The 284,884-nt window shown below is 41.7% G+C and overlaps 18 protein-coding genes and 2 long non-coding RNA genes across 40 annotated transcripts in view; 15 read left to right on the top strand and 5 right to left on the bottom strand.

Moving 5' to 3' along the window:
- The window catches only part of lmtk2 (lemur tyrosine kinase 2), a 25,980-nt gene extending 1,065 nt beyond the window's left edge, over positions 1–24,915 (bottom strand). Inside the window, exons 1-15 of one of the 2 annotated variants that reach the window (XM_026997958.3) lie at positions 24,358–24,915; positions 14,701–14,831; positions 13,500–13,650; positions 12,994–13,035; positions 12,700–12,776; positions 11,807–11,925; positions 11,353–11,440; positions 7,298–7,428; positions 5,969–6,053; positions 5,572–5,693; positions 5,003–5,152; positions 1,921–4,885; positions 1,702–1,834; positions 1,268–1,507; positions 1–1,126 (exon numbers count right to left, since the gene is read on the bottom strand). The exon at positions 1–1,126 is cut by the window's left edge and continues 1,065 nt beyond it. In XM_026997958.3, the coding sequence (XP_026853759.2) occupies positions 1,098–1,126; positions 1,268–1,507; positions 1,702–1,834; positions 1,921–4,885; positions 5,003–5,152; positions 5,572–5,693; positions 5,969–6,053; positions 7,298–7,428; positions 11,353–11,440; positions 11,807–11,925; positions 12,700–12,776; positions 12,994–13,035; positions 13,500–13,650; positions 14,701–14,831; positions 24,358–24,454 (4,560 nt within the window). In that variant the 5' untranslated portion in view covers positions 24,455–24,915 and the 3' untranslated portion in view covers positions 1–1,097. The remainder of the gene's footprint in view (positions 1,127–1,267; positions 1,508–1,701; positions 1,835–1,920; positions 4,886–5,002; positions 5,153–5,571; positions 5,694–5,968; positions 6,054–7,297; positions 7,429–11,352; positions 11,441–11,806; positions 11,926–12,699; positions 12,777–12,993; positions 13,036–13,499; positions 13,651–14,700; positions 14,832–24,357) is intronic. The other variant, XM_026997959.3, reaches the window with a different exon arrangement.
- Positions 24,916–26,036: 1,121 nt separating this feature from the next.
- Positions 26,037–28,569, top strand: LOC113569881 (parvalbumin beta-like). Of its 2 annotated transcripts, none has more exons than XM_026997957.3 (5): positions 26,037–26,152; positions 26,624–26,703; positions 27,308–27,434; positions 27,692–27,801; positions 28,344–28,569. In XM_026997957.3, exons 2-5 carry the CDS (start codon positions 26,643–26,645, stop codon positions 28,364–28,366), a joined length of 321 nt encoding a protein of 106 aa, XP_026853758.1. In that variant the 5' UTR covers positions 26,037–26,152; positions 26,624–26,642; the 3' UTR covers positions 28,367–28,569. The 2 variants fall into 2 exon arrangements, with proteins under 2 accessions (XP_026853758.1, XP_026853757.1); XM_026997956.3 differs by having other exon boundaries at positions 26,046–26,152; positions 27,302–27,434.
- Positions 28,570–28,714: 145 nt separating this feature from the next.
- LOC113569874 (parvalbumin beta 2-like) lies at positions 28,715–31,666 on the top strand. Of its 3 annotated transcripts, none has more exons than XM_081711311.1 (5): positions 28,715–28,930; positions 30,384–30,464; positions 30,745–30,877; positions 30,987–31,096; positions 31,363–31,666. In XM_081711311.1, the coding sequence occupies exons 1-5, from the start codon at positions 28,924–28,926 to the stop codon at positions 31,386–31,388; spliced, it is 357 nt and encodes a 118-aa protein (XP_081567437.1). In that variant the 5' UTR covers positions 28,715–28,923; the 3' UTR covers positions 31,389–31,666. The 3 variants fall into 3 exon arrangements, with proteins under 3 accessions (XP_081567437.1, XP_081567438.1, XP_026853750.2); XM_081711312.1 differs by lacking the exon at positions 28,715–28,930 and adding an exon at positions 29,345–29,672; XM_026997949.3 differs by lacking the exon at positions 28,715–28,930 and adding an exon at positions 29,679–30,218.
- A 1,477-nt stretch (positions 31,667–33,143) lies between these two features.
- Positions 33,144–34,830, top strand: LOC113569873 (parvalbumin beta-like). Its single transcript, XM_026997948.3, has 5 exons — positions 33,144–33,296; positions 33,860–33,926; positions 34,092–34,224; positions 34,348–34,457; positions 34,547–34,830. Exons 2-5 carry the CDS (start codon positions 33,866–33,868, stop codon positions 34,570–34,572), a joined length of 330 nt encoding a protein of 109 aa, XP_026853749.1. The 5' UTR covers positions 33,144–33,296; positions 33,860–33,865; the 3' UTR covers positions 34,573–34,830.
- A 3,673-nt stretch (positions 34,831–38,503) lies between these two features.
- pvalb8 (parvalbumin 8) lies at positions 38,504–41,909 on the top strand. 4 transcript variants are annotated; one of them, XM_081708121.1, is made up of 5 exons: positions 38,504–38,678; positions 39,150–39,214; positions 40,297–40,429; positions 41,117–41,226; positions 41,563–41,909. In XM_081708121.1, the coding sequence occupies exons 2-5, from the start codon at positions 39,154–39,156 to the stop codon at positions 41,586–41,588; spliced, it is 330 nt and encodes a 109-aa protein (XP_081564247.1). In that variant the 5' UTR covers positions 38,504–38,678; positions 39,150–39,153; the 3' UTR covers positions 41,589–41,909. The 4 variants fall into 4 exon arrangements, with proteins under 4 accessions (XP_081564247.1, XP_026853800.1, XP_035384639.1 ...); XM_026997999.2 differs by having other exon boundaries at positions 38,506–38,668; XM_035528746.2 differs by lacking the exon at positions 38,504–38,678 and adding an exon at positions 38,701–38,845.
- A 12,047-nt stretch (positions 41,910–53,956) lies between these two features.
- Positions 53,957–57,303, top strand: aimp2 (aminoacyl tRNA synthetase complex interacting multifunctional protein 2). The gene is made up of 4 exons (XM_026997817.3): positions 53,957–54,228; positions 54,756–54,962; positions 55,218–55,452; positions 56,323–57,303. The coding sequence occupies exons 1-4, from the start codon at positions 54,103–54,105 to the stop codon at positions 56,709–56,711; spliced, it is 957 nt and encodes a 318-aa protein (XP_026853618.2). The 5' UTR covers positions 53,957–54,102; the 3' UTR covers positions 56,712–57,303.
- A 3,216-nt stretch (positions 57,304–60,519) lies between these two features.
- cacng4b (calcium channel, voltage-dependent, gamma subunit 4b) lies at positions 60,520–67,946 on the top strand. 2 transcript variants are annotated; one of them, XM_026997835.3, is made up of 4 exons: positions 60,528–61,063; positions 64,841–64,924; positions 65,061–65,201; positions 65,573–67,946. In XM_026997835.3, the coding sequence occupies exons 1-4, from the start codon at positions 60,841–60,843 to the stop codon at positions 66,091–66,093; spliced, it is 969 nt and encodes a 322-aa protein (XP_026853636.1). In that variant the 5' UTR covers positions 60,528–60,840; the 3' UTR covers positions 66,094–67,946. The 2 variants fall into 2 exon arrangements, with proteins under 2 accessions (XP_026853637.1, XP_026853636.1); XM_026997836.3 differs by lacking the exon at positions 65,061–65,201 and having other exon boundaries at positions 60,520–61,063.
- A 6,025-nt stretch (positions 67,947–73,971) lies between these two features.
- Positions 73,972–80,664, top strand: cacng1b (calcium channel, voltage-dependent, gamma subunit 1b). Its single transcript, XM_026997842.3, has 4 exons — positions 73,972–74,438; positions 78,193–78,267; positions 79,465–79,602; positions 79,968–80,664. Exons 1-4 carry the CDS (start codon positions 74,198–74,200, stop codon positions 80,198–80,200), a joined length of 687 nt encoding a protein of 228 aa, XP_026853643.1. The 5' UTR covers positions 73,972–74,197; the 3' UTR covers positions 80,201–80,664.
- Positions 80,665–81,539: 875 nt separating this feature from the next.
- Positions 81,540–114,044, bottom strand: helz (helicase with zinc finger). 5 transcript variants are annotated; one of them, XM_081711306.1, is made up of 31 exons: positions 113,950–114,044; positions 111,396–111,602; positions 110,917–110,953; positions 110,568–110,692; positions 110,309–110,365; positions 109,984–110,032; positions 109,747–109,822; positions 109,057–109,255; positions 108,600–108,707; positions 107,774–108,074; positions 106,995–107,262; positions 105,909–106,278; positions 105,011–105,141; positions 104,610–104,789; positions 104,392–104,493; positions 103,485–103,663; positions 101,268–101,386; positions 99,901–100,046; positions 98,759–98,906; positions 98,367–98,550; positions 97,222–97,450; positions 92,747–92,951; positions 88,993–89,044; positions 87,687–87,871; positions 86,719–86,929; positions 85,594–85,676; positions 84,938–85,385; positions 84,348–84,582; positions 83,577–84,057; positions 83,018–83,249; positions 81,540–82,462 (listed from the first exon to the last, which is right to left on the bottom strand). In XM_081711306.1, the coding sequence occupies exons 2-31, from the start codon at positions 111,582–111,584 to the stop codon at positions 82,104–82,106; spliced, it is 5,688 nt and encodes a 1,895-aa protein (XP_081567432.1). In that variant the 5' UTR covers positions 111,585–111,602; positions 113,950–114,044; the 3' UTR covers positions 81,540–82,103. The 5 variants fall into 5 exon arrangements, with proteins under 5 accessions (XP_081567432.1, XP_035377811.1, XP_081567433.1 ...); XM_035521918.2 differs by having other exon boundaries at positions 105,942–106,278; XM_081711307.1 differs by lacking the exon at positions 113,950–114,044 and adding an exon at positions 112,458–112,575.
- A 1,368-nt stretch (positions 114,045–115,412) lies between these two features.
- On the top strand, positions 115,413–154,016 carry pitpnc1a (phosphatidylinositol transfer protein cytoplasmic 1a). Of its 3 annotated transcripts, none has more exons than XM_035527429.2 (10): positions 115,413–115,609; positions 115,746–116,037; positions 139,423–139,571; positions 142,119–142,207; positions 143,027–143,034; positions 146,521–146,592; positions 148,970–149,062; positions 151,254–151,409; positions 151,925–151,988; positions 152,471–154,016. In XM_035527429.2, exons 2-10 carry the CDS (start codon positions 115,990–115,992, stop codon positions 152,782–152,784), a joined length of 993 nt encoding a protein of 330 aa, XP_035383322.1. In that variant the 5' UTR covers positions 115,413–115,609; positions 115,746–115,989; the 3' UTR covers positions 152,785–154,016. The 3 variants fall into 3 exon arrangements, with proteins under 3 accessions (XP_035383322.1, XP_081567431.1, XP_081567430.1); XM_081711305.1 differs by having other exon boundaries at positions 115,413–115,626; XM_081711304.1 differs by lacking the exons at positions 115,413–115,609; positions 115,746–116,037 and adding an exon at positions 116,546–116,880.
- Positions 126,974–148,502, bottom strand: LOC113568853 (uncharacterized). Of its 2 annotated transcripts, XR_014122838.1 has the most exons (4): positions 147,581–148,502; positions 144,389–144,658; positions 133,997–134,088; positions 126,974–133,514 (listed from the first exon to the last, which is right to left on the bottom strand). It is a non-coding gene; the product is annotated as an uncharacterized LOC113568853 (long non-coding RNA). The 2 variants fall into 2 exon arrangements; XR_014122837.1 differs by lacking the exon at positions 147,581–148,502 and having other exon boundaries at positions 144,389–144,693.
- A 1,778-nt stretch (positions 154,017–155,794) lies between the features above and the next one.
- dxo (decapping exoribonuclease) lies at positions 155,795–159,220 on the top strand. Its single transcript, XM_026997951.3, has 6 exons — positions 155,795–156,584; positions 156,721–156,947; positions 157,042–157,258; positions 157,568–157,703; positions 158,255–158,349; positions 158,450–159,220. Exons 1-6 carry the CDS (start codon positions 156,151–156,153, stop codon positions 158,589–158,591), a joined length of 1,251 nt encoding a protein of 416 aa, XP_026853752.2. The 5' UTR covers positions 155,795–156,150; the 3' UTR covers positions 158,592–159,220.
- On the bottom strand, positions 159,173–164,817 carry slc25a17l (solute carrier family 25 member 17-like). 2 transcript variants are annotated; one of them, XM_026997952.3, is made up of 9 exons: positions 164,575–164,817; positions 163,854–163,914; positions 163,604–163,670; positions 163,309–163,463; positions 162,878–162,994; positions 162,504–162,649; positions 162,017–162,112; positions 161,810–161,892; positions 159,173–161,692 (listed from the first exon to the last, which is right to left on the bottom strand). In XM_026997952.3, the coding sequence occupies exons 1-9, from the start codon at positions 164,647–164,649 to the stop codon at positions 161,545–161,547; spliced, it is 948 nt and encodes a 315-aa protein (XP_026853753.1). In that variant the 5' UTR covers positions 164,650–164,817; the 3' UTR covers positions 159,173–161,544. The 2 variants fall into 2 exon arrangements, with proteins under 2 accessions (XP_026853753.1, XP_026853754.1); XM_026997953.3 differs by lacking the exon at positions 164,575–164,817 and having other exon boundaries at positions 163,787–163,914.
- A 1,295-nt stretch (positions 164,818–166,112) lies between these two features.
- Positions 166,113–169,376, top strand: anks4b (ankyrin repeat and sterile alpha motif domain containing 4B). The gene is made up of 2 exons (XM_026998028.3): positions 166,113–166,356; positions 167,801–169,376. Exons 1-2 carry the CDS (start codon positions 166,196–166,198, stop codon positions 168,897–168,899), a joined length of 1,260 nt encoding a protein of 419 aa, XP_026853829.2. The 5' UTR covers positions 166,113–166,195; the 3' UTR covers positions 168,900–169,376.
- Positions 169,377–169,566: 190 nt separating this feature from the next.
- On the top strand, positions 169,567–176,815 carry si:ch211-256e16.3 (kelch-like protein 24). Of its 2 annotated transcripts, none has more exons than XM_026998015.3 (11): positions 169,567–169,834; positions 170,714–170,856; positions 170,962–171,341; positions 171,703–171,846; positions 173,291–173,477; positions 173,674–173,820; positions 174,090–174,218; positions 174,432–174,608; positions 174,801–174,947; positions 175,354–175,519; positions 175,807–176,815. In XM_026998015.3, the coding sequence occupies exons 3-11, from the start codon at positions 170,988–170,990 to the stop codon at positions 175,976–175,978; spliced, it is 1,623 nt and encodes a 540-aa protein (XP_026853816.3). In that variant the 5' UTR covers positions 169,567–169,834; positions 170,714–170,856; positions 170,962–170,987; the 3' UTR covers positions 175,979–176,815. The 2 variants fall into 2 exon arrangements, with proteins under 2 accessions (XP_026853816.3, XP_026853815.3); XM_026998014.3 differs by having other exon boundaries at positions 170,580–170,856; positions 171,015–171,341.
- Positions 176,816–177,016: 201 nt separating this feature from the next.
- Positions 177,017–178,693, bottom strand: LOC113569909 (NHP2-like protein 1). The gene is made up of 3 exons (XM_026998016.3): positions 178,495–178,693; positions 177,823–177,943; positions 177,017–177,685 (listed from the first exon to the last, which is right to left on the bottom strand). The coding sequence occupies exons 1-3, from the start codon at positions 178,495–178,497 to the stop codon at positions 177,423–177,425; spliced, it is 387 nt and encodes a 128-aa protein (XP_026853817.1). The 5' UTR covers positions 178,498–178,693; the 3' UTR covers positions 177,017–177,422.
- A 7,702-nt stretch (positions 178,694–186,395) lies between these two features.
- Positions 186,396–201,922, top strand: mosmoa (modulator of smoothened a). The gene is made up of 3 exons (XM_026997930.3): positions 186,396–187,375; positions 195,676–195,888; positions 199,587–201,922. Exons 1-3 carry the CDS (start codon positions 187,270–187,272, stop codon positions 199,769–199,771), a joined length of 504 nt encoding a protein of 167 aa, XP_026853731.1. The 5' UTR covers positions 186,396–187,269; the 3' UTR covers positions 199,772–201,922.
- A 7,566-nt stretch (positions 201,923–209,488) lies between these two features.
- nags (N-acetylglutamate synthase) lies at positions 209,489–215,300 on the top strand. Its single transcript, XM_026997822.3, has 8 exons — positions 209,489–209,941; positions 210,503–210,762; positions 211,007–211,220; positions 211,717–211,897; positions 213,076–213,115; positions 213,384–213,515; positions 214,391–214,573; positions 214,771–215,300. Exons 1-8 carry the CDS (start codon positions 209,573–209,575, stop codon positions 214,946–214,948), a joined length of 1,557 nt encoding a protein of 518 aa, XP_026853623.2. The 5' UTR covers positions 209,489–209,572; the 3' UTR covers positions 214,949–215,300.
- Positions 215,301–239,398: 24,098 nt separating this feature from the next.
- LOC113569911 (beta-1,4 N-acetylgalactosaminyltransferase 2-like) lies at positions 239,399–252,975 on the top strand. Of its 3 annotated transcripts, XM_026998018.3 has the most exons (12): positions 239,399–239,533; positions 240,737–240,847; positions 241,021–241,062; positions 241,183–241,305; positions 241,786–241,892; positions 242,066–242,103; positions 242,703–242,883; positions 244,354–244,440; positions 245,448–245,629; positions 245,784–245,927; positions 246,056–246,284; positions 249,241–252,215. In XM_026998018.3, exons 2-12 carry the CDS (start codon positions 240,750–240,752, stop codon positions 249,420–249,422), a joined length of 1,413 nt encoding a protein of 470 aa, XP_026853819.2. In that variant the 5' UTR covers positions 239,399–239,533; positions 240,737–240,749; the 3' UTR covers positions 249,423–252,215. The 3 variants fall into 3 exon arrangements, with proteins under 3 accessions (XP_026853819.2, XP_081567428.1, XP_081567427.1); XM_081711302.1 differs by lacking the exons at positions 239,399–239,533; positions 249,241–252,215 and adding an exon at positions 252,224–252,975 and having other exon boundaries at positions 240,557–240,847; XM_081711301.1 differs by lacking the exon at positions 239,399–239,533 and having other exon boundaries at positions 240,567–240,847; positions 245,448–245,584.
- A 704-nt stretch (positions 252,976–253,679) lies between these two features.
- Positions 253,680–259,512, top strand: LOC113569807 (uncharacterized). 2 transcript variants are annotated; one of them, XR_003409837.3, is made up of 5 exons: positions 253,680–253,859; positions 253,941–254,055; positions 254,986–255,059; positions 255,214–256,389; positions 257,157–259,512. It is a non-coding gene; the product is annotated as an uncharacterized LOC113569807 (long non-coding RNA). The 2 variants fall into 2 exon arrangements; XR_003409836.3 differs by having other exon boundaries at positions 254,986–256,389.
- The last annotated feature ends 25,372 nt before the right edge of the window (positions 259,513–284,884 follow it).

The following is a 284,884-nucleotide window of genomic DNA, read 5'->3' as shown; positions in this document are numbered from 1 at the left end:
CTGCTCAACGAATGTCCACCACCGTACACCATTTGGTTAATTTGCAAAATATAAAAAATAAACAAAAAGAAAATGATAAAATGGCCCAAGATACTTTGAATAACGTTGACATTTTCATTTAATATACTTCTGCAAATGTATGAATGCCAACAAATGTGTTTGCAAGTCACAAAGCTTTCATCATGTTCCACCACAGAAGCTACTATTTTTATTATGGTTCCATATCATGGTATCTGTGGTAACCATAGACCTGTGATATTCTGTTAAGCTCTGATGAAAAGACTCTGATTAAGAGCTTCACTTACCATCTGCTTTGCAGAGGAACACAGGTGGTTGAGGACCTATTTACCCCCTTTTTAACAGTTTGCAATTGTTCAAGTTCATTTTAGTTTTAGCCTCAAGCAAATATTGGCTGGACATATACTCTCCATGTCTCTATTGTCTCTGTAGGTATAAAATATATATTTGCTGACAGTCTATTAGTGTCATTACCAGTGTAATTCCAAAACACTGTGCACTGAGGCATAATACAAGTGTTCCTCCAATTTTAATGCTAGATTTTACACTCAGTAAAAAACAGTGTCTCAAAGTAAAAAAGCAAGTACCGTATGATATGAATTGCACAACTGTGTAAGAGCCTAGCGGCTGATCGGTGATCTATGAAAAGTCCTTCAAATTATTGAGATGAGTCACAGCTACATCATTCAAAGATGAATAACAGAAAGTGACTAAATCATGAACAAAGCTTGTCCTAAACAGACAAATAAGTAGCTGGACAGTTCAGAAGCACTTAAGCAGGACAGATTTCTTCAAATTGCACAAATTTCTTCAACATGAAAAACACAAATTTAGTTCATGGACACAGAGGTCTGAAGAAAATAAATGTTTTTGATCTGCTAAACAAAGTATAGGAAGGGAAGAAAAGCAGTAGACGTTGACACCAGTGGTTTACTCTGTGCAGTTTCCTTCTTAGTCATCTCCTCAAAGAAATAGCAATGCTGCCTGAGAAGCAATCATAGCCTTCAGAGTCCCAAGTTTCTCCAACACTTCCAAAACGTGTCCTTTAGCCTAAATACTTTAAGAGGCCCATTGAGTTTTTAGTCCTTTTCTCCATCTTCACTGCTTCCTACAAAAGAAATACAAAATACAAAAGAATGGATTCTGATATTTTGTATCACATACGTAAATCTAGCATGCATTTCTCAGTTTCTCACAGTGCTAATTATTTCTGTAGACCCAGCTGGGTGCTAATGTGCGAGTGCTTCACCTCCTTGTTCGATGTCGGAGTCGGTGAGGTGTGTAAGGGAAAAACTGGCGATGTTTGCTGACGAGATTGAGAATCGGGAGAACGTGGAGGGGCTGCTCCAACTCAGTTCTGACGAGTGGCTTGCAGGGGGTGGCGAGAAGAACTGGGAGGCCACTGGAGCTCTGTTAGCAGTGTCAACACCTACTTTGGAGAGGAAGGAGGGCTCTGGAGAGAAGTCATCATCCCACTCAAATGCGCCGCCTGTAGGGCAACATGATTTTTGTTTTTTAGGTTTGTTTTTTTTTTTGTTTTTTTTACTGTCAGTGATAAGGGATGCATTCTTCAAAAAGCCTAACGGAAACAGCATCATGAGGATATTTGTAAGACGCACTGTCCTTTAGCTATTGTACTTAAGGGTTGCACTATTGCACTGGAAAAACAATGTGCTGGATTACCTTCTTCATCTGTCGAGCTTTCTGAGTTGGTAAATCTGTTCAGGTAGCTGGAAGAGGCCACTGGGCTGCTAAACTCAGACACTTGGCTGTTGGAGCCTAGCAAATGATCGCCAAGTTCTTTTGTAGGGGTGTCCTGTTTAGGAAGAAGGTTTAATTAGATGAAGACATTTTAGTGAAATTCTTAGAAAAACTATGCTATGAATGCGAAGGCAGATATACCTGGTCAAAGAGGTAAACGGTGACATCATCAAAGAAGGACACTGCTCTCCTGTTATTTGCGTTAACATGCCCTCCTGCGTTGGATTTTGCAGTTTGCAGTGACTTGGCTTTCAGCAGGCTCTTGAGGTTGCAGGCATCACTGTTATCTGACACTATAACAGGCACTGGATGCACAACATCATCCTCACTTTCAGAGCCAGAGCTGTGTGGTCTGTAAATGCGCATGTCTTCATCAGAGTCATCACTGTTCTCGTCCTCCTCATCAGCCTCCATCCCATCTTCCGCCCCGCCTGCCACTGCTGCTTCATCCAATTTTCCAAGATATCTACCTTCCATATCTGGTTCCTTTTTCTTTGGGCCTTCCCCTGCATAAGTCCTGGTTAGCTTTGCATGGACCACAATATCTGCTGAAGATTGCATTGAGGTAGAGCCTGTTGCTTCTTGAATTTCTAGAATTGCACTGGAATGAGTTTGATCAATTAAAAGATCAGAGAATTTCTCTAACCTCTCTTCTTTCTTAGAGTAATCCTCAGTCACTGGCTTTTCTGTTTCACAGTCCATGTCTGAAGTGAGAACTAACTCTGGTAAACAAGTCCCTTTAATTACATTTATATCAGCAACAGCTGATTCAGCTGTAGAAACAAAGTGTTCTTGTTTGCCACTGGTTACAGACTCCGTGTCCTTCTCATGAACACCTTCTCTTGACACCAGTGGTGAAACTTCTGCTGATTTGGCTCCTTGGTTCAGGAGCTCTCCTGTTGATGATGGGATTGGGTCATCACTCCTCTTATCCAGTTCTTCATTATCAGAAAAGTAAGCAGAGTCTCTGTGGGCACCAACAACCACCTCAGCAATTTCTTGGTGGTGACTCTCGCCATAATCCTGAACATCAGGCATACTTTCTACTTCAGATACAACAATTTCTGGAGGAGCCAGTGTTGAAGGAGGCTCCTCTGTAGTGCTACTTTCTTTCCCTTGTGAAACATCATTCCCACTAGGCTGAGAATTCCACTCAGGTGACTCAAGGTTCTCGGTTTCATATCCACTGTCAGCAGTTTTGTAAGGTGCTTGGAGTTTATGAACAACAGGGGTGTCCAGCGATTCTACATGTCCGACCTCCCTATGCATGTCCAGAGAATCTAAGGAATCAGGTGTCTCGGCGGAATTCTCAATAGTTGGTAAAGCGGATGAAATGCTGTCCTCCAGAAGGCTGTCCTGACTAATCTGGTCCAAGCAAGAGTCTGAAATCAACAGTGAGGACTTATCCTGTGACACACAGTTGTCCAGCAAGGATTCTTCCTGATTCAAGGCTTCCAGCAACAAAGCATCTTCAATGTCCCTATTCTTTTCCCCATTCGTAAGCATATCACTCAAGGATTCACTATTTGTTAAGCCTTCTGTTTGGTCACCATTTACCTCTTCTGTGGATTTACTTAAAGGAGAAGAGGTCTTGATTTTCTCCTCAGAACACTCAACAATTTCTATGTACTGCCCATTGTCCTTAGAAACTCCAAGGCTTTCCTCAAGACTAGACGTATTGGCATCTGTACACAAAATATCTGTGATGGCACTTTCAACAATTAGCTGATGACTTTCAGATGGATTAACAACCTCAGGACTCTCAGAGGTAGATTCAGAAGTAGAATGAATCCAACCTTTTGAGGAAGCTAACCGAGCACTTTCCTCACTGGAAGAGCCATTTATCTCTGGCGGCTGGTTGCTACAGGTTTCTTCTGTTGAGAATGTATCTGAAGGCACCAGTGTTTTGCTTACCTTTAAAGGTGACAAGAAATCTCCTAAAATAGGATTTACCAAGTCCAAGAATTCATCCCTAAGATGTTCAGAATTTACTACAGACTTTGATGGATCATCGGAAACATTCTGTCTGCTTGAGGAATTCACATCAAAACTGATTAATGATAAATCGGTTTCCTGGATGTCTTTTGATTCTGACAAACCAAAACTATCTTTCATTAAGCTGTTTTCTTTGAGGAACAAAAAGTTATCAACCAGTTTCTCTGTGTTAAAAAGTTTCATTACATCCTTGTTATCTTCATCAACGTCTCTCAGATTAGCAGCTTCTTGTTCTATTTCTAAAAAAGTAGTGGTTAGACCTTCACTCTGCACTACACTATTGGTGTCACCATGAAAAGAGTCACTTATTTGTAAATTCATCTCAGGAAGCTCCATGAAACCACTTCGGAAAGAATGAGAGTCCTCAAATTTTGAATCATTCTCATTGAAAATGTTTGTATGGTAAGGACTCTCATGGTCACTTGAGGACCACACGTGACTGTCTTGAAGATAAGAGTCTTTTGAGTCTATGCTCTGATGAAAAAAATCTGCATCTGTACTGGACTCATCTAAACGAATATCCTGCAAGACAACATACTGCTCCTTGTTTGATGCAGTGGCTCCCTCAGAACCTTGATTGTCCAAAACTCCTATATCACTTTCATCCTGCTCCTCCAACTGAATGTAGTACTCATTCCCCGAGTTGGGCTCTCGAGCATCAAACACTGGCAAAGTCCCCGGGACCCTTTGGGATACTGCTTCACCTCCGATCTCTGGGAAGTGCGACTGAATGTCCTGCCGAGGCACGGGGAAAAACATGCTGTGGTAGTTCACCATAGTGTCCATGGAAGAGCGGTTGTGGCTGTCGTAGTGGTCATGTTTGGCTGCTTCCCATACATACTCGAAACTGAGTCCGCGGCTTGTCTCGGTCACTGTGAGCACCTCATCTGGTTCTCGCCCATCATCAAACTGCTCAAGGATGGGAAAGGAGGAGTGTCTGACGGTGGCCTGCCGGGTCATGGGATTAGGTTTCAGGGAGCTCCAGCGCTGCTCAAAGTCATCCTCAATTTCTTTCTGACCCTGCATGCGGAGATAGGTTAGCAGGCGGTGAACTTCCTCAGCTGTGGCCCTTTTGTCTGCAGGTAGCCAGCAAAACTGCAGTAACTCATACCTATACATAAAAATAAAAAGATTGGATTGAAGATTTCAAACCAACAGAAACAGTGTATAATCTCATAAATGAAGTTTTACAGGATGCATTTACAGATCATCATCATCATAAACTCACCATCTTTCTGAGTAAGGTAGATCTAGCTGTGGCTTGAGGAGTTTTATTTGTTGATCTCTGATGACATGGTGGAGAACCTCTCTGTCTGACAGGTGAGTATAGGGTTGCTTTCCTCTCTCAAACAGTTCCCACAAGGTCACACCCAAAGCCCTAAAAACACACAAATCTCTCCTTACCAAACTTTAATTGGCCACTCTCATCTGTAGTTCTAATAGTTACTGCTGGCATTACTGGAAAACAAATAGTAAAAACAGTGTAAAAAAAAAAAAAAGAAAAAAAAAAGTTGTGTTTTATATATCCAGCAATAGTTTTTGAAAAAAAAGACACACATCATGCAAGCAAATTCTCTTCGCCTTCTCAGAGGGCAGACATGCCATGTTCAGTGCATGCAGTCCTGAAATTGAATACTAGCAACCGCAAAGCAAAATCCTTTTAGTTAATTTAGCTGTCAAAGTTTGTGGCTTTGAATACAGAAGGCAAATACAGAATTCACCATGCTGAGTCATAGCTTTGCAGAAGTATATCAATCAAAATAATAACTTGTGTAATGCATATTTGGGGATACTTACCAAACATTACTGGGTTTAGTTTGTTCTGATGTTATCACACCTCCATGCAGCTCACCAACCAGCTCTGGGGCAAGCCAGCGTAAAGCTATGCATTGGTCCTCCTCTGTTGTGATGTAATCCTCCTGGGACACAAACATGCTTTTTAAGACCATTTTACACCAGACACAGTAACTTCACCTTGTGTCCCTAAACTGAGATCTCAATAATATTTTGATCTCAATATTATTATTGAATGCAAAAAAGTAAGACAATTTAAACAGCTAAATATAGCAAGCCATGGACTGTGTATTCTGAGAAGGGCAAAACTTAAAAGATGTTTACCTAAAACGAACATAATAAAGCATGAAGTTTAAAGGAGCATTTACCCAAATCTGACAAGAACAAAACAAGAACTCACTTTAAATCTTGAGGGTCCAATGCCATAGTCTCCTATTTTGACAGTCAGATCTGTTGTGAGATAGCAGTTCCTCAATGCCAAATCACTGTAAGCGGAGAGCAAAAACAACAGACATAAATTACTGAAATATGAAGGGGCACACCATGAGCAGCACTATCCGATGACTCAAGGGACTAGAGGCCAATCAAAATATTTAGTTTGTAATGAAATGACAGCATCATAATCAAAGAGTAGGTCAAATACTGTAACACTCAAATGCTTACAATGCACTCTATTAATTTGACTCAAATTCTACACAGTCTAAACAATGCAGATGTGTGGAAGATTTTGCAAAACATTAAATTATTGTTCACAGTATTAGCAGATAACATTTATAATAAAGAGCTACTCTTCTAAACTGATCCCACCAAATAGCTCCCTGTTTAAAAAAGACTTTGAGCTAGTTTTTTGAGAAGTATAAATCCAATTTTTTTTTTTTTTTTTAATGAAAACAGCACTGCAAGGGCTAACCTAACAGTACTGAACACACACACAAACACTTGCTTCACACATATCTTAAAATGTGTGTCCTGACAGTACAGACTGTACGGTCAGGCAACGGGAGAGTTTTCTTGCAGTTTCTATGAAGACTGGAGCTGCGTTACAAGCAGCGGGCCCCATAAAAGTGGTGAGACTTCTCTTGCAGTAAATCAACAGTGTAGTCTAAAAGGTGTGATACTTTCAAGATGGTCTTTATTACACGGCACAGAATCTCTGCGACTTCTTCCCCTTAAGCCCCCTTCAGGCCTGAAATATGAAATGCATCGTTTTACACTCGAAGCGCAGCATCATCATATCTGTGTGCCGAAGGACAGTTGACACCCAGCAATCTAAGGGAGCTGTGTAACTGGACTCCTCACAGTGTATTCTGAGCATGTAAAATGGTGCAGACGTAGCTGCGCGTGGAACGAAACCCTAGAAAGGCCCAGCCTCACTTCCACTGGACACACTTGTCCTGGTAAAAAAACGAAAACAAAACGGTGCCTTTTAGCAGAGACTGCCTTTTTAGGAGATCAGGGACGGAAGGATAAACAAGAGAACACTGTAAGGATTTGCTACAGAAATGGGTGTGTGTTATTATGACCAAGATGCTTCTTGGATGTTGTGTGGGTGCATGATGGTTTTGCGATGTCAGAGGAAACACAAGGCTATATATGAGAATCATAAGGGGAACCCCAGAAACAATGAGTGAATACATACCTGGGACTTCTATTTAGAACGTCTTCATTTCTAAGTTAAAGCAGAGCTGAAACAGCCTAGTGTGTATATGGGCCAGGCAGAGAAGCGAACCTGTGCAGGAAGTTGTGCTTGTGCAGGTGAGTGAGGCCTGCGGCGATCTCACAGGCCATCTTCTGCAGCTGCAGCAGCTCTCCAGTCTTGTACAGCCAGTCCTGTAGAGCGACGTAGCTCCTCAGGTCTCCCTGCACAGAACAGCACAAACCAGACATCACAAACCAGGACCAGTCTTGAAAGTGTTTGTTGTTGTTTTTTTTAAATCCACTTTTTTATGTTGAAAAACAAGCAATTGCAAAAAAAAAAAGAAAAAAAAAAAGATATGCACCAAGATAAAAAGTTTCATATTGCTTTCACTGTGAAAGCCTTAAAACTGTTTTTCATGGTGTTGGCCACTGAGGGGCAGTAATCTCTCTTTACACATCTAGTTTTACAGTCGCCCAGGGACTGGACCAAATAAGGCAACAGCCGTTTAATGGAGTGTACTACATGCTGTGTCACAGCAATTTAAAAATAAAAGAGCAGTGGTCAGACCGGCTAGGAGGCTCTGGGCTGCTCCTGTGGGTCGGGTTTCTGAGCCTGTGGGCCAAACACCAGTTTAGGAGACGAGAGCAGCCCTGGTGAGATGCCTCAAGGTGCTAGGAGGAAAAGACTCCAGGGACAAATATTCTCACTAGTCCACATCTCTCGTACTGTTAGTTGCAAGCCACTGTATACTAAAAGTATAAATTGTCTGCTTGCGAAAAATGTTTAGAAAAAGTACAAATGCAGCAAAAATAAGAACAATCAGACATTGTGCTTATCTGATATTAAATCTAAATGTAGTTTCTCTTACTAAAATGTTAATAAATAATACCATTTTGATTTTTGAATTTTAATTTGGCATAAACTCACTGCATCAAACTGATTATCTATAAACAAACACTCTTTTCACAGCTAAAAATGTACCTGAATGAATTTTGGATATGGTGTTCATATTTCAGAAGAACTGTGAGCCTAAGACACTGTACAAATTTAGCCACAGAGAGTAAAGACTAAGGAAGGTTGGCCCTAAAGGAGCTTGCACTTTACCAGTAGCTGAGGGCCCTCACGCCCTAATACCCAGGCCAAAGTGCCATCCACGGAATGCTGCGACCAAGATGCTACTCGCACGGCTACACCCATATAATGTACTAGGAGCTTTCGGTAAAAGTGTCAAGCTTGTTACTGCGAGGGTGATGGGTAGCTATGTTTATATGCTGCAGGGCTCAGCTGTCCTCTGAAGCTGACTGACAACAGACTGATTTTGCAACCCATTCTTACAAAAACATAATTTACTGATCCTTATCCTATAAAACACTGTAATACAAAGTGACATTTATATATTAATTACTTGACCAGAGACCATTTTTAAAGGTCTCTAGGTCAAAGCACTACTACAGTCCCCAATGGCAGGCTGAGGATGAGACAAGCAACAGCTTGAGTTGGTGGTCTGAGTGATCACATAATGGACGTATAAATGCTGCACTGAGTGAAATCCTGTTTTAGTGTCAACAACTCGTCACCTGACACGTGCTTGTCGACATCAGAGAGCAAACATAAACAGTGTTAGGCTGAAGTTCAAACACATTAATTATGTCAAAGGTCCACTTGCTGCCTGTGGTTGATGTCTAAAGACCGGGGTCTACAGACAGATTAATTCACATCTACTCTGTGATTAGGCATTATACACTGGGAATTCTATGTACTCCAAGCTAGCATTCAATGTGTACACCCCAAAAGGAAGGGTCACAATTCTCAGATACGAAACGCCGAAGGCACCGATTCCCACAGAATGCAAATCAAACTGATAGTTTGTAATGCTGGACAAATCTTAAAAAGGGAGAAAATGTCTTAAAATGGAATATTTTATAAGAAAATAAAGTGTGGTAAACTGAGTACATGTAAGCTTTCCACACACATCCTACTCCTTCTCCCTCATTACTACTCTCTTCTGCACTTTCCTACTCTCAGCTACCTTGGTACATACACGTGTACACAGCAGTGTCCTGAAGGCACCCTTTACAGGACTGACTGTCACTCAGTCAGGCAGCAACTGGCATTCTGTAAGCCTGCTCCGATTGCATTCTGCAGCTATATTTCTGTCCAAAATGCACTGCGTAAGGGTTACCATTGGTTACCAGTGATACACACAAAACACCCATCCATCAACTGAGCAGACACTACTATCACAGAATAATTTTGCCATAAAAATTAAAGATGTGTGTGTTTAATATTCTTTAAAATCAATACTGTTCAACCTCTACAGGTTTTAAGGCTTAAAAGACAATGGGGCTCTTTAATGACTATATATTTAAATGAGTTTAAAAATTTAAGTTTAGAGAACAAAACCACAGTTTTTAACACTAATATTCTGCATGTTTTAAGCCCCAGTGACTACTGGGGGGCAACAAGTTCATTTAACAACTTTATTTATTAACTTACTACATGCCTACTATACTAAACTAAACTACCATCGCTGAAGATGCTTTTCACTAAACACAGTCATTATCTACTAGGATACAGGAAGCAAGCAGGAAATCAACATGAACAAATACAATTTCTGATAAGACTTTTACTGTAATATGTAGCATTAATGCTTTTAAAATAAAAATATGCAAGCAAATAAATAAATAAATAAATAAATAGATAAATAAAGTGTATAACAAGCAAAAAATTCAAATACAAAGCCTCAAATTCAAATAATGAATATAACAGCAGTTTAACAGCTGCATTTTTAAAACTCCACAAAACAATATCTTTAGCTCAACATGCTAGCACCTCTAAGATGCAAAAAAGAGACGTATATGGCGAACCATTAAATTAACCGCCGCTTTCTGAAGCTTCCTTGCTGCTTGAGAGCAGAGCAGGCTGAAACTGAACCTACGACGGCAGCCCAAAGAATGGCTCCTCTGAGAGCACAGCCAACATGACGTCATCTTGGTCTGCAGTGAGCTCATGCTTGCCCCTAGGGGCTGGGGGGGTGTTGCTGGGGGTGTGGCTGGGTGCCATCCACCTGCTCCAGCCCAGGAGAACTTCACCACTGGTGCTCCCAGCATGCCCTGGCTGCTAACCTAGAGGGTTTTGCAGCATGTCAAGTGCTTGCACAGCTTTAACAATCTTTTTTTTGGCATCATTAAGCCCCAAACACAATCTAGAACCCAAGGACTACAATTCAAGAGAATACTGTGTTTTGTATGTGACTGCATTTGGTGAATGTGATAAAGAATAACATGAACTAGAGAAAAGAGCATATCTATCTGGAGTAACTATTACAGATTGCAATCATTGATCTTACAAAATAAAACATATATTGTGGCACAGGTCATCATGTTTATTTGTAAAATAACACATTTTTCCAACCCAGGATTACTAGTGCAGAAAGACTCATCAACCCCACTGCTGAGGATGCTGAGTTTATCTAACCCCCAGCACCCAGGAGCTGCCATCAATCATCCAGAAACAGTTGCAGATAAGATTTGGGATTTGTAAAACCATCAACCCTAACTGGCCCAGAATAAGCCAAAATCCATTTCAATTTGGCTGGACTAATCCCAGGAGACCATTACTTCACAAGAAAGCACTGTAATCTTGGCCCAGGTGTCACACATGTGCAAACTGCAGACAGTGTTTCACATCAACTTGCAAGCAACGCGTTAAAATGCACCAACACAGCAAGAAGGCAGAGTGACAGCGGCAGGAAACTGGGCCTGTTGCTTTATTGGGCTATGAGGGAACTGGAGAGCTCCTTGCACAGCTATGCACCTCAGAGCCCTGACGGGCACAGGCAGGACACCCAAAATAGATCAAGAAAAACAGAAAATAAATCTCTCAGAGAGATGGAGCCCGCTCCCATTAAGCATGGAGCATCCTTTCCCTCTGACTTATGTTTGTGTGGTTGAAGTTCAGAGACTGGGTGAAGTGTTCAGTAGAGTGAAAAGCACATTAATTAAACCTACCTGGCATGAATTTTAGGTTTTATACACAACCAAGAAATTACATTAAAAACATCAATTTTCTATACTGGCAGCATCTAGCAGTGTGATTATTTTGAAAGAAAAACAAAAACAAAAAACAGCACAAGTTAAACTTACCAGTTCGCAGTACTCAAAGACGAGTAAGAAAGGAATAGCCTCAACACACTGACCAAGGCACTGCAGTATGTTTGGGTGCTGAAGGACCCTACAGAGGCACACATTTGAAAACAGCACAGAAATAAAAATCACTTGCCTTCGATTCATGCTTGTAGTAGTTTGGACTGATAGAAATCATTAGCAAAGCAATGCAATGTCATTAGAAGCAGACAGATGGTGCTACTAACACAGAAGGAAAACTAATCTACAGTGACAGGAGGATCAAAGGAAACTTAAAACAAAAGCCTTCTCATCACCAGCTTTAAACCCTGGAGAGCCACTGCACAAAATATCCTTAATTATGATAAAACAAAAACTGTATAACAATGCATCCTGGACTGTGAAAACTGGCAGACTGTTCTTTTGCCAAAAGATGAAACACTGTGAAGGAAAAGCTCTTCAAAGACGGCCTTGCCTGTATGGGTCTCCCTGCTGAAGGAATTCATTCTGCTCTTTAGAGCTGGCATTGGCTTTCAGCTCTTTGACCACCACTCTGGCTACACTGGGGTCCGAGTAGCTCTCACTGAGCAAAACCTGTTCAAGACAAACAACGGCAGATTAAAAGTACGCACTTTCACTATGAGCAGTAGTTGTCTTACTGCAGAGGAAAGAAGGATAAATGATATTTCCAAAGTAGGCTGCCATAGGTCCGGCACAGAGGAAGAGCGTGCTTCCTGCAAACAAGGCCTTGCCAGTGGAACACGGGAGGGCAAGCGTGGATCAGGCTGGCAGGAAAGAACAGGAGGAAAATGCTTTGCCACTAGCTCTGACATCAGTAAACCCCACAGCCAGGCTACAGGTGGACAGTACATGCACAATGTCACATTCTCCCACATGCATTGCTGGCTGCTCCGGATGGGCTAGGGCACACTGGCAGTGGAGAGATGAGAACAGCACATCAGCACAAACTATGAAATTCTATACTGGTGGTTGCCCTCACTGGTACAGGGGCAGGCAGTGCCAGTTTAACTTTAGCTTTCAGAGGGTGAGCATTGCTTGTTTAACAATCCCCATCAACCACTGCTATAAATCTTGTGTCAAAGAATGTGGTCCCATATGTGCCTGATCCAATCAAGTTGCAACAAATCCACTAGTTATCCATAATGGGGTAAAGAAAGTCGGCTATTCTCTGCTGCACAAAGAATGAGGGTGCCAGCATTTTCTTCTTGACATTTCTTCAATAAACAGTTCTTCCATGGGAGAATGCACTGCAAAGAGGTCTGGGGAACGCTTGTGCTACATTACTGCAGAGGTAAGCACAGTTCTGTCACACACCCAGAATGTGGACTGTAAACAGGACTTTCTCACCTTGCCGAACCAGCCACTCCCAATCTCCTGTATGTAACTGAGAGTGTGGCGCGCCACTTGTGGGCCTGTCAAGACCTCTGAAATCCAAACACAAGACAAAAGACAGTGATGTCGAGTCAGCCCATGCCACACCTACCCAGCAGCAGAGGGAACACAGCAAACAGAGAGGAACTGGCAGAATTCCACATGTAACTATATATAACTATGTTCCATTTAATATATGTGTTTGCCAATACAAATCTATGACTGCTTTTACTGGCAGACATTCTTATCAGAGATGCTATGAATACTTACCAGTTATCAGGCCCATGGCCTGGATGTTGCTAGTATCTTGCTCTACCAGATAAATTTTAAAAACATTTAAAGCTTTAAAATGCATATTAAAAGCTTTAAAATTCCGATTAATTCAAAACACTTATCAGGAATTATATCACAGCAGAAGAACACACTCTCTCTGTCTCACTCTCACTCTCTAAATACATATTGTGTGTGTGAGTTTGTATGCATGCACACATGAAGTATTGATTATGTAAAACGGATCTTTTTGTAAGCTTAGACAACATATGTCAAAAATGAGCTACTTTCCTCGGCCAGCTCAGCTGCTCAATGAAATAACAGTGCAGTACGGTACTGGGCGCAATTTCTTAACTGAACAGGTGAAATACATGAAAGGTGATCACAAACTGTATGTGTCTCCACACTAAAAAAAAATCACATTTGGGGTAAATGAACCACACCACTCTCTGGTGATGTAAAAAGGCCTTTGGAGGAGGTTCAGGAGGGAAGGCCAAATGGCTGACCTGCTATCCTGGGCAGCTGGAGGTGTGGGGGTCCAGGCAGTGGTGCAGGCGGCACAGCCAGGGTGTACACTTCAGCCGGGGACTGCATGGAAGGGGTGTCTTCTGCTGGAGGGGTGAAGTCAATCTCATCCTCAAAGTTGTCTTCAAACTCCTATTCAGAAATGTTACAATGTGACTATCTTGAGGCTTGCTTTTTAAATTGTTTTTATTTTTCTTTTGGGGGGGGGGGGGGGATTTCTTGTACTGTTGTCAAAGGTTAATATGCATCACTGTGCCATGTCAGATTCAGCAAATGCTCATAGCGTCACCAAATTGTTGTAAAAGACCCACATAAAGAACTGTGTTTGTACAAGACCATGCGTTCAAGACAAGTGTCGGCATATTTGACACTCTATAAGGTTAAGTGACCTGTCCTGTTTGTCCAGAATCTTCATTCATAAATATGTTGTATAGTGGAAAAAATATTTACCATTTTCATTTACAGAGATCATTAAACGAAAACCTATCACTGTAACATCATCAGTAGTGGCTAAAGCAAAGAGCACCTAAACCCAAGGAATGTTGTCATGACCAGTTGTACTAACAGGTTCTGCAACAGAGGATGTTCCCCAGGACAGCAACCGTCAGCCTCAACTTCACAAACCATTAAATTATGTAAATAAGTTTCAATTGATAGATAACAATTTGTCAGTGTGTGTATATATATATATATATTATTATTATTATTATAATATAAAATGGTATGTTTCATTTCTATATTAAAATCTTTAAATATATTTGTGCAAATTAATTTTATACAACATAATGAAATGGATACAATCCATTATTCCTCATATTTTTTGCTTTGGGGAACAGCTTTTTACAGGTCTGCAATACTCATTTTTTTTGTGCCCATGATATTAAATTATGAGTGAATTGGAGAACACAGGTTGTTCTCTTACTGGTACAAGCAATTTACAGATCTGGTTTGTAAAGGTGGTTCTTGCATGCCCATTTATCTTTAAACATTTGAGACTTCACTGGGAAATGCACTTTGCTGGGAACAATTTCAAATGCCTTGCTCAAAAACATCTAAGATGCCACTGAACTGACCAAGAGGTAACGTTATTTACCAGCTTCTGGATTGCAACACAACTTCAGGGTCTTAAAAACTTTGGTTTGGGGGCTTGTTATGACACAGAGGACATGGAGTCCCACTCACCTTAAAGTTGATCTCTCGTTGTTTGCAGCACGTCACGCAGTTGAGCAGCAGCATAACAGTTGCAACCAGCATAGACAGAGAAACTACCAACAATAGGTTCAAAGAGAACTCCACCTCATCCGCTGATTCCCCTGCAGAAATAACACAACACAGCCTGAACAGGGTTGCACCAGTGAAAAACCAGTGTTTTATACAAATGGGCAGTAATACAGACATCAAGTGCTACTAGTCTGTGAGCAAAATATTTTCGGATTGCTGATCTCATAATGGGAAATATGAAACTTATCAAAGCTATGGAACGACGTGTGAAACAACTAGCCTACACTTCAGATAAGGAAATGAACATAAAACTGGATTAAAGAATTAGATCTGTAAAAAGAATTGCAACTCAGTATACAGGCCTTGGTTGCAAAAGTTAAGGCCCTTCCTTGAATCTTACTCAACCCTGATCTAACACACCTTGCTATATACCCAAATGCTCTTTCAAACATTAACTAACTGGATGTTAAATTCAGGATAAAAAATATTGCTCAGCAGCACAGAGAGTATGGTGTAAACATAATATCCAATTTTGTCTTTATGTGCAAAGATATATAGAAATCCTACATTCTTCACCATCATTACTGAGGTACAATCAAGAAGCTCACCTCCTCAATGATCTTCACTTACACTACTAATGACAATGCCAGACTTTTACTAGAGACACCAGTTATACCCGAAATGCATATATGCAAGGGCTGAAATACAGAAACCCAAACTGATATCTTCCGGTAATATAATCATCATCATTTGGTAATAGTAAATTAAACACAGGCAAAAAGAAAACAAAACCCCAGTTTATGTAAACCATAAGCAAAACATAAATGGAAAGCACAAACAGGTGGTTAGCCTGAAATGGCAGGCAAATGTGCCATTTTGTCTGGGAGACTTCAACTTCAGAAGTCAGCTTCCACGAAAGTTCAATAATTTACAAGATTAATTTTCCATTAACATTCTCTTTACTAAAAACAGAGGAAAACAACAGCTTTCAAGTACAACCACTTCACTAATATACACAAAATAAATTATTACAATTAGATGTTTTAAATATGTGCATGTTTAGCATTCACAAAATTATTCACAATTATCATAGTTGGTTCACAGTAATCACAACCACCAAAATCTACCAAATTAGCTAAATAAAATAGACTTTGGTCACAGAACCAGCTTATTTAATTGAAGGATGTCCCGATCCAGTTTTTTCTCCCCAATCCCGATCCGAGTACTTGGATTTTCATAGTTAGTGCACGCATTTACACACCCTATGTATGGTTACGTTTGTTGTATTGTTGCTAGTGTAGAGCAGCAGCATCACCATTAAACTAGTTTTTTCCCCCCTTGCATTAGCTAGTGATAGCACATTAACAAAATGTTTGGATGTGGATAATATTTAAAATATCCAATCCATTAGAATGTGCCTGAATCAGCTCTGATACTGATATTTCAGATCAGACTGGGAAATGCCTAATTTATTTATTAAAAACTGCTGTGGAGCTGTGGTTAAGTTGTTTGGGTGAAATTAAATTGTAGGGGAATGTGTGTGTGAGATGTATTATATATGCTATTTTTTTACAGATATAATGCATGAATATGGTAAATCGAAATAAAATGTTAAACAACAGAAAACTTTGCTTACAAGACTAAAGCATTTAATCTTTTTGCCATCCCATGGCTATAAAGCAGCTTTATTAGTGAAATGATTGCCTTGGTCAACACTTGGTTGGTTCCCAAGAAACACACACATGCATTCACTCTTTCTGCTCACTTTTGGCTGCCTCACTCACTGACTCATTTGACATGCATTTTTTTCTCATCACTGAATGCTGCTGTAATTCCACATTAACTTAAAACTGACTAGCCTATGTTCGGAGTTATCTTTAGGCAGCTTATTTTCCAGCAATTTTTTCAGGCCACTTAAAACTCAGTAGGCTAAAGGCAAACTCTGCCCATTCTTTTTTTTTGCTTTTTCATGAGGTCTGAATATACTATAAACATAGAGTAATTAAGAGTAATTAAGTTAATGAATTTAGAGAAGGAGTACGCTTCACTTGTTTGATTACTCTTTCTCCTCTCCTCTACGTTTGTGTTTTTATCTGGTTTCTGCAGCTTTCTTCCCTCAAACCTGAATGTGTTTCACTTCATGGTCAAACTGGAAACAACATTCTTTTGTTTTTTAAAAGATTGAATTAATAAATAAAGCTCTGTTGGCTGGGAAACCGTGGCAGTGAACAGTGCTAAGATGCTGTTTTGCCTCTTTGAATGCTCTCACTGGAAGGTAGCTAACCTGTTTCCCCATACTGGGTTATCAAAACTACATGATACCAATGCCAGTTATCACACACGTGCATGGATATCTACATTTGAACATAAGTTTTAATGGTTTAAAATTCCACAGCGATGTATAAACTGAGCTCAAACTGTTTGCACATGACCTGCTCAAACTAATCTGTTTGTTATCAGTGACCTGGGTGTGCTGCTGCAAAACACTGCTGTGCTGTTGTATGCCTGGATTTGTGACAGTATCAGATCGGTTTCTTTAAAAATGTTTCTCCCGATATCCATTCCAGCATTTTTTGCTGATATCAACTCAATTTTGATATGTGGTATCGGATCAGTGCCATCTCTATAAGGAACATATCTGAATCTCAGAAAACACATTTTTTATGCCTCCTGCATAATATAATAATGGGCAATGTACATATAAATAATGGAGCCATTAAATTACCAAAAACCACAAGCACTGGATAAAAGCTGGGTATTACCAGTAACTTCACAATATGATATGTATGACGATACAGGGATCACGATATTTACATTTACGGCATTTAGCTGACACTTTTATCCAAAGTGATTTACAATGTGAGATATGATACTACACAACACCTAACAGTCTGTATAACAAATGTTTCTTAAGGTAAATATTAGGCAAAATGTAATAATAACAATAAAAAGAATATTTATAGAATAAGACATTAATAAACCATAACAGAAAAGACAAAACACAATCAATGGGGAAAGTACATTTAAAATACCAATACAAAGAAAACAAAGTGTAAAAAAAAAAAAAAAAAAAAAAAAAAAGAATTCTTGAATGCAACCAATAGCTTCTAATCTCCCACTAACAAGAAAGGGTTAACGCTTCATATTACTGGAACTCACAAACGCTGATATACTTGCAATTATAACTTAAATTAAAGGAACATTTACCAGCCACATTTACCAAAATGTTAGCTTTAAATTTCTAAATCCATTTCCATATTTTTTTTAGATTAATGTGTTGAGTTTTCCTAAACCCATTCGTCTTTTCTTTCTGAGATGACCATTTGATGGACTATTTAACTGCTGCACTTAAACTTCAATGCATCAGCACTGGATTAAAAAAAATATAAATGTTCATAAATATCAACACATCTATGATTGTATCGCTTCACATATCGGTAAGAGTGTCAACATACTCTACACATCCTCACACTGGCGCTACCCCAAAATTACATCTTGTATTTACCCAGACTACCCACATTCCAGGTAAAATAAAAGCCATAGGAAAGCAGGGTCTGTTCTGAAAATTTAATGAGCAGAAATTAAAGATTCAGAAGCAGTCAGCATTGCACTAATTTCAAGACACCCATGGACATCTGACTTCCTATGTTCAAGATTTTTCAAGGAAGGCTAGAAACTGACAGCTACAGGATTGATAACAATAACTACAATTAACCACAGATTAGGCCCAAAATAATAAAATCAAAGCTGTACCTCAGTCAAACAGGATGAGATTTATCACAAATAAAGACAAGAATAACAACATGAAACCACCAAATACGTGCCACAGCCAATAATATTGTAAAATGCCAGAACTGTTTGTTGAATACTCTTCAAAAAAACAAGTATTCTTAAACCACCATCTAAGAATAAACCTGCTGTAAAACAATAAAAGCTTGTTTGCCAATCATAAAAGTTATGTCCTGGTAGCTGATTAACTACTCTGAAACAGTCACAACCACAAGATCTGAAGCATGTCAAAAAGAACCACCCTTTGAAATCTTCGTGTTAGAACTGGATTTTTTTAACATACTTTTTAGTCAATCTTGCAGACAGAATCATTTAATAGCATACCAAGAACTTCACAGCAAAAGTGAATTTGCCAGCAAAAGTGCGTGGTTGACTGGCGTAACATCAATTACTCCTTGTAGTTGCCTGTAAATCAATTTTAGCCTTGTCTAAAGTAAGACATCATAACATGTAAAGTCTGAAATGGCACAACCAAGATTGGATTCATGGTACATTTTCCATTCTTCAACAACAACAGTGTGTAAAATCTATTTAAAAAATTCCAGCATTAGCCTGCCATGCATAAGCAACAGTACAGTACTGCCTCAGTTCTCATTATAAGAATCACAAGTGTAGACTGCACCATATCGTCATGAATCGGAAAGCAAATTACTCAGATAGTTCTTGAGTCAACTGAGCAAGATGCCATGACTTTATACCTGCATTACTGGCAGCACTCACCATCAGGGGTCTAATTTATAAATCAGATCTTGAAAATGTGCAAAGGTGATGAACTAAATGGGCTCATTATCCAATCATCACTGATGGCAAGAAAATCGTACTAGTTTCTAAAAACACCTTTGCACATTATTTGGTTGTTGTGGTCTTCTAATGATGCCAAGTTACAATTTAATTCAGGAAGGATATCAACAAATTGTAAACTGCAAATAGCTATCTGAAGCGATATACATGAATACTTAGAAACAGGGTAATTTACAGGCTAATTAACTGGCCTACACAAATCAATAAACACATCAAACAAAACACTGTTAAGGCTAAAATGCTTTCATGAATAAGTAGCTAATATGCAGTCATTATGGGGCAGCATAATCTAGTATGAACTGCATGTAAATATATGCCCAGCTTCTCTCCAAGTATTTCTTTTTAAATCCCAGTTTGTGTGTGGGAAGTTCAGACCCATTTTTGTATGCACACACCCTTTATAAATGACGTCCTGGGTCTTGCTAAATCATATTTCTGCAGCTGATCTCTATAAGCAAAGTACAGATGTGACATTGCTAAATAGTCAAAGACTTAGGAAGGCTGCAGTCATTAGAGCAGACTAGAGATGAGGGCCTATACTTAATACTGAACTAAAGCTATGATTATGGAATGCACAAAACAAAATGGGCCTCCACCCTTAAACCTACCGGGATATTCTTCCGGAATGCAGCGAAGCACAATGTTTGTGCCTTGGTTGTGGAGCAATCTCTACTAGGCAGAGAGTGTTTTACAAAGCATTCTAATCTTGTACCTGACTTTCAATTATGTGACTGACATTAAGTGTTGAGCAGAACCCAGCTGAGAGATGTAGTAACAGACCTTCTCCAACAATTATAGTTTTAAAGGCTGCTGTCAGCTGTATTCTCATGTGACTAAGGGTTTTTTTTTGGTTTTTTGGTTTGTTTTTTTTTGTTGTTGTTGTTGTATAAACACAAACACAGGGGTATTATCTTAACAAAAAGTCACACATCATGTTACTGATGCCCAAGACACCCTGTGTCTGTTTCACTGATGGGAAGATATTGCAACCATCAGTAATGTCACATAAGAAAAAGAAGTCTCTGGAGCCACTTCATATTTAGGAGGCACCATATACTATAACTAAGTAATGTGTTTTATGAGGAGGGTTTTTATGAAACATAGATCAGCAATGAACCTGTAGCTAAACAACTCAAAATATCAAAATATTCTAAACTGAACCTTTAAGGACACAAAGCATTAACTGTGCATGAATTATTTTATGTAACACTACAAACTACAAACTCTAAACTGACATTACGAAGGTCTGAACATTCTTATTTAATACCTTCTTCTTGACAGTCTTGTTAATATTAAGAAAAACTGTTGGTTACAGAAGTATTCTGTGGAGCCCAAGGTTACTGTCACTGAACCATGAGTACTGTCACAGCTCAGTGAAGCTTCAGGCAAGACAAGCTAAAAAGCAAAGGGCCACCAACTGAGTCACAGCTATTAGTCAGCTGGGAATGCGTCATACCACCATAATGTGATGAGTAGTGTGGACTCTTGCCCTTAAATTACAACAATCATCTATGTCAATGTGAAGGTAATTTGTTTTCCTCAAAAAGAACTGTCTTGCTGATTCTTGCAGATAAGGGTCTCAAAATCTTAGAAGTAGTAAGTATTGCTCTCCCACCGCAACCCAACAGCCAGCAAGCACATGGTATGGACATTTGTAAAGGCATGAAGGTCTCCTATTTCTGCCTAAACTAAATTCTGCAGCTTTGACTAGACCGGACCTAGAGTCACTAAAATGACAGAACACGTGCCAAACTAGACAATAACCAGAGGCGCACACAGCTGGTTCACAGTTGCACATGTGTGGTCCAAAAAAAAAAGGATGCATAAAATGTAATACAATAAGAAGTGGTTTTGCATTGCAAGATTTTTGCCATTTCTGTGACAGTAAATAACCCACAAGGCCACCAGAAGCATGGGGGTGAGGGGTCTTTTGACCAACCACTTTTCAAAGTATTGGGGTGATGCCCCACTTCTTTTAGATTAAGCCAAAACTGGTTTTATTTGAAGAAGGAAAATATCTCCACTCTCCTTAACTGCTATTTGATGGCAGCACAAAGAAGTGAACAAAACAATGCTAACACCGTTCATAATAAGATTAGTTGAGATATGTTAATGTTTTATAGTTATAACAAACTGATGACATCTTGGAGGATATTCAGGCAGTGTAAAAGGAAGCAGGAACATCTTCAGATGCTCCTTAGATAACCAGACCAAAAATGTTATGAGCACCCCTTACAATACACACAGACCTACTGTGATTAGCTAGCATAGCACTCTATTAGGAAAATCATCAGAAAAAAAACATTGGCTAGAGGCAGACCAACTATAAATATTGTGAAGTAATATAAGCTTTAATAGTTGCTTTTTCATAAGAGAGTTTGCCACTTTATAGTAAATCATTTACCACTTGATAAGGAAGCAATGCATTATGTAATTCATTACTGTAGCTAGCATTATGTCTGACATTCTAACTTTGCACCAATGGTCCTCAGACCACAGTTCACAAGTGGCTCTTTAACTCAACATTGTGCTTCTGTGAATATTCAGAAAAGGTATATATTTATTTTTACTTTTTTATATTATATATTAAAATTTTCCTGCTGCTGTGCACAATTCCTTTAATTAACAACACAGTCAAACACACACAAAAAAACACACACACCACCAAATGACATATGACCCATCTCCATACTGAATGGTTGAAGTTTAAACAAACTTAGAATTTTACCAGCAATTTGTAAATGTAAAGTTGGTATATGACCTCATAACAAAATGGCACAAGCAAAAAGGAAATGTGGCCTGAAGAACATCAAATGTTTAAAAACAAATGGGAGAAAAATTATTTTCTTCATGCCTGTCCAAAGTGGAAGTAAATCAGTCTGTCTTCTGTGTGACAGTACAGGTCACTCAGTTCAAAAGGTTGAACTCACTGAGGCACCACACAACTCACCACATTTATTTTGCTACTTACTCTCCACTGAGTAGTCATCTTAGGACAGAAAATAATCCAAACATAAAACAGCAAAGCAAAGTTTAGCGAATTCTTTTTCATGCAAAAATGAGAGAAACCATTGCAATAGCATTGTACCAATTTACGTATGAAATACTGATGCACATGAAACCATATTCAAATGATTAGGGACTGTCAGGTTTTAGCATACACCATGACTTTCCAAATTAAAAATCTGCAGCTGTCTGACTCCACAGTGGCCAGAAGAACATCTGTTCAAAATCTTTAAAACAATATTGCAGGAGAAATAGTCATTGGCTGAATTTCAGCCTTGCTACTGATGACAGTTTGGACACCAGTGACATTTGTTAGTTATAATATATACAAGAGCTACCAACAAACATCTTAAAATCTCAGAGGAGATACATGACCTGGACCCTCTCAAAAACAGGACAACAGGTCGGTCTGGACAAAATAGCTGCCCAACAATCAACAATTTAAACAGCTGTGTGATGAGTTAGAGACTTAGATGAACTGCCTCTTCATACCAAAATTAGACTGATTTCAATAGGACACTTAAAACGTTTGTTGGCTAGGACACATGGATTGGTTTCATGTTTTTGGATGACAAAAATTGTACGCCTTGCTTTGGTATATCATTGCGTTGGTATTTCTATGTAACATTTCTCAACATTTAAATAAGCTTAAACTTAAATTGCAAGAGAACAAAAGTGACAATTTGGAGGAACCTACTGCACAACCTGAAAGCATGGATCTGCATGGATATGCAGAACTGAAAGGTTCTGATGAACTGAAACAAGAATTTGATAGTCAGAAAAGGGGTATGCATTTCTGGAAGTTCGTAGAACACCTTCCAAACCTCTCAAGGCTTGCCAGAAGGGTTATCTCAATGTTCTCCTCAACATACAGATGTGAGTCATCCCTATCTGCTCTGTCAAGTATCAAAGGCAGGAAAAGGAATCAGCTGAGTATCCAACACACCAATGGGGGTCTATAGAATGGCAGTTTCAAGCATGCAGCCTAATTTCACAACCCCTGTTTAGCAGAAAGAGCACACAGATCCAACTAAAGAGTAAGCATCATCCGTTAAGAAATAATTTGATATTAGTTTGTGCATTCTTATCAAAGAAGCCATTAATCCTCACACTATGCCACTTTTATTATTGAGTCAAAACACAAGCAAATGCTGTGGTCCTTTAAAAGTACGATTTGATGTCCAATGGCTCTTAAATTATTGAAGTCTGAGGAACACTGACTTAGTCAATCACCTTCTGAACTCTCTAAAGTCCTTAACATATAATCATGGCAAAAGGAAAGTCTTTTATCTTTTAACTTCCAGAATATTCAGCTAGGGTAATTATGCTAGGAAAATGCAGAGATAAATGTACATACTTACAAATATAAATATTGCCTAACCAACAACTTATTTGACAGCCAAATAGCAACAGAGCTAAGGAAACCCGATATACACATAACAGGGCAATCACTTTTGGCAGTATCTGACGGTGCTTATATCTGTGTTTACATTCGCCAAGAGTGTATAAGAAGCTGCTCAACTAATAGAGCCAGATTATTAAAATTATTCTTAATAATAAAGAATTTAAGTTAGGCAGCTATCAAACAAAATATAAATTCTAGAGAACACTAATAAACCCTTGCTTAAAATGGTAACCTAACCTAGCTAAGTTAGGTACAGCTCCGAGAAATTGTGACTTCACCCAAGAAAGAATTAGCGTTAGTCACCAAGCAAAACCTCTGTTAATATAAACTCTCCCGTAAACAAACGCAGGCCAGCTACTAACAAAATACTACAGATAGCTAGCCATGCATCTATCTAAGTTACAGAGCTAGACACCACACAAGGCTGCGCGTAATGGATAGCGAGCTAAACTAGGTAACCTAGGTTAGCCGAGATGGCTAGGTTAGCAAACCAGTTGCCAGGATGGTCGGCTTGACTCATCTAGGTTGGCTAGCTACCGCCACAGATTCCAAACGAGTTCAGTTGTTATGTCAATTGACTATCTGGTGACAGGTCAATCAAAAACGTAGATTCTTACCTGGTTCTTGATGGGTAAGAGGTGCACCTTCAGAAATCTTTACAAACTGCGAAGACGCCACTGCCAGTAAAAACAGAGATGCGCGACAGGTATCCATCGTTTCGACTTGACTAGCTAGGTTAGCTAGGTGGCTATCTAGCTTATCCGGCTAGTAACCGTTAAAGTGACTACAAAATACTAGTCGAAATAAATGAGAGAGTCATGTGCGGGTACAACTATTGAATGCAAGCGATACATCGACCCTGTCAACGTTCAGCTGGTGGTAACAGAGCCGCATCTATCCAGCTAAGCGTTAGCAGCGTGACCATCAACGGCGACGTAGACCAGGAGAGCCGCCTAGCTAGCTATCTACCGGTAGACAGCAGTTGTCTTATTTGCTGTCGTTTTTCATTGCCTAAAATAATGCAGTCGTTCATTACCTATCTTAAGTAATAACAACGCAACTCGGGCATTATCCAACATCTCGCAGTTTCGCTTAAACGAAAGTCAACACGGTAAGGTTACTTGACACAGTCCAGCATCGCGGCCCCTATCCAGCGCCATGTTCGCCCAGATAACGTCACGTGCAGCCGCACGTCCCAGCAAATCGTAGGACGCGCGTGGAAAAGCAGGTCTCACGCGGAACCGCGAACGTCTCCCCGAGGCTTTCCGTGAAAGTGTCGCTCACTGGCAGGGCAGGCACAGGTCTGCATGCCAGACGCAACATGCAGCTCAATGATTTAATAACGTTGCTTTTTTGCAGCAATAAACGTGTGGGTAAGCAAAAGAAAAAGCACAGTAAACTATGTATAGGTTAAGAAACGTCCTTGGTTATATTATCCTTGTGTTTGGATGGAAATTCACAATATTTTTCATATGTTGTCCCATGATCACAATTTGTGTTATAGATTTGTATGTAACTCATTATATGCCTGATCTGTTATTGACAGGAGGGGGCTCCGCAACTTCCATACATGGAGAGAAATGTTTACATCTTAATCAGATTAGATTTGTTGTTTGTCCTACTACATATTTACTCACATCTGTGAGTTCAAGGGATGGAGAGATTGTTTACAAAGAATTTGCAACGATAATAAACTGTTGTTTGTTTGTTTTTGTGAGTCCTAATGTTTATTGCAGTACAATAAATCAAGTTTCATCAAGATCCCTAACAGGGTAATCTTTGACAAATAAGAAAAAAATAATAAATGAATTCAAATGAAATAAATAACTTAATAGCAGTTAATAATTAATTAATTATTCAAATACATTAAGTACCTCTAAATACCTCAAGTACCTCTAAACATAACAGGGTATGCACAGAGTAATAAATAAGGTAGAGATATTATACTCATACTGTCTCTTAAGAGAATAAATAATTTAGAGATTATTCTGTGAAACAGTATTTGAATACGCTTGCCTTTGTTCACACTAGGAAGCCTGACTACCTGGCTACCTCATTCTATCTCTGCACTGTGCACTGGACAGTTATCGCTAAGGCCATCCAAAACAAAGAATGCTCATGCTTCAACAGTAATGATGGTATAATGCAATATTATCTTAACATTTTCTCAGTCATAACAGCAAACTTCAATCACAACAGCAACTTCAGGGGGCTAGTTATTAACCAGCAGCCATCAGAAATCATCTGCTCTGATTAGCTAATGAGAAGGGCGGTGTTTTATTTGTGGCAGGGAGTTCTCCCTGGGGTTGAGAATCCAGGCACTTTCTGACTCTTGCAATCACAGCCCTGCATTCAGGTGGACGCCACAGAAGAAGGCTGCTCTGCAGATAAAGGCTTATCACTCAGCTGAAGGTTAGTGCTCACATGTGGCCAAGCTTCACTTGTTCTATTTTCACTAAAGCTCGCAAGTTTTGTTTTGAGCTTACTGTGTTGAGTTAATTTGTCACAGTAAAACAAAGAAAAAATATACTGATGCTGAGATTTATAAAAAAAAAAAGTTAATAAACATGTTTTTACATTCACATAATCTACATCCATTTTAAAACATTTATTGTTAAGAATATATTGCATGTTCATTGCTAAATGTGTATAGAAGCGCAATAAGATTATATGTATGTATTTTTTACATTTAAAAAATTATTTTTCAATGCTTGGTTTGAGCCAGTGAGGAATACATTTACATAATTATAATAATTATACAAACCTATGACTGCTGCTAGGTAACTATTTCACTGCTTAACATATATGTGGTGACACTGATGCTGTGTAGTTAATCTTTTGCTCTTACACTTAAACCTTCCACTTAAATCTCCATGAGTTCAGCCTTCAGGTGGACCCAAGCATGGCATTTGCAGGCCTACTGAAAGAAGAGGACATCACTGCCGCTATTCAGGCTTGTCAAGGTCTTCTGAAGGACACAAACAGATGCCCACACAAACAGATACACACCCCACCCATATTCACCAGAACCCACTTATAGAAATCTTAACTACCGGAGAGTCCCGAGGGCTCATGCGTAGGGGATGGTTGGATGCAGGTAACCAGGCAGCCAGGGGGCTGGGGAGCCATCGCCACCTTGGTACCACTGTGACTGCGCTAAGCGCACAAGGACAGTCTGAACCACCATGCATGTCTATTTCAAATCCCACTTGCTCATGATTATTCATCTGACAATTCTGTCTGTTTGGAAAAAGCAAACAAAAGCACACCATATGGAGATGCAAATGTCTGTGTGTTTAGTCGTGCCTCCAGAGCATGCTATTACTGCAACTTTATTTTTAAGCATCAGTATAAAAGGATGCATAGCATCACAATGCCTATTTTAGAAATAACATCAATTTAGTTACAAGTTGTAAACCACCTTTAGACTTTATTATTGTTGTAATTTGGAAGATTATCTTATAAATGCAAACGGGGCTTAGCAAACAAAATGAACCCCTAACTGAGTTTTTTCCCTCTTCCTTGCTTTCTCTGTCTCTTACTGCTGTTGTATCACATGAGCTCCAGGCACTTTCACACACAAGACTTTCTTTGAACAAGTGGGGCTCTCTGTGAAGTCAAGTGCAGAGGGACAGACGGTGTTCACAGTCCTTGACCGAGACAAGAGTGGATTTATTGAAGAAGAAGAGCTCAAGTAAGATAAGACATGGAATGGTACTTTCCAGTGGAACTGATTTTGGTTTAGCACTTCAGTTTACAACCTAGATTAGATTTTTCATTTTCAGAGTGCAATAATGATACTTGTTTAGAATATTTGAAATCATTTTTAAAATGTAAATAATAGAACTGTGGTAAGTGTTATATAATTTTTTAAAAATCTACTTAAGATGTCAAGAATAACTAGACGCTGAATGAGCTCTTTTCACTTCTTTCACCTCTTTGTCTGTCCAGACTCTTTCTCCAGAACTTCTCTGCAGGTGCCCGAGAGCTAACAGATTCGGAGACAAAAACATTCCTGGCAGCTGCAGACCATGATGGAGATGGCAAAATTGGGATGCAAGGTAAAAACATCCTTAGAGAGTTAAGCCTCATGAAACACACTCTGCCTGCAGTCCCCTGGGAACTTGAAGCAATCCTCACAGCGCACCTTTACATTTACCCAGAAGAGTAACGCAATCAGGGGTGCTGCCAGGGGTTTGGACCCTACGAAACGATATAACATGAAAAAAAATCACCTAATGTACTAATAAATCATCTTTTAGGGCCCCTGTCAGTCACAGGGTCTTAGAAGTATCCTAATCTAATAAACTGATTTAGGTAACTTTTCTGTTTTTCTCATATTGGCAAAAACGTTCCTAAGGTGCTAGATCTCTGGGTGTAATAACTTTATGCTTTTATTCTGCGATGTTGGTGTAAAGCACAGGTTACATTTTTGTTATATTTAAATATATATCAGTGTAGTGTTACACTGATCATTTTGAAATGGTTATTATTATTAGCATATTGAAATTAATTTAACTGATTTTTAAGGTCTTGTTCTACAAGAACTGTGACACAGAAATGTATGTGTAATTAGTATTTGTATGTCTTTTCCTGTCCCCAGAGTTCTGCACACTTCTGAACTGAGATAGTGACGTATCCTCTGGACTGATGAACACCTGTGATGTTCTGCTTTCTTTTTGCACTCTTTCATCCTCAACATTGTGTCTGTAGGGAGCTAATGAGCATCCGAATATCCAGTTGCTTCAGACGAACTTTAAAACTTTGTCTCTAATCATTTCATAATTTAATGAACTAATGAAATGAAATAAAGATCAGTAGTTCACAGATTATGTCTAACATTTTATTGGTCCCTTATGTGACAGAACTGTCAGTGAATATACAGGTACAGTTAGGTAAAACATAGTTAGATGTTCTGTAGATCAAAATACCCCGTATAACTAAACTGTATAGTCAGTGGGTAACAAAGTGTACTTCAGCTCTAAAATATAAATTATAAATTATATGAATAATTTCATTCCAAATTCTAGAGTGTTAAATAAATTGACATATTACCGTTATTATTTAATGTCTACATATTACATTTTTTAGTCAACTGGTGAATCAGGCAAACTGATTGTCATTCCCTTCCTCTGGCAAGGTTCCCTCTGATCTGAGCTTTAATTTCCATCACTACAAGGAGAATGGCAGGTGTGCAAAATCTAATACAGACAATGTCAAAAGATACCACATCAGAGATATTTTAAAAATAACTTGTAGGTTTGCTATCTTACATTAATATATACTTACAGATTTACCATAACTATAGACTATAAGAAGAGCCAGAAGAAATAGAGACTATGAGCTTTCAGAGGTTTTTCTATAATTTGCTTGGACGTTTTTGGTTCATTGTATGATTGTCTTCCTGATGAAAAAGAATGTATGTAATTATTTCATTTGTGTTCATTGCATTTTAATTTTTTTACATTCTTATGTTAAATTGTGGATTTAAAGTAAATGTTATTTTATTATATATTAATTTCTGGCCTAAGAGAAACATACCTATTAATACCTCTCAAATTATAACAGTGATTTTGTGTTTCCAATTAGGCCTGTGAAATGAAACTGCTCTAAAACACAATATTAATTAAGTTTAGCTCATGTGTGAATGAATGACCGCATAACACAAGCAGGGTACAGGAGGAGGTGACTCAAGATGTCTATACGTCCCACACATGTTTCTGAGCATCGTTTGAGGGGTTAAAAATAGCCCAACTTGACTACTGGACACATATTTTCAAAACTATTCGCTAGGCCTACATGAGGTATCTATTACTGAGCTACAAACTCCTGTAAATGGTGAGGGTGGATGGTATATAAGACGGTAAGGAAGGGACTGGGACACACCTCGACTTACTCCTTTGGTTTTTCACTCGCCTTAGAGAAGAGCAAGGTGAGTGAGATGCCCGCTACCTTCCGGATGACAGCATCATAGCAATCTGTCTTCAGTTCTGCAGAGATTAGGATTTTGCCGCACAGAGAAAATTATTTATTGTGGTTCAAAGAAAGCATTGCAACGCATGGACAGTTGGCTTGGGAATATTCTAGTGATTGAGGAGGCTGTCTACATTAGCACCGGCCAATCAGAAAATTGGACTTACTGAATCTCCTTGCTGCGTTCAGCAGAGGCATTCGTGATCGGATCAACTAAGGATAAATCATGACCAAGGAAAATCATCAGGGCCCTTCAGCATGACTTTTATTTTGGTCCACATGGTCCACAGCTCAAATGTGCATCACTTGAACTGTGGACCAACTTAATCATTTACTTTGCACAGACTGTGTTGTTTGTGAAAGGTCTGACCTACACTAAATAGCAAATGCTGACCTGCTGTTTAATTTTTAAGTCATCTTGAGTAGTAATTCCATGATGCAGCTATGCTTTTGCAAAGTACCACCATTTAAATAATAGGACTTCCCGTTAAGGCATGTGCAGAAGGTCGGTCTACACAGTGAAACATGTCGGATAAGCAATATGTTATACAAGCACATTTATGCAGAACGTTATTAAAGCCATAGAATTTGATGCTTACACAGAGCAGGAGTTTCCTTTAATGGTAAACCCTTGCTTGCCCTTTTATCTTTCTGTCTGATGGTCTTGCAGCTTCATCGGACTTTGAGAAAATGGCTTTTGCTGGAGTCCTGGCTGATGCTGACGTCAGCGCAGCTCTTGCTGCCTGCGAGGGTAAGGCACTGCCTTTCTTGCTATTTGCACAAAGAACTCTGTAGAAATATGAAATTAAAGTTGTATTTTTGAAGTGCTCTGAGAAAATGATGTATTCTTATAGCAATAGAGCAAATGACAGGAAAACTGTGAGAAATAAGTGAGAAATAACTAAGAGAATAAATTTTATGAAACATGATTTGTGGCTTGACTGATGGCTGTCATCATTCCCTTAGCAATTGCTGATAAGAAATGATCAGGTATGGCATGCTAACAATCCTCCAATAATCTCGGTCTACAGCCCCTGACACATTCAACTACAAGGTTTTTTTTGCCAAGGTTGGCCTGTCCTCCAAGTCTGCTGATGAGGTCAAGAAGGCTTTCTCCATCATTGACCAGGACAACAGTGGCTTCATTGAGGAGGATGAGCTGAAGTAAGAACTCATCCGTGATACTATGGGCACAGTTCTGTCTGACCTATTGGCATGTCTCCGAGTCGACAGCAGCATGGGTGAGTGAAAGCGTGTGTGTCGCCTTTTGCAGGCTGTTCCTGCAGAACTTCAAGAGCGGTGCCAGGGCGCTGACTGACAAAGAGACCAAGACCTTCCTTGCTGCTGGTGACAGTGATGGCGATGGCAAGATCGGAGCTGAGGGTAATTTAATGCACTCGTCAGGCACGTGACATAGCAAACCTCGGTGATGCGGGGAGGACCAGAGGAACTTGGTAAATGCCTCCATGACTCAGCTTTGAGCATGGAGACACTGAGTAGCGAATGGCCAAGAGATAAGTAGAAATATCAGCATCAGTGACAGCAGCCGCATACGCTTGGAGGTGTGGAAATGTAAGTAGAATAGCTAAACAGGAAGTGGTTTTCATGTAACTCACTAATGGTAGTTTTATTTCTATTTCATCTCACAGAGTTCGCTGCTCTTGTAAAGGCTTAAATTTCCATCTGACCAAGACTCATCTCAGTTCATGGAACCAGAACCCAAGCTACTGCCCACATCTCTTTCAGCTGACCTAAGATCATATATATTTTTTATATCTTATTTATGAAATTACTTTGGACAGTTTACTTGACATTGAACACAGTGTCCTTAGATTGTGTTGTTAATGTTATTTGGATGTGTTTTATTTCAAGCCCGTTGGCTTGTGCAGATGTCTCTTATGCACTTCTGGGGAAGAGTGAAAAACAAGGAATAAATGTTGTTTTGGTGTAACACGTCTTTGAGCACAGGGTGATTTCTCGCCTGCTTTCTGCTGGTGCTCACACATTAGATGGTTATTTTCAAAAGTGCCTCCTAGTGTTCAGGGACATCATAAACTCCCAGGGTAGGGAGCTCGGAAAAGGAAGACCACAATCTTGACACTCTAGCTGCAGAGGGAAGGCCCAGAGATTTGCTGTGATGCATTGGAAGGGATTTGCAAAGGATACTTTTCACATGCCCAATTACAGTCCTTAGTGGCTCTATGGATTCTCAGAATAGCCCTAAAGCAGAAAGGCAACACTCTGGACAAGTCTTCTAAAAAACTTTTAGCTTTACACATCAGGGCATCTGTTTAATAAAACCCAACCCTAATCATTTTAAATTGCATTTGACTAATATTTGGTTAGTCAGTTAATTTTCTGATAGTATTTTAAAGCATGCAGTATCTTATGATGTATAACATTGTATAAAATAACAAAATCCCGCTTTGTTTTAAAAAAGACATTTATTGTACACTAAAGTGACGTAGTAAACCAACAGAAAAGCGAATACAGCAGCGCTATCATCCGCAATGTTCCTGTTCTAAGTGTTACTATATTCGTCTGGTGCGATAGTGCTGCCCTCTGCTGTTTGAAATAGCATGCAATAACACTCAGAAACAAATTATGTCTAATTCACATTGTAAAAAGCACACAAGAAATACATTTTGTCATTTGCCCTTTGGGACCATGAAGAGAAACTAAAAAAACTGCCACAATATAGTTAATTCATTGACTGAAAAATAATGTAACTCAAATAGGATTAATTGGTTCTAGCATCCAATCAAATTATACGTTAAAAAAAGCAAAGCACAGCAATAACATTTGACTGAATGCGAAGAACTTCAATGTATAATTTTATTATTGTAAATGTGAATATCCAGAAAGTAAACATTTACAGTCCTAAACATTCAAAATGACAGCAATGTAATTTTATATCGGTATCGATTATACAGTAACTCTATAATTAATTGCATTCAGTTTTGGGGTTTTTTTGCTGGCAAAACGTAATTTGGCCTAATAATTTCGAACGTAAAGAATGGCGTTTATTAGGTTGCAGCTCTAACAAAAAATCTTAGTCAAGCCCATACTTAAACACTTCAATGTAAATGTAAAGTTGCGTTTCATACCTTACATTCATCCAAGATAACGATTAAACACTTATATCTTGTAGTAACAAGAGACTATCGAGCTTCCTATGTACGAGGCGAGCCGTCCTCTCCTTACGCTTCCTCGGGAGTTACGCCAGCCTTCAGAACAAGTGACCACAGCAATATCCATACATGCACTTTTCCACATTACGCAGTTTTGCCAGCAGCGACAATTTCAACCGTATCAGCAGCATGTATTATTAGCATTGCGGGATATTACAGACTTTTTTCAAACTCACCTTTTAAGCTTCTTCGTTTATGTAGATAAATATAGTACGGTCTGTCTACTGGACACACTTCAAGCACCCCCCCCCCCCCCCTTCTATTGGGTGTCCGTTACATTATGCCTCATATTTCGGGTGAGTGAAGGTATATAAGGTTAAGAGCAACGGCCAAGAGTTCACTGCAGTTGCTCGAGTCTTCTGAATCTACCCTAACCACCAAAGACAAAAGAGGTGAGTTTCCATGCAGAGAGGACCCATGTCCATCGGGACGACCACAGGAGGGACATTCCGGCTTTACTGAAATTCTATAGGAACAACAACATTCTCGATGGGACCTGCAATGCATTTGCAATAGGCCTTATCAAACCATTTGCGATCATCAAAAAATCCTCATCCTCTGAATCTCCCTTGGACTTACTTTGGATGTGAGGGAGAACTTCTCCTCGTGCTTTATTTATAGAGGACATCATCATATGTGGACCTTTGGGATATAGCATCCTCATAGTGACCAGTGTGCCATGGAATAGATTGCTACACATTTCTTGGGGGTTTCTTTGCTCAACTTAATTACACGAATGAAAATAACTGAAATAGTGGTTCGAAAGTTAAATCATGACAGCGAACAAATTCGAAACCAAAACATGTAACTGAATGAGGAAAGGACTTCACCTGACGCCTAACTGCAAATGCATTGCTTAAGTGAGATTAGAAGCATTCGAGAGTCAGTTTAGAGATGGAGAAATGTATTGAAGCATCACTTATGTTATATTAATGTTACATATTTTTTAATTTAGCTAAAGATGGCATTCACCGGTGTCCTAAACGACGCTGACATCGCTGCAGCCCTGGATGCATGCAAAGGTATTTATACTTTCACTGATATATAAAATCACAGGTTACTCTAGGCAGATTTTTATGCGCCTCAACAACAACAACTACTACTACAGCATCATCATCATCAACAACAACAACAACAACAACATCATCAACAACAGCAAAAATAATTATTATTATTTTGTTTCTTAGCCGACGGCTCCTTCGACCACAAGGCCTTCTTCCAGAAGGTCGGTCTGACCAGCAAATCTGCTGATGACGTCAAGAAGGCTTTCGCAATCATCGATCAGGATAAAAGTGGCTTCATTGAGGAGGATGAGCTGAAGTAAGGACAAACTTTCTTCATGGGGGAAAAAAGAAAGAAAAACTTAAGCATTCCAAAAACACTGAGAGTCTGTCTGCTCTGTGGGCTCTACTGCATAACTTCTGATGCGCGGTTTCTCTACAGACTGTTCCTGCAGAACTTCAAGTCCGGCGCAAGGGCACTGACTGACGCCGAGACCAAGACCTTCATGAAGGCTGGAGACACCGACGGTGACGGCAAAATTGGAGCTGAAGGTAATTTCTTTGTTTCTTTCTTTGTTTTAAATCATTACACATCGCAATAAAATTCATTTTTCTTCTAATGCCTTGTCCACTGTTCACAGAGTTCGCTAGCCTGGTTAAGGCATAATTTGCTTCTGACCAACCAACACCTCTCGCTCTAAAGGAACAACTTTGGCCAAGACCTCCCCATTTTCATCTGACTATAAATAATTTTTATACATATGCTTATGAGAAGTTTCCTCCCATGCAGCACACTGTCCAAAATGATGATTGTGAATGTACCGCGGCTGTGTATCCTGTCTTAAATATGAATTTTGCTTACTGTAAAATCTAATGCACTTTTACGGGAACGGACGATAAGAAAAGAATAAATATTCTTTTGCAATTTCGACTTTCTTTCCATTCTTCTAAAAAAAAAACCGTAGGTTACACCTCACACAGTTATCATGCAGTTCTCACAAAGTCATTTACGACTGTAACCTATCTAACTGTTTAGAAGAAAAAGTGAAAAAATAAAAGGGTCTAAAACTATGACATCTTACGCCTGTCTTTGAACTGCGGTGCGCTTTGAGATGAACAATATAGCAGCCGGAACAAACCAAGCAGGCCACAATGGTCAAATAGAATCTGACCACAGAGAATTAAAAGTGTTGTCTAATTAGAGATCACGATCATCCTTATCACCAATATTATTGCCGGTGTCATTATTACTTCCGCTTAACCTTACTCTCATTTTGATTGCAATGGTTGTTAATTGTCCTACAGCTGTTTTTCGAACGCAGCCTAGCATAGGGATAACCAATTACTGCACTAACCATATTAGCCTGGACTGTTTTTTCTAGGTGTCACTTTTAGGGGACGTCAGTAAGCCGCGGTTCGTTTGTTGTACAGCCGACTGTTCTTACTTATGTTGTCCATTAGATGGCAACACTTTCTCACGAATCAGTGAATATGACCGATTCCCAAATTGGCGACTCTAAGCGGTCAGTTACTTATTAATAGGACCTCACAGGCGTGGCCAGACCTGTTCCTAGAGATCTACCACGATGTGGCTTAGATTCAGCCCTCAATTCCTCTCATCAGACTTAAGACACCAGGTAATCATCAAGTCCTACATCAGTTAAACCAGGTGTGCTATAGACAAGAAACATCTAAACCATGTCATGTAGAGTTCCTCCGGCAGCAGAGATGAGATCATTGAGCCGAAGGATGTGTGGTGTCGGCTTAAGGCATGACATTACTGCCCACGAGTAAAAAGAAACACTGATGGATCCAGTGTCCTACGGAGAGCATGCCAGCCTCTTGAGTTTCTCCCTCTGCAACATCATCAGAGGTTATCGGACTCGTGGAAAGTCAGGATAAACCTCAGGTCAAAGTGAAATTAATCAGAATATGTACTTTGCCGAGCTTTAATGTAAGTATGTAGCACTGACAGACCCTAGGGAGGGGGACACGGACTCCCTGGTGCCCACATTGCTAAAGTGCCCTATAGAGATGCAAAAACAAGAGGAAGTGACCTTTTGGCTGCCCTTCACATGGGAAAAAAATATTGAGTGCTAATGTTAATCTTAATTAAGGATAAAGACTATTTCATCATACATGATGCATCATTGCTATTTGCGTGCTGGTCAGGCCCCACATTGTGCAGTAGGTGCCCATTTTATTTATTTATATTTTGCCCTGCCCTTCAAACAGCCTGAGTCTGCCTTCTGATAGGATGGATATGAGCCACTCTGCAGCAGCTGAAGCTGAACTAAAAGTTGCCAGCACTTGATATAACCAGCAGCCTTTACATGTCCCTTTCAATGAACTGCTGAATGGTGCAGAGCAGGCACACAGACCCATTTCCAGTTCCAAATCCAATGAAAGGAATTCCACTTAAGGCTTTATTCGTTCCACACAAATATTTAAGAATGTGACTTTTAGCATTCTGAAAGGGGCATCTGCCCTGAAATGGTCATGCAGAAATAAAATCCATTAATGCTCAGTGGAAATAATCACAAAACTGTTAAGGCTACACTGATATTCAAGAACAAACATTTTCAAGCCGCTTTGACATTTCCTTTTTCTAGCGTCATAGAGCTTCACTTAAAGGGAATAAAGGAAATAAATAAAGGTTCTACTTGGTACTGATTGGTGCATCTACATCCAACATAAGAGGCCAAACAAATGAAAGTGGATTCTCATATAAAATCTTGACGACAATTTGGATAAATGCTTTATTCAACAATTTAGATAATAACAATAATAATAGGAATAATAATAATAAGCTTTATTAGAAACATTAATTCATTAGAGACATCTTGTCTGGGTATAGTGATAGACAACACAATATACAGTTTGGGTTAGATATTCTTTCACTTTGCATAAGTAGTCAGTTTCTGATCACAGTGTCCACTGCTGGTAAAAACTAAGATTGTGCGTGGCTGACCACTGTCAATCCAGCCATGACATTAAAGCCTGACTAAAGGACAGCAACCCCACTGTGCCTAATACACCTATACCAGCACAACACACAGTATTCCCTGGCACAGCATCACCATATCACTCACTGTGGTGAGAATGCTCCATCATCCGAATGCTTCCTCTCAGCACAGTTCCTGTGATGACCAGGGTGCAGGGTGGTCAACACATGGGCCACAGTTGTAACTGTACACCTGTAAACCTGAGAAGCACGTGAACCTAGGAACAAGGAATGTATTGCGGATGATAAGCAGGGATGAAACTGCTATACATATTTGCCAATAACATAGAACAAGAACATTCAACATTATAACTGAGGATTTTGTCATGGCATCACTGCAACAGTGATGCGACAGTGTCAGCAGTGCCTCCTCTGGCCATCAGACTTCTCCCCTGACTTCTGGCCTAGCTGCCATGACAACCATTATCCTACACACCTGTCACTAGTTCCAGCTCTGATCAGCTGCCTTTCGTAAACCCTTCAGATTCGCCACATTAGCATGAAGTATTGCTAGTTCCTCAGTCTGCATACCAAGCGCACCGTTTCGTCTCTCGCGCCATGCAACGTGCCTGCTTCTTGTACTGGGTTTGCTCTTTTCCGGATACCTTTGCTTGATTTCTAGGACTGATCTTGACTGTGGCCTATTTTTTGTGCTCTACTTTGGTTTTTGTACTTCCCTGTGCCTTTTCCGCATTAAACAAAACTTGCAAACGGAGCCTTCACTGCTCTCTGAGTCTCAGTCATTAGAAACAGAGGGAAAGTAAGGCGACTTTAATTCATGCAGAAGTATCGGTGAATGGACCAAAAGATGTATTGCAGATGGGTTGTGGAAAAAAATGAGTCTACATGCCCTGAGTCAGCAAGGGATTAAATGATAGCACAATAACCTTTGGACTATGTGACATGAATACACTGCTATAAGATTTTGTGATTAACATACAGGGCTGTGTGTATACTTGGCCGTGTGGAACACACACACACACACACACACACACACAGAGAGAGAGAAAGAAAGAAAGAGAGAGAGAGAGAGAGAGAGAGAGATTGACTGACTGTAATATAGAAGAATTAAAGAGAAGGATTTGTCCATGAAAAAAATAAAATAAAATTTGCTATGGAGAATTGTTGATAAAACCAACAAAAGGAATCTTTTATCCAGTTGGTATATTTTGTCATTTAAAAGACCATCAGGAGGGTATTACAATTCAAAGCCAGCTTCAATTTCACTTAACTATATAAGACTGGCTGCATTATGTAACTCTTCCTTAATTAATGTCCTGATCATTTAGTATTGTTAATTTGGTATGGTTCAATCACCCTTCCTTCAACTGTCTGACTGCATGACACGATGGCGGGGGAGGGGTGGAGTATGGAGCACACAGGTACAAAAAAGTAAAGATGAGAAATCAAATGGGGTGGGTTGCCTTTTTAATGTTCATATTATGATTGACTGGTGAGATGGGAGGAACAGTGCAAGTCGCACTTATTATTTAATCTTACATTTACAAGGTCACTGCAGTGTCAGGACTAGTCTATCTGCACTCAGCTCCTGGGTGGATATAAATAGTAAAGGTTAATTAGTTAGGCAACAAATTTGAGCCGTGTCTGGCAGTGCGAATTTGATCCACAGACAGGTAACTTAAGAATTGCCTATTGTCCCTACAGTCAGACCTATATAAATCCCCGTTTGACAGACAGCGCACACACCACATTGCACTATCTCTCTGTTGGATCACCTACCTGGCAGCAACTTCACCGGGTAAGTAAAGGTATGCGCTTGCGCGCTGGATACTTCTTAGCCTTTCGTTTTTCATCTATTTCATGGCTGCAAGGGTTATATAGACAAGCAAAGAATTTTTGAAATGTACGACCCTTTCATTTTCCATTTTTCCTTCCTTTATACCTTTGGTCCTTCGTTTTTTTCTTCAAGCTAAAGGTGAAAAAAAACATACTCAAACGAAATTGTTTTATTTTCTTGCTGCTTTGCTTACTGTCGCGTGATAAAGAAGCTCCAGCTCCAGCAGCTTCGAGCGTCTTCTAAATTCGTGTAACGCAGCGGTCATTAGTTTCAGCCCTAAAAGTTTGTCAATCTAGCACGTTCTCGTAAGTATTTGGTGCAGTAGTCAGTATTTTTTCAATACTATAAGAATAGACGGACACGTGGTTTTATGGTGATAATTCAAATGGATTTACTGGCGTTTTGGAAATGGTATTAATTATTTACAACGGTTGTTCCTCAGGACTATGTCGCTCACGTCTATCCTTTCCGCTGATGCCATCGAGAGTGCTATCAAGGACTGCCAAGGTATCGATTTTCGCCGGGCGATATTGTTTGACTAGTGCTCTTTCATCTTTCATTAGCTAGATAAGTAAATGTAATAGATTCACTGGGTGCGTGAACCTGGGCTTTTCCCGAACAAAAATAATCCAGATGAAGTAGCCTATAAAATATGTTATTATCATTACGGCTCTACTGCTTAGTTAAATAAGATCCATCACAGGATGGTCTTGTACTGCTGTGAAATAACACGCAAGGGTGTATGCTTTGGGAATTTGTGGGTCATGTGGTGTAGTCTATTGCTAACTAGTAGAGGAAAAATCCATTTCCACGTCGTTATTAAATATTTTGTTGAAAAAAAAATTCATTACAGGCTATAAAATATAACGCTATTATGAGATAGTATATGATAAAACCGAGGTGATGGATATCGTTCTTGCAGCATAGAATGTCTCAGTTATGACCTAGTAGTAGAAATTGTTGAAACAGTAGTCTACTTTATGCTTACTGTCATCTCCCAACAGTGTCAGAATAATTTAGAAGTGTTACTGCATTGTAGCTAGTATTCGCAAATTAAACTTTTCAACTCAGCATTGAACCTGACGTAAAAAAATAATTGGACCTCAGACATTGTTGAATTTCTAACTGAGGAATTTGAAAGACCGTCAAAACCTCATGGTTATAAACTACAGCATAATAAACATTCGTCATACAACCCTTAGGCTTTTTGTCAGCTAGGCCATCAAAATTCAGATACCCAAATTCAAAAAGAGAAGACTGTAATGCCATGGCCTAATACATCAGATTATGTCTTAGAAAATGACAGAGCTTTATTATATGGCAAAAAAGAGACAGAGAGAGAGAGATTTTTAAGGCATAAAAGACTAGAAATTAAACAGTTTTATCACATACTTTCTAGTGAGAAGATACACTCTTGAACAATGTTGTTTCGCATAGTAGGATGTCATCCTGTGCTAACAGCCTGTGGAAGTGGATTTTCTGCCTTCTTGCAACATACCAGTTTTTTCTCACCACTTACATGAAAATAAATTGTTAGAAAATATTTTTGTTTCATAACACAATTTCTACGTTATTTTCTTACCACACAGCACCAGAGTCTTTCAATCACAGGAAGTTCTTCCAAATCTGTGGTCTATCTAAGAAAACTCCTGAGGAAGTGAAGAATGTGTTTGAAATTATTGATGAAGATGGCAGCGGTTCCATTGATGAGGATGAGCTCAAGTATGAACTGTGTCATACAATACAGACACACAAATAACTCAAACTTGTGAACAGTTGGTTGCAGGAATTTTCTCAAAAAAATACAGGAATGTAGGCAAAGAAATGTTATATACCATACTCTGAAAAGATCGTACCTGACACAAAAGGTAAGGCAGAAGATGCCGAAACAGGTCGACATAAGCTTTTTTGCATCACTGACAACATTGAAGTTGCCATTAGGAATTCAAGTGTATCTTCTCAGTGTTTCTTGAACTGTTGACATTCTTCACGAACATCCTAGCAGGGCAATGCTCACTATAAGTTAAGATACCCCAAAACAACAACAACAATGAAAATCACTTTACACTTTACATGTAAAATCTTCAAGAAACAGTTTTGTACAAAAGGAGCATCCTTTAAACCTCAGATAAAAGCGTTTTTTCTTTTGTCAATTTGTGGCATTGCAGAGCTGGCAGAATATACATTTTAATATTATCATGGTTGTTCAAAGTCTCCAAATGTATGCTTTAGGAAACATTTCAATGTTTAAATGGTTATATACAGAGCTGTAGAGTGCCACCAGTAATCATATTTAAGAGTTTGTATGCAAGTGTAGATGTACCATTAAGAATGCAATGATAATGTGATATTGTTTGAATCTAGATTCTTCAGAATGCAACACTAATGTGAAATTGTTTGTGTCTGTAGATTCTTCTTGCAGAAGTTTTCACCTGGAGCTCGTCTGCTGTCAGAAACTGAGATCAAGTCCATACTAACAGCAGCTGATGATGATAGTGATGGACAAATTGGAGCGGATGGTGAATATGCTTACATTCCTTAGGAATATGATAGACTACAGATCTTCTGCTTTATATGTCCCAGTGCACCTAGTAAACTGTGTTAACTTAAATAGGATTCATAAACTTAATTTTAATTCATTTGTTTAAAATATAGCTTGGCGGTCAGTTCAGTATGAAAGTATAACTAAGCTTTTTAATAGAAGTTACCAGTATTGACATGAAGTTGATATGTTTTTTGAGAAGCTAAATGAAAGTTCACTGGACTGACACTAAACCTCTTATCCTTATGACGTGACTGCATTCTGAATTCGCATGACAGAAAGGTGTAACACTGCTCCTTTTCCTTCCTTCCAGAATTCCAGACCCTGGTTTTCTCTTGATTTTCTTCTGGATGATCAGACTGCTGTTGCCTCGTCTCCTCTCACGCAATTGGACTTTGATTCAACGCAACATGCACTTGTTGTGTTCTACCCAATCAAACTCCTTTGGAAACTTTGGAAACTCCTAGTCATACCCACAAAATGAGCAGTTTATATTTGACTTTTGAATAGCTATAATGGAGAGTGCAAATGCATCTCCCCAAAGGCACAACTAACTCAAAATAAATGGTTTTAAGTAAATAAATAAATGGTGAAACATTCCAAGCATTGTCTCTTGTTTTGTGTTGTGGTGAATATTAAAAACACAGGACATTGACCGTTGGGGCTGTATGTCATGTCTTATTCAAATGCTGCATTTGACGTTTTGATATTATACAGTGAAGAACATGCCAGCTGTATTTCTCTGCAATAGTGAGAAAGATATTTAACTCTCTTTAAGAAGTAAAAAACAGTGGCACCTTGACTTGACTGAACATTCGGCCAGTGATCGTGTGTAACGGTAACTGAGAGCACTCGAGGGGTGGACAGGCATGACATGCTAAGTGTAAAAGTGACATGATCATCACATGGGCTTTAAGTGTTGTGGAAACCTGAGAGACTGACACTGATGCATAAGTGTTATAGGAAGCGCAAGTGATACTTCGGCACAGGTACGCTGGAAAATGAAACCTGGATTTGACCAGCATTTGTTTACATGGTATTTACAGTAGAAGATCACAAAAAAAAAAAAGCTATGCAGTTTTCCTCATCATGCCCTGCTATTCTATATCATTTGATTCTAAATGCTTAATGTCAAAATGAACAACTTATTCAGTTCAAATAGGCAACTGGACAGCAAAAGTAGCATTCTGAAAAAAAAACAACAACCCAGTAAATATTTATTTTAGTTTTCCAATAACAAATAGGCTATGAACATAAATAGCTTTAAAACACAACTGGAACACAACACACCACGGCCAGTACCCAGCCAGCTCTCTCTTTCAACACACACCTACCATGGCACTTGTTCACTTCCCCGGGCTCAAGCACAGGTTTATCATGCTCCTCATCTGGTCCTTGTTATTTCCTCCCTATTTAGCCCCCACAGGGGGTCCGGTGCTTTTGCGTCTATGCTGCTGAAAGCCAGAAGCTAAGCGATACTCTAAAGCCGACTATGACTCCCAGGCCACTAAACGTCTTTTGAGTTGTTTATTCGTGACAATAAAGATTCACTTTCTCTTCCCTCATGCCTCACTCCTGCTTTGAAAATGCCACAGTATTATATTAAAGAACTAAATTTAGTTGTATAGTTCTTTTATAGTTTTAGAATGTATGTTTGTGTGCTTAATGTGGTTGCTATAAAAAAAAAAAAAAAGTAATTGAGTAATTTTGCAAAGCTCATCAAGATATTAACCATAAAATGGATATTCATTCTCCTTTAGATAACATATCAACTTTATGGTGCAGTTGTGGCTGGGTGGTTTAGGTGCTTGACTTGTGATTTGTAGCTTGCTGGTTTGAGCCCTGCTGCTGCTAGGTTGTCCCTGAGGAAGGCCTTTTGCCCTCAGTTGCTCCTGTCTGGGTTTGGGCTGCCTGGCAGTATCCTAGCCCAATGGCGTTGATGGTGTAGCAGTCTGCAATGGTACACTGTGCTTCTGTTCTACTGTGTGACTGACTGACTGAGCAACTTCATCCTTGAAAAGGAACATTTGGCATGTCCCACTCTGCATCCTCAGATCAATAATTGGCTAAATGTAAGGTAGCCTTCTGTTGTAACAGTTAGCTATAAAATCTTAAAGTGCCATGATGCTCCAACAATGTCTCGCTCATTTTACACCACGGAGCAATTTACCTTAATTCACTCTGCAGTAACAGTGATAATGTAGCTGCAGCTGCAGAAAGGTGCTTTTATTAGTAGTAGTTTTATGTCAGTAGGTAAGAAAATTATGCAATATGAACTATATTCTAATAAAGTCTAGAATATATAGTGCACAGCTTGTGGGTCTGGGCAGCAGAAATAGAGCAACAGAGTACTATTTCCTGATATTCCTAAATTCAAGACTCTGTCAGCAGATCTGTTGAGTACTCTTCAATACAGCATGTTAAAAAACTGAAGGCCTAAATGTTAAAAAAAAGAAAAAAAAAAAAAAGATTCTGTAGAGTTCATTCTGTAGAGTAGATGATAGTGAACAGAAGTAGTCAGTAGCCAGTGTTGGAGTCAGGGTATTTAGCATGTGAAAGCATGTAAGAGACAGATGGTTCATTCTCACAAACGCATATGGCTCTCCTTCTACCCCATTTGATATCCAAAACACACCAATAATGTATTCCATTGCACCTATTTCCAATAAACACAACTGGAAATACCTGAAAGCATTCATCAAGCATTCATCTGTCTGGATGCACACTTGTTCCCTGCAACAGGCAAATTCATGTAAGCCTAAATGTGACTCACTTAGAAAGCAGTGACATGAGCCCAGTGGTAATCAACCAGTTGTAATCAATAGCCATGTTCTGAATATGTTATTACTACACGGAATGGAACGAGTCCACTTTTAATGCTTCACTTAAAGGACAAGGCTCAAGGTAATCTTAAACTAGACAGGGAAGGAAAAGTTCACGTGGGACGATATGGACAATGATTGGCAACCTGTTGGGAAAGCTTCAGCTACTGGCTTACATCCATGCACAAATGGAAGAAAACCCTGAGCCCCAAGACCATGTAAGATGGCATAAGATATGCTAAAGTCAAGTCAAACATCACCCTCAGATCATATAAAATATGTTAAAATGTTAAAATCTCATTAATATCACACTACAAAGAATAATAATGATAAATGATAAGCATAGCTACGCAGCTACTCTTGAAGATTCACTGTAATTTGTCATTTTTGCTGCTCTGTCACTGTCTCTCTCTCTCTCTCTCAATTTTATCTTTTCTTAATCTTTATCTTATCTTAATTTTGGTGTTGAATGATATATATATATATATATATATATATATATATATATATATATATATATATATATATATATATATATATATATAAAATGATAATGATATTGATAACAAATTATATTTTCTATGACTAATAAAGGCACAAGTATGTGTTTTATAAAAATATTATACACCACTGGTGATCAGCAGCTGTCACAAATACAACCTCGCCAACCAGCATCAAGCTAACGCTACATTTGGACTGAGCGTACTGATTACTCATGGAAAATGTTTGCTGGCTTCAGACTATAACTGTAGTAAAATAATTAACAAAATTGTCAACATCACAAAACGATCATTATAACTAGAACGTATCAGAAACAAGGAAGAATATGTGGGGTGCAGCATTTTATTGCTAGTTTATGGCTATTTCCATACTCAAAGACTTTATGGAAAAAGAGATTCTTCACCCCTGAATAAACCAGAAGGTCCACCTTCACAGTTTTCATCCAACGTGCTAAAGTAGGGAAGGTAGGATAAAGACTCACTGAGCTTATCGTCTTTTACAGTCATTCGCCATTCTATGAAAAGGACTGTCTGCATGCCCTTAATAACACTTTGATTCCTATAATGTGGTTGACATGTGTCACACGAAATACATTTGCCAGTCTAGTTATGAGTGAAGTTTAAAGCATTAAAATGCAGTATCTGTGGCAAAAATAAACAAGGATGTCCTTTGGTTCTGGAATGTTAAGAACATTGTTGTAATGTGTGGTTTTGTTCCATTAACTTGATTTAATTTTGATTTTAAATTATAATACATAATAAAATATAATAAGATCACAATCAGACTACATGATAACTGCACATTTTTATATGGTGCTCTTTTTTGGTGTTATTCATGCCCTATAAGACTCTTATCATACTGGTCGACTTTATGGGAAGCAAACACTTACAGCTGTATAAGGTCTAATACTAGAACATTAGGTGTACATTTTGTAATTGCAAATGTTGCAATGGTGCACTGAATGTAGAAATATGATGGGTATCCTCCCATATGTTTAGTACAACTACATTTTTCAATACATACATGTAAAGATAGGTTTGCTATTTATCAACCTGGATGTCATTAAAATCGAGGTTTCCACTCATTGTCAATTGTACATAGTACAATCTTTCCAATAGTTTTAGTACTAAGACTTCTTTCAGCTCTTTTAGAGGACAAAAAATGGGATATTCATTTAACCTTACCAAAAAAAATCAGGAAAGTTCCAAACAGCATGTTACATCTTTTCCCTCTATCACAAAATCAAAGTCAGATAAGTAAGATCACAATGTCTTCTTGGCATATTCTCATCCTTAGGCTTCCATGCTAATTCAATTTCTCCACCCTCACTGCAAATTAAGCATCTGGGAAATTACTTCTTATCTGTGTATGAACGCAGATATACGTACAGCACTAAAGATTGAGTTGATTGAACTATTGAACTATTGATTATTCTGATATGATACTGGGTTAAAATGGCCATTGAAAAAGTAGAGATTAGATTTAATGATAAAAGTAGAGATGAGCTTTAATGATATTAACCAAAGCTCATTTCTAACATTTGATCATCTGTGTTTACTATTATGTGTTGTGGAGTGTGTTTTGGAATTTGTTAAATAGGGCCATTGTCATTTGGCATATTCAAGGTTACTGTGTGTTTGGTTAGTCTAGATTAGTATTTATTCTTATTCCTCCCCAGAAACTCTCCTCACACACCACCACTGCAAAGCATTCAAAAAACATTTCAGGTTGCATAGTGGCTTGGTAGTTAACATGTTTGCCTCTCAGCACTAGGGTCTTGGGTATCTGGGTAGAGTTCCCACATTCTCCCTGTATCTGTGGGTTTCCTCCTGGGTCTATAGTTTCCACCCATAGTCCAAAAACATGAAGGTTATGTAAAAATTGGCTACCCTAAAAATTCTCCTTGTGTGAGTGTGTGAATGACTGTTCGCCTGCATCACCAGTGAAGGTTGGTGGTCTGTCCTGGGTGTGAGCCTCTCTCCCCTTCCTGTGCATCATGCAGTCCCTCACTGTGCAGTGCTTTCCAGTTGAGAGTACACTGTGTGTAATTGGCTGGCAGTTCTCAGGACTGGATGTAAAGCATCGTGCAGTGTGTTGACTGGAAAGCGTCTGTGGCTATTGAGAAAGGTGCTATATAAGGGTAACTTCATATCATATTTTGCTTTAAACCGTACCTTAAACAGAACTGCTATTGGTGGCATTTTCTGGCAATTGTTTATATATTTTTATCAAGAATTACCATTAAGGAAATAATTCCAGGGTGATTTTCATACTGGGTATCCGTATTACGAAAACATCGACATGATCTTGAGCCAGGTGTGGTATCCTAACCTGAATGTATTTTTATTTTCTGTGTTCCTGCTCCATTTCTCATCTTGATTCTCACCAGTGTTAACTGGCTGTCAAGTACTTTAAAAATCACATGCTCAACTGCCTCCAATTATAGTAAAAGTCCAAGGCATTTTCCTTCCCCTTCATAAAAATATTTTAAAACTGCAACAAACGCTAGTAATGTGATATAACATGGCAGTGTAATTGATTAATTGCATGAATCTGCTGGAGATGTGAGACCAGTTTTATAGCTCATCAATTGACATGTGAGATCAGTTTTGAGATGTGAAATCAGTTCTGGGACGTGAGATTAGTTTTAATTCTTTCATAATAGCAAGAGGTGGTACCAGAGTAAAGGGAGTTGGTCCTAGATTAGCAGGAATGAACAACCACCACACATTCAGGCATAAGTGCAGGGTCTCCTAATAGCTACCATATTGTATGGGTTTCATCCCACATAGTACAAAACAGGGCCTGCAATTAGAGAGCAGCAGGATAGCAGACACCACACCCAGGCAACAGGAGGTAATCAGACCTATGTAGTTCTATAGGTTTATATGTACAAGCTCTTATATTCCCAAAATTAATTTTTTTCTTGTTGTAAAGTCAGTCAACTGATCTTCTGGCGGCTTTACTTTGGCTATCATTAAGTTTCTGTTTTACAGCATTTGAGAGAATTAACAAAACTAGGTGCTGGCAGCCAGCAGTGCAGTACCTGCTGAGAGGATTTTGTACTTTGTAAGATCACAGCACATAAAGACTGTTATTTATATTCAAATCCACGAAACCTCTCCTTTATGCTCCGTAGCGGCTTTCCGTCGCGTTTATCTGCTTTATGCTCTCTGCTATCTTTTACGCTCTCTTATAACTTTCCATCCTAGGAATCAGTATTGCCCTTAAATTTAGAGGGGATTTATATACAGTGAGTGAAAATGTTTCTAAAAATTTCAGCCTAATTAAACCAAAGGGTAGGAATCTTCTGTACTGAAACCAAAGGATACATTTGGCTTTAGCAGATTAATTCTACAGAGCACCTTAATGTTAATATCCAGAGCTTCTGTGAAAGTCTGGCATGGATTACAGATTAAGATATCGAGGTCGGTGCCCTCAGTGCTAGCGTCCTTCTGACTGCCAGGAGCCTTAAGGCCTGGGGTCAATCTACAGCAAATGTAAAATGTATATAGACAGTCCTTAAATACTAGGCATTTACTATAGGTACAATCAAAACAAATGAATAATTATCATCTTCTTCCATTACCACAGAATAGTATAATTTGTAACATAGCCTGTAAGTGGCTCTGCTGTAGATCCAGCGTTATAAGTCATCTATAGGTGCTTTCTGATGGGTGCTTCTCCTGTGTTCATATAACACTAGTATTTTATAGTAAACATGTGTTTATGTGAGTCCATGTTTGTCCACAGAGGGGAGGGTGATAAGAGGGGGCTCCTTAAGTACAACCCAGGAGGGCCCTACACCACTGCATTTTCCCAGTCATGCTTCACACTAAGTATTTTAATTGGGTAGGTTAAATCAGCAGAAAGGTGGGCGACCACATGGCGCTGGCCCACTTGAGGCATCGATTTGCTCTTCTGTTCTCCAAGGCCCATGATCTTCACATCGGAGAGTCACACCCCCAGCAGCTGTCGCCAGGTTAGCTGACAGCATGTCATTACAATGCACACTATCATTTGCTGCCCAGTTATTATGTGATATGTGTGTTTGGGTGTCCCAAAAATACTTGGTGACGCCTATCACATGCTCACATATGCTCTTATTCTGCAATTGCTTAATGGCTTTTATGCTTTTCAACTAAATATAGTTGTAATTGATCATGCAACCTATATTTCATTCTCCATTATTGACAGTCATTTGGCGGTATTGCTCTTTACATAGCATGTATCAGATTAGATAAAAATGATCAGCGGTATGGATCAGAAAGAAAGGAAGTAAAAATCAAAAAAACTAAACATGCAAATGTCTAGGAATCTAGAATGATTGTAAGACCTTGCATTCATACCCTTGTCTAGTGGTAACCTATGAGGTAACCTAGGGTGTTTGAGGTCAGAGAAAGCCAATAATTAATGGCAGACCCAAGAGACATCAGAGCCATGACCCCTAAGCCACGATCCGTAAACAGAAGGCAAATGAGAGATGACCGGTCCGAGCTGACTTTTTCGGACAGTAGGGTAGGATCATGTGACAGGAGCAGGACAGCCATGCCCATGGGACTGTACTGTGGAGACAGTCTGCCACATGCAGCTTAGAGATCAGCAGGATGGGTTACAGGGCCATGGAAAGGGGACACACAGGAACAGACAGTCAAAAAAAAGAGATGTCCACTTCACCGTTACCATAAGTGAAAGAATATCTATGTACCATCCACATTTCAATGCCACAGAATCACAGCGATGCATTTGTGTTACACCACACGTTTAAATTTGACAGCATCTATGAGCCCATATCAGATTGTCACAGGAGTTCAAAGGAGAGTCGACAGACTCCTGCAGAAAGAGCTTCTTTCCAGGAATTTCTTCATGACTGGAATACTTGTGGTGTGAAGTCTCATTTGATTTCGGCATATCAGATATCATCAGACCGCACAAGATAACATCAAAAAAAAATAGCAGCGGCAGAGTTCACTGCTTGTATCAGACTCCAATGTGACAGCATACATTCTACTTATCACCTTTTTTTTTTTGCGATTATTATTATTGCGATTATACTCTTTCATTTATTGCGATTATAAACCCTACTGTACTCATGCAGTATGCTGCACATTTAAAACCAACCCTGTGCCAGTGGACCAACTTCATGGCACTGTTGACTGTAAACAGTATCAGAGCGATAACATCAGCAGTCACGAGCCAAGAACTTACTCTTTAACATTCATGCAAGGTGGCAGAAGTGGCTTAAGACAAAGCATGGGAATCTTAAATGCAGTCCTAGGTTTGTAATCTCATTTCAGCCTGTAATTGACACCCAGCATTCAATTGCCTCTAGTTATAGCCACAAAAGTATGGCCCACCCCAGTGCTGTTGGCCACGTCTCCTGGCTGCTAGCGGGGTCCCGTGGTGGGGGATGTCGTTTCTGCCGCAGGTGGAAGTGATCAGTGCCGTGGCTTTTACCTGTCGGCCTCAACATCGTTCAATAATTGATGCCCTTTGCTTCATCTGCACTACAAGCTCATACCAAGTAGGGAGTGTTCGGCTCACCTTTCTTATTAAGTCAGACTAAAAGTTTAATGGGCACCCCATTCGGTGCCAATCCGTATGGACACAGGCCACTTTTCAGATTCACAGTTTGAGCACGACATTGAAGGTGCATAAGGAGCGCCGTTCCACGAAGGCCATGGCATTCTGATGCGAGCCAGTTTAGAGATACCTGATCTACTACAAGAAGACAAAAGTCATAAAAGTTTTACCTGTCTCAGGGGAACAATGGTACAGTCAGATCTGCATGGCAGGAACCTGTGAATTATACAGTGTGCAGGTAGCCAGCTGGCATTGTTCAATTTCAATGCAGTTACAGGCTGATACTCTGGCATTAGGCTACAACAAATCTCAGAGGGGCAATCCACTTAGAGGGGGGTGTTTAATGTTTAGAGAATTGCTGTCATCATGTGTTTAACATGGGGGCATCCTACTGGTATCATTTACAGTATGAATGTTTAAACAGCCAAACACATGACAATAGCCGCACTAGACTGGAGATTTAACATCAAAATGAAGCCATAAGAACTAACAAAACAGGTTTGCACTGGCAAATACTTTTATAAATAGATTTTTGGGGGTCTTTGATAATTTCTAGAAAGGCTTTTGTCTTTTTCATGGCAGACCACAATTGTCCACAAGTAACTTACCTTACTGATGTATAGGCTAAAATTATATCATTATATTATATTTTTATAGATTCAATCTTGTACATTTAACCTCTGGTTTATAGAGTCACTCCCTTTCTTCACTATGCAGAATGGTGACCTTTTTTTTGTTGTGCACTAGCTTATGAGTGTACCAGTTTATTAATAGAGCTAACTTGTATGGTTCACTAGGCCAGGCATTTTCAGCCCAGCTCTTGGGACCCACCAGACGGTTCGCATCTTGTTCCATCACAGCTCCCAACACCCCTGAACCAAACCTTTAAGACCACTGAATACTTAGTACAGGTGTAATAGGAACTTGGATAGAGCAAAAAAAAAAAGTAGATTGTCTAATGGGCCCTGAGGAGTCAGTTGAGCAACACAAGAGTGGACTACTCATCCTGTCTCACGTGAAGGACCCCAGTTGTCCATCTGTAGGAACCATGCTGCAGATATGTCCTCGGTACACTACACGTTGTCAAACCACGGGCACCGTGTGTGACCATGCAGTTATGGCAGCCCTGTCCAGTGCCATGTCTGTACATGTGACCCACTGCTCACTGGCGCGTTTCACTCCAGCTGCGGCTGCCAGACCTGTGACAAGCTTCTGCAGGCCATGGCCATCATATCTTCAGGAGAGCGCTGAGCAACGAAGACCCAGAGCACAACAAGCCGTCAGAACACAAAAACGCATTTACGCCTTTTCAGTCGAACTTCTCTTCTGCTCGGAAGAGAAAACGCAGAGGGAGGCATCCCTGCATCTCCATCCTTAACAGGCAGGTTGAAGTGGGGTTCAGTATTACTGAACATGAGCCATGCAGTGCAATCTTGTACATTTGCTTCTACTGCAGCAGGCAAGCTGTTGGCTGAGTAATGAGGATGAAATGTCTTTGCAAATTGGTTTGTCTTAATGACTTTGTCTAAAATAAGCAGCTCTGTTGTGACCTGTGTAAAATACAGTGCTTCCAAAATCTGTAAGGTGTTCTCAGTTATAATCACTCACCAACTTTAAAAGGCCATTTGGTCTATTAGCATCCCCTGCTGTTCATTTGAGCTTTGCCTCATTACATCAGAGCAGCCACAACACAGACACATAGATATACAGACACGCACACACAGGGTCAGATCTCTGGGCTCAGCTAGAAAAAAGCACACGCAAAGCTTTGGCAGAACAGATCACAAGCATGCTGACAAAACAGTCACCGTCCCTTCCAGAATGCTAATGTCATACACCTACACCCACACACACCCCAATCAGCATCTAGGTTCAAAGGTTCATTCTCTTCTTTAATGAAATTGCAAAAAATAAATAAATAAATAAAATGTTCCAATGAAAGAGTATAACTTGCACACTTTTTTTTTTGTATGCAAAAATATTGGTATGTTATGTATAATGGGCACATATGATCCAGATAAGAACAAGCTATTATTAAATTTAGACCATCTTAAATGAAAATGAGACATGTAAATCCAGATGAATAACAGACTATGCAAACAGAATAAACAGAGCTAAACATGAACATTGTATAGGCATTTATACATTTTAAATGTCACTAAAATCTTTACACTACAAAAGTTCAAAAAGTTTAATTATCGGTCAGATATACGATCACTGATAAAAACAATGTGAAGAGTATGACCTACTGATAAAAATGTCTTCGGTCTTATGAAAAAATAGGCTAAATGTGCAAACGCTATAATAAATTACTTTAACACCTTGCTCGGCAACACTGACAAAGCTCTCTATTCTCCATCCATGGCAAAAGCTTGGACTCAAATATTGTAACTTGCTGCCCTCTAGTGGATTGTGTGTTTATTGTCTAACTAGGTAAATAAAGGCCGTTCTCACCCAATTTATTATAAACGCTTACCTTGACTGACAACTTTATTAGGTACAGACTGTAACTCATTGGATGGTAGGCACAACTTGACAGCAAGCCTCTACTCTATTTATAATTTTTCAGTTTCTGAGGTCATCACACATGGCAGTGCTGCTGTTTTTTGTTTTTTTTTTACTACTGTGTCCCTGAGTTGGGAATGGTCTTCCATAAAAAGCCATCCAGTTAAAAGCCATCCTGTGATCTGAAACAGACCACTGAAGGGCTAGAGGATGGCTAACACTACCTGAGCAAAGTAACAGACTCTATAAGCTTGAGTGGATGGTGAGTGTGCATGCTATAAAATCCTAGCCTACCCGAGGTCTATCACAAACCCCTCACTGGACAGGTCTGTTGACGATGCAGTAAATACGACCTTATACTTCATACTCAAGTATCTTCTCTGCAAGGCCTCTCTTCATCAAACTTAGCTCAGCTTTGTCCTAGAAAAGCTAGTAAAGCTGGGAAAACACGGTGCCACTTGCCTTCTGAACTCGTGCAGGTCAAGGCACTGTATTCCTGTCCCTTCTCTCTAGTGTTAATACCAAGGCCTGCACCTCCAAACAGCTGCCAAGGTCCTAAAGTCTGCAGATAATACCACTGTGGTTTACATGGTTTAAATCAATCCATTTTTATTACAGCCTGTGTATATTCATAGATATTTTCAACAATTAATGATTTTTTTTTAAATTATTAGTTTAGAAATAAAATATGTGAATGAGAGGACAACTCTAAACCTAAAGGCTTATGTAGGCCAACAGTGAGCTATATAAGCCACATAATACAAAGCATTTTAGGGGCAGACAGGCTAATTGGAAAATTACGGAATTATGGTCAAATTGTTAACTAATTAATAACAAATTAAGAATAAATAATACATGAATTCCAATTATTTGTAATTATTTGTTATTTGTTATTTTATCATTTTATTATAAGAAAATGATAATAAATTAAGAATAAAATTACTGTCATGCACAAACAAGCATAACACACACACACACACACACACACACACACACACACACACACACACATACATACATACATACATACACAAAACTGTCCTTTGTGTAACATGTAGTAGGTGATTAAGCATAGTATGCAATCTAAAATGAAACATTCACGCGCAATACTTTATATAAATTAACTCAGAAACTTCTTACATCAATCTAAGTAACTGACTGACTTATGAAAAGCAGCCCACGTCCCCTAAAAAAGAACATTGAGTATCCGCAGTTTAAGTCCTAGCAGTGAAAACATTTCACGTTGAAAATTCGGAGCAGCTCATCTGTGAGGACTTTTACCCTCACAGGAAGTTGCGTAATACCCACACGGCCTCTTTCCTTTAGCGCTTATTTAGCTATCTTGCCACTAGACGGACTGACGTGAAATCGACAAAAACTCGTCATTATTATTTGTTATTCCGATTCTTTTCATTTGTTTCCTCAAGAGTGTATCAGACACCATGCCCATGTACCAGTTAAAGCCAATATGTGGGAGTGACATAAAGATTGATTTGCCAGCGTGCATGTACAAGCTACCGAATATCCACGCGCAGCAGGGAAGCGGCTGCGCCGAACATGCGTTGCAGGTAATCCCGTACACAACCGTCACTGCTCTCAGAAAGCAGCTCACCATGCTTTACGTTACGGTAGCAAGTAATCTGTCGCTTCATCTGTCCGACGAGCGCAGATCTCTAACAGGAGAGCAGTCGCAGTGCTACGTTAGGGGTGAGCGCAAAAGCCGGCTGATGCAACTAATGTTGGCTAGCGGCAATGATTCATGTGTTCGCGATGTTCATCTCTGCGCAGCTGTCTGCGCGGATATTTTTAGACAATATTGGATCGTACAGACAAGCGAGTTGTACGCGCTAGACGTGTAGTGTTGCGACACCTAATAAACGTAACGGATTGGATTGTCAGAGACACAAATTCAGTATTGGCATGGATATTTATAGTACATATAGGTGTTCCTGTTTCCTGCAGCTCACTCTTCAAACAGGTCAAACAGGTTGAGCATTGCAATAAAGAAAGAAAAAAAACGCATTGCGTGTGAAGAGTTTGTCTAGCTGCTTTGGGTGGATTTCATCCTACACTTCTGTCTCTCATCAACTCGCAGAACGGAGACGTAGATCCCGCTCTTAAAGCTCTGGAAGCTCGTCAGGATGAGATCTTGCGCAAGCTTTACGACCTGAAAGCAGCAGTGGATGGCCTGGCCAAGACAGTCACCACTCCAGATGCAGACCTGGATGCTACCACCCTGCCACAGAGCCCCACGGGCTCCCCGTTCACAGGCACGGCTGATCTGGATGCCCTGCTCGGCAAGGTGAGCCTGGGGTTAGGTCTTCTCTCCCGTCTCCTTTAATGTCTGACCTGTTACTGACCTTATGTGGAAACCACCCTGGAGAGTTTGCTGTGTGTCTCAGTGTTAAGTAGTTGGTGGGGTGCCCTTAAAGCGATCAGTCGGACATGCTGATCTTGTGGGGTGGTGCTTACGCAGGCAGGCCTTTCTGTAGTGAACGTGGCCAGACATGTCCGCTGTGGCTGACTGCCGAAGCCATGCTGCTGTCTGTGTTGGTAGGATGTGGGCGCCCTGAGGGACATCGTGGTGAACGCCAACCCAGCCAATCCGCCGTTCTCGCTGCTGGTACTGCACGGGTTGCTGTGTCGACGCTACCGCGTGCTGTCCTCCGTGTATGTGCACTCAAGCGTGACCAGTGTGCCCCCACAGTTGCTCTCGTGCCTGGGCCAGCCGCCCGCCGACAGCTACACACGGGACCGCTTCCAGCTGGGCTTCACGCTCATATGGAAAGACGGTAAGAGACTTCCATGTTGTTGAGGTCGGGATGAGACATTTGTTTTGTTTTCTCTTTACTGCAGGGGCTTTGTGATTTCACTTTAAATCTTGGCACCTGGACATCGCACTGTGGAATCGATCTGCTGTTGTCATGGTAGTGTTTGAGTAACACTGAGAAAATTACTGCGAGTGTCATTCTGATTTAAAGGCTGAGTTTGATGTTTCAGACATTTGAAGGTCTCTTCCTGCTTCCTTGAAGTCCATTTAAATAACTATACTTAGCAGAGCAGCAGCAAGATGTCGCCTCAAAAACCAAAGTCTGTTGCATAATCAGAATCAAAATCTGTGTTTCATGTGACACTATTTTTGAAAGCTTCTTTACAGAATATAAAAAGAGCGATGAGTCTGCAGGTCTGTGTTTTGCACAGATTCCTGTAATTCATGTACAGCCACAGAGTCAGCATGCATTTTCTTTTTGCTGTTGGCCTTCTCTAGTTTATCCTGCTGTATTAATCGTGTGCTTCTGACAAGACAGTCTTGATGGAGTTGAAAGTAGATTTACTGGTGAGATGTTGATGTACATTCAAACACTCTAATTATATGTTCAACTATTTTAATTATGAGGAGCTTTATTTCATTTGTTGGCAATTTGAAAATGTTTTATGCAAGATCCTTAGCATAGTAATTCATAGTAAAGTAGCATAATCTTATAACCTTGACTGTGCCTGTTAAATGTGGACATTGTCTGAATATACTGAAGGCAATTACTGAAGGGAAAGTTCATGCAGAATATGTGCTAGTGTATTGGCTACAGGGATCTTTTATGTTACAGCTATTTTTCACTAGCTGATGATATGACTTGTCTCTCTCTTTGCTCTTCCCGCAACAGTGCCAACGCTTCAGATGAAGTTCAGCACCCCGAGCATGTGTCCCATCGAGGGCGAGGCTAACGTGGCCCGCTTCCTCTTCCGCCTGCTGGGCGCCGAGCCCCGTGACCCCGTGGCAGCCACGCGGGCCGACTGCTGGGTGGACGTGGGCATCATCCAGCTGGCCGAGGGCAGCGCCAAGGAGCGGGCGGCGGCGGTGCGCGCGCTGAACGCCGCCCTCGGCTGCTCGCCCTGGCTGCTGGGCAGCGAGCTCTCGCTGGCCGACATCGTGTGCGCATGCAGCCTGCTGTGGGCCGGCCAGGCCGACGCCGCACCTGCCAACGTGAAGCGCTGGCTCCAGGCCTGCCGAAACCTGGGCCACTTCGACTGCGTCTACACGCTTCTGCAGTGAGGGGGGGCTATGAAAGGAGGGTCCAGGCTCATATAGATAAAGAGAAGCTGTACATCCATAATAGTAAGTTAAATTAACTACAGAGAAACACATTAAGTTGAAGTTATTGTATGGAGTTGCAGAGAAGCTGTTGAGGGGGTCAGTGATGGGTGAGATCCCTGCAGAGGGAAAACCTTTTTTTTTTTGGCTCAGTGCAGGTGGGACTTAAGTATACACGGTCATAGCAGACCTGAGGTCAATATGAGGCATGTATGTGCTCCGAGCAGGCTAATAGTAAAATATCACACTGCTGATTCACCCTTGAACAGGAGTGGTTTTGAAACTGACCCCAGGCCATTGTTGTATTTATAATGCACTCAGAGCAGAGAACAGGCATGTTCAGGACCTGATACTGAATGGATGCTTTAAACACAAATCTGCCCTCCACCTTGTGCCTAACATACTGTACTGTGTCTAACATGTTCAAACTGAATAATACCTGGTTTGCTAAGTGAAGTTCTAAATGGAAGCAGTGGACCTTCTGATACTGTATGTAGTGTGAAAGATGATTTTAGCGCCTTAAAGCCTATTAAAATTTTCACATTCAGTCAAATTTGGTAAGCATATGTTATTTACTTTGTCCACTGATTTTGGGAAATTGTAATAAAAGAACAGTGTTTGTGGGGATTAAATATAGAGATTGATGGAAATGACTGCTGATGAAATGTAGCAAATAGTTTTCATACTCCTCAATTTTGCACCAGTATTGAAGCAGGCCTGCAAAATATATTTTTTTACCAGTAGATGGCAGCATAGTCACTATGTATTGAGATCATATCGATCACACCAGTGACTCAGATGCTATAGTCTCCTATAATGTTCTAGTCAGTAATAATCAACAGTTTTCCTTGCTTGTGTTTTAGACCTGATTGTGAGTGATGTGTGCAGACCAGGATCAAGCATGTGATATGTGATAATTTGTTGAAAAGCACACACAAGCAGATGTGTGCTCTAAAGAGGAAGCATGTGTCTGCATCCACAGCCTTAATAGAAAAGATGAGATCTACAGTATTTAAATGAGCTCATATAAAATATGCATTGTCTAATGCTTTCATTCAGGAGGGGTGTAGGGGTTGTAGTGAGACAAATTTTTTAGGGCCAGCCATTTTAAACTACTTTCCCAAATTCCCAAAGCTCCGATGTAGTATGATTTCCTCCTGGAGCACTGATGATTTACCCTTGTGGTCTTGTCTTACTTGTAAGAAAGCAAAGATGCAATAAAACATAATAGCACATACCTCCTGCTATTAAACAAAAAAAAAAAAGAACGTGTGCAATATGCAACGTCAGTTGCCATGCGTTCTTTAGATAAGATGCCGATCAACAGTAGTATGTGAGTGCAATTCGCTAGAACAGGAGAGGTGGGTTACAGGCTTTCTTTTAGCATGTCGAGGGGGCCTGTGCTGGTACCGTTAATTCCGGACCTCCATCGGAAGGGAAGAGAAGCCTCATAAGGGGAAAGATGGATGCAAGTTGACAGCAGGGCACCGATCAGTGAATGGAAAGTTAACTATTGTACAGTACTGTCTCACAATGTTTTTTTCAGAAGACCTTTGGACTGCCATGCAGTCTGAACGATGACATGCTGAAAAGAATCTGGAGAGTATACGCCCACCCATAAGATAATGAGCAATTTGTGTGATAATATATGAGATACATGTTTTCTCCTGTTTAAAAATATATGACGTGTTTCATATAGCGTATTTGTCTTTAAAATATGACAGTATAAGGGGCATATAGGTCTGACCTTTGGGGTCTTCATCTAGCATGTCCACCAATAGCATTTTCCCTTTTCCAGCCTTATGCAATCTTGTGCAATATAACTGGTGGTAATTTGGGATGTCAAATGAAAGTGTTTTTTCACACCTTCTCCTCCTTTGCCACTGCAGCTGGAGCGTCTGCAACGTGTTATTGTGCTTCAAATTGCACACGCTATAAATTAATATATCCCAGAAGGCAGATGGGATTTTTTTTTTTAATGGTTAACTCCCTCTCGTAAAAGTATGAATGCACCTCGGATGATGCCAGCTCAGTGCTCACAGTTGCAGTGGTTATGGTATTTTAATGACTATTGAAGCTAGTCATTAAAGTACCACACAACCACCAAATACCATATTGTTACCTGTATTGTTACCTGTACTGTACAGGATTACTAGATTACTAGAACTGCACAACTATTAAAATACTAAACCATGTGCTCTAGTACTGTACAGAGCAACGGTTTTGCTATGCAAATTTAGCACGATGTCCATTAAGGAAGGGAAGACCAATCCTAACCTGAACACTTATGAGTTTGAATTTGAGTAGTTTTTGAATATATAACTACAGTAGAATTTTCATTCAAACCTACATGTAAGATCTCATCTAAAAATCCTAAGACACTCAATTTCTAAAGAAGTGTAGCATCTAATCAGACCCTGTGTAAGATTTTCATGGTCCATCTGTGCAAAAGCATCTCAGTAAAATGAGGTAGTATTTTATATTGTTAAACAGTCTCATCAACATTCATATGTTTTCTAAAATGGAGCAGAGAGCTAAATGTAAAATGCCTGCCAACCCTTTGTTCCTGTCCATCAGCCAGGGGTTGTGCTCCTCTACGCTCCCAGTGTGTGGAGGTGTTGCTGAAGCCGAGTGCTCCCTGTACTCCCAATCACACGTCCTCTATTGATCGGCCGAGCTGATAACAGTTTCCACAATGACCAGCAGGCAGAAGCTCAGTTGGGGGGGGTCAAGCCCCCTGCCTTTGGTCCACTATTGCACTATCCATCATCAATGTCGCCTGGTTAATGAATACCCTTGCTTAAATGTACCTTTAATGGTGTGCTGTGGTAAAAATGAGTCTCACTTGAGCAGTGACGTTTCAGTTGCGTGGCGCTGCTATGTTTGTGTGAAGATGGAAGCAAACAAACAAACAGGTTGGCACTGTACTGGTGCTCGAGACTGGTTAATAAACTAATCCACCTCTGAATTATGTTCTACTCCCAGGAGAGAGTGAGTGAACGGCTGCTCCGTGTGTCTGACACGACCAGATTAATCGTGTGATTCAATGGCTTGATACAGGCATGTATTCGATAAACAACTGAATTTTAATGCTTACCAATCAGAAGCTGCTTAATTGTTCTCCGGAGATCAGAGGCAGAGAATTCAAAGAAACAAATGATAACTGTAAACAGCTAATAATTTGTGTGGGTTATTTCCTAGATCAGTCCCTTAACTCATTGCTAATTTCCTGTAACTATAATGGTTTCATGGACACTTGGGAATTTAGATCTATGACTTTTTTTTGTTGGTAATAATGTCCATAATAATAATAATAATAATAATAAAATATTGAAATATATAATGAAAGATTCCATACTTGTGTCAACAAGAGAAACCCCAGTGTACATCTGTGAGCAATATAGCCCGCCTGTGTTTCATATTAAAAGTAATTAATATATGTAAGAACACTGCCATTCAACACAATTCAAAACAGATTGGCATATTCTGTATTTATACCCCAAATAGACTATCATCAAAGATTAAACTATTTCATGCTCTAAGGCTGGTAGCTTTTGCAGAATGAATTTGTGGGAGACAACCTCGATTCAGCACAGACATTAATATCCCCACTTCCCATCAATAGACCTAAAGAGCGTCTTCTTAAGATGTTTGTTTCCCATTGGTTAGTTTGACTGAAGGTGGGGTTTTAGACTGTGCCGTCAAAAAGCGATACCAATGAGCCCATCTGAGTTTGAAATCGAGAATTTGAAAGAGGAAAAATGACTATGCAATGCAAAAAAAAAAAAAAAAAAAAAAAAAAAAAAATTAAAAAATAACTCACAATGATCAAAAATCGGTTTCCGCTGAGCCAGTCGGGCAGTGACATGTGGATGCGCCGCGCGCCTCACCTCCCTCAAGTTCGCTTTCGCTCTGAATGGGAACATTAACGGTGCTCCGAGCGCGCGCTACCTGAGGCTCAACCGCGGAAACAAAGGAGCGCGAGCGGCCGCTACAACGTGACCGTACCGGCCGCGCCGTGACGCGCGTCTTCCGTGCAAAAAAAAAAAATTAAAAAAAAAAAAAACCGTTCGGATTATTATGAGGCGCGATGGCTTGGTGTGACCGTGCGGTTCAAATGCTGCTGGCCACCGTGGGGGCTTTTGTGGCGTTTAGCCTCATGACCATCGCTGTCGGAACAGACTACTGGCTATATTCCCGGGCTTACATTTGCAATGCGACCAACATCACAACAGATGAGATTCAGTCACAACCCAAGAAAACTCGAGGCGATCTTACGCACTCCGGGCTCTGGAGAATCTGCTGTATAGAAGGTACTAAGTGGTTAGGTGTTTTGTTCTTCTTCTTTTTTTAATCCTAAGTAAAACAACAAAAAGGAAACTTGTACTGAAAACAATCGTTGTCAGATTCTTGCTCATTTTGACTTTGTTGTACATTACATGATCCGTGTTAACTGTCTGCATTCGAATCTTTTGTTCCCGGTTTGCACCTCGAAGTGAATCTTTACGCAAACAAAAAGGCGTTCTCTGGTTGCCAGTTGCTAGTAAGGCAAGCATAGGCTACAAAGCAGTTAATAATTTGTTGATAATTTGGTTTCTTTTAGTAGGATATGTTAACGTATGCAAACCCTCGCAGGACGATCAAGACAAATTCATTTTAGCATTTTACAATTGCAAAAAAAAATTACTATAAAATATACTAAGGAAGTCTTATGAAACTCGTAACGACTCAAGAAGTTAGCCGGCACACAACTTCAGCCTTCACGTGAGAGCTTAATACTCTCTCTCTCTCTCTCTCTCTCTCTCTCTCTCTCTCTCTCTCTCGCGAATATGAGGCTGCTGAATGGACTCCAAATCGTATGCAATCAAGAGTCTCCTCTTAAGTATCTGCCTTCATTCATGTCTTTATTGTATTTGATGCTGTTGCTTGGCAACAACATGTCTGAAATTGCTATGGTAACATGGCCAAGGTTTAAAAATAGATGAATCTGTTGCTTCTTGCCATTGTCCACCAAAAATGAGGCACATTCTACTTTTTTCGTTGCAACATGAGGTTGCTGACCCTCGGTCAGGTGGACCAGGTTCCGACGCATTATCTCATTCAAACGTGTATACAAAAGCCCTGTTCGATCACGAAAACATGCTATAGCTCTCGAAATCGCATTCTGTCAACAAACTAACGGAAAAACAACTGCTTGTGATGGTAGCGTCCATGTCATTATTTTTCCAATGAACCTGCTCCTTCCTTAACGGGGATTATGTCTGTCCTGTGCGCAAGCGATTAATCACGTCATTGTCTTTTTCAGGCCCAAGCGCTGAGAGGTTTTTGAACACGGTTTAAGGCGCTGTCCACTCCTCATGGTGCTGAAATGTTGAGCCAAGATTTTAAACAGGCCAGGAGTGACCCTAAGAGGGCATTTTATTAAGCTGGGTAATTTTGTATTTTCTTCAAGAATTTTAGGGAGACGTTTTTGCATTCAATCCAGTTAAAACATTATTTCAAATGCATGATATTTGTTCAAAGATAGGCTACGTAATTTACTAGCCAGCCCTACGTTTCAAGAGAACCCGCAATAGCTTGGCGATGCTCCAGCATTCTGTCTAATTTGTGCGACGTCACCAGAAGTGTTTATTTAACCCTTAAAGGTCACTGATCAACCAATAAAGTCCAACCAATAAAGTTCAATAAAGACCGCTACCGCTGGACAGATCGGAGTTGCTTTAGTTAAGTATGGATCTGAATCTTGAGCGTTTAGATATGTTTTCTCCTGGGGATATCATTCCTTTCGCAGGACTGCGGAGGTTTCGAGGGGGGTGTGCTGTCACTTCGCCATCCCCAGTGTGCGCCACACATCTGTAATTAAAATGCAGCACTGAAAGGCCACGCAGTCTCTAATTGGCCACTTGGCTTGTATTTTGCGAACATTATGCACTGAGTAAAGGAGCGATAACGAACTGGGCGCACCTGCCAGTCTCAATCCCTTTAACCCCTTGACTCCCTTTGCAAGACTCTATCAAGAGGCACGTACTGGTCATTCTCACCTCATTCTGGACCTATAATCCTAAACGCAAAGAGGATTCTAGTGTTCCTTTCATGCATGGTTATATTTTTATACACTATTCATGGACTTTGTCCTTTTATTGTATTATTTCTGCATGTTTTTTATTTTATTTTGTGGCATACCCATAATATTTAAGTTGTGGTGAATGCTGTTTGCTTTTTAAATAATCAAATACATAAATGATTAAATAAAATCAATCACTTAATCATGACACAGACTATGACTATGATATGATTGAGCAGGTGTTCACAGTATCTTAGTAAAGCCATGGTATACTAAACCAAAATGTTTTCTATTTGTTTCTTATGAGATAATAAATCACAATAATTTAAAGGAAAATGTAAAAAAATAAATCAATGATCACCTGCTGCCAAACATTCCATGTAAATAAATTTTTATAATTAGAAATAAATATATATATAAACTTCAAAGTGTTACCTGTGAGCAGTATGATGCAAAATGGTGACATGTTCATTTCATTCTAAGAAGCCAACGATTGCCTGTACTGCTTTAATTCACAATAACAGAAAAGTGTTGCCTCCTGGCAAGCTGAGGCAGTGCTGTGACAGCTGTATGCTGGCCTAGGATCAGTTTTGGCACTACATGTGTCAGGGGGAGGTGGGTTCAGAAGGGGTGGGGGTGGTGGATGGAGAACAGGGTGTTTCTGCCTGCTGTATTAAACCACAATGAAGATGTCAAAGGCATCCTTGGAGATGTTATGGAAATCAGATTTTTGGAGCAGCTCTGAGGTTGCCATGGAGAAGATGTGTTCAGCAGAGAGCATTGTTACCTCCAGGCAGGCCTGAGGGACCAGGCCATCGTTTTTGTCACATACACACATGCGTGTGGCACATACACGCACACACACACACACACACACACACACACACACACACACACACACACACACACACACACACATACACCACACACTCCAGCACACAGACACTCTCTCGCTCTGATGAGTGTCTGTGTCAGTTAGGTGATGGGCTTTATATCTGCTAGATGAGCCTGGGCAGACCTCAGACACTGGGTTAATAACCACCACTCATAAATCAGCTGTCTGAACTTCTCTCAATCTGATCCCACTTCACATGCTATTCTCTCTAATACAGAAACAGAAATGAGGTAAACCATATGTCTGATGTTTCTTAGACTGCCCATGGTTGTGTGAGCAGCCCTTTTTATGACTGCTTGGAGAAATTATTCAAAACCATTTAGCTGGATTTAGCAGAATAAAGATGCAGGGTTTATATTGAGTCAGAAAGTTGATAGGAAACTTGACAATGTAAAAATTCATGAAAAGAGGGGTCTTAAAGGAGCACTCTGTTTTCTTCCTTTCTAGGCTGACATTAATTTAGTGCTTATAGCTTCAGAAATATGCTAATTAATCTAAATACTCTGGTATATTATTGGCAGGTTCATAGTCACATGGTTAATTCTGTATTGCGTCATTAAACAGGAAGAGGAAATTAAGTTCCATTTCATTAAGAATGCTACTGAAAACATTTATTTACTATCTATAGGACAGAGTCTCATTTATTTCTGCATTTTATCATTCTCTATATTTACAATCGTTCTTTAATCTTATACAAAGGTATGTCTATAAAAGCCTTTCACTTATTGTACAAGTCTTGCTATTAGAGGACAACTCTTAGAACCATCTAGAAATAGGCTTTTTTTTTTTTTTTTACAATGACTAGACGAGAAAACGTGGCCCACTTTCTGAGACCTATTTTATACTAATTAATTTGATGCCCCTTTTTAACCACCAGACCCAATTAATGGCACGCTGGGCCTCCGAAGCTGTGTCACAGGGTGCCGTCTATCTCCCAGTCCACCTCTAGCACTAGTGAGAGAGAGGAGAGGAGACAGACAAGAGAGAGGCCACCTCGTGTAGCTGATAAAGTGGATGTTTGTATTTTAACTACACAATTAACTTGAGATGGAGTCATTACACTGTGACTGATGTTTGACGACTGTCAGATCACTTCGTCATGGCTCTGATTTTGACTTGCTTAATTTCTAGGCCTCAACAAAGGGAGCTGTTACCGTATCAATCACTTTCCAGATGACAATGACTATGACACCGACAGCTCAGAGTACCTCTTACGTGAGTGACTTTCTCTCAAGAACTTTAGGTTTCAACACCGTGTCATTCCATCACGCTTTACATGCATGCTGTTCTGAGCTCTGGCATTTCAAGCTATTTGGCAGCTCCGCTGTCACCTGCTCCCGTGTGTGTTTAGGGATCGTTCGAGCCTCCAGTATGTTCCCCATCCTCAGTACAATTCTGCTTCTGCTGGGGGGGCTGTGTGTGGGCGTGGCACGCCTCTACAACAAGAGGAACACCATTCTACTCAGCGCAGGCATCATGTTCGTGGCAGCAGGTAAAAGGCTCATGCAGTGTTCAGGAATACCCTGCACAGCTAAAGCCCCGGTGCTGAATTAACACCTGCAGGCTCTATAGAAATCCGTCTGAAGACTAATGGAAACTGTGAGAGGTAAATCAACACTGGAGGTTGTAATTCAACACTCTAGTTGTTAATTCAAACCCGGGGTTTTTGCAAATCTCTGGCATTTTGGTTACAGGATATGACGTCGTACAAATAGCTTTTGTGTAATATTATTGAGTGGTGAAAGAATAAGAACTGAAATGAATATGTTCTTTCAAGCCAGTATGCCTTACTTTGGATAGGAATTTGTAAAGGTCTGCCATATTTTTTCTTATAAGTTACTATAATTCTGTTGAATACAACAGGTCTGAGCAACATCATCGGCATAATCGTCTACATCTCGAGCAATGCTGGTGACCCCAGCGACAAGCGTGACGAGGACAAGAAGAACCAGTACAACTATGGCTGGTCCTTCTACTTCGGCGCGCTCTCCTTCATCCTGGCGGAGGCTGTGGCCGTGCTGGCTGTAAACCTCTACATCGAGCGGAACAAGGAGGTACGCTTCAAGGCGCAGCGGGAATTCGTCAAGTCGGCCTCGTCCTCATCACCGTATTCGCGCATGCCCAGCTTCCGCTATCGGCGGCGTCGCTCACGCTCCAGCTCGCGCTCCACGGAGGCATCGCGCTCCGCCTCCCCGCTCGGCATGAAGGTAGGGGGCTCCGGGGCCCCGGGTGAGATCAACATGTACACGCTGACCAGGGACCCACTCAAGTCGGGGACGGACAGCTCCTACAGCCCAGAGCACGACCCTGGCTTCCTGCAGGTGCACAACTGCTTCCCCAAGGATGTGAATGACAGCATCAACAGGAGGACAACACCAGTATGAGAGAGCTCAGTGGCAGAAAGCTGGAGAAACACAGTGCCTCGGTCGTATGACATGGGAGCGCCACTGTGGCTGCAGGGCCTCACGGAGGCACTGCTTATCTGTGCTTATTATGACAGCCAAACTACCTAACAGCTCCTGACTTTGATGAAGGAACTCCAATGGTCTTGGAAGACAGTGTTTAACCCTTAAATGTCAGTGCTCAGCCAGTGTTTTGGTTCAGTGTGTATTCTTACAGTATTACTGGGAAAGGATCTGAGAGACTAGCTTGGCAGGTCTTTGTAGATCTATGTAGAACTTACGGAGATGTTCGGACAATACAACCTAGAATTATAAAATTCCTATGAACAAATCCACTTTGAAAGAACTTTTGTTGTCCTTATCATTCGTAGAAACAGTTTGGATCCCCTATCAGTACACACCATTTTAAACATGACTATCCATTTATAAAATGGTGCTAAAGGATCTAGTCTCTGAGCTCAAACCTTCCCCTATTGTGTATTTTGTACATATTTAAACCCTCTATGCCTTGAGTATGTCATATGTTTTTAGCCATTGCTGTCTTATCCTATTATGTGTGCCTGTCAGCTTATCAGTATGAACAGCTCTGGCTGACTTAAGCTGTAGGTACTGACTGCAGAGAATACTGTGCATGGTTTTTCTGCTATTGTGAAGCAAGAAATAACCTACAGATGCCTGAACCACAAAACAGTTATAGAATTAAGTGGTATTTCGGTTATGGAGAGAATCCAGCAGTTAGCACAAGCATAAAGCTTTAGTTTTGATCTTTCAGTTCCGATCATGTGTGATCAGTTGTTAATAGGACAGAAAAAATCACTATTGGTGTCTCCTATCATGAACGAATTGAAGACTGATGTTATTCCATTGCCATGGTTCTCACTTAGCACCAAGGACGTGCGCCTCTTCCTAATCAGTCAACAATCCGCCGAAATGTGGGTTACATCAAGAAGCTTTTCCCACCTCCACCCCTAAGCGAAGCTCCGCCTCCATACCCAACCACACCATGAACGTGCATGATGCCTGTGCTGCTCCCCTGTGCCGCTGGAGGGTCCGCGTGCAAACCTGGCGTCCCGCTGGGATGGCGACATCGTGCGCACCTCCAAATGAAGCGAGTGGGGTGCGGAAAAATGTCACACATCCAGAAATGAAAGAGCCCATCAGCACAGAAAAGCATTCCAAAGGTGCTGTCTGCTTGCTGATACCAATCTAGGACAAAGAAGAAGTAACGAGGACTGTCAGTCTCAAATCAGTGTGGCTGTCCATGTCTTAGTCCTCAAGCAGCACGCCAGCCAGCCACACACTGGCACTGTTTGTTTAAAGTAAAGCAGGGTCTCTGTGGTACCCCAAGGACAGACTTTTTCACTCTTGTTTACAAGTACACTGTTATCTGTATGGGAGAGAGAGTGATGTGAATTTTGGGACAAAGGCACATTGCTGAAGTCATTACTTCTTGAGCAAAGTGTCTCGCTTACGTGTATATAACTGAAATGTGTTGGGTTCCCTCAAAGCATATATAGCTGCATTCACTCAGTAAAACTGTTTTCACATGGGCTTAGAGCCATGCCTCAGTGTAGCATGGTAGGTAATCTTAGTTATCAGTTTTTTCTATGATCCATGGTGTGTGCTTTAGGTATAATTTACAGGTGTGGTGACATAACCACTAAGCCCATGCTTGTAACGCTCTACATCTCTCAAGAAAGACATTTTGCTCACCTTAGCTTCTCTTTATTTGCTGTTGTTGTTCTCAGTATTGCTCTCTCACCAACAATGTCACCATATTATTGCTCACTTGAATAAATTAAGTCAGGATGTGTACTGTCTGGCTCATGACTTTATGATGTTCTTTGGCCTCTGCACTGTTATATTCAGCAGCAACCTTCTCTTGCAAGGTACAAATGTGGTAACACAAGAGTTTGCTTTTGCAGGTAGGTAGTTAGTTAGTTAGTTAGTTAGGTAGGTAGGTAGGTAGGTAGGTTTATCGGTTTATCTGTTTATCTTTGCAATCCATTTATGAGTCAGTGGTAGCTCAGTGCTTACACACACTCAACTTGTAGTCAGACGTTTGCCAGTTCAAGCCCCACTACTGTTAAGTTGCCCCTGAGCAAGCCCTCAGTTGCTCAAGTGGTATTCAGACATAATTGTAATAAAAGTGTCAGCTAAATTCTATGAAGATAGATAAACAATTTTTATAGGCCTCACTACAGAGAGCAACTGAAATATGCTATTGCTGATATTATATAAAAGTGCATTAAAACTTGTGTTAATCAAAGACATTTAAAGTACACATGAAGAATATTATTTAAAAATTGGGGATTGAGGTATCTATTGAAGTCCAAGGTCATGGTGTTCTCCTGGAAAAGAATGGAATGCTCCCATCAGGTGAGAGGAGAAAACTTCCCTCTGTGGAGGAGTTGAAGTATCTCAGAATTTTGTTCAGGAGTGATAGAAAAAGGGAGCACAAGACAAACAGACTGGCTCAGTAGGCGCTATGCTGCAGCATCTGAACTGCTCTGTGGCGTTAAGGTTGGAGTTAGCCTGAAAGCAAAGCTCCCTGTGAACATCTCTCTTCTCACCTATGGTCATGAGATCCTCACCTATAGCCACGGGATACGGGTGGTGACCAAAAATCACAAATACAAGCAGAATGAATAAAATTCTCATCAGGGTTGCTGGACTTTCACTCCACAGAGCTCTGTAATCCAGGACGGCCTCGGAGCTGAGCCACTGCTCTTCAAGACTGCGAGGAGCTCAGCCAGGTGATAGGCTCCCACTACAGCTGGCCCAGGCATGACCCACTGCAAGGATGCCCAGAGGCCCTTTAGCCTTTTAGTGAGCAAAAATTTGTCCATAGTAATTAATACATTACAGAAGGCACTGGAATGGGGGGTGTCCAAGTCTGGACCTGGAGGGCTGGAGTCCTGCAAAGTTTAGTGATTGCTCTGCTTAGACACACCTAGTAAACCTGGCAATTAATTGATGAGGTGTGTTTAACTAATATTAGTTAATGTAGCACTGTGTCAAACCCTGTTCCAAGATTGCCAGTGACCAGTGTGGTTTGGTGATTGCATAAATAACGCACTTGATTCGACTCATCGATCAATTGCATGGTTTAGTAGGTGTGTCTGAGCAGAGCAATCACTAAACTTTGCAGGACACCAGCCCTCCAGGACAGAACTTGAACACCCCTGAGCTAGAACTTAATAATTATTCCATACTACGATCTTAAATCCTTAATCCTTTCGTTTCTGATTGAGAGGTCTGCTAGAAGGGTTGCTGCAGTTGGCCTTATTGTTTCATTTTTCAGTGCCATGTTTGTATTAATAGCCTGCAGTTTTTTTACTTTCACATTCCCACCCCATTTGATCTCAGTGGGGTTTCCCAGGTAAGCGATAAAGAAACATACAACTCATACAACTCTGTGTTTTAACAGTGGCTTCAGCGCTATTAATGTTTTCTCACTGTGTACTATCCAGGAAAAATGGGCTTTAGGCTTAACAGTTATTAATATTATTAAATGATGAAGCAAGCATACAGCATTTACAAATCTGTTAATCCATGTTAGAAACCAATAATGGCATGCTCCCTACACTCTAGACCACGTGGCATGGCTATATTTTTGTTGTAATCTGTGTGACAGCTCACCATGTGCTACCATGTGTTTGGTCTTTGTGTTGCCATGACCCCCTTGTTAGTTCATTATCTGTTACACTTGCCCTTTGTTACCTGGCCTGTTAGTGCATGTATTTAAACATTTGTGTCCACATGGTCCTTGTTGGTTGTTGTCCTGACTTTTGTTTTGAATTAAACATCTTTTTGGTTCGTCTTCTTGCGTCTGAGTCTCATCCCTTTCCCTTAGCGCTCCCTACGTCACAGAATGACAAACCCCCAAAGAGGTGCAGCGAGTCTTGTTGTCTGGACTGCCCGCGGGAGTGAAGTATCGGATGGGTCTCCCCAAGGACACTGAGCAAACATGTGAGAGGAAAAAGGCGCACTGCTCACCGGCTGGTCGATATACTAGACCAGCTGGTCGGGAGAGATATTACTGACTGGGGAGGAAGTCGAATAGCCTGCCTCTCTGAGGTTTTCCCTGCACTCCTGATGGGGTGTGAGGTGTCTGCCTTCTCCTGCTAATGTCCTTGCCTCAGGGCCCCTGACAGAGGAGCCGGATGCACCCAGCCAGAAGAAGAAAAAGCCGGAGCTTAGTCCTGCACCGGAATCCTCCTCAGCCTCCCTTCTTATGGATAGCTTCACCCTGAGCCTGGAGGAGGGAGATCACCCTGGAATTTCTTAGGCGGTCCTCAGGCTCCTGGGCTGGGCCTGCTGGGGACTGCCCAGGTCTCCTTGGACAACCACGTGGGTGGTCAGGCAGGCCCTGCAGGGAGCCTTAACATGGATCAGTCTAACCTTTTCTTGTGTTTCAGGTATGGGAGCCAATCAGGCAGCGGGCACACCTAAGGCCCCTGAGATGCCTCCTTAGTGGGCTCTTCTCTGCCATTGGGTCACTCCTTCCCAGCTCCATTGCACATGCACCCCCTGGCATGTGTATTGGAGCCAGGGACATGTTGAAGAGGCGCTCCACCAAGCATGGCCTGTGCCACAGCCTGAAGCGTTGCCCAGCATTTCAAAAGGCACACCTCTGACTCCTGCCTCGTCAGCACCTGAGAGAATGCTTTCTCCGGATCTGCCATGCACCCAGCCCACTCCACCTCCTAGCCAGCCACTGGAACCTTGCCCCTTTTCCCATCCCGGATGGGAATTTATCCTTCTGTCTCTCCTTTTGTGTCCCTTCCCGGCCCAGTCATGGTCTTTGTACTCAGCTCCCGCCTCCTGTCCGGCCTAAAGTCCACACGTCGACCTGCCCTGCTGTGGAGCACCAGGGCCATCCTGTTCCTGTCCTGCTGTACTCTCCCTTCTCTGGGAGACATGCTCCCCTACCCCCTAGACCAAGTGGTATGGCCTGCCATGTAGCTATGTTTTTGTGTGACAGCTCACCATGTGCTACTGTTTGGTCTTTGTGTTGCCACACACCTCTTGCTGGCTCATTATCTGTTAGACCTGCCCTTTGTTACCTGTCTTTTTGCTGCATGTATTTAAACACTTGTGACTGACGCTCCTTTTCATTCATTTTCACTATAAGCTGTTACTGCTGTGCCCATCACTGTGTGTGTATTAGTTTTGTTTGTCCTTTGTTTCACTTTCGTTTTTGGATTAAACGACTCTTGTTCCTCGACGTGTCTGGTTCTCATCTCTCTCCCTCGATGTTCCCTGTATCACAACTCTGTTTGAGTATAGATTTTCATTACTTATCATTGTTTTGTGGATGCATTAATATTATGGCTAATGACAACGGTTGCAACACGAGAATTTAACTATAATACAATAACAAATATGATAATAAAATGAATGACTCTCATATCCTGTGTTTTTGTTTTCATAATTGTGAAGAGATTGTTTCTTTCACAATTAACACTGTGATATTAACTTTCCAAAAAGGATATCATAATGAGTGATACTGATGGAGAGATTATTCTATAATTCAAATCTAAATCTTAGTTCTGTAATGACCTTTCTTATACCAATTTTCTTTTTCCCCCTTTAATATCCCTTAGTAAGCAATAATATGTATTGCTTAATACATTTGCACAGCCATGTTAAACATTGTTATTCTACACTTTTGCCAATCCACTACACAGCATATATTAAAGCTGATGGAGAATTGTGAAAACCAATTTGGTTTATGATGGCTTCACATTAACCTGCATGACCTTTGTGCCAATGGCCCAAGGGCCTAAGTAATCTAATTTAGCATGAATAATGCTGCCTATTAATAGGTAACAGTGTATTCCTGTCAAATACCAGCTTCTCTTCTGCATAATGGCATTCCAGTCATCCTCATTTAATAGATTTTGTATGAAAAAACAAAAGCTACCTACTATCAACTCTGTGCTCAGAAGAGACTAATGTGTTTGGGAATGTGTAGTGTGTTGTGCAAGGCACACACGTGTGGTCTGAAGCGCTTGGGAGAGTGGATCCCAAGGTGGGAACTCGCCAGTCTCCAGAAGCCGAGGGGCCGCTGCGCCGATGCTGACCGGGCGCAATGTTTCCCAGCTGTTGGTCAAGCTGTTACTGCTGAGCCGCGGAGCCCGTACTCGCTCTAGTGTCTCAGAGGGGGAACACTGGTCTTGGATCAGATTTACCGCTGTCCGTTTAGACTGTAGGCTCTACGGAATGGGAGAGAGGATTGATCGAAAAAGGAGAGCATATTGCTTGGGTCTGGTTTTACACCAGGGGCTACTCTTATTGAACTACAGAGGGAGGTCACATAAAGGTTGAACGAGGAGACAAATGTCTGAACAGAAGCCATTTGCACAAAGGTCATTTAAATAAGCACTGCTGCACTCCTGTGTTGTGTCCACAACAGGAGCTTCTCAGTTATCCCCTCTGCAGCTTTAGTGTGGCAACGTATTTGGACAATAAAGCTTTGTGAATCAGCTAAATGTTCACCATGGCCAAGAGCTCAGTCCCTGGCTGAAAAATTGTTCGAGTGTGTTTTCGACCTGAATCGCTTTATGTTCAATAGTGCAATGCACTGAACGATCCTCAGCTATGTTTCCTAAACTGTAATAGATTGCACCCCAGGGTAGAAAATCTTTTTCAGTGGAAACTGTTCCATATTTGGCACATCGAGTCTTTTGATGGGGCCTCTCTATTTTCTCTGTAGAAACTGAAGGCTCTAAAAGGCTTGTCACTAAAGAAAATGGGCCAGAGGCCTACAAACTGGGCCATGGCACTTTATAAAAAGCATCAACCAAGTTGAAGGGATTTGCATAAGGAAACATTAGTGTTGATACAAGTAAGAGAGGCAAATTATGCTATTTGTACACTACATTCCACTCTAAGTGTAATCACATAGGACAGTTAATACAGATTTATTACAGAGACAACTGATTAAGGATGCTAACTGTCTGAATCCATCTGCTTTATGTTACTGTTGCTTGTTGATTCTTAAACTCCATCAATTTCATAGACAACGTATTTACCATTGTATTTTCTTTCATTTGTCTAACTTCAGTGTGAATCGGGTACAACAGAGCATCCCTAACCATTTGAGAGAAGCCAGACCAGGACTAAGACTAGCAGTCAGAGTATGTTTGTGCATGTGAGTGAGCTCCTTCGACCCTATTGACTTTCATTTTAGATCATTATCATTGGCGTTTTTCTTGCATACATCGTTTAAGACTACAGTGCTTTTGGGTGCCTCAGCCGTGACTAATAAGTAAATACTGGACAACACAGAAGAGGGGAAAGTCACAATAGTTTCCTCCTGGTGCTGCAGTATTTGGGCAGACAGGTGAAATCGGACCCCACCCCACCCCACCTCACCCCACCCCTCCCCTCCCCTATTTGGGGAAAAGTAGATCATCTTGTACAAACGCCTACTCTACTAATAAAGTCAGATTTCCCATGAGTCCCCCAGATTAAATGAGAGCTCACTATACAGGAAGTGATTAAAGTGTAACTGCCTAAGAAAAGACACAACTGTAAATGCACAGTTGCTTCACACTTAAAACAGGTATACATGAGTATATTATTTGACACTTTAAGTAAAGAATTGCTAGTATTATGCTGTTTTGTTAACCTCTGCTATCTCCATGAGACATTAGCTACTGCCAAACAGCTACAAGTGGACCTAGCTGCCCAAGAAAAGTGTCAAACAATACCGGCATGGACCTGCTTTGCCAACACAAGCAGCAGGTCGTGCTATATTGGTTAATCAACTTGTTGAGAGCACCTCACAAAGGCAGTGCACCTCACCCCCAGCCCATCACACCGAGCGCCTTCCAGGGAGGGAGAGGGAGAGGAAACTAGGGCACTGTTATCTGGCCCCTTTTTTCCAAGCTGAAGCAGAGATCTGTGGGCAGCGAGCTGCAGTGAGGAGGCTGTGGATTGCCGCGTTGAGTTTTGCATTTTCCTCATCCTGAGGCACAGTTTGTAACTTAAAAAAAAAAACAACCACAAAAAGAGAAAAAAAACAAAACAAAACAAAAGAGTTGTTTTTCCTGCTGAGTGAACGTGTCTCGCCACCATGCTGGAGGACAAGAAAACCAAGGTGAAGATCACCTTTCTGATCATCCTGGTGGGTGTCTCGTCCATGCTGGCGGCTGTGGTGACGGACCACTGGGCGGTGCTGAGCCCCAGGGTGGAGAGGCTCAACACCACCTGCGAGGCGGCACACTTTGGGCTCTGGAGGCTCTGTAAGAAGAGCATCTTCATCATGGAGGAAGACCCTCAAGGCAAGGGCTGTGGCCCCATCAGCCTTCCTGGGGGTAAGACAGAGATGACGATCATTTGCAGAGATTTTCTCATCACTCTAGACGTGGACTCACTCCACCAGTGCTAATTTAGCTAAGGGCATATCAGTGGATCTGATAATGGCAAAACGGCCAGGAAAACAGTAAACAGCATGGACGAAGAAAGTAAGAGATATGTTTTTTTTTTCCAGCCCACGAAGTGAAACCAACTACTCCATACAGTGGCTGCTCTGCGCCTCTCTCTCATTTATCTGTGCGGGCACCATCCAGACCGCAAGTTAACTGAACTCGCATTGATTTGCTGTGCATGGCATCATTTCAGCGTATATGAAACGGCTTTGTTACACTGGCGCTTTGTTGGATGTTTGAGTGTGTGTAAATGAGAAGCAGATGTTTCTGCCTGTGGCAGTTAGATCATCTCATTATCCTTTATGGTACTCTGGGGAAGAAGCGACCTCATTGTTATGTCTCAGCTCATGAGGCTGGATAAGTAGTAGAAGAAAGAAAAAATGAATCTGGATGCAGCAGCAAGGTATGATTGGGATGTTTAAAAAAGAGTCAGTTTTGTCCTCGTTCTGTTGCATGAATTGGTGCTAAATAAACATTTGGAGAAGATCCACTGTTATCTGACACGATGTTGAAGGATCTACAGCTCACACTCTATAGCAAAGCACCTGTTGATTTCATAAAGAAGTCGCAACAGATGCATGGCTGAACGCTGAGAGTGTTACAGGTATTGGCTTTTGTGCCAAATGAACGGCAGGCCAGATGATTGGGGAGATGGATAAGGGAGAGGTGAGACAGCCAATGACTATGTCAGTCACTCAGCCCAGTGTGTAAAGCAGGGCGCTGCTGGAGCCGGAACGTACACCCTCCGTCACACCTCAGGAGGTGATAAATGGGGAGCTCACGCACTTCCTGTGAGCCCGGCTGGCTGCAGGGTGCAGCAGAGTGCCCCTGGGTGTGCTGGGAGGATCTTCCCCAGGCCAGGGCACAGAGATGAAGCTGTTTCCATGGTAGCTTTCTCCTAGTGGAGCAGTGAGGGTCATGGGTGCTGTTCGTGGTTTACATACAGAGACTCTCCAGAGATACAAAACTGAAAACTATGGTCCAGCCAAGCACATCCACCTCCTAATTTAGATCATTTGCTAATATAACAAGCTGATTAGTTCAATCAAGCAGTTGGCACAGAACCCAACTGGTAACAGTGAATGATTTGGAGTGGTCCTGTAGTCAACGGTCAATAACGATGATAGGGCCTCACAGATGCATTTGAGCACAGTAGGTTTGGGGGGGAGGGGCAGATTTGGGGGAGGAGATGGGTTTGGGGGAGGAGGGTCTCCCAGCAGGCCAGATGTGATCAATTTCACACCAGCTTAGCATCCGCATGGCCTGGTGGGGGTGGGGGGGGGCACTTGATTTTGATAGACTCTCCTGCCATAAGATTGAAGCCATGAGTAAACACGTTAGCACTTAGTCAGTCACTTACCCCCTACTTCACACTTACTCATGGAGTTTCATGGCTGCATTCCCAGAGCTAGCACCAGCAGAGGGATGTTTATGTGTGTGTGAGAGAGGGTGAGTGAGAGAGAACGAGAGCAAGCGAGGGAGATCAAAGATGCAGAGAGAGGCTCTTCTAACCCTCCAGAGAATGCCAGAAGGTAACGCTTAAAGAGGCACATGAAGAAAAACGTCCACTGGAATGATAGATTACCCAGAGCAGGAGTGGAGGTAACAGTGGTAACGCTGCTCTCTCTGGAGGCTTGGCAGCACCTCTATGAAGGCCCCCATAGAAGCTTGGCTGGTGCGACCCAGATAAGAGAGCTCTTAGCAGGTTAGCTGCTTTAAAAGTGTGCTCCGTTCACATTGACCCAGAATGTCACGGTCATTCCGTGTGTGGACAAAAGAGAACTTGAGTCACGGCTTTGTCTTCAGTAGCTCTGTCCTGATCAGGTGCCCAGGAAAACAGGAAAGGCCAATGCTCACAGCAAGCTCAGTGCCAAGTGGTATGTGTGTTTACACTAATTGTTACAGGGAGGGAGTTTTAATCAAAAGTAAAAACCTAATGTGACAGCCATTGCAACCCAGTAATTGACTTCCTCCCTGGAGTAATTGTTTCTATTAACAGACCCCCCGCCCCCCCAAGGTCAATGATCGGTCCCAAAACCAGCATTGTAGCCTGTACATTTTCGCTTCACTGATCCAGGGGAAGGTGCAGGGCCAGAACCATGCGCTCCATCTTCGGTTTCAGTCACACTGTTAAACCGATCTGGGTGCCTGTGGAGCGGGGCATGTGGTGGCAGACCCACTGCAGCAGAAAATCGTCAGCGGTGACTTTTTAATCTGAGACTGATGTGAGATCAGTGGGAGACTAGACTGACGAAGCCTGGGCAGTGGATATAGAGCTCACAGAGAGATGTCAACAACCGGGAGACTGCACCCTGTCAGCTGACCACAACATGCCCACAGCACATTTTCTGCCATAATGGTTACAACGGTTTGATGATTGCAATATAGAATTGAAAAAATGAAGAAAGAAAATTGAAACAGAGTATTGAAAGGATACATATATATAAAACTTATCATATAGTTCTAACTTTATATATATATATATAAAATCTAATTTTGACTTCAAATCAAAAAGCACATCAGCCTGAAAAATATGAGTTTCATTACACCCCTAATAATTACACAAGGAATAAGAGCCCAAGGTCTTGAAACTTTATTAATGGTATATTCATACTTTGTCTCTGGTGGCACTTCCATGTTAGACCACTCTTTGTTTTCCACTAATGGAAACCACTGTTCTGTCCCAGAGCTGCCAGGTCTACTGAGTGATGAAAATCCAGAAAATCCTCAACAATAGGAGTGGTCAAATGGTTAATAAATGATACCTAAAAGCAGTGCAGTGGCCCCCTAGCCTCACTTTCCTTATTCAGCCTTAGCTAATAACACAGCTAGGCTAGAAACAGCCTGTTGCTAGGTAACCTCCGCACTGTGTGTGGGGTTTTTCCCTTTCTCCCTGTCCTTGCCCCTGACGGAGATTCTGGGTCCTGGGTAACAAACAGCTCCTCTGTTCCCCAGTTTGATTTCCCAGCTCGCGCTCGCTCGCTTTCTCTTTCTCTGGACAGAGCAAAGCAAAAGGATGTTTTATGAGTTTAATCCAACAGCAAGGTGTCAGACTATTTATGCTCCACCATAACTGGGCTCCTCTGTTGTGCCATGGGAGTCACAAAATGGAGGCATCGTCTGTGGAGTGGCCAATGGGTCATGGAATTGTATCGCCAGTGACGTGTGGTACCAGGGCATCGCGCTTTGGCCCGTGCCCCTAAGAGGGGGTCGTGTGAGGTTTGGGCCTTGGCCTCACCTCTACATTCAGCAGCAGATGTTTGGGAGCAAGATGTTTACGAATCCACTCGCGGTGGTGTTTTTGATTTTCTTGAAAGGTGAATGGGAAAGTGCTAAACCAAGCTTCTCATTTTTCTGAGGGAAATATTTTTCTCTTCAGTCTAACACACACACGGATAAACCTTATCTTGGCGTGCTGTCAACAACATGAGAATGCCTGCAGAAAATAAATGCACTGATATGCCCTCTGCCCACTATATTCACAGGCTCAGAATGCTTTGCTTGCATCTGATCTCCCAGTGCCGGTCTCGGGAGGAAATGCCAGCCAGGCTCATTGGTAGTACAAGTGCATGGTAACAACCGGTCTCGGCAGCACCTGCAATCCCTCAGCCACAATCACTGTTTTCAACTCTCATTGCAGTCAAGAACTGCTCCTACTTCAAACACTTCACGTCAGGGGAGGAGGCCGAAGTCTTCGAAGTCAAGACTCAGAAGGGTGAGTTGCCTCACACCAAGAACCATACGGACGCTGTGCATCAGTGTAGTCAGTTTTGCCGTCTCACACTGATCTGAGGCCACTCTCACTATTTTCTCCTTCTAATATTGTTAGGATTTGGGAAGGAAAAGCTGATCTTAAAACAGCATGAAATGGAAGTGTCCACCCGGAGCTGTCAAATCAGTGGGAAAGATGGAAACATGAAGGAGGGCGGAAGCACATAACTACTAAAACTCAACAAAGGACTCCAGCACATGCTGGTTTAGTTTAAACCTAGATTCTCACACTTTCTTGCATGTGTGGGCAGAAAATACATATAACAAAGCAAATTTCAAGATCCAACAAGTAAAATCCACCATTAAAATTCTCCTTCAACTGATGAAATAAATTGCCTTAAGGTGTAAACAAAATCAGATAAAGATTTGTGAAAAACACACCCTACTTGCAACCACCCACACTTCCCCCAGTTTCTTTTCATCTTTACATACATTTTTTTTCCTAATTGGACAATATTTCCAAAAATGACCCTTGCCCTCTCAGCATAACCTTTTGACCTACGCGTCACTCGTGATGTTTTTCGGACAGGTCCGCCAGGAGGCAGGGCAATCCAGTAGCTAAACACTGTTTTCCGCATGGAGACATCGGAGCTGCTCACGCCGAGCAGCTCTAGCAATTTCACGCTTCGTGGTCCAGAGCCGTCGCAGAGCTTAGGAGTGAAAAGACTCTCCTTATCTCGGGCTGACAACGTGCCGCACGCGAGATGCGACTTATTGTCACACACGCTGCATTCTCTTATCGGTTGGAGAAATGTCAATAGCCGTTCTAATGATCAATACGTCTATAGGCTATTACTAATTAATGACACATTAAATGTAGCGTCACTCTAGAGGTCAGACTGATTAGTGCTGTAATGTGAATTAGTGTGGTAATTGAAGCCATTCCCGCATAATGAAGTTTGGTCAGTACAGCAAAATGTGTGGAAATGATTTACAGCTGGTGAGATTGTGAATGAAAGCCCTAAGGACCAGTGAAGGGGGGGGGGGGGTTTGGTGTGTTTTTTTTTTTTTTTATGAGACCCACCAGACACTGGGTGTCAGGAAAATTTGCCTTTCATGCAAAACTCCTTTTCAGACAATATAACCAAATCAGAGGGCCATTATATGCTAAGACTGACTGCAGTGAAATTTCACATTTCAGAGTACAACATCTCAGCAGCTGCCATAGCCATCTTTAGCCTGGCCTTCATGACCTTGGGGAGCCTGTGTCTCTTGGGGGCCTTTGGGAAAGGAAGAGACTACCTGCTGAGACCTGCCGGAATGTTCTTCGCCTTCGCAGGTGAGACCTGTGCTAGATTTCTTACACTTTCCTCATAAAAGTTAAAATGACTCCACAGCCAAGTTCCTCCTGAAGGCCAGAACCATTGGCATGTTGTGGCAAGTCGAAAGTTACCTACAAAGAATATACAAAAAGGTTTGAGATGGTTGGAAAGGTTTCTGCATTGTACAGGTATATAGTAAAAGACAGCACATAGGTCAGAGAGCACTTGTAGGTCAGCAGACAAAACAGGATCCGTTTATCAGTTATACAGAAGAGGACAGAGTGTTGTAATTCAATAAGTTCTGATCCATATTCTGGAATGCCGAGAAACTCTCGCAAACCACTTCTCTGCTCCTGTGACGTATGCACGCCCTTGTCTTCAGGCCTCTGCACGGTTATTTCAGTGGAGGTCATGAGGCAGTCGGTCAAGCGCATGATCGACAGCGACGAAACCATCTGGATCGAGTACTACTACTCATGGTCCTTCGCTTGCGCCTGCGCTGCCTTCATCCTTCTCTTCCTCAGTGGAATCAGCCTGCTCGTCATCTCCATGCCTCACATGCCACGGAACCCGTGGGAGACCTGCATGGATGCCGAACCCGAGCCGGCTGACTAGCAGTGCGCCTTGGCCACAGAGTCCGCGGCCTGCAGTAAAAACGCATGACACAGCCAAGCGTGGCATCCGTGGTAACACGCAAGGAGCAAGATGCATCGCCACGTCAGTAACACTTTACTTAGACATAGGGGTTTATAACGCATTGATTTTATATGCCGTTATTCTGTTCTCTAAATGCAAACGCATTTATGCTTAAAGAGGTTAAGTCTACTGTTCAACATACTTATAGACTTATAAACCTAAAAGAAACGTTCAACCTAACCCTAGAATTTCGATATACGACACCTTTTCGGTTAAGACGGTTAAAGAGAATTATTGCAGATTATTATATTGTGGATGGAATATTCTTTAGAGAAGTGAAGCATAACTGAATATAAATATGCGGTTTTTTTTCAATTCCCTCCTTCTCTCATTATTCCTTTAGATACTTTGACATTTTAGTAAAGCTTTTTAATTTAGGAAAATTAAGTTTGTTCTGTATAAACGCTTCACAATATTACATATTATTACATAACATGCGACTGTAAAGTTCAAATCTCTGTAATAAAACGCCCTGCCTCTTGACGCCAAGTGTTGAGGCGACAGGAGCTGTGTATAAGCAGGCCTTCCCTGTAAACAGAGCTGCTTTTCCAAAACATTGTTTAGCTTTACGTGGACCCACTCGCCGGAAAATTAATGTTTGGCCTCTCTCCGACGAGCCAGGGCGCACACACGTAATGGATGGAGACCCTGCGGTCCTCGCAGGTGAGAATGAAAGGGCCAACTCTTACGGCAACGGAAACAAGACCGTCCTAATTACACTCACTAGTGAGCGGCCAGGGTCGAGGTCTCCTAGAACCCAGCTAGAAACGGAGCAGAATTGTGCGTGATTTCGCGACGATCTGTTTTCTCTGTTGCAGTTATTTTTAGTGAAAATAGCACGAGTTGTTAATGCATTTTACATAAACGCCCATCCTCATTTACAATCTGTGGCATTTACTTCATATAGCGCTATTGTGGCGGAACTCTTAAGGAAAAACGACACGTACGTACTGCAGAATGCTTTTTTTTGTCATGCTTTTGAGTTTTGTCCAAAAGGAAATCTTCCGCAGGTCCAACTTTTCCAAGCTCCGCCAGGACAGGCTAAAGCTAAAGTCGACATTTTAAACACGGCAAATCAGCTTTCACCAACAGCAAACCCCAAAGGAGCACCTGTACATTCAGCAGATCATCAGACTATACGCACAGACAACATACTGATAATCTCTCCTCCGTCACATCCAATAGACATGATGGCTTTATTCTCAAACGAGAGGGTGAAGGCGAGTCGCTATTGGAAACGAAGCACAGGGCACACTCATCTCTTTAATTCCTTTATTCATATGTACAGTTTGAGAAAAAGCTTGTCTACAGCTATACAACTTTTTATATTTTTGTCGGAGTTGGTTCACCACTCAGCTGCTGGCACGAGAAAACACACCAATAATGATTAAGGAACTCATAAAAAAAGCCAGCTGGGAAAAATGTTTAAAAAAAAAAATCACTTCAACAAGTTTACTTCTGACAGTAAATGCAAAGAGAGCAGACATAATTAGAGGGAAAGAAAGACAGGCAGCTAAGTGGTCAAGCAATTCACCGTGTTTTTAAAAATCTTTTTGTGTTTTGTTTCATAAATTTTTGTGTGTTTTTCTTCAACATTTTGGTATTTCTTGATATATATATGCTGATTTTTGTTTGTAAAACCACAGATTTCAAACTGTAAAAGAACCAACTAACTAAAGTAAGTAAAAAATAATAAAACGCAAAAGTCTAACTATACGACAAAATCAAAAGACATTTTTTGTTGTTGATTTTTTTCCGATTGTTATTCTATTTTTTTAATCGTTTTCACTTAAACAGGTGTATATATTTCATATATATTTACTTATTTAAAATATGAGTAATAGCCATTGCTACCATTTGAACTCCCTATGCTAAGGTCTTGTAACAGAGAGATAGGGTCGCTGTTCTTTTTGGCCTGCTCGGGCGTGGGACGGGGCTTGGGGGGGGCTCGGAGCGCGCTGGCGTAGGACATGGTGGGAGCCTTGGAGTGGCTGGGGACCTGGGGGCCACCACCTGGGCTGGTGCTGCCCCCTCCTCCAGGGTCCGGCGGGGTCTGCTTAGTTGGCAGGAGGGGTGGGAACTGTCCGTGTTGCTGGAGAGACGTGAGGCTGGCGGGGTGGGTAGGCTGATGCACACACTCGGCCTGGCTGTGCTCCTCCACAGCGTTCATCGCCTTAGAAACTGAAAAGAGGACCAGTGCACATCCTTACAGGCAATGGTAAGCTGTTCGGTCATGGGTTCAGAGTAAAAAAATAATAATTAAATCAAATTCTGTATCAACGTCTGCTGACTTGGTAATTACATCTGGTTTGAGTCCAAGTAAAAGCAATTTCCATGTACATCTAGTGAGATAGAAATAAAATTGAGTTCCCAAGTCATTTTATTTCTACTGAGCACTTGAAAAAACATGCAATTTCTTTAAAACATCTGCATGACCTTCATAGCTAGCACTGCAGTCTACTGCCACATACTGCACAAAGGTGAACATTTGATAAACACACCTGAAAAGGCTGCAATATCTAACCTACACTGTCTTGACTGTGAATGCCTCTGTACATACACAAATATGGGAGAAAATCCACGACCCTTTCAGTATGCTCCCAGCCTCTCTCTCCGCACGCTCATTTCCGAGGCGCCAGGTGTCCGCCTCAAAGCAACACGCTATATTGCACTCCTGCAAATGATGATTAAAAAAGAATAACCTAGCAAAAGGACAGGAGCTTGTGTGAAACTCACCTAAAATGTCCCTGTGAGGGACGAGGTGGCTCGCTCCATTGCATGGAATGTTGTGGAGAGGAGCGTGGTCTGGGTTGGGTCCAGGCCACAGGTCTGCTGGGGGGTATCTGTAGGAGGCCGAGGGCTGGTCCTGAGGGTCCTTACACTGGACCACGCTCTCCACGTACGGCTGGGGAGAGCTGGAAGAGATGCGTCTCTGGTACAGGGGCCGACCGGGCCCTCGCGGTTCATACTGAAAGAGAGGAAGAGGAGGGAGAGGAGGGGAGGGGGAGGAGCAAGATCGACTTTCACAAACTTCACTGGCAGAGTGGGTTTTTTTTTTTTTTTGCTGCATGTTTTACTTGTCTTATTGTTGTCTATGGGTTCAAAGGCAATTAAAATAAAAACCACATTAAAAAAAACCCAAAACAAAACAACCACAAAAACTACTTTACAGCATTTCCAGTGAAGGGAGATGAAACAGAATTTCTTAGTAGACTAAATAAGTTGCACCCTATGTACCATATGTCCAACAGGAATCAATCTGGTTAAGTGAACCGCAGGGACTGGGCCACCTCACCTCTTCTACACTGTGCAGGGCGCTCTGAGGGGCCTGGAGCTGCTTCTGCTGCTGGTGCTGCAAGTGTGCAAGGGGGCCCTGCTCCTGCCGCGGGCCCAGGGCGTGCAGGCCAAAGGGCAGCGGTGGGCCCAGCACAGGGCTCTGCTGCAGGCCACCGTGTGGCCAGTGGGCCTCGGGGAGGAGGTACTTGATGGGCAGGCTGCCTGCTGCATTCTCGGGGGGCAGCGAGAAGGCAGCCTGGCCAAAGGTGGCCTGGTGCTGGTGGTAGGGGAGCTCCCGGCCGCTCTCCGGGTAGGGGAAGGCGCCTGGGACGGGCGCGTGGTTGTGCGCAGCAGAGGGCGAGGGTGGCTCGCCGGGGCTACGGGGCTGCTGCTGCGCCTGCCGGTACTGCAGGAGGCGGGACTGAGGGGGGGGCATGTCGGCACCGTCGCGCTGCTCGCACGGCTCCTGGGGAAGCATCTCACGCAGCAGACCAGGGAACCTACAGACGAGAGGGAGGGAGCGGCGTTCCAAGCCGGATTCGAAAAAGAAAATGATAGGACATGGCAGGAATTGACAGACTCTCCTTCATCAGTAACAACACGTTAGTTTCAACGTACTTACTTAATAACATGCCTTAAGATTAAAAAATTAAGTAATAGACCTTCATTAGAAGAGCCTATGGTAGCCTAATATATCATAGATGGTTCTACGTCTCTGTCACAAACCAAACTACTGTTCACTCAAACCATAGTGAACAGCCTTAAGGTTCACAGCGGAGCTCCGACTCACCTGGGCATGGCTGGGCGGGGCTCGTCCTCGGCGGCCGGGCCTAGGCCCCAGTTGGCTCGGAGCAGCTGCTGGGGCAGTCGCAGGCCTGGCTGGCCCAGGTGAGCCAGCTGCTGAGCCAGGGGGAACGGTGGCACAGCGCCCTGGAGGAAGGGCCCCGGCTCGGCCCACTGACCCAGGCGCGCTGCCTGCTGCTGCTGGGTGGTCAGAGGGTCCAGCCCCGAGCAGCTCTGGCCATCTACAAACACATATCACAGAGACGATCAGGCTGAGCGGCGGGGGTGAAGAAGCACATGGGTGAAAGCACAGGCGGTCTTCAGTCACGCTGCTACCAGGAAAAACTGTCTGGCAGCGTTAAGAAAAACCCACATTACACACATTATACAGTACGTAGACTGCACAAAGTAGCACAATCCTCCTTCATCAACACTCAAATGCGACTTAAATGCAAAACGGCCATGCATCAGCACTTCCTGAATGGCTTCTGATAAAAATGGAATTTAAACAGAAACAAAGTGCACTTTGTATATAATAAAAGACATTTAAAACAATGCAATCGATGCCTGGAAGTGGGGAGACGAGCGCAAACGTACCCAGCGTCTCCCCCAGCAGAGAGTCCAGACTCTCTTCCCCGAAGCTGTTGAGGCGCATGGGCTGGTGCTGCTGGGGCTGGTGCTGCAAGCCCCTCACCGCACCCTTCAGCTCCTCGGGCACGCCGCCTGCCAGGCCCTCGCTCCCCTCCAGGCCCTCCAGGCCCGGCGACTGCAGGCCACGCTGGCCCAGTGGGTGGCCGCCGAAGAAGGAGGCGGGGAAAGCGGCGGCCGGCTGCTGGGGCTGCACGCGGAGAGCGGGCCGAGGGAGGCCGTACTGCTGCGCGAAGGGGCCGGCGGTGGGGGGCGGGGCAAAGCCTGGGTGGGGTGGGGCCAGGTGGAAGCCGAGCGAGCGCTGGGCGGGCGGCTCCTTGCGCAGGAGCCGGCCGGTAGGGAAGCCCAAGCCGGCGTGCGTCTCTGGGCTCTTGTTCTGAACAGGCTCGGGGTCTCCCTGTGGAGGAGGGTACCCATGACAAGACTCAGAAGCAGTGGCAGCATTACGTTCCTGTCTGACAGCCCAGATGATTTTTACCCCACATGGAAGATGTCTTTATATACTTTGATGAGAAAAGTCTAAGAAGCAGAAGGTGCAGAAGAAGAGCCATGTACCCAACAAAACTCTTAGCCATCTAACAGCGGGTGGCGGAGTAGAGCGCTACCTGTTTCTCCTTCAGCTCTGAGGCTTTCCTTTCAGGTGTTAGCAGCCTGCTATGCTCCACTTTCCCATTAATGTCAACCTTCCCTGTAAGGAGGAAGTATAGCACAACAGTACATTAGAGCCCCAATCCAGCCCCTTATCACCGCGCCATGTGCCTTTAAGGCAGCGGAAGCTCTGCCAAACGAGCTGAATGCCACGGTACGCTTTTACATCAACACCGGACCGCAGCATTCACAGGAGCACGGCTTTCCTTTTCCAAGCATCGGACCTTTTTTGTTTGTGGAATAACTGTAAATACCATTTATGTGCAATTGGTCAGACTGTGCAACCCGCGTTTAGGACTATTTGTGCTAAAATCGAACAATGCTGTGGACCGCTCAGGTGTTTGAAATGGAAAACGCTCCCTTTAGGAGGTTAGAGGAGAGCAAAGCTTTCCAGCACGCCATTGTTGGGCAGCTCATCAGAGCCGCATCAGCTAGCCCACTCTCCGTGGCTTTTGGGTGGTTGAAGTAGGCTACAGCCTCCTGCTCTGAAAGCTCACTCAACGCAAGCACCTTATGTAAGCCACATTATCACGCCCCCTCCGACGTGCATTCCGAGCCTGTGGCGCACTGGTTCATTTCCGGCAAGTAGCTGGGTACATTCGTGCAGACCGGGCTGTCTATGCGGCGGTCTGTTCACCCAGCTTTCACTCTGTTCCCTTTCCGCGTGGCCCCCACGAGACGCTACAACAGCCCCGCACTGTACACCGCTGCTGGAGAACAAGTCCAGTGCAGAGCAGGGCTGCATGATTGGCCACAGACATGGCAACTACGCTGCTGGATACTGAAACCGCAATGTGCCTCGCAGCGTGTTAGGAAAGAAAACTGAGGAATGCTTGCTGTTACGTGGTTGAAATGTTAGCTTGCATTATTCTGAGCAAAATTATCATTTGTTTGTCTGATGATGTGTTTCATCAAAACACCCACAGAACACTCATCTAGAGCAGCTGAAAAATTAGAGAACACGCAGTAAAAAAAAAACGCTGTAATCTCATTTGCAAGTTGATACAGGATTGGTACTGCAAAGGCCAATATCGCAATAATAATTGACATATTTTGTACAGCCCTAGAGGAGAGCATGGTACCGTTGGCGCCAGGCTCCTGCAGCAGCTCCTTGTCAGGGGCGGGGGGCTGTCCGAGGCCCATGGCGGAGGGTTGGCCCAGACCGTAGAGCACGGGAGACGCCCGGCTGGCAGCTGCGGGCCGCAGGTTCAGGTTATAGGCGGCCATTGCTGCCTGGTGACTCATTATGCGAGGGTCCATGGCAAAGCGCCCCTGGTAGCCCGGCCAAGGCAGCTGGAGAAGCACGCCATAGGAAGAGGGAAAGGAAGAAATAATTCATCACATTACATTTGCTTTTTATTCAATGATTTATGCACGTATTACCTATTGTGAGACTATGGCCACATAAGAGCAGTGATGGCTAATTAGAATACATTAAAATAAAAAAAAATTAAAAACACCATAGAACCTATGGGCTTAAAAGGGTGAAGAATGCTCCTTTTTAGGGAATACTTCCTACAGGATTTAAATAACAGATAGATTTCTTTTTGAGACCAATCTGTTATAAAGATCAACCACTCAGGTGATATCACCAATATCCTATCCACTGCTATCCGTTGGGCTGAGGTTTTGTTTATTTTTTTGGGGGGGGGGGGGGGGGGGGGGTCACCACAAATGTCAATCAAGTAGCTTGCAAGCATGTTTGAGTAAGCAAGCCTCCATGACGTATTTGCCAACAAGGTCGTTAGCTGTCCATCACACACAGCGGCTCTGGGAAAAGTAAGTAACTGAACAGAGAGTGGTGGGAGGGCTCCAGTTGCTGTTTACCCTCACTTACACATGCAGTTAGTTTCTGGTTCATTAACACTGACCAGACATCCATGAAGGAGCCCATACAGCTCCAACTGCCCATTCTGTTCAACCAGGAGGCCCAGCAAAATGGTGCTCAGAAACCTATGCTCTAAAGAAAAGGAACCCCCTTCTTCTATCCATCTTCATTAACACATGCCCACCTCCACCCCATCCCCAAGTCCAGCTGTCGTGCTCTCACCGGCAGAGGCATGGGCATGACCACGTTGCCCCCGTAGACGGCAGGCACGTACAGGATGCTGGCTCCCGTGTGGGGGTCGATGCGCTGCACGGGGCTGGGTGACTTGCCGGTGGTCGGCGCACCTCCTCCGGGCGGGGTGAAGGCCTGGATGGGGTTCCCCATCAGCACGGTGGCGCTCGGCTGAACTGGAGACACGGGGAGAGAATGGTGAACTGAGTGCGGAGAGGGCAAAGCACACTGACTCACAAAGTGCAGAGGTCAACGTATGCAGAGCTGGTTGCTAATGGCTATGGCTGATGCTTAGCAGGGGAACAAGCAACAGCAGAAGGGTTGGGAATGCATCCTGTTACAATGCTGTTTTGGGATGTGGCTTTTACTACAACTGAAGCCCATTTTTTGGATGCAAAATTCTTGGAGCCTAAAGGCCTTCACATATTCAACTGGTTTTATCCAGGTACGGCTGCTTGAGAGATAAATATGGCTAATAAAAAAACAGAAAAAGACTTAATGACAGTGGGGAAGAAGGGTGAGCAAGCCAACATTTCCAAATGAGCCGCAGCATGTCTGACAGTCAGCCAGCATTTAGGGAAGATGAAATCAATTTGACATTTGAACTGAATTTCCAATGTAAAATTCACTGTGAAAACTCTAGCTGACAGGATCTCGTGATGTCCCATGACCACCTCGCACACACCCCATTTACTAGAACCCCTCACAGCAATCCAGGGTAACTGGGAGCAAACTGGAGTGAGTGGGACATGTTGCAGGGCCAGCGTTGGGACTGGATGGAAGCGTTCTCCCTTTTCCCTTTGACTGGCCTCACCACACTCTGCCCAGCCTGAATGACTGAATGACAAAACAAGCTCCTCCCACCCCCTTTCTCCAACTCAAAGACTGCTTGAGCAGCGATCTGCAAGCCTAATGACCCTGGTTTGCAGGGGCAGTGTTTGCAAACCCCCCCCTGTAAATGATATCGAGCACAGCCCCCACCCCCCCAAGCCATTATTGGAAGACAGAGGGGACAGACCCCCTACCTGGCCACTAATCCCTTTTCTCGACCTTGCACAAAAGTCACCAGGCTAATAGTTTCCAATACATGCCAGGTGATCCTACAAGCAAAACATCGAACATCTATATTTGTCCTACACTGGCTACCGGCTTTCTTACGACATGGCAATGATTCAGAGAGTGCCATTATCTGAACAGTAGAGCTTGATGGGCCGCAGTGATGGTCCAGCCTGAGTGGTGGCTTGGTCAGTACAGGTCAGTCGACACAGGATGAAAGGTGAGAGTCAGACCCACTTACCGAAGCCTTCCGGAGGGAAGTGCTCCGAGTGATTGGCAAGCTGTCCTTTCGCCTGTGGAGAGAAGAAGGAGGCATGAGTGAATGCTGGAGACAGGGAGGGGGTGTCTGCCTCCGGGCCCTGTATCTGTCAACGTAGGCTGGGTACCGGGGCTGACAGCACGGGGGAGGGTTGGGGCTTCCACATCCAGCTTGCTGAAAATAACCAGCAGTGAGCGTAGCGGCAGGAAGCGAGTCGCTACAGGGCACACCGGTTTGTCCAAATCATTGTCTTCCTCCCACGCAGCTGGGTAATCCTTGTCGTGGTGGAGGAAAGGACTCGCTAAATGGGAGGTGGGGAAGGGGGGCTTGAGGTTAGAGAAGATGACTAGAAGGTAAAGGAGAAGCATGGGTGAAGGACCAGCCAGAGACTGGAAGCCTCTTTCAGCAGCGTACACGCCCAGCAACCCCACTCTGAAAGGCACACACACAGAGGGGTCTCCAATTGAAGGGGGCTCTCGGGGGCTTCCCGAACCAGAGCCCACTGATGTCAACCGCATGCTACGGGAAGATGTTGCAAGGGCGTCGGCGGCCCCGCCCGCGGCCCAGCAGCTACGGCCATTGCGCAGGGGTCGGCGTCGCTGGAAAAGTCAACTGCATGACTGCCGTTTGCGGATATCATCCTTCGCCATTTCAATGGGCCAATCATGCCTGGAGCATACCACTGCAGCTCTAAAATTAGAGCACGTACATACACTGTATACATGCTCGCTCCCTCTCCCTCCTCTCACACGCACACGCACACGTGTAAAATACAAAACTAATGATGGCGTTGAGAATTACCTCAGGCAGAGTAAGAGACATGATTCATGTAACAGCCATGGGCAGCGCTGGGCTGTTGAAAGGCCACTGTGAAAACTGTCTGTGTCGGTAGAATGAAGCGTGTTTCAGAGCGTTATTAATACAGGTGTCCATTATACATACCGTCTCCCCCCTTTACCCATTCATGCCTTTTATTTAGAAAAGTTGCTTTGGCTTTCAAAATGAACTGTCACCATAGCAACCGAGCCCATTAATCACAGAATCAAATCACCTCAGATAGAAAGGTGGCCTTTTCTGGTCTTGTTTGGTGGGACTTTTTTCAAAGCACATCATATTTTGTGCTATGAGAGAGCTCTCAGGAGCAATTGAAGTCAGTAAAAAAAAAAAAAGAAAAACCCACACACAAGCAAAGAGAAAGAGTTGCACAGACTCGCAGACAAAACAGTGCCATCATATGTACTGCATTTACAGTGCCCCTTCAAGAAACCAGCTGCATACAAGTCTTTTTACAGCCTGAAAACGGTTTTCTGTGTTTTCTTTGGCACTTATTTATGAAGCTGTAAATGCAGTAAACTTTGAACCAGATAAATTCTTATCACATTAACAAGCTGTGGCCTTTGTTTAGTACCGCTACTGCAAGTCCTCCCACAAAACTACCACAGGGGTCTTGCTTACTGTGAGGTAATGACCGAGGCGCCTATCATCTACAGAGATAATGGATTCACCATTTGAGGAAGGACTAAAAGAAACGGACCAAAGCAAGGAAAACAGAAACTGAACAAGAGAAACAAGCAACAGAAGGGGAAAAAAGGGTGAGAGAGAGAGAGAGAGAGAGAGAGAGAGCGCTTTAGGGTTTACACACTAAGAGCAAATGAGGGAGAATGAGTAAGCTCAAGAAAGACATGCGGGAGAGGGAGAGAGAGAGAGAGAGAGAGAAAAACAACAGACAAAAAGACAAAGAGGAAAAAAATGAGAGGATAGTGGAGCAGATGGAGGCAGCTCGAGAGGGAGAGGACTCTGCTCAGTCATCTTCTCTGGCATGTTTACCTCTCTCCTCCTAAGGGAGCAGGATTGATTGACGTATTATTCGTCGGAAGGCCCGCCCACGCTCCCCGCACCCCCCGCCGACCGGCGGAGCCCACGGTGCGTTCATCAACGCCACGGAGGCAGAGCGCTAGCCGGACTGAGGGTGTGGGCCAGCGCCAAGCCCATTGCCCGCACGCAGCCACCTCTCTGCCCATCACGACTCCACTCCCCCAGCTGGAAATGATGAGGGCCATGTCTGCGAGAGCTATTTTAGGGGGAAGCATTAGCTGTTTTTTAAGTGGAAATGCCTCAACTGATCGCTCCCTTTTGGTGGAATATCGCTCGTCACGATGGGGGAGCTGTTCAAAAAAAAAAAAAACAAAACTGTTTTTTTTTGTTTGTTTGTCTTTTTTTTTTTCTAACTGTAATTCTTTGATTATTAAAGAAGCAGGACAGAAGATTTCCCAGGATGCTAGGGGGGGGGTGTCCTAACAGCCTAGCAAACCCACTGCTGCATGTCTTAATCACACAGCTGGGGACTTTGGTCTGTTTCATAGTGAACGGACACACTCTTGGCTGAGCCATTCACCTGCAGCAGTGTTCTAGTCTACTCAACACAAGTGGTAGATCACAGGCTTAACAAGCAGCCTTCTGAAATCAACACACAAGGGAGGAGCAAACTGGTATGGCTGCTTCACACATTTCTTTTAAAACCCAATGGAGGTTCAAATTTAACCAAATAACATTGATACGGCCACATATTTTACAGAAACAAGCTGATATAAATTTTGCCTTAAATCATGCATAATTTACCATTTTATGTTTTTATTTCTGTCTCCACCCACAAACGGAGCTCACCGCTCTACGATGCGGGTCCAGGCTGCTTAAACGTACTGTCGCCACCCCTGACGTAATCAAGGTAAACATTCGGAATCACGCAGCCCTGGCCTGCCTTCTAACCCGACCTGATCCAACGTTAATTCTCACTGCGCCATGTGAAAGCTGAAATCTCCTCTGGGTTACCTTGCCACAGACCCAGTCTCTCACCCTCTCCGCTGCTGACAGCTGTTGAGTCACTGACCTGTACATCAACTTCACCAGAATAATGTCTAAGCCAGTCTGGCATTTTTTCCCCCCTTATTATAATTATTATTTGACTGAAGACTGAAATAAGAATTGTCACCACTGAATGGACTGTGGAGCTGATGTTGTCCAGCTACGCACTAACGCGCGTCATCGGTAGCCGAGTCTCGCTGGGGTATCGGACGCATCTTGATTAGCGCTGGAAAATGCAGCGCAGGATGCCATGGAAACAGACCATTCCGCGTTCTACTCGGCCTTGTCTGTCACATCTCATACGGCCAGTCACGTCTCATTTGTATGGTCTTATTCACATTTCAAAGAGTGACAATGGAAAACTGATTCCTCGTGACGTGTTTATTAAACATGCTGCTCTGTGCGGCTGTACGAACAGCATTAGCCTGAGGAGCGGGTATGCGAGAGTATGCGGTAACGCTGATCATGGACACCAACCCCCCCCCCGCCCCTGGCACATTTAAAAGCGCTGCTGATGCTAGACTGCGTGAAACCTCCATCTCCAGCTGTGCTTGCCATAAATCACAGAAATTCGGATGTGCTATGAGGCAAGATCACTGGCTATCAGTCTTTTTTGTTTAAAAAAAAAAGGGAAAAAAAAAAAAAAAGGCAACTTGCTACAAGCAACAGATGGAAATCATCAAGTGGACTACAGACACTCATCTGTTACAGGCGAACAACACAACATTGCACAGCTGTGAACAGAGAATAAGATGGGAAACTTACTTCTGGCACTGGTACATGAATGGTATTCACTATGGTACACGCTCTGCAGCGGGTAGTAGCAGCGGAGTCCGCTCAGCTGAGCTCAGTGGGCCGACGGCCGGTTTCATACCTTAGGTGGGGAATGCTGGTGCTTGCCGGGACCCTGGGGGTGCTGGGGTCTCAGGGCTCGGGGGATGAACTCGGGGGCGAGTGGGTTTAGCACGTAGGTCTTCTTCAGCTCCAGAGCCTCCAGCTGGGCCTTGATCTGCTCAAATGTGATGCCGTGCAGACTGCCGTTCTCGTGGCAGATGGAGATGAACGTTTCCCAGAACTTCCTGTGCAAGAGTCCAGAGAGTCATACGCATGGTGAGCAAGACGTTCCACGCTCAAAGGTGCCCGGTGTGTACGCACACACACACACACACACACACACACACACACACACACACACACACACACACACACACACAGCCCTGATCCAGCTCTTCCACTCTAGTGCAACTCTTAAATCGGCAAACCATACTGTAGTCTCCAAAAAATAAAGAACTGGATTAGAATGTGACAAATAGGTAAGGTTAAAGCAGGCCCGCAACCAAAGTGGAACCAGAGTGAAAGAGTCATGCTGCTGACAGGACAGCGGATCCAAGCTACCGACCTACATGTGAAAGCAAGCTAGTATGTGCCTGGAGCCCTCGGGCACAGTTGTTATGCTGGGTGACTGTCACTAGCAGTAAGAGCTGAGAGCACTGAGAACAGCAGCCAGGGCACTGACTGGCTCAGCTACCCCTGCCATGACATGAGAGAGGCTTGTGTACCCCACCACATGGCCACCCAAGCCAAATATGGCCCGGAGGGAGCAGCCCTCCATCTCCATGCAAACATTTAAAAAAATAATAAAAATAAAAATTTAAAAAAGAGGCGGAGAACCACATCAACCCCACCAACCCACACACAAAACAAATAAATAAATAAAATGATCAAATCAATCTCACGTCAACAAACGAGATGCCTTGCATTTTTCAAAGCCGCATCGCAGGGCGTTCATTTAGGAAGCGATGTGAGGACGAGTAGCAGCGGCAGCAGGGTGGGAGCTCGCTGAGCCCTGTTGAGACCCTGCTGAGACGTGCACACAGCCAGCCTCTCAGCAGAGGTAAAACCCCTACCAAGTGGAAACTTGACAGTCAGTACCCAAACCTAATCAGAGGGGTAAACTCGTCCTTTGAGCTCAAAAAGCAGAAAGCAATTTTAACATTTTTTTTTTTTACTAAAGCTCAAAAAGGATCTGGAAGCCAGAAAGGAACAGTCAAGGCCTCCTTTTGGGTAATTCGGTCTCAATAAGTGTCCCTGACATCACAGGCCTCTGGGTTTACCTCCAGATGACCATGCTGCGCAGGCTGGCTGGTGATTTTTGCAGGTACTTTGAAGTAATGAAAACACTAATTGCATTAATGGGTGGAGTAAGGGAGGCTTGAATCACAGTCTATACAACGGTGCATCTCTGCTGAAGTCATTAGTGTCCATTGTGAAGACAAGTGCCATTAACTCCAAACAGGAGACATCTGGGGCAAGGACATTCAATCCCATGAACCCACACCCCACACCACACCACTCCTGACCCCTGCTGCCCCACGACCCACACCACTTCAATAATATGGGCTTGCTCTTGCATGCACACAGAGCTGCTGATGACGAAACACACCCTTCCCATAGTCACATGGGTTTAGCTCGATATTTTCTCTTCTGTTAGTTGAAATTATGATTTGGGTTTCATAGCCCAAGAAATTATTTCTCTTGGTCTACAGCTGTCATTACAGACAAGCAAACCATAAAAGACACATACATTAATTCATTATGAGTCAAGCCTCTATGAATATTCACAACAACCTCAAATCCTTAGTGGTTAGATTTGCTGTCATGGATAGGTGTGAGGTTTCAGCATACTTTGAGTTACATAATTACTTGAAAGCTCCGTCGCAGTATATGGTAAGAAATTATTTAGGCAAATGAGAGAAGCTGTCATGTCGAGTTCTTTTTTGTGCCATCCTGTGTTAATGACGCAGCAATTCACTTCAATCCCCCCTCGCCCCCCTTCAAAAATGCAAACTGTTTCACAGAACACGCTCAAGTTTGAAGAGGCATAACTGATTTAACTAATAACGGTCTTGATGAGAATGTTGAAAGATATAAAGCAGATGCAATGGTTAGACAGGACTATGGACATCAGTGTATAAACCAGTAATAGAATTCCAACAGAATAAAGGCATTTAACAGACTTTTAGGAATCTTAACTGATGCTGCCCTCAGCTGATCTAAATAGCAAACACTTGCCAGTAAGGCTGTGACAAACATATTACTGCGGTTGTGTGATGCCTACCGTGGTGTTGAGCTCATTACTGTCAATCACCGCAGCTATAATTTATTTAGAAAATAGATCGTTCCGGCTCCGAGATCTGATTGATTGACAACGTGAATTAACAGTGAGAAACAGAAATTCTAATCAGTTGTTTTGTCAAAGGATGGAGTATACTTTAGGCATTATTTGGCTTTGAAACCAAAGTTTACATTGAGCTCATCCATAGACTACAGTGGCAACGGATGGTTTATTGTGAATACCATTTAAAATAAATACTTTCATAAATGCAAAAAGAACGAGAGGCTGAGTATTATTGTTATTAGCTCATGGGTAAAGAGCAGATTTGACTCGTTTCGCATCAGCACCCCCTTCCGTGATATAAAGCACGGCCTCTCGACTTATTCCTTTAATTAATTGATTAAGCAAGCTTGTGAATGTAACATGAGTGCAAATGGTGTGCGATATGAAATATAAATTCAATAAACATTGTTTCGTTACCTTCCTTGACAAGGACTTGGCGCTTTTTAGTTGTCGATCGCATCAGCTTCGCATACGATGGGGATTCCTTTTGCGTGTCTATAATTAATCATTTCTAGCTTTGAGTACTTGTGATATTTACAGATAACATTCAGCTGAATGTACTATATACACGCACAATACACAAAAGGAGTTAAATTTTATTATTATTTCATTTAGAAATTAATTCATTTTTTGAGGCAAGGGGAGGGTTTGCTTATACGACAAAAATTGGTAATGCGTTTCTTTCTCACCGTAGTGAGAAACTAATCTGTTGGTGGTGAATGTGGGCTATGTATAGAAGTCTGTGCTAGAGAATGCATGAGTTAGTAGCTAACCTTTAGATTACCCAATCACCGAAGCTGTTGAACACGGTGTTGGGGCATTAGTTTGTCTCTGAGCACTGCGTCTCCTGCCACCACAACACACGAACACAGATTCATTTAATTGCTGGGCCCTTCGGCTTGACACTTCCTGTGACCAGACGCCAGCGATTGGCTGATGCAACAGTCTCCATAGCGACAGGGGAGCTGTAGCTACGGAGGATAGGCATCAGTGAGCAGGGGCTGATGGACAGTCCTCTTAAGAAGTGCATGTCAACACACACACACAGATTTTACACTCCTCTGCCATACACCCTGACAGAAACATCTTATTCTCTTACTGAACAGACACCCTCACAGTCGCTAGGCAGGATTTAAGTTATGAATCAAAGCCTGTACTTCACAACATGTGCGCCCCCCCAACTCACTAACTCACGCTGGCGCATACAGCTGCTCCCATGGCAGGTTTGCCACCATTTCCTGCTCGCGTGCCCCCCCCCCCCGCCGGCCTGAGTAAAGACACGCCCTGGCCATGCGCAGCCACACACATCACCCTGCTATCGGGGGGCCCCCCCAATCTCAGCCAGGCGCTGGCAGGTGCCACGGCTTCACGCCGCCTCTCTCCCACGTCGGCGGTGGCAGGTGGCAGGCGCCATGCGTTGCTCTCCCTCGTTAGCTCAAGCCGCTAAAGGGCACAGTGTGAGGCTGGAGCGTGCCAGACCTGATGCCCGTCCTTCTCAGCCAGAAATGCTCGGCCACACCAGAAAGCCACTGCCACTCCGCCCAAGGACCCTCCCACCTGCTCCTGGCACCACAGGCCACCCAATCAGCCACACAGAGAAATCACTATTAACAAATCACAATTAATAAATGGTAATTAAACAGTAATTAAAACACCAGCTTTGGTTTATGGAAGTGGCTTACTGGGAAAGGCCTGCACTTGGCAAACTACAATGCCCACTGTTTAGCTACACGGTAAAGTATAATGTACACTGCTGCATCACAATTGGGTGTCTTCGCCTCTACACTACTAGCAGTCCAATCAATCATGGGACTTTTCAGTATGTGCACTGGGAGTCACTGATCAATGGCGGACGTTCCGGGACAATTATCGTCACAGGTGTTCAAGCAGCCTGACAAATTGCAGCCATTTCTGTGGCAGTAGCACCATGATTATTTATTACAATGCACTAATCACTTTCCATTGCAATTAATAACCGTAATCACTACACTGCTTAAAATAACACCAATTTGCATTTCTTATGCATAGCATTCACACACACATCTAAGCACCAACCTGTACTATCTTCACTCATCTGTCACTCAACCGCCTAAAGGGGCTTTTAAGCACTGACTCCAACTGACTGTCTGACTGATTGGCTTGTGGATTCTGTCCCATGCGTGTTGGGTTACCTGCAGCGTCCAACGGAGCACAGCGCGATGGGGTCTCCCACGACGGCCACCAGGGACTGAGCGCGTGTGATGGCTGTGTTGAGGAGCTTGTAGTTGGACAGGAAGCCATAGTCCAGGTCCTCTGTGGAATCCTCCACCAGCTGCTCCTTCCGTTTGATGGCCGTCTGCTTGTGCTTGCAGGTGTGGCGCGTGCGGACAGTGCTCAGGAACAGCACACGGAACTGCTTACCTGCGGGTGGGGGGAGTCGGGGGTCACTGCACCGCAACAACCACTCTCTTCAGAGGACCGTGCCACATTTCAGTGAATCAACTATGATTTGAGACTTTGTTATCATGGGACAGAACAGAATTATTTCACACTAATCACTGTGGGAAACGAGCACCTGAGGACCTGGACCCCTTCAAAGGCAATTTCAGTGCACAAGCCCAGGTAGTCGTCCATTACATCAATTATGCACAAACCAATCTAGCTCTTCAACCACTGCTGCTCCTGCAAGCGTGGTCAAAGTCGCAGTGTAACAGGCCTTCAGTCGCTCCTCTCTCGCTGTTCTAGAAACACCATCCATGGCCACATACTGCATCTTAAATCAGCCATATAACAGCACACAAACTAAATCTATCCTACTAGAATGATGGTTGAGGTCAAATAGGTTGTACTCACCATAATATGGATGAAAATAAAAATTAATTGGCACCCTGATATACTCTCACACAGCAATTTAATCGCAACAGCAGATGTGATAATCCTGATGGGTTTCTTATGCTAATCTATGAAAAGAGGGAAAGCTTTTTTTTTTTTTCTTCTTCTTTTTTTTAAAATCAGAGGATGACGTTTTTATGAATGATGCTTCTGGACAAAATCGGGGCAGGGCACTTAGCCTTACAACAATTTTCAAATACGCTAATACAAAACTCTCATGAATGAACACTACTGTGCAAACGTTTACAATGGGAACGTAGAACAAATTGTTGGATTTTCAAGTGCTTGATGAATCTGTCGGGAATACGTTCATACAAACTTACTTCACAACAAAATTCGGGGGATATGAAGACAACAACAACAACAAAAAAAAGTCCCTGCACGAGACCCATATGTGCAAGTTCTGATTTGATGGACTAAGGTCCTCCCACGCGGCCGCGCTCACCCTGGACGTTGAGCACCCTCTCCACGCTGACCTCAGGCATGCGTTTCTTGCGGAGCTCGGCGCGGATGCGGAAGACCTGGTCGGCGTAGGGCGACACCACGCCGATGCTGCCCTCGTCCAGCTTGCCCCAGGCTACAGGCCACTTCCTCCTCATCTCTTCCACGCGCTCCACAATCTCGAACACCTGCACCCAAAGAAGGCTCAGCTCCGCTGAAACCTGCCATGCCCTCCCCTTGTCTTTACTGAACACTTCCAGCTTAAGTTCCAACAGACCACGACGACAGGGAAGGAAGGGTGGAGAATGTTGTACTGTGGTGGCATAAGTGATTTCTGATCAGGCCACTACACTGCTGGCGTACGTGCTCTTAACCAGCAGGCGAGGGGTACGCTACCTCGGCGTTGTTGTAGTAAGCTGTGCTGTTCTTCTCCTGTACGTCCTCGCCGCGAGCCGTGAAGAAGGTCAGAGGGTAGAAGTCCTTGTGCTGAGGCTGCTTGCCGCTTGCCATCAGCTTGCCCTCGTAGAAAAGCTCTGATGTGTAGCTGCAGCCGAAGGGGGAGCAGAGAGCACCATCAGCACCGGCAGAACGCGTGCAGACCCCCCGCCGCTGCTCAGAGCGCACGCACAACACCCCGCACTTCAGATAACCCCCCAGCTCAGCCACTGGTCGCACTCTACATACGTAAGCCTGAAGAGAGGCATATATGAGACAGCCTCCCACAGGGAAAGCACAGCCCAATAAATATTATATATACACAGACATATAAACGTTTTTTACGCTGTGTACTTTACTACAATTTTGAATCTCTCTACATCTCTTACTCACCTGTAATCTTCTTCAAGTATATGAAAATCAATTTATTTGAAATTTTTGATCATATCACATGGCGGGGGGGATCTGTCCCAAATTATACAAGAGGAAGAAAAATTATGCAAGAGGATGTTTACGGTTGGGTTTCTTTTATCCAAATGGTTTATAAAAAAAATTATGTTCAGCCATCAACTTCAAACCTTCTCTATTAAAACCTAAGAATATTTCCTAGCAGATCGTGCATGTATATTTTATGCTAAACGAGTTATCACAAACAGATGCTATGTAAATTTGTTAAAGACGACACTCAAAGTATCCAATTTTAATCAACAATTTAGCACCCAAGCATACCAATCAAGGGCGGTCTGCTTCCCTGTGACTTCCAAAAGTCAGCACGAACAGGCGCTTTCGGCCCGACCTTAATGAAGTCAAAAGGTGTGATGAGCTGAACTTCACCCAACAGACAAATCCCACCGCCGCATCCCGTCCCGCTCCCACCACAAGCAGCTGGGAGGGTGAGCTAAGGGAGCTGCAGCCAGACGTGTTAAAACTGCTACTGTGTGTACTGGCATTGGGGTGCGAGTGAGAAGAGAGAAAACGAGGGCGAGGGAGTGAGCGTCCGTAAGCATTCGCATACGTGCGTGCTTGCTTGTTTGTTTGGTTTTTTTTCTCCCTTTGCACGTCAGCCTCGTCAGGAAAAGCGATGTAAAAAAGTTCACACCTACTTGATGATTGCCTCATGGGAGCGGTAGTTTTCGCAGAGCAGAATCCTGCAGGGGTACTCGGAGGGGTAGTGCTCGTACAGCCGGTCCAGCAGGGACACATGCAGGTTCCTCTCGCGCGCAAACTCGCTGTACACGAACGGACTCAGCTGGAGAGGACAGGGCACGCCACAGACCAGAGCACGTTAGCCTTCCTAAGCGTTACAAACATTTCCCCCAACAAAATCTAAATACATGAGATGCGCTAATTATAGGGGCGCAAACTCACTGTAAAATAAGGGTTAATTTCACAGAGTTTCTCAGAAACGATGGGATTCATTTATTAAATAGACACTTCACTAGCTAGCCACATAGGCTAGCCTGCCATGCCAAGCTAACAGCCTAAATGGCTGAGTTGAAAACAATGACATTCAGGAGAATTCAGGAGGCTTCATTCTCTGTCTCACTGAAATGAAAACACCCATCAGTGTTTTCATACGGTTCTCTACTGGTCATAGAATTCAGTGATAAGCAGCGCCCATTAGCTAGCACTAACATTAGCTGGTTTAGCAGTATGCAGGTCAAGACGCATCATTACTATGTAGCTGGCTACATTTAGGTAATCCTACGCACAATGTTCTCGTTTGACTCGTCTCCATAGCAACAGGAAAAGCGATGAGCTCTGACATTTAACTCTGTACTGCCCACTTAAGTCCCGTACCAGATCATTCCCCCCTCCCCCCAGTTTTCCTGCATCTCATAGGAAAAGTCTGATTTCATGGTCTGTGACGCGATTTTCAAGGCCATGAGTTTCGCCGGGCCCTAGATACAGCCGGTAGGGTGGACTGCAGTCTCCCACCACCACACACTGGTGTACTGTACTGAAACGTTCTGTGGGCAGTGTGTGTTCACAGGCTAAAGGGCAGAGGTTAGGCAGCAGTGATGGGGGCATATGGGAGGGCAGCCCAGGTTTCTAGGCTGGTCTGGGCACGAGCTGCAGAGCACTGGATGATCGAGGCAGCAGTCGTGAGTGAGATAACGAGGGACCTCTCTAAAAGACTGTTTATTAGCAGCCTGTTAGCACACCAGCGTTTGTCTGCGGAGTCCAATGCTTCCTCTCAGCCATCCGCCATTCAGGAAGAGTACACGTTTGTACACAAAGATTTAGCAACTTTAACACTCTAACCTACAAGCACTTTCACTTTTCCCCCATTGAATTTCACCAAATGCTGGATTCTACGTTCCAAAGTCAGGTGGACAGAAACAGTCCGGCAGACAGGTGCCGCAAAAATCCGGCACGCCCGTGTTCCTTTAAGGAGAAAGGCTGACGCAGGTGGAGGGGCAGGACTTCAGCTGCGTGAAGTGGAGCCCTGGTATATCCATCTCTCTACCTGCATGTGGTCTCCAGCTAGGACGATGCGTGTGCTTTTAGTAGCCAGGGCCAACGGCATGATGGTCTCACACTCCATGGCCTGGGCCGCCTCGTCCAACAGGATATGTGTGAAGAGCCCTTTACATTGACACACACGCACGCGCACACACACACACACACACACACACACACACACAATAAAATATTCATTACAGGGAGCTTCACAGGAGAGGACATTAATAATCCATGACCACAGCCCATGCACATGCGCACGCGCACATACACAAGTATATATACACACGGTTTTGTCCAAGCAGCCAACAGACAGCCCTGGAGGATAAAAAGAGCTGAAGAGCGGTTCTTGATAAAATGCACAGGTCACTATGAAAAAAAGGGGGTTTGTGCGGTTGTGTGGGTGTCATGCACAGTGACATGAAGGTAGATGGTAAAGTGACTCAGACTTATGCAAGTACATGAATTGATCATACCACCTACCCCAACACAAAATCACACAGACATGCACATTATTACTGGGTTTTGTTAAAGTGAAAAAAAAAAAAGATGGCAGAAAGAAGATTTTAATTTGGTGGAAACCCAGCCATGCAGTGGAGCAGTGGAGCAGTGCTACTGTCTCTCACCTCATCTTCAGTCAGAGGCAGCTTAATGTTTGAAAAGGTCTTTCAGGGACATGCACAGACACATGCAAATAGACCCCAGCTACCAGAGCTACTACCCCTGGACAGGATTCCTAAAGAATGATATTTAGACAACACTGGCTTTCTGGATTATGACGCATACCACAAATACGACCAGAATTGTTTGAGACAGAACGATACATCGCAGAACTTTAATGACAGAGAGACGGGTGACAGTCAAGCAAGGTAACAGTAAGCCAACAGTCAGCTGGTTATTGTTCCAACTAGCTAATGCGTGTGCATGAAATTGAACAAAGTTCATGCAGAGTTTGACAACTTGCATGATATGTATTCTGAAAGAAAAAGTATGCGCCATCCGGCCAGAGGAGCGAGCTAACTAACTTATGAAGTAGTGGATGCTCCTCTCCATCTGGTCATCATGTAATCATCTACAATGTACTAACCCCAGCTATTGTTATTAGCACATGAACTGCCAGGGACATACCAGCCTGGGCCACCACCGGTCTGCTGCTGCACTTACGAACCATGCACCATGTTACACTGACACTTAAGAATGAATATTATACATCTATATAAATAAATACATTTGTTCCTTCTTGCAGGCCCACCATTGGCCCCATCTGGCCCTGCCGAAGCCCCTGCCCTGTAGGCCCGAAGGTCAGAGGACAGAGAATGCTACACCGAGTGGGTGTCACGCCGGTGCACCTTCACCAGCTCGAGCTAATCCTGCAACTGTGAGGACTGTGGTTTCAGCCATGACCCTGCAGCACTTCCTGATTTGTTTAAAAAAATGAGAGAGCAAAGCGCGCGCGAGAGAGAGAGAGAGAGAGAGAGAGAGAGAGAGAGAGCGCGCAAACGAGCACGAAAATGAGTGGGGGGGGGGGTACGAGAACGCGAGAGCGATGGGAGGGGCAGACCAGCCGCCAACAGTGGAAGCTAATCATGCTGACTGTGTTAGACAGGCAAGCTGGGTCTCTTAGCAACAGATGATCCTGCAAGCAGACACATACAAGGCAGGAATTAGCCTCTCTTAATAAACCGTTATAGGCCAGGCCGCTTCATTCAAGGAGAACTTTCTTTCCGTTTTTGAAAGACTGTTTTGTTACGGAAGAGGCGGGGGGGGAGAGTCTACTCAGGCCTTTTGGGATATGTTTCCAAAACAGCATCTTCATCTTGGGATTAGGATTTATATGAAAGCTAACTGCAATGATTTCATTTTTATTTACAGCTCCAGCAAGCTGAGAGGGAGGGGCAGGAGAGGATGTGAAAAAGTTAAAGATAGTGAACAAGAGAGAACAACAGCAAGAGTGCTTATATGCTTCTGGTTATGTGCAGTTAAAGCATGACTGCAAATATGGGATAAAATATTCCCCTGCCACTGACATCAGAAATTTTCCCTTGGGCCATAAATATCTTCCCATACTCTAGCACTCAAATCAGGGAAAAAAAAAAAGAAAAAATAAAGCTAAATATATTCAATATAGGCACTCTGAGACTGGCAGAGGAATGAAACACGAAAACTTGCACAGATGGATGGTGGGCGGGTGGGTGTACAAATGTGTGCGTGGCCATGCACTCACCAGGGTCCAGGTCAAGCTGACAGAGGTACTGGGAGGTGCTGAGTGTCACTACCACCACACGGTGGCGCTCTATGTCCTGTCGAGTGGGCATTTGGAAGGTGAGGTAAGCTCCAGATATCAAGCAATACTGCTGCACCACCGGGTGCACAGTCTTCACCCAGCGGTTCCTGAAGTAAACCCTACACACATGCACCACAGACAGCATTCAGCAACTACAACATCAACAGTATATGGACACTATTCAACTAGAGAGGATAATGGATATAACGGATAATATTCGAAGACCAAATGCAGATTCTATAAAAAGGTAGACACTTAGGTTAAACCACTGAAAACTAAATATACTACACTACTTAAAGATATTTGTTCATTTGCTCTTATTAGACAACAGAAAGGCTCTATGAAATGTTTTGTACGATTCCTGTGTCAGCATGCCTGACTAGTGTCTACACATCATTCAGGTGTCTTGGAAGACAGAGAGGGAGGACCTTGTTTCAATCCTGTAGCAGCTCTTACAGAGCATTCTCATAAACCAGACCATAATGATTTTTATGCTACTCCATACACCACAGGCAGCTAATAAATGCTAGATAGTGGCTAACACCTTATGATATACTAAACACCCTATGAAGATGTCTAACTAACCCTGGAAACATGCGAGTCCTCTCCCTCCCCTCCTTCGAATATCGTGCCATTGAAAACTGAAGCTACTCAGCACAATAGCGAGCAGGGTCATGTTTGAGAAAGGCCAGCAAGGCACCACAGATGGGCCTGAAACTGTATCCATCACAGCTGCTTCAGGCATGAAGGCTAGTTTCAGAGATAGAAGGTATTCACCCAAGTCTTACGAAGATTATTCATGCGATCAAACGTGAGAAGCGGCCTTTTGTTGGGCTGGGAAGGCTACCTGAGAGGTTTTGCGTGTGGATTGCCTGCCTCCACGTATGGATGAAGGTAGTCCTTTATGTACAGGTCTGCGGCGCTGTTCGAATGGGTGCAGATGAGGACCCTGGGAGGCAAACACAAACATTCGTGTTGGTCTGTTTATGACTGAAAGTGACCAAGGTGGCCAAGATAATTCTCAGCACTTCCTGTCCTGCCTTCCAGGGAGAGGCAGGGACCCACCGCGTGTCAGGCTGCTTGAGGATGTGCTTTACGGCCTGGGCCAGGGTGAAAGTCTTGCCCGTGCCGTAGGGTCCAATGATGAGCACCGGTGGGAGGTTGATGGAAAGGGGCGTGGTGATGGCTAAAATGGCCTCCTTCTGCTTGGTGTTCAGACGAGGGTCCAGCTGCTCGTCCCACTGCCTGCAGTGAGGAAGAGGAGGGCGTCAGGCTCTCCGAGAGCACGTACAACCACACAGCCACCACTCGCCAGGAGATGTGAACACTGGCGAGGGAAAGGGGCCGAGGAGGTCAAATTTACACACCAGACGCCGACGGGCCTACGTGCCTGTCTGTGCACACTGATGCCTGTATGGATATGAGAACAAACGTATCCACCCAACTTTGATACTTCTGGGCCTCACCTGTTGGGGCTCCAGGGGATGGTAGGGGTGAGGCTGACATCGGGAAAGAGGATGGAGTTGTCCCGGAGGCGGTCCAGGGCGTAGTGCATCTCGCACAGGGGCAGCCTGTTGAGCTGGAACTGCAACTCCACCTGGCAAGACGCACATGAACTGCGTTAATGCACCAACATTGAGGCCTGCACCCACTGGCCCAACTCAGCTCGTGGGCTCTTTCACTTCTTGAACATCTGTTTCAGACCTGGAGCAATTCACCAGAGCAATCGTCTCCAAAAATCAGGCCAATTTACTTGACTTTTCACTGCCCACTCAACGCGATTACTAGCACAAGTAAACCCGCGAACACACGCTGCGGTGCCAAACCCCAGGGCATTCCCGTTCCAATAATGAGCCTTTTGAAATTACAGCAGGCAGGAAGGAAGGATTCCACGTGGATTTCACATGACAAAGGGGTTCATTCCGCCGGCCTCAGTGCTGCTTAAGCGGAGCGGTGGGTGTGCGGCAGTAATGAACGGGAGCTCTCCGCTTCCTTTTAGGAAAATGTGGGGTAATGCAGGCCAAAGCCTGCACTTCGGAGGCCGGCCTGCCGGGCAAATGGAGCAGGCCTGTGACAGAAGGCCCTGGGAGTCTGCTCTCACAATTCTACTCATGAGAGTGTCATGCGTCAATCCTCTTTTAACCACAGAGTATCACGAAACAAAAAAACTCAAAACCCAGAGAAACACAGGCTGAAACCCTGCCTTACACCTGAGCTAACGTGTTTGATGTCGGGGGGGGGGGGGGTTTAAATGGTGTAAGGCAGCCGGAGTCTGAGAGGATGGACCAGCCCCCAGCTGATGCTTGTGCCGAACTCTTTGGACCAGCCCCAGAGGCAGCTGATTAGGTCGCTGGCCAATCTGACCTCTGCGTGTTGGCGTTCGTCTGGCGCCCCCACCTGTAGCTCCCGGTCGGGCACCAGGCTGAGCTCGTCACAGCAGTCCTTGCAGATGCGCAGGAAGATGTAGTCCTTGGTCTTCTCCTCGATGAGCGCCTCGTAGACACGCTCCTTGCTGCTGGCCGGGTGGGCCAGGCCAACACCCATGCCTGCCGGGAGCAGCAGCACCGAGTTCACCTTGGTCATCACCAGCCTGCCGGCCAATGTGTCCTCAGACAGTGTCTCCGTCAGCTTGAAGCGTGCGAACAGCTGCCCGTTCTGGGCGTACTTGGCCCCTCCGGAGATGCCCGTCAGCATGAAGCTGGACACCAGCTGGAGATTCACCTTGATGTTGAACCTGGGAAGACAGAAGGGCTTTCAGCATGGCGGGGCCACGTGTGGACGACCAGCTCTTCCTAAACCCCAGAAATGACAGCTTTTATGTGCAGACACCACTGCCACCATCTTTATTCGCTGTGGTGCTGCTGTTTCCGGGTGTCACAGTGGTTACGCTCCGGGCAGAGTCATGTTCTAAACACCAGAACTTATTTGTGCTGTGGTAATGGCTTGGCAAAAAAGACCAGCCCAGAGAAAGTGGAGTGCACATTTCAGCTCATGTGGCCTGACATCTAAGTAGCATATTCCTGGAGCAAAAGAGCAAATTCTCCTACGCCACACTCCTACATTACTGCTGTTTAACAGCTAAAGTCTGCATACAACTTTCTGTCCAATATCAAAGCGCACTAACGTGGCAGAGCTGCCTTTCTCCTTGCAATTACATAACGATGACTGCTTTCCTTACACGTACCCTAGGCAACTAGAAATTCACAAACGCAGTAGCGCTTGATAAGGATCAATGGTGACCTCTAGTGGTTAGGAGCTGCAGTAAGCTAGCAAAGCCTGGCAAAGCCAAAGCAACAGAATGCACTTTTTGAATTATCATCAGAACGATATAAACCATGCACGATGTTTCTCTGCTACTATTTGCATGGAAGCACTGAGCAAATAGAGTTGGTTTAGGAGGAACACAGAGGTCGCTTGCCAAGAAGCTCTCCTCAGCTCAAAGGCACTCACTTGCTGACTTCCTTGTACTGGGCAATCTCCTCGATGTAGAGCAGGTCGTGTAGGCGGGCCTGGTAGTTGTCGCGCGTGAGCGTCTTGTCCAGCACGGATTGCGTGAAGAGCTGGTCAGCTGACAATGGGATCTGGTAGCGGCTCAGGAGGCTGCGCTCTAGCTCCATGTTCTCATTGGGTGCGAACTCCACGATGGTCTTGCAGGACGAGTCCCAGCGCTTGGCCGTCATTAGGAGCTGCTGGCGCGCCTGCATCAGGTGCTCCAGGTCTGCGGGGAGAGAGGAGCACCAGCATGAATGACACACTGCTCTTTAAGCACAGCTGCTCTCCTGGCATACCGATAACCGGCGTCTCCGTAGGGACACAAACACGGTTCAAAAGGAACTGGAGGCTTTGGGGGAATGCAGACCCTAACAAGTATGTATTTTTCAAAACTTCAGAAAACTGGAATAGAAAATTACAAAAGGGCAACAGTAGAGCATGCTGCCACCTGCAAAGAGAAACCATGTTTTTTGTTGTTTTCTTTCCCCATCAAGCCACATGGTAGCTTCAACAAAGTACACATTCAAACGTAATGAAACTGATGAATGTGTGCACAAATATACAGGTTAAATATATCCTATAATAGGTTACGGTCACGTTTGTCACATGTGTTCACTAGCATTTCAAGCTCAGGGAGACGATGCAATTAAAACTAAAACCGAAGAAAAATCTAAGAGGAAAAAAAAAACAAACAAACAAAAAAAAAAAACGACCCGCACCTCTTAACGCAATCTCACCTTCAATGGACGCTGCGTCCACCATCACCCTCTGCATCAGCACGGGCTCAGATCCGAAATCGAAGACCACGGTCTGGCGGAAGGTGCCGAAGATCTCCGTGCTGAAGGCCACCTCCACGGTGTAGAGGCAGTGGTCCATGCCGTTCTGCAGCAGGCCAGCGTCGCTCCACTCCTGGCAGGCCCCGTCGCCCACGCGCTGAGCCACCTGGGTGGAGGTGTCGCCCGCCGACACAGCCACGATGGAGAAGTGCGGGCGGTTGGCATCGTAGAGCAGGGCGATGCGGTGCAGGGTGCGGGCGGGCTGGGGACGAGCAAAGGTTGGGCACGTGGGGGGTGGTCAGCGCTATGGTTCTCTGAGCTTCACAACACGGACAAGCCCTAAATGGATGTTAACTAATAATAAAAAAGTCACTGACACTAGTAACGGGTCTGAGGATTCAAGTATTTATGTACCAGCATTAAGGATAAATGATTTTTGAGGAGATACAAGGCTTTGTGAGTCACTCTGGAGAACAGCAGCTGCTAAACACTTTAAATGTAAACATTGTTAAAAGTAAAAACTGTAAAATAAAATATTTTAAATGCTTTATTTTTCCTTCAGATGGCGTTGACAAGCAAACAAGAAGAATTGAGCAGCACTTCATTCCATATCAAACTCGAACTTCTCCCTACCTAGGATTTATGAATCTTCCAGACAAATCAGCTTGGAGAGGGAAACACCCACACCCCCACCCACGCAAACATTCACTCACTCACTCGGTCGGTCGCAACTACCAAATCGCATGAGCCAGTCAGTCCATCCTAGTTCGTGCTGCAGAACGCTTACCTTGCAGTAAAGTGAGAATGTCCAGGAATGGGATGACTTCTTGGTGTTAACAGTGACTGACAGATCTGAGCTATGTTCCACTGTAACTCCATCCACACAATCATTGAGCTACAATACAAAGACATGGGGGGTGAATGGCATGACAGCAATGCCCTCTGCACAGCCCTAACAGAGCATGTTAAATCCCAGCCATTCATGACCACATTGATCACATGGGGTCAGGCAGCATTTGATACAGGAACTGCTTTAAAAAGTAAGTCATTTATACAAATCTCCAAGCCACAGCCATGATAGTGGAAGAGTTCCAAACACTGTACACACTCTTTGTGTAATCAACACCCAATCAGTCACAAGAAGGGAATCCTTGGACCAACCCTGAATCATGGCTGAATACAGTGAATGTGGGATTATTTAAGATGAACCGTGAGCAGCGAGTGAGCTTTGCTGAGAGGCCTACCACTTTCTCAGGGGTGAGGGAGTTGATCCACTTCTCGATGAGCGCCTCCATATAGTTCTCTGTGTAGTGCTTGCCTTCCTGCTGCTGTTTAAGGCGAATGAGTCTAGAGGCATAGCGGCGCTGCCACTCCGTCAGCTCCTCCTGCGAGTGGGCCGATGTGCACTGCGCTCCATACCGACACAGGCCCTGCTCTAGAAACCTGTACAGCACAGTGGGCCTTACAGTAACGCTCAGCTCTAGAAATATGGTGGCACCACAAACCTGCTTGAAAACTCCAAAAAAGGAAGATGCACAGGGTTACACTAAAAGCCTGTTCTAGCAACTTGTACAGACAAACATGGTAATATTCAGTGTCTTCTCTAGATCTCCATGTAGAGGAATAAAGTTACACTACAAAGCTGCTCTAAAAACCTATATAGATAAACAAAAATTAAAGCCATTGATCTATATACAGTTGCCTTAAAACCCTGCCAGAGATCAGACCATACTCCAGAAATATTATTTCATTCTTAGGGATATTCTACAGAAATGTCCTGACGTCTGAAAACTCTTCCACATAACTCAGGTATTTAGCATGGGAATGTCTATAGAGGAAGCTCCATATAGATTTTTGTTTTAAAAAAAAGTCAGCTCTCCCTTTTTATGTGCAAGAAGCACAGGTAGAAACAGTGGTTGGCAGAACAGGCATACCTTTTGCACAATGTGTACTCCTCGCTGCTAGTGACCCCTCGAGGAGGAGGCCGGAACTGCCAACCCTCAAGAACATCTGTCAGAGTCAGTCGCACAGAAATCCAGAGAAAGAGGAAGAGGAAGAAAGCAAGAGCCCGTCAGTGCGTATAGCCAAATAGCCAGGCGAGTCATGAGAGCTCAGCCAAAACTGGCCTTTTGATTTTGTTGTGAAACTGAATTGGGGGGGGGGGGACTCACCCTCCTCACTCTCTTCCGTAAGATCCGTCACCATCTTGTTTCTTACAGCCTGCGATTCAAATAGTTAATGACTCAACTTTGTATCTTAAACAAGTTCTGAAATTCCCAATACAAAAAAAAAAGCCTTAGAAAACTGTGGTAAGGTGTACCGATTATAATAACAAACTAAAGAAAAATTGCTCTTCAGACAACTCAAATGAAAGTACAGAGGGGGGCTGACAAGGCGCGCAGCAGGAGACTTGTTTAGACATGCCCCATTAGACAGCTCTGAAGTGCAATCTCTTGTACAGGATGTAGTTTTGACCGCTATGAAAAGAAAACTTACCTCCATTTCTGAGAGGAGGTTTTTCAGCCGTGTCATATCCATAGCCATGAGCCCATTCTTCAACAATGAAGAGATATCCATTTTATATATTTCACATAAAAGATTACAGCTATCAGAGTCTTCATGTTTAGTTCTAATTGACCTTTTGGAGCAGTTGTATGTTTATTTTATTTACACAGCACTAGTCACTGAGCCACTGATCAACATTTGTAGCACTTCAGAAGAGCTCTGATAAGGAAAGGAAGGCAGATTGATTTACCAGCGGTTCTCCATACAGAGCTTTAGAAAGAATACTGAAGACCTCCTGCAGGCTTCCATCTAATACCATATTCTGCAGGCCCAGCCTGAAACTTCCCTCTCCCTTCCCCAGCTCCTCAGCAAGCACTACACACACACACACACACAAATATATATATATAAAAATGAGCCCATCTGACCCACAGGCAGACTCCACACACTTTATACCATATGACGCAAATGCATTTGATTATTTTAGAGTTTCTTTTCATCTTGTATGGAACTGCTTTCAAAACGTTTGAAAACAAGTTTTCATACTCAAAGCTTTGCATAGGAACATTTATTCAAAAGAAGATTTCATCGTCCCTCACCATGCTTGCAGTCCTCATCAGCTTGATTATAGTCCTTCTGCAGAAGGGAAAGCAAGTTACTAGCTCAGGAATGGCCATACCATTACAGTAGACCACACAAATTGCTCACTGATGATTAAACTTATTGTGCTCTTAAGCTCAGCAGAGAAAACCCCAAGCTATGCTGTAGCTCTCCACAGCTTGATCAGCCTGTCTCTGCTCTAGCTCACATGGCCTTAGCCTCAGCATAAGGAAACAGTCTGCATCTAAACCATTACCAGCTGTTTGTTAATAAAAACAAGTTTTCCAAATGTCAACTGCTACTCATTACTCAAAGCCATTTACTGACATGAAAACAAAACTTGTCACTGAACCAAAACGAGGCAATGCAAGTGTGCCCAAGAAGAACAAACTTTCTGAAGACACACAGGAATTTCTATGAGATGGGAGAAAGCATGGTACAAACGGGAAATTGCAGGGCTGGCCCACCGAAAGCTTACCAGCTGAAGCAGGCCTGCAATCCGGTAGAGCAGGGCGCGCTTGCGGAGAAGAACCATGGCTGGGGAGGGGGGGCATGACCCCAGGGCCAGCAGGGCCTCCGTACTGTGGGCCACCGCTGCCTCATACTCCTGCCTTACTAACGATCCAATGGCTTCTTCACATGACTTCTGTGGCCTCCTGTCCTCCATGACTCTGGGACAGAGTGTCTGGGGAGGGGGGGGTAAAGGGGGATGACATGAAGAGGTTTCCCCAAACCCAGGAGTGCCATAGAGCTGCACCAGTTAGTGTTTGGGAGCTCCCCCATGCTCACACACTCATGTGGACTTGTGTGTTATTTATTAAGCCATTAGTGAGCTAAATCAGGTTTGATGGACCAGTGAAATCAACAAAGCATGCAGAATCGGAGAACGACATGATTTCATTTTGACATTCCAGGGGTAAAACATCTTATACTGGGATGTCATCAAGGAACATTCTTTGTAAGGCTAGATCTTGATGCAAAATAAAAGCACATGTTGGGAATCACCTGGACCAAAAGGACACTAGTGTGGCCCCTCCACTACCCAAGTAGCTCAAGAGAATGGCACTGCAACTGCACTGTCAAACGTTTATTTAATGAAATAAGTGTGTGTGTGAGTGTGTGTTTTTTATATATATATATATATATATATATATATATATATATATATATATATATATAAATTCTACATATAAATGTTTATAATAACCAAACACCAAACATCTGCATATTTGTGGAAATTGCTCAATGTATATAAAAGCCAGGAATTAGTCATATCAATTTTTTTTTCTCATTCTTTTGGTATTCATGCCATGGCTAATCTCTTAGCTTACAGCTGTTAGGGACCAACTGCAGTGCTGTTAAGTCATTTCACCCTTTTCCATAGTAACATGGGCGCAGCTGTACGTTCCAGCTGGATCAGGTTGTACAGCTGGGGCCTGTGCAATTAGCCTTCCATGTTTTATAGTTTGAAGCAGGCAAGTCACGAATGTGCTACAAACCATGCTCTCATCAACTTCGACAATACAGCATTGCTCTTAACTGTGAAAGATGAGATCAAGGCCAATTTCTACAAAGAGCCATCCTTTTAGTGGTTCATCTACACATCTGGCAAAATGGCTTGTTCTTCCTGGGTAAACCAACCAAGTGTTCAATAACGTCTGTGGCATGAGACCATAGACAAATAGGATTGTGATGATTATTATTACAAGTTATACTCAAACTTAAAATCAATTTACAGCATCATTGCTCAATAAAAATATAACATAACAAAAGTAAACAAAAACAAGCTTGATGGAGCATTTAAGGGGAAACAGCAGAACATACAGGGAAGGCACAAACCATTTTATCATTCATTTTAAAATGTATCAGTAATGAACAAAAGAAGGGTTAGAGAGAGCACCGTGAAGAAAACATGGGTTTTTAATAGTGAACTGTATATTGACCAGGATGTCAGGGGTACACCGGGAGCGATTTTAAGTTTGAGACGCCGGAAGACTAAACGACCCAAGGTTGTGGTATTGATGAAAGTGTCATTTTACAAAGCAAAGTGCACGTCATTTAAGAAACATTAAAACACACATTCGGAGGAAAACGCTAGAGTTTCTAATACACAGAGTATAAAATGTGTACGACTGCTGTGGTCACGGTGAGCTCCATATCCAGCTCTATATAGGAGAGAGAAAACAAACGCAAGGCATGTCTCAACATCAAGCCATAGCGTGCAGTTTAACCCGTGCATCTAATTAACCGCGATCACACCAAAAAAGGCGACACAGACACTAAGAAAAATATAAACAGCCTATATTTGGACTCCGGGTCAGTTAATAATAGATGTCCCGTCTGAGTGTGTGTTGCATGTCCATCAAGCGAAGAAAAACAACTAGCCTTATTGTGCTGTGACACAGAAAATGCGAACCGACGCCGCAGAAAAAGAAAACCGAATAATACGCGGGTCCGGTAACATTACAGGCGATTTTGGGGGGGCATCGCCGTTGTTTTTCCGACTCCGTCCAAGGGCCGGTGAGCACAATACGGCGCCGCTGGCTGAGCGGCCGCGGGCTGCGACTCCGGTCTAGCGGAGCTAACTGTGATGTCGGCCAGCTAGCAGGACGCTCCTCACGGCCTCGGTGTCCCAACGCCCCCGTAGTCCCGTCTACGCAGCGGCGAGCAGGTTCGCCCAGCAACATCCACAATACGAGACGTGCTGGCGCCTTATAACACAAGCGTCGAGTCGCCCGTGAAATCAGCGCTGCTAACTTGGGGCTCGGCGAGACGAGCCACTTGCAGACGAAGCGGCTAGTTGGGTTAGCGAGCTGGCTAACGAACTCTTTAACGTTAGCCAGCTTCTGGGACTGCGGCTCGGGCCTTATTGTGTATCGACTGATACCGCAAAGGGGAGCGGTGCTCGTTTGGGTTTTATAGCTCGTTGGGCCACGCACTATCTATACCTTCGCCAGCATAACAATATAACTCAGTACGTCCGAGTCGGAGAGGCACACGGATAAAAGGTCTTGAAGGAAGTCTGCACTTACCTAGCCTTACTTTCTACGCCATCTTGGATCCACTTGTCAGCCTATCGCACGGCATTATGGGCAAATATTTCTGCGCCCGCTTTCTTGGAACTGCTACAGTGTACAAGTACAGCAGATCACGAGAATTGACTTGGTACGTTAATGCCTAAAGGGACAATACTAGTTCCATCAAAACCAGGATGTGAAGACGGCCGAAGTGTATATCCATTGTGGAAGATGAAGACCTATAGCGTAATTAGCGTGCGTTTTAAAGTGCATAGGGCTGGTATTCACCATTGCACACCATGATACTCACTGATATCATCAGCAGGTTAGTTGTTATGATGATGGTATAATACAGTTTGCCTGTTTCCTTCCTAAAGCAACTTTTCAGTAGATAGGTTTTTTACACAAATACACAATGCATTGTAACTGATCACGCATGCAAATACTTGCAAATATATATATATCTCTCTCTCAAATGTTGTCTACAACAATTACTTTGCAGTTACCTTTGTCTGTGGGGCCTTTGATGATTCCAGTATGAAACCAAGCCCTGCTAACTCGGTGAGCTCAGATGGGCTTCAGTAATGCTGATCATGGCCTTGCTTTACCCAACTTGTTTACTCTTAGAGTCATGACAACAGTGAGGATCTGTGTTAAAAACTTCATCATGTCTGGCAATAGGCTTTCCCCCCCCAAAAAAATGCCAGAAGATTGATTAGCTAGTAGGTTTCCTTAATACCTGTGAGCCATTTAATGGCTATGATTCTCGTTTAAGTTTCTTAACTTTAATACATTTAGTCTTTAGTCACTTAGTTCTGTGACAGAAATCACTGTGGCAGAAAACAAACACAGCTGTGAACCAGTAGGGCCTTAAGCTTGCCACCATCCACTCAAAAGTGAAACTGTTCAGTACTATTTAAAAATAGCAAAAAGCAGACATACATTGTCTGGTTCAGCTGATAGGATCTTTATTGCATACTAGCCTTTCCTGTTTTACATTGAGGGACTTATTGCTGCCGACCCAGGGTGAGTACATGAGCAATGTCGCTGTCGCTGGTTCTACAATGCTTGCATCCCACCCCCACCCCCAGGTAAGTTTGGTAGTGCATATGTTTGCATATCTGTGTATAGGACCATGGAATGGAGTAAAAGAAAAACTGTTCAAAAAGTATCAACTCGTGTAAGGAACTTATTAAACTTACCGCAGCTTTCCGCGTTGCTTCACTAATGCTACTAGCAGTAATAAACCATAATTTCCCAATCCCGGACATCAAAACAACCCTGTACACCAAACCCATTTCATTAACAAGCTTTTCATTAAAGTGTTATAACAGGGAAAGCTCACTGCAGAGGGTAACGAGCTACATGGCCGGGACGCTGGTATACTGTAGTAAAGCGTACGTGGCGCCGCCTGGAGTTTGTTGTAGAACCTGCAGTTTCAATTCTTCCGCGTAGTAGCGGTGCACCACGCTGGTTCAGTGCCCTCTAGTAATCGTATCGGCAACTGAGCATCCCGCGATAGCGCCGCGAATGAGTGGCAGCTTTTTGAATTTTACTGGTTGAATAATATATATGTTCGAGTTTTTGTTTTTTTTGGGGTGAAAAATCGATGTTACTGAATGAAAAATTTATTCACTTTACTCCATAAAACATCGAGGTATCCGGAGTCGGACAGGTAGGCTATCGTAAAAGGTGCGCTAAGTGTGGTTGAGGATAAGACTGAGTTTAAAGGATTACTAACTCTGTCGTTTGTTTCTTTCTTCCTACATAAGACAAACCGCTGCAAAATCCATTTTTATTATCTTCTTTAGGTTATTCTGGAAAAGGGGAATGTATATATCCCTCGGTACGATCTAATGAAGAGCTCTCACCTTCAACGGCAACGTCGGACTACAGATATATATATATATATATATATATATATATATATATATATATAATATATTATTCTCTTAAAGCCTACAATATTAAAGCCAAATATTCTAACTAATATAGTTAGATTATTCCCATTGAACTCATTGCTTCACCAAGTGCAGATATACATTCAGGAGGACGATGCTGATGAAGGAATACAGAATATGTATGCCACTCACGGTGGAGGAGGTATGTACATGTTGACATATCATTCCTAACTACCTTTAAAACTCACTCTTCTGTCCGACTTTTATTTTAGGAGATTCCTACATATGGTAGGCCATATATTGGTAACACAGGCGAACTTATCGAAGTAGATAGTTACAATAACTGGTGTGGAAGGAAAGATTATGAAAGCAGTTGGCGTGTGCGCGCATAGTTTTTTGTCGTTTTAATTTGCCTACCTTGCATAAGAGAATGTAAGACGGGTAATTATAGTCTTTAAATCTGGTTGTTCTATATCTATGAATATCTATAGCCCATCTATAAAACATAAAACTACAGTGATATAAAATCATACAGGTCGGGGAAAAGCCTTTATTTCATACTTTATTGTTGTTTGGAATGAACATCTATAGACATACTGAAAGCCACTTGGTGGTGCTATTGGAATTTCTTATCAGCGGAGGTTTGATTGAAACCACGAGGTCGTGCTTTAATCGTGCACTCACTATGGGTAAGGGATCTCGCCCAATCCACTCCCTTTTGACGTATGGGCTGAAAAAGAAACGACAGCTTCGGCAAAGCTACTGACTAAGCGATTAACTACTATGATTGCAGTTAATTGCATATCATGACTTTGCTTCTAAAGTTATGCGCTCAATTGTTTGTTTGTTTTTTTACTTTTATTTATACAAGCTAGGGCAGCTAAGTAACCAGATCCTCGATCTTTTAAAGGGCAGGGTAGGTAGGAAGACTGATGTGTTCCTGTCCAGAAAAGGGACCGCTGAATCTGACGTATTGGGTCAACTATCTTGGAGCACTGATAGGAGATCAAACCATGCATCCACTATTAAGTTCCCAACTTCCTGGGTTTGTGATACTCTGCACTGGCACTGTACAATGTGTATATTGCATGTTTTGTACTTAATACTATGCAATATTATTTTAAAAGTTCCAGTGATCTTAAATATTACATTTACTGCATAGCTACAATGTGAAATGTGTAACGAGATTTTGCATTTTCTGCCTTGAGTAACTAGTCACAATTAAAATAGCAGAGTATTTAAACTTATAAGTATGTAAATTGGAGGAGAAATAACACATGAATATCAGCTATTTAGCGTTAAAGTGTATATATTTATATAGTTTAATTATAAATTAAATTGATTTTTTTTCTGACATGATATAACATAGGCCACCTATACCTTGCATATCTTTGCACTGAGCGTTCTAATATACAATTCATGTGCAGCCTCTGGCGTTATTTTAGGAATGGCTTCATCATTAGAGAACAGCTTGGCAGGTTGAAAAGTACATGCGCAGGTGCAGTTGGGACACATAAATAGACCCCTTTGTGCATCCACAGAAATGCATAAATCACGCTACCCCTGAATCCGAGTAGTAGGAATACCTCCATGCTATGTGCATCACAGGGGAAAGACAACTTCATATGCTTATGAATATAAACAAATTCATGTATAATGGCAAGGAAATCTGTCACATTATAGCCAATATGATGACGCTTATCCCAAACATCTTGCTGTAGGTAGACTAACATCATCTAATTATAAAATTAGCTAGTATTGCTTTGGAAAAAGGAATTATTTTACAAACAGGGTATAATAAATCTGGCTGTGACACCAATCTGAAAGTAATCAGATTCTAATCTTTTAGGTTAGACAGTTTATTACATTATTCATCATTTTCATGAAAACAACTTTCATGAAAACATAACTGCACCATGTAAGCTGTTGCTGTCTCATGTCCAGATTGTTAGCTAAAGAGCTATTTCAAATCAAGGTTGTAATTAAGGTCCTTCTTTGTTGGGATACTGAGAACTTTGACCAATTGTCTCTGAATGCTTCCTTGGAACCTTTCCTTGATATACTTAGAATGCTTTCTAGTTTCCTAAAAATGTTCCCAGAACATACACAAACCATCACAATTATAGAAGTTCATAGCCATTTCATTACAGTCTACATTTTCTAAATATTCCAAAGGCTTTCCAAATGTTGCAGGAACCTTTTTCTAGCTGAAGTGAGAATCGTAGGTTCATGAGAAACCCAGGCCATTCACAGAACTTGAAGATGATGTTTTTGTGGTTAAATAGTATCAAGTCTTGAAAAGACTGTTCTGATATGCAACCATGCAATAACTTATATAGAAAAGACATTATCTGAGGCAGTCAGTTACTGAAAAGACTGCATATTCTATTCCATCTGATGTGCTTCAGCAGTCCACAAGACTGGAATTTGATGATGTTTTAGATCTTCCTGATCCTGAATGGCTCTTTGAATTAGTGAATTATTCCCTCCAAGGGATGTTCACGTGTTGTCTTAAGACTCCATTGCTCTTCAATGTGTGAATGCCTTCTGCACTGAAAGGAGATGAAGCGATTGCAGTGGAATTGTAAAAAGACGTCCGTGTTAGCAACGGATCTTCTTCGCCTCCTCTTATTAACAGACAGAAGTGGCTGCTGATTTATGGTCACAATAGCTTTGTTCCTTTGCGAGCCATCTGCTGACCGACACCACAGATGTACGGGATTTTGTGGTGGGTGAGCAGCCTGCTAAAATGCATCATCAAGCAAGTGAAAAAAAAAAAAACTCTAAAGCTGCAGGACATCAGTTAGAAGGGAACGGAAATCAGTCCAGCCAGTTATTTTTTGCCCAGTGTGTTTTAATTGCTTACTAGAACAAAATAGTTTGAATAAACACTGATTTTATGCTGCCATCCTTTAAATGTTTAGCACTGCTCATATAGCCAACTGGGCCAAGTGTGATTAAACACTTTATAAATTAAGCCACTGATGTGCAAGTACCTCTAAAATTAAACATAGGTGTGGTTAATTAGTCCTGGGCTGCTTTATGTAGCATAATGCAAATATAATAAATTAAATACAATATTATGTCATTCAGATGTTTTAATGCATCCTGACCCTGGAAAGCTTCAAGGGGGAAGGAATAATGGCACCATTATGAAACCGTGTTTGCACTGTGTGTTTGTCGGGGAGGGGGCACGTATGTATGCATTTCTTTGTGTACATGCATGTGTTTGATTGTGTAGTCTGTTTCAGGTCTAATGCACAACAGAAGGAATAGACCATTTGACAACTTCATGGAGGGCTGACCTGCCTGGCAACAGCATTTCAGTAATGGAAATAGCAAACAGCCACTGTTAACATGTCCAGAGCAGTAATGCAGTTTATGGAGACATGCATGTTAGGCAAAATAGCAGGAATGGTTCTGATGCACTGTACCAAGGACAGGTGGTTTACAGATTTTTGAGTGCCTGATCTATCCAGTTCTACCCAGTAGTAATTGTGCTTTGATGGCCAAACAACCTTTGAGTTGTTAGCATACTTTTTAGACGAGCCCTCAGAGGCAGCGCAGTGTGTGGCATCCCAGGTGCAATGAGCTCGACACAGAGATAAAGCTAATAACATTGTATGTAATGCATGAACTTACACTGCAATTTGTAGCCAGGGACTCCTAGTAACTGCAGCTCTAGCTGTGGTTTTGTGTTGTGTAACCTGCTGTCTGGAGAAGTGTCCTGTGCTTGGCTTACTGGGGCGCTCTTGTGTGGATTTCTCCCTCAAGGTTAAGCCTTTTTCCCCAGAGTAGTAAAAGGCACTAGATGTCAACAGACTAATGGGTGGAATGGATTTCTCCTGCTGTCTTTGAGCCTTGGGTTTGCAGCGCTGTTTTGTTTACTGAGCTTGGTTTTAACTTTGAAGGGACAGTGATTATTGTGGTATTTCATGACAGCATAAGTATGACAGAATATATTGTTATGTTTACATTTATGTCACTGTAATCCCAGTAATGTTGCACAGCATTGTGCATTAGAGACTGGTCTTCTTAGACATTTTACACATAATTTAAACACTGTACTACCGCAGTTAGTGAATGTTCAGACTCTCAATTCTAGCAATATTAGTGTGCGATTTATCCCATTTTACAGCTAACGCTTTACTTAAGCTCTTTGTAAGGTTTATTGAGTTCCATTGTGCCTTTATTAAGATGTCTTCCATTCCTGTGTAATCTGCACTTGTGCTGTTTCTCATAGCCTAACCTCAGCAGACATCAAGTAAATGGAATTTCTTTCCTTTCAAAATGAATATCAAGCGCAAGTTGTAACATCTTTCTTGCGCCAGTACCTAGCCCTCTGTCAGCAGAATGTTCTGCGTCATCTTTACCAAAAGCTAGCGCATAACTCAAAGAAGCCCCAGTAGTAAGAGAGAAGTGGGAATGCTTATTTCACTGTGAAGGTTCTGTGGATTGAGGAGATACTGCAATGACTAGAATTCCAGACGGCTCATACCGTTGCCAGAGTCAGTTGGCTGGAATCAGGCTCTTGTGGCATCTGCCTTGGAGACCACGGCTAGGGTTCCCAGTGGCTGTTAGTTTTATGCTTGGGTGTTTAATGGTAGAACAATGTGTTATTTTACTCATGGGTTCTGTTTATGGTTTATTTGGTGTAGTTGTGTCCTTCTTGGTTATTTTACGTAGATTTGGGCTGCCATCGCTATGTGTTGAGGTGCGCTTTCTTTATGGCTATCTCCTCCCATTTCCCCAGTTATCACCAACCCTTTTCTGGTGTGGTTAAATGCTTGCTGAGCAGCTGACAAATCTTTTTTTTTCTTCTGTACTGGCACCACACTTTGTTTACTTTAGAGATTTATCAAAGCCTTTAACTGAGGCTTTGCAGATCTGCCAATGTAATGTTCTGATGAACCATTTGATTAGGACTGTGTGATATAATTTAAAATCAATCCTGTTTTGCCATTCAGTTGACAGCTCTGAAATGCAGGCTTCTTTATATAAAGTTCATGTTAAACCTGTCTATCCAGTTATAAATTGTGATTCTTGAGAATGGTAGTTCTTAGATCACTACACTGAAAATAATTTTTTAATTAATGTTAACATACCAATATGAGCAGTACAGCTGGAAACATTTTCACTCTAACTCCAGTAGGCTTCCATTTTAGTCTCGAGAGCAGTTTAAAAAATGCATTTGGTGGTTTCTCTTGTCTCACAGGAAATAAATAAAAACATCCAAAAACACCTAAAAATATAGACTAACAAAACATAATGTACAACTATATGTACCAAATTAGCAACCTAGTATCAAAATGAGGAGTCACAGCCATTTCTCAGGTGTGGCTCTCAGTCGTGATGCCCGGAGCTCCATTACTGAACTGCTCCATGATTGTTGTACTCAGCTCCTGAATGTGCAAGAGCAGAAGGAAATGAGTGAATGCAATGAAGCCAAATGGTTCTGGCATGAAACCTGAAGATTTCCTGAAGTGTGACATATTCTGAACTTTTTCTTTATCCAGGTCTTATTGGAAAAGAATAGGGGTCACTAATGAAGGTCTCAAAAGTAAAGGGCTTTTATGTGGGCCCATCAACCAAGTGGATTGTTCTGACTTTAAAACAGTTGTTTCAGAGTTGCTTTGCTGCAGGCAGGAGGAACGAAGCTCAAACCATTGCTCTTTTATGCTTTGAATTACAATCCCTCTGGTTTGAGGAGAATAAGCTTTGTAGTCATGGTTACTGATATAAAACATTGTTTCATAAAACTGGAGTAATTCAAAGTAGGGGAGTTCATTGCAGTTAGCTGACCCTTCAGTTTTATGTTCTGCATTTCTTGCATTCAATTTGGCACGCCAAATGGTGGTGAGGACTGCTCATACTTTTTGTAGATGACCTCACAGCATATTTCATAGAAACAGGAGTGTTTTAAATACCGCACAAGTAAAATAGTAATTCTATGTTGATCATTCAATCCCTTGGCATTTTTGTCAAACTTTCCTAGAAAAGCTGTTCTTTTTTTAAAAAAACTTGGTAACAAGGCAAGTGAGTCTTTCCTCTTACAGCTATATTTTAACAGCGACCCAATTTGTCCAGAGTTTTTACATTTTCTAAGTGTCTTTGTACATTCAACGCCATACTATATCATATTTTACTTTTTCAACCAAATACTAATTGTTGGCATCATGTATACACACACCTCTCTTAAAAGACTTGTTTGTAACATCATGCTTATATTAACGTTTGAGGCCATATACTCAAAATCAAATTCTACTCATGGTTCAAAGGTCCACAATGCATGTCCACAAAATAAACCTCGGCTCCTCTCAGCCCAGCCGTGGTTGCCAGGTGTTTACAGGCTTGCGCTCTCTATCAGTGCTCTTCTCTGCTACTCCAGGCTTACGGTCTGTTGCTACAAAAATGTAGCCGCTCCCCCTTCACGTGAAATATCTGCAGCTTCATTACAATGTGAACAGATCCACCAAAGTGCACTCAGGAAACCTGCCAAAAATATTTTGTCCTCTTAATGATATCACTAATAGCAGCCATAGTAACACTCCTCTTTATTCAATAAAAAATGTCTGCTCATTCAAATGGGGCAGAATGTAACCAATACTAGATAGGATTGGTAATGCATTGGTAAGTTACCAGGAGCTACTTCAACCGTAGTTATATCTAAGCCTTCTCCAATCTGTCAGATTCTTAAGGGGAAAATGTCATAGAAATATATTGTTTCAGAAACCAACTTATACATTCATTACAAACTTTATTAGTAACACCTACTTTGCCCCTATATTTTGCCAGCCCTCCTCTGCCCCTACCCTTCATAACTGGGAGGTCTCTGACCCGTCTGTCTGGATTATTTGGGCACTTGCCCATTGTCAGCGCTGCCTTGACTCTTACTTTGAATTGGCATGGTAGTGAGTGTTGTGCTGGTGTCAGTCTGTTAGGCATAGCAGTGTTGCTGGAATTTTTACCCATGTTGGTGTCATTGCTGTGTCGAGAGTTGTCTCCCTAACAAAAAAACGTCTATCCAACAGTGGTCCTTTAGTCAGGAATTGGCCATTGATGATGAGGTGGAGGATGACATACACAAAGTGTATGACAGCAGATGGTCTGTCTCTACTTTCACACCTATTAGGTGTTTCTAAAAAATAAGCAAACTTTCTAATAAAGTGGATGGTAGGTGGTGGGAGGTGAGTGTGAATATATATTTCTTTCATTTTGTGTGTGTGTGTGTGTTTCAACTGTCTAGGATGTCTCTTTCATATGAATGCTTCTGTTAAACCAACTAGGCCTCCTGTTTGCTTGCGACTTCTGCTGGCTCTATACCAAATCCTTGGCGCTTCCTAATGAATACGACATGTGAGCAGCCCCACAGGCTGAAGATAACCACCAGGGAGATGCACGCCTGGTCTCATGAGCACATAACGAAGAGCTTCACACCGGCCCTCATACAGGGAGGCTCTGGGTGGAGCTTTGGCAGTGGGGAGTAGCAGGGTCTGGCTGCCGGATCGCATCACAGTGGCACTGTGGGGATTGTCCGTCCCCCAAAGTTTCCGACAGCTGCGCTCCCACCCCAAGCCTGCCGTGACGGCTCGCCCCTCAGGGTTGCCCTGTGTGAAGCATTCAGGCTAAGCCACATTTGCAACAAACTTCCTGGCAAGCGGACAGGAAAACATGGGCCGTGGATTCAGGTGGGCCACATTTATGGGCGAGTGAAGCCAAATATATCGGTAACAGTGCGAAGAGCAGCAGGAACAGCTGGCCAGCCTCTCGCAGCTTAACATCAGGGAGACTTTAGTAACACCTAAAAAGAATGAAGGTGATATGGCGTGTGGTTTTAAGGCTCGCACTAATCATTTGACATCATTCTACGTGATGATTTGTTTTCCATAGTAGGACATTTTTAGTTGCAAACTTAGACTCATTTCCTCCCATTGTTTGATTGGCAGTGTGTCAACTATGGCATGCGTTTCAGAATAATATTTTAAAAGTGCTGAACTGTTGCTGTAGTGGTATGGCCTCACTGAGCTATTTAAGCTTTGTGAAGTGGCAGAGGTCACTAGGCTGATGACGCCCAGTGATTGCTACATTTTCACCGAGGTCCCCACTGCACATCCAGCAGGACCTGATGGCCCTGACCTCCCACAGTACCCCATTCTGGAAGCCTTACAATGCGGAGTCCATTAGGGTTCCCTGTCGCCCCATGCTGTCTCCCACAAAGCCAGCTAATGAAGTGGCTCAATCAGAAAGTCAACCAAAAGTTATTCTCATCAAATCAGCCACGACGTTCGGCCGGCACTCGGCCCTGTGATTGCTCTTCCTTCCTCTTCCTCTTCCTTTCTCGCTAGCCTCCCCCTCCACTCCTGCTTTATTGTGCTATTAATAGTAGTCATGTTTCTTAAAGGGGTGCTCGCCTGATGGTCCAGTGGGAGCTTGTCCAGTGGGAAGAGCCCAGAGCATCTGCCCTCTGCTTTATTGAAACCGGGCCGATTAAGAGCACACCTTTTTGCACCAAGAGGCCTCTTCCTTGGCAACAGGCCATACTTGATAGGCAGTGGCAGGATTTTGTCGCTCACCATTCCTCGGTCCCACACACACCCAGCAATGCTGCACCACGTTACATAGCACGTCGTAAGTGTGTCCATCTAGCAGAAGATGACACGCTTGTTCACTTAGAAGATGACTCTCTTGTTCATCAGTCGAACACCTACTGCACCTTTATAAGAAGGGGTAGGCCAGGTAGAGAAAGAGGTTGGCTCCAGTTCAAAAACTTTCCCTTCCTTCGACTCTGCCTGTGCGGACGGAAGGCAGAGCTCTCTCAGCCGAACCGACAGGACCAAGGTTAAGCCAGACTTCATTATCACTGTTTTGTCAGCCAAGATAGACTGTACCTCATCACAGACCAAAGCAACAGATGTCCGAGTGGGCGAGATGCAGTCCAGCAATGAAAACACCATGCTGACAGCACCACCTGCGCAAGGCCTCTCTTCCAGCAGGCAGCAGGATCACTGAACAAGGCCAGTCCGGGCCCACCAGGCTCTGCTGCGAAGGCCTTCAAACCTTCAAGCTGCGGTGGGTGTCCTGTATAACAGGGCACGGCTGTAAAATGAAAATCCTCCCACCCACTATGAGCACGTGTGTGCTTGATTGTGTGGGTATGCATGCATGCATTTCTCAGCCTGTGGTATGGAGTATGGCTCCGGTAAAGCTAATGGAGGTCCTGTTAGGGCTGTTAGGGCCCTGGGCAAAAATTCAGAGGGGCTCCATCAACCAGCATTCATTGCCATTGTGATATAAAAAATATAACTGTCAAGCATTCATAGCTTGGCCAGACACAGCTTTCATCATTTAGTTACAGAAAAACTAATGTTCAAGTTCCCCTTCCAAATCACATTACTTAAAACATTGCTCTAAAAATGGCAGAGACCACGTTGACTTCATTAACAATGCCCAAGACCAAGTTGACTGGTGTTGACTGGACACACTAGAATGCTCGGCTATCTATGTTAACTAAAAGTTAAAACATCAAAGTAAACAAAAGAAATAATGCAATTCTACTGGAGGTTATGTCATTCACCTCCCGCACAGTTAAGGCTAGACTAGCCGCACAGTTATTTAGAATTATATTTAATACTTGTTATCTGCTACACTCACTGCTGTCATGCTTTTTTCCTACTCTCCCTCTTTTTTCTTCTTTCTCTTTTCACTGCCAGCATCTTCATTTTTGTTGACTTGCTTTCGTTGCTGACAACTTGTTGTCAATAAACAATAACCATACACGTTACTTGCAACGGGAGTAAAGTGGAGTAAAGGCTGGACCCCCTTGGGGAATTCAGGTCTCATACCATAGACAGTCTATATCTCATACTTTCATTGCAAACTTTGCAAAGTAAGTTCATCTGCCCTCAGAGGCCCCCCACTGGCCTGGTGTCCCAAGCAGTTGCCTGCCTTGCCTGGTGGTAAGCTGTGCCTCTGGTCCCTCCATTTAGTTCCACAGAAGCCCTTCCAAGCACACCCCAGTTCTCCTGTGGCCCTTACCCCTCAGGGGCAGTGAGGGGCAGTGAGGTGCTATCACTTGTGAGCTCGGAAGTGCTGCAGGAAGCACGGAATTGCTTCAGAGCGCCTCTCGCTGGGCAGCAGCTCCAAGCGCAGCCTGGTGAACTGTGACTCGGATGTGATCGAAATTGATTGGTCAGCCACTGGCGTGGCGTCAGGGCTGGTGGCAGCACACCGGTACTGTAGCTGCAGAACATTCCACAGCATAGCATACGAATGGCCGGCTGGCCGTCACCTGTCCCTCAGCCACCCACATCACTGGTGTCCTGCCGCTGTTCCATCAGAAATGATGTTTGGTTAACCTGACATATTATGTTGAAGCAGAAACTACACCTGAGTTTTTGAAATAAGTAGTTAAATCAGCTCAAGATACAAGCAACCGAAGGACAACGTAAACAAACCCATAAGGGTGTGGGGTGAAAATGCCCATCTTACAGGGCTATATGGGAAATCTGTGTTGTTTTCCTTGGTCAACTGCTACCTGAACGTCTCCCCACACAGCACCTCCTGTATTATTTGATTCATCTCAGATCTGCACACCTTTGTAGTCCATCTCTGCTGCATCCCGCCAGCCAATCAGGCCTGCCTAATGATTCGACTCTCAGTAGCCCAATTAGTGAACATAATGATCTGTGTCCCTGGCTTGTGTTGAGCAGCCAGTCTGGATTTTATTAGAAGCTTGTTTGCGCCTGGTTAAAAGCTCCAACTCTCACTATTCATCCTTTTAGGGGCCTTCATGGTGTCTTGCTTTCTTGCATGTTTTGCCTAAAAAAAATGCTTGTGTGGTTTTTCGCAGTAGTGCCTTGGTGAATGCAGCTGTGTTCAGTCAGCAAGGTTCCTCTGGAAGCTGCGTCTGCAGGGTTTTGCATTCAGAGCCCGTGCTGCATGCTGTTACAAAGTGATTGTTGTCATTCGCATTGATTGGGTTATTGCCATTGGCTTCCAATTATTCTACACATATGCTACCACAGCTGGTGTGTGTGTGTGTGTGTGTGTGTGTGTGTGTGTGTGTGTGCGTTAAGGAGAGCAAGAGAGAGAGAGAGAGAGAGAGAGAGAGAGAGAGAGAGAGAGAGAGAGAGCTTTAACTGGTGAAATGTGGCTGAAACATACAGCCATCTAAAACAAGCTGGACTTTGAAATACTGAAGTTCATAAGATAAATTTAACTATTTTACCATGCATATTTTATGTATTGGCCTACAGACACTACACTATGCATACTCGATAAAAATCTGTTAGTGAACAGTCACCATGTTTTCTGTCTATTTTATTAAGCACTTTTATTAAATATTTATTAAGCATATAAAGCAGGAGATGGCTCAAAGTCAAGTACTGTATGCTGTTATCGCTATATTGTAGATATGAAAATAGCATTTGCCACAGGTCCATGTCACAAGCCTTACGGTACTGCTTAAACGCCTTCCCACACTGATTTTTAATCAGTGAGCTTGCACTTGTAACGGTGATGGCAGGCAGGCAGACCAAGCTGGTCCTGAGGCCATGTGGGGATGATAGCACCGTTTCTCTACTGCTGTAACCTCTACTGCTGCACACCTAAAATTTGTTGTTGATTTGACTGAATATTCTTCACTAGCTACTTTGGATTACTAAAAATTAAACTAATATCAGTCACGTAGATAACAGCTTAAAGAATGAAAGCCTGCTACCTCTGTGGTCTCCCCAGCTAGGGGATTAAATTAGGAACTCACTGTCGTAGCATTAATTGGCTAATAGTAGGTTCCTGCTATTAGCCTCACCTGTTTCTTTGCTCCTTGCTTCAGGGTTTTGTTTTGTTTTTTGCTTACGGGAAGGCTGTTGTGGTTATTCAGGAAATAGTATAAGAGCCATCTAAATCTCCGTCTCACAACACGATGGGTAGGATATCCTATATTTGACTAGCTCATCTCTACTTCTATTTGTTTTCTAGGGAACTGACAGCGTTTGGGAAGTACTTTGAGTATGATGCAAGCCGTACCGGCCCAGGAGTTAATAACGTCCCAGGGAATCAGGCCATGTGCTAGTCTGCTTCAGTTCTCTCTGCCTTCGTGATAAAGATAGAACAGTGGATTTCAGTCACGATCTTTCTGGCTCTGTCTCTTTCTTGCTCTTTCTGTCTCTCTCTCTCTCTCTCTCTCTCTCTCTCTCTCTCTCTTTCTCCATCTCTTGTTCTCTGCCAGCAGCTGTTCACTTCAGTCTGCATATATACCAAGGTTCATTCATAGGCAACACATCAGGTCAAACTATTTTAACTCAGTGGGAGGAAACTGAACTTGACTGCTGACAAGCTCTTGCCCCTACATGAATGAAATGTGGATAAGAATATCTTGCTCCCCATGGAATTAAATAACACCCACTAACACCCGAAGTGTTGTTTAACCAGTGGGAATGGGTCACAGTTCTTGTGCAAAATAGAAGACATATTTAGTCATGGTGAAAATATTCTAATAAATCCACAGAAATTATGCCCAGAAACTCTGGAATAATTGAAAATATGCAGACAGTTAGGCAAGTTATCTTACTGGCACTTTCTGACAAATGCCCCTCATAGCAGTCCTCCACTGGCCTTGAAAATGAAATGGTTATGCCTTATTAACTCTGATGCTGGGGTTTCCTGGGAGAAAAATGTACTGATAACAGCACAGGAAGAAATTAAGTGAAGGGAAAATAGACTATCAGGATAAGGGGGTTTATTGAACTTGCCATATATTGTGAGGTTTCTGTCTCTTCCTCTGTCTCGCTTTCTTTCTTTATTCTGATGAAGGAGAGCAATATGGCAAGTGTTGTTGAGTTGTTGTGAATAAAACATTAAAGAAGGAAGAGAAAGTTTCTGCAATAAGAGAGTGATGATAATGTCTGTGAGTGGTAGCTCACAGTGGCAGGCGAAAAAACAGGAGAGGGTGTGTGGTGTTCTTAAAAAGCTTCAGCAGAGTGAGTCCAAAGGAGTGAAAACAAATGTAAGAGTGTGTGGTGAGTGCCTTGTGTGACAAGGTCAGAGAAGAAACTTGCGGCATTAGTATGTCCAGTCGTAGTAGCGCTGTTAATGTTAGTGAACGCACTATAATTCCCTGCGGTGAAGCTCACATTTCAGGCACAGTGATGCTACGGTTGCATTGCCCTGGGTTGCATTCATTCCAGCACAGTACGTGGGCCTGTGTCCTTTCCATAAGCTGCTCCATGGTGAGGGGTGCGGAGGGGGACGAAGGACCCCAGGTTGAAGTGGGTTGATCATGGGGAGATGGAGGCCAGGTATCCCGCATTGGCACCAGGAAAACCCACTGACCCAGCAGCTCAGATGTGGTCTGGAATGCTGTTCACTAGGCCTGTGTGATGTTCTTGCATGATGCTCTCTCTCCCTCTCTCTCCCTTTTTCTCTCTCTCTCTCTTGCAATCTTTCTCTGTCTGTCTCTCTCTCGCCCCCAGGGGCTTTCATCAAAGGTCTCTCATCTTCTATGACCTTTTATTGTCATGCTTCCATACCTTTACACTTTTTATCCGCCACCACTGCCTACCGTTCTATGATTCCCTTGGTTGGTCTGACACTTGCTTTCAGTTTAAACGCAACAGATGATTTTACTCTCTCTTGGTATCTTCAGGAGCTTGGCATAAAGATCGCACAAAGCACAGGCATATGAGAAGCAAGCCACAGAACATTCTTCTGTCAAACAACTGCCTTCCAAATGTAATGGATATGTCCCTCTCCGCTTGCATTGTACAGCCGTAACCTTTGACACAGTTTCCACTATCTCCATTTCAAAAAGCCATTTAAACAGATGTTCCATCTCTGTCGAAGCAGTATGCTACACGTCTGGGATCAAGACCCTGTACCCCCACGTTCCCTAGCTGTGAATCAGGGAGAGAGAGGACCAGGTTATGTACAGTCATGCTTCAGCGCTCAAGTTCATTGGTCCTTCATGTGTGCGTTGAGAGGGCTCTCCCCCACAAGCCGGGAGATAGTGTTAGACTATATAATGTAGTACATTATGCACAGTCTCACATGCTTTGTTCAGTTCACTGAACTGTGTGATTGAACAACAGCATGAAATACAATTTATTAGGCACCTGCATGCCCCTTAAATGAATCAGATGGAAAGGAAGGGGGTGTGGGGTTGAATTCAGACTCTCAATACTCTGTCATTTAATTAGGCCCATGTTAGGCTTTCAGTGTAATAGACAGTCAAAGACAAATCAGGAACAGGCTGAAAAGTGACTGAAAAATCCATTTTAAATTTGGGCTGGCTGAGTGGGAATGTTACATTTGGGTGTAAACCTTTGTAGGCTCTTTCAAAATGCTATGATATTAGGCACTGAGACTTAACTGAGTTCTTAGTTTTCAAGGCTAATGCTATAAAGCAGTCACTTTCATCCAAAAAGCAGTATTATCTGAAAGAGCGATGGACAGCACATCTGTTATGAGAAATACTTATTTCTTATCTTATTCATTAACTTCTTTATAACAAAGGCTTTAGGTAGCATTTCTTCGCCCAAATGAGGACATTCACACACTCTCTGTGGGCCATATGGCTCCAGGGTCGAGCACATTTTGGTGCCAAGTTTCCAGGCCTGGAACAGGGTCTGAAACCTGACCATGCTACTGAACCGAACACATGCCAGAACCTTGTGAGAATGTGAAAAGAAGCCCAAACAGAATGTCTGCAAAGGTTGTCTAAGGTGGACATCATGACATAGTCCTGGTTGAGTAATCTTGCTAGTGTAAAGGTGCGTCTTTGGGGTAAAGCCATCAGGGACAGCCTAGTGAGTAGGGCTCTGGGCTATGAATCAGAATGTTGTCTGTCCGAATCCCGAATTCCAAAGAAGCTGGGATGTGCAAAGACTGCATTTCATTGCCGTGTACTTGTACTGAACAATGACAATAAATTTAATCTTAATCTTAATTAGATCTGAAAGCAAGTTTATTATCTTGAGTAGTCCAGTAGGAGACGCTGTGCTGAGACAGAACTCAGACTCAGCATAACCAAAGAAAATATTCATTACAAATGTCAAAGACTATATTCCTCAACAAAAAAGCAGGGGGTATGTACACTGAAAAAAATATTAAAGTATTAGTAATAGATGCCTTTAAGATGCCTTTGAGATGGACTTTGGGTCTTAGGAGGAAACTTCAGAGGCTGTGTGAGCTAGCGCTCAATGTAGTCCCAGCAGAGCAACAGTAAAATGATGACATAACCTTGGTCTAAAAGTGGTAGTGGTAATATTTTACAGACTTATCGACCAATATGGGTCCAGTGATGTGTAGTAAAGAAATCACAGTCATCTTCAAACTTTAGCAATTAAACGTAAAAAAAAAACAAAAAAAAAACCCCACAATCACAAGCTTAGAGAATAAGGCTTCTAGAATATGCACTTCGGTGTTTGGCTTGTCAGAATGCAGTGAGAAAAAATGTTCTGACCCAAACAAATTACCCGGTGTAATCAGGTATACCTGGTTACTTTGAGTAGGTACGGATCTCTGCGGGCAATAACAGAGGACGCTAATCCCAATTCTGATATCTGTCCAGAACCAGTGTCTTCCTCTACTATCGTGAACACTTCGGTTACGGCCTGCTGGCCTCCGCAGCATGACAGAGAAAGTCTGTCCAATGCTGACAGCTGCATGTTCATGGGGCTCCTCAGTGTGCTGTAGAATGTCAGGCTACAGAACGTGAATGTTAGTACAGTGCCTTTCAGATGGGTTCACTGTGAGCTAACTATGAGCTCATTGTATCGATTACAATATGTTTCTGCCAACCTATTCCCACCTAAAAACCGATGGCAAGGTCACTGACAGCCCAGCCTGAAATGTTTAATAGCTAACATTCATTCTAAACACTCCGTGACTTTAATCGTGGTTTGTTCTTCTTAATGTGGGTGAAGTCTTTAATTCCATTTTGAAAATATTCACATAAAGCCCTACTGAAAGGTATGAAGACATCCATCCCTGTGACCTTTGCCCTCATATATCACTGAGGATCATTTCTCACATCAGGACTGAAATGAAGTCATGAAACAGAACCAGAATATTCTAGTGACTGGATGAAGATTTGGATCTGAAAGTGAGTTCTAAGTAATATGCTCTTTTTCCTGATTTCTGTTCAAACCAGGATCTGAAACTCTGAACTTGTCCTCATCTGCTAAGGAACATATTATAGTGTCAGCTCAGAAGAAGAAGCATAAGACATTTCTGCTATAAAAAAAACCATTTAATTGACACTATACACACCAGAAATAATCAGAAAAGGGAACTAGTGCATAGAGAAGATAAGGGAAGGATAACCAAACGTCAAACACAATACGTAGACAATGACAGCCCACTCATCAATAACACTCATCTCAGTAAAAGACGCCTAAACTCAATAAAAATATACATACAATTAAACAGTTTAAAACAACATTTAAAACATCTCATATTAATTTCCAGAATGCAGGAAGGCATTGGCCAACACCACAATATGGAAGTGTTTAGAAGTGTTTAGAAGTGTTTAGAAGTGTTTAGACTGGTTTGGAGTGTTCAGCTCTGGGAGGAGATCTGTGATGAGCTCTCTTCACTGTCCTCTACTGTAAGTGTGAAATAGCAGCATCAAGAGACATGCTGAAGAATTTCACTCTAGTCATATAAGTACGTTGGCCCCTCTCTTGTGTCTTGGTATGCATATGTGTCTGTGTGTGTGTGTGTGTGTGTGTGTGTGCATGAGTGTGTACATGGCTGGACACTTGTGCGTCTGCCTGCGCATATGCACAGAAATACCACCAGCCTTTTTCCAATCTCTTAAGGCATGTTCACTTTCTCAGTTTAACTTCACTGCTGTGTAAAATATGCCAGGGGCTCCTTCAATAACCTCCAATTTGTTGTTTACAGACATCCTATCCAGCACGTATTTTCATTCTCACGAGCGTGTTTCGCCTGCGCGCACGGGTGAAGTCATCTGCACTATGGATGACCTATGCAGAAAACCCAGCCTCAGCACCTCCCGTTTGTTGCCAAAGTCAGCAAAGCGGATGTGACGTCCTAAACTCCGGGTGTGTCCCGTAGCCCGGGGCGGCCGTGCTCCGTGCGTGCATGCGCTCGCTCTCCGTCTGGCTTAATGGCTTCATTAGAACGAGAGCAAGGCTGAGTGGCACGGGGCGGAGCTGGCCTCTGTCTCCTAGAGCCTGCCTGGAGACCAGATTTAAAATCAGCGGTGCTAGCTTTCTTCGACCGCTGCTCCACACACTAATGAGAATGACAGGGAGAGAGGTCAGCCCCAGCACTTTACGTAAAAATTGTGTTTGCTCTCGGCCTCCGTGGCCCCTAATTAAAATCTCTACCGAGACATCCACCAGACACGCTGAGAAGCCTCCTTTTTATTCACTTTTTATTCACCGCTGCATGTGCTTTATTAGCAGGACAAACAACTGTTTGTGTGTGTCATTAATGTAGGGGGTACAGAGTTTAAGACCTGCACATTAATAATAGAGGTGAAGAACAGAAAAGAGCCAGATGGTGTAAGCAGCAAGTAGAACTGGGTTTGCTTCACATGGTATCTTTCAAGTGATCTTTCCCCACGTCCCTATTGCCAGCGCTCTCCTGCTCACACACTCTCCGTCAAGGTCTGTGGACGTGTAAACAGCATGTCATTTTCTCCCGGGCTCCCTACAAGAGAAACAAGACCCTTGGAATTGGACACACAGCACATGCCATCTTCATATTCACACAGAGGTACACAGAGAGATGGTCAGAGCAGGCAGTAATTTTCCACACAGGATTGGGTGTCACCGAGCACTCTTGTGTGTAAAGTGAAAGCTGTCCGAAGACACCCATGCCACAGCACGCCGGGCGTGCGCGTGAGGCTCAAGATACTTAATCCTGCCGGGGCGTCACATGACCCATTCACTCCCTATATTAACTGGGGCTCCAGGCACAACAGAGCCGCGGAATTAAGTGAGCATGTCTCATTCTTATGTATTACGCCTGTAAGGGTTCTCCACAGACTACCTGGATAGGTCCGAATGGTGCAGCTGCAGCGCATGGTTGCCATGCAACAAACCCTCAGAGGCTGGATGGCTAGGCCAAAGCTATAATCTAAGGCTGACACAGGCTGCTGCGCTGTTTAAAATTCATCACGTTTAAAGCACCTCATGTTGAAGATGAGTGAGCATCACTCAGGAGTGTGGGGTCGTGTTGTTCCAGGCAAGGGCTTCTTCTCTGTGTCATTCTGTCAAATGGGCTGAAAATACAGGTAAACAAAGTTTTTTAGTAAGTCACAAAATGAGAAATTGTTTTTCTATCTGGGGTGCCTTCACCAGTCTCTCAGTAGATGCAGTCGTGTATGTCCCGAATGAGTGCGGTTATAGAAGACACAAGCCAGTGCAATATTTTTCTTGTTTTAGTTGCTCCCTCTTCTCTTACACAGTAACTGACATTCAGTCTGCATCACTGTCATGTGAAAACATGACTCCCTCACCCCACAAACACCACACACACACACCACACACACACACACACACACCACACACACACACACACACACACACACACACACACACAGACACCACACACACACACACACACACACACCACACACACACACACACCACACACACACCACACACACACACACACACACACACACACCACACACACACACACACACACACACACCACACACACACACCACACACACACACACACACCTCTCTCTTGCACTCTCACTCTGTCCCACACTCCACTGAGCTGGCTTCTGCAGTTCTTTAGTGCTGAGCCTGCACTATGTCTGCCCAGCTCTGTGGCAGTGATGGATGGGCTGGGCACAGCAGAGCTCTGTAACGGAGCTCTGTAACACTACAATCAGCCCGATGACATGGGCAACGTTTTCAGGGAGAAAAGGGCACCTTGCCAAAGCCCATCGCTTCCCTCTATACCGTTTCCTCCACAGCACTCCCAAGCCCACCCCCAGCACACACACACACACACACACACACACACACACACACACACACACACACACACTAGTGATGTGTGAACCATATAGAATCCCTCCCCCACCCAACCCTCCATGCCCCCATTTTAGGTGACCATATTAAATTGGACACTTGACTGATTATTTGTTCTGTCATAATGACCAAATAAATGTCAGTGCCACTAAAGCAAGCCTTCATGAGGCTGAAAGGTTATAATAAATCAATAATAAGATATTAGCTGTGTGAAAATGAACTGCACTACATAGTTAAGCAAAGTTTCTGAGCTTAGTAAAAACAATCATCCTGAGAGACCTCAGAGGACCAGAGTAGTGAAAATAGTAGCATACTTTCAGTGCTGAAGAATTCAGTTCACTTCAGTTCAGTCCTGAAGAACTCAGTTAATTTTAATTCAGTTTTTAGTTCTTTCTCACCAGCTTTACAGAAATTTGGGCCTAGAATGAGTAAGCTAAGGTGGGACAGTAACAGGTACAAACATCTTTAGATGATATGAGGAAGATACTCTTATCTGTCTGATTTTGGTCATATATAGTCAGAGATAAGGTTTACATGAGTGGGATTAAACAGTTATTGGCACTTGTGGAGGAAAGATCAGAGGCCTTTCTTTCAGGCCAGTGGTCACAGAAAAACTGATACACCTCACGAATATTATCCAAATGTGTCCAGTATCCAACCACTATGTAGGTGTGTCGATATTGCATGAAACTGTTTAGCGCTTTAGGACCAAAGTCTTTTGGAGTGAACAGACAAAGGTGAATGTACAGGAATGAAGAGGATGTAAAGAATAAAGGACATTCTCATAATTCAAAGCACACCACCTCCTCTGTGCAGCATTGTACAATGGGCCCGTATGCTTGCCAGTAGAACTGGCTAACCAATTGCTAGAGATATGGGGTCACACTTCAGGCAGTCATCAACAGCATGGGCTACTAGTTCCTAAACATGTCAGTTTTATTTAAGATGGTTAATTAGTTCAATGAGTTGTGGTCCCTTAAAAGTAATGAATTCGGAAGCTTGACAATATTAATTTTGATCCGTTTTTGATAGATCATCTCATAAAAGTCTTTTCGACACACTATAACCTATGAATGACTTTTAATGAGTCTTATAAATAGCAGCTCTTAAGAACTCTTTGTAGAGTACACTATTTTTCATCTCAAAACAGAAGAAGACTTTGGTGTCAGTGGTTTCCCCATTTAAAAAAAAAAGGTTTAAAAATAAGTAAATAAAGGTCATAAATCAACTGTGTGTTTGCGCCCACCTCATGAACTCAAGGAAACAGAAGTTGCTGTATTCCCCTAATGGGAAGCCCAGTGGTGCCCGGCTGTCCTACAGCATTCCCTGTGCACTTTCTGACCTTCTGTCCTCATGAACTCTAAACTATTAACGTAGAATGAAAGTCCGCTTTCTCCTCGGGCCAAAAAAAGCCCTGTGCCATTAGCCCCCTGTCAGAGTCTCGGGGGAGCAAACCGAAATGTATGCTGCATCTTCTCCCAGACTGGCAAAAGCCACAGGGGCTAGCAGCTATTGCTGACTTTCTGGGAAGAAAGCAATCATTACAGCCAGAGGCAAGGGTTACCGCAGGCTCACACATACTTTGACACATGCTATTAGTGTTTCTGTAAGCCACAGACTACATCTAAGCCGGTTTGAGCTTGGGAACAGATATATCACAAATCAGCAGCACAGCATGCGATATAAAATGTTCTTGTCAGACAGAATTATTTTCCTTGTCTCCATGGACACAGAAAAATGCTCCAAGCACCTGCATGGTAATTACCTGCGCTGAGGTAGAATATGAACGTGATGAGGTACTGTTCATCTTTTAATTATATGGAGCCTATGTACTATGATAGGTATATGTGTCTCAGTAGTCATTTTTCCTGCCCACTCTCTTGAAATTCACTCGAAATTCAGTCTTTCCAGTTTCCGTTCTCTATACTCTGTAGCTCTCAAAAACACATTGATGGGGAACATGATTTCTCTAATCATATTTTTTTAAAGCATTCATCTCTTCAAATTTTTTTATTGCCACTTCGGGGTGATAAGAAAAGCTGCAAGAAAGCGGCAAGATGATAACCCACATCCAGAGGAGTCAGTTAAATGGTTTTAAACTTTTGTTCAGAGTTGAGCTCAGAGTAAACAATGATCTGCCTACTCTCCATTTTCCTGCATCTGTTCATCTGGCATCTTGCAAACATAACCCAAGGCACTGTTATCACATTGGACTGTTTATTCCATAGATGTCTGTCTGATGCAACACAATCTGGAAATATCCAGAGATTTAACTGCTTAGCTAAAATTCCCCCCCTCTCTCTCTCCCTCTTTCTTTCTATCCCTTTATCTCTCCCTGTGTCTCTCTTTCTGCTTTCTGATTGCACTAATTGCTGTTTGTACGATGTGGGACTATGGGTGAGCAAATCAATATGTGTTTGTAAACGCCGTACCACTATTACATTGCAAACCGAACCAGCTTTGTGCGATTTCTGCCTTCAATTTAGCAGCACTCCCAGTTATGACTGCACCATTATCTTTTGACTAACATTCCAGCTAAGGTCACAGCCAGGCCCGGAATGGCGGAGAAAGTGTCCAGGGCATTGCAAAGGAAAGCAGAGGCTTGGCGGTTCTGAGGATGTTCTTATCCTGCAGGTATTGCAGGACTGATTCTCGTCCTGTGTATGATTTGTGTAGACGGACAGGCTTTGAGGGCCTGGCAGACTGAAGACTCCGAAACTCAGGAAGCGTGTAAGCCGTTTAACATATGGCAGTCCTGTGGCTTGTATAAATCTTTTGCTGCGTCTCGGGGCCGTTAATATCGTGCACGCTTCCTGTGCTCATAATACCACTGCTCTGTTCCTCTCGAGTACTAAGTACTTGAGTGGCACTCTCAGCCGGAGTCTCGTTTCATCAGATTTGTAGCAAAGATTACATCAAGTAGCTTAGAGACTGTATCTAGTGTATCTAGTTTGTCATGGTGGAAAGACTTCTCCTGCTGACTGGGGACATGAGAGAGAGGCTAGAGAGAAAAAGAGAGGAGTTTGTTGGAATGAGCGATCTGCGCAGTCCCCGCGATCTGCGCAGTTCCGGCCAGCACTTGGGAGAGTCAAGGCAGCCTCAGTCTCACAAAGCACATACCTACACCGCACAGCAGAGCAGCTTAATCCTGACACGGGCCGTTCAAGTGAGAGCCCTTCTCCCCAGAGCGAAAAAGAAGGAAAGAACCACTTCAATGGCGCAGTATTTTGTATTTCTCTCTTGCAGGTTTTTATGCGAAATTCATTCCAAATCCACATGATATCCGCCGCTCGCGTCCTTTAATTGGCCACTTATCCAGCCCCGCCGTGCCTCTGTGCCTCTCGGCTCTCTCCACGTCTGTCCAGTGCTTGCAAACCGAAAGGCTCACAATGAATTATTCACCGTCGCTTTAACCTCGGAGCCGCTATTTTCCCCTCCCCCCTTCGCTTGCCCCTTTCTCCGGGTTTCATTTGCTTTCAGAGCAGAGAACAATGAGGGCATCGTCTCATTAATCCAACGCAGCGCTGCGACGGCGAAACCAGGCCGTGGCAAATGGAGAGAGGTGGAGGAGGTGAGTGGCACGTGCGCTCTCGCTCTCGCACTCGCGCGACCGCAGCCCTCGTTATCAGAGTGCATGGACCTTGGCAGACAGCAGGAGAGTGCTGCCCTTCGGCCAGCTGATTCACTTGAAATGCGTCCTCGCTGCTGAAACCAACAACACTTAGAACAACATAGAGAACGATGATAATGAATACGGTTGTAATGGAGGTGGTGGTGTTGTGCTGTTACATGAGCAATAGACTGTGTGACTGCTCGGGTTTTCTTTACCGTGTGTAGTTGTTCAGGGCCTCACTGCTTGCAGAGGGGAAACATACACTCGGATGTGCACGTGCACCGTGCACACCCTCGGTGATATATGTTGCTTAGTATTATATATGTTGCTTAGCAACAGAAGACAAGAGGAAATGTACATCTTCACAGTGAAGCTGTCGTCACAGACTCAGGACTCCTGAGATGGCAGGCTGTGTGGAAGCGCTGCCGTTGAGCCAGGCTCCGTGGCCGGGCCATATCACAGGAAGCTTCCAGCCAGGGGCCCCATGCCATAAGCCACTGGGGTCACACTTTCCTGCTCTGGTGTTTTCTCCATATGGGTATGTAATTCTCTAATTTTAGCTTGGTTTTGAGGGCTGGAAAATGTTGGGGCACTGGTGTTCGGCTGTCGAGGCTGGGCTCAGCTAACGGCCCTCTGTCCGGCCACATTCAGAACAGGGAGGCCTCTACCATACGAAGTTTGAGACTGACTGAAGCTCATCTCCTTGCTCGTGCTAGTTTTGCTAGTTTGCCGCATCCTGTTGCAGAGGATGGCGTGTTACATCTATGCATTGGGATAATGGGACATAATGGTAGCTGATTTCATTTCTGCACGCAGCACAAACAAGACTGTCTAACTGTGTAGGATGTAGTGAGAACTTTGCAGAGTGGAGAACAGACACGTGACTTCACGGGAGACATGGTACGTGAATGGTTGGGTTGGCGGTTCTAACTGTATGATGGTCTGTGCTCTCCAGTACAGGATTGGTCAGCTGTACATGATCAGCAAGCACAGTCACGAGCAGAGTGAGAGGGGCGAAGGTGTGGAGGTGGTGCAGAACGAGCCGTTCGAGGACCCCACCCATGGACCTGGCCAGTTCACAGAGAAACGCGTCTATCTCAACAAGTGGGTACTGCAGCCACACCTCAACACAAACCACAACACCTATACAGGCTAGACATGAACTAACGGCATAGTACAGGACTATTTCACTCAGGGCTTAGCATCCACATTGTTTTGACACAGCTCTGCAGAGAAGCACCTGATTTCACTAGTTAAGACACTTTCTTATTTAAAGAGGAGTACAAGGGAGTAAGAACCTTTACAGGCCTAAGGCACAATTCATATCACCTAGGCAATGTGAGTGCCTTTATTCTCCTGGTCTTGGAGTGTCTTAGCACAAAAGCACAGGGGTCTCTTAACCTTTTGATTTTCCATAGATGCCATAGATTTCCCAGGCTCATGTTTGCCACATCCCCAGAGATTTGTTCAGAGAAGGCACTAGGCTCACTGCTTTTACAGAGAAGGTCAACAGGTCAATAGAGGGTTCGCACTATGTTGGAATGCCCGGTCTCACCTTTAACTGTGTTCTGACCTCAGGCTAATCCATGAGCTGCACAAAGCATGCACTTGCACACAGTTAGAGAAAGATAACCTGCTTGTGGATCGGCCTGAGATCTAAAAACCCTTTTTGCCTTCAGCGCCTCAACCCCTAGAACTCAGATAGGGATTTTTCTTTCCTGAAAATGTTTGTGAGGTCTTAGTTCTCTGAGTTCTTCACTGGGGCCAAATGGAATACAAAGCGGTAGAAAAGTGAAGCAGCTTGAAAAAGCTCTGTCTCACTACAGCTAGCGAGTTTATCCAGCCAGAGTCTTCGTTCCAGTCTCAGTTCTCCTGTAAGACTCTCCATGCAGTTGAAGAGGCCTAAGTGAGGTCAGGAGCACAGCATCTGGCAGAGAGGTGCTGCTTGCGCTCCCTATCCAGCGCAGACCTGCTCGCCCTGGACATTTGATGGACTCGCTCCTCTGAGGGTCGCGAAAGGACGATCGGAGCCCATGACCGTGGGTCCAGGCTGTGCACACTGCTGTGTTTCACTGGGGAAAGTGTGCTAGCAGACGACATGTTTTTAAGATTGTTTTTTTATCGCTCTGCAAAAAGCGTGCGCAACAGTAACGGCACTGCCTTGTGGAGCACTGCCACTTGCAGCGCACCACTCAAATGTAGCTTCAACTGTGTCGTGCACAGCATCAAAACTCGTTACGGTGTGTTTGTCTGTGAGCAGTATGGGGCTAACTGAATAGGAGTGGGAGAGGAAAGGTATGCAGGTTCGGTCAAGCAGAAGAGTGCACGCAGATGGAGAGATGGGAACTGGGGAGGAGGTAAAAGTGAAGGATTGGGGGATGAACGGAGAGGGAAACTGCAGGGGTGCGTGGGAAGGAGATGAGTGAGGTCACGTTTGTAGAACACGTGTGTAATTAGAGACTTCGCGCCGAGGAGCTGTACCTGCCTGTACTCACGTGAGTGTGTGTGTGTGTGTGTGTGTGTGTGTGATGGGTCCATGTGTGCATGCATATACTGTATGTGTGCATACATATATGCGTGCATGCATGCATGTGTATTTGTTGGTGTGTGTGTGTGTGTGTGCATGAATATCTGCATGCGTGTGGAGTGCCAAGCAGAAAACTGCTAAGAAATTCTCTGACGCTGAAACAAACGGCATTTTCGGCTCCACGCAATAATTTAGTTCAGTATATAAAACAGGGATTTTAGAAACAAGAAAACAGTCACAATAAAATTATAAGAATCACTATAATGTGATATAATCATAGCGTGTAATAGAACTGATGGTATTCACGTTCCCTGGAATTATATCAAATGCTATTTTATGTAGATCTGTTTTTGAGGTCAATTTGCATTTTTATAGACTATCTGATGTTCACCATGTGGGATGCTCCTACTGTTCACCATCCTACGTGTCTAAAATCATACACTCTCTGAATATCAGAAGCCAGCTTGTTCCTTCAGACCTGAAATTCATAATTGGCTACCGACACGTTCTCCTCTGCGCCCACTGTATTCATGACACAGCAGCGGGAGGAATGAGTACTGGCAGGGAATGAATCTGGACCTAAACAACCCTGTAAATCACCCTTTCCCAGTCCAGATCTCATCAAACAGGACACAGAGGAACTCCTCTGTTTCCTTGCAGAGTTTAGCCTCAGTGGGCATTCTGACTCCATGGTGACAGTATATAAACGATGTGAGCCTCTGGGTGGGTTTTTTGCTGCCCTGTGATTGGTAGCCTGGGTGCCTGCTCCTCTGTAGTCAGTGCTAGCAGGCAGGGCTGCAGCTCCAGACTCACACCGATCTGGGATCTCTGGCCTATGAGCCGCACTGCTTGGCCCATCTGGACTGCCAAACCGAGCCGAAACCGTTGCTACGCTTCCCATTCATACAGTTAGTCTTGGGCTCATAGGGGAAGCTGATCATCGAAGGGTATGAAGAAACAATTTTCCCTGCGGAGCAAACATTAGCCATCCCTTACAGACACCATTAGTCTGCCACTACTATTGTTCTAGCAGATTGAGCCGATAGCTACAAACTCCCTCCCCTTCCAACTTCTGACCACTGCCTCTCTCTCTCTCTCTCTCTCTCGCTTTCTTTCTCTTCCAGCAAGCTGCCCAGCTGGGCACGTGCAGTGGTTCCCAAGATTTTCTATGTGACAGAGAAAGCATGGAACTATTACCCCTACACCATCACTGGTAATGCCTGCGCCCTGACCCCTAGCTGCACAGGCAGGGACAGACAGTCCAAGCCACACGGTTACCACATAGCAGACACCAGGCAACTCTACGCTTGGGTATTTCTTTGACATTACCCTATATTCAAGCTTCTTCCTCAGCTAGACAGCTTTCTTAGGTATCTTAGTGCTACCTTACAATATCATACAATGTAGATAATTATGCATAATTATGATGAGTATAATTTTGTGCCCCTTTTGGTGCTTTTGTCGTGTTTACATCATATAGTAAAATTAGTGAGAAACATTTCTAAGATTTCTAAAATTTCTGTGGCGTTTGTTTACATTGTTTATGAGAATTATGAGAATGCTGAGTAAGATGAATTTAGCAAACATACACCATTATACAGCATTATACAGCATTATATGCCATTATACAGCATTATACAGCATTATAAACCATTATACAGCATTATACACCATTATACAGCATTATACAGCATTATACACCATTATACAGCATTATACACCATTATATACCATTTTTTATAAGGCTCACTAGGTCTAGTTTCTCACTCATAATGTCATGGAAACTGTGGAAAATTAATAATCCAATTCAGTGACAATCCTTTGTTTGGATTTTGCATGTACCATCTGTGAATCCCATTCACTTTTTCGCATAATTTTCACACCTCTCTGTCTCTCTCTCTCTCCTACCCTTCATCTCTCCCTCTGTCCCTCTCTATATCTCCGTTTCTCCATTTCTCCTTTTCTCTACCTCTCTCTCTGTGTCTCTATTTCTCTGCTATCCGTATATATTCAACCTGCCGGCAAAACCCAGAGTACACGGTGAGTACTACGCTACACTTTTTTTTCTCCTAAGCTGTTCTTGAAACAAGAACACCACATGTGTGAATGAGACCTTGACTGGAGCCTGGCTTGTCGCAAGCAATGACTTGTTGGCCCTGCTCTTTCACATCCTCTCCAAGTTCAGGATATCTGCTGCTGGCTGAAAGTTCTGCTTGGTTAATGGGTTTGTGAGACGGCAAAGCAGTTCCCAGCTCTCTCCTTCTACACCTCAACAGCTATTTCCTATATACATTATCACTTAATGTATAGCAAAAAAATTAAGTACAAACAATAACAATATTCACAGGACAATACTCAGCATGCATGCTATATGATGATAGCTGGGACATGAGCCACCACCAGGATCGTAGCGGAGGTCAGGAGCGGAGGCTTCAGATACCAGCCCAGACAAAACAGCAGAGCTTTTAACACATGTTCGGAAGCATAACCAAAACAAGCCAAACACCTCTGTGGGGGTCAGAGTCTTTCTAGTGAATGTCACAGTCAGCTCTCCAACTCAAGGCTAGAGAGACCAAGCCCATCTTAGGGAATCTCATGACATTTACTGTTCATGTTATCCTAAAGCCGCTTTTCTGTTTTCACAGTTCTAAGATTTCCCACTTTCCTCCCCTAAGGACAGAGAGAAGGATTTACATCAGTAGTGGCATTGTGCCAGATCTCCCTCTTCAGCTGCCTCATCACCCACACACACACACACACACACACACACACACACACACATATATATATATATATATATACACACACACACACACACACACACACACACACACACACACACACACACACACACACACACACACATATATATATATATACACACACACACACACACATATATATATATATACACACACACACACACACACACACACACACATATATATATATACACACACACACACACACACACACACACACACACACACACACACACACACATATATATATATATATATATACACACACACACACATATATATATATATATATATATACACACACACACACACACATATATATATATATACACACACACACACACACACACACATATATATATATATATACACACACACACACACACACACACACACACATATATATATATATATATATACACACACACACACACACACACACACACACATATATATATATATACACACACACACACACACACACATATATATTTATATATAGCACATTTTTTGTGCTTACTTATATATATATATAAGTAAGCACAAAAAATGTGCAAATACACATGGAAGTTTGCGGGGACTATAGAAATTGTTTCAGAGGTGAGGAATAGAAGATCAGTTTTTGAACTTACAAATGCAGAAAGCCTTCTTTCCCAGCAGTACAACCATGGGTGAAGAGACCCTTGGTCCTGCATCTTTGTCCTTTTTTCCCTCACTTCTAATTCCTGTTGAGATTTCCTGGGACACCCAGAATCCTGGCTGTGGCTCCCTTGGTGTGTGAAGAGGCCCTGCTTTTCCTCTCTGGTCAGCAACCTCCTCAACCTCCCCAACTCTGAGAGGCCTGCAGTTAAGACTGAGGGGGTGCGGGACGGGGACAGATGTAAACCCGCAGGCTATGGGAGCTGGAGCAGGGAACAGGGAGCAAGCTCATTAGCGACAGGTGTGTGAGATATGGGAGGTGTGTGGGCAGAGCTAGGAATCTCTTAGACATGAGCCTCCATAAAACAGCATGACTGAGTTATAGTGTACAAGGTTAAGAGAGACTAAAAGCACTGTGGTGTAATCCCACGATGCTGAAGGACTGTGAAGTATTTGTCACATACTAGTGAGCATTTCATTGAAAGCAAATCTTGTTGCAACAGAAACAGGCTGATTTGGCATTGTGGGAGCTCTCTGACACTGCCATCAGATTAAGATTAAGATGGGGGTAAGGAAGGACTTCAATCAATGTGATATTTAGTTTCAGTGCTATTGGCAGCAAAGGATTTACTATGCTTTGTTTATTGTTCTCTCTCTCTCTCTCTCTCTCTCTCTCTCTCTCTCTCTCTCTCTCTCTCTCTCTGTCTTTCTCTATGTCTGAATTTTTGTCTCCCTTCTGTCGCACAAATCACCAGACCTCACAACACAAGCAGATGGAGTTGGGGAAGAGGCATTGCATGTTAATTACTACCATGATCACTTCCTGTCCTCTTCCCCCTGTGCTCTTCTCTTTGTATGCTACCGCTGGCAACCATCTCTTTCCCCTGCTGTGCCACCCCTCCCCCACTTCCCCGGCGTTACGTAATCCCAGCTCTATTGATCTCCGTGGCGAGTGCCGGAGCTGGAGTTAATCTAATCAGTGTGTGGCGTGTCGGGACTCAGAGGGACTCCAGCCGCCCTGGGCTATATGGGGAGGGTGGAAGCATGGACACCAGCAGTGTTGTGAACTCAACAGGCCAGAAAATAGCTCATCGTTACACTCGGTCTCCACGCACCACAATGATAAAGTGCTGCTGCCGTTAAGTGTTATGTTAAGCAGAAACCTGTAGAACTCCACTGGCCTGAAACCCCAGTGGGGCTCTATGAGTCCATGAAGCTATCTCTGATTGATCTTAGGTTTTGAAACTATCCGTGAGTGGGCTTGGGTCGTGAAGCTATCTCTGAGTGGGCTTGGGTCATGGTGTGAGGTGGCTAAGAGTCATTCCTCGTGACTCACTAAGGCCAAAAACAATGTTGTTTTTCCTAGTTCCCACAGCAGGAGGAGATGCCTTCTAGCTGTGCCATATGGCATTGATATGGTCAGTGAATCTAACCGTCTGGTCCAAATTTGTCTTTAGACTTTCAAATCTTTATAGCTGATGCACCGCCTGCCCCTTCATGATGGCTCATTTAAAAATAAGATTAAAGTCACAGAGCACCTTTCTCTGGTGCCTGGACCAGAGGACTTAATATATAACATTTTACTATATGTAAAATAATCTCTTGCATCATTATATAAATAGGTTGAGTGAACATGTATGCATATTTATACCCCATGCATTGCAAGCATAAATATATTATATGTTATAAGTAGCAGTAATAGATACAGTATATTGCTATAAAAAGAAAAAACAACAGTGAATTTCTCTGCATACTGCAAACTATCATAACCTAAGTGTGAAAAGAATAGTACATTTGATGCTCTTATCCTGATAGACAACTTACAATTTTGATCATGTTACAGAGGTAGACAAATGTGGTGTTACGAGTCATACCCAAGACTCTATAGCACGGAGCACTTTCCTGGCAGGGGGACTGAACCCTGATCCCCCATCGAAGAGTCAGTATTATAACAAGCAGTATTGCAGTTTGGACTGGAATTGCTTATAACAAGAAAGAAACGGCACCATAACAATGTCCTGAACCCAAACTAGGAAGTACTGCAGTAGATGTTGAATTTAGAATTTTGTTGCATTTTGAATGATTTTGATTAATGTTTGGCTGCTTTCAATTCATATTTTTTCAGTGCTCCTTTTTGCCAAAGTTCTCCATCCACATAGAGACAAAGTATGAAGACAACAATGGCATCAATGACAATGTGAGTAAGTAGCTGTGGTTTTGTGTGTGTGTTTATATATATATATCTATTGTAAGTGGTAGTCTCACTATACAGAGTGATGAATGTGATGAATCCATTTATACCACATACCTTAAAAACTTATGCTGACCCCTGTTTACTATGAAAACTATGACTTCATGAAAAGTCACAGAAAGTGAAATATGAAAAAATTGCCTTAGGTCTGAGGTGTTTGCTCATAATTCAATAAATATTGAAAGAACACTTTGCTTTCTTTTAATATTTGAAAGATATTGCACCTATGGTATTGCTATGGAAACTATCACAGTGAGTAGGACAGTACCAAATCCCCAGAATTATTCATTATCTAGTGTCTGGGAGTTTGAGGTGAATCTTCTGGCCTCCTCCAAACTGATAGGCTCCATGGCTATGGAGCATTTTGTAGACTAAAGAACTGTCTGGCATGCTATGGTCAGACCCTGGGTACACATGCTCACTGATGCTGAGTTCATTATGCGTCCCTACTCTATAGTGGCAATACTGGGACCTCCTTCAGCCTCAGTGCCACAGCTGAAGCACCAGCCCTCTGTATTCACCCCTCGAGCATCACTGCTCGCTGGCTGGCACTTGTTGTGTTACTTGAGGAGGCATCAGTCCTCAGGTAATGCCACAAGTATTGTATCTCCCTGCATCAAGTAACGCATGTGGGTTGAACAAACAGGCCTGAAGGAGGTGTTCTGCACTTAATGCCGAAGCACCTAATATGGCACCTCCGTACCCCCAACCTCCGCACATCCCGCACACACCAGCGCTCTGCTGTCCACCCTCTTCCCCATCCATCTGAGGCGGAGGCAGGCTTTTGAACGCGTGATCTACCTTAACCTATCTTAACATATTGCCTTCTCTTTGTAGACATAGTGAGGTTACTGAAACACCTGCCACACAGAATCCTTAAGAACGAGCTCTCTTGACAGCATCACCTCTAACGGGGCTTCACACCTGGTCTTACCCTTCGCTAAACATTTTCAGCGTTGCTGAAGTCAGTATTCAGCTGGCAACGTCTGCTAGCGGCCAGATTTCCGCGCATCGCCCGCTGCTCCGAGCACCGGGGTCTGCAGGCCCACGGCAGATGTTCTGCCAAGTCAGCAGTGCCAGCCTTCTGGAGGCCGGTGCAGCTGCACCTGTTGTTGTCCAATGCGCGTTGTCCTTGTGGAGATCTGAGTGCTGTAGGCATCTGTCTGCTGTCACCTCCTGCCTCTAACACGAGAGTATGTCCTAACCCTGACCCTAGCTCCGCCTTCCCCAGGGTCCTGCTGTGCCGCTGTGTGCCAGGCTCTAAGTTCGGGGGCGAGGCTGCTGGGACTATGAGGGCAATCCGCTCGAGAGCCCCTCGCAGTTGTTATGATTGTATCACTCCACTGCATTTCCAGCTGTATTTCTCTGTCAGTGTGCGTGCAACATTTCATAAGACCTATAACACCTCATAATAAGAGCAAGAGCTCTGAGGGTCTGGATAAGTGAGTAGGGTGGAGGTGAATTACGCGATTAATGGCTGTGCCTCTATCTCGGACTGCCTGTTATTTATTCTTAAGCTGTCTGCCCCCCTGTATAATTTCCACACCTACATTTTCCTTGTCTTACAGCCTCCTTTTTCACATGCTCATATTTCACATGCTCTTTTAAGGAGCCTCATTCTTCGACTCCCTGCCACGTTGTTTTCATCAGAAGGTCCTAATCTCCCGTTCCCCATCCATCTCCTCCTCCTTGTATTCCCTCTCCTTCTCTGTCCCCACTTTATCCTGATCAAATACTTACTGAGCCCCTACTCATACATTTTCCTATGTGACTGCAGTGCGTTGCTGTTGAGCCGCACTGACAGGATCTCCAGTTTCTCATAAACTCTCACAGACGACTGTCGCTGACAGGCGAGAGCATTTGCATGTGAGCGTTCGCCGCAGATTCTTTGATGCAGAGAAGCTCTCTAAACCTTTAAAGCTTTTGTTAGCCTCTGAACACTCCGGAGGCTCAAAATGAGCAAAAGCGGGAGTGAGACATCTCGACCTTATGCAATATATCCACTTCAACGTACTTGCGCACTCAGTCCCAAAGCCAGAAACCCAGAGCTCCTCCTAGTGGCCAGAATGAGAACTGTTCCTTGTATGGACGCTACCAATACTTTAATGTCACATGTTTTATTATTGTTTCCCACCCTGGCAAATAAAGGATTCCAAAATATGCTATGAATCATGAATACAACAGCACATGACGGCAAACATCTGATTATGACTATATCAAACATGAGAATGCTGGTAATTTTAAACCAATAGCCCACACATTCTGAAAGTGCGGTGCTGCTTTACAGAGAAATTGTTTTTTCCCTCTACTCTTATTGCTTCAGATTTTTGATGACCCCAGAGATGAGGACACTGAGGTGTGTTTTATTGACATTGCATATGATGAAATCCCTGAGCGCTACTACAAAGAGTCAGAGGTAAGAGATGGGACATCAGATGGGACATCAGTACTGAACCTTTCAAAGTAATCTTACTAATCTGGGGTCTGTTTCTGCCTTTCATATCCTAATAAATACATTTATATGAGCATGGGGCTGTTGATCCTAGATCCATGGGCCATGCACTTTGCTGTGATCCTGCATTAGTGAATATGATAGTTTGCTTGATCACAATTTAAGTGCTCTCTAGTTTCTATTATCTAGTCTTTTGGGTATCTAATCTTTTAGTTCTATTATCTAGTCTTTTGGGTATCTAATCTTAGTTCTATTATCTAGTCTTTTGTGTATCTAATCTTAGTTCTATTATCTAATCTTTTGGGTATCTAATCTTAGTTCTATTATCTAGTCTTTTGGGTATCTAATCTTTTAGTTCTATTATCTAGTCTTTCTATTATATCATCTCTAGTTTTTGCAAGGTTTTCTTTTTGCTAATCTCTGAGACCACCTGGCTGCTACTGTCGTAAACAGTAACAATCACTTTCTCTTTAATGGGTAGCTGGGTTTGATCTGTCATCCCAGACACTGGTGGTGCTCATTACTGTCATACACACACACACACACACACACACACACACACACAAACAAAAAAACACAAACACATATACATCACATCACATCACAACAGCTTTATACGTTACCCTTTGGAGTCAGCTTCCTTGCAGCTTATACTAGCAGTTCAGTTAGCTATTAGCCATCACCTCTGTCATCATAGTGTCACAGTCCTGAAGACTGCTCTCTCTCACCCTGCCTCTCTCTCTGTGTGTGAAGGGCAGTATGGATGGGTGGGACAGACTAAGCCATGGCCTGTTATTAGACTCTGAAATGATCTTTCAAGGCTCGCCATTCTGCCCAGACATGCTTCAGCACATCTTACTGACAAACACATCCAACTGCTATTAGATCATGGCACTCACTCACTCCTGGTTCAGTTTTAGTGTCTTTGCTGATCTTTTTATTATCTGCATTATATTTCTAATGCACTGAATTATTGCCAAAACTTCAGGAAGTGTAACTCCTCATAGGAGACACTGTAAAAGCTTTGTCGATATCTGATGTGCAAGTAAACTGATGGTGCAGAGTGCTCTTTTGCATGGGCTACATTCGTCTCCCCCTTAAAAATTATAGATGCAGCATTGGTTTATTGCTTTTATTCCTTTATCCCTTTCTAAAAGGTTGGAGATCGTTCATTAATCCTACTCTGTGCTCTTACAGATGTCATTAGAAAAACTGGAAAAAAATATTACAAAATGTTCTTTCACAGACTCTCTGAAAGGTCTTTTTAAAGGGCATCACTGCATTGGTACAGTAGCACAAAGGTACATTAATGAAAAATTAGTACTGAAAAGGTTGAGGTTGAAGTCATTCTGCCTGGCTTCCACTTGGTATTTACAAAGAGTAAATCGGTGACAGAAACAGCTTTTATATCACTGAATACTCTAATCACTATCTTGTTTTCATCTGCTTTTCAAACCTTTGGTTTTGTTTACATATGCCCAGAATCTGCTCTGATCAGTTGTGTTTGGTAATGTACACACACCCACATCTTTCCAAACATTATACAGAAAATAATGAAGATATCTTTCAGCAGCAGCATCAGATACCATACAAAACAAATGTATGATGTCGATTTCATTTAGAAGATTATTGTCATATTGATGCACCAAAAAGCAGTGCTGCTCTTAAATTCTCTAAAAGAACCCAGACATCTTTCTTTTATCCTTCCTGCCTATATAAAATAAGTTATTCAAGTGATTACAGTGATTACGTCTCAAACAACTCCTCCCTAAAGTGCGAGTGGGGCTCATTAGCTTAAAAGAAAATGGCTCATTAATGGCGGTGTGTGAGACAAGGATAAAGAGGGACCTCCTATTGTGCCACACTGCACGAGTTATCCCACAAATGCCTTCCTATCAACATTACCATTAATTATAAATCAGTGTCATGCGGTGTATACATCCTGTGGAAGGAGCTGGATGACAGTATGCTGCGAGATACATCATCAGAGCAACCAAAGAAATCCATATGCAACTAGAGAGTGGGTGCAATGCAGGCAGAAGCCCGACCGAGACTTATGAGGCGGTAATTGTATTGATCCAGATGGAAGGAGGCGGACTCGCAGGAGGGAACTGTTCCTATGCCAATTCCGCAGTGTTCGAACACTCTTCCGTAGGACCCGCGCTGCTTTAAGTCAGAGAAGACGGCGCGGGGTTTGCTGCAGGAAGGCTGGAGGGACACCCAGGACCCCATCATGTGCTCCTACAAGCTGGTGAAGGTTAAGTTCGAGGTGTGGGGTCTGCAGACGCGCGTCGAGCAGTTTGTGCACAAGGTCTTTCTCTCCTCATTTGGTTACAAATGTCACACCTGTCCTTGCACCCGATGGCCCCTCCCCCACCGGTCCCCAACACTGCTTGCCGATGGCCCCTCCCCCACTGTTCCCCAACACTGCTTGCCCTTGGCCCCTCCCCCACTGTTCCCGAACACTGCTTGCCGATGGCCCCTCCCCCACGGGTCCCCATCACTGCTTGCCGAAGACCCCTGCCCCACTGTTCCCCAACACTGCTTGCCCTTGGCCCCTCCCCCACTGTTCCCGAACACTGCTTGCCGATGGCCCCTCCCCCACGGGTCCCCATCACTGCTTGCCGAAGACCCCTGCCCCACTGTTCCCCAACACTGCTTGTCCTTGCAAGAATCTATTTCCTCCTGTGCACCCAACCACTTCTCGCAGTGACTCCTATTTATCCTAATCCTTGTCTTTGTGTTGGTGGGAGCTAATGATGACACTATTCCAAACCAGTGGTTTTCTCTTCGTTTCTATCCCTGTCTCTCTCCCTCTCTCTCAAGGTGATAAGGGACGTACTGTCACTTGGTCACAGACAGGCCTTTGCTTGGGTGGACGAGTGGATTGGTATGTTGAATGAAAATTTGAGGACTCTGTTGTATCAAGTATTTGTGATTCTGTTTGGTATTATTTCGCATAATGCTCATGACAGGATTCAAATTATCTACCACATAATACGGCACGAAGGAGTTCTTTTGTTCACTTTTTAATGTAGTTTTTTCTGCTCCTGTTTGTCTCAGTGACTGTTTAGCCCTACCATCATGTTCTGCTAGAAAAGATGTCAGTGTTTGTTTCCTTTGTGCACTGAATCATGTGGGCACCATGGGCAACATTCACTACATCATTTATTTGTTCCTCTAGTCTGGCTTCCAAACTTCCAGACAGAACATCACCAAACAATGCCATGATTCTTTTGCATTTATCAGCATCACGCATGAACATAAACCGCCATCCCTTCTAGATTGCTTATTAGTGTTTACAAAAAACTCTCCAGGGAGCTTGGACTGCTTCAGCAGTTGACTAAGAGAACTTTTTGTCTCCTCTTAAAGACATGACGATGGAGGAGGTGAGGGAGTACGAACGTGCCACTCAGGAGGCCACCAATAAGAAACTGGGCACCTTTCCCCCAGCTATCTCCATCAGTGAGACCCCTCTGCCGGCATGTGCCCGGGGCGGGCCCTCTAGTGCCCCCTCCACCCCACTCTCCACAGAGGCTCCAGACTTCCTCTCCGTTCCCAAGGACAGGCCGCGGAAAAAGTCGGCCCCGGAGACACTCACCCTTCCCGACCCTGGGAGGAGGGATTCCGGGTATCGATTTCCCAGCCTCTTTTCCTGGGGTTCCAGCTCCCCACAGCCTGAATGACCTATGGAGGGAAGCGCCCAAGGTGACACATGTGCATCTCAGGCATGAGTCTGCTAGTCACACATGCAGTGAGCCCATCTCTGCTTAAATGAGGAGGGGGAGACAGGGAGGCATCAGCTGCCTGGATCCACGCGTAAAGCGTCTCTCTTACCTCTCAGACCTCAAATTCCACACAGGGAGTCAGTCAAGATCTGATTCACAGTTGGCTAAAGAGTGCCGTCCGACTTTCTCAAAAGCATCTTAGTCCATGGTTAACAATATCTCAGGAGCTGTTTTGCTAATGCAAAGAAAAGAGTTGCATTTTTGAAATTCATAGTTTCCCAGCTACTGTAGGTTTGACATTTCAAAGTTTTTGACTGTGTGCTATTCGAATGGGAAATCCAAAATAAAAATACCACCTTCTTTTATTGTAACAGTACATGGTACCCCTTTTTAACTTAGTGAATCTTACAGATGGGCTTGTGTTCAATGTTTTGATTTTACTGTTCTTCTAGGTAGAAGTTCTTGTTGTGGTTTTGTTTATTGCTTTTTTCTGTTTAGGTTGGATTTGCTTTTTTGCCACTGTCCAATAAAAGGTTCCATAACCCACAATATGGGTTTACATTTGAGTGTTGCTGAACATATTTTTATATTGTACTACAGTTAATAATAATGTATAGTTTCATTTCAGTACAGTTAAGCCATGTTCATAGTTTGGCTGTGGCTGGTTGCTCTGCTGAGCTAAAGAATAAGGCTTATCTCTCATTATTCATTACTCTAGTGTCCTAACTGAAAACCACTGAACGTAATCCAGCTAATGTGTTATAGTCTGTTACTGTATATATGGACAAGCATGCTTCTGTATATACGGTAGCACAACAGGCTGTCAGTCTGAGTAGTATTCTACCATATAAGATAAAGAGGTCATTGAGTGCATTGTATATTACACATTATTTTCATGGTTCAACTGTATGTGATGTGTTAGTGTATATGAATGGAAATGATCAGGATATTTCTTTTTGTATATCTTGATTGCTATATAATCTACATGTGAAAAGGAATGCTTGCCTCTGGACACTGTGCTTTGTGAAATGAGCCACTTTATTCTTGCTGGTTCATGCATATCTGTTATTTCATAAGTAGGGATCTACACAAATTTTTATGGCACATAAACTTTAAGCACATGGCCATATGAAATAATAATTGATGTAAACAGCGACTGTGAAAATAAAGATTGTCATCGCTAGTGAAAATATAGTTCAGTGCATACATGTGTTATGTGATTTGCCACCAACGGTGCAAAAGGTCTGTCATTCAGAAAACAACCCAGGTAAAGACGGAAAGATAAATTATATTCTGGACTCCCTCTAGGGGCCAGACATTTAAAAACACGGTTTAGTTATAGACGCTTTCCTTTAACAACAGAGTAGCATTTCCTTTTATAATACGATAGAGTAAAATAAACTAGACTTGTATTAACTTACAAATAAGATTTAAGATAAGTAATTTCGCACATAGAAGTATTCTATTCCGAGTAAATAAACCTGAAAATGGGACCTGAGAAAACATTTGAATCAAAAAGACTTATTGCGCGCCCCGTTAGAGGCTCTATTTTTGTGGACTCAGCACAAGAGCAGAACAAGGCGCAAGACTGAGGTGCAGATACACGTGTGCGAGTGGAACTGTCATGACTATAGACAGTCTATGGTCATGACCGGCGACATAGGCACTAATCCAGCGCACCGCTCCGCAATTACAAAAAGAGGTTGGGTTATACACGATCAACAGGTGTGGTTAGGCGTGCCAATCAAATCGGAATAACGCCTCTGATTTCCTTTAAAAGCAGAGTTTGAGCGATGCGGTGGACTTCCAGGAACGGCAGCGCCAGAGAAAAAAAAATCACAGACTGAGGAAACAGACATACTTGGCTGGGAAGTACAGAGTCGCTACGCCAAAGTTTATGATACGGAAAGTAGACATCCCAGGCCTTATGACATTATACTGGCCTGGGAAGAAGTAGCTAAAATCATAAACGAAATCTCTTCTAGTGACACTCGGAGAACCGCTAAGCAATAATATAATAATAATTGTTAACAATACAAGCGTGAATTATTATTATTGTTGTTGTTATTTTGTTGTTGTTTTTGTTATTGTTAATCACTGTGATAAGAATAAAATATTTTTATATTTTTGTGATACGACTTTTTAAATCTCCAAATGGCACGCCAAATGACTCATTAACGGCTAATATATAAGTTTAAAAATAACTTTTAATTAACAATAAATGTAAATAAATGGTAGATAAAAACCTATCTTTGCTGGGGTGATGGTCCAGGTCAATATGAAGTTTTGAGAAACTAGCTACGTCTTTATGTGAGTTAAATGTATTTCTCTACTAACGTATTGTCTTATTAGTTGTTATGGATTGTTAATTAAGTAATGCAAGCACTACAGTAAAAACAACAGGCTGCCTCATGTAATTTTCATAATATTAAAGTCTGTCCCACACGCATGCTTTCAAATCAAGCGATTTTGAGGACTTGCATATTATACATTTGTACATTGTGGACATCACCCAATTGTGGACTTTGCGGACTGCAGGGCTTAGGGCACCATTAGGGATAAACGTCCACCATCAACAACTCTTTGAAAGGACAATATGAAAAAAAGCCATTTTGTTTGCATTCGTTTGTCTATACTTCTCTTAAATTGATTTTGCAGTTAATATAGAGCAATTATTTTTCTTTCTGATATAATCAAAGTTTAATTAGTTTAATTAATGCTTTATAAACATTTTGAGACCATCTATGCTCTATATTAAATATATGACTTTAGCATCCAAAAGAGAAGGGGATTTTCTTATAAGATACAACAGATGAAAAGGAGTTTGTCATCAGCTGCTTGAGGTGCTTCTCGCTGCGAACTGTAATAAGGCGATCTGGACATCTAAGCCTTTTAGTTACAGATATGCATAGAGTAACTTAGCTAGAGGTCTTTTATTTTGAAAGCCAAACTATTATCGACGTGTTAACGATTTCATAACGTCGTCTAAATAGATAGCTGCGACCATCTTATGTTTACATTCAACTTTTAAATCTCAATAACTTGGAATGTACTTGTTGAGCAATGACATTTTTTAAATTATGTTTGTGAACTGTGAGTATGAAACATAATTCATGTTAAGTAGCTAGCTAGCAAGCAAGCGCTGATCGAAGTAACTAGGTTGCATTGCTAACTAGCTAGCGATAGCTACTTAAGTGGCTGGCCAATCTTGACATTACAGGTTTCTTAGCTAGCTAGGAAATTATCCAACTTGACTTAGTGGAGCTAGCTAGCTAAGTCATCTTGTCTTTTTAACTATCTAGCTAGATAACTGTACCTACAGATATGGAGCGTGGCCGTGACAAACCACGCCACTCGGACCTACTGCAAAGCAGCACCCACTCCGATTACAAGAGGAGTGGCTACAGTGGGGATTGTTATGCTCATAAACGCGTTCGGTCCGGCGGTGAAACATTTCCTTCAGTTCCCCGGTTCCTGAGTACGCAGAGACAGCTGTATGAGCGCAGTTTTCCCGTTTACAAACAGCCCGTGGAAGTAGGATTCTTTTCTTTGGACTCTGAGCGAAACTTTTTTAATGATTCAAGACAGCTCCGTTACTATGTTGAGCCTGGTAAAAGTCCCAACTTCAGTCTAAGAGATGGTTATCACGACCGCTTCATAAAAAGGGACGAGGGAGTGAAAGAGGGACTTGATCATATGTTAAGGTGGATTTTGGAAAACAGGACCAAACTCCAGTCAAAAAATTCTGCATCCTCCTGGTAAGAACACTGCCTCCGACTCCTTTGCTTCTCTCTAGTAAATTTCAGTAGTGAACCTCAATACAGGCAAAGCTTCCCTGTGTGGCGGCTGCCTTCTACAGTCCAACCAGAATCACTGAACCACATTAATTTTCAGTGCACTAGGTGTAGACTTTGTCACATGGCGAGGACACTTAACCAAGCTGTTGACCACTCCATATGAGACCCAGGAGGGATGGTTGCTGGCCGCATCCAAATTCGGCGGCACCATTTACATCAGCGAAGTGGAGACAGAGGCAGCACGAGTTAATAGAGAGAGTCGCACGGAGAGGCACAAGGAGATGATGTACTGGGGTTATAAGTTTGAGCAGTACATCTGTGCAGGTATTAAAACAATCCCTTTAAGAAGGTAATTTTTTATAAGTTACGTAACTTATTTTTAATAACTCATAAAACATTTCCCCCCTTACTTCTTTAGATGATATGAATGGTGTACCAGATCAAGGAGGCGTAGTGAACACAAATGAGGCATTCTGTACTGTGGTCCAGACCCGTCTGTCTGACCATAAGCTTCTCTTTTCGGGGGAGGTGGACTGTCGGGACAAAGACCCCAGAATTCCTGCTCCAGCCTGCTACATCGAGCTCAAGACCTCCGCTGAAATCTGCACCCCTAAACAGCGCAGCAATTTCCATAGGTATGTCTTCGTTTTCTTGACTAAATGCAGTCCTTACAATTTCGCATAACTTTTCCATCATGGTGATGATAAATATTTTGTTTTTTGTTTTTTTTTCTACTGTTTCCAAAAAAGAAAAAACATCACACAGGGGAAAAATCAAAACAGTACTTTGAGCTGGAATACTCTGCTGTGTCTGAGATTTTAAAATTTGGCTTCTACCATTATTGATTGTAATTTTGATATTCATCAGTCATTGTTTCCTAGTTGTATAAAGTATGACTAATAGAATCACTGAAGCATTTGAGAAGGTTTACGTTTCTCTTCTAGGTATAAGCTACTGAAATGGTGGGCACAGTCCTTCCTCCCTGGAGTTCCACAAATAATAGCTGGGTTTCGAGACCAAGATGGAATAGTGGTGGCTGTAGAGACGTTCCACATCTCAAATATATCCCAACTAATCAAGGTTTGTGCAAATCGAAAGAAAGTCTTGAAGACCACACAATCTAAGATGAAACATGGTCTGTATAGTGTTATTGTTATGCTGCTGGCCCGAGTGCCGCAGGGGAGGACGCATAGAATTCCTTGTTTGTGCAACACATTTATTAACATTAAACATGGACAAGACAAGTGGCACTCACATACAACTACACAGATGAACATTATTAAACATTTAACACTTAACGACATACACTTAAATACAAAACGGTGGAAACAGACGTTACATGCTGTTTACATTTACGACTCACAAAGAGACAGAGGTAGAAACAATGACCAACAACAAAGGGAGCACACACAGACAGGGGTTTAAATAGACACACAAGACAAACATTAAACCCTATACACGTGTGTGCAATCCCAGGGAGCGTGGTTACCAAAAACAAAGATAGTACATTTGTGAATCCCCCTGCACGCGGCGGGCCACATCACGTGACTTATGGGGGGAGGAGCAGTCTGTAACAGTTATACCTGATTTACAAGTGTTTTAAATTCTTTTTGATCAATTTTCACATTCAGAATGAGTACAACTGCTGGAAGCCAACAGTCTGTATGAACTTCTGTAGTGACTTCCTGTCCTTTGTTAAATCTGTTGTAAAAGAAGATAATCCAAGGTATGAAGTTAATTACATCATATACTAAATTCTGTTCTGCTAATCTAAGTGCATGCATTCTTGGTTTTTCAAAGTTTTTTTTAATTTATTTATTTTACAGATTGGTACACCTATTTGAATGGGAACCACACAGAGATGTGATGTTCTCTGTACACAGAGACACTCAGTATACGTTCCTCCCAGACTGGTATGTCAACAGCATGGAAAGCCACTTTGCTGGAGGCGCACAACCCTTAGACTGAACTTGGACACTGCACATGTAATGGCAGAAGCTGGTTATGCCTTCTGGTGTGACAACGCAAGGAACAGAAGTGTATGGTAGGCGTCTACCATATTTTATATGAGAATATTGTGGTACAGTCTTCTGCTAAACTACGTTTTGGGTTGTTTTTTTGTATAGTCAGGCTTGAGTGGTTCTTCGTAGCGTGGTCGCTGGGAAGGACGGATCCTGGCTTCCTCAGAGTTTAGATTACTTGTTCCACATTCCCCTTTAGGAATGATTTTTGTGATGTGTTGTAAATATTTCAATGAGCTGTGAATGCCAAGACCCAGACACCTGTTGGCTTTGCTGTCAGAAATCAGTTAAGGACTGTTTTGTTGTTGTTTAAAGGTATGATTGAGGTTTTATGTAAGGTCATCAAATTCACTTAAATCATGGTCACCACCTAATGATATTAAGCCACTCAAGAAAAACTAGTAAATAAATGCTTCAGTTCCTCTTTTATGTCCATAAACTGCACTGTACTAAAGGGCGTACCATATGTTCACTGTTCAAATGAGGTCTGTAACTGACATTTCTGTGTTAACTCAGAAGACAAGTGTAAAAAGTTGTCAAACTACATTTTATTACAATTAATATGATTTCATTTCACATTGCCCAAAGGAAGTAAACATTCAAGTAAATTAGTATTAAAAAGATCATTTGATGTGTGCAACTATGTGTTTAGATATAAATCGCTTTAATGTTGTATGAAGTCTGACTAGTTACAGCTTCAATGAAACATAGTTAGGACTTGAGACAATGTATGTGTCATTCTGTTGGAAGGGGTAAGTTATGTACTGATAATTCAGTAACCGTGGTCTTGCTTTCAGCTGAATTTTATGTCTACTGCCATTACGGCAAAATGCATTTAATGTATACATCAACTGAAAATACTTTTCACTTTGAAAACATAAAGTGCAAAAAAAATCTATTGCATTAATTATTTTAGCTAGTTCACACTGACAAGTTCATAAACTACTGTACAGTTGCAATACCCATCATGCATTTAGAATAATCAGCCAAGGCTTGTATAAATGCAGCTGGTCATCTGGATGAAAAAGGCTTAAGAGCCTACTGTTCCATTCTCTTGAATTAAAAAGTCATGTAAATATTAATTATTGTAGACACTAAAAATTAGTCAGTGCAGCTGTTAACTACCACTTGCTCATCTTCGAGGAAATATAATCATCTCCCCTTTCACAAGTAGTGAGGCTCAAGTAAGGACTGGATACAGTGGTCTCACACCTCCTACAATAAAGCAGTTTAAATTTCTGTATACGGATTATGAAACACTAAACATTTTTAAATTATCAAGTTTAAAAACAATTGTAGAATATGCATTTGATTAAAAATGGCAAAATAAATATTAAAAAATTAAGTTTGACTGAATTTTAAAAAATGAATGTCAAAACTATGATAAATGACTATCCAGTTTAAGGCCATACAGTTGCTAAGTCCATGGGAGTCCTGAGACCAGTTGCGATTTATTTTCCAAGAGTTCTTGTTAAATTAGGGCTGGGATATTTGTGGCAAGAGGTTCTCATCTCGTTATTTCACTGAAAAACATTTCTGGTTGAGATGGATAATTTGAAGTTTTTTGGACCGATTCTTTTTTTGCACAGGACATATTCAAGTGCCAAACGTGACGAGAAAGAAGGCAACACAGAGGCTTACGTTTATTTGTGTAGAGCCAATTTGTGAACCCTTTGTCATTAAAGGAACAATGTGTTGCAATATGTAACATATTTACATCATAAAATGGCCATGATGCGTCACCAGAGATAAAGGAAACATGCTAAATTGAAACAGGTTTCTCAGTCAACAGTGCCACAGCCAGTATGTTCTTTGTAATTTCTGTTACGGAGCAGCAAGTCTGTGTTCCAGCCCACTGCCCATTATCCAGTCTCTTAACAACCACGTTGCCACAATGGCTAATGTTCTCTTAAAGAGGTTAGCACTGAGCTCAGGTAAGGTTAGCTAGCCTTAACTAATCAGTCATGGCTACTAATAGGGATAGTAATCATTTGAATACTCATTCATACTCTGTGGTGTGCAGCTGGGTTATCACAGCAGTGAGTATTTGAGTCACAGCCAGTGACGTGATCCTGACTAGCACTGGCTAACACCATGCTAACACACACTCCCGTTAGATGCTATAAGGCAACGTGGAGAAGCGGCCATCTGCCGCTTGGATGAATTGTTAGAAAGAGGAACGGTACCATCATGACTATTTGGACGGCTATGGTTGTTTATTACCTTGGCTGCAGTTGCAGATTTATAGATTAGCTGATCAGCTTACATTGTAGGAAGTCCCTTGCCTTTGTCAGAGTTTAATGCATGTTTGTATGTTTAGGTTCAGTGTCCTCAACCTGGCAACCCACATGAGCTCCGAGTCCATAGAGGAGAGGGTGGGGGTAGACAATGCTCTCCAAACATTTGAATTTTGACTGCTTTGCCCATTTTAAAACATGTCGGTGTTACATACTGGTTCTTTAAGCCATCCTACCCAAACTGTTCTGTGGCTCTGAGCACAGTTAGCTAATGTGCTGAGAAAAGTTTGTATGTGTTCTGTGCCAAATTTTGTGCATGTGGAAATGCAGCTGGAATGGTTAAATACTTGCTATCCATACTCTGAACCTTTCAGCCCTACAGTGGGACGAGAGACTGGTTTCTTTTCTGTAACATGTTAAGGATGCATAATCGATATCTGTCATCTCAACTTTGACATTTCACAGTAAAAGATAAAACCCCAAAACTAAGAAACCAAAAAGACATTTGAGTAATGACTAATAAGATGCAGATCTACCAAAGCCATACCTAGATTGACCTACATCAGCACAGGGTGGATGGTTAGGATAAGGCACCTGCCTGAGTGAGGTTAGAGGTAGTAAGGAAGCATCTTGTTAGGTTCAGGACTCCTCATGCCTTGGCTCTTAATGCTTCAGCTTCTTACTGAGGCCCATCAGTTTGAAAGTGGCTGCAGCAATCTTCTCATAGACCACAAACATGAGGGCTGCCGTCAGCACTGTCTGGAGGAGCTTGGCCTCCAGACCCTTGTACAATCCAAGCACGCCGTTCCGCCTGAAAGAGACGGGGAAAAAAGACAAAAGAATTAGTCCGTTTACAAAGGACATGATGTACCCCCCTGCCACCCCCAACAGTGCATTTTATATGCCTTTGGGATCACCCAATACTCACTTGATCCTGTCCATTAGTAAGGACAGCACACTGCGCACACTACCCAGGAAACCCCCGTTCTCTTGTGACTTGTATTGGCCGAACTGAAAGAGAAACAGTGACAGATGATGCCATGTGAGCAAACGCAACATTTTGTCAAGACTACACTTTTGATGCAAACGTGATCCCCACAGCCAAAGCTGGTAAGGTAATATGAAATTTGTTTACTCTCAGTATGGCCTGAACTGTCTGCAGTGGATATGTGGCAGATGTTGCAATAGCTTTTGCAATGGCACCGATGAAGAAGATCTTCAGTGATGAAATCTGTAAGACAAGGAATACAGATGTACATTAAAAACCAGTAGCAGACGTTGGCACGACATATGTACAGAAAGAATGTAAACACGTGACCTCGACTTCATTATGATTCATTAAAAAAGTAATACAGTGCATCATGACGTGATGAATCAGTGAAATCTATCCAATTTTATTATTCAGAAATATTCAGAATAATTAAATATATAAATGTGGCTAAAAGTGACAAGGTAATAGAAAACAAAATACAAAACATCTTTATTTCATATTTTTGCAAAAATGAGCCCATGTTTGTATAAACGTTACAAGTGATTCCGGCATGCCAAAGATGCCCCCTTGGTTGGCCACTTTCAGATTTGTACAGCCCTAATCCAGTAGGATTAAACAGTATCGTTCTCACCCTCCTTCCACCTCGTCCCAGCCTCCTCTTCATGCCCTCGTAGAACATGAACTGCACGGCTGGATTAAACACTAGCACCAGGGAAGGAAGCGTACCATTCCACAGTGTCCCCACTCCCTCGTTTGCTATGATCTGGGAAAACGCATCTGGGAAGGGATTTTTTCAGTGCATGTTGTTCAGGTTTCTATGGCTAAAAAGCTACATCAACCACAGTACCCAACACTTAAACAAGTATAATTTTTTTTAAAAGGACCATGATTTGGGTTGTTTTTTTGTTTTTTTTTCTGGAAGAGATGCATATGTGTCTATTGAAAGTGTATACCTCAGTGAAGTATAGATTATGTAAGGTGTTCTTCAGTGTTCTTCAAACTGACCAAAAATGCCTTTGTAGTGGGTCTGGTGGAGGTCTTCATTCCGGAATTTTGCTCCCTGCAACTTCAGCCGAGTATTCACCACCCACATGGGTGTGGTCAGGAGCACGTTCACAGCTCCTAGACCAGTCATCAGCACCCACATAGTTAAAGAAAGCCCCATTCCCCGCCAAGGTTAACTGTACTGCCTTCTTTCAGCCTGTCATGTTCCCCTTTGTCTAATCCATTTTGATTTTTGTTTCTTGACTATTTTTAAACAAAACGGTCATAAGCTATAACGAGCCAACCATACAATTGCCCATTAAATATATCATATCATAAGAGGTTGATTAGCAATTGGAGTCAAAACAACCAAAATGTCCTAGACCAGTGTTATCTGAAAGCCTTCTAACGGGAATTCTCTGTAGAGAAGATTGTATGTCCTGCTTCCTCACCTGCAATGAAGCCCATGACGAGGTCTTTGGCAGGTCTGGATTGCCCTTTGCTTGTGACCATGATTCGCTTTAATGAGTTGAAAGTGTAGAAGTAGACAAAGTTAGAACAGCACAGACTAGAGATTACAGGAAACCAGCCACGATAGAGAGCCATTCTGCAAAATCAAAGAAGAAACGAGGAGTAACATGTACATGTTTCTATAACAGAACATTTATATATATAAGAATTGTCTTGGCAATTTTGTTCCGTTAGGTTTCATGCATTATAGTTGACACCAAGGAATGGACCACTTACATTCCTTCTTCCTTTGCTATCTCAGCCAGAATGACAGGGGTGGATTTGGACTTTCGGTTTTCATCCACTGAACCACAGCAATTAAATGGATGCATAATGATGGAACAAAATAATAAACATTGAATAACATTTACTGACAAATGAATAATAGTACCAAACAATTCTTAAGCAACAATAATAAACCTGAATGCATGAACCCCGAGGATCAGTGTCACACTTGAAGAACTGCAAATCGGTGAATGATGCCTACCCTGCAGTCTGATTCTGGCTGTGTCCAAAGGGAAGAACACAGTCATCGCCGTCATGCTACCCTGTGACCAACATAGGGCAACTTGAGATACTTGTTTTAACTAAAAAAAACATGTAGGATCTTAAGACCCATACCTAATAAATCATGACAGACTCAAGGTCAGAAAATAAGTTTAACTGTTAGGGTTAGGTTATATAAAACTTGCTATACACCAATACTGTCCTGAGAATATTAGATGGTGGAAGACTGTAGTAGATAGCACCTAAAAGTATATATAGTATGGGCTTACTTATCATAGGAAAAAGAGAGGCAAGCAGACAAATAGATATTTGAGTAAGAAAACGTTTGTTGGTTAAAGGAATTTTGAAGTGACACGATGTAGCATGACGCTACACTCCATTAACGAGCTCCTTCCTAAATATTGTTACGATCTTGCACACTGCAGCTGCATTATGCAATGGCAATAATTCTGAATGTAGCTGCACCGTAAACTAGTCTCTCCGAAGCATTCTCTAGGTGCTATAGCAGCATTTTGGGCAATAATTAGGCCTAAATTATTTTTTTAGACAGCCAGGACTAACTTCACCATCGCCTGTTTAAATTGTGAAATACATACGATGGTTGGAGATAACTGTCATTTCAATGATTCAAAACATGCAATGCACGTTAGACTGCAAACATCGTTATATTAAAAGTGTAGCTAGTTTGGTCGGTATCTTACCATTGCGCCTGCCACCGCGTGTACGAGAGTTTCATAGGATAGAAGGCCGACAGCTGATACGCCGTTGTCAGACATTTCTGCTTCTCGACTCTTAACAGAAAGAAGGCAATTAATTTGACTTTTAAAAGTTTAAAGTGAGAAAGAACTAAAGGACAGGCGTTTGATAGCAGTGGTTCATATCAAACCATTGGCACGAATGACAGCAGCAGTCTAAATACACAAGCGACCATTTTCAGTGCATTTCCGCCTGATTGAAATCAGCTGCGGCGCCAGTTTCCTTCATCGCCATCTGCCGCTTGGATGAATTGTTAGAAAGAGGAACGGTACCATCACGACTATTTGGAGATATTATATTGAGGATTAAGGATGATATCACTGATTTTATTTCCGAATCCAAGCCCATGTAGTTCGAATACAACTATCCCCAAGCCAACACCGACACAAAACGATAAGTTTTGTTTTTTACATTCCAAAGGGTAGTTTAAATCTTTGTCATTTCTACACATGTAAGCCTACACTTACACACACAGAAACAGACACACTTTATATTAAAAACAGATACTTTAACATCAGATATAATACCTATTTAATATCAGAATAAAAATTCAATTAAATAATGTTTAGTTGTTCACCAATATTTAGGCTTAATTATTGTTAGTTTTCATATCAGCTATGATAATCAAATTCCCTTAAGTGAAATAATAAATAATAATTAAAAACAATAGCTGCTTTGACCTCTAATAATGTATAAATTCAAATTAACCTCTTACAGTAGCCTACCAGACACAATTCTTCTAATGTGTGTGTGTGTGTGTGTGTGTGTGTGTGTGTGTGTGTGTGTGTGTGTGTGTGTGTGTCAGGACCATCGGAGAAGGTAGAAGGAGATATTGTTTCTATTGTACAAACAAAAAAAAGTTTCACTGAATTTTGTATTTCACTACATATTCAATTTAGTTAAAAAAGAAAGAAAGAAAGAAATCAGTATTCTGTATTTTATGTGAAAGAATTAACTCTCAAGTATTCCCACAATGCCCACAATACACTGCAGAGATGTCAAGAAAAATCAGTGATTTTCTCCAATTCCTTATGGCTGATTTCAGAGTTTTTGGTATTCTTTTGATGTCCAGAGACATTTTTTTTAATTCACATTTTAAAAAGTCTTCTAGAGGACAGTAGTGGATAAATAAATCTACATATAAAAGTACAATCTGTAGACTGCAGTGTAGAAAGTGTAGATGTGCTCTTAAATAGGTTCCACATATAGAACTGTTTTTTGACAATGATCTTAATTCTTGACATAGTAAGAAATCATATTATCATATTATTAGAACCATATTATTGTGCCAAAAGTTGCACTGAGAGACTACTGCATTTTCCTTTTATTTTACACTCTAGTTTCCACTGAGCAAGCCAACATTGGGAGCTCTTGAGAATCACACAGCAAACAGTGGACTTTGGTTTATTACTCAAACTGAGTATTAATGACACCCAATCTGGGCCACTCATCCACACTCATTTCTCCTTTTTGAAGCGAAAGAGGTCTAAAGATGTTTTGGTAAAGCTGCATGTTTGTGTAGCCTGCATACATATTTCGTTCAAAGCTAACATATTTATCACAGTCATGTCAAGATATCATAAAGCTGCTATTGATGGCTATTTGGACCTCTTAAAGGAAGCCACTAGAAAAGATCTCAACACGCCTGATGAGGATGGCATGACACCCACTCTATGGGCTGCTTACCATGGGCGTCTTGAGGCTCTCCAGCTCATATGCAGCAGAGGGTAAGCTTTATTTTTTGCTGTTTGGAATTCATGGAGATTTTTATTTTGTATTTATAAAATCAAGGTCATTATATATTTTATCTTAACACAACACCAAATTAAAGTTTTTGTTCACCTCAATGAACAACATTTAAAAGTTCCTTAATAATCAGTGATGAGTGTTGTTTTATGAATTTTATGAAATCTTTAATGACATTTATTAAATATAATTTCCTTATTGGGGTAATAATCTGGTTAAAAAAATTATATTTGTATAATTTTGTCATAGTCAGAGAGTCCAAAAATAAAGACAAATATTAACTGAACCTTTGTAATCATCTTGAATTAGAGAGAATAATTAATAGAGCCAACACACAGAGAAAAATATAGTGAAAAAAATAGAGGGGGAGAAAAGGCAAAGCCAATTAAAGAAATTCTGTAGCATTAAAAACCTACTCACAATTTTTACTGTGTTTTTGCCAAATGCTTGGATTTTTGTCAAAAATCTGATTTTAGAGGTTTAGGCTTTTAGAGACTGATTCCCCTGAATTTATCCAATGTGGAAGTCTATGTGAGGTAATATTTGGCCTCTCTGTAACTATAAACCTGTAAATAAACTAAACTAAATTTACAAACTTGTGACCATATTAAAATTATCTGGTTCTTGCTATTCTCAAAAATGGCATGCTCTTCCTTTATAGTCATTATACGATTCAGAATATTTTAAGTGCAAAGGTTGTCCCCTAAAAAAATTTAGTGTGTTTGTATCTGGTCTATAAACATTACAACCCAGCATGAGTCCAGTTGATAAGCAAGATGAAATTGAGCCTTGCTGTCTTTTACAGCATAAAGGCAAGGCTGATTTATAATTTTTTTCTGGAGCACTGTCAGAGGTCGTCATGTTTTAGCTGGTCTCTCTCAGTCTTTCACAATCAGCTTTTCTCGCTTCCTTCCTCACAATCCCGTGAATGATGGCTAGTATTTACTGTAAATGTGAATAAACCATAAAAACCATACTTTAAAATGAGATTCATCTGCACTTATTAAGTGAAAATAGACTTTTGTGAAATCTGCTTTATCAGCACTGAGCTATTGTTTCCTCCTGGACATTAGCAATGGTACTATGTCATGGAGATAAGGTGTTACAGGTATTGCAGTAGGCAGTTTAGATACATGGTTGATGTATGCATGTGGACTTTCACTCTCAATGGATTACAGATTAACTTGTATGTTAGTCACACATTATATTAACACTAATAAAACAGGTGGTTATGTACTGTACGTTGTCGCTCCAAAAGGTGTGTCAATTTGCATGGCAACATCCCTTTACATAAATAAACCCTATTTGGACATAGACTACCTGCAGTTGTATTTGGGTAGTGGGTAAATAAGTGAAAGTGCATGCAGAACAATTGACTCGTGTGTTCTTAGCAACTCAATGATATGTCATTGTTCTGTTTTACAGTGGCAATCCTAACAAAAGTGACATCTGGGGGAACACATCCTTACACCATGCAGCCTCCAACGGCCACATGGATATACTTAGCTTCCTGGTTAACTTTGGAGCCAATCTCTTCGCTTTGGACAATGACTTCCACTCTCCTATGGATGTTGCTGCCTCTCGGGACCAAATGAGCTGTGTACGCTTTCTAGACAACGCTGCCTCCCAGCAAACCAGCCAGAATGGCAAAAAGGTGGCGCGCTTAAAGAAGCAGGCTGCCAAAGAAGCAGAGCAGAGAGTGAAAATGTGTGAAAAGGTGAAGAAGAGGCACCAGAGCAAGATGGACAAAATGTACCGCGGCAGCATCTCTGGCTCTGAAGATACAGGAAGTGGCTTGGTGACCCCGAACAGTGACAACAAGCCCATCACTGCTGACATGTCCGGGTCTATTAAAATGACATTCAAAGGGACCTTCCAGAGGAAGTTTAGAAAGGACAAAGGAACTGTTCCAAGACAAGGGGACACCAATGTCATATTCAAAAAACAAGAGAATGGGACCACAGGGAAGCCTGACTTTGTGGATGTCTTCAATGAGCAGGATGAAAATGAAGAGGATGAATATGAAATGAGTGGTTTTAAAGATGAGGATGAAGAAGGTGCAGTTCAGGTGAAAGAGTCCATATTTAACAGGCCTGGACTTGGGAACATGGTTTTCCGAAGGAACTTTTCAGTGGAAATGGGAGTCGAGCCAGATGAATTCCCAAGTGGAGACACAGAGGACCTGGGCTTCCTGATCCGCAAGGAGGTGTTTGAGGCAGAGGAAGATGAATTGGAGGACTATTTAGAGGCACAGTTACCTTGGAACCAGGAGGAAATTGGACTGGATGAAGATGATGAGGAGACTTCACCTCTGGATGCCTTCCTGACCTCCATAAACTTGCTGGAGTTTGCCCCTGTGTTTGTCCGTGAGCAGTTAGACCTGGAAGCCCTCATGCTTTGCTCAGATGATGATCTTAAAAGCATCCGCATCCAGCTAGGGCCTCGCAAAAAGATTCTGGAAGCAGCAGCTCGAAGGAAATCAGCTCTGGATCAACCTGGTGTCATTAAAGACATCTTTCTGTAAAGATAATATCTGTTATACATGAACATTTTCAGAGTCATTCATCTGAGATTCCTTAATTGATTACCCTGCTTATGGCTGTTTGAAGATTTATAGAATTTACAGTAATTTTAATGTTATAATGTTTTAATGTTATCATTATTTAATGTTATAATTATTAAAATGTGAAACTATATTTTACATGCATATATCATTTAATTTTGTGTTTAAATAACATTAATTTATAGGTAGAGCTAATGTTTCTTTGTTGGATTTTTAATACATAGTAATCCATCCATCTGCACTAGCTGTATGGTGTTTCTAACAGAAAAAGTAAAGAAGCTTAAAACATTCTTCATTGTTTAGATTTTTTACTGATTTACTCTTTAATTTATTATTCAGGTAATTAAAAATATTCTGGTTTTATGATTTTCACAATTCATCATACTTGTCACTTAAACAAAGCCTATCTCTGATAATACTTTGATCAGACTCAGTGAAATTGGCCGATATGTGGTTCATTTGAATCCTTCACCTTGGAAATGATTAAATAACTACACAGCGTTAAAAGGCTCATCTGTGTCTTGTGGTTAGAAGCGGTGTATGCCTACGGGAAAAACAGTCTCCGTCTGCGTCATGCTACAAGTAACATGCAGAGATTTGGTCTCAGTCCTTAGATTTAGAGAATAAACAGAGTTAGAAGTTAGGATCATTTGGCGTGCTAACTTACTGATATTGGTAAAAGTTGTACAAATAACTATTTTTTACGTGGGTGAAACCGAATTCTGAGCATTATAAATTAGAAAGGGGGCTTCCTGAGCCTTAGGTGGCGATATGGAGTCATGTAGGTATACTTCTTTCTCTATGCTTTCAGCGAAGAAGAGATGGCGTCACGACTCGCAAATAATTTGAGACATGAAGATTTTATTCTTTCTTGTTGAATAGATTACTTTCCCCAGGTAAGTCCATGTTGTGCTCTTATGGTTATTTTTCGCGGTTATGATCTTGTGTGCTTTATACATTCGACACTGGTAACTAAGTAAATTGGATTAAATCGAACATGTATGTGCAAAACTGTCGGGTCAGCTGAGTGACCAGTTAACTCACTGGGCTAGAAGATTAAACGTACATTACTTATGAATTGTTTATGTACAATCTTTGTGATTGATTTTATTTGTCTTATTTTCGGTCTTCACTTTATAAAGCAGTCTACATTAACAGCGAAACTATAATTAGGTTGCTGTATGTGTTTATAAAGCAAATCCTTCAATACAGTAGGATTTACAGGTGCCCACCCATTTTATGTCATGCATTGCGCATGGATGAGAATGCTAGTTATAGAGTAGTAATCATACGTCTATCCTCCGTAGTTTCTAGTCACAAATAAAGACATTTTCGCCTTTTTGAACTTGTTTAAATAAAATACGAATGCCTAAATACTCGTACATTCGTGCTGTTTATTCACCCTCAGGTAAACGTAGACTTATAACAAATCTTAAAACTGTGGACCGTAGGACATATTTCATCAATAATTAGAAACTAACAGTATTGGCGTACGTACAACTGTGTTCATATTTGCTCCTGCATTTGCACTTTTTAAATTCTGCATGCAAGCCAGATACGTCCGCTCGTGATTTCATTGCACCTTTTTTCGTCTGTGCATTCAAGACATTAATTATGTTTTGCGCTTGCATCCTGAAATAGTGTCAGAATGGAAATCATGGCTGTGAATATGCTGACTAGCTCGCCTGCTATGGTCACGCTTCCCCCCTCGCCATGTTCAGAGGACCCTGGCCCTCCATTTCGAACGCTGGACAGTGATGACTATGTGTTCATAGAACCTCGCCATCCCAACAAAGTTCTGGAAGGCCTGAACAGTCTCCGTCTTAACAACGCCTTCTGTGATGTGACCCTGTGCTGTGGGGGGCAGGAGTTCCCATGTCACCGCATCGTACTGGCCTCCTTCAGCTCTTACTTTCAGGTAAAGATCTGTCCTTAAAATGGCTTAGGTAGTGACTTCTTCAGTGGGCTCAATGGGCCTAATTGTATTGCGAAATGATTGTCTAACAGACCTCATGCGTTTTAGAGGACTCCTCCAGTTGACCTTCAGTGATGCCCACTCCTCTGCCACTCCCGCAGGCTATGTTCTCTACCGACCTGATGGAGTCGCGGCAGGAGCGGGTGGCCATCAACGGGGTGGAGCCGCAGATGATCGGCATGCTGGTGAGCTACGCCTACACGGCCGAGGTGGTGATCTCCAAGGCCAACGTTCAGGCCCTGCTGGCTGCCGCCAACCTCCTGGACGTCATGGCGGTGCGAGAGGCTTGCTGCCGCTTCATGGAGCGCCAGATGGACGAGGTGAACTGCGTGGGCATCCACTGCTTCGCTGAGGCCCATTCGTGCCGGGAGCTGGAGCGCCGCAGCATGGACTACATCCAGCAGCACTTCAGTGCCGTGTGCCAGCAGGTGAGCGGAGCTGAGCGCCCACGGCCGTGCTGAAAGCCTCCACCTGGCTCACAGCTTTGTTTTAAGCAGACACAACTCTGATTAGCTGAACTACGATTCAGCTCGTTCATCTGCATGTCATATTTAGTAGCTTTGATAATGTCACGCACCTTTTACGTTTGCCTGGTAATTAGCAAGTTTTGTATCTTGTTAGATAAAGTTTTCCGTGCTCTATAAGTACGTTCTTCCCTGCAAATTATTTGCAGATTCATCTTAAGCAAATCCTAAATGTTTTAACAATCTTAAGTAATGTACATGAATGCTGACACACATTTTGGTAATCTAGGAATGTTCATTTGAATGTTTTGATTGGCTTTTGCAGGAGGAATTCCTTTCTCTATGTGCTGATAAACTTACTGAGATAATCTCCAGTGACCACCTCAATGTACCAAGGGAGGAGACAGTGTTTGAGGCAGCAGTGCTCTGGCTTGAGAAGAGTGCCTCCCGCAGGCAAAGTTTTGAAAAGGTAAGAGAGAATATCTGCCTATTCTCATCCATCTCCAGTCATGGTTTCTTTTAGTTGAAGGATGTAATGGAGAAATGTGATGAGATCACTGTGATATCTGTTCATGAAAAAGCACTACACATGGGCTACAACCCTGTTTCTACCTGGTCATTTCACGAGTCTTGAGTATCCAGATTATATCCAGATAGGGATTATCCACATAAAAACACACACAGGACGCGTTTAGCTCAAACCACTTCAGGAGGTAGTCTGAGACGCATTTTAGCCAGATGTTATAGTAGTGTAAATGCATCTGTCTCCAAACTATATTCAGTAACCCAAACAGCACCTAATACATTACATTAAAATGCATGCGATTATAGTGATTTATTATTGCAAGGATGCACAATGTTGGTTCCCGGACTAAAATAAATGCTTATTAGCGGTTCTCGCACCTGAATTGATCTGTGGGCTGTAGTGGCATTTTCTACAGCCAAGACCAGGGTAACTGCTGGATTCATTAGACTAACCAGTCATTTTCACATTCACATCAACTGCTGGAGCTGTTACCCTCCTCTAATTTTAAAGAAATGCACATATCCATGCAAAATTAAATTTTTCAAAGCAACATCCATCTTTTACAAAACGGGAAATTGTCGGAGAACACAAAATACACCGGCAATTGCTGTATGTATGTTATGTCATTCATCATTACATATTTATTCATTAAACCACATTCCATTTGTGTATCTCTCCTCAGCCACAGACAGTGCAGTTGCAAAAAGCATTTCACTGCCAGTTATACCATGTATGACTGTGTATGTGACAAATAAACTTTGAACTTTGTGAGCTGATGTGCATATTATGTGCCACATAGCATTCAGATTTCAAAGTAACTAACTGCAGAAGCTTTTGAATATCAAGTTTAAATGCATATGGTTAAAATCTTATCAGGATACAATCCACATACTAGTCTTGTGAAATGAACAGGTGTAAACGGGGTCTGTTTCAATCTATATATAAGGGGACTCTTTATATAGCACAAGTGAGGCTTAGTGAATGTACTCCTGGGGTGGTAGTATAGTTTGATGGGCATAGTTCAGTGTCACTATGCTGCCTCAGTGTGGAAAGAGTTTATGTTAAGCCCCCCGATCCAGACAGCACAATGGGGAGAGCCTAAAGCAGCTCAGCTGTCACTTCTGCAATGTCTGTCTGGGCAAGGTCAGCTACTCCAAGCATGCTATACGAGTGGTGTGTGTGTGTGGGTGTGGGTGTGGGTGTGCGGGTGTGTGCTCGAGCACTTCCCAAGACTATGATAACATGAATGCAAATGATTTAGTCATATCTCATTTTACACTTGGAAAACACAGAGGGCTCAAGCACATAATGTATAAGCCATTGTTTTCCCCGTTTGTGGCCAGGGTGCATAGAATGCTTATGTATGCTGTATATGTGTGATCTGCAGGTGCTTGAACACATCCGACTACCCCTGATCAGCCCCTACTACATCCATGACGTAGTCGAGTCTCTGGATGTGGTGAGGGAGTCTCGGAAGTGCCAGAAACTGATCTCAGAAGCCAAGGACTACCTACTGCTCCAGGACCGCAGAGGAGAGCTGTACAGTTCCCGAGCCAGGCCACGCAGAGCCATGGGTATAGGAGAGACATCCTGACACATAAACATACACTTAAGGCAAGCGTACGCATATATACTGAGACGTGTCACTCTGAGCGAACACGGACCTTGTCTCTGCATCTGGACCCATAGTTTACACCGTGCTAGTGTAGGTTCACAACTGTTTGAAGAACTGCACCCCATGTTCTCTTTGTGTGCATGTGTCTGCGACAGGCGTGGTGGATGTAATAGTGACAGTTGGCGGGGAGGACGACAAGGTTGTGCTGCGGAGTGTGGAGAGCTTTGACCCCCTGACCAGTCAGTGGAAAAGTCTAGCTTGCCTTCCCTTCGCCGTGAGCAAACACGGCTTGGTGGTGTCTGGTGAGTGCCTTCTGATGGGCTTATTGCTCAGTTCCTGGCATCCTGGGGACTGTCGTCCTTTGAGCTCTGATGCTCTCTGCTTCATTCTGTTTCTTTCAGAGACTTCATTTTCATCATATTGTAGGACCATGATAAACCCGTCACTACTGTACAAGGCATTTCAGCTAAAAAAAAAAGACCTTTGTTCGTTTCTCACTTTGAACTCTCTTTCACTCTGAACAGTGCCTTAGTAAGTGCTGATGTTCTTCCTGACTTGCTGGTCTGAGCAGGATCCATGCTGTACCTGGCCGGAGGGGAGTTCCCCGATGGCTCAGCCAGCAGAGAGATGTGGCGTTACGACCCCTGCTTCGACTCCTGGTTAGAGATGGCCCCCATGAACGTGGCTCGATCAGAACTAGGTGAGACTGGCACTGAGATGCAAAAAACAAAAAATAGTTGCACAACACCTCTTCACACTGATCCAGTCTCACACGTTTCACTCTTAGGCCATTAACATTTGGAACAGAAAAGAAATAAGAACTTCTCGTTCATCTTTCAGGAGGTCTGTGTGGGAGAAGGGCACTGTGGTAGATTTAGAGTGCTAACTGGTTGTGACTGGCTGGTTGTAACAGGCTTGGTGATGCTGGATGGATATGTTTTTGCGGTTGGAGGCTGGGAGGGTTGCTCACGCCTGGACTCGGTGGAGTGCTACAGTCCACACACCAACACCTGGCAGTTTGTGGAGTCAGTCAAAATGGCAGTCACCAGTCCAGCTGTGGTTGCACTGGATGGATTGCTTTACGTCACAGGTAGTGTTTCAGTTGAGCTGAGTGACTGTTGTGGATGTGTTTGATGCAAAGTCATAATAAGAGCTTTTGTTTGTATTGCACCTTTTATACATATAATGCAGCTCAAAGTGCATCCCAGAAGGATAAAAGACAAAAGATGATGTACATTGTTAAAAAATAAAATCATAATATAGAGTGAATCTTGATCTGTAGGTGGTGCGGTTCTTGAAGATGGAGATGGAACTGACCTTGCACAAGTCTACAACCCTAAAACACGTGTGTGGACAGAAGTGGCCCCTATGCAAATCGCCCGCTCGGGGTCTGCAGCCTGCACTCTGAAGGGCAAGATCTATGTCATAGGTGAAAGAACAACACATATTTGTCTCATTGGCTTGATCATTATATAGTGTTGTACTACTTGCACTTATGTATGAACTATATGCAATCTCTGGGCTGATGAAGGAAACTGCTAATTTTACATTATTACAGTTTAGAAAAAGTTTAAACAATAAGCCGTATATGAAGTGCAATGAACATAAGACTATTTAAAAACATATTTGAAAAATCAAACATAAGTTGCCCGAGCAAAAATGGGCCGTCATGATATTGGTTCTAATTATTGGCTGTACTTCTGATACTGAACCAATAATAATGATTGACGTTTCCCATTCATCTGCAAATAATATTTTGGTTGCTGCTATACTCTGCACCTCTACTTACTTTTAGCAATAGTGTTTCCTTTTCTCTATCCTCTTCCCATGCCAAGGCGGCTGGCATGCCTCCACAGAAAACACGGATAAAGTGGAATGCTACGACCCAAAAAACAACAAGTGGACCATGTGCGCTCCAATGAAAGAGCGGCGCTATCGGCCTGGAGTGGCAGTTGTGGATGGCAAGATCTATGTGCTCGGAGGAGAGGAAGGCTGGGACAGGTCTGACATGTTGCCAGATCACATAAGAAAATGTCCAAAAGTTATCGCTGTTGTTTTTGCTGGTGTTAATCAGTAAAAGCACTTTTTGCTAAAAATCTACTATTGGTTGTAGATTTGGGACAGATTTACTAGATAAATATTATTTCTACATGAAGACTGAAAAAGGACCTACTTTTCAGTGTAAATAACTCCGAGGTTAATCTTAATTTTTATCCATAAAAGCGATTTTTTGCAAACAATTCTGTGTGTGTTGGTTCAAAGCTGTGTCAAAACCCTCTTTTCCTCAGGTACCATGATACCATCGAGCGATACTGTGATGAGACAGACAGCTGGGAGATTGTGAGTGAGATGCCCACCAGTCGAAGCTGGCTGAGCTGTGTCTCCCTGCAGTTGAGGAAAGACACTCACGTGGCCGGCCACCCTGGTGCTGGCTCTGAGACCGAGTTTCCAGTGGACTGAACACATCAGGCATTGTGTGTTCATTAAACCTCACGCTCTGTGTACCTGCACCATGCAGCAAACGTGGTCTAGGAGGGCCCAAGAAAAGGCCAAGGGCCACTGTTGCAGTGGTTGCTGAATGTAGTTCTGTTTGCCACTTGGCTGTGAAATAGGACATACTGACCCACTGACAGGTCTTAAGAAACAAGTTGTGTGATGAGCTGTCCTCTGGGTCCATTCCACAACCATAGAGGGATGGATAGAAGCAGTTATTTGCCAGTCTGTATGTGTATCCTGCAGTTTTGTTTGTCATCCCTGAATCTGTGAACATTATACAGGGTTCAACGTGTTGTCGCTAGACACCGTGTATTTCGTGATTGGGAAATATGTGGTTTTGCTCCACACCTCAACAGTCACAAATGTGAAGTGTTTTTGTACCATGTTTTGAATGGTAATGTTTGTATTTATTAGGTTTTTGTGTTAGACATTGTATGGAAATGGGTTATTTGTACTTTATGTAGTAACCACTCTCTGATAAAAATGAGATTTTACAGCATAAGGCAGAATTAGAATCTATCGATTTATCTTAGTGTACATACAGGAATGTTTTGTTATACAGGTAGATTAGCTGTGTAAAAACCACTACAAAATAGCACTTCTTGAATTAAGTCTCCAATCTGATAAGTAGGACTCCAAATTAGATAAATCAAGCTTATATTAGGTTTCAAGGTTAATATTAGTAGTACAAAAAAAAAAAAAAATTGTGGCCTTAACATTTAGAAAGGTCTTGTCTTCAAAATTTGTCAATGATATGTGGATTGTTCTAAGTGCTATTAAAATGTATTTGTAATTTATAAATGTGCTTGATACTTCTAAATTGTAAAGATGTCAGACACTTCCACCATCACAATGCTTTCTCCATCTTAAAATCTTAATCTTAAAACTTCCATATGAAATAAATGCTTTATGAACTTTGGAACTGCACTGCCCAGATATAGGACGTTGTCCCTCAAACCCCAGAAATGTCTGTTCACTGGCTTCAAAGTGATGACACAAAACTTGTGTAACTGATTTTATTGTAAAAATGAAAAGTTTGATCAGAGTATTCACGTTTTATAAAAGTAAAAAAAAACAACTAACAAATATATGAATGGGAGGCAAACACCACTTCTGACATGGCAAACTGAATAATAAAAGGCCAATTTGAATCACTAGCCTATATTTTGTAAATACTAGCAGTTTACACCAGGGATACCCAACACTCACTGTTCTCAGTCTGAGAGTCCATCATACTTTTGATTTTCCTGATCAAACAGCAGTTAATTACCAGGGATAGTGATTAATTCAACCTCTGCTTTGTACTGTACTTAAGCAGGGAATTCAAGATGTGCTAGACTCTGGCCCACTGGGATTACAGCTGGATGCCCCTTAGTTTACATAGGCCGACGAACTCCCAGCGCGTCAATCAGACCAGCAATCTCTCGATAGCCATCTGTACAGACTGAATCTGAGGCTTCAGCTGGGAGCCTTCCTTTATGGTGACCGAGGTTGCGATCACAGGCCGGGACACCCCACACGCCCGACCCAGGGCCTGCTTGGAGCGCACGAACACATATGGGACGTTTTTGTCCTCGCACAGCAGCGGCAGATGGAGAAGGATCTCCAGAGGCTCCGCGTCCGCAGCCAGAACGATGAACTCGGAGATGCCGCGATTCAGCGTTTTGGTGGCTGAAACGAAGAGATTGCTTTAGAAACCATACTGGGTGTGGTACGTTAATGTTAAAACATTTTTTTTACAAAAACAAGTTTGACTTCACAGAAACATGTCTGCAGCTTTAAAACGTATGCATCGAACATCCACTTGCCTTCATTGGCTCCCTTTCTCAGTTGTTTATAGTTGGTCGCTTGTTGCACCAAGTCCAGAATGGTTTTAGTCAAAGTAGCATCGGCCAGAGGATATGCCTTCGGGTTCACGTCTGCTTCCGCCTGTAAGTCAACTTTATGACTGAGTATTTATATTCATTTTATCATGTGCTAGTAACGCTAAGACATAAGATAGATAACTAGCTAGCTGCTTTAATAAATAATTTGAAGTACGCGATTGGTTAGCTAGCGCTAGTTAGCTGTGTTATCTTAGCTAATATAGACCGAGGTTGCTGAAATGGCCAGATGTTAGAATTGTACATTTTTCCAGACTAATTGAGAATGGCTTGTTTAAACTGTGTTCATTTGTAACCAACATCTTGTGTTTCTCGGTCGCTAATGGTAATTTCCAGTCCACGTGGGAGGGAGCGGAGTATTAGCTAGCTAATAGGTATATGTCCCAAGACCCGCAAATAGTTTTAAAAAATTATATCGAGCCTGTTACGTGAATATAAGCCAAATGGCAATTGAATTAGCTAAGATGGCGATCTACCTCACAAAGAGCTGTAGCTTTAAGGTAATTTCCTTACGTTAACGAGATAACATTAACGTATATAGTGTTAGCTACCGGCACTAAGGCAACATGCATTACACGGGACGGAACCTCTGCTTACCATAATTGTAGCTTAAGAGTAAAGTTTATTTGGAGAATGTGTTTGTGTCCTCTCGGCGTATGCTTCACTGAGGACGAATATGTTTCGAGTGATACAGAAATAAAAAGCTGAAGTTTATTCCAGACGACTGGTTGTACGACGTCTTGCGTTGCTTGGTGCCGCCACCAAAGAGTGCAGCTAGGTAGATGAATTCTTCTCCTCTCTGAACTCTGTGAGATATCTGCAGTTTGTCAATACTGCTCCCTGGTGGTGCTATTTGGTTTTGCACCCAATCCGATTTATGGATTCTCCAGGTGGATAATTATACATTCGTTAGACCTTTTTAGAAAGCTTAGAAAGACCCAGTTTTCCCCGGTAGAACTCAGCCTAGTTATACCCATGACAACACCAGGAAGTTACAGCAGATTCCGGAGTCCCAGAGTTCATAATACACCAGTGAAATCATGCATCATCCAGTAGGTGTGCCATCTGTGTTTTTCTGCAAAAACAATTAAGAAATTGCCTCTCACACTGTGTGATGAATAAAAATGTTTAAAATTCATTTTGTCCTATACTTTTATTCTCTTAGATATCACTAGGTCCTCTGAACTGTAAGATTGGTACATTTGTCAAAGTACGAATATTGCTTTCGTACAAGCTAAATCTCCCGCACATTAAAATGACCTCAACATGTTATTTGAGGTAGGTTCTAGGACCTTTGTTGTTTGTCAGCCTTTATCAAGGATGACCAGAGTAGTCTATTAAAAGGGGTGACCCACTTTCAATCTGGTCCCATTGAGCAGTGAAGTTTGAATGCAGGTCAGCTTGTAGGGCATTTCCAAGCAAGCTGTCATGAGAAAGGAAATGTCTAGTGTGTGTCAGTAAGTATCAGATGACAAAAGTTATCTTGCAGTACAGGCTACATTATCTACAGCATAGATCTAGCGACCTACCCAACAATTGCAAGCTAAATATAAGATGGCCTGAAAAAACTGTAGTCTGAAAAGTGGGGAAAAAAACTATAACAGGAAGGTTTGTCATTCTTAGCATATCAATGTAGTGTGCAATAGCAAGAGGTTTCATGAATAACCTCATTCAGATGATCCAGTGATATTTAGGAGATAAATACACACTGGACAAAACCTATCAAATTTGGAAAAATGTTTCCCACAGGGCACAGCAGAGGTGATTATAAAAAACTCCATTCATGTTTCTCATTAACAAGAAGTCTTTAGACTTTAGTACCTTTTTAGTACTAAAGTCTTCAATGGTTTTACATGTCCAACTTTGTGTTTAATTGGTGTGGTTGCCTTAGGTTTCTATTTCCATGCAATTTTAAGTGCAGTAAACTGTTACATTTTGACAAACAAGCCCTGGAGTCATGGAAGCTAGCTTTTAAACATAAATTATCTCCACACTCCTGTATTATTTGGAATAATCAAGATATTCTGTGTATTTACATTCATGTTAAGTTGGTGGGTCACTTGGTGAGGAGTCCGGTTGCATCCAATTTGTAAACCTCATACGCCTGGAGAGAAATTATGAGCACAGAAGACATGTAGTCCGTATGCAGTCAGAAGTGCTCCGGTTTATTATGGAGTGACATGAGTAATTTATAGATTGTGTGTGTGAGTGTGTGTGTGAGTGAGTGTGTGGGTGTGACCAAAAAAAGGAAGTACTGGGGTCTCTTGTGACAAGAGCAAGTACTGACTGTAAAAGAAACATCACTGCAATCTAGTCATTATTAACTTATTCTCAGGTACTAGTCAATATGGGCATAAAATTGGGATCTAATCAACATTACAGAATACATCTGTTCTTCCAAGCAGTATAAAGTAAAGGAACATCTCCCTGGCAACAGAGCAAGGGTAAAATATCTGCTCATAAACTGGACAGTATTGATTAAACAGTGGAAAATTACAGTAGTACATAAAAGAGGAAGTCCAATGCATACATGGGCTTCTGCTGCAAGAGGAAAGGGAGGAAATGTAATTGTAAGTGAAGATTTCTTAAAGATTTTATATTTGCAATGAAATCTTGGGAAGATAAGGCTCTGGGCTAATATACGTGATGGGTCTTATGCATGACCAGGGTTTTATTCTTTTCAACAGTGACTATTCCCCTGATGAGAATAGATTATTTGTTTATGCAGATCCTGCTACATAATCTTCTCCATTTAATGAAAAGGTCCTTAAAGTATAGCAGATTTCAGGGCAAATTCCCCTCACTGGTTACAAGAGGAATAGATGTTTGTAATCACAAATGCAATAACTGTCATATTACACATCTTTTAACTTTGGACTCTAGTACATCCCCAGCACAGAAATGTTCTGGAGAACGTCTTTCCATGATATCTCACTAAAAAAGATTTGGACATATTCCAATAGATTTTTTTGTCCATAATAAGGTTAAGTACACTTGAACATTTTTACAAGTTTTATCCATGTTATTTATTGGTGAACAAATTTCTTAATATTCCCCTCAACCGTTCTTTCTTCTTAAATCAGCAAGAGAGTTTGGAACATTTATTCTTTAAATGTGATTTAGGTTCCGGTTTGTGGAAAGAGATTACACTTATTCTTGACTTCATTCCGTGGTGTTTGCTTTTATTTTGTAATGTATGCTATATACATTTGGATGATGTAAAGCTATTACTCCTAAGGAGATCAGTGTTGCCAAATTAGTGACTTAGGAACCTACATTTAAAGAATAAATGTTCCAAACTCCTCCTAATTTAGGTTTACTTGCCAAGACACCCTGGTTAGGAGATTGTGAGGAAATGTCCTTTTATGTGTCCTGGTTTTTAGGGGTTTGGATTGTTTTGTTTTAGGTCTCTAAGCTTCTCAGTGGTCTTGTTATTGCTTCCCTTGAGACTTGCGCTCCCGACCTCCAAAATTGGTGTGTTTGTGAAAGCTGGCATCTGCTATAAACCTGTGGGGAACCTAGGAATGACTCACTCACCATGCTTTGTCAGCAATCTGTTAAGTTTACGATCTGTTCATTTGCCACTATATAGATGACTGAGATTTAAGACAATATATTTGGCCATATTTATTTGATGTCCATACATAAAGGATAATAATTATTAGTCTTCGAATCTGCAGTTAATCTTCAGATTTGAAACTGAATTGCACATCTTGTTAAATCTCATGTCTTGTAAATATAAACCTCTGGTAAAGTGATTTGTAATTCAGTTTAACTCTAGTGATTCTCTGTGTCTTTTCCGAGCTAGATTAGGGACTTTGTCATTCGAGTCTCAAGATAGTTGCCTGAGTTTGCCTAACCCATGTACATAGGCAATCTGTGTACTTAATTTAAGCCTCTTCACACTACAAATGATTTACAGTGGGAAATATCTAATGATGGAGTACTACTGTCCAAAACATTTGTTGTGTCCAATTAGCACCAAGTCATAAATGTAAATTCCACAAGAAAACAAATGCCCGTGTTCTGTATGTCACCCCACTAAGGGACTGTATGCCTTCAGGATCTGCCGAGGGATGGGAGCAGCTGGGGGCTCCTGACTCTCAGTCGACTAAATCCATGGAAAATAAGCATAGAACCTCGCCTCTACTGCTGGTTCCAGCTTCACGGCTCTCACTACTGTCTCTTGGTGAATTGCAGTGTCACAAAATCAAGGGAACACAGGGTCCATTTCCTGGAGTTTCTGAGGGATAATTTCTAACCTGGTGCGTAGTGACCAGCTTTGTAACAGTATGATCATGGTGGAGGTGAAGTCAAATTAAGTACAACAAGATGAGTTTGATAAAAAGTCGTGCTCGTGATCAGATGTAAAAATAAAGGGGAAGTGCTTTATGGATTTGCATGTCAAACTATAGCATAAGGCAGCTAGTTGAGAAAGAGCAGATAGATTTTTCCAGTCGCATCTGAATTCTCAGAACGTGAGCAGGACAGGCCATTCATGGGAGGTATGCAGAGAGATTGCTGCTGGCAGCAGAGCTGGACTTTGTTGAACCACAGGTGCAGAAATATGGTTTTCTCCCAGGGCTTAATTCAGCACGCATTGTATTTATTGTGGCCTTTGTCTAGTTGTTTGACGATTCACTTCTATGGGGACCCTTAAACTCTAGTCATGTATATTGCATTCATATCACAATAAACATACTATGTATTTTTGAATCTCTAGCCCTACTGTGTTTTGCTGTTTTGCTACCTTCCTGTCAGGATGATCCTTCCCTTTTTGGTGTGTAATTCTTTGTAAGTGAAATTCAGTCTTGCTTCCTTGATGACTCGTGAGATTGTGATTGGTGTCTGGGATACAAGCAGAGTTCAATACTGACACATGTAGACTATATCTCAAGAGTGAGTGCTGATGCATCGAATTCTTTGTGTGTGTGTGTGTGTGTGTGTGTGTGTGTGTGTGTGTGTGTGTGTGTGTGTGTCTGCCAGCCACAGCAACAGTGCCATAGAGTACCTGATGTGTTCAGCCCAAGAAGAAAATTTTTGCTACAGTACACATTCACTGTGGTCTACACTACTTCTATTTCACTCTGCAGGAATTTTATGTGAAATATTACACCAGTGCAAGAATGGCTTTCGTTGGAGTAGGATGTTTATGTTTATTATTTTTGCATGTTACATTTATGTGTTTATGTGTTAACTGCTCTCATAGTTCATTGAGCTTAAATGCTGCCTATGAGCAAATTTTGACAGCAGGGAGATTCTGTTTCTGAGAGTTGTTCTCTATGCAAATATGGGATGTGAGGATCAAATAACATGACATGGCACATTCCTGGATCTGCAGTGCAGCCTCACGCCCTTGTATGCTGCTGTAATTTCATCTTGATTCATTTTGCTCCTCATACAGGAGTGAATCATTCCACATTGAAACAGGTGGCAGAGCAGTACCTTAATGTCCACAAGGGGGCAGGAACACCTGGAGCTCTGGTGCTCTACCGTGGAGGTGAGAGGCTGTACTGAGGCCTCACTGTTTTACTACTCGCATGCAAGGCGGTTTATGTGATTGGTTAAGATTTAAATTGCAATGTACTTGGCTGCGTTCTCTTTGACCAAACAGGTCTTTGGGCAAAACCGATGTCTGAATCGTTATTCTGTTGAACATCAAAAACCAAAAAGTCATCACTGTGCATTGTCTGGGGCTTCACCACCCTTTGTTAGAATGAGTCAAATTTGAGTTTAAAAGATATCGCTTACCCACTGGGCTGAGTGAATTGTAATCAGCACTGAACTGTATAGGGAGCTAATTATTGTGTGTGTGTGTGTGTGTGTGTGTGTGTGTGTGTGTGTGTGTGTGTGTGTGTAGATGAGTTGAAACTGCAGACTGTCTAGTAAATGCATTGGTAGCCTGTGAGGGGCCTTTAAGCGGCACAGCAGAAGCCAGTGCCAGTGGGTCTGAGGAACTGGTTTCCACATCACCAGCATGCTCAGCCAGGGCATTGCCAAGGCAACCACACAGCCCTTCAATGTCAGTGAGCCAACAGTTTTAAATTTGAATGTAGAGAAGTGTATGTTTCGAGATGTAGGAGTTCCTGATCAGTTTTAATGTACCTCTTTTGAAGGTCATGGCTTTCAATACTTTTATGATACTGTTTTGATTGTGTACATTCTGAATAGGCCAGAATCACCCAAGTTAGTTCTGCCAGGGAGGTGAGTCTTGTGTAAGCAGGTTCTCCTCACTGTTGTTGGGCATGATTTCAGGGTCAAGGGTTTTAACATTTAAATGACAAATGTGACTGAAAGTAACATTTGTATATTTGCTTTGATTGGCTGGTGTTGAAGTGCTAAAATAAGTGTTAAGAACTGCTGAAAGTATCAGTAAAGAATCATTGATGTCGCGCTTCCTGAAAATCTCATGAAGATTAATGCATTTGAATTGCTTAGTAATTTAATCAATTTCTAACACAATATTAGGTTCTTAGTGGGGTGGTGCCATTAGTTTATAAAGCCTGCAAGATCTTCAAATATTTTGAACCTCTGCAGGTCATCAAAGCTGCCATCACTCAGGTGAAGCTAGTGACTGAGGGAATGGTTTCTGAAGAGGACCTCTCCAGAGCTGAGCTGAGGTCACTTCCTGCTGACCCATCTCACTGCTACTGCTCTGTGAGCAAGCCTCTTCTCTTAAACCTCCCATGGATGTCCAGACCTTTATTCTCATGACCCCATTCCTTGAAATTGATGGGCACGAGTCCTTGTTTGTTTGGCTCTCTGACAATAAACAGGAAAACCGTGACTGCACTTGGTGGGGCTCTGTTACAGTTTCCTGTGTCAAACAATGCAGTCCTGTCAGTGATTTAGCCTGGTTTTTGCTAGGGGCCAGCTGAAGGTGGAGTACGTTCTGATGTTGGAGAGTTTGGAGGCTCTAAAAGGTGGGTGCACAGGCTCTGGCTGCTGAAGCCTGCAGTTCACTGGACGTTGTGACCCATGAGTGTTGACACCATGACTATCAGCATCCATATAAATGCACGTGAATTGGGGTTTTCTTGATTTCATTTATGTTTGTTGTAAATATCATCTTAAAACTTGTCGTTGTAAGAATGGTTTTTAATGGTGAGTTTTAGTTATATAGTGGTTTTTTTTTTTTTTTCATATATGCATCAATACATTTTTCTAGGTTTCGTGTTATTGCTGCTTTGTGTAGCCCTTGTTTATTAGCGCTATCTTTGACACCAGGGGGAAACGGTGAGCCATTCATGGTTCATGAATGCATCTGTATCAAACTATTTATGGATCATTTACACAGTGTATTTTATTGTGGATTCAGAAGTGACTTAGTCTTTTAAAGACCTATTTGATTAAGAATAGTTAAGTTGTGAATGCAGTTGTGTTTAACATATTTTGTTAAACAGCTGTATGACTCTGATTTGCCTCTAGGATGTACAAAATTAAATACGCCACTGGAATAATCTAGGGTAGATTAGTGACCATTATCGCTTAAATAATATTAAGAAACAGGTTGGGGGAAAGTTGAATTCAGTGGAAATATAAAGAATGGAAGTAGTGTGAAAGGAGACAAATTACTTTTTTTAATGTAAAGCACGTTACTCTACGAAACTTCAGAAATTACTGATCTGTTTTGTTTTATAAACTCATCTACAGTTTGTCCAATTTGGAGTCATTTCACCCGTCATTTGTTTTTAAACGGATCAGGGAGTTCTGATGACCTAAAGGGATGGCTCGTCAGATTACGGCTGCGGTGCATCTAGACGGCGGGGAAATCACAACTTTAGCTGAGACTACTGAATGGTTCGAAATTGGAAGAATGCCCGACTGAATCTTTGGTGATGAACAAGGTAACATGCTGTTTCTGAATACTTCTGATGACATTTGTAATGCAAATGGACACATTGTGAAAGTCAAACGTTTACAATGGAAAATGCTAAGGATTGACATGTAAAATATAATAATAATAATATTATGATTATTATTATTAACAATGTCAATATCAATATCCTAAATATCGTTTTCTAATGTTTGCCTTGGTTGAATCTTTTGTAGATTAAAAAAAAAACTTTGTCCATTTTGACCTCTTTAAAGTATGCTACATGCCTCGCGTAGAAAGCAGAAGAATAAAGCTGCATATCCACGCTGACTTTTAAAGCGAAAGACTAATTCCATGAGCCAAAGAGGCAACGTAACACAAGGTTTTATTTAGTTCCCCTTCAGAATGTACCTTCGGTGCCCTATATAAGTCAAACTGTCTAATATTGGTTTGTCCACATCGTTGTCATCGTGTTTGTGAGTCCCAATTTAGATCCCATAAAAGATGGGAACACTTTGGCTTGATGAAATATTTGATTGATTTTGCTCGCTGTAACTATGATTAATGCGACCTTATGATGAAACGGAGTTGTTACACTTCGTCTTTGAATCATTTCTGGCAGACCCTTGGCTAGCCCATCCCCTATCGCGAGAACATAAACCTCCAAACGCGACGTTAGGGGGGTGTTGTGTGTCTGACGAACACACTGCGTGGGGGTGTCATCTGAGAATGGACTAGGCATCGGGAGATTGTCTCACTGTGTTTTTTTGTTTTTCCGTCCCAGATGAAGGGGATGAGCCAAACCGGACGAATTTCAGTCCCTCTCTCGCTTGCAATTTCGATGATCCAGCGGGACAGCTTTGCTGCGAGCTTGCATTTCATGCAGATGAGATTCCAGCATAGGAAAAGGGGCGCATGAATAAGCGGGGCAAGAGGGATATGGCTCTCCGCTCGCGCAGCGGTGTCCCTGAAGATAAAGAAACGGCTCTTCTCGTGCACCGCTAACGTTACCTCGCTTATACGGTTATACGCGAAACCGCCGCCCCTCAAGGGATTGTCCAAATGGATGTTCGGGAGTCGAGTTGCTGTAGGCCCGCGGTCCGGCGCACAGATCCCGAGGCAGGAGTCCCAGCGTGCTAGCGCGCGCCTTTGCTGGCCGCAGTCGCCCGATGCTGCTGCCGTCGGGAGGACCTGCGCGTGAATACAAACGCCTGGGAGTCGCGGGCCCTCGCGCCGGTCGCTTCGCGCGCCGTCGTTCCGTGGGGGATAAAACAAACGACTACGACCGAGAGTTTGTTTTTGAAATGTAATTCAGATCTCTGCGTGTGTGGTCCAAGGGATGGACTTTAATCGCGGAAGCCGTATCGTAATGATGTGGCGAAACGGAATCTGACGGCCGTGCCTCTCACTCGGGGTCGTGTTTGTTGGAGGGGACGAGGTTAAAACTGCTATCGTCGGGCTCCCCGACTGACTGATAGGCCTGTCTGAAAAGGGGTCTCCTCACTTTGGCTCTTGAGCAGTTCTCTCACGAATTTCCAGCCTTGACATAAACTGAGATGGATAAACTGACCATAATTTCAGGGTGTCTCTTTCTGGCTGCGGATATATTTGCCATAGCTAGCATTGCAAATCCGGATTGGATCAACACGGGCGAGTCAGCAGGTAAGGCATTCGGCGTTATGTTGGATGTGAGCGTGCCGTACTTTTTGAGAACCCGAATCTTTCGTCTTTTCTGAAAACTGCTGAGCAGAGATTGTTCATGATCCATCTTGAAAGGTTGGCTAATCCATCTAGTCCATGGTTCTAACGCTTGGAGCTTCTCCTAGCTAGCTAACCCAGCTAGGGTTATAACATTGAGATCTACAATTATTTTTCGCTCTTTCATTTTTCAGTCCTCTACTCATTATAAAGGTACTGTATTCCAAGGCAGTGTCAGTTAAAGGCATGTGGTAATGGGATATCTCACACCTTTAAATGGCTATTTTATGAAATGTTACGCCAAAAAAAAAGTGTTTTAGCTACGAAATTTCTTCCCTTTTATCCTTGAGTGACTGCGACATTCATGTGGTTCTACAAATATTTAAAGACTTTCTAATATAGTAACTGATGTTGCCGAGTGAAAGGGAGAAATTAAATGTCTGTACCTATGTGCAATTGGCCATTTTTACACCCCCTTTCAAAACAATCATGCCATTTGCTTTGTTCGCTATGTATGACAGCTCTGTAACTGGGTCAGCAAGGGTTCAACCACAATTCAGTGAATTCGGTCATATTTGGCCAACGGTTTTGTTTTGATCATTAACATGTGCACTCTAGTTCTTTTCAGGGGCTAGTAGACAGAAGGGGTCTCCTTCCTTCTTGTTTAAGAGTTTAATTAAAGGGGTGATATATAATCTGATGTAGTCATGCATTGTATATAAAACATGACTAAAAAGACTGGGCTAATTTTTAAATATGCACATTGAGCCTATGAATTTTGTTATAGCCTCAGAGTTTGTGTTTTGTTCACATTAAATTTTAAAAAAGAAAGCAATTTCTTTTAGAATGCAATTTTCCAATAACTGCTATCTGCTGTAAACCTGTATGAGAGGATTTCTGTAGCATAGTTTACAGGCAAGACATTAACAAGCCTACTGAAGCCACAAAAATTGTTATATGGGATTGGCTATTACTTTCTGCATTTAGAGGTGAACATGGCCCCAAATCCATGCTTCCATCCTAAGTGCTGCAGAAGGTTCATGGGCAGACCCAGGCTTTAATATGTCTTGGTCTGGTGTCCCATTTCTATGGCTTAAAGGGTATTGCCCAGTATTAATGACTGATATGAATATTAGGGCTACATTTGATTACACTCTGTTTGCTGTGCCTCTTGCATATAAATACTGAAGTGATATATATGAACAAGATTTTATATAATATATATATCTAAAATATATATTAAATATAAATCATACATATACATATAAATCAATATATATAAGTATATGGATTGTTTGGCTATATTAGTGCTTTTGCCAGACAGCTGCTAGCAAAATGCATCACTGGGCTCCTATACATTTACTCTCTTTTTTTTTTTTTTTTTTTTGTCCCCTGCAAAACTAAAATATTTTGGTTTACAGTGATTGTTGTTGCTGTACCTCTGCCACTTAATAATTGTCAGTATTCATACATACGTTATCCACTGAGGAAACATAGTGATTGTTTTTCACACCAGACAACCTGAGAGTTGGTGTTGCAGTGACAGCAGTTTTGAACACTCTTTTCTTCCCTAACTGCTTTCTGCTGACAAAGACAGAATGGCCAAATACCCTGATGTTAAAGTCAAAACATTTAGAAGAAAATGGATATTGTGACAGGCTACTACTTTTGGATTCATATTTTCTCCACCTACTTCATGTCTGTGAAGGATATGCCCCAGTGAATGTCTTGTTTTAACCATTGTCACCTTTCTTCCTTCTTGTGCTCACTATTGAGAGTGCAGTGTCTGTGGCTCTACCCCTCCTGGTGAGAACCAGGATGAAGCAAAATTAGATTCCTCTCTTCAGAGACAGTAAACGTCATTTTATGGAAAGTGATTTTGTGCTGATTGAGACTATGGGGTGAAGCATTTTAATCTGACCTTTTAGTTATTTTATTCATGCTTATTTCGGAACACTAGAGGCTGTAGGTAAACCAAAATTATTACAGATTCATTGATGGGTTTGTCCTCAGCTTTGGTCAAATGTCAGAATGTTAAGTTGGCCATGTGACTTCTTGCATATCACACAGGGTTCAGAGTTACCCAGGAAAGAGCCTTAATGCCTATGTAGTTGAAAAAGAGTTGCCCTCGAGTGTTGTCTTTTTAAGGAACACAGTGTGGCTCTTGCTGGGCAGTGAAATCTTTTTTTAATTAAGTATGCTAGTGAATGTCATGCTATTTTTGTGCAAAATTCCATAGTTGTAATAGCCTTGGAACTGAATGCTGCGATACCGTGAAGAGCAGGGGTTTTTTTTTGTTTTTTTTTAAGTCACCATGAGAAACACTTGGTCAAATTTGTAAGTGTATGAATTGTAAGATTTATTGGCTTGGCTGATAAGTTCAAACACACGGACAAAGAAAACTTGGTGTTGACTCTCTCCACTGTCACCCAGTGTCTAGGTGAAGTCCTTTCAAAATCAAGAGGCAAGCTGTATAGATGTGTCGACATCTGCATTTCCTTACTATCATCTTTAGACAGTGTTAAACTGTTGCCTGCATTGTGTTTATTCATTTAGCCATTTTGACTAATTTTTGCGCATGACCTTGGAAACGAGAATACTTTTTCCATGCGGGTGCTAGCTTTTCTCTCCAGATCTTGCGATAGTGTGAGGCAGATGCTGTGAAGCATCACCTGACTGTGGGGAGGGGATTTAACATGTGCATGTAGAACTTGCGGCTAAAACCACTTGCCTGGAAGGGCCATTGTTACTTTAGTGTTTCTCACCTCAGAATGACTCATTTCAACCTCATTTCCTTTGCTGGTTTTGTCAGTCCTTTAGACGGCCGAGTGTGATGCTGCATTTTAAATGGAGCTCTGTTCCTGTCTCCGATGGTCAGCTTAATTGGTAAACCGTAGATGGATCACAATGATCTTACTCCCACGCACATGCTCTTAAAAGACCTGATTGACTGCCTAAATGGTGCCTTTACCACCAGCTGTTTCGACTATGGCAGGATGCTGATCAGGTTGTATCACTCGTTATACTCTTGCTACCCTGCCATTATTTGAAAGAAATTTCCCATCTAGGTTTTTGCTCCTCCAAATAATGCAATATGGAAATATGGATTTCATTATCTTAATTTGCTATGCAGTTAACATTGTCACGTTATCCCTGTTGTACACTGGAGAACACAACAGAGACCTATAAGCTTAGTCCATGACTAACAGTCTATGATCTCACAGGGACAAAATGCAAAGTTGGTGGTCATGACATTTTGAAAACGAAAATCTCTCCCAGCCTTTTCATTCTCCCTAACACTCAATGTGAAGTGGAAAAAATAATATGCCTCCCTGCCCACTGAACACTTCTCATTCGATTTGCAAGGGGCTTAATTGTGTATAGTAATGGATTGTTTTTGATGTGCTGGGCATTTTTAAATTGGTGCATGTCTATGGTAAAATAAGCCTGCAACGTAAATGCAGTTTGCTCCCAACAACCTCAAGCTGCTCCTTGATCGGAAGCCTGAAAGACCTGTGCACAAGCAAGTTGCCTGCACTCTGCTGACTTCAGTCTCCTTTGAACCTCTTCAGGTTTAAAATCAGCAAAAGTGCTCCACAGTGCTGTTGATTGCCTGCTGGGCACATAGGTATTTTGAGGGACATCCAGTTCTGAGTGGTGTAATTGGTCCACCTTTTGGAGGTGATAAATTTGTCTTGTTTGAATTTCTTTGCTTTGTCTGAGTGTAACCTGCCAACACAAATATAAGAGATTGCAGAGGCAGGTTGAAGAGGTTTTCAAGAACATCTCACCTATTTCCTATAATGGAGAAGGAACCGTGTGTTTACAACAGTAAACAAAAACATCTTTAAGTGGGTCACTGACTCATTATCACACCGATTGCAAAATATTCAGTTAGCCTGTATGCGCATGCATGTGTTGAAGTAATTGGTTGGAATTTGGCCCAGGTAGTGGTTATATTGTTCACGCAAGTGCTTTGAAGTGTAGCTCAGGTGGAATATAGGGAGCAGTTGCACCTGTCTCAGTGACGAGGTCAGGTAGAAGATCTTGCTGTTTGTGTGTTCTGGATTGCCTTGGCTGTAAAGTTTTGCAATACTTCCATCTGGGGTCTTCGTGTTTATGCTATTGAGGTTAAAAAGCCTGGAAATTCTTGTGAATGTATGGTGAGAAACTGAGCCGCTTCTAGTTCGGAGTTTACAATGGAAATACAACTTTGTTGTTTTGCAGAGATTCTTTTGCAGCTAATGTTAATCCAGAGCTGTTTGTGTGCATGCATGTGTTCTTGCACGGTGAGGTAAATGGCAAAAGCCTGCTGCCACACACACACACCCACCCAGCCTCCACTTTCCGCCCACGAGGGTTCACATAGGCGGCCTGACTCAGCCCCATAACGTTTCCCATCTCCAGTACTGCTCGCCCAGCACTAATTAGAGAAAAGCAATGCTCAGGAAGCACTTCCTGCCAGATCACAGGCGGACGGAGAGCAGGAGGCCATTCCAGGGAGGAGATCATTACACCTCATGGAAAAGCGAATGGGGGGGCTGTCCTTGGTGATCAGTGTCAGCCAGATTTTTTTTTAAAAGAGCCTTTAACATTAGTCTTTCTGTTTAATGTTTATTCCAGTGGTTAAGTCAACAAGTTCCACCTAAGGAAGTGTGTTCATTCAACTCCAGATCCCATGTTCACAGTACGTGCAGACCAGGATGGCATCTGTGCTCATTAGGCACAGACTGCTAAGAATGGAGATGACCTCCATACTGGAGCAGCTTATAGGTTATGGGGTCTCCATAACAGCAGGTCTTCCTCTGTGCTCCTGGAAGTGCTGCAAAAGGAGACATCGCTCCATTGTTTCAGCTTTAGCTAATGTTCCACATATATTTATCTTGATGTGAGCTGTGGCGGAGCTCGCTGAAGCTGCGCGCGTTTATGTTTCGGCCTTGCTCGTCTGGGAGTGAAGGGTGGCTGGCCCGTTGATGTGTACGGCTGGAACCTGAGAGAAGTGCTGAAGCTGCAGGGTGCTGAGGGCAATCTTTACAGCATGGAGACCTAAATGTGTATTGAGCTTTAAATCCTTTCTTCCTACTGAAACAAGGCATGCTTTCCTACCTTTGTTAATGTTCACGTGTACGCACTAAGACATGGAGGAAGGGGAGAAAATAAACATTGTAGGCAGCACCAAGCTGAATTGCAGCTCCCAGATGGTTTAATATGGCATTTAAATTTACATAACACATATTCATACTCATTTGCATAATGTTTACATACCCTTTGGAGTGTGCAAGGAGCTAACCAAGCTAGTTCGCATGTAAGTTGATCAGCTTCAGGTTGAGGCAGTGCACCTTGGGTAATGGAAGGGGAAAGGTGAGACAGAATTGTAACGTGCCCTCTGCTCACTGGCTCTTAGCTAATTAGAGACAAAAACTGTCCATCTGCTTTCCGATTCTACTTGATGAAACCCTAAAGTGATGGATTCTTAGGCCTGGATGACGCAACAGGAAAGTCTAGCCTGCCTCCCTTTGCTGCGCCTATTCTAAACTCTCCATCTTTGTATGGTGCAGGAAGGACTGACTGCTGGGTTGTTATTCTAATGGATGTGCTTTCAAGCACAGGATTTCCTTGGTCCTACCATGGCTTGTGGGTGTAGTGCTGGGATCAGACTACATGATATTTTTGCATTTCATGATGGTCACTATGACAGATTACAATCTCAGTGGCATACATTCTTGCTGCGTCTTGGACGGAAGACTGGCAATGCTACACATTTGATGCAGCGAAGTCCTCATGCTGTGATGCTGGTGGGTTTATGTTCAGAAAAGAAAAGAAAGAAAAATAAATTGTTGACCCATTTCCTGGGTATCACAGAAAGAATAATGTAGGCTGTCTATCCTTCAAAGAGAACTTGATCTAAAGAATGAACTCGAGGTAAATGAAGAGCTTTTCAAGGACATTAGATAAACATACCTAGCTACCATGTTTGTTGCATGTAACCAGAAGGTCTCAAGGAGGGGAAAAATAGTTTTTGTGTATTGTATCCTCTGATAAATGATACCAAGACATGTTTTAATATTAGGTAGTGTCACAATCACTAACTGAAATCAATATCAACATTAGCTCTTTCTCTTTGCCATGTTTATATATGTGTGCCAGAGAGCCCTCTGTCATCCTATTGGTCAGCGTCAAGGAACATGTAGGAGTTAATAGGCAGGAAAATCCAAGCTAGACCTCTTGTCAGGGTGTTGCGGGGCATCTCAGACGACACATCACACTTCGTCGATTATGTCACACTACGAGACCCGTTCCTCGCAATTGGCCTGATGCTGGAAGTTTGTCAGCTATGACAAAATAGTGTGAAAACTCAGGCTGAATTAGTGTAGTCTGATCCCATCATAACTCAATTAATCTAGTCCTCTGCCTGTTGTTGGGTGTCAGTGAGCAGGCTATTTGCTGAAAAGTAATATCAAACTTCTTTATACCAGGGTGCAATATGTGCGCACACGCGCACGTACACACACATGCACTTGCCCAAACCTTGCAACCCTATTAGGCAGGTAGAAAAATTGTTGTATTGAAATTCACAAGATAACACTGAGACAAGACAAAGCAGATTTGACCATACTGTTTAGGTATGGTTATCTGTGTATTTGTAAAGTTCTTTATTAACCTTCAACATGAAGTCTTGAAATCCTGGCTGGAGCGAGGTGTCTAGCAACAGGGGCTTCTGAGGCTGCAGGTATAAACATTAGCCAGCAGACATGCCAACAGTTCAGACTTTGCACTCGTATGATGACACCATGGGGTTCCTTTGAAAACCTACAGCCTCCGAACTCGGGTATCTGCACATTGAAGTAAGCTCACTGTCACTCTGTGAAACCCCCTTTCCTAAAGGGGTCGCTTTGATCCTGTGATGTATGCTGGTGAACACCGTTCTTTGGGAGGCTGCGGTTCATTATAGGGTCACAGCCTATGAATTAAGGACCCAGTCCTTCCTGTTCATTTCCTGAGAGCAACACAGTTTTCATAGACTCATTCTGGTTTTAGCTCCTCTTTGAAGTATAGGCCCCTGATGACGACTTGCTTCTGTTTGGCTCAGTTTCAGTTCATAGACTGCATACGTTTTATGTTAGAGGGCTTGTAACAGCACAAGTCTACTTGCATCATGCTTGTCTTTTTATTAATCCTCTTTATTAAATCTATCTGTCCCCCTTTAAAATATGTAACCCAGAACGTTACGGAGCTAAATATTTTGGCAAGTTTGGAGAACTTGGCTGTTCACACATTTACCATGGCCTGCTTGTAAGTAGGCTATGTCTAGTACTTATTCCTTTGTTTGAAACCTGCCTTCTAAAACTCATCCAAGCAATTAACTCGGTTTGCTTTTAATGCACAGTAAATATTGCATGTAGTGTCTAGTCACTACATAATTTTTAAATAGTGTGATGGCTTGAGAAGAACATCATCTGAAAATTAAGATATTGAGAAAATGGAAACAGGGAAAAAAAAGTCTGAAACTGAATTTTCATTCACTATGACTCTAGGCAGCATAAATATTTTAAAGCTCCTCTTGCTCAATGTGTGTCTGTCTGTGTGTGTGTGTGTCAGCTTTGAGGTCTTTTCTGCCCTGGGACCTTGTGAATGATCAAGACATGAGGTTCATCCTTCTCCCTCACTGTCTTTCTCTGTTTCTGTGTGTCTCACATCTTTTGGATTTGCTTGCTAACCCTCTTTGCCTCAAGCTGAAAGCATGTTCTCATGATCAAGTTCTTCCCAGCACTGCATGGTTTCCATGCCTTTGGTATCTCCACCTTTCACCCCTGCCTCTGTATGTGGGAACAGGGCAGAGATGTTGATCGTCATGCATAGGGAGGTAAGGCCAGATAAACATCTGGAAACTAAGCTTTAGTCACAGGAAGTGCAATGCGATGCCGACCTACAGCCCAGGCTGCAGTACACAGATTGATGGTGATCTGTGTACTGTACACACAAGATTGTCGGTGTGTGATCTGATTACAGAGATTAGAGTCATGGATTATAAAACTCGTAATTTTGAGGAATTTCTATGATAAGATATAGCCTTTCAGAAGTGCTTGATAGCTGTATAGGTTTTTTATGATTAAATATTTGAGTGATGTCACAAGTTATATGTATAAGGCTCAGAGCAGCCCAGCAATTCCCAGACTGCATTTTAGGCCTCTGATGAGCAGAATGCTGGTAGCCCTGCATGCAAGTGGAACATCTCTGAAGGTGGTTGTCGGCCATGTTTTCAGGTGCCCTGACCGTGGGTCTGGTGAGGCAGTGTCAGACCATCCATGGGCGTGACAGGACATGCATCCCCCCACGGTTGCCGCCTGAGTGGGTCACCACACTCTTCTTTATCATCATGGGCATCGTCTCCCTCACAGTCACCTGCGGCCTACTGGTGGCGTCACACTGGCGCCGAGAAGCCACGAAGTATGCACGGTGGATCGCCTTCACGGGAAGTAAGTATCTTCGTTCCCACCCTCGCAACCATGTCTGGGAAGTTATCTGATTGAGTAAGGCTAAATGGAGAAGCTTTGCTCTTAAGAGGAAGAACAATTCTTGTTAGATTGTTTAAGATTGCTTGAAATAGGACATCATTTCCTCACAGCATCAGGCTGAGCAGGAACCTGGTTCTTGGTCCAGCAGTGTGGCCATGCTCAGCCTAGCCAGTCAGACTGCAGTGCACGCACACGGGAGTTTTGGCCATGTAGAATGGAGCCGTGGGTGAGCAGCATCTGCGAGGGCGTGAGGAGGCATAGCTGAGACCATGTGGATGACATGTGGTGTCCGCCGTCACAGAAAGCTATTGTCTTCGCTCATCTCCTCAGACCGTTTTTAGAGCCCACTCTGTCATTCCTATAAAAAAAATCCTCAAGTCTCACTTCCCCCTCAGGATGCAATAATATCTTACTGTGCAGTCTTCAGTGGTGTAGGAAGAATAAAGAAAATGAAGTGGACAGAAAGGGCCAGAACACAACAGCTACGTGAACTAAAGTTTCACCTTTTTCACCGATGCGCCTTTACACGGCACGTCTAAATTTGGAAATGAGTGGTTTATGTACAGTCTACATTTCAGATTTCTGGATTCTCTATGCACCACTGGCACGTGTGGAGAGGTTGTCTTGAATGGAAAAATCATTTTGCTCAGCGCTACATACATAGTGGCAAGGTTGCCTTGGCAACAGGAAAGGAATGGTCCCAGTTGTCCACGTTCAGTTCACCGTCTCCGCTGTGCAGGAACTCTTGTCTTTTCCTCCCTGGTCATTGGTCCGTGGGCGGTGGCTAGCCAGTTTCAAAGTGTCGTAGACCTGTAAAAATAGAGCATGCCCTCACACAAAGACCACGAACTGAACCATATGAGGTGGGCTTTGGAGGACAGTGCATTTAGATCTCTCTTTAAATATGGCCTTTGTTTAATTTTGGTTATTACGAAGAGCATCTGCTGAAATAATGCGCTGTCCGTGGGTATAAATATCAGGAGTTATTTTAGGGCATATCAGACATCTCATTAGTCCGTGCCCAGCAGGCGCCCTGAATGATGCCATAAAGAACTAATTGGTGCCACAGTGTGTCAAAATTTAGTCAGCAGCATGCCTCAAGGCCCAGGCTGTTGGCCTTGTCACTTCTCCATTGTCCACTGATGGTACTGATAAAGTGACCCTTAATACCTCATTCCAGTGTCAGTGTTAGAAAAACAGAATGCGCAGTTACAAATCTAATAACACTAAAGCTGTTTGCTCAGCAGACACCAACAAAGCCAATATCCAGGTCCCATAACCAAGATGCCCCAAATAAAAAGGAAAAGCTAATGGGAATCTTGCAGACTAAACCACCTCTGAAGGTATGAATGCATTGCTACTCTGATTCTGCAGTGATGGCATAAACTAGGTGAGTAAGCTGTTTCACTAAAGTGTGCACAGTTCCCGTACAGTTTGTCCAGAACTGACTGTGTGTTTCTGTTGAAGTGTGGTTAGTTCCATGGAGGCATTGCTGTGGGTTTAATGTAGGAACCACAGACGTAAGGGCCTTGCACTGCGGTTTCAAAAAAGATCAAGGTTCTCCAAAGCTACTCCTGCTGTGGGACATTTTTAGGTTCTGTCATGTTTGAGCGATTCACCGTCTTTTGTTTGGTCAACCATTACACACACAAACACAAACAAACCTGTTTTATCCTCCAGAAAAAGCTGCTTTGCCTTCTGGTCCCAGTGTTTTCTCATGGGGTTGTTTAGCGGCAAGACCGAAATGCACTGGGAGAATGTCATGATGTTTTGATGTTTGTGGTGTATGTTTGATACTTTATCTTAAAGCTGAACCACAGAGGTTATTCCCTTTCCCAGTATGACCAGACAATATTAGCAGAGGCAGGCCAGCCCCCTGGAGGAGAGGCTGGATTAAGTGCTGTGCTTCTGGGCACAAAACCAGAGCTCATCAGAGTAAACGCTGCCCCCTACACTTCAAACACTTTCACTTAAAGAAGTACTAGGGGGTGAAACATTTACAGGGCATTGAGAGACAGGTGTTACATTTCATAAATGCACTTCCTAAGCATGTTCTCTTAAGTAAACAAGTAAGGGAAAATGCATAATAAAGTTCTGTCCTGTCAGTGAAGCTCTGACTCTCATTGAAGTCAGTCCATTAATTCTAACCTGTACAACCTCTGCTCTGAAATCTTTTTTACTGTTGGATTCCCTGTTGTCTTGGCACTTTGCTTCTGTTTGGGGGAAACCTTCACTATATTTCCTTTACAAATTGCATCACACACTTTTTTTGGCACAAAGCCGAGAGTGTGGTCACTCATGAAGTCATGCTGGAGTTCTTATATATAAGAACTGCTGTGGCAAGAAGTGTGTAGTGAATAGTCACCTACATTTAGCAGCCCCCAGCAACCCTGACATGAGGGGACCCTGGAAGTACAACTGCTGATAAAGCAGGGGAGTGGGATTTTTTTATGTGGCTGTGTTGGGAGGGTGATGCCTCTGAAACATTCGTTTAGGATGCAGATGGCCCTGTCGCCCCTAGAGAGGCCTTGTGCAGGTAGCTGAGGCATGGCAGACGCTGGCCACAGGCCACATTCCCCTCAAAGAACCGCTTTGTTAGCAGCGCACGCCCCTGTGTGGCCACACCTGGCCCAAACCTCGCCCTGATCAGGGGCATTCATGGTCGGCCTGCTAGATTTCACGCCCACTGGTGCAGTTCTGGCCCCACATCAGGTAAACATATGGCCTGTTGGCAGGGTCAGAAGTAAATATTAGCTGTAGTCTGCTGTGCCTGTCGGACTGATGTGCTAAGGGCTAATGGGTCAGAAGTCAAGTTACAGTACAGTAGCCCAGTTCCACTCACCAGTGCAAAGGTTGTTCTTCATGGTATCCCTCCTATTCCTATAAAGAACGATTGGCTGTCAAAGGAAATCAAAGCTGCCTTTTGTTAAAGGTGAACATTTTAGTATTGTGCTCTTGTCCACTTTTTAAAAAATTAACTCTGTTGCCAGTGTGTGTGTGTGTGTGTGTGAGAGAGAGAGAGAGAGAGAACTTGCTTTTGCCAGTATCTGTGTGTATGGATTGGATATCGGGTGTAGAAGTGCTCTTACTCAGCAGACATGCGCCGCTGGAGAAAGTGCCCTCTTTGACACACGGAAGAAATCGTGACCTTCAGGCCCTCCTCCTCTCCCTCATGGAGCTGAAGAGACTGAAGTGCCTTCTAAAACATTCTTTGTGTGGCTACAGTTTTTATTACTGTTGGTTTATTTTAGGAAAATCTCCCTCTTTTATCTTGTCCTCTCTCACTCAATCTCCACCGCTCTTCTGTCTAAGGCAGACGTGTTTAATTGTAGCTTCACACCATGCCGAAACACTATTATCTTGATAATGGGAGTTTAGATTAAATTGAGTCTGAACTCAAGCTTCTTTTATGCAGCTCCTCCTCGGTCCTCCTTAAAAGCTTTCATGCATGAACTACCAGGGCTTGGAGAGGCTGGGAGATTGGTTGGTCCAGCGGTTGGTTTGTTGTTGGAGCTTTTCTCTGGTTGATGTAATCCCTCTCAAATCTTCTACACATTCTCACCGAGCTCTTAAAGCCAATGTCAAATGATGAGTGGTCTGAATGTTTGAGATGTTTGCAGTGCAAAAGTTCTAACCACTTTCCCTCTCTCACCCTGCAGTGATCTTATTCTGTATGGCGGCTCTCATCTTCCCAATCGGCTTCTACATTAATGAAGTGGGTGGCCAGCCGTACAAGCTGCCCAACAACACCGGGGTGGGCTCCTCGTACGTGCTCTTCGTGCTCTCCATCTTCTTCACGATAGTGGGGCTGCTCTTTGCAGGGAAAGTGTGTTTGCCCGGCTGAGGCTGCGTCTCCTCTGGGGTCAGCTGGGATTTTGTGGTGGTTTTCATTTTTGTTTTTTGTTTTCCCTCCTTCTTTGAAGGGGAGCAAGACGCAGAACTGCTGGGTGTGTGGGCTGGCATGGTACACACTTGTACCGAATAACTTGCATAATTGCAATGCTGTCACTGCGAACCTGGCGGAGTCTGCTGCTCTTCACTAAAAACAACCTGTGCTTATTTCTGAAATGTCTTTATTTTGCACTTTGGCGCGTTCGCCCATGCACGTGGGACAGAGAAGGGCCTCAAACAGGATGTCCAGACTGAGAGTTGCGGCAGATGCCGGCGGTTACTGCAGTGCTGTAATTCCGTCATCCTGCGTTACCAGAGGCTCTTCTCTTCAGGACCTGTGAGTGGATTCGAGCGCTAACACGCCTCATGTTTTTTGGGTTTACTTTTTTGTTCCCGGTTGAGGAGTACCAATCACTTCCTGTCCTGTCACTCCAGCTCTGTAGAGTTTTCCAGGGTTTTGTTGCCCCCTGTTTTTCTGGAGCGAAAGGACTGTCTGCTGGTGGAAGGCTGAGGCATGAGAGACCCCTGAGTCTGGGAGCACTGCCCAGCAGGACCAGGGGACACTCGGGCTGAAAGCAGAACCACAGCACCTCCCCCTCGGTCTGCTGTACTGGGCTCAGTGGAGAGGCCCTAGCCTGAGACTGGCCTGAGAGCACTGCCTGGGGACACAGATGCTGGGCTGCTCTTAAGAAGAGAGAAAATGGAACAGTTCGTGGATAGACGAAAACTAAGTGGAAACACAAATTTTGATAAACACTACAGAAGAGACGAGCACTAGGACTGCCGGTCAGGACCCTGTGAGGCGGTGCCTCACTGTGCTACATTTCCTGTCTGAGAAAACATCTCCATGCGCGCGCACGCGCCCGCACACACACGTTTATGGACACACCTCTGGATCTGGTGACCAAAACTGACTCCTACCAGCCCTCTGTGCACATTGGGCTCCATCAGCTCAGTCTTAGAGAAAATGAGAGGGTGGGGGGGAGAGAGAAAGAGAAAGATGTGCTTTGTCCTTTAAACTGATCACCTTTTTCTTGCCTTGATTTGTTCTTCAGACTCTAGATTTGGTTTGTTTCATTTGCTAATGTGCCATGAATCTGTTTTTGTTGTATGGATCCTAAGGGCGGGACTCTAGAGAGCACTGTGCAGCATAGCCATTAGTAGGTGAAGCACCACAAATGTACAAAAAGAGAACTCCTTACCTCATTGTTTTGTAATTTAGATTTTGTTCCCTTTTTCCTAGCCATGACAATATGTGTCCTGTAAGTTATGCTTTGCTTTGGTCAGAGACATTTGCTGAAAATGCTGTGATCATCGCAGTTTATTTATCTGACACTGAATAACAGGAGTAAACGAATGTCTGAGTGAGTGAAATATTAGTTTGGTTTGCTTTCAAGTTTTGAAGTAATCCCTATTTTCAAACAGTGTAACATTTCATAAGTGTCTATTTACAAGGACTTGGAGCAGAATCTGTATTGTTTTTGATGTCTGATGTATTATCAAATGAAGGTTAAAATTTTTCCTAGAAAAATTTTTTTTCATTAAATGTTCTTATCAATTCTTTCTTGAACCTGCCCCAACACCCTGATATATTGACACACACAAGTCATTTTAACAATTGCCTTTACATTTCACTTTATTTAATTTCACAACCTCTGCTGAGAGCCCTTTTGCTGGAACCATTCACATTGTTTTCAAAGATGACAAAAATATAAAAATGGGTTTAGCCAAACTGCTGTTTTAAGACAGGCTTAAGAGATCAGAGCCTCCCTGTTCAGTATTCAAGACTAAACAGCAAAGGTATGCTTTTATGTGTAAAGGAAGACAACACACGGCTGACTTTCCCTGCTTTGGATTTAGGAAACCTTGTGAAATGGGAATTAAATGGCTTTACATAAAGGGTTATTAATAGCTGTTATTTATGATAACAAAAGGGAAGAATCAAAATGTATGAATAACAGTATTATCTATCAAAGGATGTTAGGATTCCTTGTGCACAGTTACTGTTAACAGATTCATATTACTGGCAAGACAACTGTTTTACTTCTGCTTCATTTTGTTTCGATATTTCACTGTACACAATAAAAGGCATTCCAAAGCCTTATGGGTTGATGTTAAATGAGCTTCTCTTAAAGAGGTGATCACTTTCTTGTTCTGCCCTGTTACTGGAGAACTCTAATCCCCTTGTTTAAAACCTGCAATTGTAATATTTGTATACTGAAGATGCAGAGAGTATGGTTGGGCATCCTGGTTAAATTGTGTTGGCCTGCTGTGTGAAGACATGTTCATTTAATAGGGTTTTGCTTCAAATTAGGCAGTAAGTTTTGATTTATTTCCCTTATATCTAATACATGCTGCAGATGGTTTTTAAAGGCTATATATTAACGGTCATATCTTCTTAATTATGATTTGTGCCACATTCTGATTTCAGCATGACGTCTAAACAAGTGTCTTAGCTTTGCCAGAGCAGTAAATATGTTGAACCATCAAAGCCTTCTTTAAAAATACATTAGATATTAGCTGCCTTTAGAGCAAATCTTTAAGGCTGCTTTGATTCTTAGTGTATAATAGTAGTATAGTATGTACGGAGCTCTTGAGTGATCTTGATGGATAGATCATTTAGAAAGCGCATATGGATCCATGCCATTTTTGTCAAGCCTAAGACAGCTTTTTAAAAGCAGAGTCAGTAGTAGCACAACTCAGATGACACAAATTACAGCCTCAAACTTAAATGCACTTCTACAATTACGGGTTTTTTTTTTGTACATCATGCCTTCTTTTTAAGGTTGTTTATATGTTACAGTTTCTGTTTTATCAGAAACTAAAAAAACAAACAAAAAAACAAAAACAAATACCAATCTAATTGCCATAAACAAAACCTCTGGCATATACAGTCAACAGAAATGTTAAAAATATGCATTCTAAATTAAGGTTTATAATTGGCAATCTAAAGTAAACACTGTATAAAAACCAAATTTGTCTTTTCATTAAACATTAATTATTGGAATTTGTTTGTTTCTCTCTAAACATGTGTAGATGTGTATCCCTGCCATTAAATCTAGAAATTCTGTGATCAGTTAGAAATCTAAGCCATGAATTTATGTAAAGTGCTGCTTGTGTACCTTTCGTCTACTGTATGCTACTGAGTAACTGTAGTGTGGCAATCATGAAGCTCAGAAAAGCCAGAAACATTTGTCATCATTGTCAGTAACTACTTTCTCTTAATCATGCTTTCTCTTGGATCCCACCTTCTCCCCTTCATACCTGACATACCAACTAAGCTACTGTAAATGAATGCTGCTGTTAGCAGGCAGTTATATTAAGTGCTATAATTGCTATATTCATGCTCAGTATAGTCCTACAGTTTCTTTCTGCTATTAGCACATATGTTGCCTTTATTTGGATTACTGACCTTAAATTTCAGTGAACAATTTGGATGTTTTGTCTGGGAGTCACATACACAGGGGCTTCAATCCACCCCAAGTGCCCTTGGGGTAAATGTGATACTTCTGCAGAAGCAGCTAAAGAATCAGGCCTGAGGGCTAACTAGCTCTATTATACACTATTGCACTATTGCAGCAAAAATTCCTTTTTGTGTTACTTCAGTCATTCAGTTACAAAACTATTAATAATATAAAAAGCAATCAATAACATGAAACCAATTTTGTTATATGTACCCCGATCTGGACTGACTACCAGAAGGTAAGGCAGTGCTGGTCATAAAGGTCCCCAACCGTGCAAACAACTACAGGATAGTAATCTCCCTGTTGGCAACATGAAGGCTCTAACCTATCTAACCATTACCTGATTTGACTACAAGAAGGCATGCAACTCAGTCCAACACATGTGGATACTTGAGTGTCTAACCTTATCTAAAGGTGATGAGACCATAAGAGACTTCATCCAACACTCAGATGAACACTGCAGAACAACACTAGAAGCCAACTTGAAAATTACCCAGGTGACCATAAAGTGTCGCGTATATCAAGGAGATGCACTGTCCCTACTGCTGTTCTGCATAGAACTCTTCCTCTTTGGAAGATCATTAATAAAATGGCTATGTATATAGATAAGAACAGAACTACCACCATCCACCGCCTATACATATCACACCCATAGAACATGAGGGGGCATGTGCCCAATCAGTTTTTTGTTTGTTTGTTTGTTTGTTTTGTTTTATTTGATTTTATTTTCATTTATAATGAATTTGTATTGCATAGCATTTGTGTTGCACAGCTTAATTTTGGTGCCCTTTCTGAATACATTTAAAAAGTGGAATTTCATAACTTCCACCCCTCTTGTATTTGTGTGTGTGTGTGTGTGTGTGTATATATATATATATATATATATATATATATATATATATATATATATATATATATATATATATATATATATATAAGCACATGTATAGGAACATCTGATCTCTTGGGTGTGTCTTTTGTATATATGTGTGTGTTCTTAATTATTTAGTAAAGCATTAGATTTCAAATTCCTTTTACTTTATGCTTTCATTTAGTCAAGGCTATTTGAGCCCCTTCAAAAAATGGATTCCCCTACTCAAGACTCATCTTAATGTGAGTAATAATATCAAAGCCATTAACCTATATGCCTTGCCAGTCATCAGATACCCAGCAAGCACAATAAGATGGCCAAGAGTAGAGCTGGAAGCTGCTATCATTAAGACCATACAATTCATGGAGGCCAAGTTAAGAGCAACATGGACAACACAGAGAGAAGTTAGCCAGCTATCAGAACCGGAGAAAGGCCTGATGAAGATACCTGAGGTCTTGGAGACTGCCAAGCAAAGATTAACTACCTGCATAAAGAATGAGAAGTAAAAGCCAGGAGAATAAACAGGATATTTTCCCACTAGCCATCAAGTGTTTACTCTCGGTGGTAGGGTAACAGTATAAAGACAGACCCACCAAAGCTGGAGACTGGACAATGGACAATAATGGAAAAGCATATGGAAGAAGGAGGCTTCACACAAGAAAAATACTAAGTGGTTGTTGAACCTTAGAGCAGACTACAGCAAACTGGCTGCCGCTTCTCATCGGTGTGTGTGTGAATTGACTCTAAAAGCTGATTGGAACTACTACTACTACTACTAATAATATGAATAATCATAATCATAATCATAATAATATAACCTCCCTGAACAGGATCCAGTAACTATCACCCTTGCCGATCTTCATGAAAGGGTCTCAAGTATGAAAAGCTGGACAACTCCAGGCCCAGACATGCCTACTAACTGAAGAAGCTAACTGCACTCCACGAGAATCTAACAGCACAAAAGACATGCTGCTAAAGGAAGGAGCCCACCCTGAATGGTTAACTGAAGGCTGGTAGTCCTGATCCTGAAGGACCCCCAAAAAGAGGTAGCACCATCCAACTACCAGCCTATACCCTGCCTCTGCAAACATAGAAATATGTCAGTACATGTGCAGGACCCAGAAAGGCACTGGTTAGAAGTGGAGCCAAGAGGAGTCAAGCACCATCTACTGGTGGATAAAACAGTCACTCTAGACTGTAAGGCCAGACAGACCAAGCTGCCTGGATTGACTACAAGAAAGCCTATGATTCGGTGCTTTTTAACATTGACAGGACTGTAAGAGTCTTTATCAGGAACTCAATGAGGCTGTAGAAGACAACCCTAGAGGCAAACTTCAGACCAATAACATGAGTCACCATCAAGTGCAGGTTTTACCAAGGAGATGCCCTGTCCCCACTGCTGTTCTGCATGGGCCTAAACCCCCTCAGTGACATCATGCCCAAGAATGGCTATGGATACCGCTACAGATTGGAGCATCCATCAGCCACCTCCTCTATATAGATGACATCAAGTTATATGCCAGATGTGAATGATACAGACATTGACTCACTAGTCAATCTCATGGAGAGGGAAAGTAGATCTACTGGAGGGATTGGACTACTGGAAAGTAACATAGCAGATGATGAGGTCAGCTACAAGTACCTTGGAATCCCACCCAGAAAGAGTGAAGCTAGTTCTGAGAAGTCAGTTGAATGGGAAGAACAAGATGTGGGCTATCAACACCTATGCTCTACCAATTATCAGATGACCCGCTGGAATAAGAAGCTGGCCAAAGGAGGAGATAGAAGCCACTGACATGAAGACAAGGAAGCTCCTCACAAAGCACCGTGTCATTCCAAATCTAGCACTCTGAGAATGTACACTAAGTGGAAGTAGGGGGACCTCAGATTAGTGAGCATCAGAACCACTATCCAGAATGAAATATCCAAGATCCAGGAGTACACCAGGAAGACAGCCCCAAGTAATGAAGTTCTTATTGAGTACCTCAGACAGCAGAAACCTGAGGTGGATGGGAATGAGGAACATGAACCATCATATGAGGATAAACCCCTGCATGATGTGTAACAGCAGCAAATAGTGGATGTGTCTGATATGAAGAAATCCTACCAATGGCTAGAAAAGCCTGGATTGAATGAGAGCATGGAGGCACTAATCATAGCAGCACAGGAATAAGATATGAGATCATTAGAGGCTGGGATCTACTACACCAGGCAGGACCCCTGATGCCCCTGACAGTCCAGAACATAACTGCTGGATACAAGACGCTAGCAGGCAGAACATACATGGAACACCATAACCAAGTGGCTGGCATAGTATACAAAAATGTCTGTACCAAGTACAGGCTGGAGGTTCTGAGGTCAAAGTGGGATACACCCCCAAAGTTGATGGAGAATGACTGAGCTAAGATCTGGGACTTCCAGATACAGATTGACACAATGGTAGTGATGGACTAACAGCAGAAGAGGGCCATAGTGATAGATATAGCAATCCCAAGTGATGGCAACATCAGGACAACACGAAAATACCAAGGGCTGAGATAAGATGTGGAAGGTGAAAGCAACAGTGGGTTCCTGTGGTAAAAGGAGCACAACTGGAACAATGGGTCCAGCAGATGCCAGGAACAATATCCAAGATCTCTGTCCAGAAGAGTGCAGTCCTGGGAACAGCCAAGATACTATGCAGGGCCCTCAAGCTCCCAGGAAAAAGAGACTACCTGGAGGAGGGCAAGTGGGGAATTTATATATATGAAAAGGTAGATGTATATGGATTCTAGTAGTGCTCTGCAAATGTATAGGTTTCGAAAAATTTATAGAACTTTAACATTTGTATTTGGAGCCCAAGTTTGGTCTTCTTTCCAACAAGTCAAATGTCACTGGGTCAATATGCCCTGACTTCTCATTCCTCCCCAGAGATAACTTGGCCATCTGCTTCCTGTCTTTCTCCACTGCCTACCTCCAATTGATATGAAATACAGGTGTCTTTCAGAGAATTTCCAGAGACATTAAATATAGTTGCTGCTGCTCACCTGGATGGCTTTGCGTGACCAGATAATGGTGATTCCAGCCAAGCGCAGGATGTCGGAAGTGCTGTCTCCTTAACTGGGCTCTCTCTCTTTGTGATAGGGGGCCTTCAGGTAGCCCTATCTTCTGATTACTTTGTGCCCAAGATCCGTAAGAATAGCCAAGATAGCAGTTACTTGTTTGGGGAGATGTGAAATTACTTCCTCAGTCGCAGGTAGTGGATTTTTCACTGCTAGTGCTAGCCTTGTTTCCTAATGTCATGACTTGAGATATTCCTACAGCAAATGCGATGGCTTATCCAAGGGGCCATGATGCTGAATTGAATATTTTCTGTATACACAGCAGGCTGTATTACACAGGGCCCTTCCTCCCTTTCCTTTAACACCACAGGTGGTGATATGCTCCTCTGTTTTGTGTGTTGTTTTGACAGTGAAAAGAAATGCTACCTGGAATTCTTGCTGGCATGCCTGCTGTAACCTCTAGTACAAAGAGGCACTTCTGAATGTGTGGACGAAGCACCAAACAATACAACGGATCACATTTCTGAGCTTATTTTGACTTTGTGTGTGCTGTCTCTTGGGGTTTCTCACAATCAAAAGGTCGGCAGTAAATTTTGTTCTTTGGCCTAGAAAGTTTCACTAATTGTTAAGCATTAAGGTTTACTCGAAGGAAAGCATGATGTGAGCACATTCATCTACAGGTTGTGGTAGTATCATGTAGATGGATGTGCTTATCCCTCCAGTCCTCCATGAACAGAGTAGGGCTCCCCTGCTATAAAAGCATCAATGCTAGGGAGCTGCACATTCAAATGGTGCTGTGTGGTTAGCACATGAGCAACGTATTTTCATTTCACCTTATTTATTTCTGCAATGCTTGATGTCTATTTTGATATGTCTGTTTTACTGCAGGGGACTCTTTCAGCACTGAGTGGGCGAGTGTGAGAACAGTTTGTGCTTGTATTTGTCAGCAGCGAGCCTCATGGAACTGGAGAAGGACAGCTATTTTGCTGGTCTGTACTGTACCACCTTTCTTGGGGTCTATAACAAAAGACCCACGGGACAAATAAACCTCAAGTAAATTCAGGATGTTTTGGAATTTCTGCATGGATATGAATAACATTTTTTACATATACAGCACATATTTCAATTGCAATCAGACTGGCTCAGCCCGACCACCTCCACAAGACGCCCGGTTCACATTGTGATTGGATCTCATGCAGATGTAAACACAATCCATACAGAGTGTTCCCACAAGGAAAGAAAATCCCCACTTACAGGATAGCAGCATTTACAGATTACTAAAAAAAAAAAACAAGTTCCATTCACTCCTCTACAATGACCTCCTCCATTTTAGTAGCATCAACCAATTGTGAGCGCCAAACTCACAGTTGCTGCAAACACATTTCTATTGTCTCCTGACAGCTACAATTACTTAAAAAGATATAATGAATTAATTATATCTAATCTAACTACTGCTGCAGGCTGTACAATAAAATCATATTTGATACTGCTGCACCTACCATTTTATTCATTTAGGTTAGTTTAAATAATTTAACTTAGTGACAGCAGACTAATTTCCAGTACCTCCACATTGTCACATTGCAGTCCATATGAATGCATAAAACCATGTGTAAACACTGGTAAGACTGCATAGCGCATTATTATAGTGCACTGAATCATGCTGCTTGCTTTCAGGTAAGATTTAGTTGAGTTCTCGCTCATAGGCTCAGGCTCTCTTAAGTGATGCTACAGGCTTATATCAGTAGAAATAAATATAAGTGTAGAAGAACATGCTGGCGCATTGATTAATTGTTGGTAGCGCAGGTTGTCCGATTATGTGGAACCATTCTGCCACCTACTGCTTACATTTGTACTGTGCAACTGCAAAGTGACATTTACCACATGGACCAAAAGTCTACATCTCAACCAGTGTGAGCTCAACTGTTTTATGTCACAAATTAAACACAGTGTATTTCACGGTCTTTCACAATGATTTCAATTTACATCCACATGCTAGCCCGCTTTATAATGATGGTCGGAGTTTCAACAGAGCGGACAGGGTAGGATGAAAACAGTGCTCACAAGAAGCAGCACTAACTTTCATTTGTATAGCACCTCTACGACAAAGTGCTTCACGTGGTTCCTTGATCCAGGCACTGTGCCCCGCGTCTTGGAACCAGTAAGAGGCACCAATGCACCATTCAACTGCTTCATAATCTATGGAAAAAGAAGACGAAGACGACTCTCGTCTACCATGGTAACGGCCCATAAGCGTTGTGGCCACGCCTTCGCGGGATCTGGTGGCCACGGTCAGTAGCCGCGATTACTAACCAGCGTAGGACGGGGTCGTTTCTTGCCCATTTTACTTGAACGTTGCTTAGGTTATTAGGAAATTAAGTATGGCAAAAGTAAACGGTGGTTCGCCCGGGTGTAGGGCCATTGTAATGGCCCGTCAGTTTTTGTCAAAGTCTTCACCCATCGGTCGGCATCCGAATATCGCTCAAAAGAGATTCATTAAACTTCAGCGCCGATTGATGTCAGCTGAATTCGCCGGGCAGGGAAACAAGACCCCGGTATGGATTCATGAAGAGCGGACCAATGCTGTTTCATCGGCTGAACGCGGTGTATGGTCGAATCGCAACCTGATGTACCGAGATATTAAAGCTTTTCTCAGTGAAGTCGGTGGGGATCCGCGGGAAGCACGATACTGGCTGACGCAATTTCAGCGTGCTAACCTGTCACAGACGCCTGCGTTTGCAGTTTTGGAGGTAAATGAAATAGGAGCGTGTTAAGCAGATTGGTAGATAGATAACTTGATTTACAATGAATGAAGTTGATGAGCGTAGTGCGAGCTAACGTTAGATAAACGTAATATTGTAAAGTAAACCTTGCCGTTGTAGCTATATAACGGAGTAAGTAGTTAGCTAGGTGGCTAAGCTAGCTAGCTAGCTAGGGTTAAGGTTATCTAGGATTTTTTTTTCTTTTGGTAGCGGTGTCATTGTCAGTTCAGAGGCATGACATTTAGCTAACTAGAGAAGGTTACGTTAAATGTAAACCAAAGCCTAACGTTAGTTATAGTAAAAAATCACATCCTAAAACTGGGGGGTGCAGGGACCCAGAACCAGTTATTCAAAGGGAAGTCTCCGTCTCCAGGCAGGCAGCCAATGTCTTCATTCTCTGCACCTGTGGCCTTAAAAACTCCCAAGCACCTACATGTTGCTGCACATAACAGGGGGTTTGAACCAATACTTGTTCTTTAGAGAGGTGAATTAAAACTTGACTAGGGAAGGATGTTCAAGCTCACCTAACATTTGTATCCTTCTATCCAGATTGACGCCTCTGTATTCAAGAGCCATGAGATGGTGCACAGCCTGGCGTTCAGCCTCTCCTTTCTTCAGCGCATGGATATGAAGACTGTAGTGGTGATTGGGCTTCCTCCAGACGCGTGTGATGCATCTGACTGTAGGACACTGATGGTGAAGTACTGCCAAGCTCTCACTGAAGCCCTGCAGCACAACTCGGCCAGTGTCATGCCTTTCTTCAGTGCGGAGGCACTACTGCAACTTCAGCAGCCTCAGCATGGTTGCAGGTGAGCCAGCCCACTTGACAGGGATCCCAGTCCATTCAAGCCTGGATCTTCACTTATACAGTGTATTTAGTGAAGATGATGTCAGCTATGTGAAATTACATGGAAGGATGATGTTATTTGAATCATGAAAGGAAAAAGCAAAAAAATGATTAATGTTCAGCCTACTGCATTATGGGTTATCTTTAGTTATAAAGGCTACAAGGGTGATTAATTGTAATTGTCACTCTCCCATGTCCTGTGTTAGTGGTGATCCCTCCATCATGGTGGACACAACCCTGATGAAGTGGAGTCTGAACAGTGGTGCCATTCCGCTATTGTGTCCAGTGGGCCTTGACACAGCTGGCTGCTCCACACTCCTCGACTCCTACAAGGTCACGGCAGCCATTTCACAAGCCTTACAGCCCCTCAAAGTCATGTTCCTCAACAGCTGGGGTGGCTTCCGCAACCAGAACCAAAAAGTGGGTGTGCGCCTCATATTCAGCAGTGGAATTTATTTGTTTATTCACTGATTTATTAAGTTGTTATTAATTCACTCCAAATCAAAGGAAAAGATGATGGGTAATTGAATGTAGGTACCTGTACTCTTTTGGGTCTTAATTTGTCATGCACTACTTATCTGAGAATAAACCTTTTATACAGCTTTGCAAGTTGGGCACTAGTGTAAGCAAAATCATTTACATTATTCTAGCATTCGATATATCTTTGTCTAGAATTTACATTTAGAATTTAGACTTTTAGACTTACAAAAGTGCTTTGTAATCTCCATCACAAACATTTATAGATGGGTCAAGAAGTCAGACTAAAAACCTGGCTAAAGTGTGAAAGTAGACATAAAATATGTTTAGTACATATTTAAGTGCTCAGTGACCCACTGAAGAGGTGATTCTTTGGTCTTCCCTCGAAGACATCCAAAGAGACAGATGAACATGGGCAATGAATCATTGTGTTGATCAGGTGCTGGGTACGGTATTGCTGCCGGGTGACCTGTCAGCTCTGATGTCAGCGCAGTGGCTCAACACGCTGGAGCGCAGCCAGGTCGGCGCCATCACTCGGCTCCTCAATCAGCTCCCAGCTGAGAGCTCCGCCGTAGTCACCTCAGCCAACACGCTGCTGACTGAACTCTTCAGCCACAAAGGTGAGAAGAATGTAGACACACCTGTACTCACATGGACACAAACGCCCACACACGTACTTGCATTCACTCTCACACACCCTTTAGACAGTACACCCTTTTCATTTTTACTTTTAGTTCAACTTTGAGTTCTCAACTATTTGGAATTAGTTGGACGAATGAGCTGAAATCATGTACAGTACTGTAGACTGGGAATGGCCTTTGATTGAAACCGAGATGTCTGAATGTGCACCTTAAATCAGATCTAACTGGAGATTATTTCTAGCTCTTATACATTTATTTTTTCATATTTCCTTGTTTGTAATTTAGTGAGCACCTTGTTTCTTGGTTTGAAATTTCATGAGAAACTTTGTTTTGTGTGTTTAACCTAAGCAGTCTTTCTTGCGTCTTGAAGGCCAACCATGTCACAGCTCAACATGCTATGAGTTAGTGTGGGAAAAAAACATTTAATGCTTTAAACACCTTCAGTTTTGGCTCCAGTTATGTAGATGGTGTGTTTTTATGCTGTTTGAATCACTACCCCTAGTCATTGTCAGCCAAATCTTTTTGCCTGAACAATCTGTTCTGAATGTTTCTAGAGTGAAGCACAAGAAACATAGTAACACAGACTTTTGGCATATGCTCCAGAGATTTAGAACTTGTTACCTTCTTATGTAGATTCGTCATGCACATTGTATTAACAGTTTGTCAAAAAAGAAATATACACACATGCGCACACACACAAACACAGCTAAAAGCTCAACTTTTCCTTTAGCATTCAACATACCTTTTGTGGGTTTTTAATGTATATTAAATAACATTTCTTATTCTCTTATTTTAAGTATTTTAGTTTTATTTATTAAATGGTACTTTTTTCTGTTATTATTAAACTTAGACTTCAACATTAGACTTTAACACGTGCAAACACTGTATATCTTTCCATATGATATACTGTAGCTGAACTCAAGGTAACTATTTTTGGAGGAAAGTGCAGTGCCAGCCACTTCTGAAGTATTTTAAATGGTTGCTGATATGGAGTTGCTGACCTGTCGAGGATCTCCTTTCATTATTATCCAACTTGTGTCTAGTGATGCTTTTAAAATTCTCTGGTTTTATAAGGTCCCAGATATTCCATGTTTAAAACTAATGTGCTGAAATGACTCCAGTCACATAACGTTGCTGTATCATTTGAATTTTTTTAGGTTCTGGCACCCTGTTCAAAAATGGAGATCCTATTCACAAGTACGTTTAGTTTTTGTATTTATTATGAATTTTCATTTCTTTTTTTTAAACTAATCTTTGGATGGGTGACCTATCTATGGGCAATTATGACACTATATAATACTGTATAAAAGAAAAAAACAGTATGATTGACATGTTTTTTTTGCCCATTTTATAATAATTGGGTGTTCCAGAAGTGTGTGTGTGTTTGAGAACCTTAGTATTTGCACTCAGTGATCTGATCCGACGCTGATCATGCTTCTAAGCAAAGCTCTCCACCCTCTGTCAGATATGAAAGCCTTGAGGACATAGACATAGACCGTCTCCTGGCTCTGATTAACAAATCATTTGGGAAGAAACTGAAGGAGGACTACATCACCTCTCTTAAGGGCAGACTGCATTCCATCTATCTGTCTGAAGGGTAAGACCAGCCTCACTTAAGTGTTCGATTGTTCAGTACTATGATCATTAAGCTACAGTGATGTGAGGAATGTCTGTGGCCTATTGATCATAATGAGACATCAGAATCTTGGTGTACACACTAGATACTTTTATTAGAAAAAGTTATTTTTACCTAGACTTACTGGCCATTATATTAGGTACATTGTTTTATATGTATTATGTATATGACTTGTATTAGGTACTGTATCTTGCTGATCACTGGTTAGTTTTTGACTACTGGACGTCTACTGAGTTTTATTGGCTGTTCTCAATCATTATCACTGACATGGTAGTGGGTGTTGAGCTGGTACAGGTACAGCAGTGTTATGGTTTTTATGCATGTCATCAATGCTGGGTTGAGTGCAGGGGTACCCCACCCAAAATACCCAGCAAGCAGTGCTCCTATGGTTTATAAACAAACAAATAAAAACCCACTGATGAGATTTGGACATCTGACACTAACTGAGGTTGACGATAAGCTCTAGGCTCTAACTGCATGCTGGATGTAGGTGTTTTTAATAAAGTGGCTGGTGAGGGTACATTTACAAAATGTTTCATTAAAACCAACATTCTACACTTCAACCATAGTCACTGTTTCCTCTCAAATCGAATATGCTGCAATACATGAACAACAAAAATGGCCATAGTTCATTTACTCTTGGACTGTGCTGTGCATAATGTGTTCTTAAGCTCTCAAGATTGTTAGTTTTTAAGACTAGCCGCAATAGTTTATTAGCTTTGCCTGGTCTTGTTTCTGTCCTCATGTTAGGGACCATAGTGTAGTGCATATTGTAGCCACAAGTTGTAGTGTGTTTAGTGGGTGTTCTGCTTGGTGACCTGCTTCCTGTTCCTCAGGTACAGTGCTGCTGCCATCATCACCACTGAGCCAGTGAGCAGTGACACTCCGTATCTAGATAAGTTTGTAGTGAGCGGTAGCAAACAGGGCCAGGGCACAGCACAGATCCTCTGGGAATGCATCCGCCAGGACCTGGGCAAACTCTTCTGGAGGTCTCGCTCAACCAATCGCATTAACCCATGGTGAGTTGGAGCTCACTCACAGATCATACACTTAAGAAACATCAGTAAATGAGAGCTTGATGCAGACTCACACCATCTCCCCCAACCCTACAAATACACTAGAATCAATCTCATTCCTGTACCTTTTGGATACTAGAAAATCAACCTTTTCCATCTGCCCTGCCACCCTCACTTACCTGCCTGTTCCCATTCCTCAGGTATTTCAAGCACTGTGACGGTAGCTTTGTCAACGGTTGCTGGATCGTCTTTTGGTTCGGCTTGTCTGACATTCGGGACTCGTATGAGCTGGTCGAATACGCCAAGAGCATGGCAGACTCTTTCTGCCCTAGCAAGGAGGCTGAGACGGTCACTCAGCACAAGTCCCCAGGGTCCTGATCTTGCCTTCACTACATTTCACCACACTTCAATATGCCCTATGTATGTCATCAGGTTAAACTTTGAACTTCCCGAAAAATGGTTTCCGGATTGTTTACCAAGTGAGATCTCGCTTCTGAGATGCCTTAATCCAGGGGTATCTCGAAGTGATGTTACACAGTGGCTGCTGGTACAGATTGTACATACATGTTGGTTGGTTTGTTTGTTTGTGTTTATTTATCATTTTTCTTTAATGTGATGGTAATTAATCATGATTCTTTAAATGTGTACATTGTAAAATGTATCTGATGATGGTACCTGATGAATCCCTCTCTGCTGATGGTTGTTCAATAAACTGGAACTGTAACATTAATTCAATCTCATACTTTAGTCTTCTGTTGATGGTCAGGTAAGAAAATATAATCCATGTTGTGAGAGAGATCCCAAAACAAATATAGCATAGGTTGGATCTATCACAATATATGGTTCAATGATTTTATATGGCTTTATTTTTAGTTGAGTGTATGTTGACTAAACATAGTGAGGGTACTGGGGTTGCTGTCTTCAGAATTGGAGCATTGCCCAGCTTCTCCAATGGCTCTGCAAATAGTGCTAAATATTGTGAAGGATTTGTGTGGTTTGTGATTTCTAGGTGTGCTTCACAATTGTATGTATGCTCGAGTGTTTCCAGTAGATATTTGGAGTGTGCTTTTTGTCCAGTAGTTGGGTTAAAGCCATGGAAATGTACTAAGAAGCACTTTCTTTGTGACGGAGGCTGCTGCAGTGTTACCACTCCCATGTTGGGGCCTTTCCCATTTGTAATGCAGCATCTTTCAATTCAGTTATGATCCATGATATAATTGGACTTTAAAATACATTTAAAAAAAACATTTAACAGACCGGCTCTAGTAGAAAACTAGAATTCTGTGTTGCTTTGTGAGCATGCTTTTTTTTTTAAATGAAATGATCTAGTACGTCCTTTAACTCATTGTTTTTACTAGATGATGATCATTAAACCTTTATTTAACCAGGGTTTAATTCACAAAGATACATTTCTTCTACAAGTGAGTCCCGGCCAAGAAGGCAGGACACACTCAGCTGAACACATACAAATAAACGGGAAAATGGTAAAGAATGGACTACAGAAATCAACAATAAACTATTAAAAATGGGAGCAAGCGTACAAACATCTCTTAAAATCAGATAAGCATATTAGGCTCTCCAACTTCAAATCTTTCTGTAACTCATTCCATGTTGACGACGTGCTATAGCTGAATGCTATCATACCAAATTTAGAACAAACTTTCTGAATATCGAGTATATCCTCTTGAATATTAATTATACTGATACAGACATGAACACAAATGTTAGTGTATCTGTCTACTCGATAACAGTGCCCAACCTGTTCTTTCATAAAGTTCACGCTGATGAGTAGAATATCTAGTATATGTTATGAATCTAATAGATGCAATATTGTCTTTGAGGTGGCCTATATAAAATATCACCATGATTCAAAACGGGCCAAAAGGTAGATTCAACTAATTTCTTTCACTTGTTGATTAAAACAAGAACTGCTAAAATAAAACCCTAATTTTAGCCTCAACCTCTTTGCTAATTTTTCAACATGCAGTTTAAAAGATATCCATCATAAATCTCAGATATTTGTAATATGAAACTAGTTCTATTGTTTTGCCCTAAAATGTGTAAATTTGTAGTAACAAGGATTTATCCATTACATTTTTAGAAAACATCCGTTTTGTTTTTTGATCATTAAGTACCAGTTTAAGAGAGCTAAGACTGTGCTGTAATGCCCTCCGTAAATCCAAGATAGCTTGCATTGATGAAAGGGTACAGCAATAGATGATTGTATCATCTGCATAAAAACACATATTAGTATTTACTGAATTCTTACAAAGGTCATTTATAAATATGGGGAACAACAATGCCCCCCAAATGGAATCTTGTTGCATTCCAGATGTAACAGCAAACTTTTCAGACAGAAAACCCCCAGAAAGTACAAGTTTAGATCTATTATGCAAGTAATTATTAAAGTAATTCAAGGCATTATTAGATAATACAATGGCAGTCAATTGAGACAACAAGATAACATGATTAACAGTTGTTAGAGTTCCCTACAATGTGGCTCCCTTTTCTGTAAATAACCTATCCTTTATTAGTAGTGCTACATTTGTCTTTTTACTCTCATGTTTTGCTGTCTTCTTGTTTATTTTTAGATAGTTGATAAGCCATGTAAAATATGGTCTGGAGTTGGCGATAGCTGAATGTCTCATCTTAGATCACATAATGTCTGAGCATGTATTACCATGTCTGAACATATTACACTTGCTATATTATTTACATATTTCTACTTACTCAAATTTATATATTTCCACTTATTGAAAGATTCTGTTCCCTATATATACTCATGTATCTCTGAATAAAGTTTGTGTGCTTCTGAGCATCTCTGACTCTGTCACTTTTTCTGAGAAACGTGCTCCAGGGCCCTAAGGAGGAACAACCAGACCCAGGTGAGGCGGAGAGCGGGACCAGAGGGACAGGGTTAAGGAAAATAAGGATTTTTTTTTCCTTACAATTTGGTGTCAGAATGGGATGGTCACCTGCAGGTGTGTATTATTTTGGTTGTCATTTTTATTCATCCTCTTTGGTGACTATTCTGACAGTGTCCAAATCACATTGGCCACAGGGTTATTTTGAGTATACTAGGTGTGAATTGCATCTAATTCTGCAGTCAGCAGCTGCAGGCTTGGGAAGACACACTAGTTCACTGAGTTTATCCGTTCCTGGTCTGGCCAGACAACGAAGACCGGTCCCAACCTCGTCCTGGTTGTTCTTCAAATACAATGGTGGTAAATTTGCGAAACCTAATCCGGGAGAGAGTCCAGGGGCATGGATGGACAGAAATACTTTAGTAGAATATGCAGTTCCATGGGTAGATAATTTGGCAGCATGGACTGAAGGATTCAGAATATATTTTGGCTGGATCTATCCATGAGAGGGGTCTTTTGAGGAGACTCATATGAGGCTGGCAGCTAATTGCATAAGAGAGGATCAGGGAGACCCAAATTGGAATTATGATTACATGAATAGATGCCTTGCTACATGGAGCAAGATGAAAGTTGAATGGGATAAATATGTTAAAACAGATTGAAAAAAGAAAATAAGGACAAGTATGTCTGTCAGATCCGCCCCCTTGGCTCCGCCACCGGTATATAATTGTGATGCGTTAGATTTAAAGAAAACGTAATCCACGTGTAACTTGTGAAAAGCAAAGACGGTTTTACTTAATAGAAAAATTAAGAATAAAAACCAGACATGCAGTTTAGACAGAGATGACAAAGAAAGTTTGGGCAGTGATTCTGATAACACTGACCAATATGAGAACCGCAATGTACATTCTTCTCTTTCGGGAACTACTGTAAAACTAATTGCTCCTGATATTAAATGTCAACAAGCAAATTCTTTCGAGCATACCGTCAGTAAAACAACCGCATCAGTTTGTTGATGCACCGTATCAGTTTGTTGACGCGATATTCACAACTGTCTGGACCTGATTACAGAATGATTTCAAGTTCAAGTTCAAATTCGGTTTATTCGTCACATACATAGTCATACACAGTATAACTCGCAGTGAAATGGTGGAGAGTGCTCTGTCCAAACTGAGGAAGAGAACCAGGGGTGCATAGAGAAAAAAATATATATACAGATAAATATATATATATATTCTATGTATGTACAAAAATATATTAACAATGTATGTACAATATATGTATATTATGATTATATACACAATGTACAATGTATATGGTTGGGTATATATGTACACAATCTACAGAATGTACAGATCCATTTTGTATAATACCATATCTACAGTTGTTGTGTAACAGGTTAATTGAGTATAAATCTAAATCTATATATACAGATGTACAGATATACAGTCATGTTACGTGGTGGTGGTGGTGGTGGTCCCCACAGTTTATCAGTTTCCCTGATTCAGGGCCCGAATGGCCTGTGGGAAGAAGCTCCTCTTCAGCCTCTCTGTCTTGGCCTTCAGGGAGCGGAAGCGCCTCCCTGACCTCAACAGAGAGAAGAGTCTATTGTTGGGATGGGTGGGGTCCTTCACAATTTTCCTGGCCTTGGTTTGGCACCGCTTGTAGTAGGTGGTCTGCAGGTCAGGAAGTTCCGAGTGAGTGATGCGCTCTGCTGAACGCACTACCCTTTGGAGTGCTTGTCTGTCCTGCTTGGTGCTATTCCCAAACCAGACTGTGATGTTCCCGGTGAGGATGCTCTCGATAGTGCAGGTGTAGAAGTTCCGCAGTACCTTGGAGGGCAGTCTGAAGTCCCTTAGGCGTCTGAGGTGGTAAAGACGCTGACGAGCCTTCTTTGCCAGGGAGCTGGTATGGCGGGACCAGGACAGGTCCTGCGAGATGTGAACACCAAGGTACCTGAAACTATCTACTCTCTCCACCGTGGTTCCACTGATCCTCACAGGTTGTTAGTGCCGCTCCTGCTTCTTGCTGCAGTCCACGATCAGCTCCTTTGCCTTACTGACATTTAGGAGGAGATTATTTTCCTGGCACCAGTTTTCCAGGTGTTTAATCTCCTCCAGGTAGGCCCTCTCGTCGTTGTCCGAGATCAGACCCACGACAACGGTGTCGTCAGCAAACTTGACAATGATGTTAGAGCTGGAAGTGGCTGTGCAGTCGTAGGTGTACAGTGAGTAGAGGGGGCTTAGGACACAACCCTGAGGAGCTCCAGTGCTGAGGGTGAGGGTGGATGAGGCGCAGTTGCCCACCCGTACTGATTGTGGTCTGTCTGTTAGGAAGTTGGAGATCCAGTCGCACAGGGATGTATGCAGTCCTAGATCTCCCAACTTAGTCGTGAGTAGGGAGGGAATGATAGTGTTAAATGCCGAACTGTAGTCGACAAATAGCATTTTAACATAATTTCCCCTCCCTTCGTCCAGGTGAGTCAGTGTAGTGTGGAGCAGATGTGCAATCGCATCGTTAGTGGAGCGGTTGTGGTGGTAAAAGAACGAAAAAGATAGTGAAAAGAGCGAAAAAAGTGCCAGGTGTGGACGGAGCAGTCGTGACGGCAGCCGACCTCACCGGCGCCATCTTTCCCTCTTCCTGGATTTTATCACAAATGTTAGGACCGAGATATGATGAAAAGTATTAAGGAGACCACAGTAAAACACGTAGAACTTATAACTCGAGCAATATCTGCAGGTAAAGCAGAAACAGTGGAGATGTGTCCCACCACTACAGATGTCTAAAAAAGAATTACAGATAACAGTAAAATTTAAGCATGGGCGGACATAAATCATTTAAAGAGCTCCCCTTGTGCCAGATGTGTCAAGTATTGTTAACAAAATTCCTGACACTCAGAGCCATTTTACTGTTGTTGACTTATGTTCAGCCTTTTTCTGCATCCTTGTGCGTAAGAACACACAACCTATTTTTGCTTTTACTTTTAAAGGAAAGCAGTATTCCTGGACTCATTTGCTACAGGGTTTTCTAGATTCCCCTGCTGCCTTTCCCGCCGCTGTGCTGGATTCCCTATCCTCACTGATGCTACCTGAATGTTGTACAGTGCTACAGTACACAGATGACATTAACCGACTGCTGAAAATGACCAGAGAGGGTTCAACAAGGCTGTTGAAACATCTGGCTGATGCAGGTTTCAAGGTTGGGCTTGAGAAACTGCAAAATTGTCAAACAAGTGTCTCATATCTCAGTTTTATTTTGTCTCAAGGAAGTTGCTAGATCTCCAAGGGCCGCATACAGGCTGTCAAGGCATTCAAACCACCATCCACAAAGAGGGGCATGATGTCATTCCTCGGTCTGATCAACTATTTTCATTCATAGATACCAGACTGTTTGTTCCATGATAAGATCCTGAGAGAGTGTAAGTCACATTCACCTGACACTACCACATGGACTGCCGAGATGACTGAGTCCTTTTCTGCTCTAAAGTGATCATTATGCTCTGCTCCGGCACTGGGACTGCCTGACTATACACAACCTTCTCGTTTATGCGCTCTTAAACATTTGGGGACTGCCAGTAGTGTGCTTGCACAGTGACATGTGGGGCATCTTAGGCCTGTGGCTTACCTGTCCAAGACCCTAGATAAGGTGGCACAAGGCCTACCTGCCTGCTTACAACCTGTAGCAGTAGTAGCTGTTATGGTCACGGATGTGGGAAATACTGTTTTGTCGTATCCTTTAACCTTGCATACTTCACATCGGATGTTTGTGGTTCTTAATACATCATCAACACAGCATATGACAGCACAAAGGTGCAGTGGATGAGAAAAAATCTAAACATGCACAAGCAACTAAACTATAAAAGTCGCGTCACCTCAGTCCACAGCATAATACTCACATCAGATGTTATCCTTGCCTGACTCAAAGTTCTTATCTGAAATATGACATAAACTTGTGGAAGAATCTGAAAGCAGATTAGATCTGTTATCTTCAGATAACAGAACCTTCAGAATTAGGGGACAAAGTGTACATTGATGGCTCCTGATCTAAGCCTGGCGATGGTGTTTTTCTTTGTGGTTATGTTGTTTGACAGCTCCATAAATATATGTACAAATTAAGTATAGAAAAAAAATTAATATAGTAAAATTAAGGGACATGAGCCCCCATGGTCTAGTCAGGAGGCCGCTATGAATTTATTGGTTGATGAGGTAGACAAACATTCAGGAAAAAGAGGGGACAGTTGGGCCATAGAGTGGTCCATCGAGCTGTACATACAGCTTACTCACTCATACTTTAGCCACTGACCCATGCTTGATCGACACATCGTCATAATACCAGGAAAGGGTGAACAAGCAGATATTGATTTTTGGAGTGCAAATATGTGCACTTGAGGTACTGATGGAATTGTTACCTGACCTGAAGGCTGCATTGCATTAACTAAATCTTGCATATAATTTTTCATGTGACATTTTCATGGTGCTCCTCATGTCACACCAAAGGGGATGATTGATAATATTAATAACAGATTAACTAAATTAATGCAAAAGCAAAAATTGGGTAGACTTGCTTTCAGCAGTCTATGTGAGAAGCGCATGACTACAAATGCAACGTCCACGTGGTCTCCTTTTGAAATTTTGATGGGGCACCCATTCTCAACAACACGGACATGCGACAGAGTACACAGCCGCTCAGGTCGACAAATTAACACGCATATGAGCTAAAGTCACCCAGCTCACCCTAACAGACCTGGAGGCTAGAATCAAAATTTGCTCCCTGGAACACCTTGTCCTGTGATTGTTGTCACAAGGACAGCTGTGTTAACAAATGAAATGCCTTAATGGATACATGTTAGTGTAAAAGATGTTAGAGATATTAAGCCCCCGCCCGAGTAGAACAGGCTGTGAATTAGTGTGTGTGTATGTTCCTTTTTTTTCTTGGATCCCCTTTTCTCTCTATCTCTCTTTCCCTCATATAGGCTTTGTTGAACCAACCATTGACGTATGCGTGGGGAGATGATCGGTTCCTGATGATAAATGGTGATGACTGCTCGTCAAGAGAACAACTGATGACACAACCTTAATGGGGGTTGTTTACAGCCTGCTACCCAAACAACTGATCTTCACTGTCGTTCGTTGGGAATTCATGCCACCAAGTCGTCTGATCCTACCATTTAGCTGATTTTTGTTACATCTGAGAAATGACAATTATGTGGACACTGAAAGTTGCCTCATGAGCAATGATATATTCATTTGAAGTGTATAAACACTACAGTGTACATCAGGGCCCCTGCATTCAGGAGTTAATTGACTTGGCTTCTGACTTGTTGCAGAAGAAAGACGTTTATTTTTTTAAGGAAAATCTTCCAATGGGATATGATGGTGTCAAGCTTCAACTTAAATAATGATGGATCTCAATTTATATATAATGAATAATGTATGCTTGGATATAATGGTGGAGATTTCAAACACTAGTACATAAAGAATGTGGGGGTGATTACATAATCAATTCTGAAAACTGTATAAAAATGTGGGTTCTTTGTGTGACTGTTAGGCATTCTCCAGACAATGCTTCTTTTATACATTATGTTGAACTGCAAATAAACATGAGACCTGCTATTCTTTTTAATTAACTCTTGAGTCTGCATCTTTAGTTTTCTATTTGAGTGTACTTAATAAATATTACTGGAATGTGGGGGAAAATGAAGGAACCATGCATTGTAGGTATAATTTTGAGGAATTAAAGAGGGAGATTGTTAGAGTTCCTGACAATGTGGCTCCCTTTTCTGTAAATAACCTATCCTTTATTAGTAGTGCTACATTTGTCTTTTGCTCTCATGTTTTGCTGTCTTGTTGTTTATTTTTAAATAGCTGATAAGCCATGTAAAATATGGTTCGGAGTTGGTGATTTTTCCTTACAACAGTATCAAAGGCTTTTAATAGATTTACAAACAAGGCAGCACACTGATTCTTACTGTCAAGAGCATTAACTATATCATCAAGTACTTTATTAGCATCAGCTATAGTTCTGTGCTTTTTTCTAAAACCAGATGGAAAAGGATGTTACTGCTGATTAAAACTTTTTTTTTTTAACATGGCTAGGCAGTAAAGGCCTTAAAGATGAAAGAATAATAATATGACCCTTCTGAACAGTGTCTGGGAGGCTGTGGATGCTGTTGCACGAAAGGTTGATCATCAAAGAATTAGGAAACTGACAGACTCCATGAATGGAAGGCTTATGACTGTTATTGAAAAGAAAGGTGGCTATATTGGTTACTGATTTTTTATTTTATTTATTTTTTTGGACATGTCAGAAATGTTTATTTGTACATTTTGAGTTGTTTATTATTTTCACTTTAACAGATGAAAATAAACAAATGAGATGGCAAAATTTCTGTTTTTCATTTAGTTGCATAATAATTCTGCACACTAATAGTTGCCTAATAATTATGCTCACAGATATTCTCCTAAGAAAGTGAAAACCTCACTTTTGCTTTCTTAAATATTTAGGTTTGAGGTTTATTAACACTTTGGACTGACTGACAGCTGTGTAGTTGTTCGATAATAAAATTAATCCTCAAAAATACAACTTAATTAAATAATTGTGCACACAGTGCATACTGATTCCGAATTGTAATTAATGTAGTGTCTGTGCATGGCCACTAGGTGACAGAAGACAACAAAAGTTTTGGAGAACATAACACTCACCAAACAACAATTTAGGAATAAAAGGTTTAGCGGCACTGCTCTGCTTATGTGAAAACCTCAGATCAATACACATTCGCTTTGAGATTAGCGTGGCGAATAAAGGGCTGTAACTCGCTCACCCATCTCAGAGGTGGGCCGTGGACGTGCAAGGGGAGCTCTATGGCATGAATAGCAGAGTCTCAGAGCATGCGGTGGCTGAGCGGTAAGACTGCCCGCTCCATTAACAGCAGGGGCGCTGCAGAGTGTGGATCAACGGCCAGATGCTCTGCTCCTGACCCCGACCTAACGATGGAAGGGCACATTGGATTGACACTCAGCGGTTCCACAAGGACCCCCCACATTGAGAGGAACTGGTCACTGCTGGGAGGGGAGACCATGATCAGGGTCATTGCCACACACTCGCTGAAACACCTGCCTGATTCTATTCACAGAATGTTCTGACTCGACGCCTCTACAATCTAAACACTTGCATTTTGTTTTTCTTGTGATCACCTTGGTGTAGAGATGTGGACATAAGCAAATACATGTTGTCTGAAGAAATGTAGCAGTGAATATGTAGATATTTCAAATATCAAAATGCACAAGATGGCTTCCTGTAAAGCTCAGACTATAAAGCTTCTATATATACTCGCTATTAAATGTGTTAGATGGTGTCTTAATGTCAAAGTCTTAGCCAAACTCAACACAGGCGTACTTGATAATTTCCTTTTATTGAAATTATAGCCATAAACATTGCCTTTTTCAAAACTGGGTCACCAAGCAAAGAGTGCTAAAAGGTCTGTTAGAATTTCTTACAACTCCTTCCTTGGCTACTTCCTATAGCCTACAACGTAAAGAAAGGCCCAATTGGGAAGGCTTCACCAACATGTGATGTGTCTTTTCCCAGAAGATTCTTCTGACTCCATGTGAAATTTCCAACCAGGAGTAAACTATGTGAGCAGTAGATAGTGTTGCTGATGTCCTACACTCAAGTGAGATTCCCATTAGATAGCCCAAGCTGTGCTGAATGCCAGTACACTCTTAAACAAGAATTTTCAAACTTCACTGAAACATCCAAAAAGGTTGTCCTCATGCCAAGATGTACTATACTGCTTTTATATTCAAGAGCTGGGTGGAGCTGGGAGAATGAAGAAATGAACAATTGGAGATCTTCTAATGTGCATGTAGCAATACCAAAAATGTCATCAGTGGATCTCAGAAATTGTAAAGGTACAAGTCCAGCATATTGCTCAAAACATGTTTCTCAATTAATCCAACAAAGACGTTTGAATAGGATGGTCCCATTTTAGTACCCACACTAACTCTTCTTATTTGTGAGTAATACTTGGGAGTCAAAGGTGAAGCAGTTTAGAGTTTAAGCAGTTCATAGTTAACACAAGTGTCCGGTCAGTTTTTGTAAAAGGCCTCATCTCTCGGTCGGCATTCGAATACCTGTCAACAGAGATTCGACAAACTTCAAAGCCGATTGAGCTTGCGGTTTTTGGAGGTAAGTTAATCAGCTAGCTAGATAAGGAGTTACAGTGAATGAATGTGATGTGCCTAGTGCGAGCTAACGTTAGATAAACGTAGTATTGCAAAGTAGAACTTATCCGCGCCTTAAATTTGAATGCGCCTATAAGCGCGGTATTATGATATTACGATGCTCGCCGCAAACTAACGTTGCCTAAGCACAGAAAAACGGAAACTTTCGTGTTGTTTTCAAGAGCTTTGGTGTACACGTTTACTAAATTGCTAACTATAAAATATAGTTTACTTGATTAAAAGCTGCAAATAATGCAAGAAAAACTTACAACATTAAAACAAACAAGCGGGTTAATGTGTTTTTTTTTTATTTCGCATATTGTAAGATGTGTGCTGCTGCACATGCTTGCATGTATATTTGGAATATTGTATCATTACGCTAAACACAATTAGTAATATATTCAAATAGCTTAATGAACACTGTGCAAAAATGATTTTCCAATATAATGTTTTGTAGTTTATCACAGTGCTTGTCAGCTAAAACATGCTATCACTAGTGCAATGTTGCAAATGTGTAGGTATGGACAGATTCTACTGTACAATTTTTTCATAAATTCATATCAACGTTATACTACCTTTAGGCAAATTAATATACTCATTTCCCATAGGTTGATTTTGGTGATCTATTTCTCAGACATTTCCCATGCTAAAACAGTTCCACAACCACATAACAGTGGTAGCCCTTGGCCATCACTTGTGTAAGTTTGGACAGATTCTAGTGTACCATGTTTTTAAAAAAAGCTGCACTAAGATATAATAAAACCAAAAGCGATATCTCACCAGAATCCAGTTATAACAAAATATAATTTTGGATTCTTACAAATGCAGTTTCATTACTTTGCCCATGGCAAAAACATGATTGGAATTTTTCAAATATACTGTGAGAATCCAGTGCCAACAGGAGCTGATCCAGCATTGCTTTTTCTAAGATATTAGAGATAAAAAGAAATTGCACAATCATTTGGATCAAGATCTGATTTCTTTAAAAGTGGTGGTAAAGTAGCTAAAGGAACAATAAGGAACACAGCCTGAGATGAGATTCACATTTTTAATCAAAATAGGGACCAATGGAATTATTTTTTTAAAACAAACTTAGGAAGAAGAGTTTAAATGCAAAACAATTCAACTGATTCAACGTGTCATAAAGTATCTATAAATTGTCTAAGGCCCAAAAAGCAAAATCTCCATACATAGGGGAATATATGGTATATTAGACCAGATAATATTACTCTTATTAATAAAAAAATCTAGAAATTGCTCGCATTCAGTCCTGGAGTTAAATTTCACACCATTAATAAGGAAATCAATAGTGGTAAATAAAAACCTCAGTTTATGTTTATTTACCATGACTAAAGTCTTAAAATAAACTTCTCTTGCCCCCTTAACCTTTTTATTATATGAAATCAATAAATATTTTAAATAAACAGAATGCACCTGAAGCTTGGATCGCTTGTACCTATGATCAGTCTGTCTACACTCTCTTTTCAAATAAACGACTTCTTTTAACCAAGGTGTAGATTTTGTCAGCGATTTGGTTCTAATTTTAACTGGGGAAACCTTATCCAAAATAGATCAACAAGAATCATTAAAACAGTTAGACGAATCATTTACGTCCAGAAATTGACACAATTGAGCATAAGAAGCATTACAAATAGTTTCTAATTTAGCAGCCAGCTCATTATCCTAAAATTGAGATATACCCTTTTTACAAATTTACAGATTTCGTTTGAAAAAAAAAACCCTGACTCTAAAACAATACCTTTATGATCAGAAATATACATATTATAAACGCATAAAGCATGAAGACTCAGACCCAAAGTAATAAACAAGTCCAATGTATGTCTATGCGCACGATTAGGACCAGACACATGCAGATTGAAACATTCCACAAGATTTAAAAATTCTTAAACGAAAACAATCTGAGGTATCATCTACTTGTATATTAAAATTGCCCACTAAAAGTACATTAACAAAATCAAGTATAATGGATGACATCAAATTGTAATGCGTTGGAGGTTGGCACACACTTGTGAAGTGCCGGCGCCTTGGATATAACACGGAACTGAATTACATAAGGAATCCATAATAGAAGGGAGGAACGGGATAGAATAAATAAATAATATGTTTAACAGACACAGACTAACAATACAGACTAGAACAAAGAACAAATATCCCCCATAAGATGGGAGAATACCGGACGAGGAAAGAGAGCGGAATCAAACAAGCAAATATTAACGGGGAAAGCAGCCTAGACAAAAACACAGAGAGGCAGTAGAACAGACGAGCGAACAGCAGACAACTAGCGAACATGAACAGGGAAAGCAACACAGACAGCGACGGTAACGTGACATGGAGCGGGAAACACGGAAGTAACGACTAACCAACAAGAGACGCAGGAACAAGGTTTACATAGGACCACCATTAGGGGCAAACTAGGCACAGGTGGAGGGGAAGGGGAAGAGACAGGGAACCATGGAGACAAACGAAAACTGGAAAACACGGAAGCGACTAGGTTGACAGGGAAACGGAACGCTCCGGTCTGCGGGCGCGACACAGATCCGCGAATTAAGAGAGAAAACCACAATGCGATTTAAGAGGGCGAAAAAATAACAAACAAATCAGCCATCTATTACCAGGCACTTCACAAGTCTACACCTTGAAACTAGTAAAAACTCCAAAAGACACAATGGAACAGTTAAAAGTACTTTTGAAAATAGCAGCCAAGCCGCCTCCTTACCCAAGTAATCTTGTATTCTTCCATCCAGACTGACGCCTCTGTATTCAAGAGCCGTGAGTCTGGCGTTCTGCAGCTCCGTTCTGCAGCGCATGAATATGAAGACTATAGTGGTGACTGGGCTTTCTCATGAGGTGGCAGAAGAAGACAGTGATGGTGATGGATGTGTAGCATCTGACTTTAGGACTGTATTGGTAAAGTACTGCCAAGCTCTCACTGAAGCCCTGCAGCACAACTCGGCTAGTGTCATGCCTTTCTTCAGTGCGGAGACACTACTGCAGCTACAGCAGCCTCAGCATGGTTGCAGGTGGGCCAGCCCACTGGACTGGGATCCCCTTCAGATAGTCCAGTCAAGTTTGTGTCTTCACTTCTACAGTTTATCTGCTGAGGCTTATGTCAGCTAGGTGAAATTATATGAAATGATTAATGTTCATCTTAATGCTCTAGCTTTAGTTGTAAAGGTTATAAGGGTGTGTCATGCCACCCATTTCCATGGATCACTACAACTCCTACCATTCTGATGACAAAGAACATCCAGCCAATCACCAACCACACACACGTTTAACATCACCGGACTATTAATATCACGTGCTACTCATTTATTCTGCCTATTTATACCTGCCATTACAGGACACACTCTGCAAAGTATTGCCATTTGAACTGTCAGTGCATACTGAATGTTATTTTTCCGACTGTCTTATCATATTTCTGATTTTTTTCCGATTACTCACTTCTAATTTTTGCCTGTCCCATTTGGATTTGTTTGCCTTATTATATTGTCTTTCTCTATTTTGACCTAGGACTATTTATACCCTGTTTGTGATGCTCTCTGGCTGTGTTACCTCTATGATTCTGATTCTGACTCTTGGCTGTATTTTGACTACAGTGTTGCATTAAAACCACTGATTACTTACTAATTAAAACCACTCCTCATTTTATCTGTGAGCATCTTTAGACAGGCTTTATCTGCAACATTACAGAATACTTTGCTGCTGATGCAGACAGCAGATTCAGAGGAGTTGTTGAAAACTGTGTCCACTCAAGGACATTTACTCGGACAGCACCAACAGCAGGCCGAACAACAGATTCAAATGGCGCAACTTGGGAGATGCATGAGAGATCTCACTTCCCAATTTCAAGTCTTGGCCTTACCTACTCAGAGAAATCTCACCTCAACTGCTGTTGAACCTCCAATCAGTAATTATCCCATTTTTCCTGTCAGTAAACCAGACAAGGATGATGGCTCCGCAGGTAAATGTTGAGTTTTTTTGCTGCAATGTTCCCTATATTTTAACAGTAATCCCCTTTGCTCTGATGTAGATAAAATAGCATTTCTCACATCTCAATCGATAAAGCTGTTGATTGGTCCACTGCTGTATGGAACAAAGTACATACATCATTTTTTAGAATTTTCTTATGCAGTTCAAAGTGGCCATTGACCATCCACATGAGAGTAGAGCAAATGGTGAGATTCTGTGAAAACTACGCCAAGGCAACTTTTTGGTTTCAGTCTATGTCTGTGAATTCTGCACTATTGCCGCTGGGAATGGATGGAACGAAGCTGCCCTGCTGGTTGTGTTTCATAATGGTCTGATTGCCGAAGTCCTGCATGAATTGACTTGCAGAGATGATGATCTAAACCTCAACCAACTCATTACTCTGCCCATTCATCTAGATCGCTTTCTCCAGGAGCGGAAACTATAAAGAAAAAACTGTTTAGGATATCAGCCCCCCATGGCTCCATGGACAGCATTGGCCTACTAACATTATTTTTGTGGATGACTGGATGAAACAGAGTGAGAAAGTATGGGAAGACACTCATGAGTGCATAAAGCGAGTCTTACAACGGTACAAAGAGGTAGCTGATCACCACAGAGGAGCTGGAGTTTTAACCAGGGGATAGGGTTTGGTTATCAACCAGGGATTTCCGTGACACTGGTCACCGTCATAGGCTCAGCCCTTAGTGCACTAGACATTTTAAGATTCTTAAGCATATTAATGAAGTCACATACCAGTTAGACCTGCAATCACACTACCGTATGTCCTGTTCAATCCATGTCTCTCTGCTCAAACCCATGATTTCAGGCCCCTTGGACAAGTCTCACCTGGCATCACTCCACCCCCTCCTATAAAGTATGACTGAGCTCACATATATGCTGTACATCAGATTGTGGATTACAGGAGACGTGGAGGAACCCTATAGCGTCTGGTTTACTGGGAGGGATATGCCCCAAAGGAGCAGTGTTAGGTGCCAGCCAAGGACATTCTGTATCCTGGTCTTCTGTCGGATTTTTATGGGAGATTCCCTGACAGGCTGGCTCCTTGCTTGGGGGCATCCTTGCAGTGTGTCCTCTGCAGGACCTTGGAACAATACCACATGCTTCACTTCCACCAGGGGTGGTGGTCATTGCAGGCATCATCGTTCCTCGGACGTCCTGGACTTCTTGGTGGGTGTAATGTTTGCCTGAGTACTGAAGGGTGTGGAGCAGGACACATAGACTTCCTCAACAAGGACAAACATTTAATTGAAACATAAAGACAATGGCACTCACATGATTTACAAACAATAAACACCACGCGGTTAACACGCAACAAATACGATAAACCCATTAACATTTAACATGAACATTAACACTTTACGTCAACAATAACTGACCCCACTGCACACAGTGACAAGAGTTTAAATACACACAAGACTAACACAATACAGGTGTATGCAGGTGTGGCTACAAAACAGGATCCTCCCACTGTATGTGGCAAGCCAACCACATGACTCGCGGGAGGCGAGTGTTCCGTGACAGTGGGGGGATTCTGCTACACAATACAGTTTCCCCAAGCTCTGACAGCAATCAATATCACTACACTTCCCAGAATCCCGTTCACAGCCAAATGCAACGTTCAACCAATCACCAATCACTTACTCGTTCTACCTCACTGGAATGTCTCTTATTATCCATGCTTATATAAAATCTGTTTCATTGTAACCCTGCAAAGTATTGCAATTACTCTTCTTGTGCTTCCTAGTGGTAACACAGTTTTTTCCTCTTTGCCTGAATTGTGTTTTTGACCCTGTTGGTTTTTGGATTTTTGCCTCTTGTCTCTCCCTTGGGATTTGTTTTGCCCAGTCATATTTGTCTCTCTGGTTTTTTGATCTTTGGACTGGCTCTGTCTGACCTTTTGGATTCTCCCTCTAACTACTTTGTGTAAATAAATTAATTCCCTTTATCCGCAAGCATCTTACCTATTCTTTCCTATATCAACCAACCTCACTTCGGAGTTAGATCCAATTATTGTAACGTGCAGCCTGAGTGCCGAAGGGCGTAGAGCAGGACGCGCAGACTCCCTCAACTTTGTGAGACATTTAATAACATTTAACAGGGTACTCACACAGAACAAAACATTAAACGTAAACACGTCGGAACAGTATTACACAAAGTGAATGTTTAACACAGACTGTCTACACAACGATGACGACTGGCTTACATATGCACGCTACCTTAACATTGATATTGACCAACGACGAGGTGCACACTGACAGCGGTTTAAACAGACATACAACACTTAACATCAAAACCCTGTACAGGTGTGCGTCCTCACAGAGGGTGTGGCTACAAACAAACGAACCCCCTTCATGCAGCAGGCCGTACCATGTGACTCAAGGGGGGAGGAGCGTTCCGTGACAATTATACACTTCAGTATTTATAATGACGGTACACTAAGGCTATGTTCACAGTACAAGCCACATTAGTCAGTTCTGAGTTTTTGCTCAGTTTGGATTTGCCTATTTTGATAGTTCATAACTGCAAGAGTCTTATGTCTGACTATAATGTGAATGCACATGATCAGGTTGTGAAGACAAAACAAAGCCAGATGTATTGCTGTTTGCACAGCTACTGTTCATTGTTCTGCTCTGTGGGCTGATGACGACAACACTAAGCACATGCATACTGGCAAAAAGCCACGTGCCTTCCAATATGATCCTTCTAATTTATATTACATGGCCTCAAATCACATATGGATCCAACCAATCCATGAAATCAACTTTCATCATATGAAAGTGACTTAAGTCTGATTGGAAAAGATATGTCTACACAGCCCTGAAAAAAATCAGATCCATGTAACATTAATGTAAAAATACAGATTTGAGTAACTTCAGGTTGGTAATGTAAGTGTAAGCTAATTAGAACTTTCAACTTAAACCTTCCACTTGCTCTTATTCCTATACTGTTATTTCCTGTTATTACTGTTACTATAGTGTTATTATTATACTTAGGTTATAGTTTATAGTACAGACGTCTCTGATTATGGTATTGGCTGAAGAGGTTGGCCTACACTTGGCTAATTAGCTATGAGAATAGTCAGTTCTCCCCTTTAAAGATTGCTGCAGTTCTTATGGAGAGTTCAACATCAACAACTGTCTTAGGCAACTAAAACTATGTTGATATGAAGGGCTCATCCTAAGCTAATGAAAACACAATGATACATAGTTACAGGTGACTGTACACTTTTGAAAACATGGTTTTGTATACTATATTCCATTTCTGTTAATAGATCCCCCTAAATCTTACACACTGCACTTTAAGCAAAGTAACCTTCTATTTCTGAACGGACTCCTTCTTTAACCATCTATTTCATATGCTCCCACAGAGACATAGGCTAATGGCTAGAACAACTATGCTACTGTTCTTTCACTCGTCCATCAGGAATGTTAGAGCTATATCCACTGACCTCTCATCTTTTTAAATTTCATTTAAATTTTTTGATGTAGCACTTAGCTGGGTTGACGAATCAGAACCATAGTAATACATGCTAGAGGAAGTAGGTTATACCAACCCTGTGATCATTATGCTACAGTGATTTGGGGAAAAACTGTATCCTACTGAACATCTTAAGACAAAGTAGTACTAATCAGGTCAAGTCAGCTCCTGTTTATACCGATAAAAATGTAAATTCTCTCCCTCTTAGTTTCCCAGATATATTCTTTAAAACCTTTAAACCTTGGTAAAGCTCACATTAGCATTATAATGGTGTGTGTAGTAACACATAAGTAACTTGCTTAGTCCTGAAACTCCGTGTGAAATTCTTGGTGGCTGTGTACAGGCATAGATACATGCATGCAAATGAGGTACTATACACCTTTTGTTTCAACCCGTGTGGGGGATGTGCGATTTTTAGAACACTCACATGAAAATATTTAAACAGTAGTGAAACTGTTCTGCCAGTAATCTTAAGCAATTCATTATTTTCCTGCTAAAGGGTGCTAGAATGTTATCTTCTAGAACAGGAATGTGTCATTATCATCTCCCTGACTAAACAGGCTACCATTTTCTGTCCCATTCACATTTAATCTTAAAAATGAACCAGTAGCTAGCAGTATTTGTAAGGGTTGGCACCAGGCCGAGGCCCCTTCTGGCCACCAGAGAGAGGCCTTGAGTCAACCACACTACTAATCAGGCTTCGTGCCCAACGGATGGGCTAGATCTATAAAAGCCCAGTGACCCAGTCATTCAGTGCTGGGTCTTTACTAAAATTTTGAGCCAAGTTCCTAGCCGGTAACTTCAGGTTTTGAGGTCCATGAGCCCTTGTGATACACCTCCATGCGAGGGTGTCCGTGTTTTTATACGTCCCCTCCCCGCTCCAGTTTTCCCTCTTGAGTCTGTCTCTCTCCCAACGCTTCCCTTAGCCATTAAAGTTCCTCCCTGTTTCTGGTTTTGTTTTGGAAGTTTTAGTTTGGCTTTCCCCAGTGCATCGAGGTTGCCATTGTTCCCGTGGTGTCCTTTGTTCTCCCCTTTTCCATGTTCGGCATGGTGTTTAGTTTTTCCTTTTGTTTTACCTGATCCAAGATCTAACTGTTCTGCACACAGGCCCACCGCTATTAGAGCATGCTTGCTCACCCAGTAGGCTGTTGGTGTTATCACCTAGCTGGCCTGGGTTTGAGCCCACCTTACAATATTTAAGAGTAGTGAAAAAAAGGAGGGGGGTTTTGGTTTTTTTTTGGCATTTGTGTCTAACATGAGAACATTAGTTATTTCTATGTCATTTGCATACCCAGTGTCCCAGTATGATTCCATGACTGACAAACAATGACCAACAATGAGGGACACACTGACAATGAGGGACGTGGCAGGCCATACCATGTGACTGGTGGGGGGGCGCGTCCCATGACGCAAACCTGCATTATCTGCAATAATGCAGGTTTAAACATGAAATGAGAGTGCTTTTAACATAACATTACAGAATGCATGAAAGTTTAGAAGTTACTTCTTTAGAAGTTTTTATTTCTTCACAAATTTGACCTAAAACTTCATAATATTGTTGTCACACAAGTAAAGAGAACTAAATCAAACAATGTAAGTGTGGCCTTTAATTGCTTTGAAGTTTTCTTGGGCTCCTTTATGACCTCGGAGACTATTACACATCTAGCTCTTGGCATGATATTTGTTGGATGAGTACTCCTGAGGAGGGTAATAATGGTCTTGAATTTCATCCATTTGTACACAGTCTGGTATAGTTGGTATAGTCCAAACTTTTTAGAAATGGTTTTGTAACCTTTTCCAGCACTTCTTTTGAGATCCTCAGAAATCACCTTTGTTTGTTCCATGATATACTTCCATAAACATGTTGTAAAGATCAGACTTTAATAGATCCCTGTTCTTTAAATAAAACAGGGTGCCCACTCACACCTGATTGTCATCCCATTGATTGACAACACCTGACTCAAATTTCATCTTCAAATTATCTGATAATCCTAAAGGTCCACATACTTTTTCCACTCACAGATATGTAATATTGGATGATTTTCCTCAATAAACAAATGACAGAGTCTAATATTTTTGTCTCATCTGTTTGATTTGGTTCTCTTTATCTATGATGCTACAATATTGTCAGCATTGAATGCTACAGCAAACTTTTCATTTTGTTGTTGAGGTCATCACATTCTGGAGATTCTGCAATATCTGCGCAATATCATTTCTGAAGTTTTTCTTATTTTCTGTTCAGTAGAGCCATGTTTATTGTATGTTTTTCTTGAGACACACGCATAACCATCCATGCACGCACACATATTACAGCATCCCCCGTTTAACCAAAATATTCTTCAGACTCCACATACATTTCTATAATCAACAATATAACTCAAATGCACCTTGTTGAAAGACTTCATACTCATACTTATTATACTTATACTTATACTTATACATATATATATATATATATATATATATATATATATATATATATATATATATATATATATATACATATATATACTTATACTTATACTCATACTTATTATTACATTCAGTAATGAAAACCTCTGCTAAGATATTGATCAGACTATCAACAACAACTGTTTACTATAAAGGCTGAACTAACATACAGTCTTGAATGTAAATTTTTTTTTCCCTTTCTAGCAGAAAAATGTACATTGGGTGATCATTGGGGTAGACTACCCTCCTACTCAGTGTGTTATTCTGACCCTTTACCTATTCTTTGTAGTGAGCTGGCCTGTTTATGGTCCTTCCATATGATGTGTATATTTGCTTTGGGATTCTTTTATGTCTGGCTTCAGTCTACTGTGTAAACAATTGGTTATACCTGGACTGCTGTGTACTTTCTTGATATTATCATGAAGTGGTGATCTGTCAATGCAGATATTTTGTGAATTTGCTGCATTACTGGGGTAAATGTTTCACATAAGTGACATCTGGAACATCTGATTTTTCTCGATCAGGTAGCTTTTAGGTTCATTGCACCTCTGCACAACTGTTTCCAGGTGCGATGTCTTCTATTTGTCTAGCATATACTGTATCAATACACTCATCAAGCTCAATGTCACTATAGTTTTTACAGTTTGGCACCCTACTGATTGTGTCGGCAAGGGCCATTTGGTTTACAGGATGGAACAAGACTTGGTAGTTGCATGCTTGTGTCTTCAACAGCATATGCTGGAGACATGTTGCTGCAGTTTTATGCAATGTGACCAGTGGTTTGTGATCACAAGAAAAGACTGAAATGCAGGCTGACAGGTAGTTTAGCATCCCCATGAATATATGTACATCATCTTTGTTTTTGGGGGTTGACATGTTTTGAATATCAGTGACCTTGGCAGGGTCAGGTTTGATGCCATCGTCTGTGTAGACTGCCAAAAAATGAAATGCTTGTCTGTTTTATTGTGTATTCATCACCATTGAAAACAAGATCCTTTTCAGCTGTCGATGAAATTTCTACCATGGTCTTCCTCACTTTCACCATAGACTTGCTATATCATCAGCTTACTACACTGTGAAGGCCTTTGAAAATCTGATACATCTTGGTTTGGAAGAATCCAAATGGCAAATGTTTCCAGCAGTACCTTCTAAATGGAGTTCAGAATGCTGTCAGAATCTGTGACTCTTCATCAAGAGGCATAGATCAGTTGCCTGCTTTGCATCAAGTTTGCTAAACACATTTGCCTTTGCAAATTTTGGGTGGAGTTCTTTAATGGTTGGAATTGTGTGCGGGCATCTCTTTAGGCTAGCATTCAGTTTCTTTTTGCTGTTGAATGCACGTCTGGAGCACCAAACGGTATGTTCTTCCACCTTTCACAAAATGCCTTGTTGTTGAGTTCTTTATAGAGCTTGTCTTTGATATGTATAGTGCATTTTCATGAAGCATATAATACCCATATGAAATATATTTATATATAAAGTTGGTATTGCGTCTTGACCTGCAGCGTCACTTTCTGCTATGGAAATTGCTCCACTTCAGAAATTATTGTAATGGGTGGTGAAGATTGCTCAGTGCATTATTGGGTTAAGTTTTCCAGCTACCAAAGTGAATAATGAAGGCCACTGGTGTATAAGGAAGGCCTGGAGCATTAGGAAGTATCAAACAGTCCATTTACACACCTGTATTTTGTTGTACTGAATGTCTAGTTGCACTGTTGTCTGCATTTGTACCGTTCAGCACAACAGAGGTAAGAAGGAATGACAAAGTTTACACTGGCTCTGAAAAAGAGCTAGTCTCAAATCTCTAGGGCAAAACGAATCAGGGTCAGTTTATAGGTTACTGACAATGTTCCATATTAAGATAATAATTTGATAATGTTACTATGTCTCTTTGCAAAAAAAAAAAAAATTGAATTGAATTAAATTGTTTTTGTTTGGGTTGTTTTGGTAGTTTGATTAGCTGTTTTGTATGCAATAAAAGCTCAATTTATGTTTTAGAATGTATCCTTTAGATAAATGTTGATAAACTAATGCATTTTTTTTAATAAGTCTTGCTTAGACACATTTTGGATGGGTTGTTGAATACTGCAGTATGTTGTCAGCTATTCTGTCAATTTGATTGACAGCTTTAGGTTTTAATGCTTTTGCTGCTTGAGAAATGTCATCCATCTTGTTCAGTTTTTTCTCCAGACCCGCACCTCTTAAATACTCACTGAGTCACGAATTGAAGGACATAGTTCAAATAAATTAATAAGACTAGATTCCACTTATTAGCACAATCTCCAATTACATTTCAGATCTCTAAATGTTCAGATTATTTTAGGGATGTTTAAGGCATGTGCTGTTTAATTATAATGGACTTATAATTATAATGGAGAGAGAGCTCCAGAAAGCATATTACAGCAGTATGATTTGCCCAGTGGTGTTTTCAGAATAAAAGAAACAGACTTGTACCTATTTAACAGCTAACTTGTACAGCTGTTCATTTAACTGGAATGTCATTAGCTAACAATTTGGCTGAGCCAAAAATAGCAACGATTGAACTTTAGATGACTCGGTGAGCAGAAAACAGGTGTTGTAATGCATGGAGCAAAGGGGGCATGACAGATCCATGTGTGTGTCTGTGTGAGAGAGAGACAGAGGCAACAGAAGGGATGTGTGTGTGTCCTTCAGAGAGACTAAGAGAGCTGAAACGACAGAGGAGTTGTGCACATGTAATCTTGCGTTTATATAAGACTCAAAACAATTATTTGATTTGATTTATTCACCTTATCATTTCTCAATCAATGAATTCCTACTGTTTCCTACTTAAGCAGCCAGTTGCAACTCAGATTTAAATGCACACAAGGGCCTGGTTGTATGGGAGGAATTTGAATGCCTGTATAGGATTAGTCAGGGGTGGCTGCAGGAGAAACGTCTGTGACATAAGTCATTCATTAATTTCTTTTCATAAAGTTTGGAATGTACCAAAGGGGAGGGGCGAGTGGGTGGGGCCGTCAGAACTATGCATTTTTAATTCCTTTGAAACAAACCTGCTATGTATTTAGTCAATATGAAAGTCCATAAAAAACTGGGTTTGTTTAGCCAGATACACCACTGCCAACTCACCAAGAGGACATTTGGCATTGCATTAGTGAGAATGAATGTACAACTATTCTTTTCCTCTTTAAATGAGCCAAATGGTCACAATTCTCAAGTTGGTCCCATAGTCTGAGCAAAAAGTTTCCATAAGCACTAATATACCGTTTTAAGCTCTGGAAGATGTAAAAAGTTGTCAAAGTTGTGTTAAATGCTTACTTCAGCAAGCAGTGCCAATATTAAGTATTAATTAAGTGCACTGTAGTATGAAGGCTTTAATTTTGAAATTTGCACAGTAATATGAATAAAATTCATACAGAAGTACAATAAATACAATAGCACTTTTTCTTCACTGAAAAAAGTACTTCACAGGTACTTCACTGCTGTTTATAAAACAACAAAACACGGAGAAAATAAGGGTCTGAACAGTCCTTCTCACTAACCTTCATGTGTGCCATACTTTTAAGCTCAGGGCTGCTAAAATGTGAAATGATGTCCAGTCAAGTTTGCCTGTAATCACTCGAGGTCCCACTGATCTTGATTTAGACAAAGTAATAAAAGATACTGTACAGATACAAAGTGAGGGTCATCATGAAATTTGTTCTTGACAGACATATTGTGTGTGCTGGTATAAGGGTAGGGCAGCCAATCCGGTTTCAGGCTTGTTCTTTCTTGTGCCTGCTTGTTTTAAATTTAAATACAGGGTTGGGTTTTTTTTTTAGGAAAGTTTGTCCTTTTGACAGTACAATAATCTTAAACTGGCAGCTGTTCAAGATTACCAAAATTACAAAATAACAAAATCTTTCAGTGTGTCAGTGTGGATTGTGGGATACCATTGTTAAGTCCAACGCCTGCAGGTAATTTAAGATGTTTTAAATGGCACTTTTATGCTTTACAATTAGATTTTTCTGGTTGATTTTGTTTTCTGTTTTTTTTTTTTTTAGTTTTACAGGACAGAAAATATTTCTATTTTCTAGATTCATGATGTGGTGTGTTTAAGGTGGAATGAACCATTTATTATAAAAAAAAAAAAGAACAGTTAACCAAGCCAATTGTAATTTCTGTTTTTACTCAGATATAAACTACTTCTATGTGCTGGATTCAAGATGTGATGTACTTATAGTATAATGAATAATTTATTAAAAAAAGAAGAATTAAGCAAGCCTAATGTAACTTCTGTTTTTACTCAGATGTTAACTAGTGTAGAGTCATGAAGTTTATTAGGTTCTACATTTCAATGGTTAGAATGTGTTATTTGTAGTACAGCAAACATGAATACCTTAATGAGTTTTAAGAGGAGTCATGGGGTTCCTTGAAGGTGCACCTGTTAGAATTTCCTACAGTGCGAATCCTTTTTCTGTACAGTAACCAAGTATTTTCTTTCCAGCTGTAGCATATCTGTTCTTAGGTTGATGAAAGGCTGTCAAATATGGTTTAAGCTAGTGTCAGACAGCTGTCTCATTTTTGCACATTCTATCAAGAATGAACATGTTGTACTTACTATATCATTTACATATTTCCTCTTACACATCTTCTTAACCATCTATATATACTCATGTATCTCTGAATAAAGTATACATGCTTCTCTGCATCTCTGAATCTGTGTAACTCATTCTGAGAAATGTGCCACAGGGCTCTGGGAAGGACAAACAGACTAGGTGAGACATACAGTGGGACCAGAAGTACTGGTAATATAGGGAATAGGGTAAACATAGGGACTGTTACAGGGTGGTGTGGGTTTGAAATCCTCTCCTGACACTGAAATGTAAGGAAAGAATTCCATAATACCCCTGGTCTGGTTGTCCTTCCTCTGGGACAACCTGTTATTTTGTGCCAGCCTTTGTGTTTACTTGGGATAGAATTTCCTCAGGTTTTACATTATGGAAGCAATTGGGCAGGTCTTACAAATCAGATAAGCAAACCAGTTATTCTCCAACCTTCATTTGTCATAAAGGTACTGCTTTATAAAAAGGGAGCTGCCATACTTAGAACAAGACAATCAAATTGGACAAGAGAAAAACTGGAATACCTGTTTCTCTTCTGACCACTCACATTTACAGGCTGCCCTTCATCATGATGCGGCATAAACTGGGTTTTTATATTCTTTTGGCTGGTTTTATTATCTTTCTGATTTCGAAGTCGATGATCAACAAACAGAAACAAGTCTTAAGGTACTGGCATAATACTGTAGTTTCAAATCAAGCTAAATCACAATTCATACAACATAAGAAAGAAACAAAAATCTTTATTTCAATTTTGTGTGTTTATCTACATTCCTTTTTTATTTTTGTTCCTGACTTTTTCGGAAATGGTAAAATGCACCTTTGGCATATAAATGGAGCAGCAACACTGGTTCTACTGAAGTTACTCATTACCCAAAACCAAGGTATTTGCCAATTTATGGAAGGTCATAACATTTGGTTAACATCACAAGAGAGATTTCTATTCACTTAAATTTAGAATTTTTGCTACTTATATGGTTTCCTTTGTGCTCTTCTCTCCTCAGACCGTTTCTTAACGTCAGTCATCCTCCATGCAAATGTGAAGGAGATGAGATCGTTGGTCAAGTGCCAGAGGACATACTTAACTTAGCTGAGAGGCGTCGCGAATATAGTAAACACCAAACCAGGTTTTGTAGAATGTTCTGTCCTTAAAATTATGTTTTAAAGGAAAAATCCCATATTAGAGGCTACAGCATGCTATTGCTTGCTATGTGGATTTATGGGGGAAAAAAGTCCAAATGGCAAGGAAAACATGCATAAACATGTCAAATAAAAAGGTTTTATGGACTCCTTCACAGTGCCCCTGAAAAGTTACTTTTGTGTCATATTCGCTATTTCAGAGTAAAGCAATAATGCCTAAATCAGAGCTAATCAGAGCTTCTAAAAGCATTTTATGATCTTAGGAAAACAAATATATGGAGGCAATTTTAATCTAAATTTAATCCAACGTCTCTGAATGCTGAATAATGTGTTGTTTTTTACATTTAATGTTAGAATATTCATTTAGAATATGTTTCAAATATTTAGCAGGTTGTACCAAATAGAGTCTAGTGTCAGTGTTTGATCTTCTTTGAGACATTCATTCTTTCATCATGCATCTTTATTAGGGTGAACACAAACATAGTCAATATTATTCTGGCTCAACCCAACTCTCCACTCCAATATCCCATTCATGGACTCACAGTTACCCCAATGAAGAAGAGTGTAATTCCAGGTATCTTTCTCTTGTTCATTTGGGGTTTCTCTGGTTTAACCTGTGCAGAAACAAATATAAAATATGTCACATATGTTTTATTCATACTGTTTGATGTTTATCAGTGTAATGTCAGACTACAAATAGTTTCTCTGGTAGCATTTTAATTTATGGCCAATTGTATGTGGCTGTAGGTTTAGCTTTACATGCAAAGACGAGAAAGCAGTACAAGGTATGTGTACCGTGTAATGTGTTTTTGGTGTTGGTATTTGTTTCTTTGAAACCTCTTTTTTCTTTCATGTAGTCCTTTTTGCATGAAACAGCAGTGGACTTGGATAACTCAGAGTACACACACGCACACACACGCACACACGCACACACACACGCACACACACTCACGCACACGCACGCACACGCACGCACGCACACACACGCACACACACGCACACACACGCACACGCACGCACACGCACGCACACGCACGCACGCACACACACGCACACGCACGCACACGCACACACACGCACACACACACGCACGCACACACACGCGCGCACACACACGCACACACACACGCACACACACACACACACACACACACACACACCATGTCTGGTTCTGGTTTTACTTCCCTGACTTTATTTCCTGGTATGCGGGTTTCATCCTTTTCTTTTACTGCTTTTTGGTACTCAGCCACAAAAAAAAAAAAAAACTAAAAAAACCTTTTAGTAATTTGAACACAGTACTAAGACTATTCTAAGTCCAGTTTTACATGTGTTCACAATTGTTAGTCTCTGCTATTAAACTTGTGTTTACCTTCCGTGCTGCTAGGTCTCTCTGGGAGTGGATAGGGGTGTGTTATCAGTTAACAATGATCTGGAGGGAGTGCAGGTGGGGGGGCAGGACCAGAGCAACCTAACCATTTCCTCCTCCCACCTGGACCATCTCAACCACCTGCTGAGCACAGTGACCTACAAGAGCAATGTTTACCACATCAGGACAAGTGATATGGGTAGGGACCTGTACTGTGTTTCTGAAACATTGCATTACGTCCCACACAAGCCTGGAACAGCAGGGAACTACTATAAATGAACATCTTGTTAGCAGTACTAGCAAAACCTCTAGCTTGTTGCTATATGATTATTCACAATATATAACATACAACCCAGAACCATGCTTTTCTGGTCATTTTATAGTGGCCCTAAAGCTGTGGTTAATTGGAAAATTGATTTATATCTACGGTGTGATCTTTGATTACCAAGCCAAAATAGCAGAGCAGTAGTAAATGTAAAAGGTACATTACTGTGAAAGGGAAAATAAACCCAAAAAGAAACCTTTACCTGACACATATAAACACAAAGGTCTGTGTTTGGAACCCTGGCCATGAGAGAGTTAAACACGAAAACCAAAACCAGATATAAAAATGGGTGTTTTGAATACAACAGCAAGCACAAAAGACATGTAAATCTTATAGTATATATAAGAGTATGCAGTATGCAATGGTGCCCAGTATGCAATGGAGCCCAGTATGCAATGGTGAACCTTATGACATCAGTTAAAGTCTAAAGGAGTATCATCACTGGATATAATTAACGTGGTTTATATCAGGAGATCTCTCCAAGCCAGTAGCATGCACACCACCACAGCTTGCAGAGCATTTTTTATGAGTATAGAAACATTTTATATCTTTGTGTATGCAAAATTAAGCCCACCAACCCAAACTACATTGTGGATGCTGCAAAAGTGGTGGATTACCAAGGAAATGCAGAGAAGAAATCCAATATGTCAATATGACCTCGACTGTATACAGTAGACTGTATATCCGTCTGGGATCCTTCTAGATCCTTTTGGGATATCATCAGCTCTTTCTGTTAGAAACTGGCTCAAAGTGACCAGTCCTTCAGGTTCGATCTCCTCCAAGTTCCCCTCTGCCCTCCGTCCTCTGCTGCCGGTTCTGGGGAAGTCAAGAGACACTGACACCAAGGTAGTGAATCAAGAGACTTCCACTTTATGAGGAAAGCACAGAATATATATGTGTCCTATATCTACTATCTAAATCTAAAGGATGATGGGGAAAAGTGAAGCATGTTCTAAGGGTCTACGTAGAAAGGAAAGAGACAAGATTAGTAAAGATTAGATGTTCTCTGCATGAACGAGCCACTAGCTGTTCCCGTGTCCGCCATGACCCATTGCTGTGCTTAAAGGGAGATGGAGAGAGAGAAAGAGAAAGGGAGGGGTAAAGGAGACAAGAAGAAGGAGTGGAAGACCTCGGATGACCAGCTCATGGTCAAGCCGCCATGTCATGGCTGATAGGCAGAGACCTTGTGTTGGGTGCCTGAAGACAGAAAGGCTCCTGTGTCTAACACTTTCATGTTTATGTAATTGTTCTCTTTAGCATATAGGAGGCAAAATCTGATCCTGCATCAAAACACTCATTATGAAATTTTATATGCAATAGATAACCAATGATCTCTCTCTTCAGTTCACTTCTCTTTTGAGGACTATGAGGCTTTATTCCCCATTGTGATCAGGAGGCCTTCGGTACCGGTTCTCTACGATCCTGGAAAAGGTGAGAACACAAGCTTTAAATGGTAAAGTCCCATCATGAATTTTACCAGGGCTGTTTACTAAATAAAGCATGTACACTGAACTCCACATACAAAAGAAAGAGTTTCACTTTATTTAAGTCACTTTATTTAATAAATATTTTAGCCATTGTTGTAGTTATTAAGTATGCATAAAAGTACAAGAATACAAGAGTTATTTAGGAACACCATCAACTTACTAGTGCATTAGTGTTCTCATGAAAAGTGAACATTAAAAAATTATAAATAATATGGATGTAACACCCAAATTTTGTTCTCAATACATTGTCTCAATGCAAGATAAATAGTGTTAACACCACATAACATTGTCTTGCAGTTCTTAATTTTATGTTTAATTCATGTTTTCTTCTTCCCTGAAATCCAGTGTAATAAACCAATAATAAACCAAGTAATAAATAATAAACCAAATAATATAACCAATAATAAACACATTTAAATCCATGTGTCAAATTAATAATGTATAATTAAGGCCAAGAAAACTGCACTTCTGTATGCATATGTTCGTTTTTCTGTTTTGCATCCTTATTCCTCATATTTGTAAATTTCCAGAATTACATGTGAATAGGGGAATACTGAATAATGTTTTCCCCCAGTTGCAACTGTATTTACAGCAGCCCGTTCTCTGCATCCAGAAAATAGACTGATATATATATATATATATATATATATATATATATAAAAATTTATTTATTTATTTATTTATTTTAAATGAAAAAAATACTATGCTTACTAAATCTGTAGATTGGATGCATCAGTTCCAAGAAGTTTAATCTATCATATGGGAAGGCAATAAGGACAGTTATATATTCTACGATCTGCTTGGTTTTGTGCAATATTTACATAATGGATAGAATCATATGGAATTATTCCTATTCCAATATGTTGTGCATTATACAAAATTATATGCTTAATCAAATAGAAAAGCACCACAACTGAATAACAGCATCCTGTGACTCTTATTTCTCTGCAGATATTAACTCCCAGGTCACAGTAGTCACTAAAACATTTCTACGGTACAATGAGTTAAAGGTTCTCATCAACAGTATCCGTCAGTTTTATCCAGACATTAAGATCATCATTGCTGATGACAGCCTGATCCCAGAAAAGGTGACTGGCACCAACATAGAACATTATATAATGCCTCCTGCACAGGTAAACACCTACTGTTTATTTGATTAAACCAAAGTTTAAAAAATAAAAATACAAAAGCTACAAAAGAGATTGTTTTTTGGTGGATATAACTACCTTCTGTCCATTGAACTGTTTTGTTCTGATAAGTAAATATGATTTGATGGTGCTTCCACAGGGATGGTTTGCAGGCAGAAACCTTGCAGTCTCTCAGGTCACCAGCAAGTACTTCCTGTGGGTGGATGATGACTTTGTATTCCTCAGTAAAACACACATTGAAAACTTTGTGGAAGTAATGGAGGCCATTCCTGATTTGGATGTGGTGAGAAACTGTGACCATGCTGAGAGAGTCTGGGTCCAGGAGGAATCTTTCAAACAGTTTCTTGCATGCTGCGCATCAAGGGCTCCTTTCATCTCAGGCTTATCCTCCCGGCTCTCTCCTTTCCTCAGCTTGGCGGTGATGTTGATGGAAACCAGTTCTACTTCAGTCTCATGTATGAGGAGGGAGATGAAGACGGAGGTGGCTGCATGAAGCGTGTCCACGGCCAGGCGCACAGCACCCTGCCCGGCTTCGAAGACTGCTACTTAGTAGACGGAGTTGTCAATTTTTTCCTGGCTCGGACTGATGCGGTGCGAAAGGTTGGCTTTGACCCTGTCCTGAAACGAGTAGCTCACACAGGTAAGAAGTGGCTTTCTCTTTTCTAACACCGTTACACTGATTCTCATATTCTCCACTAAAATGATCAGGTCCTGTTTTGACTTCAGTTTAACAGATAAATTCAATAGATAAAAGGTATTATTCTATTGAACTATCCTTAGTTCTGTGCAAGATGACAGATGTTTACAGTGTTAATGGAAGAGCAAAGCAAACATTTCAAGATGGAAAACCAGTTGTCATTTAGTAATGGACAATAAAGAGAGACTTGGATTGACTTTTGGGTTTGTTGGGGGAAAGTTCATTGAAGGTTATGACTTCAGTAGTGTGATACATCTGTAAACATGAGAACAGAGGTGGAGGGTAACGGAACACAAATACTTCACTACTCTACTTAAGTATCATTTCTGTGAATTCAAACTAATTGGTTATTTTCACTTTTACTACATTGCAATTAAATATATTGACCATAATTTTGACTCTACCACATTTGTCTAACAACTAGTTACTTTGTTAGACAATTGTGGAAGAGTCAAAAAGTTCAGATGCATATTTTAAGTTTGAGTGAAATGAGAGAGAAACTCCCAACGTTTTATAATAAAGGATAATTAAGTAGTTGTTTGAACAGAAAAAAATCTTATATAGAGTTCACTGTCATCAGCACACTTGTCAACAAGCTTTATGAAACATTCCATTATTTAGTAATAGTAGGCTGCTGTCAATGCTGAGGGATCATAGATTGGTGCCCCTAATTAACTGAATTTAGCACCACCTGCTGTAGAAATGCAATACACTGTAGGAGTGGCACTCTCTATTAATACAGAGTCAAGTCTGATGACATGGACCAGGGGCTTCCTGCAGGCACTTATACCTTCTGCTTCTTCCATAATGGCAATATCAATTTTTCATACATCAGACATTGTTGTTTTGAGCACAGGGTCCATATTTCCCTGTTATAAAATATGCTCAAAAGGTGCACTTTAATATGTTCAGTGAGCTTGATGTTTGTCTTTTGGGCAGTGGTAGCCAGAAGGTTGCCAGTTCAAGCCCTACTGCCACCAAATTGCCACTGTTGGGTCCCTTAGCAAGATCCTTAATTCTCAATTGCTCAAATTGTACTTAGTCATAATTGTGAGTAGTGTGGCAGGTGATCTTAGTCATAATCTCAAAAAGGCCTTTTCTGTTTATGAGTTCAAATGCTTTGGTGATTACCAGTGAAGGTGATGTTTTCACTTTTCATGCATTATAACAGAGAAAACCATATAAATAGTGGACCATGCAGCTTCAAACCCACCCTGAGACTGAAGGTGGACTCAAGAACATGAAGCATCTTCAGGGCAAAACATGCAAACATCTTCCTCAGTGCTGAGCAGAGACATGCTGTGAGGGTTAATACACCTCTCACCCTTATTCTTGTAGAGGGTGACAATTTTGGCAGCATTCATATCTTGAAGTAAACTGCCTTCAGCAGTGACAGCTCTAGGATTAGGGTAGTTGATACCCTAAGGGAGTTTGAGGTGTTCAAAGGGAATGCTGTTTTTTTTACTGAGGCTTTTCCAGAAGAGAGTGATTCTTTACTGACACTTTACTGAGCTCCTCCATGTCGGGCTTAGCACTGATTCGAACATGGTGCAAAGAGACTTATGGCTTTCTTTTAAAGTACCATTTCCCTTGTGTACAGCTCTGAGTAATATTCTACCGAGCATTCCATCTGCTTTGGTCTTTCCTCATTTGTTCTTTAATGACCTGACCTGTAGATGTTTTTTTGGGGGGGTGTTCTTGCTCTGTAATAAACTGATAGCCTGCTTGATCCCGTTGTACATATCTGCAAACCTTTGGATCTTAGACCAGAGTTGCAGCCACCTGCTAACCTGCTGTACTTGGTTCTCACTAGGAGAGGCCATGTATACTACTAGTAGCACATGTCTCTTCTAAATCAGGGGCATCAGTTCATCAGAGTTGGCTTCAAAACAATCAGTGGACTTGCCCATATTCTTCCCAAAGGTGGGGATCACATTATTATATGTGACATCCCATCTTTTGCAGGTTTCCATATCATTTCCCAATATTTGATGTAAGTATGACAAAGGTTACATTGGCAGCAGAAGTCGAAAACACTCTATGTTTTCATTAATCTTTTCATTAAAAATGTTGACAAGAATAAATATTGACTCTTGAGAAGTGACTTTACTTATGGCTGTGCTGAGTTCATCATAGAACTTATCCTTGGCTTCGTGGACAAAAAACTTTGTGTAGGTACAAAGGTCCTGAAGATGTTATCCAAGTCCACTGCTGTTTGAAGCTGGATCTTAAACAATCCCTTAGTTTCTTCACTTGGTTTTAAGATCCTTCTCTTTTAAAAACATTTAAAATTAACCCAATTATGCACTTGTAAGAAGATATTTTCAAATATTCTATAGCCTTGTATTGTATAGTATCTCTCAATCTGGTTTTCAGCAATGACACTTGGTTCTGGAAGTATCTCAGTTTAAGGGTATTTTTGGACTCTAACCTATTTGTGCTAGCTAGGGATACTTTTCTGAGTAAATATCTAAAGCACTTTTGGAAGTTGCTCCGGGAAGTGTCTATTATATGCCAAAATGTAATATAATGTAAATGGGATGTTTTGAATCCGTTTTGTTTTCCTAGGTGGGATAATTTGCACTACCTGCCTGCCATTCTACATTATAGAACATTATATTTTATACATATTATATAGATTTTACATTATATAATATATAATAAAATAAAAGATTGTCAAAGGTTATACATACAAGTTAATAAATTCTAGTTCAAGTACATTTAATACTTTAAGCATGTTTATAAAGGTTTAACTTTTTTATAATAGAAATATTATTTCTACTTTTACTCAGGTTAAAGTTTTGTGTTCTTCTCCCAAACCTACAGGTACAACCCGAGTACAACTCTTTACTCTGCACGTTTATCCTCTCTGTAATACTATATCATATTTCATCTTTAGAGTTCTTCATTGATGGGCTTGGAGATTTGTTGGTCGCTACTTGCAAAGGATTCTCTGTTGGCCACCAGCAAAGGACCTTCCGGGAGGTATACAGTAAATATAGGACACAGACGAGAAATCAGGAAAAAGAAAAACTGGCACATCATTTCTTTAAGAACCATCTGAAATGCATCAAGTATTGAGGTCACTTTCATGGGGGCCTTTTCTCTCCACCAGTGGTGTTGGTTTCATTTCAGATGTGGGGGGAACACTGCTCACACCACATCATATGAGTAACTTGAGCAGGAATTACTGGGGGGGGGGGGGACACACTTTGCGCCCCCCCACCCCTACATATACTTCAAATAGATTTTTACAATACAAGGTTGATTACAGACTACTTATCATATAGGTTTCAGTTTTAAAATTAAAGAAATGATGCATGTCTATGAAGTTAAAAATTAGAATTCTGTAAATTCTGAAACTTTTAATTTGGGCTAATGGGTTATATAACTGACAAAGCACAGCTTCTATAAACCCCTGATTTCATCAATTGTGTTCACAGAATGTGAAAATCTTTAGAAAAGCACATTTGATAGAATTTCTACATATGATAATCATATTTCTCCAAAGGAAATCTGCAGGTTTTATGAATACATACAATCCTGGAAGCTTGATCAACCAGGTAGTGATAGTGAGCAGGTTCTGCTGATAGCCTCATGGGCCTGTGTTGGAACTCACTCACCTCACATCTCCCTCTCATGCGTAGCAGAATTTTTCCACAAGGGAATGCTATTGTTATAATCAAAATTTACTTAATTACATTAATCAAAACCTACATAAGTTTACAAGTTCTTGTAACATTTGATGATGCTGGTGCTGTATTACCGAAACCAACTGTTTACTTATCTACAATGGAAACATTCATTTGAGCAGGCTAAAATAATATGACGTTATCTACTCGTGTGGCTACAATACAGGTTACAATGAGTAACAATTATTTAGTGAACTCATAAATTAAATACCCAGGAGTACTGCACTTGTATGTTGAGGTATTTTGCTAGGTTATATAAGATGAAATAGCTGAGTCCATATATCTTATATAGGTTATATAATTTTAAAATAAAGTGTTGTATTAGTTTATTTATTTATTTTTCAATTTAAAAAAATTACAGTTTATATCTGTCATTACTAAATTCAGTGTAGTGTTTTTATAGTATTGTATTTTTACACATTATTTATACTTTATTCCACGCACATCAGTTTGGTTGTGGAAATATTCATTGGAATAAATATACAAAAGGCATACTGTTAGAGTGGTGCTTTGTATCAAAGACACTGTATCCATGCTCTGGTGGACAAGGCATTTTTATACCTGCTGATCATTCTCAGAGTATACTTTAGCGATAACTCTTAAACTAAAGCTCTATCACTAAAGCACAACCTAAAAATGAAGCATAAAGCAGCTTTTATCTTTAGCAGCAGCATCACACAGAACATTAAAAGATTAACATAACCCTGGTGCCTTTGGGATGGCTGGTTATCATTCATTTTTGGTTTTAGTTTTGTGTATTTATTTTTCCTTTTGCAATAAAGATTTTATCCAAAGATAGCCCGCATTATTAATATTTTTTTAAGGTAAGAAAGTTTCACCTTTCAAACCATAAAGTTGTTGAACACAAATACAATTAAGAGGATCGTATTCTGTTACTCTTACTTTATTTTTTTTTTAAAAAGTCAGCAGTCATTGACTGATGTACTGAACATTTTATGTTAATAAATAAAAAGAAAAGTCAAATTAAAGAAAAAATGGTTAGTGATTCAGTCCATAATCTCTCGGATTAAAACAGTTTAAACCCTGAAATAAGATTAAAGGAGGTGGAACACAAGATAAGATGCTGCTCTCTGGGACAACTGAATCATTCAGACATGACCTGAATGCCACTGACAGTGGAAGGTCTCCAGGTTAAAGACCATACTGTCTTTAAGACATCAGTCTTAAACATTGAATATGAAAGATATTTTATAGACAGCATGATATCCAGTCAGGGAGTATTTTTATATTTTATATCTCGATTTGATTCCACTTGTACTTTTATAAGAAAAGGTTACTAAAATCCATTCAAACTTGAAACTTGAAAATCCATGAAACATTTCAATCCTGATGAGAGCAGTATTTTCTATTGCTATCCACCACCATCATCAAATCACCAGTTGAGGGAAAACAAATGTTTTGGAAGAATATTGTTGCATCTTTGCAGTACACTTCCAGATACTTGCAGACCCCATGCCAAGGCACAATAAAGCTGGTGCATCACATTGGCACAACAACTTACTAAAGCCAAACCACAGGGTGGCTTGAAATGAAATACTGGCTAGTTTAGTTAAAAATCTACACTCTGAAAATTATAGGTGGGCCCACATGTGCATCCCATTTGATGCTGTGCAAATCCCTAGTGCAAGGTGTGTTTATCGGTGAGAGACATCAGGTGTTGGCTGGTGGGGCAAGTAGCAGTATACTTCTACATATGTACATGAGTCACTTTTCACCATCACTGCCACTGTGCAGTGGTCAACTTCTATTGTCTCTTCGAGGTGTTCTTTTGTTCTCCGTTAGAGGCCCTGACTGTACTAGTAGGTATTCGTATACCTCATCCTGGGTTCACAGATGTAGCAATTCTCTCTTAGGCTCATGGGTGTGCAGTAGATCATTTGTGCACTTTTTTACCACTTTGAATTAACACTCATTTCAGCACAGCTTTGATGAATAAAGACCAGTGTTCCAAATATTTTTTAAAAACTCTTTTACATTAATGGCTTGTTGCCATTGACCCACTGCATTGTGTTGACTCATAATTTTTCACTTTATATTTTCCATCAAGTCACCTTATAAAGCCATAATTTTAAATTGCATTTGGTTTGAAAAGGACCAAATTTATCCTTTCTGCTTTCATTGATGGCTGACTAATAATGACTGACATGTGAAATGGCTTTAAAAAATCAGGTTGGGTTGCTAGGGTATGGCTGTTGGGATTCAGCCTCCATCCCCTGCCAGACCTTTTCATCGGATCCTAAAGAGGTGAAGACTCTTGCAGTCCATCTCTGGAAGCCCACTTACATGGTCCTCTGAAGAACACAAGCCTACCTGTTCCCTCTATCGTCTGCACCCAACAAAAGCAGGTAAGCACACTCATCTCTGTAAGCACAAAATATTGGGTCTCAAGAACAGCAAATAGTTTTGGTATACACTGATAAAGCACCACATTTCACCACAATTTATAACTCATGTCACTGGTAGTTAGTAAACATTTTATTGAAACATTTTATTGTTCTTAAGTGGTGAGTAGAAAGGAATGGAAATAAACTAAGAATAAATAAGTAATTCTCAAGTATTTATGCATAACATTAAGCTGTGTTGGCTGAGGTGAAGGTGTTTGACTTGAAATCCAATGGGGCGTTGTAACATCACACTTCGTATGGAAAGGCCTGCCACCTTCTGGTAGCGTCGACTTTGTTGACTCTTCTCACACTGATTGTCCCTTATTGTTAACCACGCCCCTCTTTCCAACATTGTCATTTGTTACACCTGCACCTTGTTACTCATGTCATTTATATATGTATTTAAGCTCCTGTATTTGTAGTGTCATTGTCGGTCATTCATTTTCATGTTCATTGTTTTTATGATTCACTGTTTTGTTCTACATGAGTGCTATACTGTTTATTGTTCATGTTTATAATCTGTGTTTCATTCTCATTTAAAATAAATGTCTGTGCACATCAAGACATGTTGCTGCATCCTGTTTCTTTGCCTTGCGGCACTCGGGCCATCAAGTTTCCCTGTGCAGGTGTGACGAAGGTTGAAGTCAACCAAACCTGGTTCTTGCCCCTGGGTTCACAGGTGGTAAATATGTGCCCTGAGCACTGGACAAAAAGCCAACATGGCTTTCGTAAAAGTTTTGACATCCTGTGTTGCAATGACTCAGTGATTTCATTTTGCAGTTTCTACAGTGAGGAATGTTATTTAAAAAGTGGCAGTTCTGGAGAACTGTGGAGGTCAAGTTGAGCTCTGGAAGACCACAGTCTCTCTGAGAAATATGTTTCTTAAGTTACCAAAGGCACTGATATGAAAGGCAAATCTAAAGCCCATATAACTGCCAAGAACCTGCAGGAAGTTTGAATGAGGAGTGGTGGTGTACCATTCCACTGTGTAGTGTTATGTGACAAAACTAATCTTCACGGAAGAATCTAACCTGTGACTTTATCACAAAACTCAACGTTTAAGGATACTACAAAACATCTAGCAGCCCAGATGGGTTATGGAACTAGTGCTGTGGAACTGATAAATAGTGATGGGACCTGCTGTGGCGAGAAATCCAGGAAGTCGTTTCTGACGCTTGCGTCGAGGCTTGCTTCTTTAAGGTCGAGTGACGTCACTGATGACGCCTGAAGCCTCGCTGGTTCAGGAAGTGTTTCGAGTGTTGGCCCAATTTATGAACATATATATAAAGCGTAATGGATCCCCGCAAAATCTGCGTTTGTCTTCTGTCAATTTGACATTGATGAGCCTGTTCTCATGGAGCCTGCTAAAAGGAGAAGGGTTTCCCCTGTATGGAAACACTTTGAGCAGATCGCTCCAAAAGGTATTGCACATAATATGACTGTAAATAATGAAATGTGTTACTACTATAATATTCACAAATCGGTTTTTTTCCCATTCCAAGGTGAAGTGTTTGTTGTGTGCCAAGCAACTGGGATACAACAACATCTCATATATGCTGAGGCATTATCGTGCTTGTCATGAAAATAATGAGTGTAATAAAGTTGGATCCAGCCAAGGTGGGTATGCGTTTCCATTTTTGGTATTTGTTAATCAACCATGATAATAATGACCAAGACCATGGTGCTATATTCTTCTCAAACATCACACATACAAACAAAACAACATGTGCACACGTTCATGTAATTACTTTTGACATGCAAATACTGTAATTAAACCATAACCTAATTTAATTTTTTTGCAATGTTAACATTAACATTATGCACATGTATATAAAATGTGTATATATTGTAAATATACATATTTATATATTGCATTATTCTTATATATTGCATTATTATTATTCTTACATGTTGTTTGCAGTTTGGATTGGATTATAAAGTGAATTTCATTGGCGAGTACTGTATTTTTCAATGACAAAGTGTAATCTAATCTTTACACAGCAGTGACCAGAAAGGAAGAGCTGGATGAGGCTTTGGTCTCTATGATTATTACAGATGAACAGCCATTTAGCATAGTTGAGGATAAAGGCTTCAGGGACTTTATAGTAAAATTGACAGCAGACATGTGGATATCTCTTAATATGAATGCTTACTTGGCTGTGATCTTCCATTTTATAGATGACAACACATGTCTGAAGTCTACACCTCTCGGTGTAGTGAAATTCCCACAGCTGCACATCTGAAAATTTGGCCTGTGTGAAATCCTCTCTTATGGAAGAATGAGGACTAAAATCAAAAGTCACATGTTTGGTTACTGATGGCGCATCTAAGCTGTGTCATGCGGTCTGCATTGCTCATACCTGGAATATAGTTGGTAAAGGCTCTTGAACTAACCCCAGTGCTATCTGCCATTCGTACAAAGGCAAGGAAGCTGGTGGGCTATTTTAGAAGCAGCACAACTGCCAAAATTGGTAACATTATTTTCATATTTGTTTAAACATTGTTTTATATTGCTACATATATAATGTTTACTTTTTATTGTTAAAGGAGAAGCTGGACCCTGTTCAAGAGCATATGGGAAAACCAAAAAAGAAACTGATTCAGGAGGTTGAAACAAGGAGGTACAGAACCTTTCAAATGCATGAGCGATTAGTAGAACTCAGGGAGCCTGTGAGGGCAGCTTTGGTCGGCTTATAAACTGACATTCCTGCGCTGACCTCTGATGAGTACAATAATGTTTGTGGGTGCCTGTCTATATTGTCTCCTTTTCACGAGGCCACTGTGGAGCTGTCAGAGGAGAAAAAGGTATCTGGCTCCAAAGTTGTGCCATTATTGAAAATGGTTGAAAAGATGCTCCAGGAGGAGGCAGCCAAGGCAACGGTCCCAGTAGCGAGGGAACTGGGAGAGCACCTCATCTGGCTCCTTAGGGAAAAGGCTCCACAAAGTCCAAAGCATGAGCATTATATCGCTGGCAACGCTGCTAGACCCAAGATACAAATCACTTGGCTTCTTTAGCCCAACAAAGGCAGATGAAGGAATAAAATGGGCCATGAATGGGCCAATGTAATTAATTGAGTCTAGACAGTCACATTCAACCCCAGCTACAGCTTCAACATCACAGGATGCTGTAGCTGAAAGACTTGGTTAGTATTTTTGCATTGGTTTAAAGTCAATTTCAGTGTTATGACCTCATTCATATTACCTGATTTTGCTTCTGAGGAAATAAGTTGTGTCATTTTGATGCCATGGTCATGGAGGCCAGAAGAACCTGGCTGAACTGAATATCAGCAGAACACAGGATCCCCTCCAGTACTGGGAGAGGCAGAGGTGCATATATACAAACCTCTACAGGCTGGCTCTGGGATACTTGTGCACCCCTGCCTGTAAATGAGTTTCCAGAGAGGTTATTTCCAAAAATAGAAACTGACTGAGTCTAAGCACAGTGGAAAAAAAAAATTGTTTCTTAATAAATGTGAATGAAGTCACCACAGTACTCATAAGCATAATCATGGTCCCATCTTTGAAAAACACTGCAACAATCTTAAAAATATCTCAACATAAACATCTCATGTCCTACTTCAACATTGACTGAAATCTGTTTTTTGACACTAATACACCTCTATTACCATTAGCTAATTAGCTATGCATCAAAAATAGATTAAATGAATGAATGAACCACACAAAATCATATTAACATGTTTTTACTCCTCTAGTTGTCAGTGACTATTCCCATGCTGACACTGGTGCAAGACAGCCAAGAGCTCCATCAGAAATAGTTCAACTGACAATAAAGGTTTTGACCAGCAGGGGGGCTTGTGTGCACATGAAGCCTCGAGATATTAACCTTTTTTTTTTAACCAATTGGATGGAAATCTAAGGATTCATGAGGCTTCATCTGACCATCACTACTGATGAAGTCAAAGTAGAATTTTATGGCCACAATCAGAAGAGGTAGGTTATATTTTAGAGGGAAAGGGTACCGCGTTTTATGAAAAGAACAACCGTGCTAACTGTGCGTCACAGAATTGGCGCCTGTCGCTGGTCGCGTGGTACGGCCCGCCACATACAGTGGGAGCTTCTCATTTGTCTTGATTGTAACCACGCCTACATGTTTGGACACACCTGCACCTAGTTAGTGTTGTGTGTTTGTGTCTCTGTCGGTGTGTCGGTCATTGCTTCTGTTAATGTTACCTTTGTTTGCGTCCTTGTTCACGTTGTCAATATTCGTATTCGCTGTCTCTGTCAAGGGAGTCTCTGCGTCCTGCTCCGCGCCCTGCGGCACTCGGGCCGTTCCACTGTGAAGCATGGGCTTCAAAATCCCAGCAAATGCTGGAAGCAAATGTGAAATCATCTTTTAACTGGATTAAAAAAAAACATTTGCAAGCTGTGATGTCTGTGAATAAAGGTGTTACTCTGTAAGGTGTCCAAACGTTTGTACATGCCACATTGATTTTGATTTTTGATTTTTGATTTTTTTTATGTTATGGAAAGGAATAACTGCATTATCTTTTGTTGAAAATATTGTGCTTTGATTCGCTATAGAGGCTGTGTTTATTGTTTCTCAGTTTAAAAAAACAAAATGTGTAATTTGGCCAAACGTACCCAAACGTTCACATACAACTTCACCACAAGAAGGCAGCAAAGGCTCACTAATGCACAATGACACATTTTACACCAATCAGCCATAACATTAAAACTACTTGTCTACTATTTTGTAGGTCCCCCTCATGCACCAAGATGACAGCAGTAGATGTTGAAGTCTTGTAAGTTGTGAGGTGGGGTCTCCATCAATCTGAGACATCCCACAGATGCTCATGCAGATTGAGATCTGTGGAATTTGGATGCTGAGTGAAGACATTGACCGCTGGCTTGCCTTCTTCCCATAGTTCATGCTGGTGCCATCTCTTCCCCAGTTAAGTGATACACACATGGGTTTCATCAGACCAGGCCATTGTCCATGGTTCAGTTCTGATGCTCATGTGTCCACTGTAGGTGCTTTTGGCAGTGAACAGAGGTTAGCATGAACACAACCGTTGGCATGTACTAACCACTGCATACCACAATCACCCCACAAGACCTACTGAGAAGCTCTGACCCAGTCATCTAGCCATCACAATTTGGTACTTGTCAAAGTTGCATTTCTTACACTTGCCCATTTTTTCTTCTTCCATCACATCAACTTTGACAACTGACTGTTCATTTGCTTCCTGCTATATCCCACTCTTTGACAGGTACCACTTTAATGAGATGTTATTCACTTCACCTGTCAGTTGTTTTAATATTGTGACTCATCAGTGTAAATACAGGATATCTTGGAGGCTAATAGAGATTGTATGAATAATTTATATATTGTTAAAACCATGTAACTCTGTACCTGATGAGGCGAAAAGCCTTTACTAAAGGCTTATGAACAGAAGTTAATTATATTTAACTGAACTCATTGTAGTGGTGTACATTAAAGCTTACCCTCTGAGGCTGTGCTATTTACATATTTCATTCTTTATCCTGATGGAATGACTTTATTCTACTTGCAAACAGACCTTTACTTAAGTATTATATAATTTTAAAAAATATTCAGTCAAAAAGCAATTTAAGGATTATTTGTTAACACCGATGTACTGCCCCTTTTTGCAGAGCAGGCTTACAATACTCACTGATGCTTCATAGATGTTTGTTTATGCAAAATGTAAAATGTAATAAATGTATAACAGTTTTTAAATTGATAGATTATGTATATTATCATTCATTGCATCATTTTCTAATCAGTAATAAAATGAAAAATTCGAATGCCTTTTAAAATTTCTACTAAGTCTACCTTTTTCTATTAGTTTCATTTTACTCTTTACAAAAATTATTTTTATATTTTTTTTTCTCCACAAATTAATGATGACTAGTTTTCCTTTTGTATAGTGTGATCTGTATTATGTTCAATTACACTTCTAATCTGTTAATATTACACTAGAAAAATAGAGGTAATTAGTCTGTGACTACTAAGTAGTCTTTATTTAATAATTTGTCACAAATTTATGCCATGTAACTTATTGGCTTTAAAATGATTTACATTATTACATTTTCCTGTTTTTTTTGTGTAGCCCTCATATGAAACAAATATCTGAATATTGTCTTTGTAGACAGCTTGTTTACCTAATGTTTTTAAATTGTTGTGATGGCATATTGTCATTCATATATGCCTTAGAATTATTGCTGTTATATGGTGGATGATTATTATTGTTGTTGTTGTTGTTGTTGTTGTTGTTAATATGGTCATTCAACTGGCAATGAAGGAATATATGACTGCTAATAGTGGGCAATGGTCTCTCAGCGGTTAAGCTACTTAACTAGTAATCAGAAGGTTGCTGGTTCAAGCCCTGCTCCCACCAACTTGCCACTATTAGGCCCCTGAGCAAGGACATTAACCTTGAATTGCTTAAGTTATTTTCATTCATAAATGTAAATTGCTTTGGATAAGTGTCATTTAATGGCAACACATGTATGTCCTTTATACACAGTGTGAATCTCTTATTAACAACCCGCACCTGATACTGACTCAGTGAATAACGTTTTCTTTGACTTTCTACTGCTAGAGCTTTAACTTCTGTTGAAATATATTTTCCAGCTGTTCTGACCAATGTCAAAGGAATTTAGTGAAGCAGTTGGAGGCTAAACTGTTCTTCTGGGTGCTTCAAAACTTTCCTGTGCCAGATTCTTCAGTGCTTCAGTAGGGGCTCAGGCATTTGGTCTATAATGCAAATGAAACTAATTTTACTAATACACTTAACTTTGGTACTGCTTTGAAAAAATATATATACTAGTTTAGGTTAAAAAAAGTTTCTTGCTGGTGCAGTATTGTGCAAAATCCTGAGTGGCTGAAATCTGTGCAATGATACAGTCAACTAAAACAAAATGTTAACAAACGTTGTATTATGGAAACACTTCAAAAGAAGATTGTCCAATGCTTCAGCCAAGGAAGGAGATATGGTTAAAAAGTATACAAACAGACTTGGAGCAAAGGGGGATAAGACTAAAATCGTAATGTTCAGACTGTATATCTAAAACTTAAAGGCAATATCTATAAATAAGGAAACAAGACTTATAGCAAAATTAATCTACCTAATCCTTATCCTTAAAGCTATATCTTTATATAAGATTATATAAATAAAAACTGAAACAATTATCTGGCATGAGCAAAAAAATCTGTGATAGATTTCTTTCTTTATCTTCTTCATTCTTTTCTTATATTTTTGAATTTTTAAGCAAGACATGTAAAAGAGCCAACCAGTCTAAAGCTGTGGCTAATGCACTGAGCGGAATCCTGTGACTCATTCCTCAGACTTAGACTGCACTCCTTTCCTCATTGGTGTATTTATGCAAGCTGCTTCATTTTGGAATCTAGACAACACCTCACACTAGTGATACAGGAATGTCAATGTCCTCTGCAACATATTACAAATCTGTATGTTTGACAGCAATTTACAAGCTATATCAACAGGCTATATTTCAAGGGGTGTTTTGTAATTGCTCCTGTTAAGGGTTCAGTAGCAATGCAGGAAGAACAGGTCATGTAGGTAGAAATATTACTGTCCCATGTAGAAATATGAAACTATGTTTTCATTCTATATTAAGTGCTTAAAATGGAAGGTATGTAAAGCAGGGGGGTCCTACAGTTTAAGGAGAGAACTGTCAAAGTGTTTGAAGCTTCCTATTTCTAGTTTGTCTTTTGGGATTTGAGATATTTACCTGTGTCCTGGCTCTGACACTCTCACCACTACCAATCAAGTTTCTGCTTGGCATTGGAACAAGGCTGAGAATCAAAGTTGTTGCAAAGAGAATGTGTGGTTTAACACTAAATGGACACTTCCAAGGGAAATATGAAACAGACGTTAGCACTGAGAGGACTGGGATGTGATGAATGAGGTCTTTGGTATTGGCCAGAACTCATTCCATCACTCCTTCCTCCTCTCCTTTTTGTCTTTGCTTGGTCCTCGTTATTTTGCTACCATATGACCAGGGCTGGTTGGCATTAAAATGATCACACTACACTATTGTCTTAAGAGCACACCTTGGAGAGCAGAATCCCACAATCAGATCTGAACATGCATTTGTCCTACAATTAAGAACAGACTTTTGAGTTGCCTTTGAAGGCAGAGAAAGCCACGGAGGCAGAGCAGGGCCAGGGGAGGTAACTGGCCTGCCTAGAGCACTTGGGCCATAGTCAAACCTTTTTTCCATCTATGGAGTTTGTAGCTTTGGTTCTGTTGAAGAAAGAATGAAGCATAAATCTTATTTGAGCTTATTTTGTTTTACATATGTGGACATGCTTTACATATGTGGACACATAACTGAATTACAATTCATAAATTTGTACAGATATTAACCTGATTCAATATGGTTATGTAAAAAAGGCTTTGTAGACTTGAACAAGCCATTTTACACACTTTAAAACCCTGTATGAATTTACTTATAAACATTTGATATAATCTTAAAATGTATGAGTATGTGTATGAGCAGTAAAGAGTAAATATGCTCCCTTTTTTCTGGTCAAGGCCAAACACCCATATCAAGCCTGAGAGTTTATATATATTTTTTCCCCTTTCATATAGACAATGTACTGATCACAGGTTTACAGTTTTTTTAAGAGTCAACAGAAGTTTAATTTATTGTTTTGTATTGCTGAACTGCTCTCCTTACACAAAATCAAGGCAGGATTTAGATGGAGTACTCTGGATAAATACTTGCCCTGTAGTATTCTATATTGCAAGGCCTTCCTAGACTTCCTGTCCCTGGGCAAATTATTCTGAGCATGCTCAGCTACTGAGAGTGTGGGTGGTAGAATGAAGCTCACTGCTTAAGAGAGTGAGTGCACTAGCCTGACCGCTGAATTCCACTTGAGTCCAACCCACTGCAATACACAATTAGCCTCCCTTTGCTGGGCAGTGCAAAGCTATGTATAGAATTCTGAGGTTTATGGTAATTAAGGCTCTCTGGGATAAAATAATGTGTCTCAAACAGGGAATACTTCAGAGAAAGAAATATGGGTTGTGTTGTCAGAGCAATAATGAGTGGTCATCTTGTTGGAACTTTACAGTAAAAACATCCTTGCCTGAATCCTTTTGTCTACGGAGGTCTAGCTTCTTCCGTGATGTTCTAGAATTAGACTTAAGCTTGAATATTGACAACTTACCTCAAACAAGAACATAGGAAATATAGACCAGACTGGAAGGCAATGGCTGGTGAAATAGTGTGAAGAAAACTCAAAATTCTATAAACAGAGGTGGTCACCATTAGAAACACACTGTCCTAGTAGTCCACACATTGCTGCATTGCCGCCCTCTGGTACCAAAGCAGAGCTTTATAATGATGGAGTTTAGCAACAGTTTCTAAACCTGCAGTAATGGTTGTGCAAGTGGTGAAAAGATCACATGTCCAAAGGTGCAGCTCCCACAGTGTAATCTGCAAGGCACGTTTTATAAATCTCCTCCTTCGCATCAACAGAGGAATGCTCTTTTATGTGAATGTGTGTATGGATGTGTGTGTGTGTGTGTGTGTGTGTGTATGTGTGTGTGTGTGTGTGTGTGTGTGAGAGAGAGAGAGAGAGAGAGAGAGAGAGAGAGATAGATGGGTTATGTCTGGGATCTTTTTCCACTCTTGCTCTCTTCTCCAGATGAGTGCCTCCCATAGGGATGCTCGCTAGCTAGCCTGACCTTCTGACAAGACTTCCAGCTGTATGGCAGTCAAAATGGCCACAGCTGCCTTCAATATGTGGGTTTCTCCAACAGGGAATGACGATTCATAAGAGGCAATACTGTAGCATAGAGGCAACAGTAAAGACAATGATCTTTTTCTTTTGCACTCTGAATTAGTCGGAAGTTTACAAAGGTGCATTTATTACATTTGATCATTTTATGTCAACATTGTTTGTTTTTACAACCCCCCCCCCCCCCCCCCCAAAAAAAAGTGAATGTAATAGTGTAATAGAGATTCTTTTACTTGAATCAACAGCTGTTGGCAGGTGTGTGCACACACTTTTGGGACTGACAGAAAGAAAGAAAAAGAGAAGTCTCTGTGAGTCCCCTCTGAACAGCAAAGATGGATGAATCTAGCAGTGCTTGATGTTGCCTCAGCATAAAAAAACCTAGTGTCTAATTAGACAAGTGTTTTGTTTTATAAATAGAGTGGCATTTATTTGCATTTTAGTTTAGTTTCCTAGTCCTGGATGATGTATACTCTTTCAGTCTGATGATTACCAGTTATATGAAATGAGTTTATTCATAATATCAATCTATTGAATACATGAGTGACACGTTTAATTACTAGACATATTTCTGGAGATAACATAAAGGGTTGTATCCACTTGCCCATATGTTTATTTAAAAATGCCTTTTAAAGCCACTGTAGCTGCCCAGCTACCAAAACACCCATTATATAAGTGTTCAAAGCCATCAATCATGAACTAAGTGAAAACTGCAGTAATGTTGTGGTTCGACTTCTAATCAATAATGTTTGGTTTGTTGTTTTCCAAACAAGGACAGTGTCATTGACGTGAAGCACCACCCACACAGGACCCCATGATCTTTCATTCCTTTGATCATCTCCACAATCTGTTTAGGTGCACAGATCTAGTGGTGGGTGAATCTAATATTTATAGGTAAGATAACTGAGTCTACTCAAGTACACTGTGGCCACTGCAATGACAATGTAAATCATACAAACACACTGATGTCAGGTGAGTTATAGGAAAAATTACTATTAAAAAACCCTTGTTCTGTATTCTTACTGAATTCTGTATTCTTTCTGACTGCTTTACATTTTTGAAAAGCTAGTCCTTCTCGTTACTGTACTTCTGCCGCTCAAAACATTAAGTTAATCTCATTGAATGAATAGCGATTGAAAGCCTTTGGCTTGCTGCTTAGCTAATTGCTTTGTGACGTACTTGTAATTGTGATGGTCACTTAAAATAATGCAAAACTTCAACATCTTTGAAAACTGGGGAAAAGATGTCACCCCCTCCTTTTTATGTTTATAATAACAATGCCTATTTTTGACTTCAAAATGTGAAAATATTATCTTAAAAGCAGCCACTCTGCACACCGAGTTTAACACAGCTCTCTACAATGTGATAAAAATGGTTGTTTACACATCTACATATATCAGATAGTTCAAATTTCAGTGCAGTGAGAATTGTGATACTTTTTGCATATGTTACTTCTTAGCTGGCAATGCTAATCACACAAACAAACAGCTGGCTGGATTTTACTTCCACTTGGTGATATTATCTGACACAATCTTCAGTTTCACTGTTATGCAGGTGATGATCAAGTCTGCATCAAGCCCACCGTCTCCTGACTCACTGATCAGCTGCCTGGCTGACATTAAAAACTGGATGGCTTTGAACATCCTCAAAGTTAATAGTAACAAATCTGAAGCCAATCTGATAGCATCTCCTTCCACTCTTAAGAATATTGGTCAACCCACTGTACTGTGCCTGGGTTTTATCCTCTGTGACTCAGGTTCGTAACCTCAGTGCTATCATAGACTCTAAACTCTCTCTTGAGGCCCACACTCCCGGATTCTGTATCAGGAACTAATTCATGCTTTTATTACACCCAAACTGGATTACTGTTCTGGTTGAGCTCCCTGGTAGTCTTCTCAAGAAGCTCCAATACATGCAGAATTCAAGAATGCAAGAGTTTTCACACGCACCAGATCATGGGAACACATAACCCCAAAGTAAAACAAACAACAACCATACACTGGCTCCTGGTTCATTATTGCATACAGTATAAAATCTTTCTCTTGGTTTTTAAATCATTACACGGTCTGGCTACTGATTATCTCTCTGTTCCATTGTTCAGACACAATCCCACACAGTTGCTCCGGTCTGCCGATGCTCATGTACTATCCTGCCAAACTACACACGTATGGTGATGGAGCTTTTAGCGTTGCAGGCCCAAAGCTGTGGTACTCCATCCCCTTGTAGCTCTATCACTGTCCCCCTTCAAACAGCATTTAAGACTTTTCTCTTTCAGACTACCATTTATGATCTGTAAATCTTTCTTTCTTCCTGGTGCCTCACTTCTTTGTTACTTTATCATGGTTGTGTTATGTCCTGCCATTCAGTACTGTAACTTTTACCAGGTCTTAATCTCTAATTTTATTTTCATTTATCCATTTTTTATATTCTTGTTTCACCCTGCTACTCTCTTCTTATAATTCTTATCATGTTTTTATTTGCTCTCATACTGTAAAGTGTCCTTGAGTATCCTGAAAGGCACTAATAAATAAAATGTATTATTATTATTATTATTATTACTGCTACTACTAGCTATCTTGCTAGCTAGCTTGAGAACGAATAAACACTGCACACACAACTGTGCCCAGGAGGTGCATTTACAATGGTCCGGTGCGACAAGACACTGCACCGGATCCCATTCGTGTCGTTCCGTCAGACTTGGCCGCGCGTTGGACGATGGTTCCGGCACTTCGAGTTGTCAGGATGCGATACCATGCTGAAATGTATGCAAATGAATCCGGCCAACGCGATGCGTCTATCCAATCAGAAGATAGCTGCTGTTTGCGTAATTATTGTCACTAATTTTCATTATTATTATTTTTTGTTTGTTTGTTTTTGCAGGAGCATTCTTTGATTTCTTAGGAAATTAAACTTGAACTGTGGTTCAAATTTCAGAGCAAATATTATGCATGGAACTGTATGTTTTAAACATTATATGAGTAGGCCTCATTTGACATAAAATTATTTGCTGTACTCAACATTACATTAAACAAAGAAGACTGTTAATCAATTTATGATAATTTGTGGAAGAACTTTTTTTTTAATTACTTTTTTTTTTTAATTTAGCCACTAATTTAGCCAGTCGAATACATATTTCTCCTATAAAACAGAAGGAGACAGCCTCTGATTTGTGCTCTGGCCCGCAAACCTTACACCAGAGCAGATGCTGGTGCTAGAATAGCTGCAGCAATTCCCTAACCTCTAGGGGCTAGATTTGAATATACGTGTTTGTTCTGGAGATGCCTCAGTGGCTCTGTGGGCTTCTCACCTTGTCCATTCACCCGCCCTGGATTTGTCACCCCAGCAAGGGAGCAGCAGCTCTGTGGGTGGGCTCTACTGCCCAGAGCTCCCTTGCAGATACCACATGGAGCTAAAACACCTCAAATTACAATAGGGTATTCATTCTCAATAAAGCACTTTCTTCTGTTTTGGTTTACTGCCTTCCTGCTTAAGTTTAGTTTGGACAAGTGTCAGTTCGGTGTGTCCCTAGTCTAAGGCCTCGTCCATACCTACTGTGGACCTCTTCTATCATCTTTACAAATGTTGAAGGCTCTTGTCTACCACGGAATGTGCGTCCCCTTTCAAGGAGAAATACGCACTGGTGATCTAAGCACAGGGGGATGATGGCTGTGGTGGAGTAGTGGCCTGCCTCCTGTGGTTTTCTCTTTCATTCTCATATTCACTTTTTCCACTTTTCCATCCAAAGATTCTAGTCCGTTTTGTTTTCCCTCTGTCTTCCTTTCCTTTTCTCCCCCGTGCTACGAACCACTTATCTCATTGATACCCAGTGTTTTTATGTGTTTGGATTTTGTTGTCTTGTATTAATATTTTTTTGTTTTCTTTTCCTTGATGTCTCTCTGACGTTGCTTGATAAAAGTGCAATTCCCACGTCCTTCTCCATATTTATAACAGATCTAAGATTAGCTCGTTATTCACACTTTTAAATTAAACTCTGTTAAATCGGTCTTCCCCAACTGATCCCAGGTCTAGATCTTTTGGGTCAGGGTTTGGCTGCTCCCATTTCTCACCTCTTGCTGAACCCTCTGCCCCTCCCCCTCCACAGATCTTGCATACATTCACTACTGAGTATTAACTGGCTCTGGCCATTAAGAGAGATTCTGTCCTTTGTTGTGCATTCTACGTTGTTTTATAGAAAATGCATTTAAAAGCTTTTTTTCAGCTCATGCGGCTTTGTGACATCGATTGAACCGGGAAGATGTGTGTCTGAATCTACACAAGATGCACATCAACTCCAGATGGGGGCAGCAATTGCCTTTTTCCACTTTTCGCTATCCCTGTGACAGAAATGTTTTGCTTTCAGCTTTGAACACAATGTTCAAAGTTTTGTTTAACATCTCATCATTTTTAATTTACAAATGCAATATTTTTTTTTTCCAGGCTTTGATCAGCAACCTTCAACTAAATGCAGAAAATATACATTTCAAAGGCATCCTATGTATCTCCAAGACATTCTGCTCCATTTCAGAGCCAGATGAAGAAAATAGCTGTGTCCTGAAATTCTGAAGTGAGATCATTTTAGTGACTGACAGCTGTTAACGCCCCCGCGCCCCTGCAAGTTACATGCAGGGTAAAAGAGCAGAAAGGAAGGCGGAAGAAGAGAAAGAGGAAGAGAAAGAATGGAGGAAAGGAGAGCATGAAACAGGGTGGAGGAAAGAGGGTGGATGCCAAGGAGTCTTATTTGTCTTTTCAGAGACCATTTGGAATGTGAACGTGTCTGCTGTCTGGAGAATAGTGAGATTCTACCATTGTGCATTTACTTGCCTTTGCTGCACTTTGCGTTCCTATTCAAAGGCGAAATCATATGGCATATCTCTGCCAGTCTGATACACGTCTATTGATGTGTGATTGAAACTTGCTAATGAAAACCTTCAAAGGCCTGTTTGCATTTATTCTTGCATTTGTTTTTGTCACTGTATCCCCCAGTTTGAAACTTCCTTAACTGAAATTCAGTTATTCTGTGAGTACATGTGGGCTTTGAGCAGTCTAATCAAGCGCTGAACCAAAATGCTGTACCTGCATTAATATGATTAAGTGTCCTGTGACATTACAGATAACTTAGTGCCATACTGTTGTCACAGTCTCACTGCCCAGAGGTGCATGATTCAGGTTCTTTAATAACAGGATTTGGTTTTGCCTGACTGGATGGAAGCCAGAATTAATTTTATTAGTGAAATTATATGATACAGATTCAAATCAGTAGATTTACATGTTGTACCATGAATATATACAACTTTTAAAAGTCTGGTACTGACAGGTGAGGGTTGAAAGATTAACCAGTGATAACTCAGATTTCCTCTTTGGCATCAACACTTCTAGTGGTCAGCATAGGTACTAATATTGTGGCTCAGTGAGTTCTCTTCAATGTTCTTACAACAATGGTGAAAAATATTCTTTAAAATGTCTTTGAATTTACAAAGAAACAAGAAGGAAAAGGGAATTATCTCAGGAACCCAAGCTATGCTCACTACAGGTAGAGACAGGTAAGAAGGCAAACCAAGGACCCTGTCAGAAAGGGTGCGTGGTTTGCCAAGTTCATGGGGGAGGGGCTTTGTTATGTTATTTGACCCATCTTCCAAATGAGTGGTCAAAAAAGAGTGTGGAGTAGGCAGGCTTAAGAATTTATAATTGTTAGCTGGGTTTAAAATGTAACATGTTACCAGACCCCCCACACACCCTCAACAAACAATAAATTATTAATTGAAGTCAGTCACCTTCAAAAGACCATGAAGGGCTCAAATATTTATTCAGTCACTGTCTCGCTTTCTCACTGAGGTGCCAGCTTATAATCACACCTCTTCAGACATATCATTCTGGAAGTTTCCTCCTTGTCAACACCCCACCCCCTTAGATAGATAGATAGATAGATAGATAGATAGATAGATAGATAGATAGATAGATAGATAGATAGATAGATAGATAGATAGATAGATAGATAGATAGATAGATAGATAGATAGATAGATAGATAGATAGATAGATAGAATTCTAAAGTCAATTTACTAACCTCATGAGTGATTTGACTTGATAAATAGTATATATATATCCTCTTATCCTTGTTTCTCTCTTGTGTTACTATGTGAAGTTATACTCTATCCCCCTCTCCTGTTTGTGTATATTATCCTTTGCAGGGGCTCACAAAATGGCTGTTATTACATCACATCTGATCACTGTTAAATAGCACTTCAGAATAAGATGAACTGTGGGGAGCGCCATGATTTTTTCATTATAAACACTATTTCCCCTCTGAACCGGGGCTCACACACCATCTTCTTGATCATCCATAACAGTATAAATGAGGATTAAAACATGTATTAGGATGTGTTGATAATGTCAGGAATTACATAAAAGATGAATAATAAAGACCAGAAATCAACAAAACAAGGAAACAAATACTTTTGTCATGAATTTAGCATTGGTTCCATTCATACAGTATTTAATCAGGTTAAATCCAATGGCAAACACATGTTAAGCACAGCCAGTAAAATCCTAAGAGTAAGTCCTTAAAATATTTAACTGTGGTAGCTGGAAAAAGCAAAACAGTAGACATTTTAAAAATGTTAGCTCTCTCTTTGCTTCTTCTCTTTCTCTGTCTTTTTTCCTCCTTCTCTCTCTCTCTGCTCCCTCTCACTCACCCGCTGGACTGAGATCAGCTGTAAGGCATGTGTCTGCCTTTTTCCAACCTCTTTGTTGAGTTCGACCTCGGGACGTCCTACCCACCCCACCCTCTCTGTTTTTTTCCTCCTCTGATGCTTCCCACATATTCTGGCAAGCTCTCAATGTTGATGTGGCAGTCAATTAGATGAGTCTTTGGAAGGAAGTGGGAGAGATGAATATGCATGATATCCTAAATCTTTCTCGTTTAGTTTAGTAAGGGTGGGACCAGGAGCATCAGCTATACTGCTGATATTCAACCACTTATCCACACATTGTAACCGTAAACCTTTATCTCAGTGGATACCTATATCGTATTTACATGTCTTATTGGATATGCTGGATAATAAAAGCAAAATGCAGTAGTTGTAGATACACAACTATACAAACTTAAACATTTCCTGACAGACCCAGAATGTGGAAGCTCATGCAGACATCTGCACACACAGGACAGGGGGTCTTATGATAAAGACACCCTATCTTTTTCAGACATTCCCAGCAGCAACAGAGCTTATTGATGTTAAAATGATTATTGCCCATCTCAAAATAAGCTATTTAATTATCATCAACAGTGGTAAAGATTTGCATGTATGCCTGAGTGTAAGTGTCCAACTGTATTGTTTAAGGAGAAAATGTCAGTTGCCAAATACACACACACACACACACACACACACACACACACACACACACACACACTTTTTCCAAATTTACACTCACTTAAAGCTTACTCCTGTAAATGTCCGTCATCATCAGACCAGTCTTATTCAAACTTCCCTGTAATTAAGTTATTTTTATTTTAAATACTTCTTCATATAGAACTTTATAGATATATAACTTTAGAACTATAGATATAGAACTTCATATAGAACTTTATAGAGTATGAAGAAAGTCATCGTTATTGATCCAGTGATTTTAGTGGTGACAATTGTTTTATTATTAATTTATTGGATATACCTAAACTGTCGTGATGTTTGATGCAAATTTCTTATTTTGTGCTACTTTGCTGAGAACAAAGGAATGGGAGACTGGAAGAGAAAAGGCAGGGAAAAGTAGCAGACAAAAGTAGACTTTATTCAACCACTCATCTTTCAGTACCAGCACTGACCAATAGGACAGCTTCAGGCAGGAGCATTGCTCCACCCATTGTATGAAATACCTCTAACCTCTGTGAGGTTTCCTCCCCGTTTTTAATCTGGATGGACTTGAGGAGTGACTTAACAAAACATTTGTCCCTCCACAACAAGCAAGGACAGCACCATTTCCATTTTTACTTCTTACTTATATTGTTTCTTCTAGAGCAATTTTCCTGCAAATCTGATTTGTTCATGCTAAAGTTCATCAATGTATGTAGACTATACTAAACGAAATGAAAAGAGAAGGTTCCTTCTTGTTACTTTTAGAATTGTGTGATGTGAATCCTACAGTTTAGGATTCAGTACCCTCCATGACCTCCAAAAAGAAAAAAAGCACACTGCACACCATTCAAAAAACAGCATTTCACATGTTTTTTCTTTTGTTATTAATGTAAACACAGCCACTAGGGGGCGACATCTATAATGAACGTCTATAGATTTTACAATCATCTTTTTTTGCACCCACACCTCTTGCTTTTTAGTCACTATCCACCTTCTCCTGACAAAGTAGATGTGTTTTGTTGATTTACAGTAAATAGAGTGACTGGTCCAAGATCAGTTTGGTTCCTGTGTCATTGTGGTTAAAATAAAGACTGAGCTGATTTCATCAATATGAGTGCAGCAGGGTTTGCTCTGAGATTTGTCAGAATGACAAAGTGACTCATAGGAGAAACTGGGAATGGTAAAGTAGGCCAGGAGCAAAATAAAATATTTTTTCCTTGAGTTTTTTAAGTGGTCTATATTCATTATATGTTTGCTGCTAATTTTAAAAGTAAAAAAATTGTATGTTCTTGCTTTTTGCATCCCCTACCCACAGTCTACACGGTGTAGCCTATTTGTTGTTTCCATTTTTCCATTAAAATAGCATGGATGCCTTTGAAGGATGACCTCTGATTTGACAGTGGTTCAAACAGCTGAATGAAAATGACTGTCTCTTCTCTTCCTTATGTCAGGGCAGGTAGGTCTCTGGGCCCTGGTCTTGCCACGCTGGCTGATCATTTGTTTTATAAGGATCTCCCCTGTGTTTCTACCCAGCTAGTGGCATGGACCCTGGGCTTTTTAAAAGCCCATCGTTTCCACAAACTCGGAAAGTCATAAAAAGGCCTATCACTCCATCTTCCCTCTTTACCTACCTTCTGCTGCCTATTATCACACCAGGGTTCAATAAGCAGGTTTATGGGAGCTAAGCTCTGCAGGCGTGGAAGGGTCCTTGGGCACCTTTGAAGTCCCTGGATGCCTGCTATGGGCCATGAGGGATTGACATCACTGTGGTCCCTGGTCCTAATCAGGGCTGTCTTTCAGCTCAGGTAATGAAGCCTTCTGCTTAGGGAAAATGACAAAACACCATTGCTTGGAGGTGGCCCATTTCCTGAAGGCCTAGAGGCTGGTGAAAGCTTTGTATAAGCCTAGTGCTAATCAAGTCACATAAGATGGTAATCCTAGTAATGTTTGTGGGATGGGTGATATGCATCAGTTACAATGCAGGGTTCTGTTGGCTTTACTGTCTTCAACCCATTACTGCAAATTTAGTGTTGTGGATACATTGAAACTCAACAGTATTCCATCATATGTGTGGATGAAACATCTGACATAAAAAAGTAAAAGAACTTGTTATTGCACCAGTGGGTTTTATTTTGTAATTTGTGAAAGATCCTAGCATTCTGAGTGGCAACACTGCAGATGCAATTATACCTTTTACATGAAGCATTTGGTACTCAGCATATTAATTCATGCCAAGAGCTTTGATAATTTAAACAATATTTCAATACAATCTTTGCAACATTTCATCTAGGTTCTAGGTTCTGCCCATTTGCCTAACAAGATACTTTCCCTAATCTTTATTATAGCAATTATAAGGGGAACTAGACAACCTCCACCAACATCTACCATGACAATCAGCGCAAACAATGCAGTTGTTAACTGGACCAAACCGTGGTGCTGACATATGCACCCCTACCTCTTAGCTTTTCCACAGAGGCAAGGAGTTTTGTTCCCTAACAGTGGATGATTTCACTCTCCCTAAGGGTCCCAAAGTCCCCCTTACCCATTTTAATAGCACAGTTTCCTACTGGTTCCTGGAACCCCATCAAACCAACCTAAAGACCCCAAAGTCCAATTAACCCACCAGGGCACCCAGCAAACCCAATCTCCCCATGCCTTGATCCTGGCGTTTGTAAAAAGGTGCTGTTTGCCATAAAATTGAGGTAATGTTCCAAGGGCCTCCTACATCCTGAATGCTCCGCTACTGTAAGGAAACCCTCCTTGTGATTCTGACACGTGTCCGCTAACACACGTGTAAAAGCATGCATTCAGCTCCACACAGTCTCACAGTTGCCTATGCTAGTTTTCTGTCACCATGACATCTAATTATTAACCACATTTCCACAGTGATGCAGAATTTATTAGCAGGGCAGAATTTTCTGCCTGTGGTGGGTATTGTGGAATTGGACACAGCCATTGTGTGCTCTGTTGATAAGCATTATTTGCAAGAGCAAAAATTCTGATTATAAGTCTAGGGGGAATATCTGATCCTAGATGAGTCTGAAAGGGAAATCCAGAGTAGTATATTCTGAGTGGCATTACAGAGTAACTCCATTTAGAAACCAAAAGTATTTTGCTTTATATCCTCACCTGATCAGATTCAGCTTTCTACATGGCAAATCCAGGGCCACAATTTACCAAATAATGCCATGTGTCGCCACACTCAAAAGTGAGTCTTGCTTTCAAATCTTTAAAACGCATATATATACTAGGTAATTTACAGGTCATCAGGTACACTTTTGTGGGTTGAATTAAAATGGTGAGAGTGCTGCAGCAGGGAGCTATTTGACATTACTCTAGAGGGGTAAAGCTCCTAAGAATCAACGTTTGAAAGCGCGACAAATTTGTGCCATAATGTTCTCCCATTAGGCCTCATCCTCCTGGAGCATGTCTGGAATGCCGAGGGAGGGAGTTTTCAGAGAGTCCAACACAGTCACGCAGCAAACACTCCTGCTGCCACCATTTATCAGGCTGTTATAAATTTCAGTGAGTGCTTCAAACCTTCAATTGTCAGTTTGTGTACTGTTTGTTATTGTTTGTGAGAATGCGTCAAAAGTACATGATAATGCTACTTTGATTTCATATTGAAGCACTAATATTTTGTAAAATGATTAATATTTGTCTAACAGTTTGCCTTTACAAATATCTTTTTATTAATTAAATGTTATGGTTTTGTGAATGTCAATGTATTGTATAGTCTTTAATAATGTGTAATTGCAAAGGATAATAGTTATCCTGCAGAAATGTATGGTGTTCATAGCCAAATACTAAAAAATATTCCTCAAAGAAAAGTCCAGCAGTTCCATCATCCTGTGGCAGCTCTCCCTCCATGGAATGCACTCTACCACATTTCTTGGCTTGCAATTTCCAAAGCACAGAAGCTTCTGGAAGCTTCCTTTTAAGTGGAAGTTCAGAATTTAACTGGAGGGTCTCTGTCTGAATTCCCTTTTTCCACCTTTCCCTGGATCTCATCATTTGAGATTATTGCAATATCTTATTCCAGAAGCTACACTGAGCTGAGGCAGAGCCATCTGGCAGATGCCTCATTCTCTCAGTCTGAAATGCTGAGGAAGGTGCATCCATCTGGTATTGCTGTCTGATCTGTGGGCTCCCCTGAGAGCTAGTGTAACTTTTTTGCCACCTGATCTTTTGTGAGTAGGTGTTGTGGTGACTGACCTTGGGAAAAGAGATGACTCTTGCTTTCACTTATGGCTGTCAGAAGAAGTGTCACTAAGTTATCATTAATGGGGTCTGAGAGGTCTGTAGTTAGCGTACAGATCCCTAAAAGGCCATTGAATTCACTGCAAGTAAAAGCAACTTCAGCATTTAAAACATTTGCCATTACTTTGCCAAGATTTAAGTGATATTTAATAATGTGTGTCTATTTCAGATACTCTACCATAGCTTACGATTTCCAAACAGAATATAAAAGGAATGATAATTGTGAAGTTACTGGAAGCAAATGAAGCAATCTATAGAAATCATGATCATGAAAATCGTGAAAGAGGCAATTGATATTAAAAAATAAAACCAGATCAGTGGATAGCAATATAGCAAGGATTGAAAAAAAAAACAGCTCTGTTTCAGTCCAAGTAAAACATATCGAAAAAAGAAGACTGGGTGACCGAGGAATAAGAGGAGAGACAATTGTGGCCTGTTTGGGTGGTTCTTTCTGGGGTAATCTGTGCCTGATGACAAAAAAGAGCGTGCCACTCCAATAGCAGAATTTGGTTTGGATAAATTCAGTGTTAAACAGGGTTGGTTTCATTTTGGTTCATAACTTAAATACTGAAACAGTAATCGCATTTATGTCATTTTAGTAAAAGCTAAATGTCACATATATAGTATGTATACATGCGTATGTAGTTATTGTATCATAGTAATATATTTACAAATGCCTCATTACAGAAAACTTTGTTGACCTCTCTTAAATATTTTTTATTAATGATCATGTCTTTGGATTGGTCCTACAGTTAACTTATGGGAACAGTTAAGTGTTTACTATTGATCTGCTGAAATAAATCCTAACAACATCCACAGAAAAAATGTCAGGGTCACACACAAATACAAAAACACAAACAGTTAAAATCATACAAAAACAGCCTAATTGATACTCAAATATATGAAGCATCAATTCAGAAGACCATCCTCATACTTCTTAAATATTACCAAAACATGTCTATGACTCCAAAGTTCAGGTAAACATTTTGCACATAAGTTTTCTTGGTCTTTAATATATCAAATTATCAGCACTTCTGTTAGTGCCAAGTGTTTGTGATCAGTACTATCATTAATGGAGGTCCAACTCTTACCCTAAAGGAGCTAATGAGTAGTCATTCAAAAAGTGCTGTAAACAGCTGCCTAATACTCACAGTCTAGTGCTACTATAGGACCCCTTAGATCAAGAATTATGATTAACATGTTCATACTGGACTTCTCCATGAAAGGCTTGGGTTAATGTCTTGCACTCTCTTGCCCTCTCCCTCTGCTATTTGACTCTACTCATATCCTTATTCATCCTTTTTATTTCTTCCCCTTGATCTTCTTTCTCACTCCAGTTTTTTTGGGGGAGAGAGAAAGAAAGAGAGAGAGAGAGAATAAGACAGACAGAGGCAAGGGGAGAGAGAGAGAGACAGAGAGAATGAGAGAGAATGAGACAGATAGAGGCAAGGAGAGAGAGACAAAGACAAAGAGGAGAGAATATAACAGAGGGAGGGAGAAAGAAATAGACAGACGGAGCAGAAAAAGAAGAGCTTGCAGGAGGCTCGTGGTCAGAGCTTTCAGAGCCATTTGCCTATGCTGTAATCTGTGAGGCTGAGAGGTGCAGTCGTGTATGCGTAGCCTCTCATTTCGGTTTATTTTCAGACCTTTATTGGGCTTACTTTCCCTCTGCCAAGGCAAAGACAAGGCCCCAACAATTACATTGTGCTTGTTTCTGTCCTAGGGCCTCTGACAGGCACAGGCTACTGGCTACTTCAGTCCACCAACTTTTTCTATTTTCTTACAATATGAGGTTAATGGGTTTTTAGTGTGCTTTTGAATTTGAGCCTAAATTTAGATGACGCATACAGACAAAGGTTTGAGTTGTTTTCTGTGAAGCCTCTGACTTACAGTAGAGTTTTATGCTATCTATCTATCTATCTATCTATCTATCTATCTATCTATCTATCTATCTATCTATCTATCTATCTATCTATCTATCTATCTATCTATCTATCTATCTATCTATCTATCTATCTATCTATCTATCTATCTATCCAGAGCTAAAGCATTTCTGAGAACAACATGCTCTCATATATATATATATATATATACAGCATAAGCATATAGACATGAATAGGTGATTGGATGAAGTGGTCTTGTGTGAAAGGCAACAAATATGATCACTTGAATCTATTGGCACACAATTTCAAATGAAACAAAGAATATGGAGATGTCATTCTACTAGATTTATACAAAGACATCAGAAAATAATTCCTTTGTGATGTCACAGTGCTGTATGATCAAAGGACATAGATCATCACTTCTTACTGTTTGCCCCTGAGATTTTGACATCTTTCAGCTATAGTTATTGTCAAATCACCTTCTCTCCAAAAGTGACTTATGGCCAAATAAGTCACCTTTACATATGTCATTATATAGTGCAAACAGTCACTGATTTACAGTTCTCATATGGTTTCTGAGTGCCATGGGTGTAGTTAGAATAACTTAAAGTAGTAAAGGAAGAGTAGCAGAGGCACATAATTGGAATCAGTGGAATAGTGGGGCTTCCTGTTCGAGGCAGATACCTGCACGTAATGACCACCTGTGGGCCGCGGTCCAGGTGTGCTGTTGTAAAGAGAGGGGTTCACTTCTCAAGCCCCCGAAACCTTCACTTAACACAGGAATGTGTTAACAGCAGCAACATTAAAGCAAGGGGTGCAAGAAAAAGGGTTACCGGGTGTGTGTCCCTATCTGGGTGGAGTTTCCATGTTCTCGCAATGTCTGTGTGGGTTTCCTCCCGGGTCGCCAGTTTCCTACTACAGTCAAAAACATGTAAAGGTAAAAATTGGCAACCCCTAAAAAATTGTCCTGCTATGTGTATTAATGACTGTATGCCTGCATGTGAGGGGCTGGTGCTCTGTATTGAGTGCTGTCCTCTCTCCTATTCCTGCATCTGACGCAGTCCCTTGGGGGGCTTGTCTTTCCAATTGAGAGTACACTGTGCACAATTGACTTGTCACGGAACGCTCGCCTCCCGCAAGGCACATGGTTTGGCCAGCCACGTGCAGTGGGAGGACTTTCGTTTGTGGCCACGCCTGCACACACTTGCTCCTTGTTTCGTCTGTGTGTATTTAAACCCACGTCAGGGTGTGCAGCGTCGTTGGTCATTGTCGATGTAGTGTGCTAATGTTAAATGTTAGTGTCATCATTACATGTCTTCCCGTTTATCGCATCTGTTTATTGTCATGTTCCGTGTCTGTAATACGTGTGAGTGCCGTTGTGTTTATATGTTTCCATTAAATGTTCGTCCCTGTCGAGGAAGCTTGTGCGTCCTGCTCCATGCTCTGCAGCACTCGGGCCACCACGCATTACATGAATGTCACTTCTCTTTGATGTGTTGACTGGATATGAAAGTTGTGTGTTGATTGCAAAGCCTGCCTGGGCTCTGAGAAAGGTGCTATGTAAAAAAGGAGGGATTTTCCATTCAAATTAGGAAGTTACTAAGAATGAAACAGTACATAACATTGTATTTATTGTTCCTTTACAGTACATTGCTTTACTGTGCCCTTTACAAATATTGTCAAGATTACTTTCTTAGTAAAGCAGTGCTTTTGAAAAACAAAGCACAGAATGGCTAAGAGCATGTCCTGATTGGAGATGAAACATGATTATGTTTAATTGTAAATCCTTTAGCACCTTTTTATTTTCAAAAAAGTAATTTCCTTTCCCTATCTCTCAAGTGTCACTTCTTTGGTGGAAATGTCACAAAATGCAAAGTCCCTTGAAAGGAATGCAGCAAGCAATCCCAGCTTGGCTGAGGATCTGAGTTTGCAAGGTATTACCACAGGGCAGCAACAACAGGAGCTGCTGGAACAAAGACAACAAAAAACAAAACAGAAATCCACCAGCTTTGGATAGGTATGGGCAGGCTTACAAACTAGAGACTTACAAGCTAGAGGCTTCCTTGGTTGGCAGTAGGTCTGCGCTCAATTGTCCCTTGTTTTCTGCTCCCTCTGGTTCCTAGTTGTGCCACATCATGACCCTAGAGGTCTATGACAGTGACCCGGGGAGCTGAAATGGTATAATGTGACGTGTACTTCACTTACCAACCTGCTATGCCAGACCATACCAAGGTGAGCTAAGGTCTGGGGTACCTTAATGGTGACAACTGATTCTCTACTGAAACACCACTATCCTGACTTCATTCAAAAGTTCAAGACTATTTTTCTTCCACCAAATGTGAGATAGGGCATGTGGGAGAGCCCTGCTTCCTCTGAATCAGGGCCTCTACTCAGTGGCTGACTACGCCTTGAAATTGGCGGCTGTGGCAGCTGTCACAAGATGGAATGAAGAGGCACTTATCAGTGTATTCATGGTGGGACAGAGGAAGGAGATCAAGGCCAAACTTGCCTGTTGTGAGGAGGTGGTGATCTTGGGTGGGGTTGCTGACTTGGCAATCACTTACAACCATGTGTAGGAAGAAAAACTCTAGTGTGCATCTCTCCCTGAAGGAGACAGAGGAAGAGTCCAACAGCCTGTAGTTTGGGGCCACAGATCACATCCAGGAGGCCTGCCTTTTGTGCCCTTCTGCTGTACACTAGCCCAAAAACCACAGCACTAAGTTGAATGGTGCTATCTCTTGTGCTAATCCTATTGAAGGCATATGTTCCACATTTAGAGTGATCTGTTTCACTTCCAGCCCTAGTGGACACTGGTGCTGGGGCAATTATGAAATGACAGCCACCAGAAGATCTTGGTTTGGAGGTGCTACCACTGTCTGCTCCGCTGGCAGTGCAAGCACTGGATATGGGGCCTGTGGGTGGGGGGAGCATCACACACCAAAGTCCCCAAGCATTTCTACACAGTAGTGTCATGCTCATAAAACACTTGTCATTCCTGCTTATTGATTCCCCAGTATATCTGATCACATCACTATAGGGCTGCCCTGGCTACACCTACACGACCCCCATATCTCTTGGTCAGATAGCCAAATAGTCCAGTGGACCCCATTCTATTAGACACACTGTCTCTTGCCCTTATCTTCGACACTCCTGTCCACCTCCAGTCCTAAGTCATTATGCCATTCCTGGTCAGCCTATCCCATCTCAGTACAGAGATCTGTCTGAGGTCTTTAGACCCAAAACATCTATTCAGTTACCACCACATAAAAAAAACAACTGTTATATCGCTAGACAATAACAGTTTCCCCCCCTGTGTTGCCATGTCTACCCTTTGTCACATGATGAGACAAAAAGTCATGAAGCAATACATTAACGAAGCCCTAGACCAGGGCTGTATATGCCCCCTATACCTATAACGCTATCATGCAATGGTAGCTCTGTGGTTAAGGTACTTGAGTAGTAATCAGAAGATTACCAATTCAAGCCCTGCCAAGTTGCCACTGTTGAGCCCCTGAGCAAGGCGCTTAACGCTCAAGTTGTATTCAATCATAATTATAAGTCTTTTTGGATAAAGGCATCAGCCAAATGTAAAATATCCCCAAACATGACCAGTGAAAAAGAAAAAGACAGAGGCCTTAGACCATGTGCAGATTATAGGGGCTTTAACACTCTCCCGGTGAAATACCGTTACCTGCTGCACCTCATCCCTGCTGCTCTCAAGTAGCTGAGGAGCACCCAGTAACTAGATCTAGGCAATGCCTATAATCCCATCTTTATTAGGGAGGGGAATGAATGGAAGACCACATTTAGCATTGCTTCTGGCTACTCTGAGTACTTGGCTCTCCTTACAGCCTAGCAACAACCTCTTCCATGTTCCATGCAGTCCTTCAAGAGTACTTGCATCACTTACATCAATGACATATTGATCTACTTGCCCTCATGTGCATGATGTACATCTGGTCCACCTCCAAGTTCCATCTGCAACAGGTTTCCTCAGGTACATACTTTGTTCTTCAGGTACATTCTACATTATTCTCTAAAGAAGTTCTAAAGAAGAATTACAGGGTCAGCTGCAGAGTGTAATTTGCATTCAAGCTCACGTTCAAGAAATGGAAGCACTGGCTGCAGGGTGTCCAGCTCTCATCCCTCATAATCACTGATTGCAAGAACCTCCAATACCTACAGACTACCAAACACCTCAACTCCCACCAAGCCAGATAGTGTCTTTTCTCTTCTTTTCCCATTTCCACTTCACCCTTACCATCCTGGTTTGAAAAATATATCCGAGTCAACGAGTCTTGGAGGGAACACATCACTGTCTCTAGTCCGCCATCACTGCCTTCAGAAAGAAGGTTAATCAAGTAGGAAGGAGTCCCACTTAGTGTGTGTTCAGACTTGGGAGCCTTGTTTCGATTAAAACAGATTGTGAGAGTAAGTGTGAATTCTTCCTTTTGAACTTTGTTGTTTGAACCCAAATAAGCAGACTGAAACGGTGAAATGAGGAGGTAACAATGCCTAACATTTAGAATTTCTGGCTCTATTATGGCTCTTTTATTCATTTTACCACCGCTTGATGTGTTTCCAATTGGTAAAAATACCACCAGATATATACAAGAAAGTGCATTAAGACCAGCGTGGCACCTGGCTGGATTGCAAAATATATATCATACATGCATCATGTCTTTTTTTTAAACATATTTTGGTTCGACTGTGACTAAAATGTCACAATGTATCACTTTCACTGTCTTGTTTGGCCCAGACCAAGGGAACTGTACTACAAGTATAAACAACCTTATACTAGGCAGGAGACTGGGTGTGGGTAGCCACCAAGGACGAAAGGGCAGGTCCTAGCATCACTTCAATGAAGTCACATGTCAACCTGCCTGTGGGTAGCCACATTTCCTTCTCCTTTCACTTCTCTATGCTCAAGCAAGTTGATCCAGGTACCCTTGACTCCACTTACCTACCAACCAGCCCACCAGTCCCTCTAGACCCAGTGTTATCTCCTGTGCTAGGTTTTAAAAAGTATCTGTAAAATAAATGATCAGCTTCTTTTCAGGCATTAAATTGCTTGACTCAGCAAATTCTTCTTTGTACCATCTCAGGAGTTTTTTGTGGTTAATTGTAGCTTACAGTAACTGTTCAGTCAACTTCCAGCTCACACAGAAGTGTTGTTATAACACATTCGGTGTGGTTTTTAATATATCAAAATGCCATGCTGTCTAAGATAATGGTCTGAGCACAAATAAAACTCATTATGAAATATTTGGTAATAACATCTTCCACATTTTCATTTTGGGTCTTGATTTGATTTGCAGGACATAGGGCCTGACAAACAGTGGTTATATTTATTTTGAGAACACAGATTACCAAGACTGATTCTGCTGAATCCTACGTGAATTCCATCTTAAGTCTACAGATAGATATGGAAAGAGGATAAGATATAATCAACTGAAAAATAACTCTTAAGAAAGAGCATGACAATCAGCAACACATTTGTGAGCATGACTGGTCAGCATGACTGTAAGCATATGTGTGTCCATATGTTAAAGGAACATGTATGAAAACTCAAGATCTGGGCCAAACCTTCTAGAGTGCAAACCTTCTTTAGTCCATGCATGCCCCATTTCTTACCACCATTCTTTCATCAACAATAGCATGCCTGTTTTTCTGGGAAATGATAGGGTACTCTATGGGTGTGTGCTAATAAAAATGTGCATTTCTGAATGCCCAAAATATCACATTAGGACTTAAAACCAGATGTTGCTCCCTTTAGTTGTGTAAAACCTAATAATAATGTCTTTACATTATCTACGAAGCAAAAAGACTATCTGTCAAATTTATTGACATAATAAAAATTCATGTTACATTTATCAGGCAGTATATAAACAGCAGATCACTTTAATTGTTTCACTCTAAAAGTGAAATACACTTTTCTAACACACTTAAAAAATACATATATTTTTCTTCCCATTTTCCTTCTAGTTTGGATGCAACTAATCGCCAGTGCCATAATATAGTGCTGTTGATCTACCATGACAGTAACGTTCTTTTTTTAAAAACTTTTGCTGCATATTCAAGTTCTATGGTGAAGATAAAGGGGTAAGTAAAAGACAATAGTGCATCATTTTATTTATGGGTGGTTTTGTGCATTTGGGTTTAATCACCGTGGAATTTTACTTCCTTACCAGTGAGAGTCAGTTCACAGTCAATTCTATTGGGACCCCAATGTAAAGGCATTGCAAACACAAACATGGGAATCAAATGTGATTTCCAAATAAAGGATACAATTCTGCATGCATCACTAATAAACTCATATTAAGACATTCTCAAGGCAATTAGATTTTATTGGTACGTGTATAAATTTGGGTAAGGGTAAACCTATTGGTAAACAATAATGTAATAAATGTTATGCTAAATATAGCTTTTTATATTTATTCTGAGCATTTCTTCTTAACACATATGTAGTTTGGCCCTGAGATGCTTAGCAGGCTTGTCCTGCACTCGTAGAGAGAGGAGCTGCTGTAAATGCAGCACTCTGTCACTTCCTCATATAAACAAAGTCCATGCAATGACCCTTTTTGCCCTTGATATCCTGCCAAATAAATAACAGAAAGAAAGAGAGAGAGAAAGAGAGAGAGTGACAAACAGAAGAAGAAAGAGGGGGAGGGACAGAGGGACAAAGTTAGAGAGTGAGTAGGGAGTAAGTAAAACACACAAAAAAAATATTACCAAAGATAAAATCAATTGGGAATGGCCAGAAGTAACAGAAGGAAGCTTCCTAAGAACAAGCTTCCTTGCTATCAATAGCTTTTTATACTAGAAAATAAATAACAAGGAGAATAGGGACAAATAGCAGGTAAGAATTCAAATTGTGATGTGTTTGTTGTTGACTTTCTGATTGGCTGGTTCTTAGAGGTTGGCAGGCTGAAGTTATGTTGTGATTCACTGCACTGATGTTGTTTCACCAGCACAAAGCAAAGCCCCTGACTTCAACTGCCTTTCTTCTCATCTGTGGTATGCACCACTGCTAATATTTCAAATCAATAATCCAAACAGTGTTGTGATTAGTCTCCAAGGAACTACAGCATTTCAACCCAAGAATTGGTGAAAATGTTAGCCTATTTTTTCTTTTGGAAGAAGTAATTATTTTGGAGTATGTCTTAATACTGAAGTGTTTAGATTTATTTAAGACAGTGTGTGCTAATAGTATGCCCTATCAAAGACTGGGGTGATTATGCACACCTGAGTCCCTGTGTCATAAAACCAGTGGAGTTCTTCACATTCAGCAGCACTCAGTCACTTTGCACTTTGCAATCGCATCTGAAACAAAGACATTTCAAACTGGAATAATCTGGCATCACATTCAAATATGTCCATGTCTGTTTCATGTCTGTTCCATTTTACTGACAGAACTTTGTTCTGTAGCATCTGTAATTGCTTTTCTAGTCACGTGGTTGAATGAACTGAAATATTAATGCTGAAGCATGTGTTGAAAATGCAAGAAAAAAGGAGCTGTTTGAATCAAGGCAAATGATTTTAATACACAAAACTCTGCATGTTCTTAACATATTTAACATAGATTGCTAGTTTGCTCCACATGTTAGCTCAGTCAATGTAGTAACACTATTGTATTATTACATTGGCTGAGCTGATATAAGAAGCAAACTAGTGCAAGAAACCTAATTCAGGAAAATGAAACAAACACATGAAAAGAGGGAAAAGGATAAAAGATAGATAGGAAATAGGAGGAGGAGTGTGTGAATGTGTGTTTATACAGAAATGGTAAGAGGGAACGTCATTGGTAAAGAGTTGGGGTTGGGGTTGGGAGTGCTGACTATACCCAGACGTCTGCCTTTGTTTATTTTAGGATGTAGTGGGCTGGACTGAAGCACTGATGACCACAGGGGCTGCATTAAAAACATAAGGTCCTCGTTCTGGGAAAGCAAGACCATGCAGCCAGTGTACCACCTCTGTTATCACAGTCCTGTCATCCTCCAAAGACAGCCAGCTCCACTAACATAATATGAGGCAGGGAATCCTCACAGAAGGACACTTCAAAATCAGATTTTATTTTTCTCCTAAAAACAGCAGTGAAATCCAAAACAATATTTTATGGTTTAACATTTTCTTTGGGGTTAGGTATTACAGAACTGAATATGAACGTTTTCGGCCTCTGTTCACATCTCATGCCCGCATTCACATTTCATGCCCTTTGCTATGAATGAAAATAGTCTACAATGATCCAGGGCCAGTATAACTTCTGCAGCTTATGTGTCAGCTTTATAAAACTCTTAATAAAACACAGGTCATTTTTGAAGGAATGATGAAGCAATGAGCTTGAAACCCAAATCCATACACATTATGCCTAGTAAAATAGTATTTTTCCTGTAGTTTGACAACACACATTAATGGGATTCATTTGTATTGTGAGGATGTAGTTTTGCATTATGTTAATGCATTTAAAAAGTATAAAGAATAAATAGAATAACTGAAAATTACAAGGGTAATTTAAAATAAAAACGAAAACATTAATGACATTTAAAAGTTGAAGGGGCACTCTTACAATTAGCTGTCTTAATGCAACTTTAATGTTTTAAGCTTTCAATCTGCAAAAAAATAGATAACAACTGAACACTGCTGACTGAAATAATCAGTGATTTCCCCCATAACATCATTTATGCACTTAATCAATTTATAAAAATCTTGTGTGATTGTTTATTGAATAAGCTAGTTTCTGTTTACCTGAATTCAGTAAGATTTCCAGTAAGATAAGAGTCTTTAGTTCCTTTAATTCAATTTCAGTTTAGTTCATTTAATCCAGTCCAGTTTTAGGATTTAAATCCTACACTTGAGCTGGATACATACATATACATAAGTGTTGGATTAGTGACTTCAGTTCATACTGTTGAACTACAGGCATTTTCACCACTCTGCTGGCATGCTTGCCATAGCTTTGGAATTGAAAAAGCATCTTCTAAGATGCACTTACTGGGTGAGTCTGCATTAAAACATGCCATTTAGAGCATTCACATCATCTGCTCAGCCATCATGAATGACCATTACTGTTATTAATGACACCTAATTATAAATAAAATGGAGCTGAAGCTGATTTTCAGTAGCCTCCCTTCTACCATAAGGGGGTTAGAAGGAGGTAAGAACAGCTGGGCAGCATGGGAAGCTTTCAGCGTCAGCAACGTGGGGTAG

The sequence above is a fragment of the Electrophorus electricus genome, chromosome 3 (genome assembly GCF_041902795.1).
Source record: "Electrophorus electricus isolate QZ-2024a chromosome 3, ASM4190279v1, whole genome shotgun sequence".
Taxonomy (NCBI): domain Eukaryota; kingdom Metazoa; phylum Chordata; class Actinopteri; order Gymnotiformes; family Gymnotidae; genus Electrophorus; species Electrophorus electricus.
Note: the sequence above shows the minus strand (reverse complement) of the source record. Positions and strands in the feature narration are given on the sequence as shown.

Excerpts from the sequence above, each read along its gene's own strand:
- LOC113569881 (XM_026997956.3), top strand. The coding sequence starts at position 26,643 with ATGGCATTTGCAGGCCTACTGAAAGAAGAGGACATCACTGCCGCTATT. Across the intron at positions 27,435-27,691 it reads ATTGAAGAAGAAGAGCTCAA|ACTCTTTCTCCAGAACTTCT; the intron begins GTAAGATAAGAC and ends TTGTCTGTCCAG. Across the intron at positions 27,802-28,343 it reads TGGCAAAATTGGGATGCAAG|AGTTCTGCACACTTCTGAAC; the intron begins GTAAAAACATCC and ends TCCTGTCCCCAG.
- LOC113569874 (XM_081711311.1), top strand. Across the intron at positions 30,465-30,744 it reads AGCTCTTGCTGCCTGCGAGG|CCCCTGACACATTCAACTAC; the intron begins GTAAGGCACTGC and ends CTCGGTCTACAG. Across the intron at positions 31,097-31,362 it reads TGGCAAGATCGGAGCTGAGG|AGTTCGCTGCTCTTGTAAAG; the intron begins GTAATTTAATGC and ends TTCATCTCACAG.
- LOC113569873 (XM_026997948.3), top strand. The coding sequence starts at position 33,866 with ATGGCATTCACCGGTGTCCTAAACGACGCTGACATCGCTGCAGCCCTG. Across the intron at positions 33,927-34,091 it reads AGCCCTGGATGCATGCAAAG|CCGACGGCTCCTTCGACCAC; the intron begins GTATTTATACTT and ends TTTGTTTCTTAG. Across the intron at positions 34,225-34,347 it reads ATTGAGGAGGATGAGCTGAA|ACTGTTCCTGCAGAACTTCA; the intron begins GTAAGGACAAAC and ends GTTTCTCTACAG.
- pvalb8 (XM_081708121.1), top strand. The coding sequence starts at position 39,154 with ATGTCGCTCACGTCTATCCTTTCCGCTGATGCCATCGAGAGTGCTATC. Across the intron at positions 40,430-41,116 it reads ATTGATGAGGATGAGCTCAA|ATTCTTCTTGCAGAAGTTTT; the intron begins GTATGAACTGTG and ends TTGTGTCTGTAG. Across the intron at positions 41,227-41,562 it reads TGGACAAATTGGAGCGGATG|AATTCCAGACCCTGGTTTTC; the intron begins GTGAATATGCTT and ends CCTTCCTTCCAG.
- aimp2 (XM_026997817.3), top strand. The coding sequence starts at position 54,103 with ATGCCCATGTACCAGTTAAAGCCAATATGTGGGAGTGACATAAAGATT. Across the intron at positions 54,963-55,217 it reads TGGATGCCCTGCTCGGCAAG|GATGTGGGCGCCCTGAGGGA; the intron begins GTGAGCCTGGGG and ends CTGTGTTGGTAG. Across the intron at positions 55,453-56,322 it reads CACGCTCATATGGAAAGACG|TGCCAACGCTTCAGATGAAG; the intron begins GTAAGAGACTTC and ends TTCCCGCAACAG.
- cacng4b (XM_026997835.3), top strand. The coding sequence starts at position 60,841 with ATGGCTTGGTGTGACCGTGCGGTTCAAATGCTGCTGGCCACCGTGGGG. Across the intron at positions 61,064-64,840 it reads GAGAATCTGCTGTATAGAAG|GCCTCAACAAAGGGAGCTGT; the intron begins GTACTAAGTGGT and ends CTTAATTTCTAG. Across the intron at positions 65,202-65,572 it reads CATCATGTTCGTGGCAGCAG|GTCTGAGCAACATCATCGGC; the intron begins GTAAAAGGCTCA and ends TGAATACAACAG.
- cacng1b (XM_026997842.3), top strand. The coding sequence starts at position 74,198 with ATGCTGGAGGACAAGAAAACCAAGGTGAAGATCACCTTTCTGATCATC. Across the intron at positions 74,439-78,192 it reads CCCCATCAGCCTTCCTGGGG|TCAAGAACTGCTCCTACTTC; the intron begins GTAAGACAGAGA and ends CTCTCATTGCAG. Across the intron at positions 79,603-79,967 it reads AATGTTCTTCGCCTTCGCAG|GCCTCTGCACGGTTATTTCA; the intron begins GTGAGACCTGTG and ends CCTTGTCTTCAG.
- helz (XM_081711306.1), bottom strand. The coding sequence starts at position 111,584 with ATGGAGGACAGGAGGCCACAGAAGTCATGTGAAGAAGCCATTGGATCG. Across the intron at positions 105,142-105,908 it reads ACGAACGCCAACACGCAGAG|GTGGAGTTGCAGTTCCAGCT; the intron begins GTCAGATTGGCC and ends GCGTCTTGCCAG. Across the intron at positions 85,677-86,718 it reads GCAGGAGCCTGGCGCCAACG|GGAAGGTTGACATTAATGGG; the intron begins GTACCATGCTCT and ends TCCTCCTTACAG.
- pitpnc1a (XM_081711304.1), top strand. The coding sequence starts at position 116,662 with ATGCGCTCAATTGTTTGTTTGTTTTTTTACTTTTATTTATACAAGCTA. Across the intron at positions 149,063-151,253 it reads GCTACTACAAAGAGTCAGAG|GACCCGCGCTGCTTTAAGTC; the intron begins GTAAGAGATGGG and ends ACTCTTCCGTAG. Across the intron at positions 151,989-152,470 it reads TTGGGTGGACGAGTGGATTG|ACATGACGATGGAGGAGGTG; the intron begins GTATGTTGAATG and ends CTCCTCTTAAAG.
- dxo (XM_026997951.3), top strand. The coding sequence starts at position 156,151 with ATGGAGCGTGGCCGTGACAAACCACGCCACTCGGACCTACTGCAAAGC. Across the intron at positions 157,704-158,254 it reads ATATATCCCAACTAATCAAG|AATGAGTACAACTGCTGGAA; the intron begins GTTTGTGCAAAT and ends TTTCACATTCAG. Across the intron at positions 158,350-158,449 it reads GTAAAAGAAGATAATCCAAG|ATTGGTACACCTATTTGAAT; the intron begins GTATGAAGTTAA and ends TTTATTTTACAG.
- slc25a17l (XM_026997952.3), bottom strand. The coding sequence starts at position 164,649 with ATGTCTGACAACGGCGTATCAGCTGTCGGCCTTCTATCCTATGAAACT. Across the intron at positions 162,995-163,308 it reads CGTCATGGGCTTCATTGCAG|GAGCTGTGAACGTGCTCCTG; the intron begins GTGAGGAAGCAG and ends TGACTGGTCTAG. Across the intron at positions 162,113-162,503 it reads TGGGACGAGGTGGAAGGAGG|ATTTCATCACTGAAGATCTT; the intron begins GTGAGAACGATA and ends CTTGTCTTACAG.
- anks4b (XM_026998028.3), top strand. The coding sequence starts at position 166,196 with ATGTCAAGATATCATAAAGCTGCTATTGATGGCTATTTGGACCTCTTA. Across the intron at positions 166,357-167,800 it reads CAGCTCATATGCAGCAGAGG|TGGCAATCCTAACAAAAGTG; the intron begins GTAAGCTTTATT and ends TCTGTTTTACAG.
- si:ch211-256e16.3 (XM_026998014.3), top strand. The coding sequence starts at position 170,587 with ATGGAAATCATGGCTGTGAATATGCTGACTAGCTCGCCTGCTATGGTC. Across the intron at positions 173,478-173,673 it reads CAGGCCACGCAGAGCCATGG|GCGTGGTGGATGTAATAGTG; the intron begins GTATAGGAGAGA and ends TGTCTGCGACAG. Across the intron at positions 174,948-175,353 it reads GGGCAAGATCTATGTCATAG|GCGGCTGGCATGCCTCCACA; the intron begins GTGAAAGAACAA and ends TCCCATGCCAAG.
- LOC113569909 (XM_026998016.3), bottom strand. Across the intron at positions 177,686-177,822 it reads GAGAAAGGGAGCCAATGAAG|CCACCAAAACGCTGAATCGC; the intron begins GCAAGTGGATGT and ends TCTTCGTTTCAG.
- mosmoa (XM_026997930.3), top strand. The coding sequence starts at position 187,270 with ATGGATAAACTGACCATAATTTCAGGGTGTCTCTTTCTGGCTGCGGAT. Across the intron at positions 187,376-195,675 it reads CAACACGGGCGAGTCAGCAG|GTGCCCTGACCGTGGGTCTG; the intron begins GTAAGGCATTCG and ends CCATGTTTTCAG. Across the intron at positions 195,889-199,586 it reads GTGGATCGCCTTCACGGGAA|TGATCTTATTCTGTATGGCG; the intron begins GTAAGTATCTTC and ends CTCACCCTGCAG.
- nags (XM_026997822.3), top strand. The coding sequence starts at position 209,573 with ATGGCAAAAGTAAACGGTGGTTCGCCCGGGTGTAGGGCCATTGTAATG. Across the intron at positions 211,221-211,716 it reads TCCGCAACCAGAACCAAAAA|GTGCTGGGTACGGTATTGCT; the intron begins GTGGGTGTGCGC and ends TGTGTTGATCAG. Across the intron at positions 213,116-213,383 it reads AATGGAGATCCTATTCACAA|ATATGAAAGCCTTGAGGACA; the intron begins GTACGTTTAGTT and ends ACCCTCTGTCAG.
- LOC113569911 (XM_026998018.3), top strand. The coding sequence starts at position 240,750 with ATGATGCGGCATAAACTGGGTTTTTATATTCTTTTGGCTGGTTTTATT. Across the intron at positions 241,306-241,785 it reads TATAGTAAACACCAAACCAG|GGTGAACACAAACATAGTCA; the intron begins GTTTTGTAGAAT and ends CATCTTTATTAG. Across the intron at positions 245,630-245,783 it reads ATATAATGCCTCCTGCACAG|GGATGGTTTGCAGGCAGAAA; the intron begins GTAAACACCTAC and ends GTGCTTCCACAG.